The sequence below is a fragment of the Falco cherrug genome, chromosome 5, assembly GCF_023634085.1.
Source record: "Falco cherrug isolate bFalChe1 chromosome 5, bFalChe1.pri, whole genome shotgun sequence".
NCBI lineage: Eukaryota > Metazoa > Chordata > Aves > Falconiformes > Falconidae > Falco > Falco cherrug.
This window is the reverse complement of record NC_073701.1, coordinates 59,339,264-59,627,621: the sequence shown is the minus strand read 5'-3', so window position 1 is coordinate 59,627,621 and position 288,358 is coordinate 59,339,264. Positions and strand designations below refer to the sequence as shown.

Below are 288,358 nucleotides of genomic sequence, written 5' to 3'. Positions count from 1 at the left end.
CACTCAAGCAGCCCATCAAGAGGCTTTATCCCCTGCCTTGTTTCGCCCAATTTTAAAGGAAGGAAGGTATCAACAGGGCTCTGGCTGGATGTGAGAACTGTTTGGTGGGAAAGAAGGTTTCGGCGTGGGAAGTGCTAAGAGCCCCTGATGAGTAACTTGATCTTCACATCAGAGCAGGAGAGGAGGAAAGGAATCATTAGGACTGCAAGTAAGTGCCATTGGTGTAAGCAGTTATTACATGCTACTTGAGCACTGTGAGAAGGAAAGTGTGTCTGCTTTCCATGCACACATGCAGAACTGCTTGTGAGAGTCCCCACATGGAGCTGGGTATTCCATTCCTGGGCTGAGCAGCACCCTTGGGAGACAGCTGGGAAACAGAAAACTCATCCAAGCTACTTTCTCCTGACCTCGTTTCAGCTTTACGATGCCTGTGGGTGACGGACAGCTTTCTGGAGCCTGGCAGCAGCGTTGCAGCAGCTGTGACAAGCAATTTAGATAAATGAACAGTAGCTCCTTTTCTCTTCGGACGCCTTGTCAGATGGGTCCTGGTCCAAAACAGGCCCTCCGCAATGGTCTCAGAGAGCCAGGGACCTGGGGGGGCTGGGGGAAGCTGGAGGCCACAGCACACCCACCTGCCACAAGCTGCCACGGAGCCAGGACACAGAGTTTTTTGTGCCTGTGGCCGACCTGGCTTCACCCAACTAAGCGGGGCGCCAGCAGCAGGGTGGTGTCAAGCCCCCTGTGTTTTGCAGGAAACAGAGAGTTGTCTTTTTTATCTCTTCCCAGCGACGGAGAGGAAATCAAGAGGCATGAGGAGCCTGAGAAATGAGCCCTTTAGCTGCACTGTAGGGACTGAAAGCTTTTGTGTTTGTCCAAATCCAAAGGAGAGGTGAAACAGGAGACTGCCGGGTGCGGAAGCCAAGCAGCAATGGCAAGGTATAGCTTCTTGACTCCTGAGGAGTCTGTCCTTGTCAGGGGACTGGAAGGTAAGAGAGACCAACTGCTTTCTAGCTTCAGCTTATGTTCCTCCTGGGTGTTGTGAGGTGGGGGTCTGATGGTGTGCTGCCTCCTCCACACTGAGCTGAGGAAAGCCAAACTCCCAACTAAACCAGCCAGAACAGACGACCTGCCTGCAAAAAGGTGTGGCTTGGGTTTCTTCCAACACCTTTCACCCTCATCTCCTGCCTTCCAGCACCATGTTTTCAAGCCTGCTTCCAGTAAGGTTCACCAGCATGGGCACACCTGGGGTGGACATGGCTCAGCCCACTAGTGACTTGTCTAGATCCCCTCAGGAGCCAGTGCAGTATGGCAGTCCTTAAAGACTTCTGTCAAGCTTTTTTTTAATTTTCCTTTACAGCTCTCATGAGATGGGCAACCTGCTAGCCTGGGCCCTGGCTGTTCCATCCTGTTTGGGATTTCCCACCTCTGGTTTGTGGGGTCCATGGCACTGCCTCATGCAGCATCACTGTTCTACCCTGACCAGAGCTTCTGCACTTGATGTTTCCTCCCAAGCTCTTCCTGCTCTCAGCCGGTATTTGGTTCTTACGGTAAATTAGGAGAAAGGAAAAAATTATTGCCTTTGCTTTGTCTTAAAGATGCTGTTTGACAGGACCGCAATATAGCTGTCTGTCTCTCTGGAGAACTGGAAAGAAGAACCGTCATTTGGGGATCTCTGTTGTGCTTAGATCTTGCAGTAGTAACCTCTTCTATTGTGCTGGGAATTTTTTCTGACAATGAAGCTATTGATTTCAAGCAGTGAAATTTACCAGTCTCAGAAAAGATCAGATTAAGAAGTATCAAGGGTTTAATATCAGGGGGAAAAAAAGGCAGGAAAGGGGCAGAAGGATGTGGCACCTGCAGGACATCTCCCATCCCTTTGTTTGAGCTTGACATGGGACCAAGGGATGCCGTAAATACCAGAGCACTCTCTTTCAGTTCTGTGTTGTTTCACTTGAAGGACAGTTAAGACCAGCAGCTGCAGGTCCCAAGGTGTGCAGTTACCAGCAGAGTGCATCCCACTTCATTAGCTTGGGCTCTGCACCGGGGCCTCCAGAGAAATCCAGGGAAGAGGGCAAGAGGTAGATGGTGAAGTCAGGTTTGGAGAGAGGTAGGGAATGGATGAAGGGACAGCAGCAGGAGTTTCGCAGGGCCAGGGATAGTTGAAAAGGACTAAGGAGGCCAGAAGGGCAAAGCCCTGTGCTTCAGCATGCTAAACAAAGCACACCGCGGTTTATGCTGGCGGGGTAATGCCAGTTCATTTATAAGATCTGCTGACTGGAGAATTCTGCGTGTGTGCGTGTGTGTGTGCGTGCGCGCACGCGCGCGTGTGTGTGTATCTATATCTATCTTTTGGCTTCTTGGGTGTGTTTCCCAAATAGCTGAACAGACAGAAAAGCCCTAACAACAAAGGGGTATTTACACATTCAGATGTGTCTGCTGATGGTTTCCTAATCAGTCTGGCACTCTGCACATTTTGAGATATCTATGGATAGAAATCAGTTACATTTTGGGAAAAGCGAGCTACTAGAGCAGGAAGAATAACCACAAATGGGGAAAACATGACAGAGAGGGAAAAACATTGAAGGAAAATGTGTGCTGTATTACCACAGTAGATAACAGTTTTATCACACACGCTGGTAAAAAGACCTTAAAAAGCAAAGAAGGCCTACTGCCAGGCTGACCCAACCCCCCGGTTTGGCTGGGATGGGGCTGGAAAACAAGACTGAAAATAACAAGAGGCTGTTTTGTCCCAGACCTCTGTCTTGTCCTTGTGCCCAGCGTCAGGTCGCACCACTTCGCCCAGCAGAAGCAGCATGCCCCTGCCACATCCTTCCTCTCTTCATGTCCCCTTCTTACCCTTTCATCTGTATCACCTTTCCAATGAGCAGGTAATAACTTGGTTTTCTAATCCCACAGGCATTCTTTTCATCCCAGCTCAGGAAAAGAAGCATGCATCCTTAAGTAAAGAGATGATGTGCTTAAATAATATTGTTACATTTTAAAAGGAAATTCCAGATGCCAGTCTTATTCCTCCTGTCCGTGTGTTATCTACATCCTGTGTGAATCACACACAGCACAAAAGGGCCCCTGTCTGATTTTCCTTGGCTCTGTCATAATAGAAGGTTAATGACAGTGGAAAACATAAACCTAAAAATCCTGCTAGCTAATGTCATTTAAGTATTTAGCTCAGAAAAATAGCAATGTACCTTTCCAAGCAAATGCAAATGAGCTTGATTAAAAAATCCTGCAGAAGGCTGGCGTATTTGTTCAGGCCAATGAAATTCAAAGTATTGCCATAATACCTGCCTTATAAAAATGCATGTATTTCTTCAGCTGTGTGTATTTAAACCTTTTAGCAGTTCTAATGAGCTTTCAGAATGAAGCTACTACAGCAATCAGCTTCTGTGTAACAAGCAACATTTAAATATTAAAAACGTAAATTAGCTAAGCTGGTTAATTACAATTTTCCAAATATTGCAAAAGTGCAAGTAAGACTATTAACTGCTTTGAAATTCAGATATCAGTTCCTCCCACTCAGGGAACATCTAGTTCAGCAGGGAAGATGAAGTTACAGAACAGTCTCCTGAGCTAGCCAAAACAGTATCTGCTTACCAGAACTAAAAGCCCTGCAATTCAGAAGCCATTCAGAGATGTCAAAACCACACAAAAGGTTCTTAGAAAGCTTTTTTCTTTTCTTTTCTTTTTTTTTTTTTTTTTCTCAGATCAGAGTGTACCAGTTTGTGGAAATAAAAATGTCTTCCAGGAAGCATAATTTCTGGTGAAACACAGACAGATTTCTACCAGAACACCTGGCTGGTTTCCTCCTTGCTCCCTGTGCCCATGCCTAAGGATGCTCTGATGCAGAGTGCTGTGGGTGGCTGTGCCGGGAGCTGGGCAGGCTGGGTCCCACCTCCACAGCCTCCCGTGCCCATGAGAACCCTTCCCTCACTGAGCACATGGAGAAGCATTTGTGTCAGGTTTATTATCCACAGCTAAAAATGTACAACAAGCAGCATCTGAGCTGCTGTTGCTTCTGCCCTGGCTTCCTCATAAAAGTGACACTGGCGGCAAATGTATTATTAGCAGAGTATTCACAAAAGCCAACTGATGAGGACAAACTCTTCATTAGAGAGCACAGGTTATTGTAGGCTGGCACCCAAACTCATCCTGGGAACTCGTTTCCCTGAGTGGAAAAAAAGCAACCAGCATCCTCTTTGAAGCCATCCACTAGGAATGTCCCCAAAGTCCCAGCCTGGCCCTTAGACCCCCTCTGCTCTGCTTACAGCAGTCAGCCACTGCACAGACCTCCATTTACTGAAACAGGTGCAGGCACAGAGTAAACGATCTAGCAGGAAGATGACAAATGGATCCAAAACTACAAATATGCACATCTCTGGCTGTATCATCTGCCTGTACTGCTTTGTGCTGAAGAAAAAAGAAGGTGCAGAAAATGTCTCCTCTGTCTTCATTGGAACTGACCAAAACCACAAGCTAGTCATCCCTCTTAAAAGAGCTCTGAATGTTTTTAGTTTTAGTACTGTGAAAAAAATACATATTATTTTCTCATTTTTTACTTTACGTTGTTGCAATTCAAAAGCTTGTAAGAGAAAATGTCTCGCAAAAGTGAGGAAAATGCATGTCTGATTACTTTACACTTCTTCACAGGAGTAAATAGATGTTTTCTGATGTTCAAGGAAGCTGCTTTTCAGTGCTAGATCTGCAGTGTTTATGTGAGCATTTATGTTTCTAAGACATCTCAAGATTTTGCATGTTGCCTGTGTTTCCTTTTAAGCAATCTGTAATTTTCCATCTGACTCTGACCCACCCTGGTTTTGGCTAAAATCCTGGCTGCCCTGTTCAGCACTGTCTAAGGTGGAAATGAAGCTCCAAGCAATCTCTGGAAGGTGTCATGTATTAGAAGCTATCAACACTTACTGGTATCTTTTCACTTGTAAACCCCTTGTTGGCTTAATTGGCAGTTAACTCCAAGCAAACCTCTCTAAAAAGTCAGTAAGAAAATGAAAAGTTTGCTCAACTGACTTTCAACTGTTTAATAATAATTGAACTGAGTAACACTTGTGTCAGTCAAGCATACTTTAGGCTAGGACAATTGATATGTTAATGTCTAAAAACACGTAATACTTCAGAGCAGCCAGTGCTTTATAGAATATAGAATATAGAATATACAATATACAATATATGATATACAATATACAATATAGAATAGGTGCTTTATACTAGCCTGAGTAATCTTTCAGCTGAATTAATAGCAAGTTAGTCATTGCAATGATAACCTCATATTTATATTAGCTTTGTCTGTGGGTTCCCAGTCTTGGAAGACTGCCTGGTTCTTGGCATTGCACATAGTATAAGAGACTGTCTTTCCAATGAAGGTTATAAACTCTTCACGACTGGGACACCCAAAGGAATTAGTATTGTCTCCTTTTCACAGATGGGAAAATGACACAATGGTACAAGACCATTCTAACCAGAAAGCCTGTATCAGACCTGGAGATGACCCAGTTCTCTTGAATCTGACTGCCCTAAACATCCCTCATCTCTGCACATCTGCTAGACATTACTTTGCTAATATATGGAAATGAACATATATGTGAAATTCTATAAAATTTAATTTTGCCTTAACAATGCTTTTGTCATGATATGTTTTTTGCTGTTATTCTTGGGTGTTGGAGAAAAGAACATGTTTGTAAAATACACTGTTGAGACACTAGATCAGCTTTCATTTCACAGCATTTAGAATAAGGTTGTTCTAGTCAGTAGAAGGGAATTTAGTTCTGTCAGCTGCACAGAGGTGATTTTAAAGATTATCTTTGTGGTTACTTCAAACTGTGATGCAAGAAGGCCTGTTACTGAGGTAAAGTTCAAAAAAGCTAGACCTAAAAGGGAAATAATTGGGCTCTATATAAGCAAGAGCTGCAACAATGACGTTGATTTCTCTTCAGAACAGATTTTTTCTGTCTTCCCAGTCAGTTCCCTTTAAAAGGATAGCTTCAGAGATATTCTCTGCAATGACAGTGCTTCGGTGCCAGACTGAGACATCAACAGGTTCTCTATAGGCAAGAGCAGTATTTCTGTGAAAGCATCCCCCACTCGGTGTCTAAGTGAAGCCCTTAAAAAAAGTCCGACCATCTTATTTGTTCTCAAATGTTAGCATCCTAATGGTGCTCTTTCAGGCATAAAAGCAGCAAAATCTTCAATAAGCCCACCAGCAGGAGGGAGAAATGCAGAGATGGACACTCGATGGCTCTTTGAAGCGTTCCATCAACAAACTAACCTGCTGACCAGTGCTAGTTAAAATTGTTGTGGTTCCTCCTTTCTCTCAACCAGCTTCTTTTACTGACTTGACTATAATTTCTTTTTCTAGGACAGATAACTGAGTGGATCCACAACTGCTTGCCAACTAATTCATGTTCGTGATTCTTGGACAAGACTAAAAAGGTGGCTTTGTCCAAAATACCTCTGGGTTTCTTTGCAGTCGTATTATGTCAGATTCTCTTTTACTTTCCGTTTCTATCTGAGGAAAGCATTTCATGTCTGAAAATTACAAATCAACACGATGGTTTTTGGGAGAATTCCTGCATGATTATGATCAGTGAAAACTTTAAGTTCATTTCTTTTGGGGGTGAAGGGTGCAGAGCAGGTAATTGCTGGTCCAGACACAGACATTTGCTGTAGTTTCATGTTTACAGCAAAAAGAGGTGTTTCTGCCCAGGGCATGTTTCTGCCTGGAGAAGCTACCCTTTGACATATGTGCAGTATTTCACCACTTCATCAGAGCAGCTGCTTTTGGAGGATTTCGTGTTTTTGGAGGGATGACTGTGTGTAACTAATAACAGCTTCTTAATCAACAGGCATGGTGATCAGAGCACAAACACCTCAAACCCTATTTGTTACCAGTTTTTTCTCTGGTAGCAATTCCAAGTCAGCTATCTGCAAGAAGAGCCCTTAATTTTCCTGAGCCTGATTGATGGCCCACCATCAATGGCCTCACAGTGTTTATATTCTGTTTGCTGTTTAGGTCTTTTGAGTCACAAAGAAAAGTACAGGCTAGCTCCAAAGCCCATCGGCTTATGCTTTGCTTAAGCCTATGCTTATGATACTTGTGCTATCTTCTCTCTGCTCAGAGAAGGCTAGGACCAGTGTACAAACCCATTTCTACCTTAATGAGATATTTAAATTACTTTGAACTGGATTAAGCACAGTGTATATGATTGATCCCCTGTACCCCAAAAGGAAGAAACTGCCAGCTAGGTGGGCAGAAGACATGTGCCCAGCATAAGTCTGGCAAGGACATAGCTTAGGGACTCTCAGAGAAAATTATTTCCTCTCTGTTTTGCTGTCTGGGGATGCATGGGAGACCTCAGCAAGTTGGCTACTGTATCCTCTTTGGGAAGGAGCCTGAAGGTTCCTATATGTTGAAACAAGAACAGAGGGGGAGTGCTGGGGACCTCTGTCCTTACCAGCACCCTGGGGACCACAGTGGCAGTGCCCGTATGCCCCTTGCAATTATGTGCCAGAGAGTGTAGCTGCGCTGTGCAGCTGAGCAGAGCCCACAGAAGGTATCTGGCGTCAGGTGTGGGTGCAGGTCAGCTCTGCAGCGTGTGCAAGCTTGTCTCCCTCTGTTGGGACTCCATCATTGTACAAATAGTATCAGTAAAGGGATTAAATACTTCCAAATCATGTCAGCAGCACCTGACATTGCTTCCCAACCCATGCAGCAGCACAGTGCTCCTGAAGCATGGGACAAAGCAGAAAACATCTATGACCAGATACTAAAATCTCTCACATGCTTGGCCCATGTTGGTGAATGCATTGTGGAAATGATGGGAAGAGAAAATTCAGAAAGGAGAAGAGGGAGAGGAGAGAGAAGAAATGATGTTATAATTATTTTGTTGGGGATTTTTAGGACCCAACAGAAGAGTGCAGTAGCAACTGGATCATTGAAGAGATAAATAGGATGCTGTGGAAATATATGAGTACAGAGGAGAGGGGAATTGGTCTTGTACGTTGTTGATAAACTTAAATAATGGGGTCACATACTGCAAGCTTTGTAGTCCAATTTCATTTCCTTCACACAACATTCAGTTGTGTAAAAGCTATTCATCTAGTTATCTCCTTCTAAATTTCCTCCTTCTCTGCTGCAGCCATTGATGGCCCTTATCTCATTACCATATGCTTCTTTTGGTCAGGAACCATTTTTTGTGGGCAAGATTACCCTGGCAACAAAACAAAAACACATGGGAAAAGAGAAAGATGCATCATTCAACATGGCTGTGTCAAAGATAATACTTGATTTGTTGGGGTTTTTTTTTTCCAAGAACAGTTTTCATATGCTGTAGTGAAGAACAAGAAGGGATCTTACAGTTGGGATTTGTTACATGGTAAAATTTCCAAACCAGAATATTCACAGAAAAAAAGTGTGTTTGTTTAAGTAAGTGCAGGAAACAAATGTTTGACTTTGCTGATGATTTTTTCCTTTCTCCCCATGCATCTTTATATCAAAAACATCCTAAATAAAAAAAAAAAAAGAGTTCAGCACCATTTCCTGTAACTACGTAAAACAGCAAGTTAATGTCACAATCCTTTTTTTTTTCATTTTTAGTTTTTTCTGCAGAAGACCTGAGTTTATTATGTTAGCGTGAGGAATATTTATACTGGTAGCAGTTCTCCGATGAATGAAAAATATTAGGTCAGTTATAGCCCAGGTAATAAGTGAAATCTGAATCTGACTTATGCTTCACTAAACATCAATCCCATCAAAATAAAGTATCTTCAAATTTTAATACAGCAAGCTTTTAAAATAAAAGTGGAGGAAGTGTCCTGACAGTGTCCTTTTAAACAACCTTCAGAATTGGGAGCGTCATTTCTCAAAATCTATTTAAATTCCTGCAAGCATCTGAGTGACCAGGGGCAGAGCAGGCAGAGGGACAGATAACCAAAATCAATGAAGGCTTTTAATAAAGGACAGCAACAAAGAACATAAAAAAAGAAAGAAAAAATATAACAAAGAAATAATATAAAAGAATTATAAGAATGGAGAATTACTGTGACTCTAGTAGTATTTCAGTTACTTCCATCTGGTTCAACCTGCTGTTCAGCCTCCCCTAATTAAGATAGGGGGTTGTTAAACATCTTTCCAGCCAAGGAAAGGAGCTGAGTAGAGAGATGGAAGGAGAGAATGGGAGAAAGCAGCCTGCTTTCTTCTGTGTGCTTTTTTAAAAGCAGAGAATAATTACATCAAAACCTTTCCTGGCCTTTTCAGGTTTCGAACAGAGGCTTATTGGGAGTGTCCATGACTCTTTAGCACATGCAGGCCAGCAGTTAAAAACTACTGCACGTGTAGAGCAATGCATTCACCTTGTGAGTGGTTCCTTGGCATCCTTCATGCTGTCACTTAGCTGGAGCAGCCCTTCTTGTCCAGGACTCCTCGGGCATTGATCTCAGAGCTTATGATGAAGTAGGCTTGTAGCATTTTATCAGTAACACCTGAATAAGAATGAATCTGCTTTATAATGCAGTTTTGCAGCTATTTAAATTACTTAAATATTAATAATTCAGTTGCTGGATTCACAGAGATGGCAACAAAAATAATGAGACGTGGAACTGTATATGCCTTAAATAGAATTGGCAAAAAGATCAGGAGAGCTTGTGTACTTGTTGGCTCAGCTCTGAGGGGAATATGAAGCATAAGAGGTGGTGCTTGAAAGATACAGACTGGCTCAGCAGATGCACTGGTCTCCCCCATCCTCACCAGGGCTGTTCCCAGTAGCATTTGCTCAAGTACTTTGTTCAGCCTCATTTTACATAAGGAAGTTCAGGTTTACTGCACCCTGTCCAGTTCATTTTTCCATTTTTTTTAAAGGGATCTGGCACATGCAGCTGTGAATCCTGGCTTAAACATTACTGCCGTTCTGTGTCACTGTATGGAGACAGACCAAGCAGGACCAGACATGTGAGGAAGGTGCAGATGTCTTGGCTTCTGAAAGCCCCTGCAGATGAAACTCAGCACCATCGGTTTCTGTAGCTGCAGGCTGCTGAAGCCCAGCCAAGCCCTGCTTGGGTTCAGGTGTCCATGGAGGAGACCATAAGTCACATTTATGCCCCTTCGGTCTCCTCCTCATCTTGGGATCAGCTGGAGATGGCCTTAATCTTGGTGCTTCCGGTGAAACAGACCTCCAGACCGCCCGCAGTCAGCCACCACTGCAGAGGTGCTGTGCCATGCAGCTCCCCACAGAGCAGCCCTCTGTGCCGGGGTGGGACGAGACCATAGGCAGGCTGCATAAATCCCCCGCCTGGCTTGAGATGAATTTCTGTTCCTTCTTCTCTTGCCAGGTCAGAGCAATAGTCCAGCAACTGCCTCCTGCTCTGCTTCCCTAGGCTGCGCAGGGGCACAGCTGCTTCACCATCCTGGCTGCAGATCTTTGGGTCTGCCTTTGGAGCCTGCTCCGTGCTGAGCATCATGCCCCCAGGAGACCAGGTCTTCCTATGAACATCGCCTCAGGGAGCTGTGCTGCGCTGGTTTCCTCTGGAGTTTGAAACCAGACATGTTTTTTTCCCCAAAATGAGTAGTTAAAAATCCAGTATAAAATGACATGTGGCAGGCAGGGCAGGAGGGGAGGGGAGGGCTCTAGGGATGTGGACTTTGTCTACAAGTGCAGAGAAGAAAAACCTTTTGCTCCATTATCCTGTAATGAAACCTTCAGAGCCACTGAGGATGTTGTGAACTCATCAGAGTTGCAAGGTGGGTTTCTCCAAAGACACTTAATAGGATCAGATAATTCTTTTAAACCAGCACCAGCGGGAAAAACCTTGCCATAGAGCAGCTCACCTAAGTGATGTCAGGTGCCATGCATGTGCCCACCCAGTGGGTAGGAAGGGGAGATCAAAGGCACTGTAGCAGCTCGTGGGGATGCAATGCCCTACTGCTGCCTAAATATATGATACAAATTGCCCCTAACACTAAACAGCCCTTCTGCTTATTGTCAGCTAGCCAAACAGAAGAAGAAATAATTGAATCTGGGTGCAGCTGCTCAGTGGGCTGATGGAGCTGCCCTCCGCACTGCTCATGGCCATGGTTGTGTGGAGCAAGCATCCCAATCCATTTCCAATGCAGACCTTGGGAACAAGGGCCTGCTAGCTTGTCTTTCCTGCCCACACTGCTGTGGGCACAGCGTCCTACCTGTAAGCACCACACAAGCTTTAGCAGCGACTCCCTTTTGGTATGCCGGAATGAATTGTGCTTTTCTTATCAGTGTTACTGAGTTATTTTCACTAAATGTATCGAGAGCTGCAGCCCACTGAGTTCACCCCGCTCCATAAGACTTCTCTTGCCTCCAGCTGGAGGGGTAGCAGATCACCAATCTCCAGTCATTCCAGCTTTTGGGAACCCAGCACACAGCTCAGGTGGCAGCGGCATGGTTGGGTGGTGACACAGGGTGATTCAGCTCTTGGTCCCAGATGGAAGAGGTGACAGTCCCCCTTTGGGTTTCGGCCATGCCTGCTGCATGGGCTCTGCGCCAGGAGGGCTGGCTAGTGCTGTGGTGGGCAATATGTCATCAGGTGCAGGCTGATATCAGGCTGACTGGGGGGTCTCCGGTGGGATTGCAGTGTGATGCCAACATGGAGATGTTTGCAGTGAGCAGGTATACCTAAGCGCGATTACAACGTCTAGAGGCAAATTACAACTTCTAAGCTGCTCTTTGCAGTTTGGAAAGCCACAATTATAAAGCCAATAGAAGAGTGCCAGAAGGGTAAGAAGTAACCAGAAGAAAGTAATTATTAATAAGCATATACAGTCTCATTCATGCTGCGGGGACTGTAACAGTGTTTTCCCATGAAATGTCAGTAAGTGGTCAACATCCCTTGGGGACAGAAGCAATGCAGTATTTTTATGCTTTAATTTCCTGGCCAGTGATTGTTAGGCATTTCTTTGTTGTTAAACATTCTCATTAACCAAAATCAATCCTTTTCAGAACTAAAGTTAATCTGTATGTAACCTGATGCTTTTGCTCATTACCACTTGGTGATAGTATATAGTTCACTGGCAATGGACTTGCAGTTAGACACAAGAGAAACTGGAAGAGAAGAGCCTGTGCTTGTGCCTGTGACAGAAATATGATCCTTTGCTCTGAAGGAACATGAAATAGATCTTAAAGCTTTTTCGTCTTCCTGAAGGCTGTCAGTGATGTACAGATAGGAGAAATGGCAAACAAGACACCGATAGGGCAGTGGCACACAGCAGACTGCATCACCTGCTTGTCTGGTTACTGTTAAAAACCATGCACTTAACACAGCCAAGCTCAAATCCAGACACCCGAGGAGATGGGGTGCAGAGCATCCTTCTGGGGGAAGGGCAGTGTTTCCTCCTCCCAGGAAACTGCGACAGACTGGAAAAGAGCTGGAGGCCACGCTGAACACGAGCTGCTAACCCAGCCCTTCTGCCAAGTGATTAAAGGCTGGGGAATATTGAGTGGGTGTAAGTAGGATATATTACCTCCATCTTTGACAGCAGCACACTAGCCAAATGAGTCCATTTCTGGTGTCAGCAATTCAAAGAGGATATTGAAAAACTGGAGGGGTTTCAAGTAAAGAACTACCAGGATAACAAAAAAAAAAGGAAAAAATGAGGAAGCCTCAAGGAGAGGAGTCTGTTTATCTTATCAAAAACAAAGCTAGTGTAGCCTGCCAACACCTACAGAGGAAACAAAAATTTATTACCAGATAACTCTTCAGCCTAACAGACAAATATATAGCATCATCCATCCAGAAAAGCCAAAGACAGAAACACTTCAGATTAAAAATAAGGTGCAAGTGTCTAACAAAAAGAGTAATTAACAATTAACCTCATTAATAACTACCATAGACTGCATTTTTTCCTGCTGAAAGAGATGCTCTCATTCCAGCAGGGATTAACATGGAAATCTGAGGTCCATGTTCTGCAAAATGTCAAACCAAATTATCTCGGTCATCTCTTCTATCTCTGCCTTTGAATCTTGTAACATATTCTGTTCCCAATTCAATATGAGAAAAAGGTTTTATTTCAGTGTCTTTAATTTCTACCAAATGCTTTTTGCATTCATCTTCCAGTGTTTTCAATTTCTTGTAATGAAATTTTGGCTGATCTTCAGCTCTGTGCGCATAAACATTGCTGGCAGAGAGGAGGCAAGGACTTGTTTCACAATCAGGCTGCAATATCCAAAGTTTCGTAGGAGCACTCCATAACATAGCAGGCAATTATGAAAATAAATGATTAGATTATGAATCTGCTCCTGTGTCCTGAGGGAATTTCAGCCAAAATCCCACCCTTTTTATAAAAGAACAGTCAGGCCTTTTACTAAGGGCTTGCAAAGCAAGGATTGAAAAATCCTGGGACTGAGCCAATAACCATACTTTATTGTATTTGTATATTGTAGATGTGTGTTCAGGAGTACATAATTTAAAAAACCCTTCATTTCTAGTTTGTGTGAGATTTTAATTTTTCAAAGCCTTTAATTCCCCTTCTTCCAGTAGCCATATTGTTCTGGTGCTGGAAATTCAACATAGCTTTCAAAAGTTGCAGGATCCAGATTGTTACCCAGTACTGCAATGAGCTGGAAGTAGGGTGGCATCAGGAGAGAGAGAAGGTAAAAAGAGCAAGAGGGGATGTCAGTAGCAGCTGTGCTGGGTACTGGTTTTCCCCCTGGAGCACCAGTCCTGCAGGCACTGCATGGGGTGCACTGTGAGGGTCCCCACAGCTGCGGGAGGTCTGCGGGCACACAGCAGCTCATGGAGGTGCACCACACTTCCTCGCAGTGAAGCCATGCTCACTTACATGGCATCAAGGCCTGGTGGCATTTTTTGAGATGGTGTGACACCTTGTTTAAACGTGGTGCTTGCTGAAATGCATCTCTTCAACTTGGTTTGCCTGTAAAGTCCACGTCAGGTGGATGTTAAAAGCTACTGATCTCCAGCATGAGTACCTTACACTGGTTTTCTGGGGGAGGAAGAGCAGGGCAAGTATCTGAGCTCAGTTTTTCTACTGCTTGCCATACCTTGTCTGTGCCTTGTGTTTAAGAGGACTAAAACCTCCTTTTCTGAGGGATTTCTGGGTTAGACCATTTGCTGGTTTTAGTACATCACTGTCACCATTTTATTACAATAATACTGTAATAATTACTCTTGTTGGTATTACCCAAAGGGTTTACAAGGCCACGGCACGTGGACACATGTAGTGCTTGTATCAGCATTCATTATATCACCAGCATATAATATGTAGCTTTTATATCACCATTCATTTATGAACTGACCATATGCGTATGCTAAAGCAATAATAAAAAAGCAGCTGTGTTTAAGGAGATAATGCTGCCAAATGCTGCATGCAAAATTTGAGGAAAGATGACTTTTATTAGGGGTAGTTCAAGGTGTTCAGTTGGTTGAAGACGTCTGTTTGAACGACTTGTACAACTCACTTTTCTGCCTCTGATGTGGAGCAGCCAGAAGCTCTTCTAGTTTCCATTTTTAAATAGTCTGGTACGTGCAGACACATATTGATAACCCAGATTAGGCTGATGAATTGGGGCACTGAAGTCAAATGAACACATTTTCTCCATGAATTTGGATGGGGCAGGCACACTTGTTTGACCAGCTAACTTTGTATTTTTTTCAACCAAAATGGAGGAAGTAGAGGAGAAAATCCAATGCAAACAGCACAGATTGCCATCTGGACTTTGAGAGCACCCACAAAAGGATTTGCTGTTTACCCGGTTTTAGATTCAGCGTTTCAGTGCTATCAACTCCATTATTAAAGTCAAACTTTGGTTTTGGATTTACTGTGCACAAACATGCAGCTAATACAAACCCTCTGTGTTTAAATAACAACAATTTGAGGCACCAGTAAGCACAGACAAATTCTACCGGGAAACCTTCAGACCCTTTTTCATGCTTGCTTTAGAAATCACCCGAAAGGCTTGGCTCAGACTGGCATTTCTGTTCCTCTGAGAAGCCTAAATCCTCACATGTTCAAAACATGCACACCCTAAAATCAGAATTTGAAGCAAACTTAGTCTGCAGACATGGGGGCTGAGAACAAGTCTTCTGCCAGAAAAGACAAATCCGTTTGGTTTGGTTCGGTAGCCTATCATATGAAGGCAGATGTGGTTTTGGTGTTGCTTCCATTTCCTTTTTTTTTTTTTTTTTTTTTTCCTCTTCCCTTTTTGTACAAGGTGCTTCATGTCTACGGCTGTATTTCAAAGCAACACTCCCCACTACAGGTCATGAGTGAGAAAGAGGAAAAGTCACAGCCACCTTCCTGTGGGGAAGGCAGATAATGAGCTGGAGTTTTCATCAAATGCTCTTTCCCCCAATATGACTGCTCCATTGGAAACTTAAAACAAATAAGACAACTCTGTGCTTTTATAAATTCATAAGCAAGCCAATTTACTAGTAAACTTTTTCTAGGTCTAATCACTTAAATGTTTTTGAACTTTTGAGACTAAATTAATGCTAAGCTTTGGATGAGCAAGGGTACACCACAGAATTAACAAGGATAAGGGATAAAGTAACTAGCTGCCTGTGTTCATTCTGTAATTTCTCAAGTTTTAAATTCTGAGCTCTGCACAAGAAGCTGTTCAAATTTCTGATTGTGAAACTTAGAGAGGTATAATTTCATTCTCAGCCTGCCTTGCAGCTGACCCCCCTGTTTCCGGTCCAGGCAGTCAGCAGACCTTTCAGTCTCTCTGGTATGGCAGGTGGCTTTATGCTGACCACTTTCATAATTTTCATAATGCAATGATAAGACCTGCTTTGAGTTTGAATGTCATTAGTCCAAAGCAAACATACATTTGGCCCCTTGCATTTGGGGCGAAGAAGAAAATGTCGGGATGTTTTTCTATATGCTCCAGCCACTGAAATGTGAAAGCAAAAAGAACAGCAGGAGCAAACAAAAACACTGTCCCAAGAAAGTCCATTCTGAGGAATCCTCACAGATGAAATACAGGAGCATTAATGAATGTATTTTTGAGGTAAGACTTCGCACAGGACTTTGTTCTGTGCACATACAAGTCACTAAAATTGCTCTCATTGAACTTTCCGCTGAAAACACTGCCATTTACTATGAGGGCAGCCACAGGAGGTAAATATTTCAGCCCCTTTTATTCACCTGTATCTTCCTAAGACTTGTTAATATTTCACTAGAAGTTAGATGTATACATGATGAAGATCGGATTATTTCATCAGGACTACCACTCACTATAATGTCCTCTATGAATTGAGGAAAGTGCATTTAACGCTCCTTGGTGCTTCACAAATCAGTATAAGAGTATGAGAACCAAAGTAAAGATGCGGTTGAGCATTTGTGTCCATAAAGGCGCGGCTAAGCTGTTACTAACAAAGGGAGTTATAACTGTTAAGAACAGACAGAACTCAGAAACACGGCTTTGCTCTGTTGTTTGCATTCATGTTGAAGGAGGCTGAGGTGATTCACAAGAGGTTTTATTTATTTAGTAATGACTCAAGACAAAAAAAAAGGATCTTTTAATTACACCCCAGTGACAGTGAAGTATGAAACCCTGTTCATGATATGCTGGAGACCACGTGATATCTTGGTGGCAGTTGTTAGGTCCAAATGAAATTATATAAGGGAAACTATTTACATTTTGTCTAAATATGCTCCTCTGAGGATTAATATTTACAGGGGATTTGGGAAAAACTGGTTTCATGTCAACACAGGTTACTTAAACGAGAAACTGGACATTATGGTAAGGGATAAAGGAACCCAGAAAAACCTAAGACCAGTGGCTCTGTTTGCTAGGACAGAGAAATACAGGTGTTGGGAGACAGCGTCAGCCTGGAAATGTGACTCTCAGGAGCTGGGTTTTAATTGATGCTAGCCCTGGTGGGGATGCAGATGTGGCATAAGCAAAGGTGGCTGGACCCCCAGGAGACAAGGGGCTATCGCTGCCCTCTTTGAAGGAGGACAGTTCTGGGCTTTTTGCAGTTTAGTTCAGTGGAGTTGCCTCATTCCTTTGTTTGAGAGAAAGGATGGCATTTTAAACCTGTATACTTGAAATCCTGCTGCTCCAAACTACTGGCCTGCCTGGCAGGGAACTGCGGCAGCCCACAGAGACAGACATTTGTTTTGTCACAGGCAGTTTTGGTAACACACAGAGCTGATCTTCATAAGAAAGAGAGGAAAAAAACGATTGGTATTATCTCTTATGTTCCTTCTCAGGTTTGTGTCCTGCCCTCTGGGGTTTTAGACCTTTTTTCGTGGGGAGGTGGGACCAATCCCGGCTGCAGGCAGGGCACTGCTCTGCAAGGAATACGGGGGTGAGTTACTCTGGTCATTTCCCATATTTAAATGTATAGCTTTGTTGATGTGACTTTTTTCTAAAGCCGGGGGGAGGGGGAGAGAGACAGCCGCAGCCTTTCAAGGAAGGGAGGCCAATGGGAATTTTTGGTGTGCTCCCAAGTCATTAATTAATACCAGCTGATGAGTCAGAAAAATGTGGCTGTCTGCTGACTCGTAACGTGTCTTAGTAACAAAACAGGTTCCTGTAGCAGCAGTTCACCGTTACTAATGCAGAGCCAAGCCCTCTGTCAGCCCCACAGCCAAATGAAGGGCTGCCTTTTGCTTCCCCTTCGCTTGTCTGATCTCTTGGTCCCCCTACCGACCCCTGCGAGCAGCCTTACGAAAACAGTGTTTCTACAAAATTCTCCAGCGTGCTGTATGGAAATATATATACATATTCAAATTGAATCAATACAGATACTAGATTGTGTCATATTCAGTATATTTCATAAAATAGTATTCTCCATTTTTAAGACTGTTTGGCCCTCAGTGTTGAAAACTGCAAGGATTTTGCAAAGCAGTTTCAGGTCACGCTCACGACAAAGCACTCGAGGCAGTTCTGAAGGCATCCCTTACTCCCCGCGCGATGTGTCCTGCAGCAGCCTAGCGCTGGTTCGCACTGCCCAGGGAAAAAAACAGCGGCACTGACTGGGATACGCTGCTGCAGGGACCCGGCTACTTCTGCTGCAAGACAACCTGCTCCTCAGGGTCAGCTGTGAAGGAAGGGAACTAGGGAAAGGCAAAAGCAGATGGCCAATGGGCTGACCCTGCCCTGAGCGGGAAGCTGGGCTACAGTGATGCTCTGCTCAGGTCCCTTCCTACCTGAGTCACCCTGTGATGCTCTGAAACACACCAGGACCACTCAGGATCAGAAGCCCTCGTACCCGCTTGCCTGAGTCAAGTATTTGGCTCTCTGTCCTGCTTCCAGCCTTGGCTTTTGGCCACACATTTTTGCCTATATCAGCATTTTGTGACTTAAAAATCCGCCCCTCTCCTCTACATCTTCTGTATATGTACAAAAAGAAAAAGACAGAGCATTTTAGGTTAGGGAAATTATCTAACTTGTGTTTTCTGGTGGATTTTTATGGCTTGAGATCTAGACTTGTATCTGCTACCAAAGCTGAGGGACAGGACTGTCCTAAGAAACCTTAGGAACCAGGGAAAGAGGCATTCAGGGAGCCTGAGCTGGCAGCCGCTGGGATATTTGTCCTCTATGCTGCTGCATGGCACACTTTGCTGCCCAAGACAAAAATTGTTGTGGCTACCCTCTCCTGACCAGCGTAATACTGTGGTAATGTCACTGTGAGAGGTCAGGCATGTAGGTTCTCAGGATGATGGTGGAGGTCCCAGCCATCCTGGGGTCGGGCACCATCACACCCTTCCCTCCGCAGTGGCTGGGAAGCTGCACTGCCTGTTTTAGCAGGACCCACCATCTGTCTGATCCAAGCTCTCGCCGCCTGTCCCACACGGTCATTTCACTTGTCTTCATTCCTTTCCACATGCTAAAAGTGACACATGAAATCAGGCAGGCAAAACTAGGAGAGATTGCACATGCACGGTGTTGAAGGATCTCAGCACTGACAAAAAGGAAAGGAAAGAGAAGGTCAGCCCCTTCCCTTGCAGGGGCTGGGATCAGTGGAGCACCCAGTAGGATGCCCACTTCAGGTACGACTCAAATCCATCACTTGTTCCCCCACGTTCAAGTAATAAAAGCCAACAGCCTCTGCTTTGGTACTGCTCCCAGCAGTCAGACTCCAAAAAACACACTAGTGTTTGGGTTTGCTAGCAAACTGGGGACTGAAAGGGGCTTGGGAAGGCGTATGCACACACATGGTTGCCTTGCAGCTGCTGCTTCACCTTCTCTGCCCCTCATGCAGAAGTACCAGTACAGACCTTGTGCAGATGGGCTGCTGTATCTTATGAGTCATTCCCCCAACCCCAAAGTTTGCCAGCGGCGTGCAGCTTGGAGACTGAGAGCTCTGCGTGCCCATCTCCAGATTGACATAGCCATTCCTCCTCCTGGTGGTCTCCTCGTGCCCTTCAGCTGCTGGCATGCTTGGTCCCTGGTGCAGTGCCCACTGTGGAGAAGCAGCAGCTGGGGCTCACTGGAAACAGCCACCATGGAGACTGACATTCCTGCTCACGTGGCAGGACCCAGTGCCCATGGAAGTCCTGCTGCAGGAGGAGGTGGCATCCACATTCAATGGTTGCTGTGCTAAGAAGGGGATGAAAAAATCTAATTTTCCTTTGCAGGTGACTTTTAGATAGATCAGCATCAGGCAGTGATGCTGACCTTTGAAGTGCCTTTTTGGGACAACCTCTGGAGGGGTCCCCTCAGCTCAGGGAGGCAATGGCTCTGCGCTGATCACCAGCTGCTGTGGGAAGGGCAAGGGGAAGGGGAACCACCACCTGCCACCACTGCCCGTGCCAGGAGACATCTGAGCTGTCCCTTCCACAGCCTTCCTGGCTCAGACACATCCCCACCAGCGACACGGGCTGCAGGCAGCTCACTGCCCATCGCCGCATTCACACCCACTGTTGCCTCCTCCCAGCTACCAACCCACAGCAGCCCAGTGGGCTTGCATTGGGTGGGAAGGACTTCAGCCATCAGCTCAGCTCTCTTAACCCGACCCGACCCATATCCTCGTGGAACTGTGCTGCAAAAGGAAACAACCTCAGCCACAGTTAGATGGGGAAAAAAGACATTTCTAAATGTCTGCCCACATGGTAGGACCAATAGTCTACAACATCTGTATTCCACACTGGGATCTTGAACTGCAGTGTCCCCAGCCAAATACAGGTGCTATAAATCCATCCCCTCCTTCATATAAGGTAATGACTGCATGTGAATTATCTAAATTAGTTAATAGCTCCGATCAAACATGTTTATCTGCTAATGTAGTAAATAATTGCTGGGCCACAGCACCATATAAGCGATCACTTAGCAGAGGCAGCCGGGTTCCAGGCACCTGCCAGTCATTGCAAATAGCATATCAAGACCTAATTGGCAAATTAATTTTTTTTTAACGTGAACTGCTTTTTTTTTTTTGCTTGTATGATTAGTCTTATTTTCCTCCTGGTGAAGTTAATGCTAGATGAAAACCAGCTCAGCTAAAAATCAGCTTAAGAGGCTGTTCTGTTTAGTTTCACAGGCTTCTATCTTGCTGTTTTCCAGCTAGCTGTGTATTTTTAATCACTCTTGTTTGACAAGCTCAGAGGTAAAGACCTAACTGCTTTTTATTCACATTCAGCAGAAACACAGGCACATCTCAGTTTAATCATGATTGCTGAATCTGGTTTTAAGGAATAAGGCTGCTCAGAATATGTACAGCATCATGATGCGTGCACTGTTTCCCGCAAATATAAAGGGGAGAAGGTAGGAGGGACACAAATGTTTTGACACAAATAGACAGAAAACCACATTTTTTTCTAGCAGTTAATTTTTGAAATAGAAATCCCGTGGGATTTCAAAATAGAAATCACTTCTACGTAATTAAATCTTTTGAGAGGTTCATCTGCATGCTTGTCCCTGCTGTGGAACTGGTGTTTTGCTGTCCGTAATTAGGCACAGTTAGTCCCTCCTGCAGCTCCCCAGTGAATTGGTGGTGCGGTCAGCAGCTCCCAATGTGTTTGCGGGGGATGTGGCCGCAGCTCTAAGCTGCCACGTGCCAGGGAGGAGAAAAGCATTAAACAGGACCAGCTAAAATAATGAGAGAAATTATCACATCCCCAAGGGGCTCAATTTTCAAAGGTAAGCATACAAGTCCCATTTCCAACAGTGTTGCACGTGTAGCCAGTATTGTCCACCCAGTCTTTCAACCAGGATTTTCACATTATCTGAATTTAAAGAAAAGGGAAATTATGAGCTATTATAGGTATTTATCCTCCTCTCTGCATGGACTCAGAGTAGGAAAAAAAATATGTCTGCAGACATGAGTAGTACTCTGCACTAAAAATAACAGGGTAGGTTTTGAGCAGACTGCTTTCGTATGTGGGTGTCTCCTCTTCCTTTCTGTTTCTGTCATTAGATTCCACAGATTTCTCTGCACAGCAGGGAACAGCAGCCTGTTATCTTTTGGAGTGCCTCCATGTTTAAGACCTCAGCTGCAGGTATCTTGGGTACAAACTGTCCCAAACACAATGTTCTCGTGCCTGCAGAAGCAATGCAAATGACCCTAAGCCGAGCAGTCAGCATCAGGGTGACATGGGAAGCCATTTGCTCCCATGGACAGGGTGAATGCTGGCAAGCAGCCCTCATCCCCCGTACAGAGAGGGGGAACAGAGTGGGAGGTTGAGATGCTTACAGAGGGGTGGCAGGACCCTACACAGCCACCTTCCTGAGTGCCCCAGGAAACATGTGCCGTGCACTTGGAGACTGATCCACGCTTGCAGGGAGGCTGGGGAGTGGGGAAGCAGCCCCCTTGCCCTGTGCACTCCCCTGAATGAGCCTCAGACCAAGGGTGAGCTGCTGCAGGGGAGGTGGTGACTTTATGCATATAAAAGTACAGAAAGTGCTTCTTAGTGTGCTGGGCACTGGACCTTCCCAGGTGGAGAAGAGCCCAGATGCCCCTAGACATCTTTCCCTGGGGCAGATCCACCAAGGCAAAGACTCACCACCACCACCACACACCAGCTCTGCCCGCTGCCCTCATGGGTGGGAAGGAGCTGCCTGAGCACCTTGCATTGGGGCACGGCTGATTTTCACTGGTGCCTTTTACATGCTCCGGGAGCTTAGGATTAACAGATGTCAACATTTATTGTGTTGCAGTGGTGTCCCCTGCCAGCTTTGCATTGATCCAAGCCCAGCAGCACAAGTCAATCCCACCCATTCATAAAACCCTGGGACTTTTATTGTTTCCTTTGACATCTGGTTTTTGAATGATGCTGATTTATGCTCATGAACGTCTTAGCGATCTTGTGAAAAATAACATGGTGGCATGGGGTCAGGGGCAGAGAGGAAAAACCATTTTTCTTTTCGCTGCAGTTCTCTCCCAGGCTCTGTGTGAACTATGGTCTGCAGTTAATGATGAAGTGCTGAGGCTGTCAGGACATTCTGCTTACCCAACAAAAGGAACAAAGCACATCTTTTAGCAAAAAGCAGTATTTTTTTGTATCTGAAAGGCCGATGGAGCCCACAAAGCACTGAAGCTTTGAAGCTGGTGTTTGGGGGAAGGTTAAGTGCATGTGGCAGTAAAGCTAACTGACAGCTTTAGAAGTAGGGACACCAAAAAAGTCTTCTCAAATAGAACAGCGATGCATATAAACTGTCCTGGATAGGGCTTTCATCTCTTCCTGTGCTATTATTTTGCTCTTGTGTTTGGATTCAAAGCTTACAAAGAAGAAAATTATTTCTGCTGCCATTGCTTTTTAAGCAGAAATTAAAGATTATATTAACCATGTGTACAAAATGTGGAGGCTCATTTCAAGTGTTTTCTCAGAGATTGTCTGACAGAGAAACATCCTTTTCCATAGTGTGTAGGTCTGGCTTCTGCTAGTAGCTGTGATTACAGCTGAGAGTAGATGACTGTCAGAATAAAATGCTGTTATGGCATGGTGCTTACATGATCCCTTACACAGCTGTAGCACAGTTATAACCTAAAGTCCTGGTGAAAGCAGACTGTAAATGTCAAGATCAAAAGGCTAATATGATGATATAATATGATTTCTCAGTACTAAAGCTGTGAGTCTTCCCTGAATTTCATAAACATATGAATTGGTACCTTCTGGCATGGTGATTCAGAGAAACTCGAGGTCATCAGGCTTCTCAGGGGCTAGCAGTAGCCTTGGATGCAGCTAGCATCCCCTGAAGTGCCCCAGCACCTCGCAGGAAGGGGTGCTTGCTGCCCCGAAGCACCTCTAGAAGTGCCCAGCTCCAGGGGCGGGACAACTGGGAAAACTGTTGCCCCCCACAACTGGATAAATACTTGTGTCTGACTCATTCAGCATCCTGCACGTGGTCCTTGCTGTTAGGGTAACTGTGGATCTAATGCTCTGCTAGCCAAGCCCTGCCCTCCTCAGTTCCTCCAGCACGCTGGGTCATTACATGGCCCCAGGCAGATGCAGTGGAGGTACACAGCACTGCAATGCCCACCACGGAGGGATAATATGTAAAATTAAATTTGATTTATGATGTAAACAAATATGGCATATTGCTTACCAAGTGTTATTAAATATAATTTTCAATTTACATATTGTCAAACTCACATATTATTTTAACTTCACTTTTGTTTTTCTTCAGATAAGTATAGATCTGAAATTTAATTCACAATCATGATGGCCTATTTTAAGGTTACCATAGGGTATTAAAGTAGTATGAACTGAATGAACACTGCTAGCTAATATTCAAACAATACTTGTTTGCTCTCAAAGTCCTTGAGACAGTTAGAGCGCTAGAAGAAGGAAAGTCACAGCTGGACCACCTTCAGCAAGGGGTGTACCAGGGAGATGTACCAAGAAGATGTACCAGCTTCCAGCAGCAGCAGGTTCTTCTCCAAGTACAGAAGGAATATCTGCTTTGCTTTGTTTTAGTTGTTTAAAATACTTGAATACGGATAAGGCTTTCACTAACCAAGCAATTAATTTACAGTGCAAAATGTAATCTGAGAAGAGTAAATTATACATATGAAACAAATCTACTATAGTTTCAAATTTCTGCACTTTCATTAAAACCCACTTTCCATCCAGAAAGAGCAGGATGCCAAAACGAGTTGGCTCTTTCAGGGTATGTTTGTGCAATGGCTTAAATATGTCCACCATGTGTCCTCCTGGACAGCAAAAACAAATGCCAAATTCCGTGCAAAGAGCATATACAACACCAAATCAACACATCTTCATGGCTAGCAATCAGCAAGGTCTACCTCTCCTTTGCAAAAGAATCAAAGAGAAGAAATGCACAACAAGATTCAAATAAATTATTTAAAGGAAAGTGTCTTGCTGCTGATTTATATTGCAATTATAGCCGCTGCTTATAACCACTTTGTTCATACGCCCTGCCCTCTAAGATGCCTCTCACTGTCTCCCACAACTAGAAGTCACAGACCTAGGTGGACAGAAACTGTGAGGAAAAAACAATTGCCCTTGAGCCCCCTGATGTAAGTGGAATAAATCTGAAGACCAAATCTGATGCGGAACCCCCTGGCTAGGCAGGGCAGGCAAACTAGGTTTCGTGAGACGAAATGTTCTTGCCGTAGGAGTGGGCAGGCATAGTCACGCTCTCCTTTCCTAACTTAAGGACATGGTATGAAAACATTCCTGCACCAAAATGTTGTCCCATTGCAATGTATGCCCTGACTTTACTTCTCTGAGGCAGTAAGAGCTGTGGTCCCTCTGGAAGAGATGATTGAAGGGGTACGTAAAATGTCCTTGCTGCTCCGTCTCATGTGCTAAAGGAATTATTCATGAGGCGGTATCTGATCTGAAGTTCCCCGTTCCCCACAGAGATGTCACAGACTGCTTGTTACCAGACACAGTTTCAGAAATTAGAAAGAGATAAGTTTCCTACTGGATGAGAAGGAATAAATGATGCGTTGTGGTATTCAAAATATCATAGGAGTCTTTCTAACCATGCAGAGCTTTGTTGAATGGGCAGACATTGCCTCGCTGAGGTTTTATAAAATCTCTTTAGCAACTTGGGATTCCTTTCCTGACTTGCATTGCTGCATGCAGAAACCAGCCCCATCCAGCTGCTTTGCTCACTAAAAGACCAAGAGGTGCCAAAGTACTCTGGTGACTTTCAAGTGATTGCAGAATACTGCTGGCTCTCAAGGACACCATTTCCCCTGAGCTGCCAGTATTTCCCATGTTTATCCCTCCGATTTTGCAGTTGCAATGACTCCTCTGTGCATCACTCAGTGTCTGCCCTGAAACACCATGCTCTCTTGGAGTTTTACCTGGGGCAGCGTGGGCTTTGCAGACCTGTCCCAGCTGTTCAACTGATCACATCTGAAATTAGGAGAATTTTGCCTTGGTTTGGGAAGCAGCAGGTGTTTGTGAACATTTCAGATAAAGTTGTCTGTAGAAAGCCATGTTTCAGCTAAGCTACTGAAGAAGAACATTTAAAACTTCATTTTCACTTTATAACTGATGAGCTGAAATCCTGGTGAACTGCTCCTTCTGATACTGAGGAAGCAGCAAAAGAGAAACTGCTGGGTTTTGTGACTTGATGGGAAGTGTTGCTTGTTTGGTAGCACTGAGTTGGGGGATCCTTAAGATAATGGAAGACATCAGCCTTAAAGAAATACAGTACCTTTCCCTGCAGTACAAATTTTTTTCCCCATTCTTCGTTCAATTGTAAGGATTGTCTGATCTAAATAAACAGTTCAAACTTTCACATCTTTATACTATTCCTATTTACTCTTTGGTATAAGACATTTTACACATTTCAGGTATTTTTTTTTATCAGTGATGTAGAGTTACTATTTAGCCATTCAGCTCCTATCATCTTTTGGCCGTCATCCAATTATAGTCTGATTATTAGATTCCTGCAGGGCAGATTTTGTTAAGTATGTTTGAATTTTCTCATTTGAGAAATAAACCTCCTTGCAATATTATCTTCCCCCCCTCCTTTTTTTTTTTTTTTTGTGATGAAGCAGCCGTGGTGTCAATACAAATGCTGTGACATTTATAGCAGTTCAGCTGGGAGCATGCTGCCTGCCTGTTCCTTTTATACCTAATTTGCTGATGATTTCAAACAGTGTAAGAGCACAAGTAAGCACTCTGTTTGATAGCAGTGTCTGCTGGTGCCCTTTTCTGGTTTTTTTAAACCTTTATCTAATTTTGGCAGGACCACAGTTCCTGCTCTTAAGCCTGACAACAGGATCAGGACACAGCCCAAACCTACAGTGAAAGGCTTTGAGACCACTTAGGCAGGATGTCTCAGTCCAGCACATGCTGAAACGGGGTCATCTGACCCATGAGATTGGCAGTGTTCTCCGGTCCTGGTGAGCTTGCTGGGTGCCCACAGTCCCAATAATCCCAGCACTTACTATTACTATTGGCATGTCTTGTCTTTCTTGCTGACTCTCTTTGCTTCCACTCTGCTGATTTGAAAATGGTCTCAAATTCTAAATATGAAGTGCTGCTTAACCACAGTGATTTAAAAGGATAACTTCTACTCTATTTGTGGTTTTCATGGTGCAAGCCTTTATGTGCAGAGCAATGTGGGGAGAGAACTGGGAGCATCACAGATCTGAAAGCAAGAAAAGACAGATGTAGCACAATCACCTACAAGGAACAGATAATTAAATTTTGTTTGAGTGTCCATATATTGAACTAAATAACTTGTGTTAGACTAAAGCATATCACCCAGAAAGGCACCAAACCTTCAGCTGATGCCATCAAGTGGAGAAACCATTTACATCTTCATCTTTTGAGAATCATCCTTCTTTCTGAAAAAATGTATTTGTGTAAAAAATGCATTTATTTCCTCTACCTAATACCTAAACCTGATAATTATTATCTATTGATAATTTGAATATAACCACTGAATCCTTTATCTGAATTAATAGTATGTATTTGGAGACCCTAAAGAAGCATCCTCTACAGATTTTGACAAGGAAATGACATTTATCTCAAAGTTTTTGGCAATCTTCCTGTGTTCCAAGTCTTTGGTGTATGTCTTCTGCAAGTTAATTTTATTTTGTAAGAAATGCAGTCGCAGGTTTCCAGGATTACCTCACCAATGTTCTATATAAGAATTTGTGTCACTGTGTTGCTCACTGTTTTCTTGTCCATATATCCACGTTTTTGGTTTGTTTGGGGGTTTTTGTTTTGGTGGGTTTTTTTGGTTTTTGGTTGTTTTTTTTTTTGCCACAGCATTTTTCTGAGCACATCAGTTGTATCGCTTGTATTCTTTTAATTCCCAAAGACCACAGAGTAATTTCTTTCCAGCATCCTGTTTGGCACCATCAGGCCCAGTCAGCACTCATTCCTAGATGCGGTTTTTTGCCTTGTGCTAAAATCCTTCTTGTTTGGGTGACTTGAGCTGAGCAAGTCCCCTAGCTCACTCGACGTTACTGCCAAATCATAGCATATTTCCTTTGCAGCCTGGGCATCTTCCACACATTGGCTTTGCAGTAATTGCTTTCTTGTAATTGCTTTCAGGTGCTGAACAAAACCTCTGCCTTGGTCCTATGATGACCCAGTCAGAAATCTGGCAGTTCATTTCACAATGTTCCTCACTGTTGATCAGCGAGGTCTTAATCCACTGTGTCCTGCATTATTTAGTGGGGTATTTTTGTTGATGTTGGTGTAGGATTTTTTGAGATAATCCCCAGCTAGCCTGTTACAACAGGTTATGGGTTGGAAGTCCATCATGTGCCCACAATTGTCTTCTATCAGCCAAAATTTTAAACTGGAAAAGTGAAGGGTATGTTAAATAATGGCAGTTTGTTCCTATAAAACATTGGTGTTGGAGATTAAATGTACATCTTCTTGATCACTGAATTGCACACCAAGCTTCTCCATCCCAGGACAGAAATCAGCCAGCCAGTCTATAGCTTTCAACCAGTGACCTCCTACTTGTCCTGTTCAATTAGCACATCAGCATCTTGCTTTAAATTTTCTGTAATTCTCCTGGTACCTAAGAAGCTATTGAAAAATCATTCCCTTCTCAGCCAGCTCTTTTGGGACACTTGGGAGGCACAAGATGTACTCTGCTCCTGTTAAAGAAGCCAGCATTCTGCATCTTCCAAAAGCAGAGAAAAAGCACTTCACTGAATGTTTCTGCCCTTTTTTGTCCCATCTGACACATCCTTCTATCTCCAGCTATTGGAGTTCCTCACTCATTTTCAGTTCTTGTTTTTTAATATATTTACATTTAATAACTTTCCTTGAACAAATGGTAGATTCCCACAGTAAAAAGATGCACCTGTCTGGCATTGGCCATGAGATGTACTAGAGCTACCAGGACAGGTTGTCCTTCTCAGTTTTTGGAAAATCCTAGCACATCACTCAGGCAGCTATGGAGTGACAGGACTAATGTTGCATTGTTTTGGGGTGGGTGCAGCTGTGACAGTCTGCATGGGAAGCTGTGTAAGGTTCCCCCCTTCCCTATAACCTAGCGGTTGTGTTAAGGAAGGCTGGAGCCCAGCACCCGTTGTCTGCCCCACACCTACCCGCTCACTCCTCACTTTTCTTTGGAAGCTGCAAAAGCAAATTTGTGCTTTACAAGTGTGAGTTCATTTGAGAGACTTCCAAAGCTCCCTGCAGCTTTTCCAACCTGCTCAGACTTGGAGTCTCCTTGTATGACAGCCTTTTGAAACGGCCACAAATATGTTTTCTCACTACCCATTCATGTATTAAATACTCATCTCAATGATGAAATGCTTGCCTGGGTCTCTCTTGATGAATGAGTGTCAGATGTTTAGCACCAGTAGACTTTACTGCTCAAAGGCACAGGCTTCTTGGAGCTCCTCTCAGTCACTTCCAGCTCTGTCTGACTGAAAGTAATGGGGAGGGGGGTGAGGGAAAGGAAGAGGCTGTTCCTGTCAATGGGATTCCAGCTGGTTTGTGTATAAAATCTTTCCAGGACACCCAAAATGCTTCATTCACCAGTTGGACGTCATATTCTAAATAAAACCAATTATTTGGTTGACATCTACAACCCTGCTGAGGTATGTGATAATGGTGCCCCTTGTCTGCTAAGACAAACACACACATTCTCCCTGCAGCGAGCAGCCAACTGGCCCTTGCCAGCCTCGGCGGCAGAAGAATGCACCCCTATTCCCCGCCGCTTTCTCTCTCTGCCTGCCTGTCCCAGCGAGCCAAGCTCGTAAGAATACCCTGGTATAACTTCCTGGCAAGAACCATCATTTTTATATTGCTTTTGGGTAAATTTCAATGACTTATCTTGTATTCACACTCATCTATGGTTGGCTTTTTTAATTATTTTTTTCTTCTAATGTTCTGATCTGCCAAGCTGCAAGCAGTTTGCTTAACAATGTGCAACGCTTGGAGAACAGGTGGGCATCTTTTCTTCCAGCCGGTAGCGTGTAAAAATGAAATTTTATCAATCAAACTTTAGTCTGTGGCATTTTATTTGAAATGGTTGTTTTAGCAGCTACTTTGCCACCCACCAGCTCTGTCATATTACCTTCTGCATTGGATACAACTTTATGACAAAGCGTTCAGCAGCCAGCAGTCTGTGTTGCAGCAGTACTCATACAAGATCACTTCAAATTGCCCTCCTGTATGAGCACTTAGAGAAATTCCTGCCCTTGAAAATATACAGTTTAGGCAAGGGAAGTGATTTGTCAAACTTAGTAGTAGCTCTGGTAATGGATACCCAGGTCCTCAAGCTGGCTGTGAGTTGATTACATGGCTAAGTCCCCTTTGCCACCTTTGAGTGGTGCAAATTCACTGTTATTCAACCTACAAACTCTACATAAACCCAGACAAAACATTTGGGGGAAATAACAGTTTGCTTTTCCATATGCTATTTCATGAACAGCAGAGCAGAAAGATGAGAAGGAATGCTTCACACTCCGGTGCTCCACATTTTTAGAGACCGCCTTTCTAGAGGGTTGACCGGATTAATTTTTTTCACTGAAACTTTGGTTGCTACCATTAGGAACCAAAGGGCACATCACTCAAATGCACGCTGCTTATCTCCATGAAATACCATGAAATAGGAACAGTTAAAATCAAAGCTAGACTAGGACACCATGACTACTCAGAAAGTCAGATCTGGGACTGCTGAGGTGACTGTATTCCATACACTCAGTTCCAAGTGCTCTGGAAGCCTTTATGGCCATCTGTGCAAGAGGAAAGGGTTTGCTCCTTGGTTGGTTGACTGGAGGACTTATTTCCTTGTACGTGAAAGAAAATTGATGTAACAGCTTGGACGTTCTTATATGGAGTTGGTGGGCCTCGGCTTCTTGAAGCTGTTGATGACTGGCATAATGCTTGCCTAGAGCAAGATCAGCACATGGACGTGCTAGGCTTTTGCAAGCTTTAAAGATGGATTAAAGAGGAATATTCACAAAGGCTAATTAAGCGACAGCAGCTGCTCTTCACAGGTTGGTCTGCAGGCTGTAGAGGGAGGGAAGCTCCCTCAGGAGCAACTCAGAGCACCTCCCTACATTAAATTCCTGTTCTGAATCACCCCCTGAGAGAGCCTGTGCTCCCCTCACGGATGCCCCTCTCCACTGTTTCACAGCAGTCGACTTTCCAGCTGGGTCCCTTGGGCTCCTCCTCTGCCACGGGGGATACAGGCCAGGGGAAACTGCTGTAAAATCTATTGTGGGTGGAAGAATAAGCGTGTTGTAAATGAATTCACGGGCTCAGATGGGGTTTGAGCTTTCCAATTGTGAAACACAGCTTGCTAAAATCTGTGTTTTGAAACTCATTGCTAATATTTTAAAGTGAAAAACAATAACCATATGGGATTTAGCAAGTCACAAGCCAGGTTGCGATGGGCCACCTGGTTTGTCAGTTCCCAGCTGCTACTCTGATAAATCACTGGGGGATTTCCTCACTGGCTGGGCTGCCAGCTATCCCGGGGTGAATACAGCGAACAAGAAGTTTTGTATTAGATTTTATGGGCTGGAGCTTTCAGCATGCCGAGTCCCCTCTGAGCTGCATGGATGTGAACCGAGGACAAACTGGCTCTGCTGAATCCCTGCATTTATGGGGATAGAGCTCCCTGTGGGCACAAAACAGGTGGAGACACTGTTCCAGCTTCGGATTTCAGACACACATCCTCTGGCACAGAGAGGTAGGAGGAAGAGAGATACATGGGAACAGGCTCCTCTGTGCCCCATCCTCTGCCTGCTGGTTTTCTCTGAGCGTGAGTTATGGCTGCAGCAGAGGCTGCAGTCTTATAGCTGCTCTTACCACTCCTAGGGCCAGCTGGCCATCACCTACAGCTACACATAAGCATATTTACTGATATATATATCTAACCAGGACAAGAACTGAGGCTTTGCATGCTCTCTGGCACAGAAAGCATGAGTGTTTCAGGGTGAGCCAGCCGATTGCTATCATGCCCTTCACCCAAGAGAGCCTTATCAGACTTTGCCCCCTGGAGAGTCCGGAGCCATCAGCAGCAGTGAGCTCGCCTGCACAGCCCGGCCAGACTCAGCGCAAGGAGCAGCCGTGCGGTTGGCTGTACAGAGCTCTGTATCTCAAAATTAATTTGCCTGTGGTTCTGCTGACACCTTCTGATTATGCTGCTCTCCCAGTAAAATAAAGGGCACGCTGAAATCAATTTCCCACACCCTACTTCACTGCAGATAGAAGACAAAAGATATATTGCTAATTAAAATGTTCTTATCTGCTGGAAAGCAGTTTGTAGGATTGATTTGAATAAAACTGATGATGCAGCCCACTCAGATCACTGAGAACTGACCTCTCTATTATGAAGTTCCAGAATAACATAGCGAAGCAATCTTGATTTCCTAAAATCTGTCAAAGGAAGAACTTCTCAGTCAGTTACAGCATATAATATGGATATTCCTGAAATGTCCTCTGCTTAATGAACAGCTGATATTGGCTAACCTCATGGAAATAAGAGAGAATTAGTACCAGCTGCAAAATGCATTCACTGGATAGTAAAACTGGCAGTTGGTATTATGCCTGCTATAAATATTTTTAATTAAAAATTGTTTTCTGTCTCTTCAATTGGTATAATAGCGATAATGCTTACTGAGAGTTTCTGAAGATGTAATAGGATTCCCCTTCATGTATAGCAGAGCTATTTTTTCTGCCGTAATATTGCTTTAGTGGAAATCTACATAATAATGTCCGGATTCTAGTACAAGGGAAAAATAGACCAAGGGAGTGTTTTATCTGTGTGTTTCAGAAAAACGCACATGAGCATTGTTGCAAGTTCCTAAAGAAAAGCTACACTCAACCTCTGGTTGCTCAGGTATGACTTTAAAATTATTTTAACAACCATTTTTGGGAAATTCCAGCTTCAACCCACAGCCCCGCGGTGCCGTATGCCTTTGAGAAAAGGTCTGCTCTTCGCAAGTGTACAGGGAGCAGCGCAGCAGATCCCCTTCGGCTGCTCTGGTGCGGCCCTGGCACGAGGCTATATCGGTGAGGGTGGGGGCTTGGGAGTGTTTCTCCTGCCTTGATTCGGAGAGGAACAGCCCCATTCCCCAAGGCTCCCTAGGCACTCACTGTGGAGGGGCTGGGAAAGGCACTGGCAGGGGGTATCCCGGTCCCCACGTGATGCTCTCCTGCCATGGCTATCCACAGGAGACAAGGGACACCTCCTCCTTTGGGGAGCCGAGAGCCATTAGACCAGCTCTGCCCTGGCAGGCACAGTCCATGTCAGGCATTACCTAAATAGGATGGATATCGAGACAGCTGGAGAAATCTCTGTTAGCCATCTCTGCTGGGCCCTTGGGAACGTGTGATTGCTCTCCACACTATGTGGGAGACTTTCTAAAGCAGACGGGAGCGATTGCTTTCTAATCCCTGCTTGACTCTCTTACCCCCTGAGGCTTTGGACCAATATTCTGATTTAGGCATTTCCTCCCACTGCCTTCCTCAGCCCCCTGCCTTCCTCTTCCCCAGCTTCCGATACACCTACCCCTGACCAGCACTCGCCTTCACCTTCCCATTTTTATTCTCCTGTGTACATCTCAGAGATCCTGGCGCAGCTTGCCATGGTGTGGTGTTTGCTTTCTGACAACTCCCAGAGGCTCAAGTCAAGACAAAAGCCTCATTATGTCAGTCATTGTATGAATACATGATTAGGCGCATCCCCTGCTCCAAAGACCTTTTGATCTAAGCCTGCTGCTTTCATATTCATAATGATACTAAATGCCTTTCCCAGTTTGGCTCTCATCCTTTTCTTATTCCCAAATTGATAGCAATTTTATTGTAAGAAAGTCTTTCCCCAGACAAAGCTATTGTCTTTTTTACCCACTGGTTCTTCCTTCTTACCCTGGTTTCTTCCTTCTGCCATAAATTTTTGTTTTGTTTTTTTCCACCTAGCCCTTTCAGATGCTTTTATGGCTTGCAATCCTCTCATTTTTCAGCTCCTTGTTCCTCTTGGGGCTCAGCACGTGCTGTCCTCTCTGCTCACTTTCAAAGGGAAGCCCTTGTTCTCACAAACTCGGCTATCCCTTTGTTGAGCTGAATTCATGATGGCCACTGCTCCCTCTTTATCTTTTCATGCCTAAATTCACAAGTGTCTTTATGGTAGCTACATCTAAAAGTTTTGCTACCAGGTCAGTGATATTCCTCTCTATTTCTTGAAAAACATTCTTCCTGTCTTTCCAGCCTCAAAATATGAATAGATGTCTGACTGTGTGAGTGTTTGCTTTTTTTCTAGGTTTTAACCCCAGTAACAGTGAAGGTGATTTATTATTCATCCATCAGGTCCTTGTGGTAAAATGCAGACTTGTTATCTGGTGAAAAGAGAGCCCAAAAGGATGGTAATTAACATCTAATCCTGTGACGATACAGTAAGTCCCTTTCATTCTTTTGAAATTCATGTTTTTGACTCCCACTTACTTGTTCTCACCTATGACAAACTCTGCCTGCTTGGGCATTTCCCCAGCTCTCCAGCAAGAAGGCAGCAGTACCACTGCGGCGTGGTTCTTGCCTGACTGGGTTTGCGATAGGCACTGTTACCTTCATCTATCAGCACTTCTGCAGATCGCTGGATTCGACAGCAAAGACGGGAACAAAACAAAACCACAGAAATGACTTATTCCACTGCCCAAAGAGAGAAAGGGAGAAGGAGGGAGTGAGGGGAAAGAGAAACAAAGACCACATCCCTGTCCACCTGAGGGCACAGAGATCATGTTAGCCAGATGGGGAAAGAATCAAAAGGGACTCTTCTGGAGGTGGCTGGGCAGGGGGAGGTTCTGTTTGATTATTTTAATTCTGCCAGGCTACCTCCCAGCGCTGGATCACTCAAAAGATGTAATTTTGTTCCAGAAATGAAAGAACTCTATAGTAACAGAAAAAGGACAACACATTTCTGATTACTTTTTCTCCATCCTGTCCAATTAATAAGTTTTAGTGGCCAGTTTGAACTATGTTTTAATCACTTGAGAAGTTTTGTATGAAATAGCTGATAACTTAATAGCCAGTCACACCAGGAGAAGCTCTTGCTTGCCCATGTGCCTGTTTCCTGCCCTGTTGTAAACTATAAGAACTAAGAACACCCTAAGCCAAGATAAATTTGAAATACAATTCTCCAGTTGTTTGAATCAAAAGGCAATATTGATTATTTAATTACATAGAAATGATCCAGATGCTGAGCATTTACTACAGATTAATGACTGTCCCAGAGCAGTTAATGGCCCTTCTCACTGCCATCAACACAAGCTGCTTATTAATCCCTGGAAAATGGCTTGCATAACAATCATAACCTGCTGTTAAAGTTTATAAATAGATAAAAGTGTCACATGGATTTATGAGTGCTGAGGCTGAATGGGATCTGTGTGGTGTTCCTAGCGAATGAATGCCTTGTGCATGAGCTCATCTGATTGCTTGAATTATCACAAAATCCCAAGTTGCTCTTTTGGATTGGAAAATGGCATGTAAGAAAGTGCCAAGTGGCTGGAGTCCTATCTACTGACTGGGAAATAATTACTTTGCTGCATAACAGACACCTTCATTCTAACAGCAGTGCTCTGCCTTTTTTATCATATAGCCTGAAATGCATGTAAGGGAGACTGTGCAGCTGTGTTGTTTCATTCCTTTGCTTTGATTTTAAAAGAGAAAAAATGCTTGCCTGTATACACACACACATTGCTGACCTGGGTCCCCCCAAAGCCCAGTGTAGGGGTTGTGTTAGGCTGGGATCTGTATTATTCAGACAAAGGTCTTCAAAGGAGCCCTTCACACCTGGGTCTCTCCATCCCATACTGGGCATTTATAATAATAATGAACACAGTACACACTGCCAGCAAGAGCTGCTTTCAGAAAACACGTTGTCTCTTGGTGCTGGCAGAGCTGGGAGGGCATGCAGATCTGGGGGCTGGAGCGGTTGAGAGCAGAGAATCGCAGTGGCGCCGTGTCCCACTGGCCATGCGGTAGCTGTGCCCCACCACCCCGCTGGCACTTGCAGTGCCCCTTCTGCCTGGGAGCTCAGCTGCCAAGCCAGCGTGTGGGGGAACCTGCTCCTGTGGGGCTGCAGCATCCCCCTCATGACACAGCCCAGCCAGGGTCACCTGGGCACCAGCCTTCGGTCTCCCATCGCCTCAGCAGCCACTGTTCCCCCAGCTAGCTGTCCCCCTCCTAATCCCTCCAGATGAGCGGTGGCTGGTTATTGCATTTAAGCGGTGACTAATAAAAAGGATATAAACATGATATTGTCTGGAGCCTGAAAAGGCTGCCCAGAGGAGTGGAGCGGGTCTGTGGGAGCATCCTGTCCCTACCAGGAATTAGGAAAACGGCTTCCCCATATCTGACCAAACCACAGATCCAAAAGTAAGAGGAAAGGTGAGAAATTACTGTCTCCTTCAAAGAATCAGACAGGACGGGACATGATTCACAGCTTCCAAGCCTGTTAGCACAACTGCCTCTGTTTCCTATTATTTTTAGTGGACCTGTCTCGACTCGACTGGGCAGACATTATTCAGTGTGGCACTGCATCAGAAAGGGTTGTCCATCGTTTGAATTGGAGAAGCTGGGTGCCACAAGGCCCCAGTCCCTTCCGCCTTGCACCATGCACCTCTCTCCTTCTCCAGCACAGAGGCTTGGGAGACTCAATGACCCCCATGCAGCAGCAGCCTGCACAAGGGGTGGGATGCAGGAGAGGAGCAGGCACACAAGCGGGCTGTCACTGCCATTGCAGAGGTTTGAGATGTATGCCTAGAGCAGGCATGCTGCCCAAGAGATCTGTAGGTGTGAGGAAGGGAAGGTGTATCTCACCAGAGAACTCTCCTCTGACATTCTGGCTCACAGCCAGAGAGCGTACTGCTGTAAAGATCCTCTGCCTTACGCATTGCCCTGGCCGTGCCACCTCCCCCCTGCGCCTCTCCCTTGGGGTCCCTCTTCTTTCTTGCTGCAGCCTATAATTTGTCTTCACGCTCTTGACACTTCATGGCCTGCAGCCTCTATACCTTTCTATACCTCTCTATACCTCCCCGCCTCTCATCCCGGTCAGGAAGCTGATTCCCACTGCTGAGCACTGCCAGCATGCCCCTCCCACAGCCCAATTCTGTGATTTTTGGTGGGTTGCATTTTCCTTATGGGAGCAGCCAGGCTGTAAAAAAAAGTGCTGAACTAAACTAATTATCCTCCCTCAAATGCTTGCCAAATCTGCTTTGCAGTGCTTCCACAACACTTGTCCAGTTTTCAGGTGACATAAGCACCGTGCACTTCATGAGCTGCCTCCCCAAGTCCCCCCAGCTCTGCCTTCACATCGACGGGGTGCAGGACCCCAGCCCTGTGCCCACAGGCTATGCAGCCCTGAGGGATACCAGCCCAGCAAGCAGCCCCAGAAGTTTTCTGTGTCCAAGAGCTGAGAGAAGCAAATTTGCCTCCCTGTGCTCGCCCAGGGTCACTGCATCTGTCAATGGCACATCTGGCGAGGCAGAAGCAGGACCCCGGCCTCCCCAGGCAAGGCTGAGCCATGCAGGCAGAAGGCAGCACGTTCCCGTCTTCTCCATCTCCTCCCTCAAGCAGAAACCACTGGGCGGGCGGCAGCTCCCTTGGGGATGCTCCAGTTAGCGCAGTGGTCACTGCCATCTAGTGGGACCACGGACAGATAATCAAGCACCCCAAATGGCCGGAGGGACACCCCAGAAACCTTCTGCTGCGGGGCCTCGCAGATTCCCCTTCCTGCTTTTTTCCCTTTTGTCCTCAGAGCAGAAGGTGAGTACTTGATGTTCTGTTTTGGAGCAGAGATAGTGCCCTGAGAAGCACCTCGCAGCCCCGCAAGGGGATGCTCTGTCCTTCACCGGCCCACAAGTGCACCCACAGAGGCCCTGTTTGAAGGATGTGGACAGACAAAAGAGAAATAAATGGCTAAACCATGCATCAACTTGACAGCAAAATTACATGCGGAAGGGATCCTGGTGTCCTGTTCACTGTGGGAGATGGGGCTGGCGCAGGGCTGGGAGATGGAGCAGGCTAGGAAAGACTGCTGTCAAGCTCAAAGAAAAGTTTAGGGGGATCAAAGCTTCTTTGAATTAATATTTTTTTATGTGTAGATCAGATGATAGGGATATCTTTGGTAAGGAACATATTTTGGTAATTGCCATCATCATGATGGTAATTAAACACCCTAGAATGCAGGCTTTTATGAAAAGGTCTGATGAACACCTGTCAAGGACAATGATGTCCTGCCTCAGAGATGTGAGTGTTCTTGATTTTAAAGGTCTTTTCCAGCTCTTCACTCCATTGGCTTTTCATGGTCCCCGTAAAAGAGAGCAAAGGAGGCATGTTCTTGCTTTTTTACTGAAGAAGAAGCTCATTTACAGGTACAGGAAAGGGGTGGGAGGAGATTGCAGAGCACCCCCCAGAGAACCTTAAATTACATTATTCAACTGGATAATTAGGTCTCATCAGGAACACGTTTTCTGTAGTTATGAGCACTGAAGTACTTCAAGTATTTATCAATGTACTGCAGCGCACATTTTGATGATGCTGGTTCTTGTTTTCCTTTACGTTGCATAAGAGCAATTAAAAATTCAAAGCTGAAGAACGTGGCTGGAAAAGATGTTTCACATAAAAGAGGAAGAAGGAAAAAAGACACTCCATATATGCTTCTCACCTCAACCACAGCATTAAATTTCTTTGAGCCTGTCCCTGTAATCACAGTAGAGGCATAGAGTGAGTCCAAAAGGGGCTGCAGAGAGACCTAGGGGAAGTGAGTGGGGTTTCCAGCCGCGTAATCGCCCACCAGGCCCTGTGGCATGAGACAGACCGTGCTGTGTTCGCAGGAGCCACTGTCGCCCACCTTGAAATAAAGTAACCCTGATGGAGAGCTGCAGGAATTTTCTCTGTTCACAAGCACAGAGATGTTTTGGTCTGACATGCGGCCTGTAATACCCGACACCCGAGTGTGTTCACTACGACCCAATGTCATCTCAAAAGTAAGTTCGTTTCCCTGTGTGCAAAATCAAAAGTCTAAGAATACAAGATATTGCTTTTAATACGAAGTTGCACAAGTTTGGGTGGTAGGTGAACTATCACCCTTGGTAGTTTCCATAATCATGTTAATACACGATTACACAAACATGAACTTGTTAACTTCCAACCCTCTAACACTGATTGGATGGTAACCTACATAACGGTTATACAGTCTTGGTTAACTACACACACTCATTGAGGAGGGGTCTCTTTGTGGGTCGGGGTAGCTGGCGTAGGGGGTGTGATTTGTAGCATTACAATGAAGATAGTTTGCCCAAGGACACATCTTTGGCTGTTTGTCCAAGGAGTATCAAATACATCTTGATTGCAACAGTCTTGTGTTGCAAAGTGTGATTTCCATGACGTGATTGCTCTTCGAAGTCGCCTTGTCCTAAGCAGCAATTACTTCAGTTAATTGTCCTTGATAGCACTTTGCGTGGGACATCCCAAGTCCAAATAATGCGCACGTTCTGTTTCTTCAAGAATATGTGCAGACTGGTAAAAGAAAACCCTATGTCCATATAGTATTTGTTAGCGTTCTGATCACAAAATTCGGTAAGGCACACAGCAGAGGCCGGCACCGCCGCTCGGGGCGAGGCAGAGCAGCATCCCTCCTGTTCGCACCAGCTTTATTTTCACATTTTTTCTCCCGGGGAAGGCCCACGCGAATTGCTCTGAATACAGAGGGTAACGCCACCAGCAACGCCCCGGCCGCCGCACCCACTCCCCTCAGCCGCTCTGCCCGCCGCCACGGCTGCCACTGCCGCTCCCGGCGTGCCCCGCGCCGCGCCGCGCCCCGCCCCCTACCGGCGCGCGGCGCTTCCGGTGCCGGGTGAGCGGGGGCGGCGCGCGGGCAGTCATGGCGGATCCTCCGGGGGCGGCTGAGGCCGGGGCGCGGCAAAAAGAAAAACCAAAACCCAGAAACAAAAAGAAGGCGGCGGCAGGTGGGGGCGGGGTGAGAGCTTATGTGGGGCGGGCAGCCGGCTGGTCGGGGAGCCCTCGGGCTGAGGGTACCCGCGTGGCCCCACCGTCCCGTCCCGGCGGTCCCTTGGGTTTCCTGAAACAAGCGGGGGCCGAGGAGCTGGGCCGCGGCACGGGGCGGCGCGGGGGCGGGCGGCTTCCCGGCCCGCGGCGCTGGGCGAGGGGCGGCTGCTGGCTGCGAGGGGCGCGCAGCGGGGGCGCTTTGCTGCGGGGCGGCCGGCCGGCCTCGGGGCGCGCTGGGCCGGCCTCTTGTTCTCCTATGGCAGCCTGTCCACAGCGCCTAGCTCTGCTGTGGTTGCCTTTGTCTGGTTTTTAAAAGTACCTTAAAGCAGTAATTTAAGGTCAGAAGAAATGCAGAACACATTCGGCAGAGTCTTAAACAAAACTTTGCATCCCTGCTTTCAGTTACAGTACCTTTTGTAGTTAAACGGGGAGGAGATGTAATAGTTACTGATGAAAGAGGAGGAGAAACCTTCGGTTTATGGTTTGCTGGTTGTTTTTTTTTTGTATACCTATAACAGTTGATGAATCTGAACTTCTCACTGTGCCGGATGGATGGAAAGAGCCAGCCTTTACAAGAGAGGATAATCCGAAAGGGCTGTTAGAAGAAAGCAGTTTTGCAACATTATTCCCGAAGTATAGAGAAGCATACTTGAAGGAGTGCTGGCCACTTGTCCAGAAAGCCTTGAGTGAACATGTATGAATACTTACTAATTGTGGTACTATGTTTTATCTTTGGGGATATACAGGTCTTACTTAAGCTTATAAAAATAGTGCAAGCTGCTTTTCTAATACTGCATCTGTGTATATTTCCGTTGTGCTTACATTTACAATTGGTAGTGTAATTTTTTTATTGGTATCAAAATCAGTGAAGGTCTGTGTATTCACATGTGCAGTTCTTTACAGATGCTGTCAGAAAGCTCTCTGCAGCAGCATGTCTTGCCATTCAGGCACTGACAACTCCATTGCATGTGAATTCAGGGAGATGAGGGAGGTGGTATTTTGGGCCTTGTGACACATAATCAGTCTCTTTGGTGTGTGTCTGTATGTGTGAATTTTCTTAAGCTGCAAGTCACATACGGAATTTTGGGAAATGGATCTGCGTCAGTATGTTGTGTTCTGTTTGTTACCTTCTTACTGCCAAAGGTGAGTTCTGAGGTTCTTATTCAGAGATATTGATTCCCTGTTTCTTTTCAAATATTGCAGTTTGTGAATGCAGCGCTGGATCTAATTGAAGGAAGCATGACTGTCACTACCACTAAGAAGACTTTTGATCCATATGCAATCATTAGAGCTAGGGATTTAATAAAACTTCTTGCAAGAAGCGTTCCATTTGAACAGGTCTGTATTAAATTCTGGAAGTTTGTGTCATTCTATCATAATACTTACAAAATAGTACATTTTCAAAATATGGGGTTTACAAGTGAGTTAATTAAAATTAAATATATATTTAAAGTAAACATATCTGAAAGCAAATTGAGAAGAATAAACTGAAATATTCTCTTGACTCTTCTGAATAATACATTTGCATTCCGATGATATTGCCAGCTTTTTGTCTCTTTAGGCAGTTCGTATCCTTCAGGATGATGTTGCATGTGACATCATTAAAATAGGCTCTCTGGTGAGGAAGAGAGACACTTTTATAAAAAGAAGAGCACGACTTCTTGGGCCAAAAGGCTCTACTCTGAAGGTATTTCCTATAGGTGTAGTAACAATTCTTGGACCCAAATTTGTGTGGGGTCTTCAGTTTGCACTTAACTTTGTTTCTTTTTTTTGATGTAGGCCCTGGAACTGTTAACAAACTGTTATATTATGGTGCAGGGCAACACTGTTTCAGCTCTTGGACCCTTTAGTGGGCTGAAAGAGGTAAGAGGAGGCAGATGAGCTATTTGTATAGCCTACTTCTGTGCCCAGCTCAAGGGCATACAAAAGGCAAAATCTGACAACCTCAGCAGTATCTCACTGACTTTTCAGCTCTGTGTTAGTAAGGTACATTTTACTTGCATGTCCGTAGTCTTAGCAGCTTAGCTGCTGGTTTTTGTTTAAACTGTGAGATCTTTCTGTCTTGGAAAGAAAGTATTTGTGAAATACTGTTCTGGGGATTTCTTTAGTAATAATTTTTGTAGCTTCAGATAAAAGGTGTAAGTGAAAATACTGCAGTTAATGATACATAACCTTAAAGAACATCTAATAGGTTTTTAATAACTATGCAGGAGAAGAATGCTTCTCAAAAGCGAGTTTCTCATGACACATAAAAGCCATGATAACATGACAGTAATGTTTGTGGGGCATGCTGGACTGTATTAGAAACAGCACTTCAGAAATATCAGTAATCTTGTCCTGTGCCACCAGTTAAACATGTGCATTAGCTTTTTAAGTCAACCTACTTTGGGGGGCAGGGGTGAGGAGAGGAAGCAAGACAGTATACCTGGTATTTTAATTTAATAGAATATGAAATACTTGCTGAGTGTTCTGTTCCTTTTCTTTTTTATTAAATACAGGTTAGAAAAGTTGTTTTGGACACAATGAAGAATATACATCCCATATATAACATTAAGGTTAGCATGGTCCACTGTGCATCTTTGTTTGCAAGAAAGTACTATTTCTTCTCAGAGAGTTGTTATATACTTTTTGTGTTTCTGTGTGGTAATACATTTTTGAGAATTTCTGTAGCATGCTTCTTCAAAAAAACCCCTGACACTGGTATCCTCCATTTTACCAGGATATATTGCCATAATATCATTAACAGTATCTGAGAACATACAAGGAAAAGGGTGTATAAACTTTCCCCTCTTTGTTTGGTTGATACTTGCTTGTTTAAATGAGGCACCTTCTCCAGTGCATTTTGTCCCCGTTTGGAGACATATGTATCTTTCTGGTTCTGCTGTTCATAATTAACAGAATGCAGTAAGAGGTGGAAGGTTTGGATGTAGCATATTCACTGTAAGAAAGTTTGGTAAAACTTGTAGTTTTAAGCTTTTGACTATTACTGTAATACCATTTTTAATAACTTCTTTGTGACATTCTAAAACTACTGAAGACTTTGATGATCAAAAGGGAATTATCAAAAGATCCTGAACTGAGGTCTCAAAGTTGGGAAAGATTTTTGCCTAAGTTCAAGCGGAAGAACTTGAAAAAACGGAAGGAGCCAAAGAAGAAAAATACTAAGAAGGAGTACACACCATTCCCACCTCCGCAGCCAGAAAGCCAGGTCAGCTGAAACTTAATTTGGTTATGCAGGAATATAGTACAACTTAAAATCATGTTCTTGCTAACAGGAGGTTGGGAGGCCGCCTGATTTCCTGGTACTATACATCTGGCTTATAATGCATAATTATCTAAAGTTTTTTGGTACTTGTCTTATGCAGATTGATAAAGAATTGGCAAGTGGTGAATACTTTTTGAAAGAAAGACAGAAGAAACGAAAGCGAATGGAAGAGATAAAGGTAAAGTTGTTCTAACCCACTGTTTGGTTAAACAGCATTTGACTGCTGACTTGGAATGATATTTTATTTTTTGTCCCTTTTTCTCTGCTGTACTGATACTTGACCTTTTTACTGGTAATTTTAGGCAAAGCAAGCTGATGCAGTCAAGAAAAGGCAAGAAGAAAGAAATAAAGCTTTTATCCCACCAAAGGAAAAGACAGTTGTGAAAACAAAGAAAGGTAAACTCTGCATGCGCGCCCCTCCCCCCCCCCCCCCCCCCCCCCCCCAAGTCTAAAACCTTCTGCTATTGATTCCTGGGCTGAGTGATTTTGCAGAGGTACAGCTGTAGGAAAAATAAAGGTCATGCAAAAAAATCCTAGTAGTTAAAGATCCATGCCTGGAGTTGCCAGGGACAGTAGAAAGATCATGCAGCCCATAATTTTATACCTATACGATGACAGTTCTCTCTAGAATGCTTTCCTGATGGGAGTACTGGGACAGCCATTTCAACTGGTTGGTCTGGCTGCAACAATTTTTGGCTTTCAGTCTTGTAGAGAAACTGCCATAACTTTTGCATTCAAATGGCTTTTCTGTTAAGTATTTATTTTGGGTTCCTTTTATCTTACTTACTTGAAAACTTACGCCACAAGGAAGTGTTGGCAAAAGATGGGGTAAATAGCTTTTCTAAAAGTTAATATAAAACCACACTATATGCAGAGTAAGAACTTTGTGTTTTCATATGATTTTTTTTTTAACATTAAAGAAACAAGTCTTCAGTTTTCTGGATTCATTGATTATACTACATATTCATTCACTGTATTACATTATGTGTGTTTTGTATTAGCTATGCTACCTACATATTATTACATGACACGTTATGCAATTTCTAATGAACTGAAAAGTTCATGTATTCAAAAAGTCTGTGTTCTGCAGCATTGATATGGTCCTGTTTTGTGATGGCAGCAAATCTTCCATGATCTTGCTATTGACTGTACTGTATCTCAAATACTCTGCTTTTCTAGCTGCTGTGTTTTGACCTCATACCCTCAGTCTTCCAAGAATAAACCATAGCAGTAGTTTGTATGTAGAGAAGAGCTGGTCCAAAGACAGTACTACCCACTGTCAGATGTAGGGATAAACTGGGTGAGATAGGAGAGTTGGATCTGAACTCATGACTCATGCCCAAAGAGAAAATACCGTCACCTAGATGAACATAGGAGTACCTTATTCACATTGCTCAGCATTGTGTTTAATTGAAGTACTCTGGCACTTCCTGTAGAAGTCTCTTACAAAGGTCTTCATGCAGGAGTTAAAGTTCTGTATCGTACTTCCCCAGCCCACCCTTTGCCATCCTGTTTCTAAGAACAGCCATTAATGGATGGCCAAGGAGAGAGTGTAAGGATAGGAACAGGCATGTTTGTGATCTTACCGCCTTAGTTACTTGCAGGAAGACAAAATACCATTAAGCTTTTCCGGGTATAAGAACTCAGTAATAAATTTCTTCTCTTCTTTTGTGAGACCAACCAAGCCAATAGGCCTGTGTCTAAGAAAGCATGTATGTATTAATTTCGGAGGAGTACATCTGTGGCCTGAGGAGTGAGTGATAACAGTTTGTATGTGTGCAGTGTGGCATCTGTTTTCAAATGCAGTTGTATAGGGTTTTTTATATGTTCTCCTTTGAATTCTGCTGAAAGAGGTTTGTGGATGATACTGGTTTCAACAAAAATGATTGTTATAATAGTTTATAAAATCGTCAGTGAACTTAAAATGAGTTTTAACCAATGCCACAGGATGCAGCTTACTGTGTTTATATATGTTTATCTTGTAGACCGTTAAGATTTAGAAAAAGTAAAATTAATGTCTGTTATCTTTGGATTTTTTACTATGTAGCCTCCACTGAGAAAAAAATTGATATTGAAGCCATCAAGGAAAAGGTTAAGAATGCAAAGAAGAAGAAATTAGGAGCACTTCCTGTGGAAGAAGTAAAGTTAAAAATGGCAGCCGATGAAAAGAAAAAAAAGAAAAGGAAGTAATTCACCATCCAAGTTGCTCACTTTTCTCCTATGTTAATGAACATTTTCACACTTGGAAGATTTCAGACTTCTTGCTGTCAGTATAATCTGGACAAGAAAAGACTAGGTAGAAAGGTCATTCTCTTTTCATAAGTACAGTTTAATTAGTGGATATAAAGCAGCTGTGCAAAGTTGCTAAGGCTGGTGAAGAGAATCTGTGCTGCTAAGTAAAAGAATGCATTTGGATAGTATCCATCTGTGAAAAGGGAAGGTTTCATAATAAAAACATTTAGGAGTTCGATGCAGGTTGTCAGGGTTGGAGACCTAGGTGGGAGTTTAAGGTTATTCTTCTGTGAAAGACTACCAGACTATATACAGCCTCAGTTATGGTGATAACTTTTGCAAAACAGGCAAGGTTTCTTACTATATTATGCTTTTGTTTCTGTAAAAGCTGATGATTTTTGTGTGTCTTGTCTTGGTGTTAATAAAGTATTTTAATACATTGTTCTCAAATAATTAGTCATCTACTGCACAACCTACATGTTTTCCAGGAAACAAGCTCATAACTTCATGTGAGAATTAGACAAACCATAATCTTAATTGAATGTCATTAATAACTGTCATTTATTAGCATTCTCCTGGGGGCTGTTAGACAGAATGTGGTACAAAGCAAGTGTTTCCACACAGAATGTGCTGCAGGGAAAGCATAAAGTTTTGTTATCTTTAAACAAATTCTTAATTTATTTCTTGCTTGCAAGTAGGTCTTAAGAAATTGTGTTCCTCTTTTTTTTTTTTTTTTTTTTTTTTTTTTTTAGGCCCTTCCCCTTTTTAAAGAAAGCTTAAAGATTTTTAGTTTCCTGAAAATGCAAATTGTGATGAGATAAAGTTCACCAGAAGAGCAGATGTTGCTGATTTAATATGTCTGGGATTAAAGAAGCCAATGTAATGATTAGGAGGTGGTAGAGCCACGCCAATTTCATGATTGTGTTGGGAGTGCTTTTGCCAGGGTTTGGAATTCTGGTTTGCAGAGGAAGGGATTATGCTAGAACATTGCAGCTTGCTGCTTTTAGGTTAGTGACCTTTTATTTGGAACTAGTAAGTGAAAACAGCCATTTCCTTTTTTACATATATAAATAAGAATTTAGTATATATGTGGTTTAAGTAGCCAGTGCATGTGTGTTGAGCTGAGGCCTGCCTTTTAGGGTAAGGGACAACATTAGCCTTAGAGTGCCTGTCAGTTATGTGATCGTTTCTTGGCACTTAATTGTTAAGGAGAAAATGCTTTCAATTCTTTTAGGGACTGCATTGTTCATAAACAGCAGTTAAGTTGTGGAATCAATCAGGAAAATACTACTTCAACAGATACTTCACTGACATTATGATCAAAAAGTCACAAACACCCATCTCAGAAACTGTCATCAGCTGATGGTTAGTGATACCAGCACTGTGAAAAGCCTTTTGGAAACACCAGCTGGTGTTCAGCAGTTGTAAAGGGGAGACCAGAGTTCAGTACCAGTCGGGTAGTTCAGAGCTCTCATGCAGTGAAAGGGCTGGTTTCAACAGGAGGCACTGCAATGCTTCAGTTTCAATGCCTGTTATCACAGTGCGATCCCACAAAGTAGGAGTCTGCAGAAGCCGTTAAGGAATCTTGACTGTAGCAGGGAAGGAGTATGAGTGTATAAGGGGAGTAAGAGTCCTTGGTTCTGATCTGGCCTGGACCAGGCCCCTTTCGCTGCAGAGGACTGGCACAGGTGTTCCCTGTTCGGTGTTTAAAAAGTTCAAAAAGTACAGAGCTGGTTGCCCCATGCTGGTGTTGCAGGCTGGCATTTCATTTCAGGAACCTGATCTAGCTGAAAGCACCCTACAAAAAGGGTTTCCAGCTGCATCAGCTAACTGCCTGAATGCCTCAGTTGCGGTGCAGGAAAACGTAGTTCAGCTTGGTGGCAGCCTGGCCTTAAATTATATCTCCATGGAAGCAAGCCACAGCTGAGGCAGCTATGTAGTTTTTGCATTGAATCCCTATCCACAGTAAAACTCAACAGATTTCAGGAAGTCTTGTTCTTCTGTTGCTATGAGGTGAAAAGGCTTTGCATTGTATTTAATCTTTTCCAGTTCTTATGGTTGGCAGGTTTCAAGGATTGTTGGTTGGATATTTACTTAAACCGGAAAACCAAGAAAGCTTACTCACATTCCTGTAGGCAAGTTAAACCAAAGTATTTGTCTACTTAAGTATCCATATCTTAAACAGTAACTGCCTGCATGGGCTCACTGTTGGTGCTTTTTACACCTGTCTTCTGAGACAATATGGCTGTACAGTTCTAACTCTTGTATAAAAAGTAAAGAATAGAAAATAAAGTGGGTTTGGAAGGGTAAAAAAGTTTATTTGGTATTTTCATAACAGCTTGAATTATTGCAAACTATCTCCTTAAACTGATTTTAGAGATTACAGACTTGCAAAAAAAGTACCCGAAGGCTGTATTTATATATCAGTGTTTTGCATTTATCGTATGGAATTCATAGGCATATGGCATAAGGTGAATGTGGACAACACAAAGTGGTTTGATCATCCAGAATTAAATGTTTGGATTTTTGGATGTCCTTAAAACGTGATGCAGTACTTGCTTAGCTTTGACTTCCTGACTTTCAGGCTTTTTTGTTTTAAACATACCATGTTGTAAAGTTTGGGGATTTTTTTCCCCTAAGCCCCAGTGATTTACAGGGTTTTTTTAATGAAGCATTTTCTATGGTATTTCCTTAGAGCTGCTGAAGTATATAGTTCAGTGACAGTGCTGTGAATGTTTTGAACTTTAAGGGCTCTGTGTTCATTCTGTTTGCTCTCCTGGAGACCAAGCATAGATTAAACTAAGCAGGGGAGAATTCCTGCCGAGTTTATTTTGGCTCCCTGGACACAGCAGCGAATGCTCTTCCCTCTCCTGCATTTCTCGTTGTGGTGCTAGGATCTAACTGCACATGGCTCCAGCGGGGCAGACGCTGTGCCAGGCTCCGTGCTGGCGTAGGAGCCCCGTGCACGAGAGCATACACAGCGTAAGCCCTGCTGCCCATGTGCTGCTTGCCCTCCGGTTTTCAGACAGGACTTTGCAGTACGTGGAGCTTCAGGCTTGGGTCTTGCACAAAAGAGTGGCGAAAAGAAGCAGGGAGGAAAATAGCTGCTCTGGTTTTTTTTTTAGCAGATAGACCCATGGCCTTGCTTTTACAATGGGGATTTGAACATTTTTTTTCAGACACCCTAATCTGCCCAGTTTGGAAGACAGAACTGAGTTTGACTCTCTCACAAGTAGGCCAGCCACAGGTACTGGGACCCTGATCACTGGAGTGTGGGAAAAGAAACTGCTCATCTCCAGTCTGTGACTGTGATGTCTTGGCTATGGAGGCTCTGGTAGCCTACAAACTAAATACAAAGAAATATCAAGGGCAAAATTCTTAATTTTATTCTCAGCCATATTTGCATTTTGAAAAATGATTTATTCAGGGAATGCTGTGATGCTGAGATGATTCTAGTGCAAGGAAACTACCTAGAAGAGTAACATAGAAACTCTGGGTCCCAGTTCCAGCGTTTTCAGTTAAGATCCACCCCAGTAGCAGGTGGGCAGTGGGTGTGCAGAAACACTGGCAGGTGCTGCAGGGGCAGTATCTTGGAAACTAAGTGGCGAGGGGAGCTTCCTGGTTTCCCAAACAGCACATCTCTGTGCCCTGCAGAGGGGCATGGAGCAGAGGCATCTGTTTAGATATGTTTATGTGTTCTTATAGATACAGATCACTACAGTCCAGCTGTGAGTTTGTACAGCTCTGCTCCTTCCAGCCGCTGCTCCAGCTGAGCAACTGCAGTCAGTAGAGGACATGCCCAGCTGGACACAGCAGCTGCCTCTGCTGCTTTCTGCCTGCTTCATATGTGAGGGATCCAGGAGACTCATCCTTTGGCAGCTGTTGAACCAAAGGCATAACTACAGGCGCAGCATGATTTTATTTGGAGTTATATGCTGTCTTTCCCAGCATTGTAGTTCTCAGCATTGCAGAGGTCCGAGTCGAATGCGGGGTTTGTGCACCAGCAATGAAGCTTTAGCTCATGTTGCAAATGAATGATTGCCATACATGGGAAGCAGGAAATAATGATTTATTGTTGGAAACAGCAGCCAAAAAAACCTCTATGCTCAGAAAAAAGAAAAAAAAAATACCAGAAAGATTGTGTTGATAAATAATCATGTGTAACTACAGGTGAAACTATGTCTTGGCACTGATGACGAGCGTTTCAAATCAAATTCTAAGCAAAGAGAAGTACCAGTAGCCCCAGTGCGCTATGAGACTGGGAAAGACATTGCCTTCCCCAGGATGCAAATGCCAGAGCTCACAGGGGTCCAAAAATCCCTCAAAAAGACATTTAAATGAAAAACCTCCCCAGGCTACTGTTCATCTTGCTGGAGGAGTGTCCAAGGAAAGCACAATAGGAACAAGGAAGGCGTGTGCTCTGCCTGGGACCTCGGCAGGCTCCTGGGCTGGGCACCCTTCAGCCCTTCCCAAGAAAGTGCGGGTGGGGGGCAGCTGCCTGTGCCTCAGTGTGCTGCCTGGGCAGCGTGCTCCCTTGCCCACCGGATCCTGCTCACACCGCTCCGCTTTGAAGAAATACATGGGTAATTAAAAACCAGTTCCTGGTTCTCAGCAATGAGAAAGCTGCTTATCAGCTCTTCTAGCTGCTGCCTGCAATGAAAAGTGTGTATCCATACATCTAAATCACCTGTGGATGTAAACAACATCTCTACCAATCTTTGTGCTGCCCTGTTATGTGCAGGGAAAGGATGAGTTGACCTAAGTGGTCTCATGGTCTTCTGCCTGTGTGTCACTCGCTGGCGGGTGCTATAGACCAGTATTTTGGTAGAAGCCAGGTGGCCAGAATTGTCAGGGCAAGGAGTAATGGCCTTAAAGCAATAACGGTGATACAGTACTCGTCACATGCAGGTCTGTCCCAGTCTGGATACCACCTGGAATCGCCTATGAACAAAACGCAATTTTTGTTTTAAAGTATAACTGCACCAGGGGCAACAAGTGGAAGCAGTAATTCTGGTGATACTCACTAATGACTTTGTCACGCTCTGCATTTTCTGGAGAGAGAAAAGAAGTGAATGTAAGCAGACTTACATGTTATAAACAATTTGAGTCTTAGTAAAAGAGAACGAAGTGTGAGCCTCATGATGGGCTCAAAACACATCTATGGGGGCTGCATTTCTTTCCAAGAAGAAGCAAAGACCCGCTGACTTCGGGAGAGCCCTGCAGCAACTCCTGGGCCTTGCTGAGGCGCGCACTGTGTTGATTTCTCCCACCAGTGGCTGGCATAGAGAGAGCTCGCTCCTCCAGGCGCGCTTCCCAAGATCACTTTGGCTTTTGCCCAGTGTCTTGCATTTAAAGTCCTCAGCCTGTAGCTAACAAACAGTCCCATGCATCAGGAAATCCCTCTTGTTCCTGTAGTGCTGGTGTTTTAAAGCCACTTTCCTACTCTGCTAGTTCACCTGAGGTCAAGTGCTGGGAAAAAGTGTGACCGTACCCTCAGTTCCCCTCCCTGCAGATGTCCACAGCACAATGCCTTGGCCTTCTTATGGGACTTGCAGAAGGTCTCTTCTCATCCTGACTCCATCCAGCCATTGCAAAGCCAAGTGCAGGAGAATCAGGTGGGCTGCCAGGAGCTCAGGCTGAGCACCACGTCCCTGTGAGGGGCTCTCAAGTGTCAGCCTGGCTGTCTCCCAGTGCTTAGGGGAAAGCAGATGGCCTGGCTGACGTTCACTGGAGCGAGCAGCTTTGGCAGTGCTGTGGCAGCTCTCCCCTCCCACAGTGGCACCGTGGGGGCAAGGCTTGCTTGGGCCTGCACCAGCTCGAGCCACAGCTCATGCACCAAGTAGCAACCTGGAACCTCCAGGAGGGGACATGTATCGCCTTCTATGCTTCCTATTTCTGCAAGCAGTTACTTCTGGTGGGGGTAAATAACACCTTAAAATGCAGCCACTATATCTCCTGTATCATAACCTCCAGCATCTGAAGAGCAGGCCTCACCCCGTCACTCCCCAGGGTAGAAAACGGCTCTTTCCACCCTCTTCCCCTGTCTTTGTGCATCACTGCTCACTTGGCTTCTGGCTGCGGTTGCTCAGACTATATTTAGGAACAAGAAAGCACTGTGCCTGCTCCTGCCAGTATTTCTTATGTGCTCTTTCCCTTTCTACCTGTGCTTGGGGAGGAGGGCTGGTTGCCTTCTACTTACTACACAGCTGGCTGGCACACTGATCACCACTGCAGTCACTGCACGCTGCTCCTGTCTTGTATGGGTGCCCTGGGTAGTTCCCACTGCAAAGGAAAGTAACACATGGCTCTCAGACGGCCCTTGGGAGGATAACATCAATACCTACCGCTAATTAGTTTTTAACGTGGGTTTTGCTCTACTTGTGTTGATAGGGAGATGGGTTTTGGATGGCCCGTGTTTGAGTGCCCTGTGCCCAAGACATGCAGCAAAGCAGAAGAGATTAATGGGTCACCCTGCTGTTTAGGAACCTGGAGACAGCAGTATTGCTAATGTGGGAATTAAAATAGTCTCAGAGCTGGATAATTTGTGTGTATGGAGACTGCAGGCTGTCAAAGCTGGCTCTAGCTATGGCAACAAAGCAGGTTCAGCTACTGTGTACGTACATGTGTATTTAACCTTGAAGAGGAATCTCTCATAGGTGGTGATTTCATCCGTTTGTTGGTAAATATTTTAGGAGCGATGTGTGTATCCCCACACTTTCTCCCTCTGCCAGCAGCACGTGTGGCATCAGCTGCCTCTCTCTGCCCAAGCTCTTGGCTTGATTATTACCTGCCCACCACTGATAACTGCACCAAATGCAGCTCAGTGGTTTGCTGTGTTGGAGCATGACCAAAGCGAGATTTACAGCATGCCTCAAACTGACCATAAACGTACCGAGAGGGATTTTATATGCATGCAATCTCAGCAGTGCTAAACTTCGTGGAAAAACCTCACTACTTTCAGCAAGGTGAGGCTTTCATTGCTTGGTTTAAGCTGAAGAAAATTCTTTGGAGTATATTCACTTTAGGAATTGAAATTGTGCGTGCATCTTGCTTTGCCCCTTGGCAGAGTTGAAAATAGTTAAGGGTTAGATAAATGAAGAACTTCAGTTACTGCTTCTCAAAAGCAAAAGCTGGATGTGACATTACCCTGCTTCTTAGTATGCAACAGCCTGTTTGCAGTGTCCTCACCCAGCAGGGAAGGCCCAGCTTTAAAGCCTCCTCCAGAGCCCCTTGCCTCCACAGAGAGCACCCTGCCTGCTCTGCTGGGTGCTGCTGAGGGTGAGGGCACCACTCCTCTTCCCCATGGGGTCCCTGCCAACGCAGAGCAAGTAATCCAGCATGATTTCAGTCCTCTGCACAACACAGATATTGGCTAAGTGGCAGGAGGAGGAAGGCTTAGCTTATGTCTTTGGGAGGCTTGAGGGACTAAGAGCACCTCATGGCAGCACTGGACTGCTTGCCTGTGTGCAGGGTTTCTGCACCATCTAGTACGGTGGGATGCATAGCTAGGGCCAAGAAGGGAGAGAAGAGGCTGACCTGGGTGATCAGTGGCTTTTGGCTTGAGAACCAGCAGCGGCAATGCTCCCTCGGCCTGTTTGGGTGTGGGGCTTCTGGGGGAGTGGGTTTGTTGCTTTGGCACTTTAGTCATTTCAAAGTATCTGATCAGAGGTACATATTCTTCCAAGAATGAAGCATGGGCAACAGGAATGCCAAACTTGCTCAAGTTCATGGGCCGGCCTGGTTTCAGCCTAACATCGTATGCATGTAAAAATTTTAAAGCTGTATTTAGGCTGTGGTGACATTAGTTAGCTGGAGAAGGGTAAAAAACATTCATCCTAGCTAGATTTCCTACTGATTGTGCACATGAAGGACGTCTGGATAAAATTTTGCCTTGAGCAGCCCCAGCCTCATAAAGAGCCTTCAGCTGCCAAGACTGTAGCTGCAAGCATTGCACACTTCAATATTTATCCAAACCATTGACCTAGAGACTTAATTCTGCAGGCACATGTGGAAATATTTCCAGACTTTGGGCTTGCACCTTGGCAACCATTCTGGGCCATCTTGGCACTCAGGAGCAAGGGTTTAATTTTCAAATTATAACTTCTCTTCTCATGTCAGTATCTCATATTTTACCATTTCTACCATGCCACTGCTTTTTGGCTCCAATACATAGCCTTCATCTAGCAAAAAAAAGCTGACTGGGCAGAGGCATACCTCTTGCTCTGTTTTTGGGACCATTTCCTCCCACAAAACACATGAATAGATGGACTAATCTAACGCAGTTGGACGTTGTGGGAGGGAACGGGTAGGACCCAAACACTGAAAAATTTGTAATGGAAAACCTTACGCTGGCCCGTAGTTGCAGATGAAGTGTGCTGCATTGGTTATGGAGGAGAATGCCACCCTGGGACAGAAGTGGACAGCACAGCCAACCTTGTAGCTTGTAGCCCAAACAATCTGCAAAGACAGATGAGTACACCGGTGACAAAGCAGCATGTGCAGTGTTACAGAGAAAACCTGCCCTCCTCTGCTCCATGACAGCAAACTGGCTGAAGAGCACTCCTTGGGCAGGCTTCACGTGGGAAAGCAGCAGTGATGGGTCTCAAAATCACAGTTTGTTTTTAAAAACGCCCGGTTGTTTTGTCCAATTTACCACATATTTGTTAAAATGATGCTGAAAGAAAGATTAACTGGCTGTAACAGGTAGTTTTCCTTTCTTGCAAAGGAAAAAGTGAAGTTCATCTCCTTTGCTTCAAGGTAATCCATTAACTTTCTGTCTTTCCTGCTGAGGAAGAACAGATCAAATCTGTGCAGAAAAGGCTGCATGATCTGCTACGGCTCCTGTGTGGGCTGATTGTCCCTGTACTAAATCCAGCAGAGGCATATAGCCAAACTGCCAGAAGGCACTGGTGTTACAGGAAGAGCAGGGAGAAGGAGCGTGTCCAGGCTGTGGTCCTAGCTTTTGGCATCATGGCCATGACTAAGATAATCTAGAGGTGAGGGCACTACACCATCTAGTGATCCTCTGTCTACCAGAGGCCGTTCGGTTCGATCCAGCATCCTGTACGCAGCTCAAAGAGTACAGTGCAGCCAAATGCCTCCGTCCCAGGAAAATAAACCCCATGACAGAAACAGAGGGGAGACGAAGGCGCAGCTGTACCTGAGGGAGGTACAACAGTAGCAATGACTGACTACGTGAGAGATGTGGAGAGGTTCTGGCAGCACAGGAGATAAAGAAACACACTTGTGCTTCCACTGACTCGAAGAGGAGGCCTAGCCCTTTCTGTTTGTGCCTGTTTGGTGCCAGCTCTGGGAATAGGGGACAATCCTCAGGCTCCTAATGGTGTTTTCAGTGCAGCAGCAGAGCAGAGGCTGCTCCAATGTATAGACAATCGCATCCCCAAGGATGGTGAAGGACCGAATCACAGGACTGTCCCCATCCCAGGCAGCCACAGGCTGAAGCATATGCTGGGGATGTGGTTGTGGTAACTGCAGTAATTGTACCCAGGGGCAACTTCTTTTCTGCACAGCTGGGAAGGAGGAAGAGGAACAAGGCATTCCCTGATGGTGCAGACCCAAGGATGCCTCCCAAAGCTGGCAGACACATGCCTTCTAGCTGCCGTCACTATCACTGTTGACTCCAAGTGAGAATAATCTTAGAATCATGGAATGGTTTGGGTTGGAAGGGACCTTAAAGATCACCCCATTCCAACCCCCTGCCGTGGGCAGGGACACCTCCCACTAGACCATGTAGCTCAAAGCCCCATCCAGCCTGGCCTGGAACACTTCCAGGGATGGGGCATCCACAGCTTCTCTGGGCAACCTGTTCCAGTGCCTCACCACCCTCACAGTTAATTTCTTCCTAATATCTAATCTAAATCTTCCCTCATCCAGTTTAAAGCCATTACCCCTTGTCCTATCACTACATGCCCTTGTAAAAAGTCCCTCTCCAGCTTATTTTCTCATTCTCTCCCACACAACTGCCAGGACTGCTCCTCTACAAACAACGTCATACGCAGCCCTGCGCCTTAGTGCCAGGTAAGGTGCATTTCACCAATTCCAGAGGCTTATTCTTGCTGTGTCCTTGTGAACAATACCAAAAAGCAACATTCTGTCACCTCTCACAGCTCCTGCATACAAATACCTTCTTTGCACACAAATACCTGCATGTGTTGTTCAGGCACCCCACCAGTTTCAGCATGTCTCTTGAAGTCCTAAATGCGTATGTATATCTCTGCAGAAAATATTAAATAGCCTCAGGTCAAAATCTAATCCCTAAAGCCACTGCTGCAAGCTGTCCTGCTGTCCCGTAACCGTGGTTAGCGATTGTGGGGTTGCATGGCAGTGGCGCTCCCCTGACTCACTTTGTCCTCTTCCTTTGGGAATTGTGGTTGGGAAAAATGGGCACGTGATGCTTGCAGAGCTGCAGACATCTCTTTACGTGCCAGTATTTCCCCAGCCCTTGGCACGTGGAGGCTGCCTGCCAGAGCTGGGACCTTGTCACACTGTGCACTGCAGCCCACAGCCATTGCTGTTGCCTGGTTTTTGGCCACTGCTTGGCTAAATGTGACTGCTTGATGGCTGTCCTGTTTTCCTCCTGGAAACAAAATACAACTGGCATAATTAAAATAAAAATGCAGCAACTCTTTTTCCTACCTAAAATGGGGACATGAGAATGTCTTGTGCACACAGACATAAAATAAGTCTACAGCACTTACTGGAAAACAGTTCATTGAAGCTTCAACAGAAATCTATAGAGTTTCTGTGTCAAAACAGCAGTGATGGTTCATGGTTTAGATGGAGAAATGCAATGCTTACCTGTGTATAGTGGCCACATGCTCCTCTGCAGTTATTGGTGGCATAAGTGTAGGCGCTGACCTCGTTGTACCAAGAGGTGATAGCTCCTTGCACAGTAAAAATAGAAAGTGAGCCGGTCCAGAGGTTTTCTCCAACAGGGGTAAATCTGGGGTGAGCCTGCCCTGGATCTTTGAGGTATGTATTATGTTTAAACAGGCATTTCTTTGCCCAAGCTTTTGCGGTCTTTGCCAAATCTGGATCCCAGCTCTGCAAAATAAAGACAACTAAAAATCACTTTTTTTGTACCTTAGCAATGCAGTAATTCAGAGCAACTTTCAGGAGAAGATGGGTCTCAGTAGCATGTATGCTTTGGGTTCATTTGTTTTTTGCTTCTGCTGAGACTTACAGAGCTACATGGAGGTTGGCTTGGAGGTTAATTTCTTATTTGAATTTAATTACTCATTAAACTCGAGGAAGTTTTGGGGGTGGTGGGTGATCTTGGCTGACTGGTTTGTTGGACACCAAGAGACTGACACACATCAGTCAAACACAGTGTTTGGGGCACAATGTGCACTTCCAGGCTGTGCCGGCCACAAGAGAATGTCAATGTACTTTAAACAGTGAATTTACAGGAAATCTGGAGTCTGGGGGGTATGCTTACCATACCAGTCAGGCTGGAGTCTTGTGCAGCCTCATGCATTAAGGCCACTGCTTGCAGGTCAGATCACAAGCACAGTGGGATTTTTTGGGACAGTTTAAACTCAACCCCTCAGGTTGCATCTTTGTGTTTGGTGGCCTCAAATGTTAATGCTGAATTCATATTTGTGGAGTCACTTATTCACTTGCTGTGCAGTCCTACAGAATGTCACCATACGAGCAAATAAGTTAGATAAATGTCCTTTGCACTGGAGGTGGTGCCTGGTTTTGCTGGCTTTTCTTGTGCAGACAACTTGATTCAGCAAATACAGTATCGTACCTCCTGGAAAATGCAGTACCATGAGTGTATGACTAGTTACACTTTGTCATGTCAATGAAGCTGTTCAGCACTGCTGAACTATTTTGGATTGGACTGTTTTAAAAAATAAACTTTTTTAATTTGACCTTGTTTATATGGATTAAAATATGTCAGTTGCTTCTGCAAACAACAAAATCACTAGAGAAAGTGTTTTGAACAGATCAGTAACAGTGACTAAGGACAAGGTAGTTGTTGGATTTTATAACTATGTTTTACACAATACAACTTTTTTGTACCATAGATAAGTCTGAAACAATTTGTGTATTGTTTATGCTACCAATAAGTAATTAGAAATTGCAAGATCATACCAAAATACACCTACAGAGATCTGAAAATATTTTGTAACCTATGTCTTCCATTTCTTCCTATGGCTAACATTTCAGGAGGTGTATTCATCCACTGTACTGGGTTGACCCTGGCTGGACACCAGGTGCCCACCACAGCTGCTCCGTCGCTCCCCTCCTCAGCTGGACAGGGGAGAGAAAATACAACGAAAGGCTCATGGGTCAGGATAAGGGCAGGGAGAGATCGCTCACCCATTACCATCACGGGCAAAACAGACGCCTTGGGGAGATTAGTTTAATTTATTACTGATCAAATCAAAGTAGGATAATGAGAAATAAAACCACCCCTCCCTTCTCCCCAGGCTCAACTTCAGTCCCCATCTCTCTCCCCGCTCCCCTCCCCGCAGCGGTGCAGAGGACGGGCAGTGGGGGCTGCGGTCGGTCCATCCCACGCTGTCTCTGCTGCTCCTTCCTCCGCAGGGGGAGGCTCCTCACACTCTGCCCCTGCCCCAGCCTGGGCTCCCTCCCACGGGGCGCAGCCCTTCAGGCACAGGCTGCTCCAGCCTGGGTCCCCCGCGGGGTCACCAGCCCGGCCAGCAAACCTGCCCCAGCCGGGGCTCCTCTGCCCACGGGGCCACAGGTCCTGCTCCAGCAAGGACTTCCCGTGGGGTCAAACCCTCCTTTGGGCATATGCCTGCTCCAGTGTGGGGTCCTCCATGGGCTGAGGGGCACAGCCTTCCCCACCGTGGCCTTCACCGTGGGCTGCAGGGGAATCTGCTCTGGCACCTGGAGCCCCTCCTGCCTCCTGCACTGACCTGGGTGTCTGCAGGGCTGCTGCTCTCACATAGTCTCACTCCTCTCTCCTGGCTGCAGTTGTGCAGGTTTTCCCCCCTGTTCTTAAATACATATTCCAAAGGCACTACCACCATCACTGATGGGCTCAGCCTTGGCCAGTGGCAGGTCCATCTTGGAGCCAGTTAGCACTGGCTGTATCAGACATGGGGGAAGCTTCTCACATCTTCTCACAGAAGCCACCCTGCTCCCAAAACCTGGCCATGAAAACCCAATACACCCACAAAATGAACACATAAATATTTTGCCTAGGTTCCCAGTGTACTGAATATTAAAGGTGAACTTGGGGCAGGAGGCCTTATTTCAAGTGAGCAGTTGATATTTCCTTAGACGATAACTTTTAAGGACAACGAATACAATCTGGCATTGTACAGAAGTTATCTTCTATCCTAGCATTACCGCAAGTTAAGACAGAGGCTGAGGTTTAGCTCTTGGCAGTGCTCTGAGGTCGCAAGGAGAAGACCGTGATGAAAGATGTGTGACAGTGGTGGATGCACCTTAGTGCTTCACAGTCCTGTATTTCACATTCTGCTTTTTAAGAGTCCCCACACCTCTTTTCTTCTTCATCCTATACTAGTATTAATAATAAGTTTAAATTTGATAAAGATATACATAATAAGAAGTTTAAAGGTATATTAATAAGTTTAAATGTACTTTTTCTTTTGTGGTGCGACTGCTTAAACTGGCTGGCAGCTGAAAAAGCAATGTGCAGAAACATAGTTCAGAATGAACTTTAGTATAACTATAGTTATACTCACTTGTTATGCAACTGCATTTATGCAAAAAGATTGGATTAAACTGCATGGGGGAAAATGCACAAGACATGGAGGTTTGCATATAGATATCATTGCTGTTTGAGAAAATAGTAATTACAATTTTTTTCCCCCATGAAATATTTCCCAGTTTTGGTTTTGTAACAGATGAAGTGCTTGTTGATTTAGGTAGGGAAAATTGAATGTATGGCAGGTGAAAAGTGATTAGAGGCAGCAATAAGTCAAAGGAGATTGTTGTGACGCCCTGATGAAACTGGTGGCACTCTTCTGGTTTTGAAAAGCCTTGGAACAGACGTAAGCGATGCTTTGGGTGAATGGGAAAGGGGTCACATTTGTCAGATGAAAAAAAATTTAGATCAGCCTTCTCATTTTATAATAAACATATTATAAATAGAGATGGCTGATATTCATTACTTGTGGTTAAAGGAGTTTCTGTCTTTTATTTTCTTTTTAAAAAATATTTTTCCAAAAGGTGGAAATGCCCTGAGTTCATAGTCTTCATTTTTACGTATCTGCATGGACAGTTATCTACAGCAAACAGAAGTTCCCTGTTAAATAAAGAAGTCATCTTAACTTCCTCATTTTTTAAAGTGCTAAAGGCCATTAAAAAATGAATATATATGCTGGTTTAAATTCTGATGCTTTTACTTTCAAAATAGATTTTGTCATGTAATTTACTGTTTTCTCCACATTAAATTCTTCCTGGGAGAGGTCATACTTCAGACTAGGGGTTTTGCAGTGTTGTAAAAGAAATTTACCATGATTTAGTTCTTTTTTTATTTGTAATAATATATGTTTGTTTGTTTATGAAGCCATTTTTTTTCAGACTTCACTTCTTTTTCAAAAGGAAAAAATAGGCATGGTTTTAAAAGATGACTGCTGCTTTTTAAATGCGTCATAGCAAGATTTTGTTAGCATAGGGCCAGTAAAGGAAACAGAGTCTAGAGCAATACATACTGGAAGTTCAGGATGCCTGGCTGAAGAAAGATAGAGAAAAAAATACATCTAGAAGAGAAACTAAACTGTTTCCTGTCAGTTTTGCAACTCGGGCTTGCTCACTGCTCACTTACCCCTCCCTAATGGGTAATCACTTTTTCAGTGTTTGACAACCAGAAATGGAAAATGAGCTTTCTATTTTTTGAACTTTGGTTGGTGTGTTGCTAATTACAGACGTGGTTATGCCCTCTCCTGGTGGTGACCATGCGAGATAGTAAGAAAGAGGAGCAAAAGGAAAGAGATCACAATTAGGACAATAGCAGTGGTCTGAGAAGGTCTGTGGAGATGAACCCAAAGAGAAACGTGGTATCTTAAGTATTAACCGGTCAAAGCACAAAAGGTGATGGATGTTGCAAGAGACAGCTCCCAAGCTACTGGAATTGAACATCTCACAAATCAGAGATGGGCTTCTCAGCCGTAAGCCCGGCTTTGTGCATGCATTTACAGCTTCCTCTTGCTGGGTTTTCCATGTGCCACCCAGTGTGGAGACAAGTGTCACGAGCCATCTGAAGTGAGAGGTGGCAACTTTTGGATAAATTTTGAATCACAGCCGGCTGTCTTTTGCACAGTGGCTGCAGATATTGCCCCCTGATGCGGCCAGGGAGAAGGCGTGGGGCAGAATGGTGTGCGACCCCATGCCTCCAGCGCTCGCTTCTGCTGCACTTGTTGCTTTTTGGCTTCCCTGCAGCCCTGGCACCTAGGAACAGCTGCTCTGTTGGCTCAGCCCTTGAGAGCTTTGCAAAGAAAGCTCAGGGAAAGCTCTCCAATGTCATTTGGCAACGGTCTCTGCCCTTGTCGACTCAAGTATGAAAGGTTGTGCTTAGATCTGCACATAAATTATGCCTCAGGCTGCTGAGCTGCAGTGCCTTGAATGAGGAGGTTTTTCACAGCACAAAATGACAGTGTTAAAGGTTGAGGGTTGAAATCTTGGGTTTCAAATCAGGAAATGAAGCCAGGCAAAATGACACATATCTGATCATATATAGCAATGTGATAATCAGAGCCTCTTCCTCTGCTCTTGAAAGAAAAAGCTCTTTTGACTCCAGGAAGTTGGGGTTGGTTGTTTTTTTCTATTTCTTTGCATTGGATCACAAAAGCAATCTTTGAAAATCATAAGCACCATCACAACGCTACACACTTGCATGTAAGTCATGAAGATTCCCTTACCATGTACAGCATGTTGCTAGCTGGTGGATTCACTCCAGAGCGGAATCTGTTATGGGTTTGCACACATTCCTCAATAAAGTTTGGATCTCCAACATCAGGCAACACCGGTGGTTCGTAGGAGTCAGAGAAACAACAGAAGTGCAGTAAAGCCAGCACGCAGGCAGAAAATGTGCTTGTCATGATTCACAGCCTCTGGTCTTCCAGTTTTAAGAGCAGAGTGTTTGAGCTGTAATGAGGTGTTTTTTGCTGCACCAGCAGCGTTTTGCTTGGAAGGCTTGTGGGCTGGACTTATCTTACCCATGGTAATTGAATATGGCGTTGGTCACAGGAAACGAGTCATGTTTCAAAAGCGTTGCTATGAGAATAAGGAAATTAAGCTACAAGTTCACATCAGAGCTGTGGCAGCTTTGTCTCTCTCTTTTTTTCTTCTTTCTTTGATTGTGGTGGGTAAGCTGCTTCTCTCCTGTCCTTTGGGCTTTGTTTTTGTTTCTTTTGCCCCCACCATCCTATCCATAGCAATCACTATGGATCGCAGTAAAGTTTTGGATAATTTTTCTGCTTTTCATGAAAATAGCATTCCTGTTAAGGCTGTTAGTCTGAGCCAAATCACTGTGAGAATTTATTTAAACTATGACTACAGTATAAATTGAGTTATTGGAGGGTTAGGTTTGCCTGAGAACTGCAGTTTAAATATGCTGCATTTATTGATGGATTTCTCCTGTGATCACATGTGCTATGTGTTGCCATCAGTTTCTCCTCCCAAACTTTAGCAGTTTGTAGTTCATTCCCCGCAGCCCAAGCCCCCAGCAGAGCTGGATGCTATGAAGGTTGGTGCTGTCTGGCACCCATGCTGGGTTTCACACCAAGGCGCTGGGAGCTGATGCCCCACGCATGTTGCCTTGGGTGCCCAACACTCCCCGCTCAGACACACCACCATCACCACCCTCTTCCTCACACTGCCCTTAACTATCACCTGTCCATCAAACTCAGGCCCTTCCCCACAGTCCCAACTTGGACATTTCTGTGGGAATGCAGTTGGGTTTCTTCCCACTCCAGGTTTTGTTCTAGGAATTTTCATCCTTTGAACACCTGGGTGTAGGTCCTGGTTATCACTTCAGCGCATGCAGTCCTGTGTTGGGGCTGGTGGCAAGGCCACATTCAGGTTGGTGGTCTGGGGTCATGCTGTGAGCCTCCAACAGCCACCCCACAAGCACACATTAAGTCCTGTGAGTCTCGCACCTCCAGCTCTTCATGGGGAGACAGCTTACAGGCGAAAAGGCCCTCTGAGGTAATCACGGATGAGAAGCACTATGTTCACAGCTCCCTTACAGACCTCTTGTTAGAGCAGAGTAACGTGATGGGGTGACCCCTGCCAGCAACCAAGCTCCCACACAGCCGCTGCCCACTCACTCCCCCTTCCCCAGCAGGATGGGGGAGAAAACAGAAAGAAAAAAATAGTAAAGGACACGCTTTACTCCTTCTGTTCATAAAAAGTAATACATATAGTTGAATCTCCATTATCTGGGGAAAACAATGTCTGGTATAATTAAAGGTTAATGAAGATGAGCTATTGCTTCTTTTGGATACAGAGTGCTGCTTCAGACATGTCTTTGTGGTGCCCCAGGATTCCAGGATGCTTGCTAGCATATATAGTAATATATAGTCTGCATAGTCCCTCTAGCAATCTACCCCAAGCCAGAGCTACGAGCCTCACACAGACATAGAAATGTGTTGCAGCTACTGCCAATAAATTATACTTACTTTGTGCACAGCCACTTATACCTTGCCTTGAGTGAGGAAGAAGCTTTTTCTATGCTGGATAAACATTATGAGGATAATGGAGAGCTGGCCAAGTGGTTTTTTAAATGTGTGCAACTCTCTGAGAGTAATACAGCAGTAGGATCACCATCAGTACCTTAACTGATTATTATGCATAAAAAAATGCGTGAGGAAACCGCTCTTGTAATAAAAGAACAGCACCAACACTCAGTACCAAGAACAGTGGCCTTAAAATTGCAACACTAAGACAGTATTGGTCACACCAGGGACGCGGGTGCTCAGCAGGTGGGATGTATGACGGCGTGGAAGGCCTGGGGGGATGGGGCCGCGGTGGCTGGGGCTGTGTATCCCAGTCTGGATGCCAGTAGGCATAATCTAAAAAACAGTGAGAAAACAGGTGTTGATCCATCAGACTTTGCCACATCTAGAAGAAAGCGATTAAGAACAATTTGATACATACTTATCAGCTTCTCACGTTCTGTATTTTCTGTAAAGAGATCAGAAGAGGAAATAAATGTCAGTATTATTCAGTGGTGATTCTTAATGTAAAGAAGCAAGCTGTTGCTCATGCCTGGCTGATTGCACCGATGATGCCAGTCAGTGCCTAAAACATCCTGCAAGGGGGAAGCAGGCCAGCAAGAGTACATTCCCAACTGGTGCGGGGCTCATAGTTTTTATGGAATCGAAAGAAGCAGAAAGGAAACAGATGTATTAGGAAGAATTTGTGTCATGGGGAGGAGGGAATAGCACATAAAAAAACATGGATTTTTTTTTTAAATTGATACACAAACCAAATTTAAGTAGTTTCAGACAGACAAACATAGCTACTACATTTATCAAAGTAGTACACCTTTACTAAGAGCTTTGATGCATTTACAGGATTGCCTATGTGCATTCTATTAGAACTGCTGATTTGCCCTATAGGAGGATATGGTAAAACAAGTTGTATGATCTAGCACTTGATTTTTAAAAACTCTCTTCCTCCTCTCCCTCCCCCTAGTCTTTGAGATGTTTCTAGTTTTTCTGTGATGCATCTGTCTGAGACTTCAAGATGAGTCAGCCAGGATATCACAGAAGAAAATGAGACTACCAAATGCTCAATTATTTCTACAGCTGAAGCTATCTAGAGCCTGGCTAGTACAGACTATCTCCATTAAATCTCTGTATAAAATTAGTATTTTATCTAAGACATTGCTTCATGTCCTTTAATTTCTGTTTATTTACAACACTATTTCTGACTAATTTGGAACTAGGTGTAAAGACAAAGGTCCACAGATGCAAACTGCTTTGGAAAAACAAGCTCCCACTGCTGTAGTTCAGAAAATTGTGTAAGTTAGAAATAAATGTGCTTTTCAGTATAGTCTTATTGGTTCAGAACTATAGTTGTCTGGAAAATGTGATAGGACATACTAAACAAGCAAGAAAGCAGCAGTTAAGTATACTGTTTCTATAGGAAAGAAGAACCAGACAGGAAATACTTGTTGGGGCTAAGGTTTTAGATTTGACTTCCTGATCAGATAACGGGCAGAAAGGAGGCTGACTGATACTTCATCAGAAACTCTGGCTTCTACCTCCAAGAGCCTTCAACAGCAAAGTATTTCAATTAATTCCTCCTTGTACTATTCTTACCAGGGTTTGATACTGTTGCTATGTGGTGGGCTATAGACCCTCTGTGTACTTAGTACAAACTGACTCATTGCGGTATTTCCACTGATAATTATGCCACTTCTATTTCTATGCAATTTTCTTAGTTGATCACTTTGGTTCTTACCACAGAGCTTGTCTACACACTTCTCATTACTGCATCCATTGCATGGTCTTCCTGCTTTGTATGGTTTTCTTGGGTAATTCCCCCTGAAGAGCAGAAGAACAGTATTTTTTTAGCTCAGGCATTTGAAAAACACCTTAAATACTTTACGGTTTCATCAGACTCTTAAATAATTTATCATGAAAAGATATTATGGGGCGGAGGGAATCCCTTTATCAAAAAAACCTGATCATTGCAATTGTTTGAAATTCCTTTTAGATCAGATCAAAGCTCTCACTGACATGGGGAGCAACTACCTGGTGACCCTCAACACTTGAAATTAATGAGATCTCTCAAGCAATACTGTATTATTTGGTGTAAGTATATGAGAATCTGCCTCTAGTCCCTCATTACCCATCTGTATTTTAAAAAACAAACCTATAAAAGGCAAGTCCAGAAATTGCAAGGTATGAGATAAACTAGAGGACTATGCTCCCTTTGATTCTTCAATAAAACTGTCTTGTTTGAAGTTCAGGTGGGGCCATAGAAAGATGTAGTCTTTCTCATGTGGAAAGCTTGCACCTTTCCTAGTTTTCCTACAGAGACTAAAGTCAAAACAGATTTTATTCCACCATCTTGGTTATGGCGAGTGCTCGCAGCTATGATCAGCTCACCCGCTTTTTTAGAAAGGGATTTTCTGCAGCTCTGGCTATGTCCAGCAGCTTCTGCTCTCAATGGCTGGGGGAAGTTTCCCATTTGTGACCATGACCAGTGACATGTGGACACAACTTCTTCTGAAATTTGCTACAACTGCTCCCATCATTGTTGGCACCTGATACCATGTCAGTCATAGGATATTTGAAAAATAAATAAACCCCCCCCACAAATGCCATAGTTAACTTACGCTGGCCCATAGTCACAAACAAAATGTGCTGCTCTGAAGAGCCCTGGAAAATTTTCAACTCTATTGCAGAAGTGAACTGCGCAGCCAACTTTGTAACTCTCTGCCCAAACGACCTGAAGGGCAAAGGGAAATATGTAATGCACCTGTTCAAAGCCTGACAAAGCAACAGCATCAAGGGAGGAAGGAGAAGGGAAGGTTCTTGTGGAAGCTTGAAACAGCTGACAAAGGAGCAACAGTGACAACCCAAAGGGCAGCTGAGACAAATGCTGACTGATAGATGGATTTGCATCTATTACCTGACTCCCCTGGAAGCTTGAAATTGTCAGGGGATAATCTCTTTCTACCATTACTGGAAATAGAACTCAGACATCCCTGGAGCTTGGAATATTTATTTCCAATCTCATGCAGCAATGAACTGGGGGTGAAAACCCCTGCTGTAATTGCTGTCCCAAAGCAGTCTGTTTCAAGCCCGTACTTGGATTTTCTGCGAAATGATTACATTATAAACTGCTGGGCACGTAAGACTCACCTGGGTGTAGTGACCACACATGCCAGTACAGCTATTGGTGTTGAAATCATAGCTGCTGACTTCGTTAAACCAGTCACGGAGAGCTGTATCGACAGAGAAGATGGTGGCTGTGCCAGTCCAGATGTTTTCTCCAACAGGAGTAAAGGTGGGATGCATCTTCCCTGGAATTTTAAGGTAGGTATTGTGCTTAAACTTGCACTTCTTCGCCCACGCTTTGGCAGTCTTTGCTAAAGCAGCATCCCAGGACTGTAGACAAAGGAAAAAACCATAAAATAACCCACACTGCAGTGACTTCACTGCATTCAAACATTTTAAAACAGAAACTTGTAAGGATTCTTTACGCCTCTGTTTTCCATCCCTGCATTCAGTTTCTTTCTCTGACTTGACATTTCTAGTCCCATAGCAATTTTTTTTTCCGCTTCCTCCCTTAGGTATTGCAGGACAAGTAGTATCTATCCACTGTCCTGTGGTATCTGACTTGTTAAAATACAGCTGGATGGCAGTCTTTATGCTGCTACACCTGAGAGGAGGAAACTAGGTGAAACCCCCAGATGTGGAGGGGCTTGAGGGACTTTGTGCCTAGGAGCTGTCGGCTTTCCAGGGATTTGCACTTTGCAATTATCACTAGGTCAGATAGGAATTCTGTTCTGCTGCCCAGGACAGAAAGGAGAAGTCACAGCTGCTCCTTTCCCCAGCACCTTCTGCCTCTTTGTTCTTCTTCCTCCTCAGCATGTGGCCAAAGCAAATAAAAGGCTCACTCATCTCTGCAATCCTGGGTGAAACCAGTCTGGGAGACTTGCAGAAAGATTTTATGCCACTGAATGACCAGGCAATAAAATGGCAGCTAAAATTCAGTACAGGGAGATGTTAAGGCATGTAAGAAAAAAACAAACCAACCAACCAGTTTTGGCTTTGTGTTCATGATGACAGGTTTGGAGATGGCTATTACCAATCATAAATCAATGTTTAGTCATAGTCTAAAAAGCAAGTAAAGTGTGAGAAATTCCTTGAGATGGAATAGAGAATAAAACCAGATATAGAATTACACAGCCGTAGAAGTCCTGTTAAATGCTGTGTGCAACACAGCACCCCACCTTAAGAAGAGGACACTAGAAGTGGAAAGGACAGAGAGAACATGGAGGAGGATGGCCATTGCTTTCATAAAGCAACAGTGCTCTGCAGCTTTGATCAGAGACAGCTGGACATCTTGTGTGAAGTAGATAAATAAGCAATAATTATGTGCTCCTTCCAATACAAAGACCAGAGACTACCAAACTAAGCTAGGAATTCACAGGTCCAAATCAAATGCAAGGAGATACCTTCACACAGCTTGTGGTTAGGCTATGGAGCTCTTTGCTACACGATGCTAGGGACAATAAAAACTTGCATGAGCAAAAGGGTGAAAAAAAAATCATGCAAGAAAAATCCATCAAGAGCTTTTAAATACAGTACAACCACTTTGATTCAAGAGGTCTCTATATATTTGTCCTGCTGTTATTCCAGGCTCACTAAACCTTTGCTCTGAGTAGCTAAGTTTGCTCTTGTTCACTAGCATTTTAGATTAAACATTGTTTTATAAAATGGCAAGAAATTAAAATAATGAATACTCTGAATTTTACTCTTTTACTATGAACTTGCATTCATAGAAATGATTCCTATTGTGTATGCAGCTATGCATTTCACTTCCTTTCAAGCTATGCAGCACTGCTGAACAGCTCAGAGTAATGACTCTAACTGACTGGAGTTACCTCCCCCAGCTATCTATCTACCTTTCTCCTTATTTTTCCACTGAACAAGCTGAGACCTATCCATAGCCTGTTCTTATATCCATTGTATTTATAGGAAGATCTGCAGATATTAGTATCCCTACTTGTCAAACCCTGCTACAGCAAATGAAAACTAGGTATCTAAATGGATGTCCTGACAAATCCCTTTCTTCCACGCATGTTCTAGGCTGTAAGAAACAAGAGGAGATGATAGATTTTCCAAGAAATCCTGTTGTGCAAATTGCCTACTCAGGAACTTTTTGGTATCAGACAGCATCCCTGTATGAAACCTGGAGTAACAAAACAGATCCCTATCTCTCTTAGAAAGAGGTAAATGAAATACTGAGAACTGAACACTAATTTTTGCAATACAGCCCTTTGCTCTGGCTGAAGTTTAGGTAGTAATCTGTACCTAAACAAGGAATTCCCTTCAAATTATTAAAATTCAACAATACTGTGAAAATCAAAGCCTTTTCTGTTTCCTAAAAGGAGCTAACATATGTAGTATAGAAATCGCTGACAGAAAGGGAAAGAAAAGCACAAGCAAATGAAGAATTAGATGGGCTAAATCAGCACCACAATCTATATTAATTTTCAAACAGATCAGAAACATTCCCTTACCATACGCAACATATTGCTGGCTGGTGGATTCACTTTCGATCGAAATGTGTTGTGAGCTCTCACACAGTCTTCAATGAACTTTGCATCTTCTATGTCAGGCAATGGATATTGCGGATGGCAGCAAGCAAAGAGATCCAGTAGCAACAACGCAGCAAAGAACAAGGTGATTTTCATAATTCTTCAGTGCTTTCAGTATTTTTTTAGAAGTTTTTAAAAGAAAAATCTCTTAGGTGAGGAAAATACTGGCAAGCAGTTTTTCTGAGGTTGTTTTCTGGGTGTGGAAGCATTCGAAAGTGTCAAAGTAAGAGGAAGTGAAATTGCTTCATCAGGTACAGCTTTATCTGACATCATAGCTGGCTGCCAAAGGGTAAACGGTGAAACAGGCATCTGCCATGCATATTAGCAAGGAGCAACACTCCAGGTGTACTTCTGTCTTTTCTTTGAGTGTGCTCCATTCTGGTTGACTGCCAAACCGTTTCGTGATTGTAGGTCTTATCTGAAGAGATGCTGCAGAACAGCTTTCCCAAAACCTCCATCAACCATAAAAATCATAGCTTTTACAAAATACAAATCTGCTGTTCGTCTAATTTTCCTACAGTATAGCTTAGTCCTACCAGCTCAGTTACAACTGTTTTGCAGGACTTTGCTTCTGTGTCAGAATTACTCAGGAATAAACAGAATTAGGAAAACTATGTCTCAGCAGGAGGAAAAAAGAAAAGTTCCTGAATAGCAGCTTGCTGCAGAACAGACTTTCTGACCTGGTTTGGTATATTACTAACGTACAATCTGGAAATCCCAGTCTTGAGTATGTGTTGATTGTCTCCTTCCTTAGCCATTTGCCATTACCTTGTAGCCTGAAATCACTGGTGGAATTTCCTGTGCTCCCGGAGAGTGCCTACAGGATTAGCACTTCTGTTGTAACATTCCAAGTCTGGTCGCTTCTTGGGGCAGTAGGATGGGCTGTGTTGGGATTTGTATTGCCTCACCAACTGTTCTATAAGAGGGTTAGATTTTTTTTCAAACCCACACCAAATCGTATACACATGCAAGAGCATAAGAACAACCGCATGTTGTAAGAGTTAAAGTTTTGTAACTCAGATTTAGGTAGGTTTACAGAGAAAATATGTTGGCGATTGTAAACAACGTTCATGTGTCTGATTCCCTGTTGTTTTGCAGGTCAGGCCTTATCCTGCTGAACACTTGTGGAAATCATCATTCTGGTTGTGCTTTCTGTGTTTGCATGGTGCTTTTCCTTCTTAAATAATACCCTTGATTTACTTCATAGAGTCTTGCAACAATCCGTACACATAATTCAGACAGGCTGAAGGAGCCGTGGCCCTCCAGCACTAACTTAGCTATGCCTATCTAGGCTATTAACAGGAGTTGTGTAATTAAATACTTCTCTGTGTGCATGTGTTTATGGATGTCCACGCAGTACTAACTCTTCACGCTTTCCTCTTAGCTCTGCCATGTTTTGTTGACCATTTCATGAAAGTAGGGGCAGCTGTAGGAGGAAAAAAAGTGTAAGTGTACCTGTGTCTGTGTGTGCTTCTGGTGTTTTGGATCTTTCAAGGAAGGAAAAAAAGGGAGTCGCTAATTATTCTTGTTGGATAGGCTTAACACAGCCCTTACCAATGAACAGCCCTCAGAGGCACCAGAGACCTGGACAGAGAGGGAACTGAACAAGCATTTTCTTCCTCTTTTCTTTAACAATAGTTTCCTGTGCTTTGAAATGCTCCCAGTTAGATCACATTTTTTTTTTCTCTAATAAATTATTTATTTAAAAAAGACCAAGCCAAAGTGGTCAGTGAGAGAAGTCTAGCTACTTTCTCCTTCTCCATGGGGACAGCAAGCTGGGTGCAGGATGTTTTTGGTCCTGTCATGTCCTTGACAAAAGGCTGCATGAAACACTACTAACCCTCCCAAACTCACACCTCCCTTGGCAAGTAAAGGGGAGTAGGAGGTGAAGCACCCACCCTGACACAACCCCAGGACAAGGTGGTAGCCACACATGCAGCCCAACCATTGGCTTTTAGCTCTAATCGCTCTACCTGTTCCTCTGTCCATGACTGGCTTTGGCTCCATCCGCCCCCAGAACATGTATGCCATGGACATGACCTCACCTACATTTACTAGTCCACCTGCTGACTCTGCCTCCTGGTGTACCACTAACAGTGCCAAGGTCCCTGATCTAGCAGACATAGTTTCTGTTCTCTGTTCTCTTCTGCTGTCATGCTCTATCCCAGAAACTGTGTGTAGGCATTGGCAAGGCTGACAGGGCCTTCAGCTGTGATGGGACATTTTACGATGCACAGGAGGATGGCTTCTTGCTGGCGTTGATGACTGCTGGTCAGGCTGGGATGGTGAAGGAGATCTTGGGAGGGAGGTTTCTTGCTGTGGGTGCCATTAGCTTCTGTTATACCTGAGGACAGAGGTTGGTCTCTTCTGTCAGCTGCTTGCTTCTGGGCTACACAAAGACCCTCCAATTCACCATGTGCCTTCCTGAAGCCCACAAGGTACCATCCAGGTGTCAGTAAACAGTACAGGGGGTATGTGGAGCACCAGGTAATGGAGAGATCCTTAGATCAAAGTATGACAGGTCAGGTCATTACAGTGAATAGGCCCCTGCCCTGCTTCTAAAGTGTACAGAGAAGGCCTGTCCACTGTCCGTCGGCTGGGGTTTAAGCACAACAGAAAGTCACTTTGCCTCTTTTCTAAATCAGGGCCAACTGAGTTCAGTTCACTGCCAGTTGTTCTTTTCCCAGCTGAATATTACCTTGAAACTAGAAAGTAAGTACGCTTTATATTTCTTTTTCTTTTCTAATAATGACCTGCAATCTGTAAGAATCTAAAGCCTTTGGTCAGCTACACTTGATGTAAACCCATGATTAAATTACAACCACATGCAATTTGCACAAAAATTATAATTGCGCTAAAACTGCACTATTAATTTAGCAATGCAGTGATCTTCCAGCTATACATGCACGCAGCTGAAATTCTGTGCTTGGAAACTGAACTGAGATCTTTATGAAGAAGGAAATTCTGAGGTATCCAGGATAGTCCAGGTTGTAAAATTCGTTCCCGCAGAGATGACTCTGGCTCCATCTAGTGATTCTACCTACAAATAAAGCACAAGTCCAGCCTGCCCTCAAACATCTGCAGATGATGTTTTCACAAAATGAGAGTTATAATCCTTTGCCAGCTTTAATCAGTGGACCTTGCGAATCAGATGAAAATTAAGCTTTGGGATTTGGATATCACATTATGTTTGTCTGGACAATACAAGCATTGCCTGTCCCTGCATAGATCTCAAGTGAAATTTAGCACAATGAGCTGGGTATGGGCAGAAAGCTGTACAGCCCAATGATTTTGAAAAAATCCCCATGTTTGCATCGCTCTTGCTCACTTCTCACCTGCTTACAGTTTAAAAAGGCTGAAAAAGTAAGACCTCAGATTCTTAGTTTTTCCCTAATGTACAATTCAGTCAGTGGCTAAAGGCTGATGGATTACAGACTATTACAGATATCCAAGATGCCTGGTAATCTGTGAAATCGCATTCAGTTTTGTCCTCAAATCGTCAGCTTCCCCACAATATGTTGTTATTTGTGTTGGGGAATCTGTTTGTCCTTGACTTACTGGGTTCAGCTGAACAAACAGGAGTGGATCTGCTGGGTTTTCTTGTTCTGTCCGCAGGGTTAGGCAGCTGCACGATCACTTGGCCTTCCAGACCTGTGAATAAACTAATATTCTGCCATACATTGCTACTTCTATTATGCAATCTCACCTCAGGGCAAAAAACAGATTAAATGAAAGGATGGTGGTGGTACTGCATTTCCACAACTATTATTTTGTAATAAACTATTTTGTACTTATTAAAAGCTAAAAAATCTCATAATTATTTTCTAATAATGAAGTTGTAAACAGCCTCACAATTAACAGGAGAGGTCATCAGGATGTATTTGGACTGCCAGTAGTTTTACTGCAGTTTTGGTTAGGAGAACTTGTACAGTGCTGCTTTAGTACAACTGTGCCCCTTAGCCTAATGGAGCAAAACCACACTGCGCTGCTTGCTGCGTTCTCTCAGCAAAGTACCTGGACGTCATGCAGACCAAAGCACAAGAGGTTGTTGGTGGATGTTCTTGCCCCTGCGGTGCCCACCTCCTGTGTCAGGATGGCCCTTTATCACACCTACTTTGCCATCAAGGACAGTCTGTTTCATTCCTTTCCCTCAGCCAAAGGATAAAGGGAAGTGTAAAGCACTCACCCTCACCAGAGGCTGGCTCCTCCTTTTGGTGATAGCTTTGCTGAAGGCTGTGAGACAGACAGTCTTAATGTTGTGATATAATGATCACTCAACAGTGATAATGCTGTGGAAGAGGGCAATCTCTTGAACCATATAAATACCTGAAGGGAGGGTGTAAAGCAGACGAGTCAGGCTCTTCTCAGTGGTGTCCAGTGACAGGACAAGAGGCAACGGGCACAAACTGGAACACAGGAGGTTCCCTCTGAACGTCAGGTAACTTTTTTTACTGCAAGGGTAAGAAAGCACTGGCACAGGTTGCCCTGTGGACTCCTGTGGAGTCTCCACCTCTGGAGATACTCAGAGGCTGCCTGGACATGGTCCTGCACAACCGTGTCTAAGTGGCCCTGCTTGAGCAGGGGTGTTAGACCAGATGACCTCCACAGGTCCCTTCCAGCTTCAACCATTCTGTGATTCCTTGATGGAGCCAAAGCTTCAGCAGGTTGTGTAGGACAAAGGATTTAGCACGGTAACAACACAGACACGGGAAGCTTGTTACAGAGTACAAGTACACGCCTAGCTGGACAGGATCTTCAGTTATCTTCCTTGCCCTTCATACATGATTTAAATTCCTTGATCTTAAATTACTGTAATTTGTCACATTTGTTTCTTTATTTTTAAATTCAAGGTGTTTGTAAAATGAAAAGGCTTTTTTCTGCTGTCCATCCTAAGCCTCTTTTCACAGGATAACACCAGAAATAGCTGGTGCATGGAAGCAGTACGAAAGTGTGAAAGTTCAAGAACTGCTAAAATACTATTGAAATATTACAGAATAATACTCAGGAGTCTCCCGAGAGAAGACACAGCAAGCCATTACAGTCCACATCCATGCAGTTTCTAAAAAGGGCATCTTGGAATTAACTACAAGGACAATTATTCTCAGGGATAGGAATTACTGTGTTAACTATGAATTTCTTCTGGGCTATGTCACAGCTACAAGTAGGAAAATTTGTTTTAATAACTGAATGTAAATGGGGAGGTTTTTTTTTTAAAAACGCAGCATCCTAAAACTATGCAATATTAACACTTTAAAATTTGAAAGAGCTTTATTGTAGTACAAGTTTTGTATTTCAGGTATAAGGAAACTTTTTTTTTTCCTTAAAGACATCTGAAATTTAGCCCCAGACTAAGCCTTTCAACCCTAACACAGCATCTAAATAATGAATTTATCTTCAGAGATGGTGAATATCAGCAACTTCCAGGTAAACCAACGGGAACAGCTGCTACTCAGGGACTTTCATACTGCACATTTTTCTGTGTAGGAGCCACCTGTTTATGAGTTTAGGAATCTAATATTAGGCTTCTAGATTTGAAAATGTAATCCAAGTTTTAAATAACAGAGGTTCTATTTGAAAAGTCTGTTCTACATTTTTAGTAAGATTTTAGTAATTTTACAATACAAACCTTACAGAAGAAATAGCATGCCTCACTTAAAATTAATCAACAATAAAAGTCTAGTTTATTTTCTTTGAGACTATTCCTAAAGTTGAATTCATAGAAACTTCCTTTAAGCTCAGTTTGAGTTCCAAACTTTAAGAAAATCACAGAATTTTACTTTGTGGGGTTTTTATTTGTTGATTTTACAATAACGGTGAAACATCATCTAATAATAATGAACTTTTCTACAATCATACTGGCATTCACTAGACAAGACCAAGATACAACAAGGAAAAAATCTGGTGAGAAAAATAGTTTCAGGTTCTTGTATAAACTTTATCTGTCTTTTGGAGAAAGTGAAATTAAAGCATACTAATGAAAGGCTTCACTTCTCAAATATAGACGAGTAAAATCTGTGTTGATTAAATGGACTTGAGCAAGTTTCAAGATAATATAAAGAAAAATCATTATTAAAACTTCAGAACAGGAAATATGCTATGCATAAGTAACAGTACAATTTAAAACAAGGAATAATCACCAGGTTTAGAGTTAGTAACAAAATAATAAATCTAAAGCATCACACTGAATGAGGAGCAATAGATGTCCTGCCTCATAAATACCAAGCTGTACTAACTTCATAAACATCAAGACTTCTAAAACACCATCTTTCTATAGTATTCTTACTTTATATATCTTATTCAGAATATTCTGTGACTCTAGGAACCAAGACTGAGTACATAATATGATGCTAGCTTTCTCTCAGCATCTGAATTAAGCAATTGTGATTCCAAATATTGGTTTAGTATGAATTGTAACAGTTGTTTAATTGAAACATACTTTTCTCCTTGAATTCCAGGAATATGAGTATGTCACAATTTTGGGAAATTTTTTATTTAAAAATAAGGCTCCAAACCTTACCAGGTACCATCTTTAGCTTAATATTTTCCCAATACAGGAAATTTCATTTTTTTGGGCATGTTAGCTCTCTCTAAGGTGCATAAAATAATATCAACAAAATTATTGTCAAATTAAGTTGTCTTTAAAGTCATGTTGGTATGACTTTTTTGCTTAACTCATTGGCTAGTGTCTTCAGAAGGTAGTAGGCATTTGAAACGCAGTTAGGTGGACATACCCATGCTTGTAAAGCATTTTTTGATAAAATAGCTACCAAAGCAAGAAACATCAGCAATGCTTTCAAAACTATGAGGGTGATACAAGCCTCATCACATACAATGCTGAACTCCCAAGGGGGGTGGTGTTTCACTCCACAAAACACAAATGTCTAAGTATGCAGTCTTAGTAAAGACACTGGGATCCTTCCATGCTTAAGTATCTCATCCAAGTGGTGCCGAAGTGTTTAAGTATAAACATCAGACTGCAGTACTTACCACTGCACATTTTCAGAAAGGCTCCTTATACGTATAACTGCTGAAAACGATAACGCAGATACCATCACCCTGGCTGCCTATATTACACTACCAGGTAATGGAAACACAGTACCCAGTCTGTGCTGCATCCATTCAGAAGATGAAGCAATGCTGTGTTTCACAGCCTAATCCTGGGCATCCAGGGGCAGATTTAGTTCTTTAAAGGACTGTGGGCTATTCGGTTGGTTTGTAACTCTACCCACACCCATAGTGGGCACTCCTCGTAATTTGCACCAAAACCTGTGATAATTTTTTCAGGATTCTAAGTCCATATTTACCTTATACACCCTATATCATTTATATTTATAAAAAAATAAGTACCCACCAGGCATACAGATGTAAGGGTTGGGGGTTGGTATAATGCTGTTGTACAAGACAGAGGGAGAAGAACACCCCAAAAGATTACCTGCAACTTACTTGCTACTATTCTGCTTTGAAGCATCTTTTATATACTTTGCCCACAGGTAGACTGTTGGCCTGAATTTTATCCCAGCAGCATATACGGTGGCATATTGCAACCACATGCCCTGACATGCAGTTAGATATATGTAGAATGGGGATCTTCTGATCCCAAGAATCGAACATAGGTTTTGAACTTACGAGAGAAAAGCAGGGAAGAGAATTGGTTTTTTACATAAATATATATATATATAAAAATAAGTATCTCAAAAAAAAAAAGTTACAGGGCAAGTAATACATCTTTTGGGTGATTGACCATATATACATGCACAGCATGGGCGATTCCAAACCATAGCCCATATGGTTATCTTAAAAAAGGTCTCAGAATCCAGAATAAGAAAGACTGAAGGACCAAGTATTGTTTCTAGAAGCTCTGGCAAGAACCTAATGCCTCATAAGGGTGTGAAAGCAGACCCACTTGGTGACTGTGCATGTTTCAATTGCAGAAATGCAATACAAGGAAGCTACAGATGTTGCCTGAGCTGCAATTCAGCAAGTCTTTCTTGGTATCAAAGGCTACCACTATAAGTGATAATTACACTATTACTTCACACAGTTCATAATCCATTGTGAAATCCTCTTTGAGAAAACTGATAGAACTCTCAGCCACAGATCCAGAGATGAAAGGCCTTGCCTTTTTCTCCAAGAAGCCCTATCTTGTCATTACATATAAGTAAATGTACTTATCTGTCAATCTACAGATTGCTTAACACCTAGCTTGTAGAGTGCTGCCTCATTAAGAAGGTGTAAGGAATGGGAAGAAAGGCACAAATTTACTTCTGGATAGAGAAAAAAGTCACAAGGAACACCAGGTGGCTTCTGAAGACTATGCTACTTAAATGAGATAAAATATATGGGAGACTATCGTTTCAGCTTTAGTTTCACTTGTCTTGCTGGTTTAGGCCACAGAAACTAGTCTGTCTCCATGAAAGGTGACAGTATTGTGTTTTATGTTTTGCTCTTTAAGAGTAACCATTTAATTTCATCATTACTACTGTTCCATTTGCTTCTAACAGCTAGTAAGCACTGAGCTGACATTTTCCATAGTTGTACAGGTGACCACCTTTCCCCCTACATGTGCCACTTCATATTTACTTGCAGTGATTTTCATTTACCACTTCATTGACTAGCCACTGAGATCCTCTAACATTGCAACTCCCACAGCTGCTTCAGGAGAAAGTGAGTCCTAAAACCGGCAGATACAGCCACCTATCAGCGACTGGATGTCACTTATCTTCCTAGAGAGGTGGCGGAGACCTGAAAGGTCATATTCATGGAAAGGTGCATTAATAAAAATGTAATCAGACATTATTGTATTCCCAGAAGCATAGAAGTATCACAGATTATAGTTTTTTCTTACAACAGGAGAACTGACAGGCACACGGAGGCAGTTTTTCCACATCTGTTAAAAGTTGTGGTACATCTCTTGTTCTGAGGATGCCATGATCTGCTGAACAGGAAAATACGGATATCCTGTCCCTGTCAATATCCAGGACCTCAATTACTTTTCTGGTGAGAAAAAGTGAAATGACAGAATTTGGAAAGACAGTACTTGACACTCATAAAATACAGGTACTACCTGTGAGACAGACTGATAGGAATATGAAAGAAGGTATCTTCTGTTTAAAGGCAGCTTATTCTTTTTAACAGTGTTGGGATAACCTTAACCACTACAAATCCTAATCTGAAACTGTAAATACAGCTGTTCTTTAAGATCTGAGTGTGTCACCATCAACTCACAACAGAAAACAATTATAAAGTCCTTTGCTCTAAAATAAGGGGAAATCACCAGCTCCAAAACCAGGACAGGTTTCCCCTCTCCTGCTAAAGGAGACTTAACATAAAGGTTCCTAAAAAGCAGTAAAACAGAAGCACAAATAAGAGCGACAGCCTCAACTGAACTGAATAAATCTTCTCAATTACATCTACAGTCCATTTATCTGTGAAGGTATTTGGTATTTCTAACCAATACCAATTTCTACCAATTGTAATATATTCATCCTGGTAATTTTCATATACAATTTCCAAATGTGTGAGAGAAAATTGAGCATGAAGATGAAGACTTTCAGCTGGGATATTTGACTCGCATGCATTAAACTAGCTTCCTTAGAAGTCAATGTGTGATTAATCAATGTCTCCTGTTAAAGACAAGTGAAATGAACAAACCTGAAACAAGAAAATAATTCAAAAAGAGTTTGGAATAGGAAGCAGAGCTGCCACATGGTAGTGTCTAAGAAGGCATTTTTAGGTGTCTCTGTTGAGACTTCCTTCATAGTACAGTGTGGAAATTATGTGATTCTAAAATGACTTGAGCTTCATAAATATGTGAATATTGACAAGTTTCAGAACAAGCAACCCTCAAATGGAGGTCCTCTGGTATGTCTCCATGGGACTGGTGAGTGCAAACTCTAACTGGTACTTAAAAAACACTAGCACTCAACCTGAGAAGCCAGTGATTCACTGGATTTACTGACTCCAGTTCAGATTGATTCCCTGCCTTCACCCAGCAGTGCTGTGAAGACTGCAGAAACTGTCAGATATCAGGAGTTTTTTGACATCATGTAAATGTCACAGCACCCTGCATTCACATAATACGCACATCAATAATTTGATAGTTGTGACTGATACAGTATGTTGTAAAGTAATAAATCACACAGTATGTATCTAATCTTCCCTTCAGGATTCACCAGGTTGTTTACATTTCTTGCCTTTAGCCATGATTATAAAAAATGTCTAGTTTGTACTTTTTGCCTACAGTGCAGCAAATGAAGAGCTAAAATAGAAAAAGAAACTAGGTAAATGAAAACAACTAGGTAAAAGAAAATGACTAGTTGGGAAAGTTCTCTAGGATGGTTGAGAAGTATGTCCAGTAAGCTTTGAGACATCCTATAAGACCCTTTCAAGGGCATTTCTAAGATTCTGCTTGCTACCATTCAAACAGAATACTAAGGACCATCTTGAGGCTCCTCTCAGAGCCAAAGGTTTCTTGGACATAACAGATGAAGAATCACCTCCCAAGAAGAAGGTAGGTAGAAGAGATGGGAAGAACAGCATGACGAACAGTCTGGTAGCAAGGTGTGGCAGCTCACTTTGAGTATGCGAATGATGACAGGACAGGGCACGTTCCAAAGTCCTGTATGCTTCTCTTTAAACCGGGGGAAAGATACTCTGGGCATCTCAGACATGGATGGTCCCAGCAGCAGACTTTCAGAGAAGGTCTATAAAAGGACTACACTTTAAAACTGCTACACTGAACAAAGTAATTTTGGTGAGGTGGTCCGGTGCATCCTCAATTCTGAAAAGAAACTGCTGTCTAGCAAGGGTAACTGAGCACTAAGGATCCAAATCTCAAGAAGGAGTCATGATGGTCAAGGCTGAAAAGGCTGTTGCAGTATCTGGAGTGTGGTGATGACTGGTGGCAAGGTTAAGGTGTGCCTGTTTTTCCAGAGAGTTTAGGAAGGGAAAAGGCTATTAGAAGATGGTCTGCCTGCTCTAACTCCGCTTGTTTCTGTGACAACACAGAGATCAGTGTTCTTGGTATCAAGCTGTGAACAGAAGAGCAATGGCATGTTAGACCTCAATTTAAACAGGTATTCAGCTTAGCTATTGGTTCTCCAGGATGTGCAGAACAGCACAGCAAACCAAAATGGTATGTTGTTACAGATTAGAAAAATCTCAAGTGACAAAGCTTCACAGACCACTGTTGATGTCAATCAGCCATTATTCTGCACTGGCAACTGGAAACATTTTCATTCAGATTTCAAAAAGAAAACAACAAAGTTCCATACCCCAGCAAGTTTCAAAATAACAACTCAAGTACAAGTCCAGTTTTGTGGTACAGGAAAAGAGGTGGGCAGGGCTCAATGAGTTTCTTAGTTGAGGCAACTCCCCAGCAGAGGCCCAGGTTTGCTAGGAGAAAAAAAAAACAGCTGTCATGCAAGCTTAGAAGCTATATATGTTTTTAAAATGACAAACAGATTGCATATGCATGTGCTTGATTATGGACTGTGCATCATTATGAGACAAAATATATTTCAAAACTATCTGCCTCTGTGCTTTCAAACTCCTGGTTTAGTAACAGCACTGGCTGGGGCCTGTGTTTTTTCAGAATATCAATGTAAATGTAAAATCACATGTTACAGTTAGCTTTTTCTTGCTTGATCATTTATTGTTTTCTAATGGTTAAATAACATTTGGTATAATCACAGCTATTAAATAGGCAAGAAATTATAATGTAATTTCATTTTACCCAGTTACACAGAAAGGAAAAGCAACTGATCTAATGACTGTGCTATTATTTCTATTGCTTCTAAGAAGAAAAAAAGAAACACCATGTAAAAAGCTAAAGTGCATTTAAAGAAATGTATAACACCACAAGAGGTAATTCCAGTTCTGACAGTAGTTGCCTGCAGCAATTTTCTCATTTCTTGTATTTCACATGAAAAAGAAAATAATGAAGGGGAGCACGAGCTAAATTTGGGATTTATTTCCTTAAGATAAGCACAGAACAATATTTATCAGTAAAGTTAACAGATTAAAAAACTGAACCAGTACACATGCTAATGCTTATGGCAGTCTCAACTGAATTAGTCATCATTTTCTCTGCTTGCATTTACAAGACTACCAATAAATAAAGAACCCCATTTACTTTCAGCTAAATCTCATTACAATTGCTTTTTTTTCTTTCTTTTTTTCTTAACATTTAAAGCCACAACTTACTCTGGCAAATAGTTGCAAAAAAAAAAATTGCTGCATTTTGTATATCTGCAACCTCCATACACAGACTAACTGCACAGCCTATTTTATATGAAGTCCCAAATAATATGGGGGGAAAAAAAAGTTTTAAAATACATTAAAAACTACACTCAACAGTAACCTAGTCAAAAATCTAGGTTTCAATTATTTTCAGAGACCCTATACGTTATTTTCATTTTGCACCATCTGATCTTTTTACACACTTAAAAAAATCACTGTTAAACAAGGTTTTTAAGATGAACTTTTAAATATTCACCTCTCAAGACGAAGTGACCTATGCTGCAAGTTTCCAGAATCTTCTACACAAGAATTTCAATAAAAGTCATTGACTTTATGATCCAGAGGTAAATTCCATGGAACAAAAGGGAAATCAGCAGCAACTACCCAACAGCTCCTTTTAGTTAATTTCAACATTTGTAACTCAGGTCTGCAAGAAGGGCTTCTCCTGTGTGCTAGAAGTGGTCTGACTGATTACTACTGTAAACTTAAGTCTGAAAGCTTTAGCACTACACATTTTCAAACTGGTGAGTGTTTTCTGCCATACTAAAGAGAAGATGGTTACTATCACAGTTTGGGCACCTGATTTTTCTTGGCAGGTTCTTCCTCTAGCTTCTGCATAAGACTAACCAAACAGTATTGAATTCAGGAAAAATGTTTAACTACACACCTAGAAAATACAGATAATCATAAATTTCACTTCTGGAAAACTTAAAGACATACGGGATTACTCTCAGTATCTCCCCAGTACAAAAAGCACAGGTCTCAGACTGACAAACTGATCTGAACATCCCCAGAAGTTCCATCTCTTCAATTATAACTGCAAGAAGCAGTCATGTTCAACACACAGACCCTTCTTTAAAAAGGATCTTAATGTTTATTGTGGTGTTACCTGAATCCCGCACTGACTAAGCATTTCAGAGGCCTTTATGTAACAGCTTCACATGTTTTTTTTGTGATTTCCATCATTTTGATATTACTGTATCATGGTTCTCTTATCAGGTTTACACAGCCTATCCATTTAGGATTTCTAGATTTTTTCCATTTTCAATTTTGTCTCTGAGCCTTCAAGACCATGATGGCTCCTGCATCATACATAGTCTCTGATTATCAATTTTGATGACCTATGTATTTTTATATGTTCATTGGTGTTTAACCTACGTACTGTGCTTGGTTTTCCCAGTGATTAGTTTCCTTTGTAATTCTGCCTGAAATACTGCCTGAAATGCTTGAACATTTTGATACTATGTAACTTAACAAGAGGAGCAAGTAATATTAATCAGGGGAAAGAAAGCTTAGAAGTGAACCTAACTCCAATAGAAATATGCAAAAACTTCCAGAATTCTACACAGACAAGGCTGAAGAGCAAATTTTAAAATGCTAGGAACTGCCTTGCTATGTAACTTTTCATAATTTATTGTGCCAGAGAAAAAAATGAAAACTACGTTCCTAAGATATTGCTTAGTTCAAATCTTCTATTTACTGCTCAATAAACAGTAAAACTTAAATCCTCCAGTCTTGCTTTTGAGTTTGTTACAGGCAGAACCATGGGCAGAAAACAAGAATGAACACTTGAGGGGAAGTAAGTGAGAAAAGATATAAAAAGAGGTGCAAAAAGACCCAAACAGAAAATGCTTTGTAAATGATCCCGGTAACTTTAAGTATTTTCATTTCACAATCCAGTCTACTCAAAAAGAACCTTGCAGCTACCATTGTGTCCTGTAACATTTTCACTGTTAAGTATACTGCACAGTATTTTCATCAGTAATTTTCAGAGCGAGCTGTCTATGCATCTTTAAATACCAAGATAAGAAACTAAAGAGTCACTTTTACTAGATAAGATCTACTTGACGTTAAAATTATCATCTGTTTTAGATCAGTGAAATATTACGTGTTTGCTCATAGATGAAACTAACTACTGCAAAGCTTAGTTTTTAAATGTGGGAACAAATAAATCCATTTAAAATATTAAGTGTTCGAAGAAAAGCTTTACTTTCTCAGCAGAGTTAAGTCTATCAGAACTACTACTGAGGAATCAGAAATATATCATAAACTCCCTCTGTTTTTGTTCATTTTTTTTCCCCTCTTCCTTTTTTACAAGATTTGTAAACAATATAATTTACTTTGGCTGGATTTTCTCCTTCTGTTAACAATTCTACTAAGGAGTACCCACACCATTTTGCAATTACTGTGATTATTTCAAACAGCATCTCCAAACTTACAGAATTCAGAACTGTGTGGCTTCACAGCTAGAGGACTTGAAATGCTGTCTTACATACTTCATGTAGTACTGATACAGTGAAATGACGAGTTGAGATTTCAGTAAGGCCACTACTGTGGACAAGAATGGATTATTACACAAGACAAAGAGGTGTTAACCAGTGCAGGGTTAACTGGCAGTACAGCCATTGCTTGAGATTACAAAAGATGGTAAGTTGTCAGTCACTACAAACCCTATGTACAACTCTATATTATTTACAGCCCCTACTGATTCATCTGGCAGGCACTATACAGGACACTTTACCAAAGATAACTTTTACCTGAATGCAATAACCGCAAACCTTAGTACATTTCTGCACTGCGAAAATACAGAATTTGACCTCATCATACCATGATTTAATGGCATCAACGACATAGAATGCCTGATGACTTCCAACCCAAATACTCTCTCTAACAGATGTGAAATTAGGATGGCACTGATGTTTCTTACTTAAGTACACATTATGTTCAAAAATGCATTTATTTGCCCGTGCCCCTGCAGTATTTGCCAAAGCTGTATCCCAAGTTTGCAAAACATGAAAGATGACATAATTATGCAATGTTACATTATGACCAGGTCTTAAATGATCAGATAAAACCAGTCAGGCAGTGAAATACAGACAGATATCATATGCTGAGGTTTCATAAAGAAATACTTTCCCTTATTTAGGCAAGTACCCATTTTATTTTCATTGACTTTTCCTGTTGCAGCACAGACACATGAACTAATTTCATTAGACATGTCTTTTTCCCCCTCTTTGCTGTTGAAAATTAACTTTGTAAGAGCACTTGCTAGCAACAGAAAAGATGTCTGAAATGCACTTTTATCTTCAGATAAGAAATTACTGTAATATTAATTAAACATGAAACTTTTTTCTCTTTTTTGATGAACAGGTCATTGATTTCTATTTGGTACATAAAAATTATATTAAAGTAAAACTGCACAGCTACTGTAGATTCAGATGTATAAATATTTTAATTACTTTTGGAGAGCCTCCAGAAACAAACACTTACTCCTTCTATGGCACAGCTTTAAATACACATATCAGAGCATTTTACAAAGACAGTTTCATGAGGTAAACATGCTAATATTTGGCCAGTAACTCACACCGCTACCTCCTACTTCTTTGCAGTCTGCCAATGTTAACAAAATTTCTGACTTCTGAACGTAAGCAATCTTTGGTGTGCATCTTCCAGTCATGATTGTTTTTCAGAAAGTTTCTGCTACCATCAAAGTACCTAGTTTTATGTCTTATGTAAAATATCCAGTGTTTTATTGCCTAGGTTTATTTGTGTTTGTACATTTCAGTTCACTCTTATTAGTCTCCGTGTGGATCTTACAATAACTCCACTGGCTGCCAATACTGCTTTCTCCCTAAGGCCTTTAGTTTTTTCTAATTATATTTCTACATGCACCCCTTTACTCTTTAATTTTTCCTGAGTTTCCTGTTACCGAGTGCTAAAACTGAGCGCAGTGTCTTTCCACAAGCTTCTTCACTTCCACAGTTACAGCCCCTTGTCTGCCATTCTGGCTTCAAACCCACTCAAGCAAACGGCACTCTTTGCCATCAGTATCCGAGTACACGTGCCTTTCCAAGCCATCCTCAGGGTACTCATCCTTCAGCTGCTCACTGCTCAACATCCACTTTTTCTGCATCTTCTTCAGTTTTGTTTACAGCCTTCCCTGCAATAATTTTCTAGTGCAGTTTGTTTTGGTTATGACAAGCAAAGACTTCTTCCTTGCCACCAGAAATCCCCTTCAGGCTCAGTACTGCATTTCATATCCCTGCTTTTGATGGAGAGACTAACTCTTCTGGATCAGCCCTACTGCCGGACCATTGCTTCCTCCTAAGGTGCCATTCCTTGGGTGAAATGTGAACACCTTCAGCTGGCCTGGTCACTGCCGCCTCACTCTGCGTGCCTGTTGCTGCTGGACTCACCTGCCTACAACCGACAGAACTCACTACAGTGTTTCCTATCAAATAAACACGACTATATTTGAACACAAACCAGTGATGCCACCCTGTCCGCCTCACCCAGGGACTACCAAAAGACCCCTGGCCAACTGCCCCATGCCTCTGGCAGGGCCCTGGCGCCACCCACGCAGCTCCAGGCCTGTCCCCAGCGGGCTGGCTGGCCTCTGGTGCGAGGCTGCTGCAGGCACACGCCGTGCTCGGCCAGGGTCATGCCCACGGTGCCTGGCAAGGCAGGGGCGGCCCAGCTGCAGCCCCCAGCACCGACACGGCCAGGGCCGCGGCCCGGGGCCTCGCATGAGGGGCCGCCGCCGCCCACCCCGTGGCCCTTCCAGAACCTTCCCGGCCGGGGCTCGGCCCGCCGGGCGGGGGAGCGGCGCAGCCGCCGGGCGGCGCTGTGCGGGCGGGCGGGGCTCGGCAGCCGCGCTGGGCGCCGCTCCTTGGCGCAGGACGGCGGTTGGGCGGCAGGGCCATGGTGCTGTCGGCGCCGCAGCAGGTGCTGGTCTCGGTGGTGCTGGTGCTCTGCGTCTTCGTCGTCATGCCCAGGATGTTCGGGGCGGGAGGAGGCGGGCGAGCCGGCCGCACTCCGCGGGGCGCCAAGGCCGGCCCCGGCCATTACGATCTCCGTCAGCACCGCAGAGGTAGGAGCCGTGGCGGTGCCCGAGCCCGCGCTGCGGTCGGGGTTCCGTGCTCGGGGCCGGCTCGGGGGGAGCCCCCGGGCACGGGAAGGGCCGGGCACGGGCTCGCCTCCCACCGGCGGCGGCGGCGGAACGCGGCCCGTGACGGGGGGGCCTCGGCACACGGCTCCGGGCCGGCGCCCACCGCCTCCCGTAGCCATCCATCCCCTCAGCCCGTTTATTTTACGCTTTTTTTTTGTTCTTTACTGTTATGATTTTTGTCTGTGTTGTCTTAAGAAAATAATTTCTAAATACAGGTTGAGCCCCTGGTGTTGGAAGCGTACCTTACCGGGGCAGTGTAACGAATAATGCCTGCAGGGGCACGGTTAGGTACTGTGAACCTCTGCAGGGATGAGGAGCCGAGAGGTGTCGGAGGAGAAAGCTCACTGCGCATGCTGGAGTTACAGTAGGGAAGCCCGGCGCTACTGTTAGTAAACAATGGCACGGGATCGTATGAGATTTCTCAGGCAGCCTTTTTGAAAAAATGCAGCATGCTTGCTTGGAAAAGATACCGCTGAATGGGTTAGAGAGCTTACTGCTTGTTAAGGCTTGAGTGGTATACATGTATGTTAAGCTGTGTCAGCATACCTCAGCTGAGGGTTTAGCTCAAGGTCCAAAGGTCCACTTCAGTTTTGGAAGATAACAGAATGCGTGTATTCTTGATGTAGCTCTGTGATTCATTGATGATGCCTTCCAAGGCATTGTAAACCGAGAGAGAGAGAGAGAGTTGCTGTAATCCTTCAAGTTCTGCCTGTGCTTTTCCCTGGGAGGCAGACAAAGTGAGGCTTGAGTTGCTACCGTGTTCTTCCCAGCTGCTAGTCTGTTTTGCTTGATTACTTTTAATTTATGTGGTAGCTATCATTCCCTGTAGATCAAATTCCTTTAAAACCAGACCTTAAAAAAAGCAGCACTTCAGATGCCTCTGATTCTACTGGTATATTGGCCCAGCACTGCGTAAAATAAGTTTCAGGCAAATTTACATGCTGTTCTCCTCTTTGGCCAGTATCTTTTCAGTTTCCTCTGTGGGATAAACTTGGTGCAGGACACTGGACTCCATTCGGATTCAGCATTCCTCCTCGGTGCCAGGAAGGTGGTGGTTCCTTTGATCACATTCTTACTTGTATGACTTGTGGGAATTTTTTCATCTGTGATATTAGGTGTTTTAGTAAGTCTTCTCATTACCATTAAAAACAAATAGAACTACAAGTAAGGAAAGAACAGTGAGTGCAAACTTAAAACTAGTAATCAGTGGGAAGCATTCTGAAAGGAGGAAAACTGTATGTAAGATAAGGTGTGATTAGTTAGACTAGCTAGTGCACTTTTATTAAGTCTAAACCTGCTTGTGTTGAAAGGAGAATGTCAGCCTGAACTTGCGTTAAATGATTAAGATAGCCTGAGTTCTGGTTGTATCAGGTAGGACGTTCAATTTTTTATGTAACTGTCCAGTTCTGTTTTGAGTTCCAGTGAGTAAGCATAGAGGTGAAAGGCCTGCTCAAATGTGCATGTTGTGAACTGGTCAGTTACACATGGAAGAACTTGCAGTTATGTCTGGCACAATTTGGCAGCAGAGCTGATAGTAAACGTTGCTACAGTCAGAGTCTGAAGTCATCCCTAGAAGTCCGGAAAACTTTTTTGGCTAACTCATGTTGGACAATTCTAAAACACTGTTCGAGATCTCTTATCACAAAGTATCAGCTTAGGTTAGTAGAATTAGATTCCTTTTTCTCTTGTATTTGGAAGAAGTTGTAGCCAAGCATTTGTTTCACTAGGGGTTGTAACATAGGTTAATTTTTTTCTTTACCTGATGGTGGCTGTCTCTTGCACACTTACATTACAGTAAATTCTTGAAATGTCAGTGTTTCAGTATTAATTGATAAGGAGTGATTTGCATAATGGTCTTCTATAGAATGTGAATCTTGTTTTACCCATACTCATTCTGATAAATTATGACGAACTAAATGTTCAAAGGGTTTTTTAAGTATTAAGTGTAGTCAGTCAGTTGCGAGACATCAGTGTGAAACTTCACAACCCCCCAGTCACCCTGTCTGTCTCTGCAAGCATATGCATACTTCAGCTGTTAGCACTGTTCCTCATCTGCATGTCCCATGAACCCCAGATTTAACTACCAAATAATCCAAGTCAAGCAATGACACTGGCTGGCAAATTGCATGCGAAAATGCTTCAGACTTCCAAGGTTGCATCTCTTGCTATTGTGTGTAATCTTTTCCTGCTAAATACTTGATTTGCAGAGTTACAGCACTTCTAAGCCTGTGGGAAATGCATGTAACACGGAATTTACTGTCAAAATAGTGAAAGCAGCAACACAGCATGCGTATTTCAACAAAAACTTTTTTTCCAGGTCTAGACAATTCAGTTTGTACTTAACTCCTTTCTTCGTTACACAGGAAAAATATTAATGTGTAACTGTTCTCAGCATTATCAATAATTTCTCTGAGTATGCTTTAATTTCAAGATTCATGATGTTTCTTGTTACATCTACCTTTCTGTAGTTTGCTGTGGGTTTGCCAATGTTGCTGCAAAGGAAGAAGCTTGAAACTTGTATCTTAAGAAAACATAGAAACTTGGTTTGAGAGTCTTTGCTACCTAGATTTAACTTTGCGTTCAATTCATGAAAGGGTGATTTTTAATTTTATTTTTTTAAAAACTTTATTTGGAGGCAGGGCTGCCCACACCATCTTATAAGAGTGATGAACAAAGATGATCACACAAGAAAAAAACAATTTAATTCCAGTTGTGAAACTAATTGCAGTCTTAATTTCCTTTCTTACTTTGGCTTCCTTCTCTCCATGTAATTCTTTAAGGTAGCCCTCGGACAGTTCATCAAGTTCACCTGAATCCAGAACAGTCTGACAGTAACACTTACCAGAGTATTCAGCAGATGAGAAATGCAATGGAGAAAGAGATCAAGAGTGAGAGAACAAGAGGAAACGGCAGAGAGTTAGTATTCACCCTCATGCCATTGTATGCTCTTGGAGTGGGAGTGTTTGCAGCATACAAATTTCTTAAGGTAAGCCACATGAAAATGATTATATTATGGAAATTAGAAGGAAATGTAACTGGGTTTTGTTTTGGGTTTTTTTGTGCCCCACCCCAATTCTGAGCCCAAGTATGTGGTTTTCCAAAAGCCATTTTTTGCCTGATTTGACTTTGAGTGTGAGCTCCAAAGTTAAAATTTCAGTATATCTGATTCTTCCTTATGAAGGCTTCTGACATAACCCTTTTTTGGACACTTAAGGAAGTGTCTAAGAATCTTATACTCACCCCCCCCCCCCCCAACCACCCCCACCCCCACCCTCAAGTAAGAATCTGAGAACCTGAACAGTGCTGTTACCTGAGGCTGTAACTTAGTCTCATCAATATTTCACTTATTTTTGTTCTTCAGAATGAGACTGAATATGGAAAGGAGGTGGATGATTCCTGCAGGATAATAGTCTTAGATAAGCAATTAGTTAGAGTAGTGAGTATACTCAACTTTTTATTTGGACTGTTCATTTAGTCATGCAGCTGCAACGTAGACTTTTATCCATGAAATGTGATACCTCTTCAGCCATTAGTAATTTAAAAAAGGAGGACACATAACCAGTTGGGTTTGGGTTTTTTTTTAAAATCAGTCTTGATATGTATTATTTATAGCAAGAGATATTACAACACTTAACAATGCTGATAGTGCAGCTGGAATATTTTTGCTTGCCTTCAGGGAAAAAAAACACCTTAAACCCAAACAGGACTGGAAACAGCATCTTCATATTCGTAGTCAGTTTCATATCATCTATATGTGAGGAAAAATACCACAGCTTAGCAAAATGAACATAGAGGCTGAACAGTTTGGTTTTAAAAATAAATTTAATTAGGTTGTAAATAGGATTTAAACATCATAAAACCAGTATTTCGGGTGTTATAACTCTTTACACTTGCGCTTGTGGGATTGAAATGTAAATATTTTTATAATAGCATCTTTATTACTTTAAGAAAGAAGTTTTACCTCCTAGGTAATGGTAGGAGACTGGATCCAATAACCTAGAAGGTTCTTCGCATTAAATTCTGAAAACTGGAGTTGAAACAGCAACCACTTTTTTTTTAAAAAAACTTTTTACAGCTTTTATCAGTCATATGGTCATTGCTTAAGATCAGAAGTATTAGTTTAAGATAGGAAGAAGGCATGGCAGGAGAAAATGTTAAATTAATGGAGTGCATTTTTGTGGTTGCTGTTTACTTTCAGTAAATGTCTAAATGCATTTTTATTTTTAATACGCAAATAGTGGTGAAGTATTTTAACACAATTGTATTTATTAAAGATGAAGTCACATGAAGAAAGCCTTTCCAAAAAGGAAAAAAGTACAGAAGACAAGGCAAAGGAAACAGGTAAGATAGATGTCCATTCAGAGTGCATATGTTCACCAAAAATGTGTATTTCCTGCTGGAAGAAACCTACATTTTCATTGATGCAGTCCAGCTGGATGAGAGCGTGTAATGTAAGAACCTACAAAATACCCTACCTTGTTATTCTGTGTGTTTGAAACATTTAGAAGTTTGTTTGAAAACTCTGGATGGTAATAATTCTTTTAAACAGCTGTAGTAATACAGTGTGATACTCTGCCTTTTAATGTCTGATGTTTCTCTCACTTAAGACATGTTTAGTTTTCTTCAGTAGAATAGGATGTTTAAATAGGATATAATAATCTTTAGCCTAATAGGATATTTAAAAAGGACATAATGATCTGCTTTAGAATTGAACTGTATTGATAGTGGAACAGGGTGGATAAATGATTATAGAGACTGTTAAATTTCTAGGCCAAATTTGAGACTTGTCAAAACCATTAAATATTTATAGAAGAGACAGAATGAATGATAATGTCTTTTTCTTCATGATACAAAGTACTGTCTAATTCAGTCTGTTCTGCATGTGCCAAGAAGTGGGCTTTCCTTTTGAATAAAGAGTTATGGCACATTAGAGTTAAGCTGTTTTTCATACTTTTTTTGCCCCTTGTGTAGACACATTTTTAGTTAGTTAAACAACTAGTTAGCAGCCTCTTTTGGTGTCTCTGCACACCAGATCTGTAATCAGGTTCAGCAATGATTTGATATGTTGCCTACTCACCATCCTTCCTTGTTGCACTCTTTCTTTGAAGTTTCATAGTATTTTAGGAGGAGTTATTCCTCTCAGCTTTAGTGCATTAAGTGTTGAATATATTTGTGAGGTGTGACTGGGCAAATTCATGACAGTATATTAAATATAAATATGCTACTTATAGCTCAAGAAGTCTTGGAACTGCATAGTTTTTGAGGCTGAAAAGGTAAGAGCCACGTTCTTGCTCAGTGTCTACGAAGGTGTGATCTGTGTGGACACTGTTGGAGTGAGGTTATTGGACGAGAACGGTGTCTGGTCACACATAGTAAGGCTTCTGTTCTTATCCTTACCACTCCCTTTTCATACTCTAGAATTATGGAGGAAAAAACCTTCCTGTTTCTGAATCTGTCCAACCAAAACTTTAATACTCTTTTGGTATTGTAAATACTTCTTTCAATTTTTTTTTTACAATCTTCTGTCTTTCCTGCCTGCCTTCTCCCCTTCTCTGTTCCTCCCTGTGCCTCCTTCTGGTTTTTATTTCCTTTCTCTTTGGTTTTTTTTTTTTTTTTTTTAGAGCATCAGCTTTTAGAACTGGAGCAGCATCTAGCACAGACAGAGAAAATGTTAAATTCTTTATTGACTCAGTTGGATCCACTGTCAAACTGGTGAGTGGTCATAAAACATCTCAGTATTGTTTTTCTTTAAAATTAAGTTCTCTAAAAATAGAGTTGTTAAAGTGTTCCTTATATATAGGTAAGGAACAGTGTTTAGGAACCTTCTTCAGTTACTGTTTCTGTAGCTTTTTGCAGATAACCTCTTTGCAATTTGTAATCTTTTCAATAGACACCTCCTGTCTCTTGTTTACCAAACATAAGTGCAAAAGCTGAGACTTGCCATCACATTACTGTGACTTAACAAGTTAAACTTGAATATTGGTCAAGGAGGCTAATACTGAATACTTAAGCTCAGTAGCATTTGAAAGGCATTGTGGGAATTAGATCATAGTAGAAAGTTTCTTTTGATATGATTAAAGACAAAACTAGTTATCAAGGTATAGCTGCTTATTTTTGTGTTTTGAAATTAACCTATTAAGTGATTGTGTGTGCTTCAGGGAAATAAAACTTCCCTGTTGTAGTGTAACGAGGCAGTAAGTAATATAACCTCCTTGTAGTTTTAAAGTTCTTTTCTTAAGAAGCTAGGGCCTTACTCACCTACTAGAAATAAAAATATCCATGCAGTCCATTTTTGTAGACTGAGGTCCTTCATGAAGCCTAGTTTAAAACATACAGAATTTCAGGATTGTTCCTTTAGTGTACTTCTGAACTTAATGTGTACTGAAACTATTAAGTAGCAAGTTCACTGACCAATTTGCCTAACAAATTTCTAGTAGCAATGGGGAGGAGTGAGAGTAAACATAATTGAAAAAAATGAGAAAAGCCTCTAAACTGTGAAGTTCTGTATTAGGTATTGTTGTACTAAAAATAAAATTACTTTGGATAATTTTTTCTTTTAGTAGTCATTACTCAGCTTTGGCTGTTGGAGCTCCACTGTTAGAATTCAGTGACTAGATTATTCAGCAGGTGTATGTGATGGGCTCCGCACTTCTCAAGAGACAGTTCTCAAAGAAAAGCTTGGCCTAAATGTGTTACTAACTTAACTATGGTATCTCTCCACGGAAGGAAATAACTGCAGTCTCGTGCATTATTGTCAAGCGCTCACTTTCAAGGTAATCTTTCAGCTGTTGACATCTGTCTTTTTCTCCTAGTGTTAATGCTTTAGCTTGTGAGCAGAAAGATGAAATAATGACACAGCTCCAATCAATTAGACGCCTGATGAAAGAAAGTGGATTGGATAAATCTGAAAACAAGATGAAAGGTACTTTGATTTCCTGCAGGACAGATAACTAAATAGTTTATATTTAAAAAAAATATAAACAGGTCTTACTATAATAATGTTCAGCTCTCGCATCTTAGGTAATGTGTGTGGAATTAATTTCATTCTGGTGGACTACCATTCTTCCTGTTTGAGGTGTATCTAATTTTAGAATTTTGATAGGTCTTTTTTTTTTTTTTTTTTTTTTTATAGAATTAAGTTCTGAAAGACGTTGAACTGGGATAGACCACACAGTCACATTCTGCTTTGTTAAAATGGGCTTCTTGAATGTGACTTCCTAAGCAGTCTGTTAGTATTGGACTAACTTTAGTCTGAGGATTCCCAGGTGGGGAGTTCTGAGGCTGTGGGTAATGCTTGCATGGCATAATAAACAGCAATATGTATATTAGTTTCAACTGGAGACTTCGAAGAGGTGCATAGTAGTCCAAGAAAGATCTTAAATGTTAAGAATGGTTCACTAGAAATTCGGGGAATTTTGCATTAGTTGAGTCTTAATGAAAGAGAGAAAACAATAAATATTCTACTTCTGAACTGACCCTAAAATTTGGAGCCTTTCTGGTAATTTAAATGTTAATTTTAATATTTTTTTTGTGTGAATTATAAGATTTCAGCCACATTTGTAATGAGAAACTTGAAGATCTCATTCAGTCATTTGCTGAACATTCTCAAGAGAAAGAAATGGATGACAGAGATGACAGTAATGATTTGCTTGAAGATGTTGATAGTGATTACAAAATAGAAGAGCATGAATTAAGTGATGAACGTGAAGTACATCAGTTTGAGCCAGATGTGATAGAAGATGAGCAAGAAATTATGAACAAAGATGCTGTTGAATCGGAAGAGATGGGATTGAGGAGACGTAATAGACATGAATGAAAACTGCATATGTAAAACTTTCAAAAGTTTATGAATTATTTTTTTTATAATGTTTTATGCACTTTAAACTGTTTTGAATGAAATTATGTGTACTGCTGTATGCTTTATAAAGAGGGGTGTGATACTGCCTGTGCTCCTATTTATGATGGTTCAGTAACTTCAGTGGCAGCAGAATTTTACTCAGGATGTTTACATATTTTTTCCTATTTATTTTTTTCCTATAAAAATATTTCTGTACTCTGTATATGATGCACTATAACTATATCTGATGCTTCACTGAAATATTAGAATATATTGTAATTGAGACTATAAAAGTTTGATAAATGTAATTAGTAAGCATGGTGCCACTTGAACTTTACCTTCCTCGAGTTCATTAAAGAGCATGCACTGATGAATTTGTGGAAGATTTTTCTCTAGGGAATTACAAGCAATATGGGTTAAGTCTTAGAGATGCATTCATAGTCAGGTTTCTTTATTTAGAGAGAGGAATTTAACCACAGATAGTATTTTGAAAAACTATAATGTCTGAGTTTGCCATCTCCTCAAGAATGATGTATAGTTTTGTATGCTAGTTTAAACCTTAATGCATTACACTGAATCACTTAATTTCTTTCATTGCCTGCCACTGGTTACACTCAGCAGCTGCCTAAAAATTGATTGATACCGATTAGTAGTATATCCTTTTTCATATTTATTTTAACAAAATAGCATCTGGCCTTTTGATTCATGGTAACACGCTTTCCAACATTGGTATTGACAGCCGTATTGCTATGTATCATTCACGAACCCAGGGCCTTGGAGGTTTTTTTTTTTTGAAACATTACACCAACTTGAGAGTGGCTTTTTTGGGTCAGTGTTGAGGAGAGCATTATTGTCCTTTTCCAGAATCACTTTTTGTCCATACCTTTATTTTCTACTAAATTTTTGTTCACTTAATGCACATGCCAATGGAACTGGCACCCTTTAATGACAGAAATTACAGTAGAGGTAGATCTGACAGTAAAATGCTGTTAAATTTCCTGTTTTATTTAATTTTTGCTTTTAAGTAGGCCAGTTATAATGTCTGAACTCTTTGTCATCTTCATTCTTACAGGAAAATAACACGTGGGTTTGTTTTTATGGAGGAAATGTACTGTAGTTAAAGGGACCAAACCTGTTACCGTGTCTGGAGTGGAATTGTTGGTTCTTGTGTAGAAACAGGGCATGTCTTTGGTTCTGAAAAGAGATCTCGCAGGCTGAGCAGTAGCAGCATGCATAAATACACCCTTGGCATCAGTGTATTGGTAGTTTCGCAGTAAGTGAGGTTTTGCCTAGCTTTGGGAAACTGATTGACCCAAGAACCGGGGTTTCTCAAGAGGTGACAGATCCTTCCCCCAGACTGACCAGAACCGGTACTGGGACACAGATTATTTTTTAGAAGTAACTGACTGGAACCGTTGAAAAAAGCCCTAACTGCATGACCTCCTAGCTAACTGGTAAGTCTAATGTAAGTTAGTTTCAGTTCACCTTACAGGCTCCGCTGCGCGGGCGCGCCGGCACGGGGGCGGGGGGCAGCTGGGCCGCGTGCGGTCACCGCGCGGTGCCTCTCGCCTCCCGCAGTCTTTGCGTGCTGGTGCTGCCTTGGTCCACAAAAGCGACCTCGGGGTAAGTATTTCCGTGCTCCTGGCCCAGCGCTACAAGCATTCCCCGTGAGCCCTTTTGCTGCCGTTTTGAAGTCCCTGATTTCAGCCGCCCCAGCGTGTTGAGGCCGCGGACCAGCGCAGCGCCCAGGTGCCCCGCTGTCCCCGCGGGCGGCTGCGGGGCCCGCACGGCGCCGGCGGCCGGGGCACGGCTGGCAGGCCGGGGGGGCGCAGCCGCACCGCGGGCAGGGCGTTTCCTCAGGAGCGGTGGGCAGGTCGCTCCCCCTCGCAGTCGAGACGGGAACCTGCGAACCTCGCGGCTCGGGCTGGCCCCTCCGCGCTGCTGTACCCGGCAAGGCCCCCCCGGCGGCGGCCCGCCGGCAGGCGGAGGGCGGGGCGGTACCGCGGGGCGCAGGCGCGGGGGGCGGGCGGTGGGAGCGGTTACTATGGGGACGCGTAGGGGTGGGCCCTTCCCGGCGGCCCTGCGCGGCCCGGCGGTGAGACCGGCCCGGCGGTGAGACCGCTCGCGGTGAGACCTCTCCCGGGGAGACCCCTCCGGCGCCTGCCCTGCCCCGCGCTGCCAGGGCCTCGGGCCCTGCCCCAGTGCGCTCCCGGGAAAACCTATCGTTTCCGTGGAGCTGCCTGAGCCCAGAATGTTTATTTTGCCTCTTAACAGTGTTGTTTGTGGTAAAGTTATTTCGGCATGTTAACCGTTAAATACAACGATGCTCTCTTCCCCCTCTGCCTTCGGCTGGGAGAGTGCTGCGCTTCATAAGAGAGAGCCTTGAGGGGGTGCGGGGACAGGGGCGCCTCGTGTGACGCCCTGAGAAGGGGACACGGCTGGCGGCCACCCGGGCCTCGGCTGCGATTCTGCTTGGTAAGGGAGAGGGTACTTGGGAGTTAAAACCGGCGCGGTGGGTAGAAATGCGTTCAGCTTTTGTGGATGGTGGTTTGAAGGTGGAGTGTCTGACTTCTGGGAATGAAATGCTAGGCTTTGGGTTCAAAACTGGCAGGGTGGAAGGGGAAGGCAGCAGAGCCGGAGAGTAGCGTACTGGTAAAATGTTGCCCTGGAGCCCTCAGAGGCTGGCTGTGCACCAGGAGGGCCCTTTCGTGTTCCTGAAGATACCTGATCCCAGGGCATGGTGCAACTGCGAGCCAGGCGGCAGCTCTAAGTGAAGAGTAAAAAAGGTTTGGTGTTGTCAAGGGATGGCAACTTAGTAATACTGCTATGAGAAGGCACTGAGAAGCATTAAGAGAGAGAGGGAGTTAAACTTGAGGCAAAGATGTAAATTTGAACGGGAATCTGGTTAAGCATTAGTAAGGAAAGACTGAAATTAAGAGGTGGTGAAGAAGGGAAGCCAGTAACACGTCATAGCTTGCTGAAGTCAATACCCTAATTATTGGTGATAGACATGCCCTAATGCAATAATGGTTTTTTTTGCAGAGTACTTGTATGGAAAATGCGTGATTTTCTCAGTAGCCTTTTCTCTTCCAGTTTATTCTGAATGCTGTCATTGAATTTGCATGGATTTGGAAGTTAAAGGAGTCACTGCATCCCCTAGAAGGCAGGCTCAGCTGTCATCAAGGGGGAAGAAATGTCAGGTATGTTAACAGAAGGCTTGTGGTTGTTTTCCTTCCTTACTTTGACATTTTAACAAACATTTCAATTTTACTTCAGGAGGTTCTTAGTTTGAGGTTATAATTCCTTCTGTAGAGAACAAAACTTTTAGAGAACTTATTTTTGTCAGAAAGTGATAGTTTAGTATGACAGCTTCTCAGATGAAGGTGAGAATTTTCAATAAAAGCAGCTGCCTTAACTGATATTCTGGGTACTTAACTGGGATGTGGAGAACTTTGGAATGAACTAGTGCTTGCAATTAAGAGCAACAGAGGCTTCGAACCTGTATGATGTGCTGTTTCAGGCTGTGGGTAAAACAGGTAACAAGTGTGTCTATGTTTCTGTTTTGCAAGACAGCAATAAAGCAACCCCCAAAACATAATTTCAAAAGACATGATTTCTGGTTGGTTTGTAAAATCAATCTTGCTGCTCTGCATTCAGCATGAAGGGGAATTTCGTTTCCCAGGTGTTCCTAGTAGTCTACATATTGAGATAATGTAGGTGTGCAACCCTCACAAGATCACTGTAGCAGAAACTTTTCAGACTAACTTTTGAAAGCCTGGTCACTACAAGTATGATCTTGGATTCTGAGGGCCATTGTTTTTATTATAGCTGAGGTAGATATTAATATTGTTAATAACAGTTGATTTTCCTCACAGATACTGTGTACTTTATGAAGTAAAGTTAATTGGTAATCTTCCCTTGTCCCCCAAGTACCCATTTAACTTCCTTTTTTGTTGAATGACCCCATTAGGAATTCTTGGACTTTGGCTGCCAAGTTGCAGTTTTCCTTTTTTGTTTGATTTGGAATCAAAAAGGACATTTTGTAAATGATATCACATCGATGTTACAATGCTTCCTTTTAACCAGTCTCTTGATAAGGAAATACCTGTGTACAAGAACAATTGGGGCATTTAGTGTAGGTTTTAAAAGAAAAGCCCATTTTTCTCTAATCTTTCATCCCTTTTCTTCACCAATTCACGTACCCCTCAGTTTCCAAATTCATACTGCCTAGTCCATGTGATCCTTGGTGGCTTACAAAAATAAATCTTAGATTAAAATCAGGTTGAAACTATGTGCTTCACCCAATAAATGAGGACATTCAGGATGATTTTTGTTTGCTTTATTCCCAATCCGATGACTTCTGAAAAAGGAATTACATTAAGACTTCAACATCTAGAATGTGGTATGCTCGTTATCTTATCACTATTTGAAATGTTACGCAAAAATTATGTACTTGCCATTTAATGCATGGCGTTTAGTTTTGAGAGTAAGCCTGAATTGTGTTAGGTTTCTTAACGGGTTTTTACATATTTGACCACAAGGTGGTGCTGTTCATTATGTGTGCCCTTACCGGAGAGAAACTATTGTTTTAAACATGAATACCCATTTTTGAAGGCGTTAGAGGGTAGTGTTGCTGAACTGTGAACTTTTTCAGGAGCAGGCTACAGAGGGGTGTCGCAAGAAAGGAGTTACAGTTTTGTGACTGCTTTCAAACTGTGAAAGGTGTTAGGGCACTGCTGGAAATAGGATGTCTGCTCAGTTCAGACTGTGATGCTGAGATCTCTAAGCTTGAGGAGTGTGTGTGTGGGGAAAAAAAAAGATGCTGGCCCTGGTTCACAACATCCCCGAACCATTATTTTTTTTTTTTTTTTGTCTTCCCCTAGATTGGGAGGCCCTAGTTGGGGAGTTGGGGGAATTGTTACTGTGTGCTTGCCCCAGTCAGATTTCCCTAGGGATTTGGTGTTGGCTCTTTTCAGAAAGCCATTGTGGGGTAGATGAAGCTTTGGCTCGAGTCTTTGCTTCTTGCCATGTTCTTCTTGCTCAATTGAGTTTGGAGATCTGTGTGGGACACAACCATGCAATATAAACAGTGTGAGTACAGAAGCTGCCTTCTAGTCATCATCATGTGCTGCTATATTAAAGCTGAGATGATACAATTACACCAAGTATCAGGGCTTCTTTTCTGAGCTAGCTCCTTGTGAGCCAGCTGGCTGTCAGTGTTGCGGTTTTGGTTTAAGGGTTGGCTGAGGGGTAGGTTCCTAACCAACAAGGATAATGTGACCTAAAACCTTGTGAGCAGTGATTGCACAGAGCCTCAGGAACATGGATTATTTTTAATGCATTATTAATAGCCGATGTAGATACTGCCTTGATTCTTAATCGCTGGAAATCTTTCTGTAATGACATGATTTGCAAGAATCAACTTTCAATGAAAAGTTTTTGTTTTGTCCTTTTGTTAGTAGCATCTGAGTCAAGTATATTGGACAGATACTCAGAAGCATTGTTTTTAAATATTTCAGGGGAAGCTGAAAGAGAACTATGTATTTTGGTCCCAATCCCCATAGGTATATAATAATGTGTCATTTTTTTGTAGGGCTGGAGACCAGATACATGGGCTACTCATGGACCTCGCCCACCAGAGTAAGTCTGCTTCTATTTTTCATCAGTTTCTTTAATTGTGCATTATTAACACAATGCATTTCCATTTGTATTGATATGCAACTCGTGTTCCATGAAATTTGTTGTCATAGGTTTGTTTTGTATGATTTATATTTAGAGTAGAATATTTGATGCATTATTTACATTGGAATTAAGTTGATATACATTTGGTTGAGCTTGACAGTAGAATTGTACTCGGAGCTTTTATATTTATACCTAGTCTTTCTTGAATATTTTTAATACAGTGGTCTGCAAAAGGAGAAAACATTTTTAAACCATTGGCCTTCTTTGCAGGTATTACAGTAAAAGTTACAGGGAAACTGTTGTGAAGGGTTTTTACAAGCAAGGGGAAATTTTGTACAGTGCTTGTAAAATTTAAAACTTTACAGTGACTTTGACAGATAAGCAACATCTGATATTTTAAGGACCATGTTTGATAGCTTAATTATTTTTTTGTTTACTTAAATGCCTTAGATCCAATGTATCTTTCTACATTATTTTACAAGTATGTGTGACCATTGCCTGGGATTGTTCATGTCAATTTCTGTGTACTGTCAGTTGTTCTTTAATGGAAAAAGACTGGAAATTAAGGAGCTCTCTTACTCTGTGAAGTAATCTTGTTATAATAGGGCTGTTTGAAAAGTCTTAGTGGTAAAATAGAAAAAAATATTTATTCATGGTGCTCCAGAGTATACCTGGAATAAAGGCAGAAGGTACAGACATGCTTTGGTAAGTTGGAGATGTTTATATCTCTTTAAGCAGAATAAAATACTGAAGTATAGCTGGCTTCCACTGTGTTAATCTCTTACAAAAAGTTCAGAGGTTTTTTATCCCGAGGAGCTCTTGCTTTTCCATTGCCTATTTATTGACTGATTATAGAGGGATGTTGACACAGACCTGCTGTGGAAGGCAGGAATGCGGAATCCCTGATTTATGATCTTGTTGCAGAAGCAGCAGGGGTGTGAAGGGGAGAAGATTGCTGTGCTGGAAGAGAAGAAGGGCTTTGCAGAATCCCTTTTCAGCTGCCAGGGTACTTTGCAACTGGGGAGGAGGACAAACTCGGTGGCCAGTTCCTGAGCTGAAGCAAGAGGAACTAGTAGGGGTTGGATAAGTAGGCCATCTCCAGTTGTAGTGAAACTGTTCGTAGCAGGGAAATTTTTGTGAGGGCGCTAATAATAATAATAATGACTAATAGGCAGCTTGCTTTTACTGTAATTGAAAAACAAGATAAAGTACTGCTATTAAAACTGTTTTAACTTCCTGCAGGGTGCCATGCCTAGATCTAAGGAGACTGGGAGATTCTGATGAAGAGGTAATTATAAATTAATTCTATCTTGAATAGTTTTTAGAACTCATGTGTTGTAGGAGTTTATAAAAATATCACTCTAAATATAAAAAAAACACAATTGCTTGTCTCCTCTCTCCCCCCCTTCCCCGTAATTTTAGGATGGGGACTCTTACACACCATACAGTGGAAGTTATCCTCATGCATGCTCTCTAGAGTCATCTTCAGATTGGAGAACATCATTACAAATGCCATATGCACATCATTGTCAGGCTCAGCAGGTCAGTCTGTCGCAACAAATACCTTTAAAATATGCCCCTTTAGCAGTAACTTAGAAAAGCACACTTAGTTTTCTTATACATGTTCTGTTTTTTTCTTTTGGTTAAACTCGTATCTCTGAGTGCTATTGGTCCAAAATGTTTTTGGCAAAGTACTTTTTACTGAGAAACCTCTACAATATTTCAAAAATCCTATTTTCTGACATGCCTTAGCTCTTCTTTGTTGGTTGATACTCAGTCTTTTCACTGTACTCATTTTTGAAGAGATGTATTAATAGCTAGCTTTATTAACAACTCATCAAAGCAACTGAAAAATGTAATACTTTTGAAGTGGAATGTAACTTTGGTTTATCTTTCTAAACAAACTGGAACTTACAAAACCAATAAAGATAAGATTGATAGTAGTCAGTAAGTGTATGATTGAAGACGAAACCCAAGTTTACAAACAGTAAATACTCTTTCTGTGGAGGAACAGTTACTTTTGGTGAAAAGAAAACTTTTAGAGTTACGTGCAGCCATTTTGTAGGGTTTTTCTTAAGTCTCTTTGTCTTTAAAACAGAATTGTGACATTAGCTTTGGAATTCTGTTCAATTTGTCAAACCACCTTTATTGTTTAAATTTCCTGATCACACATCAACATTTTTTTTTCCCTAGATGACTAAGAAACTTAATCACCACTAATCTTAAGTACTTTATAAGGAAAATCAGTAGTCCAGATGCTTAGATTCTGGTTTATAGTACAGTACAGCAGTGTTCAGGATCCATATCCCCTATAAAAATTTTAGGAATTAATTTAATTACTCAGTTATTACATTTTCCTGAATGCAGGAAAAGTTTTCCTTTGAACTCTTATAGCTGAATTAAATTTGTTCATTTTTAAATGTGACAGGTTTTTATTTGATCATGATACATGTTTAACTTCTCTTTTTCCTTCAGTTTAAACAGATGTCTAGAAAATCTTGTCAGAACAAAATAGAGGTAAAGTAGCTGTAAAATATACACTGACAAAATCAGCAATTCAGTAGTAGAGTACTTACTGCATTTTCAGACCATATAGTGTATGTTTTAATTTCTTTTGTGTGATAGAAACTAGCTTATTGGAGACTATTCTTAATCTGCTGTCATTCCGTTTAGTATTCTGAGTGTTTCAAATGTGAGAATTAAAGGGAAAATACCGAACTACTGCAAACAGTAATCTTCTGTTTGTAGTCCCTATATATTCAAGAGAATAGATATCCAGAACTTTTAAGTAATTTAGGAAGAATGCAACCTACATGATTATTTTCTGTCATAATCGCGCACCATATATAACAATGGTAAAAATCTTACTACTAGTAGTATGTTTTTATTTGATTAGGGTGCAGGAAATATCCTAACTTATCAATGTTATCCCTTTTTGGAAAAATTGGAAAATATAGTGTTTAAAAATCTAATATTTCAAAAATATTTAACTTACGTAAACCTAAGAAATATTTCAATGAATGCATTTAAAACAGAGGTGTAGCTAGATGGAAAAACAAATATTAATTTGCACGTAACCTATGCCCCTTGAAATGAATAATATGGCGACTTGTAGGGCAGGACTCCAAGTTGGCTGAAGCTCAAGGTGAATCTGCCAAGTTCATCATTTTCTTTGTTTCCCTAGATAACCAAATGGTTTCTCAACTTGAAAAAAACCCATTGCATTTAAATAAAACCTGAAATGGTTAAGTGTTGGGTTTTTGTGTTTTATTTTGTTTTTTAATAATGAGCTAGGAACACGCTGTTTCTCAGAATATCTGTGTGCCCAGCATAGGTATTTTTGTGTGTCTGAAGATGTAATTGTAAGCATTTAAGTACGGATGGGTGGTTTTCCTGTGTATTGCATTATAAACGTGCAGTGCAGACATACTTGAGTTGCTGTACTCTTTTGAGGTCTGGATGCCTATAATTTCACTACGCGCTTTACCATTTTTTTAAAACATAAAGTTCATACATATAATACTGTCTAGCTGCAGGAAGGCTAATGGAAGGTTGTATGACTTTCTCTGTTTCTCAGGGTCTTTCTCCCTTTCTTCTCTGCTTTCCTTTATCTCTTGTTGCTTCCTTTCTGCCTTCATTATGTCTTAAATGCTGAAGTGCTGAATATGCAGGAAAATCTTCCGTTCACTTACCCTCTTGCTCTCCCTCCCTCTCTCTCTCTTTTTGCCTGACTTTCCCCCCGCTTCCCTTTCCTGTGGAGAAGATTTTCAAGCAGTTCTAAAATATTTTAATGTGTTCCTCTGAGCGGCCTTTATTTCTGCATTGCTTGCTTCTGGGGCCCTGACTGAGCATTCCTTTAGCAAGATATATTCCAGCTTCTTCAACAGCAGACTATGTAAGTAAATCTTCCCCAAATAGGTCATTTATGTAAGAATAATTTAAATATAGTCTTACCATTCAGGAATTAACCAGTGAAGGGATGTGGATCCTCTTTTGAAAGAGAAAGCTGCTCTTTCGAGAAGATACATCTCTAGAGATTTTGAGAAATGGTTTTCTAGGACTGTTACACTGCTGTTGCAAGATGAGGTGTATCAAGCAGAGGTGCTAGATAAGGCTGTCTTAGTTTTGTTGGCATTGAAGGAATATTAAACATTGAAGGTGTTAGTTATTCAAGAAGAGAAAGAAGAATGGAGTCTTGGCCTTCTGTCATTGGCGCTGCTTCTACTGATCCAGCCTCTGTTGTGTTGAGCACTGAAATGGGCGTAAAGTTATGAAAGTACTTAGCCATTTCAGCTGGTGTTCTAGGGAAGGAAGTCCCAGTACTAGTACTCGTCTGCCATCCGAGAGTATTAGGTCTTCTGACTGAAAAAAATCCATCAGCTCATTTTCAGCCATGCAAAATCAAGTGTCAGAATTCCCATTTTAGTGATCTGTAACGTCATGTTATAGGACAGAACCACTAAATCTTGCCTTCTCTCTTTAAAAGTGATGTAAAACCATTTGGCTGTGTACTTTTTAAATTTAAAAATGGCAGAATATGAAGAATGCCATGAAAATTAAGCCTGAATAGGCAGTTATATTTGCATTTTTTTCTTAATGTGAAGCACACAGTCAAAAAGTTTCAGAAGTTACACTGGATGGGAATTATAAAAATGCTGTTCTCATGCAATAGGTTAACCACAGGCTTTTATATTGATTACTCGTGGGTTTAGAATTCTGTTTTGGAGCAGAAGACAATACCAGAAAATATCTGTCTGTATTGCCAACAGACAGATACCAACTAAAGTGTTGTCAGTATGAAGCAGATATGAAGCAAGAATATAAGCAGTATTCTCGGAGAATTGCAGAAAAGAAAAAAGACCACCTCCTGTGTCCAGAAGCTTCAATTAAGGTAGCTGGCAAAGAAGTAATTGCATTTTAAAATAACAGATTTATGTTGGCATTTCATTACAAAATTTGGAGAGGTTTGCGCCCGTGTGTAATTAATTTCTTCCATGTTCTTATTGTAAAGAGATAAAAACCTCTAATTTCAGCATCTATTGTGGAGTAGGAAATAAAATATAGGAAGCTTGTTTCAGTTGTTCCAGAGAGAGAAACTGAGCTGCTTGTGAGAATCTAAGTGTGCTTGTGTTCTCTAGTAAGAAATGTGGCATTTGCCCTCATAGTGCACCTCTAGCCTGAGCATGAAGATAGCGTGATTGATAGGGAAGAGTTTGCAGCCTAAGATGATGAAAGACAGTGGGAAGATTTTGATAAAATGTTTTCAGACAAAGAAATGCATTCAAGCTTTTTTTTTATTTTTTAAATATATTTTTTAAATTTTAAAATATTTTTAAATATAGAAGTATCTTAATGATTTATTGAATTATGACTGTATATAGGACTTAAAAAAGAAGCGAAAGATGTAATCTGTACCATAGAGAACTCTTAACGTAGAAAATGGAGAAGAATATGGGGTTAAAATAATGAGAGATATCTGTACATATGCTTTGATGTTGTGTAAAATCCAGTGCAGGTTACTGTAAGCCATATTCATTCTGCCAGGTTTCTGCTGTGTTTTTAAATTAATACTAAGATGCAAACAAGGGAAGACCAGTGGAGAGAAACTGGAAAACAAAGAGGTGAAAAGTCAACTTTCCTCTTGTTCTGGAAGAGATAGTGGGGAAGGGTGGTTGCACAGAGCGAGATACATCATTGTAGGTGTAAGGGAACAGGAAACAAAAGTAAGCAACAGCTGTGGGGACTGGTTGAATGCTAGACACTGCTGACCATTTAAGAATCCTAATGACAAGTTAAGTATGCAGATGTTGAGGGAACATACTGTGCTCATTGCTTTTCAGAGAAAAAAGTTTGTGATGAATAACAATGAGTTTACTGATTTTACTTACTTAATGTTCAGTAGAATGAAAAGAGAAAGTCTTACAGCCACACTTCAAGTGTTCAGATAAAACTTGGAGAACCTGCAAGAACCTATAGATAAACTTTCTATATACAGATAGAAAGTGAGCAAAAGAGTTGATTGAAAAAACTAGTTCTGTTATTTTGTTTAGTTTTATGTTTGGTGGCAGTTGCTATTTTGGGGAATTAGTTGTAGCATTACTTTTTTTTTTACTTTTTTTTTTTAATGATTCCGCTCTTAGGTACGTATTTGACACAGTCATTTCATCTGTTTTCCAATCAGTAACTCCTTTATATGCTGTACTGCGAGCCTATCAGAGGAGTATTTACAGGAACAGCCAAGTTAATCTGAAACTGAAGAAGTAGGTGGCAAGTGTATACTGGGACAGAAAAAGCAGGACTGACTTATTCTGGTGATTTTTGGGTTCCAGAAAGATACTTGCTAAGCACTAGAAGCCATGCGCATCAGTTCTTATGGCAGACTTCAATATAATGTCTAGCAGAACAATTTTCTATTAGCTATTGTTGCTACCTGACTAAATTAATCAAAGCCTTTTTAGATTTGAAGATACTTACTATTTTATCTGATTAGTGGAACTTGTAATAACTTTTCTTCTCTGAAAAGAAGCTGCTCCTAGAGGAGCATAGCTAACAAAACCTACTCTTGATTTCTTTCCCATGTTCCCCCCTTCTTGACTTCTGTAAACAGTCTCCTTTGTTGGTTTTCTTCATATCCTTCATGTAGGAAATACATGGATCTACAAGTCTGTTAGATCCACTTGAGCAGTATGCTTTGGCTTTTCCCTGTCCAGACTGTATTTAACTGTATTTTGATTGCTGGTCAAAAAGCAGCATCTCTGCAATGGTGAACTTTGAGCTATATGCGTAATGGCAAATTCGCCACTTTCTCTTGGCTGTTCTTGAGCAGAACAGAAAAAGATGAGCTCTTATCTTTTTCTGAGAGGTACTAACAGTCTGTGTTCTCAGATGTGCTGCTGATTTTTCACAAAGCTTGTAGAAACAAAGTATTCTTTTGATTTTAAAAATTTTATTTCAATATGGTTGAAAGATGGCAAGTATTCAAAAGATATAAGGAAGGACTAGAGAGCGAGATTTTTAAGTTCAGTTTCTGTAGAAAGCTAGGCTTAAAAAAATTCTTTACTTTTTCTAATTAGCATTAAGTGGAAGAAGTAGACAGTTAAATAAGAAAGAAAGAAAAATTTTTAAATTATTTGAGGAAAATGGGGGGGTTTATTTTGTTTTTCTTAAAATTAATTAAATTTGATTTATGAAAATAATTTATTTTTGTTTAGGGTACACAGCTTGAAGATGGACATAATGATCATCTTACAGCTCTTGATGAGAAAGCTTTACTGCAACAACGCTACACAAGCAAGCCCTATAATATGTGGCACAGTATAAGGAAGTCGGAAGCTGTAAGTAACTGGGCTGTTATTATGCTGTTAACTGTCTAGACTTGTAGGATGACTTCCTAGATGTTCAACAGAAGTTAGGTCCGTGGTGATTCGGTTTTAGTATGTAATTGCACCCATTGAAATCATGGTTTTAGTATGTAATTGCACCCATTGAAATCATGGTAGTTTAAACATTTGTTTCAATGAGAGCTAAGGTGAGCAATCCAGTGAGCATTTTTAGAAATCATATCTGCAGTACTTGTATCTTATGCAGTAAGGTATGTAAATGAGAATGTAAATTATGAATAATAAATACAAATGTACACATACGACTAAGATTAACTGAGTTGAGTGAAGCTGAGTATTGTGTTACGTTTCCCCTGGTCTGTAGCTTTTGCCAGAGCCTGTATACCATCATCCATGGATTCCATGATCCCATCAGCTCATTGATGTGTTTCTAGAGTAAACAGGCTGTTTTCCCTCATTAACTTCTGAAATGGAGTATGTGATGAGAACTGGCTTTGTAAGCTTATGAGCTCTGCTGATGGTATTAGATCGGGTCAACTGTAGCTTTGTTTGAGTCTTCAAGCTCCAAGGGTGGTGCTTCTACAGCATCTCTAGGCAGCACCTTCCCGTGATAGGCTACTCTCCTTGTGAAGAAGTTCTTCCTATTATCCATACCAAGCCTCCCAAGGCTCACTGTATAACCTTCACCTCCTGATGTACTGTTGGGCACTGTCAGAAAAGTTTGGTTCTGCCTTCTTTGTAACATCCTTTTTGTTGTAGGATGTTTTCAGCATGCCTCACAGCTGCTGCTTGTGCAAACACCCCAAGCTCCTTTAGCCTCTCCTTTCAGTTGCTTTGGCTCCAATCCTCTGTCGGATCCTTCCCAGGTTCCTCTCATCCCTATTGATCTTTGGAAGGAGGGAGCCCTGAAAACTGGAAACAAGTATAGCCTCACTGTGATGTGTAGAGGGGAGTTAGAACTTCTCTTATATGGACATACCCAATATGTTTCTTTAATTTCTTACATAGACACAATTTTTACTCTTTTTAGGACTGAACAATAGAAGTCTTGCCCATCTAAGGCTAAGCCTTGAATTTAGGATTATCTACAATAATGAAGAACCTTGAGATTTGATATCACATGATTTGCTATTTACATATGCAGAGTCGTGGCTGTCATAATTTGTTTTTGAAGGTATTGTTGAACAGTTAGCATTCTAACTTTCTCATGGAATACTAAGCCATGAGAAATTTTGTGATATTGTAGAAGTGCATAATACTTTTAATTTATTTTGCTTGCTTATCACTATGCACTCAATTTTACATCACTGCAAACATTTATTTGATTTCTAGTCTCATCAAAGGGAACGTGAATCTTGCACTACTGCGGCCACTATTCATTTTCATGATAATATCTTTTCAGAAAGTACCTTCTATTAAGAACTTGAGGAACCTCTTGTTATTGTTAGAATAAATTTTAAAATTATACTATAGGGTGAAGACATGGAAAAAAATTTGAAGTATCATTAGAGTAACTGCTTAATGTTAAATCAAATATGCTGAAAACACTGAGAAAGAGAGCAGTGCAGGACCACAAAATAACCGGTACACTGCAGCTGGCATGCTTTGAAAGGAAGTCAGCAGGTGTTTGAGCGAGCCCTTTTGTTACTGATTAGCACTCACGGTTGCACAGGCTGTCTGTCTCCTTCTAGGAGCATGTCTTAGGTTCTGTCAGCTTCAAGCTTCTGATAGTGGTCAGAATAGTAGGAAAAATCATAGTAACTGCATACATATTAATTCCATTGGGGGTACATTGCTTCAATTGCTGGCATTTGATTTTAAGATGCCTTAAAAATTTGCTTAAGCATACACAGTGTTAAAATTTCCTTTTACTGTAATTGTTAACAAAAAAATCTAATGTTACAGTAGCATTTCTCTTAATTTTTCTGTGGTTTGGGATGAAAGTCCCCTTATTCAAGCCAGATTGTAGCACATATGTAATTGCCAATAGATGCTATAGGTTTTTTTGGAAAAGATTGGTTTTCTATGAATAATTGTATCTTGTGAACAAGAGTTACTGCTTTTTAACCAGTGAGTGCTGCTGCAAGTTAAATGTTTGCCTCAGCAGTTTTGTAAATTCGTAGTACAGCTTTTGTCTAAGTTGAATGGAAGGTATTTCATGTTAAATTTAGTGACCTAGTATTCAATTGAATTTCAAGGCATAAGGTTTCTTTTTAAAAAAAATCAGGTTATTTTCAGCATGCTAGCTGGTTTCATGCTATAAGCCTGGGTCCATGCAATATGTTGTCTTTTAACAAACACTGATGTGTATTGTCACTTTGTCTTCCTTTACGTAATGCTTTTTAATATACCTGTTGCAACAGTTAATAGGCAAAGATTCAGTAACTTGGAATAAAGCACCATGTAGTTCTGATAGGTGCAAAAAATGAAATATGAAAGCAAACTAAAAGGCCCCTATCTCCTATAATTGAGAAATATTTAAGGCTTAAAATCCGTTCAGAGTAAACACCAACTGGTCTGGTGTTATATTATTTATTTGGTTTTTTTGGTTTGAAGTTTGTGGTTTGGTTGGGTTTTTTTTTTGACTAGTGGCAATCAGTATTTACTTGAATGTTGTGAATTATACCCATAACATCTCTGTGAAATTAAGGATTATCCCTTACAGTTACCTGCTGTCTGGGAACCAACTTTTGGTTCTTCTTCAGCAATGGGAAGGCCTGATCTGATCTATCAAGAATTTGGTTTGCACACAAGAATTGTGTGGAAAAAATAACCAATCAGAAAAATATCTTAATTCTTCAGTTTCGGAATTACCTACAAAGTTGTCAAAAAGGTTGCGTGAACTCCCTCAGTAACAATAATCTCTGTTTTCTCATATATATAACTAGTTATTTTTTTGGGGGGGAGGGGGGAATAAGGCAAATTTAAGTGCAGTGAAAAATTTCTGAAATCTGGAAGATAAAATGGAGAGAGGTGCTGGGGCTTGGTTGTTGCTGGCAGCCTACATGCTGTTCCGGGACATCCTCTTGTGTTTTGGTTTCTCTTTCTACGAAGCAAATGACGATCAATGCCTGAGCACTTTAGAGTGAATAGCACAAGGTTATGATTCAGTGTTACTCTAATAAAAATAATAATAATAGATCATGTTAAATCCCCTTCCCCCCTAGGATGATCTTTCTTGAAACATATTTCAGATTGGTCTGTCTCAGCAGAAAACTATTATGGCATGCAGCAAATAAAAAAAAGTCTTAAAAGATTTTTTTTTTTTGACTACATATTGCTGGCGGTAAAGTTTCATTCTCTGAACTGGAATCTGTGTCAGCCGTGAAACCTGGAATAGAGTGAGTTTCCTCGGGCTCTATTGTACTTAAAGAATTTATTGGAAACAATACAGAGATAATAAGGATGCTGTCTATCAATAGAAATACTAGAATTCTCATATTTATTGAATGCATAGACAATTTGAGTGTGTAGCAGTGAATATTATTTGTCTATCTGTTATGCAAATAGAATTCTACTAAAAAAGATGGGGAAAAAAGATTAATTGTGACATTGGTAAGAATGTAACCTCTGAATGCTGTCTTAAAGGGTAATTTATTATGTGAAGTGTCTGGTATATATTTAATTTGCTCTAGTCAGTTTTTCATTGCAGGAGGATGTTGCTGTAGAGAGAAGAAAACGGGCTGTAGTAGAACAAGTGATGGTTGATCAGTTATCTAGGTAAGTGAATTTATAATGTAAAATTTAGGTTATCCCTAAAGAATTCAGATCTGTGAGTGTGTGACTTTTCTTGCCTAAGAGGTGTTTTGATCATCTTGTTCCAAGTCTTATGCAGTCTTATGTAGGGCTATTATTTGCAAAAATTCTTTAAGTTTTTTTAATTTAATTTAAAAGATCAGTTTAAAGTCCTACGTGTAAGTTCATTTTTTTCCTGAGAATAATTTTTTATTTTATATTTGAACCTAATTTATGGGCTTTACAATAGCACTAGTTCTCAGAAATAACCTTCTTGCACCTCACTAAAATATATGGATGCCTGCTTTTATGAATTAAGCTTTTTCAGTATTTATTTTCTTTTCTAAGAAACTTAGCTTTATTAATATTGACACAACATCCCTCAGGCATAAAGCAGTATTGTACCAACGTTGGGCAGGTAGGAAAAAAGTGCACAATGATGAATCAAGTTGGTCAAGGCTGTACAGGAAGGCTCTCCTAACTTCACTGCTATCCCTTTAGCTCCAAGAAGGTTTTTCGTCTGTGTAGGAAAATCCCTTTATATGTTAAAGGGGGAAGAAAAGTAACTTGCAGGTAAAGATAAGTATAGTAAAACCATCTTTCTTTATTATTATTATTCCCATAAACTTGTTCTTATTTTTAAGCATCCTTTAATAATTCAAAGCTTTATCCAAGTTTACTGGTTATGGCAATGTAGAATGGTGCAAGCTAGTTTAAGGTAACATGAAACTATATTACACTTGTAAAAAAATTATCTGGTAGGTCTTGCAGTACGTTGTGTTCTTTGCTTAGTTTACAATCTCTGTAGTCATCTGTACTGATATTATAGCCCATCATACCTCAAGACTTTGAGGTTGGAATGTTGCACTTCACCATCTTATTTGTTTTCATTTGGACTGCAATTTAAATGACCTATATTATTTAGAAGTCTATTAATGCTTTTATGCTATTTAAAATCTGAGATATCAAGAAAGTTGCCTGAAGGAAACAGGATTGTCATGAAACACAATGTTAAATTCCAAGCATCACTGTAGCAGGATTAAAAATACGGAAGTGTTCAGAGCAGAAATCCCCAATTTTCTAAGAAATGCTTGTTCCATGTCATATCTACAAAGATACAGGTAAAGCACATGATTGCAGAGGTTATCTTAAAAATGTACTGGTTGTGTTGAAGTGTTTCTGTTCTAGTGATGTTGGATTAAACATACAGATTTGTTCATCTTGGATCATGGATGTTCATTCTGTGCTTAACCTGCTTCAGCTGCTTTGCCTTATTTTCTCCATTTATTCCTTCTCCTACTCAGAACCCTCATGTTGACAATGTCAAAACAATATTTAGTAGTGCTGCAGCTGCATCAGGGTGAACTTTAATTTAAAAAAATCTCTCTGTTTATGTTCCAAATATAACTGTGCTAGTACTGCCAAACAAATTGGTATCAGAGAACAGGATGCTAATTGGGGATTAGTTCAAAACTGTTGCATGAAAAAAATCTATTTTGATTTTTTTAATTATATTTTTTAGTAGAGCCAATCTTGCAGTTAAATCAGTGTAATTGATGTCTGCAAAGGTGCATCAGAGAGCAAGTTTATAAAACTATTAGCTGTGCAAAATTTTTTTCCCTCTGATCATGAACCATTTCAATAATGTAAAAAGAATCTAATTTATTTTTAAAGGGTCTCTTCTTTTGTTTACTTGTTGAACTGTTACAGAGAATATAAAAATTTTCAGAAACGGGTTCATCTATTTTTTTTCTGCTTGATGAGACTTTGGGGTCTTATGGGCTGTGTATACAGTGCTTTGGGAGAGGAATTGCCAGTCTTTTTGCTGGATGATGTCATTGGCCAGTATGACTAACTGCTGTCACTGATTTTTGAGGGAGCTGTGAATAAAGAATATCACTGATGGAATACTTACAGAAATAGTCAAAATGAGGAAAAAACACCTTTGTAATTCTAAGATTTGCCTTCTATATACATATATAAAATATACTTCAAATAATACATATATACATGTAAATTTAGAATATAGTAGTGCACTGCCAGAATATTATTGCATATATTTGATTTTGAGTAATAGACTTCAGAGTCTGTAAAAACAAACAGAAAAATAAGCCCACAGTTTCATGCAAGCTTAATGGGTAACCCCAAGATTTTATTGCTGTGTTATTCTTGGGTGTTTTCTTTCCTGAGGAAGAATTTGTAAGGTCTGAAATTCAAGCTTACTAATTTTCAGAGGGCTTCTCCCTGCTCTTTCTGATCAGAGCCATTATAAGTGACCCAGAGCAGTCCACACGTGATGATGCTTACAAGGAAGCTGAAGGAATTCTGGGACTTGGGAGAGCACCAATGCATTTTAGAAAAAGAATGCTCCATGAAACGAAGTAAGCTTTCTCTAGTGGTCTGGTTTTTTTGTTTGGTTTTTTGTTTTTTTTTTTTTTAGAAATAGATCTGCTGTGTTTGCCATTATTTGCAGCTCTGCAAAGTCTGTTTACCTTTCCAGATATTTTATTTCTGGCTTGGCTCCACTAGCTTCATGTGAAACCTTTTTTGTAGCCTCCCCATGCTTATAATTATGTGTAGTGGGACCTTTTTTTGTGGATCCTCTGGAAGAACATTCTTAAGCTTATATTGATATTGTTCATCATAGGGTCTTGCCAGCCTTTTCTGAGCTGTGGAATGCTTGTAATCTTGTCATATCCTTTTAGAGATTCCTATCCTGAGGTGCATAAAATTGCATAAATATGCATCTGTAAGTGCTAATGTAGATATTAATGATATAATCATACTTTTCTTTCATGTTTTGATTTCTGCGGCATTAATTAACCATATTGGTGTTTAAATGTCATTCCTGGCTGGTGAGCATTGAAATAGTGATACTAAGGGCTTGAGAAAAACTGAGAAAACACTGTGATCCATAAAATTAAGTGAATCTACAGGTCCAAATTCTTTTCTGCTGATCTTTCTCAATGTGCAGGCAAACATCTCGGCACATTTTAACATCCTGCTCTAAAGTCTTTCTCAACAAATATCATCTTTGTATTCTTAAAAAGGGGGACACACACACAAAAACAGTTTCAATCTGTTACACCTATCACATGGACAAATCTCCGTTTCTGGAACTAGTAATATAGAATCATAGAATGGTTTGTGTTGGAAGGGACCTTAAGGATCATTTAGTCCCAGCCTCGCTGCCATAGGCAGGGACACCTTCCACTAGGCCAGGCTGCTCAAAGCCCCATCCAGCCTGGCCTTGGACACTGCCAGGGATGGCATGTCCACAGCTTCTCTGGGCAACCTGTTCCACTGTCTTGCCACCCCCACAGTAAAGAATGTCTTCTTAATATTTACTCTAAATCTACCCTCTTTCAGCTTAAACCCATTCTCCCTTGTCCTCTCACTAATGCCCTTGTAAAAAGTCCCTCTCCAGCTTTCTTGTAGGCTCCCTTCAGGTACTAGAAGGCTGCTCTAAGGTCTCCCCGGAGCCTTCTCTTCTCCAGGCTGAACAACCCCAGTTCTCTCAGCCTGTCTTTATAGTTGGGGTGCCCTAGCCCTCTGGTCATCTTTGTGGATCTCCTTTGGACTTGCTCCCAGAGGTGCATGTCTGTCTTATGTTGGGGGCACCAGAGCTGAACGCAGGACTCCAGGTGGGGTCCCACGAGAGCAGAGTAGAGGGGTAGAATCAGCTTCCTCATCCTGTGGGCCACACTTATTTTGATTCAGCCCAGGATATGGTTGGCTTTCTGGGCTGGAAGCACATGTTGCCAGGCAATGCTGAGCTTCTCATCCACCAGCACCCCCAAGTTTTTCTCCTTGGGGCTGCTCTCAATCTGTGCTCCACCCATCCTGTATTTGTGGTTGGGATTGCCCCAAGCCACATGCAGGACCTTACACTTGCCTTTGTTGAGCTTCATTAGGTTCCCCTCTGCCCAGCTCTCCAGCCTGTCCAGTTCTGATACACCAGAATGGCAGCGCAGCCTTCTGGTGTATCAGCCACTGCTCCCAGTTTTGTATGCTCTGTCCCTTCAGCCAAAGGTCACTGATGAGCAAGTTGAACAGGACTGGACCCAGTACCGACCCCAGGGGCACACCGCTGGCTACAGGCCTGCAGCTGGACTCTGCCACTGATCACAACTCTGAGCTCTGCCCTTCAGCCAGTTCTCGATCCACCTCACTGTCCACACATCTCACCCACACTGACTGAGCCTACCTATGAGGATGTTGTGGAGACAGTGTCAAACACCTTGCTGAGGTCAAGGCAGACAACATCCACTGCTCTTCCCTGGTCGACCCAGCCAGTCACTCCATCAGAGAAGGCTATCAGGTCGGTCAGGCACCATTTTCCCCTTAGTGAATCAATGTTGACTGTTCCTGATAACCTTCTCTTCCTCCACATGCTTAAAGAAGTCCCAACGTGCGTGTTTTTGCAAGAAAACACATCGATTCATGGAAGGATAGTGAGTGGTAGAGGTTTAATTCTTTATATTAAGTTTATGTAAACAAACGATCTCATTCATATCTATGCCTTCTGTGAATTTACTCTCATATAATTACAGAACACATTTCACATTACAACTCTTGAGTTACTTTCTAATTCAACTACAAAGGTTCATCTCCTTAGCCAGTTGCCAAGGATACCGTATTTCACATTTTCTGCTGTTTTGAAACAGTTGATTTTTATGTAATGTTTTTCTGTGAGCATATAGGTATCATTAACATGCTGCATTATTTTCACAGAATAAGGACCAAATCAGGATTAACTGAAAACATGCTCTCTAACAAACTGCGCTTTGATAGTAGGATTATATCAAGGTAATCACAAATTTTGTGAAACCTTTCAACTCTATGAATTTATGAATTATATTCTTTACTCTATTGAACTAATTAATTGCACTGAAATTTCTGTTCCCTATGTTTAGAAAAAACTATGTGCTGTGTGGGTATATATATGCATACATGTATAATACAAATTTTGATGTGACTGATGGATAGCGGCTTTACAGTCCCTTTGTAGAACATTAAGATGCGTAAGTAATGTTACGTTACCATCGTACCTGTAGCTCTGGGCAGGATGGTTAGCACAGGGACTGTGTATAATAGTGCTCGTACCTGTTGCGCTTCAGCTGAATGAAAAAGTTGTTTTAGCCCTGTCTTACTATGTGGCAACTGCCATGGATGGAAAAGATGGGTTTGTGTCTCATTTGTAGCTCCTTATGTATTAAAGTTGTAGATTTAGGGCATCTTTGAAACTGTTCTGAATTGAGTAGTGGTGACATGACCATATTCTTAAACTCTGAAAGTGGTGCTTTTCTAAAGCAGTGAACTGTGTACTTGTTAGATGTAGCTGAGGGTTCAGCCATGTAGCTTCGTATATCATAGCTTCATATACCATAATGAATGCAGTAGTCCTGGTGTAAGTAATCCCTTAGTCGTTGAGTGAGAATTATGTTGGTATCCTAAAACACGAAGCCTTGAAATATATTTTTAACATTATGGAGAACGGAATATTGCATTAAAACATGTCCACATATAGAAGTTGAATTCCATGGTGGGTTAAGATAGCTCTTTCAAAGAAAAAGACTGTACAACATGCAACATTGGAAATAAAATGCATATTCCAGAATAAATGTGTTTTATGTTTGCATTGAATTGGATTTATATAGATGCAAAAACATAAAGGTGCTTTTCAATTTTCCTTTTAGAAATGGTCATGATGCTTGTAGAGAGTTGATTGGATTTTTTTTCACATGTGACAGATCCCTTACTGTGTACGAATTTCGGCAGTTTGGAAAAAATAGGTAGGATAAATTACTTTTTTTTAAAAAGGTTTTAGAAAACTTCTTGCAACTGTATCTAAGAAACTTAAATGTAATTGTTTTACTAGCACTTTTGAATTATTTCACAGAACAAATGCCTTGCCTTTCATTCAGAAGGGAATTTATCAACATGAACGTGGACAAAGGAAGGGGAAAGCTTATGACCTTAGTGACTTCTATATTGTAAGTGTTCTGCTGAATGTAAGGCAATTTTGTTGGTGGTTTGGAAGTAATATTATAGATACTTGAGTTGAAAATTGTGATCTAACTTTAAGAGAAAATAGGATAAGGGGTAATGGCCTTAAGCTGAAAGAGGGTAGACTTAGATTAGATATCACGAAGAAATTCTTTATTAGGAGACTGGAAAAACACTGGAACAAGTTTCCCAGAGAAGCTGTGGATGCCCCATCTCTGGAAGTGTTCCAGGCCAGGCTGGATGGGGCTTTGAGCAACCTGGTCTAGTGGAAGGTGTCCCTGCCCATGGCAGGGAGGTTGGAACCAGATGATCTTTAAGGTCCCTTCCGACCCAAACCAGTCTATGATTCTGTGATTCTTTCCCTCCAGTAACGTTTTCGAATGAAAAGATTTTCAGGAGTCTGGATTATTTTGCTGTCCCATGTTTTAGGTTCCGTTTTTGGCTTCAGATTAAGCTGTAGTTCCCGATATTCCCACGAGAGGGCACAAGACTGCAGACAGCGTAGACCTCTTTGTAGGCAAAATGAGCAACTCGGGAAGGAAAGTCCTGAAAATGAAGTAGAGCAAAGTAATTGATAAAAATTAATAATCTTTGCAAGGTCTGCTGACATTTTTGACGCGATAAAATGATAAAATGCATTTTTTTAAACATGAAACTAACATTTTAAACTAACCTGAAGTTTGAAAATGTGTACTACCAGCTTTTTAGAGAGCACTTTTGAAACAATGGTAAACTTCATCTACCAGATAATTTGGTGACTGACTACAAATCATACTGCATCTTCTGTACTTCTGTACTGAGTTAAGTGTTCCTGGTTTATAAATACTTGAGCAATTTTTCAAGTACAGAGTGTTTTCACTGAGTTCGTCATATCCTCCTGCAAATCTTGAGTTTAGAGCAAAAATGTGTTTGAATTTAAGTATTGAAACTAAAAGAGGACAACATTAGTTCTTAGTGTTTTGTCTAACCACCTGCCTAATTCTAACTGTTTATATGTGGCTATGATGTAAGAGTTTCCAAGATGAAATAGATTACTTTCTTTATGGTATGGAAATTGAAGCTATTTTTTAGAGGTTTGGGGGTTTTTTAATTATTATTATTGCCCTGTGTATCTTTGTAACCTGCAGATAGAAATGTGTTCTGAATAAAGATGCATCTTAAAGCCATTCAGAAAATGTACTGTTGCCAAGTTGGATAGCTCTTCAGAATAACATCATATCTGTGAATCTCCAGATCTGCAAACTGGGTTTCTGGGCTGACATTAAGATGTAAAAATCTCTCACAAAATCCAAATGTTTGAGACACTTGCACAATAACAGTGTCTCTGTCCCCTTCCTAATTTATGAGTTTTGGAGGCTTTATAACCCAAGCCTGCATGGATATTACAGTTAGAGCTGCTGCTTTTTTTGCTGCTTCTCAGCATCCTTTGGGTTTAGTTTGCTGCTTTTCTTTCTCTCCCCTTCCCTCTTCACCCAAACCAAAAAGCATCCTGAACTTTGCAGAATATATGAAGTGTTTTCTCTGTCCCCAACTTGAAGGGAAGGGTGGTTTGTAAGACTAGAAGAAACTATGCAGGGTAATAGAACTGTGTGCTACTAATAACATTTTTATTCAATATTTATTCGTGAAATTTGGCAATTTTAAAGAATAACTTTATAGTTAAACTTCACAGGAATGATTTGAACTTTGGGAAGGCTTACTTTTTAGTGGTTATCTCAAGTATGATTTTAGGTTATTGAAAATAACTGGAGGGTTTTTTCTGCTTTAAGAGAACTTTGCTGTCATGGAATCAATGTGGCACCTTCTGTGACTATTCTGTGGTCCAGTGAGTTTTGGATCCCATATGGATGAAGGGAGAAGAAAAATTGAAAAGTAGAGCCTGGCTGAGGGAACAACAATCTCTAGTCTTGTGTTTCTAAGCTGTAGATTAGGCAACAGTAGTCCCTCTTACTAGACAAACCTCTATGTAGAGGATAATGTGTCACCTTGGAGCCTGCAGCTGTTGTTACTTAGTACTAGAAAGTTAAGCAGGTTAACTGACCTTAGTTGCACTTTTCCATCACTTCATACCAAGGTTTTAAGAATGTATTTTATGAAATACATGACCTGTTTGTAAGTTGTTGTATGCTTTGCCAACAGGGAGCTAACCTAACTTTCCGAAGTATTGATCATAACCTTCCAGAAAGTGTTAAGCAGAACCCAGTTCTCACCCTTCGTGTGATAAGTATAGATGAAGCTGCTATGGATTTTCTAAAGTAAGTGCAGCTGTTTTTCAAACTACCTTTCCTTCCTTAAGCAAAAAAGTTTTTTTACTAAGAGCTTCTAATATCTTATACTGCTAAAAAAATAAATCTGTATTTAGGCTGTTGTTAGGAGACTTTAGTAATAGATGTTAGTGGATGTTCTGTAATTCATTAACTTTCTAGAATGTTGAGAGGTAATTTTAAAATAAATACATTATAAGTGCCTTGTTTGCTTTGTTTGAAGTCAGGTGTTTTTATATACAAGTCATATACTGAAACTTTTCTTATGTAATGGACTAAAATACTGCATTTGGGGAAAATCTGCTTTTTTGTGATCAGCATTATTATTATTGAATCTTTTGTGACAGTTATGTTAAAAGCTTGTATCAGTCATGATAACACAAGTATTTCAACATAGGCAGGGGAAGGACTGGGGGTTTCTCTCTCTGTTTTTTCTTCTTCATTCCTTTCATTCCCCTTCCTATCCCTTCATTCTTCCTTCTTCCATATATTGCCACATGTTGAAGACTTCAGGCAGTGGGACAGCATTTCTGCACTCTTTCAGAAAAAGGTTTTGGTAAATTATGTTGTTCCATAGTCTGAAAGATGGGAATTTCTTAGAAATTTTTTAGATGGTTAGGTAATTGGTTAATCTTTGAATATGTGTTATTTTTGAAGGTCATTCTCAATAGCTATGCAGAAGTAAACTGTCTAGGGAATAAAGCATCTTTCTCTGGCGTTTCTGGCTTTTATTGTGAGTATACTGGTTTCTTAGCACAAATAAAATCTTGGTATAAAATTTATCACCCTGCTGTGTTGCCTGAACACAGAAGTTACTTAAGTGTTGGAAATACAGTCAGAGTTTGATTACTCAAATTTTGGTGAGGAGTGTTTGTTGATATCAGATGTTGCAAGGCAGAAATTTTCATAAAATCACAGAATCATAGAAAGGGACCTCCAGAGGGTCTCTAGTCCAACCCTGCTGCTCAGAGCAGAGCTTGCTACAGCAGGCTTCTCAGGGCGGCTGCAGCCAGTTGAATTTTTAAATATCTCAAAATATGGAGACTCTGCAACCTCTGTGGGCAACCTATTCCAGTGTTCAGTCACACTCAGTACAAACATGTTTCCTGATGTTCAGAGGGAAGCTCCTTTGTTTCAGTTTATGCCCACTACCTCTTGTCCTGTCACTGGGCTCCGCCTAGCAGATCCTGTCTCGGTTATCTTTACTCCCTCCTGTCAGGTGTTTATACACACTGGTAAGATCCCTCAGGCTTTCTTTTCTCCAGGCTAAACAGTTCCAGCTCTCCCAGCTTTTCTTCATGTGTCAGATGCTTCAATCCCTTGACTGGGACCAGCAATAACACAATTTCAATTAAATATGTTTAGTATCTAAAGACTACTTTTGTTTAGCACAACTTAACCAACTATTATTTTTCTTTCTGCAAGTGTTTAGATGCATGAAGCTTGTTCTCAGTTATGGTAATATTCACTTTAAGGACCTTTTACACTGAAAGCTTTGCAAAGGAGCCATAGTGAGCTAACAGTACATAGAACAATAAATTCAAATGTAATTTGTTATAGAAATATATAGTTGTATGATGCTTAATGCTAGTGGTTCCCTTTCTGCAAGTTTTCCATGAAATAAAAGACAATATGTTTATTTTCAGATAGTTTATGTAAGGCATTTTACATCTCAGAAGCCTATCGTTCTGGTAAACAGCTTTTTGTTTCATTTGTTGCTAATCTTATACCTGTGAAATTTGGAATTGATCCAATGTTATCTCTGAAGGCTGCAGAAAGAAGACCTGCTCACTGGGTTATAATTTTGCATTTTTTTCTACCTGTGGTGGAACAGATTGTTTCTTTTTTATATTTGCTCTCTGTGTTCTTTCCATTAGTGACTAATTTTCAGATTGTGAAGTCTGTCTTTTTCTTCTGAATGGGTGTGTTATTGAACTCGGTACAATCTGGTGCAAAACTCTTGAACTGAGTCTTCCTACCTCCATTACGGTACTCACAGAGAATTCTGCTCAGGTACAGCCCGGAAGGTCTATTGCAGGTTTTCAATGGCAGCTATGCCCTGCTGTCACAAGCCATGAGTCTTGTTTTACATGTGTTTTGGAGAGAGTATGCTGTCCTCTGTGTAGGTGGTCGTTGGCTTTACGGTTTAGGTGGTTTGATATAGGCAAGCTTTTAGGGACTTCATAATGGGAAGGTACCCAAAGCTGAGACGAAAAGTCTTTAATAGGCAGCAGAGAGGTCTCAGAAAGCAGCAGGGGGAGTACTCTTCCATAACAAAGCACTGGCAAGCAAGCAGCTCAAAGTTGACCGTACTGCGTTTCTGTTTGCCCTCCTGTTCTGATAATTATGACTTTTTTTTTTCTTTTCTTTTCCTTCCAGTAGGTTCTTCCACAGTATTTTTTTATCAACCTTTACAATAATTTCTGATGGAGTCTTCTGGGAAGCCCTTTTCAGAAGGGAACTTGTCAGACAAAACACAAAATCTCACTATAATTCCTAGATCACACCTAAGATATGCTGATCCAGTTTTTAGTCCATACCCTTGCTTGTTTCTCTTCTAAAGAGAAACTTGTAGCTACTTCATGTTATTTTCCTGATGGTAACGAAATGTAGTTGTTTTAACAAGCTCTTCCAGTGGCCTGAGCTGGAGATTAGGACTCTTTTGAAATAAATTTCTGGAGTTTTTATGCACAGGAGAAATTATCTATAATTAATGAATTAGTAGAGGAGCTGCTAATGGAATATTGTCAGAAAGGAATTTCTGTATACCTGCGGCTGTTCAGCAAGGGTGTGTGCCATCTCAAACCCAAGCAATTGGATGCAATGCTTAAGGGTAGTATAAGAATTAAATATAAAGTTCAGTATGTTTTTTACTACAGCTGTTTTAAATTCAGTAGTATTATATGTAATTTCACCAAGCAACATTAATTTTTGTTATTTTAGAGCTTCTTCTACAGAGTTCAAGCAAGAGTGTTCCAAGCAAGTGGTTGATGACAACAAAGTTTTCAGGAAGATTCAAGGTTAGTGTCTAGCAGAACCTATTCTAATTTCTGCACCTTTGTCTTTTCAGGTCAACACCAAGAACAATAGTGACGTTATAAAGATTTTATTTGTATAAATGAAATTAAACAAAATTCAAATGTTTATCAAAATATTTTTGGAAGTGATACCAGCATAAATCAACCACAGGAATAATTTCTTCTCTTTTTCTTTAAATAAACAGTCAGGCTAAAGATTGTGGAGACAGTACAGAATAATTATACATGTAATCAATAAAATGTTAATCTCTGTGTCAACATAATCTCTGAAAACATGCTGAAACATAATGCTGATCCTATGTTAAACTGGTATTAAACTAAAAAAGTTATTGGCAAAATGTACAAGCACAATCTCATTTTTTTCCAGTTATTTTTCTGCTAGATGCTTCTTTTGGCCATTATTTCTATCCGTTAATAAGTTATTTTTGATAGTCTTTAATGTTATACTTATTAGAGTATGTAAGTATAATTGAATAGTATATTCTGGAATATGTAAACAATTTTTTTCAGGTTCCTACCTACAGTCTTTAGGACAAAAGCATAGCTTTGTGTTTAAAATCACGGGAAGATGTTTATGCAGTGCTGTATATTGTCTTTGTAACCTGTGGTCAACCAAAACTGTCCAGCTTGTATAATCTCCATTATTTATTGTCATTAGCTAAACCTGGTTTCAGTTGGCACTCTTTGGTCACTAAAATCTGCTTAGACTTTTAATTTTAGAAAAATTCTTGGAATAATAATTAGGGATATTTCTACAATTTTATAGTTTTTCCATTTTTTTTCCCTTGCATAATAGACACAAATTGATTTCTCAGTTGTCGGACTACATCTAAGGTTGCTGGTGTAGCTGGGAAGAAGGTTACATGTATGTGCTTCAAGACATCTTTTAACATACATCTGAGTTTGAACTTCACTTGAAAAAAAAACTTGCTTCTGTCACCCTCCCCCCTATTTTGCTTTATAATTGTAGATACAAATAATTTGAAGATATACTATGATAATCTCTTAGCAGATTATCTGTTAAGAGATTATGCTAAGAAACTCAGGCATCCCTAAAGTAAACCTGCTACCTAAAGATTTTGATAAGGCTGTCATTTTTACTGTAGAAATAGTTCTCTGCATATCATTTTGGAGCAATTTTGCAGCATTACTGATATTTGTTCTTGTTTCCAGATGTATTTAACGTGTTTGTACAATGAAGGAGCAACTCTGTGTCCCATAATGGAATGCTTGTATTACCAAAGTAGTGTTCCTACATTGTTTTGTATGTTGAACAGTGGTCTGTAATCAGTTCTAGCAGAAGTAAGCAGTTTATAATCTGAGCACGTAAAGGGTGTTAGCCATTCTCCCTTTCTTTCTCTGATCTCTGAAAAAGTTTAGTAAGATGTTGCTGCTGCTTTATATTATTTTTACTCAAATATTAAGTAACTGATAGTTTCATTTTGATCTGACATTCTGTCATCAAAGATAAGGGAGCCTGGATGCGTGGATGTGTCATTTTAACCAGAAATTTCATAAGTAGTTGTGGGTTTCTTTACTGTTATATCAGCTCCATAGCAAGTGACCAACTTCAGGTAATCTCTGTGTCCTTTATTCCTCTAAATCCTCAGGTATACTCAGAGAGACACTAAGTAAAAGAGGAGTTCGGGTTATAACAGGCTTAGGAAAGTATTTCCGACAAGTAGACAAGAACAGAAATGGTTTTCTCTCTCAGGCAGCCTTTAAAGAAGCTCTAAAAGTTTTCCATTTGGAAATTCCTGAAGAGGTAAGTCTAGTTGGAACTGTAATCATGGGTGTTACCTTATTTTAATTTATGGAATCAGTTATTTTCTTTGCTTAAATCTATAGTTTAATGGCTGTTTTTTGCAAGGTTGTTGAGTTTAGGGGTTTTTTTCCCCCCTTGTGGTATATTGACATTTCTGCATTAGGTTCTGTGTGAAATTCTTAAAAATAAAAAGTAATACATTTAAAAACATGCAACCTTTTTAATCATGAAGAAGCAAGTGGTATTGCAATCCATTTTTTTCTTATTTAGCCTTGTAAAAATAATCTAGAAGGTGCTGTTTACTTATCTTTTTATATATATATATATATTTTACATTTTAAAAATAACCTGCAGCTACCAGAAATGCATATAATGTGAATTATGCTCATCTGTGATTGATGATGACTTGCGTTATTTTGAAAAATATTTTAATCAGTTTGGATTTGGAAGGGTTACAGAATACTGTAATTTCCTATTCTAGTAATTGTTTTATTCTAGGACATAGTGAAGAACTCCAGCAAAATATTTTTAAATTGCAGGACTTTGAATCCTTATGGCTTATTCTTGATGACAGCAAGAGCGATAAAGTCGATTATGGAGAATTTACTCGTGCCATATTTGGAGAAATGAATGAATATAGGAAAGCATTTGTAAGAAAAGTAAGTTGTTACAGATATTCCAAGTATAGATATTTTGCAGTCTAACTTTGGAGTTGGTTATTCATCATGTTCTGGTTATTGGTTATTTTTGTTATTGTTGTTTTTCTTAAACTGTGCATCTGGTAATTGACTTTTTAAATTTTCAGATCAGTTCATTAAAACAAATATAAATCAGAGGACTGCATGCTGTTTCATTGTAGAATTAGTTAATTTTAAACTCTAGAATTAAAATTCCTTTATTATTTTGAGTTTATGCATATGTGTGCTATTCTTACAGATCAGTCCATGAAACTATCTCTTTCAGAAGTATGTTTCCTTATTTTGGCAGATCACTATATCTGTGTGCAGATTTTTTTCCCCTCAGTGCCAGAAATAGGTGGCAGTAATACTTGGCTCCTTTGAGACCTACAGTTGGGATTGTTGTATTCCTGAGACTATTTATATTTAAAATGCCATTTATTATACGTCTATAATGTAACGTGGAACTGTTTGCAGTATGAAACACTGATCACAAATCAATCGGTAGAGTAGCAACTGGATATCAAGATCAAAAGAAATTACATACTTTCATACTTTAGTCACGGAGGATCTGACTCCCTTAATCTTATGTATCAAGCACGTGTATTTGAGTAAACCGGAATGAAAATGAAGCTGCTCTTAGCAGTGCTGAAGAGGCTGTGTTGAGGCCTCTGTCAGAATGATGCAAGTATCTTAGTAATTGGAGGAGGCAGGAGGGAAGCAGCTTAATTCTGATTCTAAGGATGAACTAGAAATTTTGGAGAGAATGATTTTTTTTTGAGTTAGTGAGGGGACCACATCTGTTATGAGAGCTGTTGAGATAAAATAATCATGAAACTCCATAATCTAGAATAATTTTCTGGTATCTGGTGCCTTACATAAAATAGATAATTTCACATAATCCATTACACAAGATCTAAAACTATGTGCTAGGTAGTTAAGTATCTTGATATTTAATCTAAATATTTGATCTTTAAGTTTTTCCGCTTTTTTACTCTCTTCTTATGTGCTTATATGAAACTCTTTTTTTTTTTTTTTTTTTTTTGTCCCCTTATAGGCTTATATGAAACTAGATTTCAGCAAAACTGGGAGTGTGCCTATGGTAGATATCAGAAAATGTTACTGTGCAAAGAAACATCCTCTAGTATTGGCAGGTAATTCACGTGAACAAAAAAAATAATAAATCTGTAACTACTGAAGTCATCTTGTTAGCAGAGATACCAGATCCAGAAACTGGTTGCAAATACAAACTGTTTTCATATTGGCTTAGACTCGAGCTGGTAAGGAGAATCTTTTTTTTTCCTCTGATGACCTAGAACGTGTCTATCTGGAACACAACTACGAATAATAAGGGAGTTCATAGACACAATTTTAATACTTGCTTTTTATCAAGCTGCTAATACTGCATATATGCAGAATAATTCCTTTCCCTGCCTGTGTAGAACTACATTTAAGCAGCTATTTCTCAGCTTTGGTGTGCAAGTTATCAGTGACACATATGATGTTAGTAATTTCATTTAGGAGGATACTCCCATTTCATGTTACTGTCTTCCATCAAACTGTGCAGTTTCCAACTGACACTGAATGTACTTGGCACTTGAAGTTCCTTCTGAATAAGTTACTCATTTACTTCTGGGACAGGATTGTCATCCTCTACAGAGGAAATGTTGGTATCTTCTTTTTTTTTTTTTTCCTCAGGATTCTCAAAAATGTTTAAACTCTATCATTGAAAAAATAGGAGTCTAAATATTTGTGTGAGTTTTTAAAATAACATCTCTATGTACCAAACTAGTAATTGTGAAAGCCTCCTTAGTGTCCTGACTCTTTCTATTTTACCTGTAGAAGAGAGGATGTTTTTTTTGTATTGCTGGTGTTTTTAATGATAACACATGAAGATACATGGTGGTATAGGGATTTTACACATACAAGTTTTTCCAGTGTTATAGTGCTATATTTTTTCCATTTTTTTTCCTGAGTGCTATGAAATAGTCTTGAGTATATTCCTTATTAAGTCACTAAAACACATGTAAATTGCAGAACACATTTCAAATGCAAACTTGCATTTTAATATTTTCCTAGAGCTTTGAACTAGTATTACATTAAACATATGCTTTATAGAAGATAATTTCTGAATTACCAGAATTTTAGTTTACAAATGCATTACTCAGTTTTTGCAGTCATTTGAAGAAATCTTCCTGATCTTGTCATTCATTGAAATTGACCGTGGCCTCTGTTGATATTTAATGCTATCATGTTCTATTAAAGAAAAATCATTTCTGCAGCTGTTACTAAGTGAGACAGTGACTTAATTCTGAAATCAGAATATTGAATTTGTTCAAGAAAATAATATTTGCAAGCTAAAATTTGGAAGTTTCTTGCCTGAAGTATATTCAATGCAATATATTCCCTGTACTTGAAAACGTATTTAATAGAAAAATATACTTTCACAGGCAAAGCTACAGAAGAAGAAATTAAATCATCGTTTCTAGAAACATTAAGAGAGTCCTGCAGCAACCCCAGTGAAGTGTCCTATTCTGAGTTTGAAGATTACTATGAAGGATTAAGTATTGGAGTAATAGATGATGATGATTTTGTTAATATCTTAAGGAACCCTTGGGGAATTTAGAGTGGAAGATTACAAAAATGAAGAAGGGACGTTTTCTACAACAGGGAGTGAGCTAAATAAGGGAGGATTTAGTCTTGATGTGCATTACTTCATAATTAGTGTCTTAAACTGATTACAGGGACTGAAGATTTTAGATGCTTTCAGAATAATACATGGCAAATTCCTTAGAGGAGTGTCTGTTGAGCTATGCTAACCACTTTTTAAATATAAATTATGTTCATTCCTTTTCATTGGGAATAATAAAGGCTGTTCGCCATACTGAAAGGCATCATTGACTTGGTGTTAAAGTGACCTATTTTAAAATAAGAGAGAATTAGACTACTAAAGTGCATGAAAGGGTATATGCAAGAGGAAATTTAGTTTTACGACTTATTGTGAAAAGCTTTAGATTTGACTGCATAAATATGAATGGTAGCTTTTCTTCATAGTTTTCTTATGAAAGCAATATGTGTGTTCTTTGTGTCATTTTTTGTTTGTTATGCTGGTACTGAGCTTGAAAGAGAACAGGTCATCCTTTTCTGATTTTGAGGATATCTGCAGTACTGAAAGTGCGGAAATGTTCACACCAATTAGCCCTTTGGCCTGTGTACCATCTTGACTGATCCTTTTTCATTATGGTCTGGCATCTGAAGCTGAGCATTGCATCTCAAACATTTTAATAAGCACATATATATTTTGTAATGCACTTCCTCCTTTCCTGTATTTTGCTAAGTGTGTTTTTTTTGGAAAAAAAAAATCTTTACTTTCTATTGCTTTTTTTTTGTAATTAAAACTTTGCAATTATATCCTTTGTCAAGCTGATCTATAGCATTTCCTATCAGCTCTAAAACAGAAAAGTCTAATAAACCCCCCCAAAAAAACAATCAAACCCAAACCAACCACCTCTGTCACAAAAAATTAACCCATGAATTAAAATATTTCTGGCTACTTCAAATATTCAGTGAGGTACACTTTTCAATGTAATACATCTTGTTAATTCTGTACAATTCTTTATGTTAAGAAATTAAAAAAAATGTATTATTAATTATATAGAGAGATAGATAGCCTTTGGTTTCAACATGCCTGTCGCCAAAACTAACTGTATGTTGAACGGCATTTCTTGAGCAATTGAAATATATTTGTTTCCCCTGTGCTTGTCTGCCTGGTTTTGTATTTATAGTCTATGGTTAAACCTTCCTCTGAGACAGAATTTGTGTTTCATAGGATGGTAAGGGCAGTGCTGAAATGAGGGACTTTGGTCCCTCTGTGGCTGACTGACTTATTCTAGATACAACACTTCCTTGTTCTAATAGCTTGTGCATTGTTACGTTTTGATTGTTTTACCCTGTCCTCAGATGTAACTAAAACTGAAGTTTCTGCTCTAAATCCTCAAATGAGAGACTTAGGGGGGTTCTTTTGGGGCTACAAAAGTCTGTATGTATTGGTTTACAGAGAAAGGCAAATTCTCTGCTATTCTAAGAAGAATTCTGATGTGGCTTATTATGATTTTCTCGCTTCCCATTCCTGCTGGAATTTCTCTTGCTGGAAGGATTTTGTTAATTAAGTGTTCTTGGAATTGCTGATTCTGAAAGGGCAATTTCAGCTGGTTTTACAGGGATCTGCTTGTTAATGTGTCTGTTCAAATAGCTGAAAAATACTAAGTGGCATTTTTATTACTTTTTCAAAGAATCACTTGCTCTGTTCAGGCTTGTTCACTTGGGAGAATTGTACTAATGTATAAAATTGTAGCTCAATTTAATAAATGTGAAAGTGATTGTGAAATGAGTTATTGACATATTTCTTTTTACAATGCTTAATTTTTTGGTGATGCTTTTAAGCAGGTTATTCCACATTATCCTATGAAATGGAAAAACTGATGACAAGTGGATTTATCCTTAGTAGGCCTGTTTATTAGCAGAGGCTGTATAGGTCACATCTGCTGCAAATTAAGAGTTCTTTACTTTTTCCTTATCACTACAATGAGGTGCTGTTATAAGAACATTAATTTCATAGCTTTGGTAGTCATGCATTTGAAGACAGATCCTTAATCTAATCTAAATAATTGAAGATAGATTCTACAGGTCAGAAATTGCCTGAAAATACAAGTAGGTACTCTGGTAATTACGTAAAACCTGCTTGGTATATAATTTCTATAAATACAAGGTCAGTTATGCATCAGTGGTTGCCTCAAAACTTCAGGTATGATGTCTGTGGTGAATTTTTAATGGCGTTCACAAAAGCAGTTTTCCACCTACCTACTGTTTTTCGTTAGCTAAGCTTAAGACTGTGACAAAGGATTCAAACCAACTTCTACCCAAGGCTGGCCCGCCATGCTTGCTTAATAGAAAAACACAGAAAATGTATTCAAATCAGGGTCTGTGGCGTCTGACTTCATTAACAGTGGTCCCGGTGCAAGGTTAATTGCATTCTGATTTGCTCTTACTTGTAAACAGGTAATGAACCTCAGTCCTTTTCTTTGATCGATGCTTTGTAGCTTTAACATTTTTTGGAGGTGTCCACTGGTGTTTACTGCCTTTAAATGTGTTTCAAACTTTTTCTGCCTTTGCTACCTTTCTCAGAATTGACCATGTTTTCTGAAATAGGATGTATTCTTAGAAGTGGCGTTCTCAGAGAATCTGGCTGGCTTCTTTCCTGACACTGCTTAGTGGAAGGAGTTGTCTTCATGCTGTTCTGATTTACACTTCTGCTAAAAAGTCTTAGCAATCTGCCATAACTGAGAATATCAGAAGTGCATTATGCTGCGAACATATTTTGTCCTACTAGATCTGCACACTCCCAGAAGACAAGTGGAAATTAATGAAGTGCTGTAACTCCTCATTCTCAAGGTCTATGACCACTTCATCAAATGGATATGCACTGGCAATGTTTAAGAGCGTTTTTAAAAAGCAAAACTCAGACACTTGTGCAAACCTTCAGTAGTTTCACTTCGTCAGCTAACGGAAATACGGCATCCTCACTTGGGATAGGCTTGTTGCCGAGAGGAGGTATTCTTACTGACTCACACCAACAAACTCATTTCTCTGCCATAAGAATCGCTGCCAGCTGATCAGGTTTTGTGGGTCTTCAGAGCCAGAAAAACAATAAGGTTAAAAAGGTTAAAAGTCTAGTTACCACTGTGTATGTGCAGGTGCTGTTTAGTTTGGGGCAGTTGTTTGGGATATTTTGGTGTTGCAGTGGTTTTGAGGTTTGGTTATTTGGTTTGTTGGTTGGGTTTTGGTTTTGGCTTTGGTTTGGTTTTGTGTTTGTTTTGTGTTTTTTTTTCCTTTTTCTTTGAGCATGCTATCTCTAGATAGTAAAAGAGAAAGCCTAGAGCTGATTTCTTATGTGTTAGTCTGTTAAGTCTATAGAAAAGCAAAGCAGGTAAGTTTCTGTGGCAGAAAAAAGGGAAGGTACAAAATCACATGCTTTTTTTCCTAGATGTTACTCTAATTTATCCTTCCTTCATACTCAGCAATTTAAAGACTAATTCTGTAGCTGCTTTTCATGTTGTTAACCATCTTGTCTTTGAGAAGTTGAGTCAGAAGGACTCTTGTAATCATGAGACATCTCCAGTGATGAAAGAGGCAAGTAGTATTTCCTTCCAGATCTATTTAGGCTATTTTTTCCACAGAACACACTTCAAAATATTAACTGAGCTGGAAGGTGCTTAGGAAGGAAATGCAGTAAGATGGCACCTTTGTGATCACCCTATGAAGTATTTTGGTTTATGGCTCCTCTACTTTCATTGCACAGCTTCTTGATTGTGGGGAACTAAAAGCTTAGGGATGATAAAGTACCTTTCAGAAAAAAAGAAAAATATGTGTTTATCATGGGTTTCTTAGTGTTTATTATAGCATCTCTTGTGCGTACCTGGAATTTATAGTATCTGGGTACCTGTTTTCTGGCTTTTTTTCTTCCTCACTCATGTGCTACGGTTCGGATGGAATTAATTGGATTTGTGCATGGAAACTTGTTTGTTGCTATCGGCGGAATTTTGTGTGTCTAGTATCCCCAGAGAAGCAGCCTCCAAAATAAGAAAAGCAATAGCCATTTCTTTATGGTTTGATTATTTATTTATTATTTTTTTTTTAGGCTGTGTTCTCATGAGAGATGTATAATACTTTAGGGCCTTTTCCTGGCTTGTATATTTTTTAGCTTGTGTCTCCTGACCTTTTGCTGTCATTTCACCTCCCTGTTTTAGGAGCAAAGATGACCAATAGCAGTTTTGTGGATGCATCTTAAAGCGATATTCCCTTTTCTCTGTCAAGTAAGTGAACACTTAATAACTCCTATGACTAATTCTGGGATCCTATGATTTGTGTTGGCATGAATTAAACCCTGCACTCTCACTGGTAAAACTATTCCCCTGGAGTAATTTCTTTTGACAGTAGTATTTGCCTTGCAGATGCTAGTGATTAAACGCGGGTTTCAGTTGTGACTACTGCAGTTGTTTTCATCCACTAGACGTTCTTGAATTTTTCTTTCTCCATATTCCGTGACCAAAGGGAACAGCATCAGAGGTCAAACCAATGCTACAATTTCACTTTTTTTTTTTTTTTTTCCTTTAAAACCAGCATTGTGGAAGTGCCCAATATAGTCACACAGTTTAAACCAGGTTATAATATTCTGCTTTTTATGGTTTTAATATGCTTTTGAAAATACCTCTTCTAGATATTATTGTTGCATAGGTCCAAGTAACCACATGGAACTAAGCACTCAGAAAAGTTAGTTAATTTGTTTATTTATTTATTAAAACCAAGACAGTGAGAAGGGATCAGTTGTCAGTGCCAGATAATTAACTTTCCATATTCCTTGTGTTTCTTTTCTGAAACCTTACTCCTCCTTTCAGACTACGTGATTTCTAAGTTCTCTTCAATTTTATCTTGATATGCCTCCAAATTCCCTTATTTTGAGAGCATCCTTCTTGAAAATAAGCTTCTTCAGTAACAGCCAAAGTGCTAAACAATTTTCTGAAATAAATCAAAATACGACATCCCTGAGGGAGAGGATAGGAGACGGGGCAGAAAAAAGTAAAGAGTAGCTGTGATGACATCATTGCTCGTTAATATTTTTTGTCCATTCATATCTTTTGACTCTTCCTTCTGGAATGCCATCTGTGAAGATAAGCCTACCCAGTAGTATAGGTCAGTGTAAATACTCTTCCTTCCCATAAAGTCAGAAATCAATCTGGGAGAGATTTCACAGGGCTGCCTACTCCATTACCCCACATTAGCTGGAAAAAACAGCGTGCGTGCCACCTTCTCGTCTGTGACGGAGACTCCACCGTATTATCAGGTAATCTGTTCTATTACTTCACTGCACTTCATGTTACAAGTTCCCTGCTGATTAACCTGAATCTTTCTTGCTACAGTTTAAGCTGACTGCTGTTTCTGCTATCTCATCCTTTCCTTATGCAGCAGCTTTGAAAGCTACTACTACATCCCCTTTGATGTGAAGTCTGCTAAATATGACTGGTTAGGAAAATTACGTTAACTGGACCTGTTTAGTCAATTCTTCTTATTCTCCCTTAAGTGCTGGTCAGTGCCTTTCTTGTGTTGAATGCAATGCCCCACACTAGACACACTGTTTTGTTAAGGTCTTGCCAGTGAGGCACTTGTCTTACAGATTTTACTCGTGAAAGTGTTTCTCTCTCGGCAACAACCTCATGTTATGAAGTATTGCTAAGGTTGCGGTAAGTTTTAACCCACAAATTTTGTTCTCAAGAACTGCATCATTTCACTTAAGAAACAATGAATTTCTGCCATGCTGTAAGATATAAGGAAATGTTCCTGCTGGAAAACCTGGCCCTGGGTGTCTCAGTCGCATAGGAGCTTTGTGCTTATGCTTCTTTTCATATGGCTAACATGCTGTCGTCAGTTTTACCTGAGACTAGGAGCGTTATTTTTCCTTCCTAGTTTTGCTTTGTAGGATATATGTTAGTGAAATCCACAGCATCAACATGAAATCATACAATGGAAAATAAAGAAGACCCAAACAACAATTTATTTTTTTTTTTAAAGCAGGGGTGAGGGTAAGGGAAAGCTGAAACAAAATGTAAGGTGTTTAACAGCAGCTCTTTCCACACTGTATGTAAATGGTCTCTTATGCAATTAATAAATAATCTTTGCAGGAATTTATTAGAATAAGTTTTAGCATTGCTTATTTTTGATGGCATATGGAAAATCTTTTGTTGCAATTGAAACATATCTTTATTAGATTTTGATATGCATACTAATCCCTGCTACTGCCTGATGCATAGCAGTGCAGATAGATCACCTTCAGTCTACAGTTACTTTACTGTAATTCCCAAGCCAAACCTTGCTTCTCTTCAACCGTGTTCAAGATGTAGGACTTCTACTATTTCCTGCTGCTCTGTTTTTCCTTCTTTTACTTAAATTAGGCTGTGTCTAGTCTGGTGAACTGAAAGGCTTTGTTCAGTAAACATAATGAAAAGTCTCACCTGGTGACAGCACTCTTTCTTCAGCCCCCTTGTTAACTTACTACTGTGTTAGTTTCTGCAGTGCCTTCCCCCTCCTCCCCAATGAATTAACTACCATGAATAATACATAAAATTATGAACTGCCTTTCACCCTGAAGGAGCAGACCAGAAGGTTGCTTTAGTCACGATTACGTCAAGATTACTAACTTGTTAGTATTCTTCTTGGCTCAGTTGCATTTTTCTCTCACTAAAATGAAAACAGCAGTAAAAACAGTGGCTGTATTATTCCAATTAACCATGGGCTTCAAACTGTTCCTTTGCACTTTTACTTCAAAGACAGTCTTTTTGATAACTTGTTAGATTGACTTGTGCTCTTGGGCTGTAGAGAGTATTTGATGGCAGCAGTTAATGTAGGTACTGCGTTTGTAACTCACGTGAGTAGTCTGAAGGTGGAAAAAGATGGTTCTGGCACTTTAAAAAAAAAAAACCCTCGGAATGATGACAACATAGCAATGCTCAGTTTAGACTGTTTTAATTGCCAGTTCCAAATACCTATGCTGATAGAAAATGTTCAGAAGCATCAAACAAAAATTGGCATGGCAGATGTCCGTTTAGTGATGTGTAAAATACGTGGAGGCTGGTGGCGTATCTGTGCTACTGGAAGTGCCCTATGTCAATTCTGTGCTGTGAAGCTGAACGTCCTGTTGCCAAAACAAGACACAGTGATGTTCTTTCTTTAGGAGAGATGACTGACCGTGGGCCTTTTGGTCCGTCTGTATTCCTGAATGTGTTTTGCCTAAGGAAGGGCCGAGTGGCTATAGGATAGGAGCTTACACATGGAACCTCCTAAGCAATTTTCAAAATTAATAAGACTAAGAAGATTAAGCCAAAGAGTTATTAAAAATGTAAACGAACCCGGTAAGTAGCAGTCTTCCCCCCTCCCCCCCCAGGTTACTGTAATATTCACATCAAGATACTGCTAGATTTGCAACTACAGCTTCCTTTTCTGGAGGAGTACCAGTCTTTCGGTCACAGTAGTGGGAGAAGCTTAAGGGTACACTTAAGATGGCAGCTCTGCTCTCAGAGCATTTCTTTTTGCATTTTGTCTTCCACTGTGCCTCTCCTTTTAATGCTGAAACTTTTTGAGTTGGGACATATGTCAGTTACTGCTTCATTAATGTGCTTTCTAGCTTGGAAGCATCTAAAAACAGTCTTGGGCTGAGCTGGGCACTATGCAAACTATTACACTGGAATATAATCCCTCCTCAGAAAATGTAAAATCTGATCTGGAAAAGGTATGAGAGAGAGAGGATGAGGATGGGAGGCAGGGAATATTATGTTAATGATACAAGCAACTAACATTTGATGTAACCACAAACATTTCAGGCTGCCACTACCCTAACAAATACCGATGATAATGGCTTGTAGAATGAAAATATTATTGAAAAGTCACAGCAAATCCTCATCTCTGCATAGGTTAGCAGGAACACTAAGGTAGAGCTCTAGCTGGGTAGGGGTTTAAAATATGAGGATTTTCTTTGTCTAGGCAGCTCCTGAAGAGAAGATCTATAGAATCCATTCTTTTTTTAGAGAGGTCCTTTGAATCTCCCATGTGATACTTCTTGGCTGCATACAGTTTTATAAAAAATAATTATTACATTATATGGGAATGCTTCTTCCATTTTGACAGTCAACATTTACTAAAAAATACAATCGGAAAGATTTTGTTGTTGTGATCCTCCATCTTGAGAAAAAGCAAATGAGAACCTGAGTGGAGCAAAGTGGCAGTAAGGGACCTCGTGCATGCCTTGCCAGTAGCTGTCTTGCAGACTTAAATGACGTTCCTCACTACGGCAATGGCAGATTGACTTCTGTCTCTCTGCCAGTCCTGCTACCTGCCAAGCCGCAAGCTAAGCATAAGGGTGGGGGTTACAAAACCCAGAGCCTGAATTCCCACGAGAGTCCGGCAGCGGGCTTGTAGCCATGCCACGGCACGTGCGCTCTGATCTTGAAAATACCTTCTGAAGAGGGGTATGAAACTCTCGGGTCACTTCAGCTTTCAAAGCTGGGGGATGAAGAAGGTGTTACAGCAACCCGATGTCCAAAAACCAGGGCCATGGGCGGCTGTGGCAAGGTCTCTGTTGGTCACTGGCAGGAACATGCTGTTTACCTGGAGGCAGAGGTTTTAGGCACCTCTGTTGTGCCGTTACAGTCTTCAGGCTGTCTGCTTATTCTGCAGAAAAAACCAGGGTGTTCCAGACCTTTAAAGGCACGTGTCTTTCTCATTTTGAGTATGTAAAAGCTTAGGGAAATTACCATAACTAGCTGGCAGAAGTTAGGAGGGTATCCACCCTTCCTATGGGACACAGATGTTACAGATCAACCCCTGCTGTAGTTTCTGTGGTTTGCCAGATCAGAGAAGTCCAGGACCTAAACAACTGTCTCTGTTCTAGGTTCCTACTGCAAGAGGTACCCAAGGCCTTAGACAAGACTGCTGATGCCCCAACAGCCCCGCTTCCTCCAGCCCAGACACATCCCTCCACAGCTCCATTTACACCCCGTGAGCACAGGACAGGTACGTGGCCAGGGGCTGGTGTTGTACAGTTGGCTGTGCTGTACCTGTGTTCCCCAGCCCAAGTGGTGTCATCTGCAGCAACAGCAGCCTCTGAGCCCACACCTTTCCTGTTGCTCCAAACTAGCCTTTTTTCCGCTGCCCCCCCCCCCCCCCCTTTTTTTTTCCTTTTTCCTATAAGGTGTAGAACAACTAAAACACTGCCATTCAAAACAAATAGGGAAAAGATCTCAAGCGTTATGAAATGTTGCAGAAATGTTTACAAGATCAGTGTGGACATGGCACATTTTTTGACAACCAAGTTTAACAGTCAATGTGACCCATGCGGTTTTACACTGCACTTAAGTATATAAGCTGACTTGTTCAAAGACATGCAGAGACTCGAGAAGGCGACCTGGAGTTTTAACAACCTGATATTGTTTTCCTTATGCTGGGCTACTAACTGAGTGAGGCTGCCTCTGCCAAGACTTCTGTACCTCGGCATGACCTTGCGTGGCTCTTTGAGGCTCACCGGCACCTTGCCTCTGTGGAGGATGTGCTGACGAAGCTACCCACGACGGATCTGATATTTTCCATCTGTCTCTCCCCCATCATGAAGGGTAATGGTCCAGTTTACAGGTTATAGCAGAAATCCGTGTCAGCACCTCTAACTTTTGCAAGCAGGACTGAAGCTGAAGCAGAGGAGATGCAGTGTTTATCTCTTGAGAATACTGTTCTGTTTCCATGGCAGTAGACAGCTCAGTCCAGATTTGGGCAATCTTGTCTGCAAAGTAGCATGAAAAAAATTAGGAGAGAAAAACTTGACTGCAGCTGAATGGAGGCAGTCAAAATTAATCAAGCTTGCATACAGTGAGATTGGGTCTGCTATATGAGACTGCAGATGCTACGAAGAAATCTCTTTGCTTCCTGCATGGCGAAGGCATCTGATTTAAAATCTGCCTGCCCCAGTCACTGAGACTTCGAGGGAGACTTCGGCCGCTTACCTTCTGAAGTGGCTTGTGAAGCTTGAAGAAGCTTGTGAAGAGGGATGTACTCTGAAATCTTTTGAGCACCTGTGGGAGGACTGGAAAACTGAGAAGACGATGAGAACATACAGGTTGGTGTGCTTCAGGCAGGGTCTTAACTTACAGCAGAGGGAGGCACGAGGATTTCCAAGGGAAAGTGCAACTGTTCAGCTCGGAGCTGAGACAGGAGCTGTGTGTGACACAGGGCTGCAGCTGGAGTGAAATTTCACAAGGTGAAATGGGCCAGTCCCAGTTCTACAGCGATGCTGCTTCATACTGCCCTTCCCAACACCCTTTTCTTTTGAAAAGAGAAACCTGAAGCCTATTTTCACGTACATAAAATTTTACGCTTTACCATCCCCTCCTCACTGCCAGAGAAGGCAATGACTTAACCATGTAGCATTGGTTGTGCTGTGGATTAGTAATTAAGCAATGCAATTAGTGCTCACCTGTTTTTTCCTACTGTGTCATGTGCCTTCTCAGGAGAGCCCAGTCTTGGGTTCTCTAGTTTTATTTTCCTTGATAAATATAACATACAAGGAAACTTTTTAATTTTTCATTTTTTTGATGAGAGAACGACATTCCCCAGAATTTCACAAAGAATTGAAGATCTGGGGTGGGGGAAGGCAGATGAAGCATACCTGGGTGTATGCAGTGCCTCGCTGAGGGGACTCCTGCCTGCTACTGTGGGACTAACAGGAGACTGATTTCATGACAGCGTTCGCATTTTGTCCATCTGCTTTGTCCAGTCTTAGTTTTATTTCTATTCTCCTACAGTAAGACCCTTTTTCACCGCTTCTGTTATTGATCAAACCAAGCTTATAATTCAACTGTGTTATCTAAAAGTGCAATCATGCTTTGGAATTTAAAAATAATGACAACTTTCTGCTGTCTTTGTTTCCAGCCCCATGCAATTTAACTACACCATGGCTCCTTAGAGTTGTATTTCACAGACATTTACTTAATCTATTAATTCTTTTTTTTGCAATTTCAGAGTAGGGTTCTGACTTATCATCAGTGTACTTCAGTATAATGTGGCTGTCGTGTTCTGCAAGATCTGTAATGAATTAGTATATGTAATTGTAAATAGTAGAGATGATTATAAATAGTAAAAAAGAACAGAAAATACGTGAAAGAAACAAGTAGAAGCTTAATAAAATGTTACTGACCGTGGATATTTAAAATAATTAGTTCATTTACTTAGTCACTGACTAAACTGGTATAAATTGATATTTTGGCTGTGATGCGCTGTCTTCAATTATAATTTTCCATTATAAAATTGATTAACTTTTTTCCTTGTTTCTCAATTACAACATCATGTGAAAAATATGAAATGGTGAGCTGCACTAGAAAAACTCGGTGGCTTCTGCTTCTCACGTCCTTCTCAGGAAGACAGATGGTAGCTGGGCAGGTTAACCTTCCCAGGGACCCCCCTAGACAACAGGGACAGAGATCCTCCATAAGGTGATTCAGAGCATGACTGTAACTGGGATACACTGCATTTGTCCTCATATTTGTTTTTCTTATCCACGAGTCCTTTTTTCTGTTTATTCTTTTATTGTTAGACAGGTGGTAACCCAATGACTTTGCATTGCAGTACTGAAGCTTGCAGGAAGAACGATTGCTCCTAGTAAGTGAACTGCTCATTTGGCTTGGGTTTCTGATAGCGGTCTTAGCGTCTAATTTTATTGCTTTGTTGGTTAAAACAACATAGGACCTTTCCTTTCCTAATACCTATCCAGCAGGGGAAATTTGTTGTGTATTGCTTGGCATCACACACTTTTTCAAAGAAAGTTCTAAATCCTGAGCTATAGAAATATTTCCACTTAACTTTTACATTAATATGTTTTTAAAAGTATGTGTAAATAGTTTTTGGTTGGTGGTTTTTTTTTTTTCATTTTGCAGATATATTTCATGGTAAGACTCACTCAGGAGGTGCATTTCTCATATATGTCTCGTGAAAAAATTCAAGTCAGTCTCTTGTGTGGCAAAATTAATTCATCTATGTTATGTAGGCAACTGCAATGAAATATTGTCACTCGAGAAAATGTTGGCTCTGGAAAGTCAATGTCTAATATAATTTCATCCTCTATTGAGTAGTCTGCCACATGCTGAAAATACAATGAAGTGTGACACACAGGTAAATTAATAGCATTATTATATAGTAATGGATATGCTGTAGAATGTGGACGTTTTGATGTGACTGAAGGACTATTATATTCTGGAATAGACCATTCCTTTTCTTATCAATTGGAAAAATTATTTCTGTGGCTTATTCTTCCCCATGCAACAAAAACCCGTGTGCTTAAGAAGTCTGAACCATAAACGAATTGCTCATAATACATGCCTTTTTCATGGCATTGGCATTACAGAGCGTAACGAAAGTTTTTGTTGAGATGCTATTCTTGTTAGTCTTAGGTTTCTTGGATATTTGGGTGGGCTGTGGTTTGGGGTGGTTTTTTGGGGGAGGAAAGGTTTTGGGGCTTTCGTGATGGGTTTTGTTGTTGTTCTGGTTTGGGTTTTTTGTTCGTGGTGGTCTGGGGTGTTTTTTTGTGTGGAGGGGAGTGCTTGCCTTGCAACTTGAGCACAGATGGTGGGACTTGAGCAGACAGTGACAGTTCAGAGAGAAGTTCTGGTATTCTGTGATGATACAGTTTGTCTAGTGTTTTGGCAGCTACTGCCACCCCATGGTTTTCCATAATGGATGAATGCTGCAGAACTCTAATACATTGCATTTCTCCAGAAACCTCTCGTAGGTCAGAAAGAAGACAATGAATATTCATTGTCTCACTCCCTCTTTCTCTATGTCCCCTTTTCAGAAAAAGCCCCTCCGCAAAGAACAGCGAGTATGGCATGAGGAGCGTTGCTTTGGTTTAGGATGGGTTTGTCCTTTCCACTGGATTTACAGCTATGTAATTAAATATTAATTTTGGCTCCCAGGAGTTTTCACTAACTGATTATATCTGGTTTGGCAGGATATATTTTGACTTTTTTTTTTTTTTTTTTTAAGGAACTTAGAATGTACATCTGGAGAAAGCTTTTGAAACCCGTTTCTTAAAGTTGCTGCTGCTTGGGGAGTCGATTCACATTATGGATGCCACATATAGACAGATCTGGGTTAAAGCAGTCTGGTCTATGCACAGCATCCTCCCAGCATCGCTTCCAGCTGAGCTTTGCCCTCCCAGCACCAGCAAGTGCCCAGCCGAAGGCTCTGACGCAGAAGGTAGACATTTCAGATACCCATTATTCCACTCATTACCCTGCTTCATGCCAGGGAATACCTCGGTGTGGAGGAAGATTTTTCTTTTGAGGAAGTGGCAAGAGGGATCACCTCTCCCTCGTGTATCTCCTCTCTGGGGCTGGAAGCTTCTTTCTCTTTGACCAACCCAGCTGAAACCAGGCATCAGTACAGCAGTCTGTCGAAAACAGCTGGCTTGGGGGCAGAGACCTTGGCACAGGCACTGGGCTCCCTCATCGATCGCTGGGGACCTCCCAACTTCCATCCCTCCCCCGCCGCCCCAGCCTCCGCCGTATGAAGCATACCGAGGGCGAAGTGTACCCCCCCACCCCGTATCTGTTTTTTTCCAGCTGATACAAGAGTTGGATGTCCTCCTCTTGAGCCCTCCCCTCCCCGACCCCCGAGGCCGGGGCTCCTCGGGCTGCTGCCCCGCGCTGGAGCTGGCCCCGGGGGCTCCCCGGCCGCCCCCCCGCCCCGCAGGCCGAGCGGGGCGGGCGCTGCAGGCACCGACCTGCCGGGGGACGGACCCCGCTCCCGGGGCTGGGCAGCTCCCCTCCGCCGTCACCTGTAGCGGGGCGCTGCCATCCCTGCGTTCCTCCGGCACACGCCTGTCCTCAGCCCCGCTCCCTGCCCGCGTGGTCCCCCGAAGTGAACCAAAGCTGCGCGCAGCGGGGAGGAGGCGGCGCCGCCTTGTTCCGGAGGGATGTGACATTTGTTTTCGCCGCCGCCTCCCTCCGCCCCGGAGGGCTGCGAGTGGGGGGCTGGAAGGGGCGCGGGGGGCCGTCTCCTCTACCCCCGCCCCGGGGAGGAGCCTCAGCCCCAAATGAGGTGCGTGTCCACCCGCGGGTCCGCTTTCCCGGAGAGGCGCTGGGAGCGCGGCCGCCCCGTCCCCGGGGTGCTCCGACCCGCCGCCCATGGCTCCGCCTGCCGCCCGCGGTGCCGGCTCGCAGCCCCGGCGGGGAAGGGCTGCGTCTGCCCCGTGAAACGATGGGAGCGGGGTCTCCGAGCGGGCGGCGGGAGCCGCTTTTGCGCCTTTCGGAGTTGAGCGTGGAGGGAGGCAAAACAGCTACCTGAGGGCGGAACAAACCAAACATCCCCGAATCGGAAACCCAACAACAAGTAGTTCTCGCCGGGCGGGGAGGCACGGAGAGCGGCTGGGGATGGGCGTCCGCCGCCGCGCACCGCCGGAGCCCGCCTGAGCAGAGGAGCCGCGTTCTCTCCCCTGGCGAAGGTAGCGGCGGGGAGGGGGCGGCGGGGGGAGGGCTGGCGGCGGGGGGTGGTGGGAGGGGGCGCGGAGAGCCCGCGGCAGCGCGGCGCTGGTGCCGCCGGCGCTTCCCCGAGATGCGCGCTCCTCTGCGCCGTGTGGCTGGGAAAGTAGCGAGCCGAGCTGCAGCTTTGCCGAGGGTGTGCGTGCTGCCGAGCTGGCGGGGGCTTGGTATTTCTTCCCCAACAGCAAGCCCTCCCTCCCAAAATGGAGGGGGGGGGGGCGGAAGGAGGCAAATCTCTAATCCCCCCCTTTTTTTCTTCCCCCTTCCTCCTCCTCGTTAAGCTGTTAGGGTAATAAAAGAGAGATGCCCGTTAAATAATTAACCGCACACTTTCTATTTCATCAGCTCGGTGCACGCAGCCCCGCGAGGGAGCAGGGGGTGGGGGCGGTGGCGGATCCGTACGCGGGAGAGGCGGCGGTGCCGTTCCGGGAGCCGGTGCTTTCAGGGCGAGCGGGGGGAGAGCCCGGAGCCCTGCCCGGGGCGGGCGGCAGAGCCCCCGCGGGGGGAGCGGGCCGGCGGTGGGCGCTGCCGGCGGTGCGGGGCGGCGGGAGATCGCGGAGGGGGGCGGGTCGTGTCACGGCGGGGAGCAGAGCACCCCTGCCGCCCGGCGGTGCCCGGGGGGCTTCCCCTCGATTTCTTCTGTTTGCGTTTAAGGGAGAAGCTCGCCCCCCGCGGACCTGCCCGCCACCGGCTGCCCCCCCCGCCGTCCCCGCTGCCGCCTCCCGCGCCCGCCCCAGTCATGTCCGACCCGGAGCGATGGGGAAGCTCGAGGACAACGAGAGGGTGATCCTCAACGTGGGGGGCACGCGGCACGAGACCTACCGCAGCACCCTGAAGACCCTGCCGGGGACCCGCCTGGCCCTGCTCGCCTGCGAGTCCCAGAGCGAGTCCCCGGGCGGCGAGGAGCCACCGCCGCCGCCCCCCAACCCGCCGCCGCCGGCGGGCGGCTGCCCGGAGCCCGGCAGCGGCTGCAGCCCCCGGGGCAGCGGCGGCACCAGCGAGTTCTTCTTCGACCGGCACCCGGGGGTCTTCGCCTATGTGCTCAACTACTACCGCACCGGCAAGCTGCACTGCCCCGCCGACGTCTGCGGGCCGCTCTTCGAGGAGGAGCTGGCCTTCTGGGGCATCGACGAGACCGACGTGGAGCCCTGCTGCTGGATGACCTACCGCCAGCACCGCGACGCCGAGGAGGCCCTCGACATCTTCGAGGCACCCGACCTGCTGACGGGCGAGCCGCCCCCCGACGGCGACGACGACGACCTGGCCGCCAAAAGGCTGGGCATCGAGGACGTGGGGGCGGCCGCCGAGGGCAAGGGCGGGCGCTGGCGGCGGCTGCAGCCCCGCGTCTGGGCGCTCTTCGAGGACCCCTACTCCTCGCGGGCTGCCAGGGTAAGCGCCGCCGGACGGCGCTGCCGCCCAAGGAGGCTGAGGGGCTGCCATGGTCCCCTGCGCCATGGTCCCCTGCGCCATGGTCCCCTGCGCCATGGTCCCCTGCGCCATGGTCCCCTGCGCCATGGTCCCCTGCGCCATGGTCCCCTGCGTGGGAGGCAGGCGTGTGGGGCATCAAGGGGAAGCTCGCCCCGCTTGGGGTGGGCAGACAGAGGCGATGCTTCAGTGGGCTGCTGCATGGGGGTGATGTCGGCCCCCGTGGGGCGGTGGCTGTCCCTTCTGCATCTTCAGGCAATGTCAGGCAGTGAGGGGATCCTGCTGTCCTGGCATCCCCCCCCCCCATGGGAGTGTACGTGGGGCGAGGTGGGAGCTGTGCCCTGAGGAACCTGTGAGGGAGCCACACTCCCACACACACTCTCGCGCACACACACAGATCCGGCCGGGGTGGCAGGTGGAGGTGCGTTCCCTGGGGGACCTGTTTATGTGTGTGTGTGGGGGTGGACAGGAACAGCCCCAAGGTGCCTTTGTCCTTCCTGGGCACCTGCGTGGAGGTGTGTGTGGGGCCAGGGCAGCTGGCCCTGCCAGGAGGCCATCATCCCTCCCCAGCCGTCAGAGTACTTGGGTTTGGGGTGAGTTTGGTGATGGCGATGCGGGAGAGTGACCTCAGCCCTTTCCCAGCTGTGCTCGGCCGGCGCTGGGAGGTGATCTGAGTTCAACAAAGCAAGTGTGACAGGGGGTCACCCTGGCTCTTCCTCCATTGATTTCTCAGGGTGACCCTTGCTGGCTCTGTGACTGAGGGTACGCGTACAAGGCAGTAAACGATCGTACTAAATTTCCGTTCTTTAGATAGAGATTTTGGATTTTGATGCTGACTGCTTTCTGCTTCGTTTTGGATGTTAGTTCCATCTTCTAGTTGCTGTTGTCAGTGGTGAGGAGGGTTTGCTTTCTAACCCAGGGCTTAGGAACAAACAAATGGTTGTAATTCCTTTGAGGGAAATATACAGCGGTGCCTCAAATTTAATGACAAGAAAAGAAACCACCAGCGTATTCTCCCTGCAATAGAAGGAAAAGAATTTGGAAAGTTCTTGGAAAGGAAACATTTGATTGTAAAATGGCAGTAAATATTTTGCAGCATATTTACTAGGATCCCCCTGAAGTATTCAGAGCTAAGCCTTATCCTGCAGAAAGTGCAGTTATGATGGGTGTCATCTCCTGATCGGTTCCATTGATTTCACTGGCAGTCTCATGGATGCGACCATAAGCCTGTGGTTAAATGACTTCTTGAATTGTACCCCATGGCCTGATGCTGTTTCTGTGAAAGTTAATAACTCCTGTGAGCTTAGTGAGGTAAGTTAAACAGAAAGTAAAAGTCCTCTTAGTTATTACTGTCACTGGCTGAGTGCCAGCGTTGTTTATGTTTTAGAGGGTTGCCCACCAAATGCATTTTCCCTTGACAGCTGGTTCCAGCTGATACTTGAAATACGGTTTTAATAAAGGATCGGTTCTGAAGAAAAAGTGCCAGAAGTGTCTCTCTTCGCTCATCAATGACATACTCGCATTGCTTGCACCTTAGCTGTCTGGATCATAAAGAAAATTTAGCCCTTGGTTACCTTTCAGAACAGTAGCGTGCATGGTGATTGCCCCGCAGGTTGTCTTTCGCTTGCTGTTTCGTGGAAGGTCGCTGATGGCGTCAAACCTGCAGCTTTCATGGTAGGGGACCTTTCCACTCAACTTTGCTGGAGAACCGAGGAGTGCAGAGGAAATGTTAAATAGAAGATACCACGAGAAAAAGCAAAGTAGGTGTGCTGATCGCAATTGCGCCCTGGAGCTGAAAACTGTCATTAGGGTTTTCAGTCCTCTTCGGTCCACTCCTTGAGACAGTCTGTGAGCACTTGCTTTCCAAATTTTCCGTCTGTACTAGACCATCCCAAACTGTCAGTGGCTTGGGTAAAGATATTTTAAGTTTGCAAAATGAATGTTGTAATTCATGCTATAACAGAAAATTGTGACATGGCCATAGTGATTTCTTAGAAGGTAAGATACGTATCTTTTTCTAACTTAAAAACTGTTTTTAAGCATTACATTCTGATTTCAACCCCAGGCAGCATCCGAGTTGTAACAGCAGTGTCTAAATCAGTGTTTTCATTTTCTTCAAGGCTGGTACTCTGTGCTTGATCTTTCAGGTAGGGAGACAACTTTGATAACTGCGGGCAAGTTTTAAAGCATTAAAGTAAATTTGTATTTGAGGACTAGGATGCATTTAGTAAGTGCTCTTGAACACAGTAATTTAAGGTGATGGTAGTAATCTTAGCTTGGAACTGAGACATTACTGTCAATTCAACATTTTCCCACACTTGAAACAAAGACATTATTTTCTGAGTATTCTGGCAAATACACTTTTGTTTTGTGTCAGCTGAAATGATGACTAACTAAAAACGTTTGAGTGAAATCCTGGCCTTACTGAAATCAAGACAAAACTGCGAACATCAATCTTTGCCTCATAGTGTTAGCTACTGACTCATGCAGCACTTAGTTATGGTGAGGCTGCTCAGTGGTAAACTTTCTTAATATCTGTGATAATTATTTTTTTAGCATTACTGCCTGATTTAACTTTAGCAGTGTCTTTTTCTGGGAAGTATGATGATGATAAAAATGGGTTATTTTCTATTAATGAAATGGTACTTAATATTTGTGATTTGCTTTATCCTAAACTGTGATCTCTAAATATAGAAATTTATAGAAATTCAAATATAAGTTGCCATGGAAACCTATTGGGGGATAGTGCACACACAAGATTATTCTAGAAAGACCATCCAGTGATGTTACATAAATAGTGGGACTAGTTTGTTGGCAAGAAGGTTTACTTTATTTGAGATTCTAAAAAAATTTTGAACTTCTAGTGTATGTAGTTTGATGTTTGGATAGCAACATCTACCAAACATGATGGGTTTTGTAAATGCAAAATGTAATCTGCGTACCTACAATTGCTTTGAAACCTGCAACACTTTTCTTTGTTTACCAAGTTCAGGAGTTCCGTCTGAATATTATTTCTGCTTTCATTTTATCATTTTGGATTTCATAGGCTGTGAGAAGAAATTAAAAGAGTACAGCGCTACTGCTTTCACTCCAGGCTTAATAGAGCAATCATTCACGAACTGGTATTTGACAGAATGCTATCATGTCAGTGTGGAAAGCTACTGGCATAAGATGCTGTCAGAGGAGAAGCGCTGGGCAACTAGATTTTTCTGTGTGTTGGTTTAAGCATCTCTGAAACAGACACTGATTATTATCTGAATCAAACGTGTATATTGTGAGTTTTGCTGGTTAATACCTGTAAATGATTTTGGTATCCTTTGATGGCTTATAAGTGCAAAAAACTCATTACACTTCAGTAAAGTGCAGAAAGACATCCCAATAGTTTGTAAGATAGTACAAGAGATGTAATTAAGCACTGAATTTTTAAAAGAGTGTCTGCAGATGCCCAGCAGGACCTAGAGTGTCAGCCAGCGCTAGTCTCAGATATCATATGTCAAATTAATTCAGCTTTTAAGGCTTTTTACTTTTGAATTGTAGTTGAAATGTGATGCTGTTTAAAGGAGTAAATACTATTTGTCATTGATTTCCTCGCCCCCCCCCCCCCCCCCCCCCCCCAGGATTATGAATTACTCACGTACTTGGTGCAGGAGCTCAGAAATGGCCCTGGGGCTCACAAAGTTCACAGCTATGTATCTTTCACTAAGACTGTAAATCTGTTCATGGGTCAGGGGACAGTGCCTGGGAAGTTTGGTAGCTCAGCAGTGCGGGAGTCAGTGTGGCCCAGGCATCCAAGCCTGCGCTCCCTGCAACACCCTGCTTTTTTCAGCAGTGAAAGGCAAGTTACACAACCCATTTGCTGTATGGTCTTTATCTCTAGGAAAGATCATAATTACTTGGTTGGCAAGGGCAGGACAAAAACAAATAAGCGAGTATTTGTAAACTTTGCTCTAAGTATCCACTGAAATGCAAATAAAACTACAAAAGCCTTGCAGCTTAGGCATCAAGATACTTACACCTTGCAGGAGTTCTTAAAAACACTGATCTTAGGCTGCTTCATCGTGAGATGAGGAACTGGACTTGAGCAGTAATTGTTGGATGGAAACATGAAGTTCCTATCTACTGCTTTACATGAAGTTACATTGTCAAGAGACTCCTTTCAGTGTCTCGTAACATCGACACCAGCCTTGAACATTTGGTGGGGTTGGTTATAGGAAGAATCAGGTGAAATGAGTGAGATGGGAGAGTGAGAAAATTTTTGTAGATCCCTTTGAAAGGCTAAAGCTGCAGTTATCATACTAGAAAGCATTCTTAATTTAAGTCTTTATTTGGTGGCTTGCTTACGTTCTCTCCAGGTACCTAGATACCTGTCATGTACTGTGGGGAATGACTGGAGGGGGTTATATTTTTAGGGCTTTAGCCATTTGTGATGCAAGACAGTTTTTATTTTTGGTGGAAGCAATGCTGCTGGAGTAGCCTGAGATACTGTGAATGGAGTGGTGAAGATAGGTTAATCTCAGAATATATGTTTGTAGATTGCTAGTGAATAGCAAAGTTTGTTTCCTTTCTTAACAAATAGAAAGTCCCTTTAATTTATAAGTGGAAATATTTTCTGTCTTTTATTCAACAAAGAAAGCAAGTATATTTGAGATTTTACCATTTAATAAATTTTTAGTTATGCAGACATCTATCTTAAAATGGTACAAAGAAAACAGTAAAGGCTGTTAAAGAAACTGCAGAGGGTATTCCTTTTGCCATGTTGGTAATCAAAGCGCTGAATTTATTTTTAAGTGGGAAAAGAGCCTGTTAGATTAAATCGGTGAAAACCAGTCATTCTGCTTGAAGCATTTAGCCTATAGGAGCTGTCATTTTTAAAGAAACAGTGAGATTTGTTTCTAATGACCAAAATTATAATGCATCACTATTGCAGATACTCATATGTTCTGTAGGTCTGTGTATGACTGAATCACATTGTAAGTAATTTTTGTTAATTTGCTTCTGGCATGCTCAGCTTTTAGAAGTCTTAACTGGAAATTGTGGCTTAATGCATGACGTATTCAACATAAAATAGCTTGATCTACCTTAAATGTAGATGGTATCTGATGGTACTGACACATCGGTGAGGTAAAATCAGCAAGATTTCTGCCTTCCGAACTTCTGCCTTTTCCTCTACAGCTGTTCTGCCTGATGCTGCTAGTGTTTCCATGGAAACAAGCCAGCTCTTGGCTTCCTCTTCCCATTGAAAACAGCCTTCTCACTGTCACTTACTCATCTGGGAAAAGCATTTTGTCACTGTTCTGACATAAATGCCACAGAGATGATCTGTCCTGTCGTTTCAGAAATAGATGCTGTTACGTATGTGCACGTGCATACACAGCCAGATTCATCCACCACCGACTCTGAAATAATTCAGTTAATGGACTTAGGCTGCATTTGCTTTGGTGTAACTGGAAATGGAAATAGGCTTAACATACACAAGCCAAATAATAACGTTGTGAGAAGTATTTTTGGCTGAGAAAGTTGGAAGACCACGTTCCCTTCCCGTATGTAGTTGATACGCATTGTGCTGTCTGTCACGTTTGTTTACAGCGGCAAAATTCTTAAATGGTTTACTTTGGGGATGAGATCTTATCTTCAAACTGATGAAGATGGTGGTGGGAGGAATAGCTCGCAACTTCTGGTAAATATTGTGTAGGTTTCCACGCTAGTGTCAGATGAGGTATCATGTTAACATGCCATTGTTACATGATGCAGTCAGGATATGAAAAAAAATGAGGTAATAAAACTGGTATCTTTGAAGTCCCTGTATTCTTAAAGTGTCTGGTACTTAGTCCAAGGTAAATATATCAGTCAATAAGTTTTGAAATGGTTAGCATTTTTGCTTGTTTTGATGAATTTGTGTTGAGTTATAATCAGATAAGTTCAGAGTTCAGACTAGTCCCAAATCTCCCAAATCCTTGATTAGTTTTCTTCACTGTAGGAATTCAAAGATATTTTAAGGAAAGTTTGTGTAAAACTTGCTTGTCCTTTTCTCCTTCAGTGATCATGGGCAGAAAGTGAAAGTTCTCTTCCTAGGAAGTTACCTTGCAATTGGGGTAGAAGGATCAGAGAAGAGGAAAGGCATCCCTATATAAATTTTTAATATTTTAATAATCTCTTACAAAGTGCTGTCCAGTAGTTTTAAGATGGAAGAAACAAGTTCTTCTCATTATCAAGTGCTGTTTCAGCGTTGTACATATCTCCAGAGACGACAACTGCTCGTCCTGCACTTCAGACTCTTGGCTCATCATGGGGAAACATGATTTCTTTCTGCCCCAACTGGAATGAAAGGGTTTATGCTCTCTATATTTAGCACCTGATCGGGATAGCATGTTCCCTTTTAATTCTCTTTACTAAACACTTCCTTAGACCTCGCTTCTAGCGACATGATTTACGTAAGCTTATTGATTCAGTGTAGAAACTTGTGGGGATTTCTGCAGTTTCTTGTTTGTTTCTTTGTGTTTTTAACTGTGAGTAAAGTAGTGAGGCAAATAAAATATAGATACGGTAATATTTGTAATAGCAATGTATCAGTTACCATTCTGCTTAGTACATTTCTTATAGTGATACAGTTCCTTTATACACACTCATTTTTTCACAAGCACACACCCTTTCCAGTAGAAATTAGTAATTGAATAGGAATAAAAAACTATTTTAAAAGCAATGTTAGGCAAGGCCGTTCAAGAATTTTATGTGGAAAGCAAATAGGGAAGCTACATCCACTCTTAAGTGTCCTGTTATTTCCAAAGAGCCTTTCTCCTGGTGCAAGGGCTGAAACATGAGGGTATTTCACACATCAGAAATAATTTAAAGTGGTGAACACAAAGTACAATTGTGGAAGCGTGTATGGACATTGGCAGTATTCATCAAATATGCTAAAAGGGAATCTGGCTGTAGGAATGACCTAGTACGTTTTCTTCCCTATCCTGACGTACACATGTGTGTTGATGTAACTAAATGGTAGTTTTGTCAGAGAGCACTGTAGAAATAGCTGTAGAGAACAAACATGAAATCACACTTCTTTTTTTTTGTGGTTCTAAATGTGTTTAATCAACATCTTGGTTGGTACTTTATGATGACTAAAGCACTTTTGAAGGAAAGACTCCACTTCCATCTGTTAATCAGTAGTGTTAAAAATAGGATGCCATCTAATCACATGAAATACAATTTCTTGTGATTTGTGATGTACTTTACAGAATTTTTGACTGAAGTGGTGGCTTGAAGCTTAAAACCCAAATTATCCAATGATGTATTATAACCACGTGTTGTTTTTTACCCCCTTGCCTTTAAGTCGAAAATTCTAAGATACTGCTGTGGTTTTGGTCTTTTTACCAGTAGGTTAATTATTATGGTTGTGTAATAATTCAGTCCTTTCTTATTACAGACAGCCTTTTGTAGTTTCTTAATGTGAGAAGGTGAACCTTAGGTATCAGGTCTCTGACATACCCCTGCAAACTTCTGTGAACAGAGAACAGCCTCTTACCCCAGTGCTGAATAATGTGGTAAAGTTCATTAATATGCATTAAATCTACCACACAGTATCATCTAGTCTTATTTCTGTAATAAGTCTAGTTTAAGTGTTTACATTTTCATGAGTGTATAGCATACAAAATAATTTCTATTTATTTATTTTTCCTGTACCTAGTCTTTGAAAAAGGGGACGTATCCCTTGGAGTTTGTGGGTTTGGTTTTCGTAATTTGTAAAGTACTTGCTGTATAGCAGTAATCTTCTTTCTAAATGTTTCATCCTTATCCTAAGAGAAATAATTCTTTAGGAGTGACTTCCACTACACTAAAATGCTTGCTTTGGTAAAAGCACAAGGCTGCTCCGATACTAGGTGTCTGATAGGACGTGGGATTTTACAGCAACAGAAATCAAATGTTGAAACTCAATTAATGGCTGAGAAAATTCTTTTTTAGTGAATTGCATTGGAGAAGATGAAGTTCAGAGAGTGAAGAGGGGGGCTGCAGAACAGTGCTGTGAAATGCTGCGTACACGTTGTTGCAATAACGAGGAGCACAATCAGAGTTCCTGGTGTTTTTGTAAGGGGACTGCATTGGTGCCTGCTGCAGCACTGAGTGAGAGCGCTTAACCATCCCGATGGCATCCTGCTGGCGGGTGCTTTTAAATAGAGGGAAGAATGATGTCTTCTAATTATATGTGTGTTGGCCTACTTAATTTCTCAGCTCATAAACGTTCACAAAATGTGTTGGGCTTTTATATTCTGTCTACTATAAGATTGAGGGTAATCAAGTACGCAGTAATTAGTATTTTGTATAAAGCCAGTGAAATAACAGAATTTTTAAATATTTTTTTTAAAGTCGTGGTAAAAATGATTACAGGACAATGTAAAGGAAGCTTTTAAAGTATACAAATGTGTGGGTATAAACTTTATTTAGTTCTTAAACAATACCAAAGGAGATGTCCTCATTAGTCCTTATTTTTACATAGGTATTAAAAAATCCTCTGGACTTCTCAAGTGATTTTTCTGTTTCATCATCTTCATTGTCACTTAGTAATCCTTTAGCCATATGAATGGCAATTATTTTTAATAACTGATTTCAGGAGTGTCTTTATTTTCACAGGATAATGATTGTGAGGAGCTGAAAAAGTTAAGACTTTTTTTTTATATCATTCAAAGTGTTACACAGTTTTTTTTCTGACAGGAACTTTGAAGTAGTCTAAATTTAATTCAGATACGCTTTGGAGAAGAACCTTATTTGTCTTCCTGGTTTCTGTTCACATTTGGGAACGGAGTTTTCCTGCTCTTTAAATTCTAGGTCTGATAGCTACCTTCAGTTTTCTATTTGAATTTTAGGATGTAATTGATGTGCAAGTACATCTGAATTTCATCTTGAATATTCTTGCATTAGCCTGGGGATTTATTTAAACAGATTATTAAAAACTGGGTGGGAACCAGGTTTTGGCTCTACAGCTTCCTGAGGAGGGGAAGTGGAGAGGGAGGTGCTGACGTCTTCTTCCTGGAACTCAGCGACAGGACGTGCGGGCATGGCTCAAAGCTGCGGCCCGGGGAGGTTTAGACTGGATGTTAGGAAGCATTCCTTTACAGAAAGGGTGGTGAAAAACTGGAACAGGCTTCCTGCAGAGGTGGTCAATGCCCCAAGCCTGTCAGCGTTTAGGAGGCATTTGAGCAATGTCCTGAAAAATGTGCTTTAACTGTTGGTCAGCCCTGAACTGGTCAGGCAGTTGGACTAAATGATTGTTGTCGGTCCCTTCCAACTGAAATAGTCTATTCTATTCCATTCTAAATAAATACGTTCTAGTCTTCCAACCTTTTTTCCCTTACAATGGAAAATCAAGTCCTTTACTTATAATTATTGATTCATATTTTCATGATTTCAAAAATAAAGTGTATATAATAAAGGGCATATAATAAATGGCATATAATAAATGAGAACAGCATTTTTTTGGGATAGAAATCAAATAGGCTAGGATTTTGGCACAGGTATTGGAACATCAGCTCTGCTGTGTAACTCACTAGCCGTTCATTATCTGGTAATACTTTATGTTAAAAAAATAGATTTATACACCTTAGGCCAGTAAATCTTCAGCATTTGGCCAGTAAATTTTATTACTGGCTATATTTGAGGCTATTTGAGTATCGTTTTAAATTCGAGGACTGAGACTTTTGACAGCAGGCTGGAGTTATTTTGCTGCTTGCCTAGGTGATGTACCTGTGCAGCTTGGAGAAAGAAATGGTCACGTTTGTTGTCTCCAAAACAGGCATGTGAAGCTGATGTTGCAGTGACCCGTGAATGGTCAACAGAATTGGTTTGATGCATTGCAGCTACAGGGTCTCCTTGGTTAGTCATTGCATGTTTAAAGTTGGTGCCTCAATAGTAGAACAAATGAGCTGGGGGAAATAAAAAGGAGGAAAGACTTGGTAAAAGGGAAAATTGCATCTTGGTGAATAATGAGCCACAATGGACTGCAGCAAAGAATGCATTTTCATTATTTTGGTATATCACAATATAGCCGGCCAAACCTTAAAACTTGAAAAGGCATTTTATGTTTCATGTGTGGGGTTTTTTTTAGTGACGTTCATCACTTTTAAGGATGGAAGATCTTGGGTTTTCTTTAAACTGCAGGTTTATCTACTTGTATTTCTTGCAATTGCTGCTTCCTTAATCTTAAAAGGAGAAGGGAGCTTTGATCTTTTCAAAATTACTTCCCTAATGATTAAGTTTATCACATTTTGGAAGCAGCTACTGTAGGTAGGTGCAGTCTTGCAGCTGGTCTTCACCTCAATCCAGGAGCTGTGACAGCAGCAAGTGTCTCCCAAAACTATCTCTGGAGGCTCTCAGAGCTGATTCTTGGTTACCTGTTTACTTTTCAGCCCTACCATGTCACATTCAGTTTCTTTCACAATTCTAATACTTGTGAATCAATGCCTTGGTAGTAAAACTAACCATTCTGCTATGGTTTGAAGTACGATAGCTATAGGTACCTCTCTACTATTAATACTATCTTTAGTAGCCAGGTTAGCAGCTTTTCTTTGAAAGTGTGATGGCATGCATCACTTAGTGAAATGAAGACTCAGCAAAATGTGAATTATTATGTATTCTCAACGACTTAGAGATATTTAAATTCAGTATTTGGTAGCAGAAATGTACCCGTTAGTCTCTAGAGAAGTGCAGATGTAGTTCACGTTGGGTTTGTGTTTTGTTCGGGCAGCCTACCTTGCACTAAAATCCTGACAGATTCGTGAGATGAAGGCAATCCTCTCTGAAATAATGCCTGCTTTTGGTCAAATATTAATAGTTGACTTTCTAAAATAGCATGAGGAAATTTATTAAACTCCTGTCTTGTGCTGCTACTGTTTGTGTAGTCCTGGAAAGTATAGATCAGGAGGTGTGTATTAGTAATTCTAATGAACAAATTTTGCAAATCTTATTTTGTTTGTTTACTGGAAATGCAATTTAAAAATAACAAGGTAATTGTTACAGTTTCCTAACCATACTGTAAGAAAAAATGTTGGCTCCAGAAAGGCAAGCCTTGTCTCTGGGTGGGAAAATGGCAATGGTGGAGGCCAAAGGAAAATCCATGACCTGTTTTTCATTGCAGTTCTACTGTTCAGACATGTACAGTGTGACAACTGTGTGCACGGCAGAAACAGGGGTGAAATGTGAGTCTGAGACAAGGAGAACAGTTCTGGTCCTAGTACTTTCAAACTTCAGGTGGTGTTTTTATCCAAAAATGGATGCACATATTTGTGTGTGTGTATGCGTGTGTATGCACAGACACACACACACACATATATACATTTCTAAACAAATGCCTATATTATTGTTCCTGACTTCTAATTCTGATGGTCAAGAAGATAATTTTTTTCTTCCCCCCCCCCCCCCTTTGTCCTTGAAGATTTTAATGAAGAAGGCTGCATCCCAAATCTTATAACTTAATTCAGTGTTCTTGCTTTTACTTGTTTAATTCAGCTGCCAGCTAGAAGCTCAAGTAGAGCTTTGTGGACTGTCTGAATATCTTGCTTTATTAGGATATGATAGATCTATCTTACTGGATATACGTATATACCCATATATTGGCTCACAGTATTTTGTTAATCATATTTGATGATAGTAGTGTTCCATTTTTTATACATTTTTCTCTCACTTAATAATGGGGAAAACCTGAAGCAGTGATGTAACTAAAGAAATCTTGCTTTCTGTGAACGTGTATCTTATGGGTGGCTCTCGGGGCTTCCTGCACATGGCATATTATAAAGTCTCCTTTGAGTGCAGATTTGTTGCTGTCAGAAGATTCTGAACTCACTTTACAGCTTTTTCTCACTGAAGGTTTTGATCTCTGTTTATATAGGGCCCTTTCTTTTCACAGTCTTGTACAGATTTAATTGTTTTCAAAATATGCATCCTTTGGTGTAACTCTATATATAGTTATAAATGGCCAGTTGGTTCAGAGTTCTTAGGTGAGGGATCAGTAAGTCTTGGTTGTTAGAGTTGGTGTGTTGGTTTGTTTGTTTGTTTTTTTAAGACAACAACAAAAAAACCCCGAAACAAAACAAGCTGAAGTTGCTTTTCACTTGGAGGTCCTGACAACTTAGGACAGCTTTTCTCAAGAAAGCACTTAGGTTTACACTTGTTACATCAGGAGGCAGAACTGCTGAAGTTACGTGAGCTCAGGAACAGGTTAAAAGAGGAAGCAGAGGCTGAAGGACTCTTGTGACTGGGAGGAGGTTTGACTCATGTGGGGAAATCCTCCCACACTTGAGAGCTCTGCCTTTTGTCCAATGAATATTCACTCAAGGTATAAAATGTTTTAGTGTTTTGTGTAGTCCCTACTGCATTATGACATGCGTTATCTCATTTAAAAAAATACTTAATTATTCCAAAGCAAACCCATATTTTATGGTGTCCATTTTATGGAAAGCACCCATAAAATGTAAATGAGACTAGTCTTTCTATGTCTTTATTTCAGACATCCTACTACAAGTAATTGTATTGCTTTTATATTTTTATAGTTTTTAATATAAGTAATTATATAATTATATTGCTTTTATAGAGTTACACAGAATGGCTAAAGAAAACCTATAAAAAGGTCAAGTTCTTCTGGTAAATTATCTAGAACTGTGCTAGAACCCTACTGATTTTTGTTGTAAAACCTATACATTCTTTATGTTATCTTATAAAGCATTTTAAGAAAATCATGTCTCCCAGGGATGCAGCTTTCCCTTCTTCAGCAGAGGTAAGGGGGTTCATTAAACACAATCAGATTTGGCCATCATTTTCAACAGGTTGAAATGTTGATAACACAATGATTTTTCATCTTTGAAGTATTGCAGCCTGTTTTATTATTAATTTATCTGTATTTTTTAATCTACTTACTTTTTTTTAGAAGGAAGAGAGGATCAGTTCAAGTCAAGTTCATACATCTCTGCTTGTGAGGAGTACTTAATAAAGAGAAGCACAAACCCACAAAAGCAACATTTAAGCAGAAGATGCAAAAAGTCATAGTATGGTGAAAGCTGTGAATGGTGTAGGGATTGTGTTATGATGAACTCATTTGGTCAGGCTAGGTGGGACATGAAGAGTGAAGAGGGCTTAGTGACTAGAGTTCTGGCAGGGAGTTCTGGAGGCCAGGTTTATATCTTTGCTGGGCTGTAATGTCTTGTGTGGATCACCTTATCTGCAAACTGGGATGGTACAAATGTTTTCTTAGCTTAGAAAATAAAAAAGTAACTTAAAAAACCTATTCAGTGTTCAAATAATGCAATAAAAATAAGGGGGGATTGTATTTTAGTTGGTAACTGTCAAATATAGTGCAAAGGAAAGCTTAGGTACTTTTTAATGGAGGTTGGGAATTGTTTGCTGGTTTCTGTGCCCAAAGATTTAAGCATACGTAATCATCTCATGGTCCTTTCTTCCCCGCCGCCTTTTATTTTCCCCCCAGTGGATATATGGTGGGAGTAAACTGGGACTGTGTAGTCATTTGGATATATGCAGTAATGGGTATGGGAGGAAATTCTCATAATATATTGATAATTTTGTTTGCATAGCAGAGTTGGAAGAGTTACTCAGAGAAGGCGGCATACATCCCACACCTGAACGATATGGAAAAGAGAGAACTTTGAATTCAGTAAGAAAATGTTGTCCATTTTGTGAACTGACTGAGGCAGGGGCTCCATGGCAGAAGACTTTAAACTCACATTAGTGAATATTGCTTTGTAGGACTGAACAGGAGATCGAATTAAGGTGAGGTCTGGCACAGATACAGTTTGTCAAAGGTTTTCCTCCAAAACTTAATGTTAGCATTTCTGAAATAAAAGGTTTCCGGAATTCAATACACTGGAAAACAACATAATTTGCCATTGTTCTCACAGAATGCTGAATGTTTGCAAAGACATTTGGTATTTGGCCCGCGTAGTGAAATTCTGGCACAACAGAGTAGAGTCTCTTAAAATGAGAAATATTGGTCAATCTTTACGGTTGGCTCTGCTACTGATTCGATCTGCAGTATATTAGAAAGATTGTTAAATATTTTCAGTGATCTCATGTTGATTCTTGGTTGTGTGCTGTAGCTGCTTTTGAAGTGTGGATTGATGGTGAGCCTTAGCCGCCAGATACGGGGGCAGTGGTTGAGCGTGCAGGCTGTACTTCTAAGGGATACATTTTCTTAGACTTTTAAGAAAAATTAAAAAAGGGCAAGATCCCAAAGGAATGCCCAGTGTGAGCAATACTTACGGTAGCACTTAATTTTGTGTTTCAGGAGCATTTGCGTTGTTCAGTGAAAGCTAGTTACTAATATCTTCTGCTTTTTAATATGTTAATTAGTTGTGCTCAGCTATATAGTCCATCATATTGGCTAAGCACATGGCAGTGTTGTAATGGAGTTACTGTAAATTTTGGTAAGAGATTTTTCCAAAGGAATAGGTAATACCCAGTCCTTAATTCTGAAGTAACACCCATCTCTGTGTCTGCTGCTTATGTACGAGAACTCTAGCTGTGATTTCTCCCAATACGCGCGAGTGACTTCTTCCTATATAGGTGAATGCATTTTGAGTAAGATGTTGTTTAACAGTTTATTGTGAAAAAAAGCGAAACATTTTGCTAACTTGATCAGAAGCCTGAACTGTTCTGTAAGGCGGAAGCCGTGGAGAGCAACAGCATTGCCATCAAAATCATTGAAGCGTGTTGAGGATCTGCCTTTACAGATCCCTGGGGGCACCACTGATGTTAGTTCAGTTTTACCCTCTTTCCTCACAAACACCCCTTCCTAGTTTAGCATTACATTACTTTTACATATCAGGGAAGCTATACTGAATTATTACAGGAAATGCATTAATAGTTTAACTGCTATGTTTCTGGAAAAAAAAAATCTAGCTGTATCTGGCCAAGATTTGTGGATGTGCTGATACTGGCTGATTAATTCCAAAAGGCGGCTGTTGACAAGTGTTAAAGTCTACTGTGATCATGGACCCGCAAGTGATTTCTCCATTCAGTTAATTGCTTTGGAACAAGATGCAGGATAAAAGGGAGCTCAGTTTATTTTTCTGCCTTAAAAAATAATTGCCTATAGTCTTGACAGGAGAAGACTGTGGTTTTGGGATTTCTTCTGAGGCTTTTGAGGTTTGAAAAATTCTTCTCTAGTGAGTTGTTAATAGTTGCATAAGGCAGGGCTGGATTTCAGCCTGATTCCTTAAACAGAGTAATGTCTGATCTTGAAACAATATACAAGACTTTATTTAGAATTGAATGCACGCTCCCAAGCAATAAACCAACTGTAAAGTATTTAGCAAGAGAAGATTTATGGAATTATAGCTTTATAAGTCTGCCACATATCCTTTCTCTTCTGCACATACACCACGCTGATGTGCATGGTTCTGAATTTGGCAAAGCCAGTTCTGAACCAGGAGTGTAGGACAGATCTTGTTTCACATTCACCATGTAACTTTAAAAAACAAACCTTCTATTACAGGAGTTTAACGTGAAAAAATAGTTCCATGTATTCCTAGTGATAGTTCAGAATTGTTGGCATGGGTGAGTAGTTTGGCTGTGAAAAAGCTACAAGCTGGTAGCCGTGATAATGAGCTGCAGTGCTTTTAAAACTGCATTTGGCACTAGATGTTAAGAAGGTCCTCTTTTCACTGATGTGATATTTATTAGAGTGAAAACCCTAATATCTTAAAATATTTTTGAGACTTACCAAGCTAAATACCTTACTTTTTGTGAAAATTGGAGTTCATAGTACAGTTCTGGATCAAGGGTGTTTGTGTTTAAAAGGACACTGTGCTTTCTGCATTAGTCTGGCAATCTCTGAATCAGCAAAGGATTTCCTGGAATATGCAGGGAATCCGGGGCAAACTGAGCATTGTGGAATTGATAAGCTAGGTGTACAAGAGGATTTGAGTACTCCTATAAATAGGAAACCAATCCGAAAAAAAAAATACATTAAGATCTTGAGGAGAGAGGATTTTAAAGGAGAAACCTAATCAAGAGACACTGACCAATAATGGTACATTTGAAATGGCAAGTTAAATAAAAAGGAAGGCCAGGGGAGAGAAAAGAAAAGGCCTGTTGGGAAGGGTTTTTTGTTTGAAGACCACAAAGTAAGTAAGGCTCAGGAAATTAGGGACTGGTGTTTGCCTGAAATACAGGTTGTGTTGGTTATAGTTGCTTCTGGATTTGTCTTATTCTGCTGCCTAGGGAAACCAAAATACATATTAACAGTTTTGCAGGGTGAAATATTTGCATTTATCGCAGTCCTTGGGAATTCTTCAGATGATTAGAAAAAAGTATTGGTGGGAGTAAGGGAAAGGAGAAGGATCAGGAGAAGCCTCAATGCCCATCTGTACTGAGCTACACAGTCCTCTTAGGCTTAATTATACACTTGGTCCTTTAGTTCTGAAAAGCAATATATGAAAAGTTTCAGTTCACCGTGAATCTCTGAAGCTGTATCTGAATAGCAAAAATTCAGAGTACCTTTGTAAGCTTCAAAATATGATCCTATATATACATTCACTTATTTTTCTGGAGTCAGTAGCTCTTGACTCAAAAGTCTTGACACTGTGCTTGAGTGTAACCTCTCTATCAAACGTGGTGTTTGTTCTGCATTATTTGTAGCATTTTAGATAGGAGATTTTGAAGTTAGATGCCTGGAAATATGTAACATTTATAGCATTAAGGTGTGGCTGTGTTAGATAAACCACACAGAGTTAAGTATGTACCTGTATGTACCAATATTATGAATGTTATAGTATGGTGATTTTCAAGAAAACTGAACACTTTTATTTTCAGTTCATAGGAAAGTGACAAATAGGTCATATTAAAGAGAAGAGGCTAATAAGTTAAATGTTTAATACTTGAAATTCGGGAAAACCACTAAGTAGTGTTAAGTTTTTTTTGGTGTTGGTGTTTTTTGTTTTGGTTTTTTCTCTATCTCAAAACATTTTTTAGGGCTGTTGTTGGAAGAACACTGGTACTAAGGACAATGATTCCACTTTTTTATGGTATTAAACCATAGCAGAACCAGTTCACTGTAAAATTCCTCTTGAAAATAATGTAAGACTCCCACAGCCAAGCAAAGGATTTCTGTTCTAGATTATTTACAAGCATGACTTTAACCGGTATCAGAATTGGTTAAGAATGATGAAGCAAACCACCTCTTAAATATATTTTAAATCATAAAGACTACATATCTCAAAAACTTTTTTATTGCCATAATATAAATTTACTACAAAAATAAAATATCTATAAAAAAGACCTCTACTACAAAGCTTCAGATAGCTTTTACGACACTAAACCCCAGGAATTTGTATTAGTCTGAGCCTGGGACTCTAAAGACCATCACATTCCTGTATTCTAGACAACAGCTGAGAGAAAATTTAGTCCTTTTCATTCTACTGAGAAAATAATTAAAAAAAAAAAGAGGGTGCAGGGATGTTGAACAGTTTCTTCTTGACATTACCTTTGACCAAAGAAAAGCATAACATAAGGTCAAAGGAGGAATATGGGCTTAGGAAACAGGTTTATAAAGTTTCTAATTCATTCATATTTTCCCTTATTAAAAGAGGGGGAATCTCTGCACCAGGACATGTAGAAAAAAATTGACATTGTCTTTTAAAAGTTCCAACCTGTCACTTTATCTTTACCTTTCCTCTGCAGAACAAGACATTAGCCATTCTTGACACTATGTTTTGTGGTTCTTCCCCAAAAAATAAAACCCGCTGTTAGCTGATACCACATAGATGGAACTTCTGCAGAAGACTAGCCCCCAAGGGACTAGAGCTCACCTAGTTTACTTATCTTTCAATAACTTCAAAATACTCCCTTTGTTTTAAAAAGTAGAAGAATCAGCTGATATATGAGGTTCCTCAAAGCCTTACTAGGATACTTTCTTATTGTTGACCTACATCAGTTTTCTGTCTTTAAAGATAGCACTGTTAATGATATTAGCTATTGTTAGTTTGGTATGAAGAATGAGACATAAAAACGAGCAGAAGAATAAGTGGCTTGAAATAACATAAACCGCTATGTTGCTTGACCTCTAGGATACGTTTGTACTACTGGGTTTAGAAGACTTACTATATATCCATTCTATTAAGATGAAGACTCAGAAAGTGAGAGTAAGACAGTAAAAACTGAAAATGAAGCTTGATTTGTGGTACCCCCTTTCCTGAATTATAAACGATGGAAATAAGACTGTCTGACACTTTAGATAAACTGCTTTGTCTGTGTTCATAATCAGGCCACTTTATGAAAATTGGAATTAATTTGGAACAAACAGGAAGAAATGAAATAACCAAACATATGAAAATTGGTATGTGCGAATGATGATTTTATGACACCTTTCATCAAAGGTTCACTTTGACATGCTTTATTGATAATTGTGTAGAAAAGAAAACTCTGCCTAGATATGCACAAAGACACTTCTAGTTCAGTACTGAATTTAAATTTTTCTTAACTTTTTTTAATCAAGTATATGAATCATAATCATCCTTATTTCATAAATTTGTTAATTTTTGGAACAAACTAATTTTCTTTTGGGTATTTCCAATTTTTCTAATTCATTTGTTTTTCTTGTTCATGTTTTTCCTGTTTAGTTTTTGTTATCACTTGAGGGTTTTCTAAATTTAAGTAACCCATTGCTCCTCTGTAGAAAGATTCATTGGCAAGGTTCCATTCCATAAGTATGGGTCTTTACATCTGTAGAGCTAGTGGTACATCTCACGAGCTTGGATATCTGATCCTGCAACACAGAATACGTGGGCAGAATCCATGCCCTTTTTCCCCCCCTTTTAGTGGGTAATGTAGAACAACAACAAAAAAAATATCTCTCTAGACTCACAGCTCAGCACTTTTAAATATAATTAACAATATTAATTTCTTTTTGAACACGGTTAGACTTAAAAACATAAAACTTCAGGGAGAACTGCCTCTACTTTTTTATCCTATCTACAGATACGTTATATCCCTATGTATATATATACAGAATCCTCTACTCAATTTCTGCTTGAAAAGTTCTCAGATTTTGTGGTACGTAATTTTTCAGCTAGGCAGCCAGTAGGTGCAATGCAGAGCACCTAAAATTAGGAATCTAGGTTCCCTATCCTCTTAACAGTTAGAGATGCAGGCTTGGATGATTAACAGCTAGCTGAGATGCATACATTTGGACAGAGTAAATCCCCTTTTGCGTGTTTCAAGTATGATTCGGCTATATATGCGACTGAAATACGCATTTGTGCTCTCTACTTCATTGTGATACATTTGTTTTCACATAAGCTTTACTACTGAGAAATAAGTAATGTGAAAAGTGAAAGAATAGTGAATCATATTTGTGGCCTAAATACAGAATTGGCACTGATTTTAACTAAATTGTTTGCTAAAGCTGATTTACCTAAATCAGTGTAGCAAGCTTCTGTGACCATGATTCAATCAGATTAAGAATGCCCAGTACTCATTTAGCTTAGTTTGTCTTCCAAACCAATTTTCCTACACTTAACAGAATGCACCAGAGGCTAGCTGTGATGTAAATAAGTCAATTTGCAAACCAGTTTAGCTAAATTGGTGCAATTTCTGTGTGATTTCTGCATAGGCCACTTGTGGTATTAAGGTGTTCAGACTGCAATGAGATATTATGGGAAACCACTGTTGTATGCCTAGGGCTATCGGTCTTGCTCCTGCATGCTTGGTATGTCTGAAGTACGCTTGCTTTCAGTATGCAAGGCTTTTCTTGAAGCTGAAGTATTTGAGTGAAATCAGATTGAACCGAGACTCGGTTCCTTGGATACCTGCTTCTGAGCCACTGACTGCTTGTGTTTAGTACTTTTCTACTCCTACTGCCTGTCTTGGTCTCCTTCAGCTGTGAATACCATGTAAGCAGACTGTTGTTTCTGTCTGTACACACCTATTTGACTTGTGCATGTTTTGGGTTGCACAGCAGGAACCCTACTGTCAGTTAAGGGCTTCACTGGTTGTTACTGTCAAGTGTGTGACCTCATCAAAGTCAAGCATAGTTTTAGAGAGCTTGAGTGTGTGGGGGTTTTTTTTGGTTTGTTTTTTTTTTTTAAGGAGTCGGTAAAATCATCCTAATTCCGTTCTGGCATGTCTTATTAACATTAATGGAGAAGAACTGTGACAGCTGCCAGCATACCATATTGCAATTTATAAAATCATCTAACCACCACCAAGTGATTTTTTCATTCTTTACATTTGTGCAGAATTCCTTCCTTGGTTGCCATGCCCCTCAAACACACAACAGAGCTATTGCATGCTCTTTGGGACATGCTGTGGCTATATGAAGCCTGTTGAGGCAGACCTTTAAATCTTTTACTTCAACATTAGTGATTTCTATTCCCCCAAGCACACCCCAGCTTCTGCCCTCCCAGGCTGGGGAGCAGAGGCTGGGATGGCTGCACCGCACGGGAAGATTGATGTGAGGCTGGGATGTGTTCAGAATCAGCTGAGAAATTCTTGTAGTAAATAGCGGGCTTATGTTTTTGCGGTGGGTGGCATGCAGAAAGATCAGAGGGTGAGGTCTGTTTGTCCTGTGCCGTGTGAGGCAGTGAGAGCAGGACTGAAGGACCTGGCATGGACAGCTGCCAGGATGAACCTGTGGAGGTCCATGCGGATGCAGCCTTGTTTTTATCTTTCAGGCCTTTTTTGATGATAGAATAAGAGACACACCAGAGCATCAGCAACCTTAAAAGCTGTTTTTCTACATGAAACAATAGAAGGCAATCACAATTAAAAATGGAGCCCAGCACGTTTTCATTTTAAAAGGTATGTAAATAGTCTCTGTTCAAAGGGAAAGTGAAGCAGGGGCTCAGCTGGAAGCCTCAGCCCAGGCTGCAGTAGGCACCACGCCTGCTCAGCGGTGCTGAAGTGATGATGTTCAAGTGGAAAGCATTAGATGTGCCTATGAAGCATCACCATAGCTCTGGTTAGTTTCTTTTTACTTTACGAAGCTGGACAAATTCAATAACTGTGAATTCTAGTTTTGCTGGTTTACTTTTTGACAGGAGAAGAAACTGTAGTCCTCTTCTTCATTAAACATCTCCTTTCTGCTGCTATACACCCCTGTGCGTTTTGAGGAAACGAATGCAGCCTTCTGTGTTGGGTGGGGTAGGAGGTTATGCAGTTGCAGCCTTTACATAATTCAATCAGTCACTGTCTGCCTGGGGAACTGAAACCCCAAACCTTCTCAAGATCTTTTTGTCATTGTAGGTAATAGACCCATGCTTTCTTCTATGGGAAATACTTTCATACATGATATATAACCTTTAAATGCAGAAATTACAGCAAAAGGCATCTACTAAAACTGTACGATTAGCCCCCTGAATTAGGGAATACTAAAATTCAGCATTTAGCAGTAACATCATCCTTATGTTTATATTTGAGGTGCAGGATCATAGTCCTGGGTGATAGTGTTTGCCTAGTCAATGAAGGCTGTTGCTGCCTCCATAATTTGTTCACCAAACTCCATTGCATGTTATAGATGTGCTGGTAGGTAGCTATTAGTTTGTCATGTCCTTATATTTCCTTGAAAACCTTGTAGTGAATTCAGAATCTATAGATCAGGCAATCTGGTGTAATCAAAAGCAAGGATCCCACTGTGCACTGTGAATTGCTTTCATTTGGGACCACTGTGTTTTCTTTTGTGTTAAAGAAGACTTCTTTTTCTTTGGTCTACCTCTGTGGAAAATGAAAATATTCATGTAACTTTGAAAGTCACTGAGGAGGATGTTATTCTTATAGGCTGTGTTTGAAAGAAACAGATTCAGAGATTAGATGGAGGATGCCATGGTGGTGCTGTAAAGACCACCTTGGCTTCCTCATTGCATGCTTAAAATACCTTCTCAACACTGATGTGGGCATTGCTGTGATTTGTGTCCATCCAAGCTGACTGTTCAGGATGACTAATGTATCCACTGGTCTGAATGGACAGTGTACTGCGATGTGGTAGTGTTCAGCAGTGGCAAGAAGGCTGGAGAACAAATACAGACTTTATGTCAAAGGCTAAGAACTGCCCTCCCAATACTGCCAGAATAAACAAAGCAGTACGGGAAAACTGCTTCTTCAGGACAGCTGCCCATTGCTATTTTGTTTTTCCAGAACCTGGAAGCCAACTCCCATTTGCTCAACTGTGGTGAATGGCTTCACTCATTTCAGAGGAAACTGTCTTGTAGTGCACTAGAAAGAGACTTATTGTTTGACTAAATGTCATTGGAAATGTCATAAATATGAAAAAAACCCCTTGCTTTAAATTTCAAAGCTACAGATCTTGCCGGTGGGACTCGAACGTGGTCACGCAGTGAGTGGCTGCTCAGTATCACTTCAACATACTTTGTTTCATACTTGTATTACACTTCCCAGCAAAGCAGAAGATTTTTGAGAACCAGACATTTTGCTTCTTTACTGGCTGGTGATGCTTAATGTGGTGTGTTACCTCTTACTGCTGGATTTCTTTAGTTAAATTTGTTCCAAATGTAGTAGGATTTATTACATTTTCAAATGTTTCTAATCAGTATAGCAGAGAAATTAATATTCATGATTTTGACCTCTGAGGACATACAAACTTCCAGGGTTTGGCTGTTGCAGAGCTTATGTTTGATTCTGGATCCAAAGCAATGGTTTGGTTAGTCTGGAGCCAGGTAAAGCAAACAATAATGTGAAGAGGCATGAACTTTCTCATTTACCTCAGTGGATGCCGAAGCCGGGTTCTGTGCATATGAGTGCCAGCGTCATTAACCTTTTAACCAATGAACACATTTTAAAAACACTGTATTTTTCTGATTATTGATAATCAGTAATTTTGTAAGGAAAATGTGAAGTCCATTAACTTGAAAAGATCGTAGCTGAAGGACTAAGACTAAAAGTAAATATTCAGATGGACATATCATAAAAGGTAGTGTTTTCAGCAATTAGAACTGTGAAATTCTAACATTAGGAGGACAAACAGTGTATATAGCTTTCGTGTTGTGGTTTGTAAGGTTGGAATTTTTCTGTAAAACATTCTTATTCTTAGGCACAAAAGCTGTATATTCAACTGCAGTTGAACAGCTGTATAATATTTCAAATTACTCCCTTTCAACAATACCTGATGCAAACAGAAAAAAATGGAAAATAAAAAAATACCTATTCATATTAGCCTGTGCCCAAAACACTGCAGTGTTCTTCCCTCCTGTGCTTACCTGAACCTCTGCCCCTTGAGCTTTATGAGTGCACTTCTGCCCTCCTCCTCCTGGTGCACCCCTTCTGAGAGGCTCTCTGGAGGGGCCAGCAGCAAAGTCCCGCCTCAGAGTGAGTTAGTGGCTGTCATCTAGGAGCAGGAATAGGTGATGCTGCTTTTCTTCCTGGGGTGTCCGCATGAATAGATGGACCAGGGTCATGGCACCTTCCATTTGCCGCATGAATTCCTGTGGAGTATTATCTTTTCATTGGATGTCCTGGTCTAAGTTCTTGTGTCCCTAAACTGCTCTGAACTGACTGATAGCAACATGTTTGGAGAAGGATGGAAAAACAAGGAAGAAGGTAATGACTTGCTGTGATCAAGTCTCCTAGGTATGCTGGTGTAGCTTTTTCCTCATAACTCACTTCTTGTTAAGTGTGAGTTTGGTTTTATTGTGGAACAAAGAGAAAGATACGAAGTAGCGGAGACAGTGCAGATCACCAAAGTAGTCAGAAATTTAGAAATGATGGTCTATGGGAAAGAATAAAGGACCTAAGGTTGGTTGTGTTGGGGAACAGGATAACGTAGAAAGACATAGAGGACTTCAAATAGGCTGCTACAAAGAAAAGAGTAGGCTTTTCCAGTGTCCAAAGACACCCAAACGTAATAGGATTGAATTGGAGGTGGAAAGTTTTAGTATAGATTTAGTTCAGTTCAGTGCTTTAGTTTGGCCAGAACAGATTTTGATGAGACTGAGCTGAAGCTATAAGCGTGAAACATCAAGACTCCTGTCTCCTTGCATCTTTCCAAATTCCATGGTGTTGCAAAGTCTTCAGGATTTGAAGTTCAGATTGCACTTCTGTAGCTGGAGAGTTATAGATTAGCAAGCAATTGTCTTGGATGAAGTCATCCATACTTTATTCCCATCCATGCTTGTTTTATGTTATGTTCTTAATTGCAGTACTACTTTGTAAGACTTTTTAGAAAAAGTGGTAAAAACTGTTAATATTTAAGAGAGTATATATTTCTAGTCACAGAAGTTTTGGAAATGTGTATTTGCCAGTGGATGGTGAACATATACTTGTAGAACAAGAGAGTGGTCTCAGAGTATAGGTTTTGTGTTGTGATTAATTATTTTTTGCAGGCATTCTTACTCTGTGTTGTCATTGTGTGTTGCTGCTATGAGCACTAAGTGACAAAAGTAGTTCCCTGTGGCAGGAGTGTTGGGAGCTAAGAGAATTGTGAAGTCAGGCAATGTAGACTGAAGCTATTTTGTGTTCATATTTAAATCACTGTAACAATAATGATGATAGAGATCAGTAGTCCAAGAAGAGCTGGCTGGGAAGTTGGAGCAGTTTTGTTCTACAGCCTCTGCAATCACGAATTTCTGATCCACAGTTTCTAGTCATGTAGCAAGCTTTAGTGTTTTGGTTTTTTTACAAGTAGACTCTGAAAGGTGGTTAAGGAGGTGCCAGATCCTGCTGTTTTGGCCACGTCAAATCCAGAGTAATCATTTATGACTTCTGTCACACAAATCGAGATTTACAAGCCTCTTCTACGTAAAAAAAGATGCCAGCCCTTTGTACCTCTATATCTATACTTCATGCAAAATACATACTAGTTTATAAATAATACAGTGAGGTATCTAAATAAGCACAGGGAAAATAGAAACATTTATAGTGTGTGCTTGTGCCAAAAATACTTCATCTTTATTGAGAGACCTATCTTTTCCTCATGGGAAATGGTAGCAAGTTTTTTACCTGAAATAAGATCTGAAAATAGGTTTTGAAGAGCTTGAAAATAATGCTAAAAGACTTCTGCAATGCCCTCCAAAGCCTTGAACTCAACCAGATTTTATCTTCCATATATTTTATATTCATTTAACTGTTCCTCCTTTTGAATTTGTCATGCCTTCTGATGTTGTGCCTTTTCATGTTTGTGCTTCTGCAGATAAGTGCCTGTTTAATGTGCTTACATGCTTTTCTGAGTCAGGGCTGTAATATTCTCCTGCAGTGAGTGCGTTTCAAACATGGAAGTCCATTCAAATATATGAAAAGCAGCTGAAATTCTGGGCAGTATTTCTTACATGGCCACTAATAAATTTGTCCAAACTGCAACTTAAAGGAGATAGAAACTATTCGTTGTTGTTGTTGGATAATTTCGATATGGGGATGGAGAAATAATGGGAAGGGGCAACATCTTTAAGGTGTTAAATTAAAAAATGTCATTTTCAGTAGAAATCTAATTTAAAATAATAAAAAAAAGATAAAATAGATATTAAAATAATTTTAAAAGATACATTTAAATATTTCTGTTGACCAAAAAGAACCCCCCAAAACTCCCCTGAAAAAACAGAAAAATGTCCATTATGAACCGATCTATATTAACATTTAGTATTTCAGTGTGTTCCTCAAACTGAGAAGTCCATTCTTTTCATCCGTCAAGTGACTGTCCCTGGTTCGACATTGAAGTCTGTGAAAGGAAAATTGGAAGTCATGGCTCAGCTTTTCAGCAGAAGTAAGAGATGTGCAAGGAGTTAAAAAAGGAAGCCAAAACCTGGTATGCTTGGTGGTCTTCATGAGCTCATTAAATCTCAGGCTCAAGCAGAGGCGAATTCTAGGAAGATGTAGTAGATGAGATTTCTTACACAAACATGAATATCTTCTGTTAAAAGCCTGTATAGATAGAGGTAGTGAGTCTTTATAAACATTTGTTGGCTTTTAAACAGAGTTCATTATAGAGAAATATGTCTCTTCTGCTCATTTTAAAGTTTGGACATTAGGCTTAATTGATTCATAAGAAGGCGACATGGGTAATAGGCTGTTATTAATGTGCATAACTTACTAAGGTGAGCTTTGTTCTGCTGAATTAATAAGTGAATTGTAACAGAAATGGCCCAATTACCAGCAGAAAGGGAACAGAATTTCTTTGTAGAGAAGGTATAAATAAATATTATCTATTTAGATTACTTTAAAATGTTATTGAAACAAAAAAGCATGTGGAGGAGCAATAATATTCAACATAAGAAATCACAAGAGTAACTCCTCTGTACCCACAGCTGTTCTGGATTAATGCTGTATGACTGCATGCAGGCAAGGGAAGGACTTTTAAAGGAAGAAAGAAGTATCATCCTTAGATGCACCACTGGAAAAAAACCAAAAAATGCTTTAAAAGGCATCTCTGCAAGGGAAATTAGTTGCTTTTGCTCTGATATTTGGAATGCCTATTCAAAATTTCTGCTCAAAATACACTCCTGTAATTTGTGCCATGATGCACCTTCTTTACACTGCGGGTAAGATGTGCGTGTAAATATTGTTGTCCAGGTGTTGCTGAGCTGTTGTATGAGTGCATACACTTTGCCCCTGGCCCTGTGAATGTCAGCCATCCTGCAGGGGCAAAGTTACCCAGTGTCAGCAGTGTGAGAATCTGCTCCCGAGTCTCTCCTAGCTGGTGTGATGTCAACTTGCAAACCTGTACGAGTCCTTCTCCTCATGTAGAGAATGTTGTAGACCTATGTGTGTATCGAGAGGGACTTTCCCATACGTGAGAGAACTGGAAACTATGTCCTGTGTGCCCTCTGCGTGTAATATGAAATCTTTTGCACAGTGCTCAGTTTTGACTTGGCTCCATGGATGAAGCTAATCAGTCCCAATACCATTTGCAAGGTTTAAATGACTGTTTCACTTTGAAAACTCAAAGCAGGAGAAATGCTATTTCAATTAAGTGGCAATTGCTCACCAAGATCAAAAAGTTTCAGAAAAACTATATGAAACTATTATATAGTCAGAAATTTAGACCAGAACTGTACTTTGCAAGAGTTGCAGGAAAATAAGTTTTTGAGGAGAAAAAAATGTGTACAACGTGCTGGCAGCCTTATACAAGAAGAGTGTACTGCTGCTGTGCATGGTCCCTGCAGATGTGCAAGGAGCCTTTTTGCATAATTATGGCACAAAGATTGTGTTGGGTGAAGGAATAGCTGCCAAAAAAAATCCTTAATGATATTAAAATTTTGTTCTAGTATTACCAGCAATGTTTTTGCAGTCCTTATGTGCACCATGGTCACTGCTGTTTCCCAGTCACTGTAGTATGAGCTGATATATGAGTTAACTCAGTTCAGCGATCTGTTTGACATGGTAATGAAGATGGACAGAGCGTGAGGTGAAGGCCTTTTTGTACAGGAACATCAGCAGATACATATGCCCACAGCGTAGGCTGGTTTTCTTATTAATATTTTTGCTCACAGGACTGTCAAGGTTAACTGTCTCCAGCAGATGTTTTACCAGGAGTGCTAAGTTCCTGATGCTGCTGGAAGGTTTTAGTCTGAGGGATGCAGCGGTGTGTTTCTCTGGCATGCACAATGTCATAGAACATTTCCTTACAGAGCAATCCTGCCAAAGGGAGAAAGAAATGCTAAAATAATGAAAGCATTTCTATTGAATATTTCAGGTTTAAAAGTTCTTTGAATGATTAAAGCAGCAAATAATTTGGTCAAAAAAGCAGGGGGGGGACACAATGGATGAACCCCTGAAAATACCAAATCCGCCCTAGTAACTGTGACACCAGATACACTGATTTCTCAAATCAGCCCAGAGTTTGAGCAGTACTGGGATTATTTGGGCAGCTATGCAGAAATGGGCACCTTGGCTTCAGTGTGTTCGTTCAGCTTGTCGTCTTCTGCCTTGGGGCTTTGAAACGTGATCTTTAAGTCCTCTTTTCTTCACCGATTCTTCTTCCTTAGAAGTTAATAATTGGCCAGGTAAATCTGGACACTGAATCCATTTGAATGTACAATAGTGAGGGAGGTGAGGAATGACCCACACAAGGACCTTTTGAACTGACTCTCCAGGATACGTGTCATGAGGGGCTTTTTAGGGCAAAATGAACCTCGTGGTTGTGTTCTATGTTAAGGAGACTTAGTTCTTCAGTGGAAGAAGGGCTATAGTACCTGTGGTGAGGAGAGAGGCATGAAGAGTAGTTATAAAATGTGTATGTGTGGTTGAAAGGGTAAAACAGGGCACCTCTGCTCTCTCTGTCCGTCCCAGGAATAACAAGCAGTTCCAGACAGGTTTGTTAGGAGTGATAGACTCAACCTACTTCATAGCATTTCTAGTGTGATGATTATCTAGCTCTTTTTGGAAGAGTCTGTGCATCAGTGAATATGGGTGCAACCAACAGCTCTTAGACCTTCCTTCCCGCCCCCCCCCCCCCCCCCCCCTTTTGTAGTAGAGGTGGTGTTTTGCTCTATATGTAATTTCAGCATGTATCCCAAGGGAGCCATTCTTTTGATTGTGACCTACTGGCATTACAACCATTTAAAGAATACCAAGCAGTCTAATGGACGAGTGGGAGAACCACTAGAGACATCTTCCAATCCCAGGGGAACCAAGATGGGCTATCATGGGAAATGGTTATTTGAAGAAGTCTGCCAAGGTAAAGGTGCTTCTAGCTTATCTGACTATTTCTAATAGAAAACAGAACTTGAAAAAGCATTTTTTGAAGTCCATCTCTCCTACACAGAAACTTGGCATAAAACAATGGAAACTAGAATAAGCTTTAAATTTTTCTTAACATCTATTATATTTGGCACTGATAGAAAAAGGTGAAGAAAAAAGAAATGCAAAAATCCATTTTTTTTAAGTTTACTCTGTGTTTAGACCTGTTTGGCTTTCTATCAATAAAATGTTTGTATGAATAACAGTTTTCATACCCAGATTTTCAGTGACTTCAAAACAAATAGGCTACTAATAATGGGAATAGAATTTGGCAAATGACTACCTCAACTTGGCAATAACATTTGTTAAAGCTGTCTTCTCTTTCTTTTTGCTATAATAGAGCTAGTAATCTGAATATATTTTCTCCTCAGTGGAGAGTGATAACTACTATAATTATTAATGCAATGCCAGTCACTTAAACATGTGGTGTTCAGTATGAATAATAGTCTTTCTTTTAAACACTTTTTCATTCCTATGGTAATAATTCCATTACTTACTTCATGTCATGTTATTATTAAATGGAGTACACCTAAATGCTCTACAGAAAAGATATTGCTGACACTTTCAAATTAGTTTTAGGTCTAATTAAACTTCCACCATAACAGATCAGGCATTTGGGGTTTTCCAAATTATGATTTTTTTTTTTTTTAAATAGCAGATGAGGTTCCACTGGAACAGAAAGAGGTAGAAACGCAAGTTGATGTGACATGATAACATTTTATCAATCACACAGAGCCTTTTTTCCTTGTGGAAGCGTTAAATGTGGAGTGTCTTCAAGCCCAGAGCATGTTAAGTTTCCATGAGCAGGCAAGTAATGTGATTAGCTCCCAACACAGGAGTACTAAATGTGCCTCCTGTTGATGCAGAGCTGAATGATCTGTCTTCCTGATACTCGTTTTAAAATTAGTTTTAGGCCTGTAAAATGTGTCAAAAGAATATCTCCCCCAGTGAAATTGCAGGAAGGGTCACATTATGATTCACATGTTGCTTGTGTTCTGAATGCAAGCATGACTTTCTGATTTGTGGTAGTTGTATTTTTTAGCTCTGGATCAGGTGTATATATTTGGCTTTTTTCAACACTGAAATGTTTGAGAAGGACACATTTGATGAGTGAAATTCTGGATCTAGCTGCTTCCACAGATCTGGAGTTAAGAGAAGTATTGACTGATTTGCTTTATCCTACATGCAGTAAATAAAACTGCTATCATGTAAGACTTCCCTTATTCCAAACACAGAATTAAATGATACTTTGGCTTGTTGCTGAAGTTCTCCATGGCTCAGAGGGGCAGTTTTCAAAGGAGGAAAACTATGTGCCAAACGGTATTGCACGCCAGTAATGTTTCAATTCATTAAGTGGCTTTGTGATTCCTGGTTGACAGATGTCAATAGTCAAATATATCACCCATCCTGTAAATTGCTGTAAACAGGGTTTAATGAATACTGGGGTAGTTCAGTGGAGCAACTTTCATTTATACAACAACAGAAGGTCACTTTTTTCTTTACTGGCTGCATCAGAAAGCCTTTACTACTATTTCTTCAATTTATTTCAGGGTTTTTGTTCTCAATATCACTATCCTTTGTTAAGTAGGGAAAAAAGCCTTAGTTTTGTATGCAAGAATCCCATGGCTTTACTTTTAATAAATATTCACATCCATAGTTTTCTGCTTGCAGATCAGACATTGAAAAGGATTTGCTTCTTTTGACTGTTCGGTAGAAAATTGGTTTGGGAGGATATTTTAATTTTGTGAGGGAAAAGGAAATTATTGTTTTATTTTACACCAAAATAAAGTGCATGAGAGAGAGTTGCTTGAGTTTGGCATGATAATCTGCTGGGCATATCTGGAAAGCTTTAGACATTAATTTAATTTGGGATGGAAGCCAAACTGTAGTCCTGTTTATGGGACAGTGACATAGACAACAATTTTCAGTTTAGTATTAACTTCCTGTTATATTAAATGTCACTGTCATAACTGATGGAAGTATTTCCTAGACCTGATTAAGATTTTGATTTCATGCTTTCTTATCTTAATAGTTCTTTGTATAATTTGATGATACAGTAAGTCCTTTTAGTCTTTTTCCATATTTTTTTTTTTTTTTTTTTGCCTAGCTTATAGTTAGACGTCTAAGCCACATTTCATCTCCCTCACTTAACAGCTGTACTGACAGTTCTGGCCCAGTCAAGAGCAAGAAGGTGTATTTAAGTTAGAGTCAAGCCAAAAGGCTTGTTTATTGGCTCGTTATTTAGGCTAGAAGAAATGAGGTAATGACACACGTATGAAAGATAATAAATATTAGGTCATCAGTGATCCCAAGAATTACTGGTAGAATCACAGAATGGTTGGGGTATGAAGACTTAGAGCTGGTTGCTCAGCACTGTGTCCGGTTGGGTTTTGAGTATCTCCAAGGGTGGAGACTCCACAATCTGGCTGGGCAACCTGTGCCAGTGCTTGACCATCCCTGCAGTAAAAAGTGTTTTTCTTGCTTTAAATGTCATTTTCTGTAGTCTGATTTGTGCCCCTTCCTCGTGTCCCTGGGCACATCTGAGAAGAGTCTGGCTTCTGTCTTTCATTTTCACTAGTGCATGGCTGAGCTGGGTCAGCCCTCAACTTGGCTTGTATCACCATGAGGTACCTGCATCGAATTGTTTGAGCAGTTTAAAACATTAAGATACAGATCTTCCAGATTTTTGTAAAACCATATGGGAAAACAGTATTCTTAATATTCCATTTGGTGTGGATTATTAGTGTTGCATTTTGATGAGTTTTCAGTATTTAAAATAAATTATGGCTCATTAGATTAAAAAAAAGAAACACATACTGGGAGAAAGGTAAATTTCTGTTTCAGAGGAAACGGCACCTTCTTATTGCACATATTCTTTTCTGCTGTCTGTTGGAAGTAGTCTTTAGCTCAGTAAATTAAAATGTATTTATAAACCAATGTGCTTCACAGTGTTAATTTTGTTGGCAAAAAAAATTGATAGCACAGAATGGGCCCTCATTATTGAGGGTCTAAATGATTGCGTTGTAATTTACAGGTGAATTTACTGTTAAAAATGTACAACCCAAGCAGCTGGCTTTAGTTTTCAGCCAGTGGGAGAGTGGGGTATTTTAGTTTCAGCAAGGAAGAATACAGCACAGAAAAGAAAAAGTCCAGATATTTACTTGACAGCATGGGGAAGAATCTTCTTAACCTCACCTGCCATGCCGAAGGGTGAGACCATTTTCTCTGCTAAAACTTGGGTCGCCTTCATGGGTTCGTAATTGCCTGCTCTCTGAGCGGTGCATGTGAAATCTCCTGTTTTGCAGCGGCAAACGTTTCAATAAATCTCTGTGAACGATGAACACAGCACACTAGCGGCAGAAACCCAGCTTGGATTAGTAAGAAGTGTTTGTGTTTTCTTCAGAGCTATTTCCCCATTATGTAGAAAATTTTAACAGTTTGAAACAGACTGGACTCAGAGACTGCAAGTGGCTGTTACCAAAGCTCATGTCTCTTGAAAGCTTGTATTTAGTGTCCTCAGTGACCTTCAGAAAATCATATTGTCTGGAAAGCCTTTTTTGTGTGGCATTAAGTCTACCGCTAACTCTCCACTGTTGTTCCTGAACTGCTACAACAGCGCTTGAAAGCTCATTTAGCTGTCGCGGTGCTGCTTGTCGCCTCAAACAGTTCAGGGTGTGTCAGCGCTTCCTTTGTTAGGTCACGGTTTTCAGGATGTAACTATGCTAAATACATTCTTTCTGCTCTGAAATATCATGACAAGATATGTTAGCAACAAGATTTGATTGTAATTAATTTGTTTTAACAAAACACTCTTGAGAGTGAGAGAGATTGGCTGTGGCTTGGGTTCAAAGCCCGCTGCTTCCCACAGGTTGTTGTGTTGCTTCATCCCACCCCAGCCAGCAGCCCCAGCCTTCCCAGCATCGTCTCCTCTGGAAGGCTTTGCGTTACAGTGAAAGGATAAAAGGCAGCTGTGAGAGCTTTCCTCTGAGTGCTTAGGTTGACAGCAACAGCCAGAGTTTCTTCCATACTAAATGTCAAATTTGAATCCAGTTTTGTGGAAAATAAACAGTTCTGTTATTAAGACATTTAAGCACAGGTTTGCTGATTTGGCCAGTTCAAGTTTTCTGCTAAAAGACAAATACTTCTTCATGAAATGGCTCTTCTATAGCTCCAACAGCATTATGAATAAAATTAATGCACTTATTTTTCATTAATTAGAGGTCATGGCTTAATTATTACTTAAAGAGGAAAAGGGAGAATTAGGTAGCAGATCATGTCTACTCATTTTAAGCCTGCAGATTTGTGTAGGTGCATGAGCCTTTCTATAAATAATTTTGCTGCTGCCTTAATGGGACATGCATGCCTTGAGGACATACTCCTTGAGAAAAGCATGTACACTCAGACTGTCCAAGAGTAGAGGCAACAGGACCTTAGCTTCTGCAGTTGTCCTGCAAGAAGTCTGCAGACGTTGCCTCTGGAGGATAATTACAGTTCTTTTGGGAAGTAAAAATCCCCTCTCTTCAGCAGCTGCAGAATATATGATTAGGTATCATGGTGCATTGCCTTGGATTATAACTGGTCTGATTGCTGAGCCTGAAAATCTGGTTCTGTAAACTACGTGCTGTTTGATTATGCCTCTCTGTCAGGATTTGGGATTACTGCAGATGGCTCCTAAGGGCAGAGGTATCAGAAGCAGACTGAAAGCTGCTCTTACGCTTCAAGATATACTCCGTTGTGGCTGGCTAGGACTGTATATGCACGTGTGTATGTGCTGATGGAGAATGAACATTTTGTGTTTACAGAGAAATGCAAGTAAAACCAGGCATTCCTTGAATATCTGCTCATCCAGGAGTAGTTGGGGATCTTTCATGATGAGGACAGCCTTGGGTAGGAGTGCTACAGGGAGTAATGCTCAGGAAGGGTGGGTGCAAGGAGGAACTGTATATCCTTGTCTTCCTTTGTTTGACAGCTGTTTTATGCATTTCAGTTTTTTCATGGACTCTAAGCATAAAATCGATGTTGGTGTAGGCTAGCTTAGGCTTTGCTGGAACTAGAACTCATACAATCCAACAACAAAGATAAAAAACTTCTTTAAGGTAGAGCTTGGTAAATTTATGGATGGAATTGGATGATAAAGTTGCTGGAAATTGAACCAAATGGTATGAGTCCGTGGGTGTCCAGCTTGGTGATACCCCCAAGAGCGGTATGATTGGTGTTGACAGAGTTCACTGCAAGAAGCACAGCCCACAGCTTCCTGGGATTGTCCCCGACCTTCCATTGTATATCCTGTCTTCTCAGTTGTTTGGTTTTTTTTTTTGATTTGTTTTGCTTTGTGGGTTTTTTTTTTGTGTTTTGTTTTGGTTTTGTTGTTGTTGTTTTGGGGGCTTTTTGTTTGGTTTTTTTTTTTGTTTGTTTTGTTTTGAGGTTTCTGTTTGTTTGTTGGTTTGGCTTTCTTTTTCTTTTATTTTTTCCTTTTCCTTTTTGAAGCATACAGGAGTGGCTGCAAGTAGGTAGATAGGAGAAACTGGTGGGATCTGCTGACGCTATGAGAAGTACCGGTGTGTCATCGATTCCTGGAGGGTTTGTCATGTTCACATGCTCAGATCTGTCACCACTTTTACAGCTAGGGGAGGATTTTTACCCAGGTTTGGAAATCAGGATGGGGTTAGTTCATTGGTTTGTTATGGTTTTAATTCCATTGCAGAATAGGGTCTGGGCCACTTCCTTGGAGCTTTAGGTCTCTTCTGTGACAGAGATGTAAAGATTTTTTGTTTGGGAAGGGTTTTATTTTTGTTTTAAATGTAAAGTGCTTGTTAGCAGCAACATGGTGTCACTTCTAAAAAATAATTAAAAAAAATACCTATTTTCTACTTGCCCGCAATAGTAGTACATGCCTACTTGGCCTGTGAGGGATTAGGCTTGATGATGCTGTTAACGTATTCTGTTCCTGTGTTCCTGTGAATGGAGGCTGAGCAAGTGAGCCTGGCATTTCCAGCTTCTAAGTGTTTGATTTTTATGACCTAATTAACATCTTTAATGTACCTCCTTATCAGTGGAGTATGTAATACAGAATGTCAGTTTATGGAAATAGGTTTTTGAAAAATACTGAATAGAAAAATATCTCATTCTTTTCAGTTATAGAAAAAGCTATTTTCATCTGTAGGAAATATCTACAAAGATGGTATAAACAGTATTTTTTCCATCAGTGTGGAATAACTGTATTTTTCCTTTTGGATTTTACCTTTTTATATCAATGTATTTATCAGACAGTAATAACTTTGAAAGATGAAGCATTAACCCTAGGTCTTACACTTAAAGAAAACAAAGTATAAAAGCAACAGGCATCTGTTTTGACAGTTGGTCTTGTCCCTCAAAAAATGTTTTTAGACCTGAGGTGAATCTCTCTCAGAAAAGGTAAAGCTCTATAAATTAAATTGATTTAATATTCAATCCTTTTTAAACATCTGCAGATTTATTTTGTGCCAAGTTAGTTCACAAATGTTGCACCTTCTCACTCAATAGGTCTTTTATTCACACGTTAACAGATTTCTGTGTTTAATGTTTCTGTGTTTCTGTTGCCACTACATAGGCTGCAGCTGTTATGAAGAGCAGACTAATTGCTTTTTCATGTACATCAGTGAAGGAATCGTTTACCCAAATTGTATTTATCAATTGTCTGTGAACTAGGGGGGTGTTTATCATATAAACACAGTTTCTGTCTTCAAAAGACATCAAAAACTGCTTGAAAATCTGGATGGAGCACTGTCCAGGCTGTGTTTGGAAATAAAGCTGCTGCTGCTGCCTTCAGAAAGTTTGGAATATCATCTAATTATCTACTTTATTGCCTAACTTCCAACTATAAAACTCCCGGAAGCCAACATCTTTTACACTGTCAGAGGTATAGGAGGCAGCATCACAGTAGCTCTTGGGCTGAAAAATAAGTGTGCTGTCATCTGACCTGAATTTGCATGGGTCGTACATGCAAATTTCTTGGGAAAGTTCTCGAAGCTGTGCCTCCCTTGGGACATAGGTCAGTCTGGACCTTGATAAGATGACCAGTTTATTGAAAGTACTTGCTGGGTACGTACTTAAGTACTTCTACTTAATGGGCTTTTAGGTATGGATAAATATAGATGGTAAAGTACAGTTTCTCCTGTATTCCTTCTACAATTGAAATTCTCATCAGAAGTAAGATGAGGATATTTAATTCTGTAAGTTTTGCAAGCTAAAGGGTTGCTAAACTTTTCTTCTCAGCTTAAATTTCACCCATGGTTTTTATTTTTTACTGTACAATATTTATTATCTTTTAAAGACATGCTTTCTTTAGTTGCATTTTGCTCTGCTGTCTAACAGGAATTCTGCCTTTTTTAGCAGTATTTCTGCCTGTATAGGGAAAAAAAGAGAAAATTCTCCAACACTCTTTGTCTGTTTTCCATGTGATGTAATGCCTTTTGTGAGAGGCATTGGCAAGGAGCTGAGGTGCAGGAAACTGTGAAATACATGAAAATCCTAAAAGCATCATATAAAAAATTGAACGTCTAAATGTATAAAGCTCACAAAGCATGTCATTCTACTACATATTTAACAGTTTTTCCTGAGCAGTAGGCAGCTAGTGTTGGAAAGTTCATGAATATTTTATTCTGTGAGATGAAAGTAACCATGTAGCAAACATACAAGACCTACATTTTTTATTTTGTTTATTCCTCTTTTGGTTTTTGTTTTCATATGGGTGAATCAGCCTTTCATCTCCCACAAACCTTCTAAAATTATTCCCATCAACTTGGTAGTACTCACTGATGATGGCAGACCTCATCAGCTGGAGGTTCCTTTACTGAAGAACTGAGTTAAGCAGCAGATAGTGACTTGTTTCTTTAGTCTTGTGGCAGTTATGGAAAGGGGAGGAAAAAAAAATAAAAAAGGAGAAGAAGAAAAAAAGGGTATTCTGAAGCAATAATGCTGAATGTCAACGTTAAAATATAGTTTGAACCGTTTCTGCTGCTGCTAACTGTAGTGTTCTGTAACCTGAACTAAGGACAGAAGCAGAAACCTGGAATGTTGGCAAATGGGCTTTTTGACAGAGTGACTAGCTGAAGAGAAACTGGCCATCCTATATGAGAAGTTTGTCCTAGTTCTGGTGGTCAGACTGTTGTAGTTCTGCTAAATAAGGATCGAAGAGAAGTATGATTTACAGGTGGGAATAATACCTCTTCTTAGGTCAGATGGCTTAGATGGAAGAAACAGGCAAGGCTTTGGCTGGGTAAGCCCTTGTTCAGATGAGAAACGGAAAAAACAGTGCAGGTTGAAGACAGTTGCTGTGGATTTAATTATGTAGATCATCTAGGCAACTCAGAAAGGATTCTTTCTACGTGTGGTGCGGCGCATGCTGTTGTGAAGCATCACATTGTTTGATCTGGAGTAGGCAAGCCTTAGGCTGGTAAAAATTGCTGACATACAGATTTTCCTTCAAGTCTACAGGTATGTTAGGGGGAATGTATGATCGTTTTTGTCTGGACAATTATTTTGTCACCATGCTGAAATTTTTTTACTGCTTGTCGACAGGCATCTGTTCAGTTTATTATAATGCAGTTTTTAAACACTGTTTTATGGCTTTTTTTCCCCCAAGAACTCTTGAACTTATTTTGCCCTCTGCCCTAATTTTTTTTTTTTCCTTCCTTCCTTCCTTCCTATTATAAATGTGGTTAGCTTACATCTCACTCTCATTTTTGTGTGCTAATCAGAGTTCTCTTTTCTGTGGCAAGATGTCGGGAAAGTTAACTGAACATGCCAGTACAAGTTCCCCAGATGTCATATAACATGCATGGTATCTAGAACAGAAGTAAAGAAATTATCTGTGTGCACTGTAGTTGGAGGCAGCGTAAAGGAAAGCCTTCAGCAGCTGCCAACATTTATTTAGTACAGATGCCGAAACAAGGCAGGAATTCTGCAGCTGTAGTTCTGAGGTGACCAGGAGATCTTCTGTAAAGGGCAAGCAACTGAATAACTGTCTTTTTTAAAAAATGGAAATTCTAGTAACTGGTAATCAAATTCCAGAATGGTTCCTTGGAGCAGAACACAGATGCAGTAGGACAGCCAACAGCACCTGAGCAATTCTCATGGCTGGCAGAAGGGGACAGAAAGCAGTGGAAAAGAGACCATTTACACCAGCTGAAGATTTGTTGTAAATCTGTGTTTTATTGCTGTAAATCCTAAAATATACAATAGTATTCTGTTATCTCTGTAAGAAGGGCTAAGCCAAAACATGCAATAGCCATAGCTCCTCATCTGAAACTGAGGATTCAAAACACTATTTACTGTATGCTTAAGGAAAGTGCAGGATAGTTTGACTTGTGTGTAATAAAACGCGTATGTTTACACATGCAGCAGTTGAAGGAGAGAAGAGAGGTTTTTTTCCAGCCTGTTGAAGAGATAATATATTGGTGAACTGTATTGGGAGCAGGAAACACATTGACTTTGCTGCCTTTCTTCCAATTCACATGGTCTAAAAAGAAGACTGTACAAGTGGGTCTGGGCTTTCCTCCCTTGAGGGTACTTTTGCTTCATAGATCTAGCAGTAAAGATGAGCATTGCACTTAGGAAGATGTAAAGTTACTACATATTCCCATTTGCACTCTTGCTTTTTTGTATGTGTATCTTTCTCACAAGGGTGGTTGTAAGGATTAAATGCTGTGGCATAACATTGTATGATGTGCTGGTGCTCCTTGAGTCCTTCTTCAGTTTTTCAAGTCTTGATCACTTTTCTTTTTGCATGTACACTGAAACTATTACAAATCTTTGAAGCCTTTAGGCTTTTCTCTCAGCATATGTTTATACTAGTAGAGTACCACCGAGTATTACTTCATTACATTCATGTCCCCTAATCAACACTGACTCGAAAGGTAAAACAGATGGCATTTGTTTGCTTATGAATTATGCAAAATTATAGTTTATTAAGTTCCTGCATTTTAATGGGCAGATGAGCTAATGGCTATGTGGGTGGGCTGGGTACTACACAGTGTGTAGCTTTGTAGATGGACTGCAATTGCTTCAATTCGCTAACTATGCTTTCAAGTACACCTGTTCTCCATTGTGGTTTTCACTTGGAAAATCTGCCATCTGGAATCAGATCAGGTTTTGAACCAAAAAAAGATGAATGGCTATAAATTTAGGTCAAGACACTTTTTTCTCGTCTAAAAGAATGCACTTTTTCATGGAACTTGATAACAGAAACTACTATTTATGGAGAAATATAAGGATAATTAGAAAGTAGAAAGTTTCCTATTGCATGCTAATGGATGATGAAAGCTGAAAATGAGGGAAATACATGAAGTGTATTGGCACCACTTTAAATTTTGCAGATTGCATTTAGTCAGAACCTAATTTGGCTTGAAATGGCTGTTTGTTGAAATTCCATTTTTTATGTTCTGTGAGACAGACTATAAAGCTCCAGTGACTCTTTTTGATTTAAAGGGAATGAACTGGAAAAGATAGGGAGCAGCAGATGACAGGTGTGTTATTTGGCCATTCCCTAACTTAATTTATAGTATTCACAGACAGGAGATGGACTTCTCATCTTAATTTTTTTTATAGCTGGACAGAATTTGATGGAATATTCTTTAAAAAGTCATCCATTTTGGTTTCGCAAGACACTGCAACAACCCAGTTTCATAATCTAGCCCAAAAGCACACAAAACTATATTCTACAATAGAATACCTGGTAGTGTAGCAAAGGGCAATAGTTAAGGTGGGAGGATTAATTTTTTAAATTACTTTATAAGCACGAAGAGTTTGTGGCCATGTAGGTGACTAACTAAAAAGAGTAATTATGTAAAGAGAACTAGGAATAGTATGTATTAGCAAATTAATGTTTAGTGGTTAATTAATTTTTTAGCTCCTCTTCTTGGTTTGGGAGAGTCACAAATGAAAAAGATGGGCCAAAGTATGCCTTCATACACACTACTGCCAGTGCATTGACCTCCGCGTGATTGCAGAGCTGTAACAAATGCTGGAATGTGGCTGTTAAGAGGGAGCCTGAATGACAGTTTCCTCGTCTGCTAAGGGCAAAAGCAGATCCCCTTTCCTCCAGACATAAAGCTGATTTTACAGCTACCTGTGTGTTGTCACCAGGGTGGAGGTTATTAGGACCAGAGGATACTAGCTGCAAGGAAGAATTATTTATCCCGCTGTCATTCAGGTCTTCCAAAATGCTTTAGGGAGGTGTTCAGATCTAAGGTGAATAGCTTTGCTCTGAAATGAAGTGAGGACACTTGTGCATTATTTTTTTTTTTTCCTATGGGACTGGGAATCTGTAGAAGAGGCCAAGTAGCAAGCAGCTTGGGGCAGAGTGGTAACACTGAAACACTCTGGTAACTTCCAAAATAGTCAATAGTCTCTTCCCTAACTCTTCAATCACTACTTGGTGGTGATTACTGTTTCCTCTTGCTATTTTTATGCCAGGGAGAGTGATTTTAGGTGTTGATTTTGGTGGTTTGAAAATGTATCCCCCACCCCCGCCTTCCAAAGGGGAGCGTTTGACTGCCTATACTGCACGATGCATAAATGATGAGCACTGATGACAGCTGCTCACTCACATTTGTCATCATTATATAAACTGCCGTCTGTCAGAAATGGGCACCGTCCGAATAAAAAGCAGAAGAGCTCTGCTGTACAGCAACCACTAGGCTGGGCTGAGCTAGGGCAGGGCTGGAATGGTTGTCTGGTCATAGACTCAGTTTCTTCCTTTTGCAGTTGTTGCAGTGATTGGCTTTCAGATGAAATCATTGTGCCTTGGCTGGGTGACATGCATGCTTTGCTTCTGGTACTGTGCTCCCAAATCAACATTCAGCAGTGAAGAACTAAGCTAATGATGTAAATGGTTTCAAACATTGCCACTAGCCGTGGTGGCTTTTATTTCCTATTCACTGTGAACGGCAGTGCTATATTTGGGAGAAAACTTGGGCTGCCTGGTTATTGCTTTTCCAACAATATAGCTCTCAAATTCTGCAACTGACAGGCTTGGAAATAAGTAAAGAAAGACCATTGTGGCCAGAATGGAGGGAAAAGAGAAAAAACTGATCTGAAACAGGATGACAGAACTGTTTTCTGCTGGCAATACAGCATGGTCTGGAAACATTTCTTTGAAGATACAGTAGTTTTCTCCAGTTAGTAAGTGATTATGTTAGAGAAAATTACAGTTAAATATATTTTAAAAACCTAATGATAGTTACAAATTGTTGTACAACCAGTAAAAGTTGGTAAATGTGACGCCCATCTACAAAAAGAGCAAGAAGGAGGGTCGAGGGAGCTACAGGCCTGTCAGCCTGTGCCAGCTGATCGTCCTGAGCGCCATCATGCAGCATGTGCAGGACAACTGGGGGATCAGGCCCAGCCAGTGTGGGTTTATGAAAGGCAGCCCTGACTGAGAAACCTGGTCTTCTATGACAAGGTGACCCACCTAGTGGATGAGGGAAAAGCTGTGGATGTGTCTACCTCGACTTTAGTAAAGCTTTTGACACCTTTTCGCACAGCATTCTCCTGGAGAAACTGGCTGCTTGTGGCTTGGATGAGTATATCCTTTACTGGGTGAAAACCTGTCCGGGCAGTCGAGCCCAAAGAGTGGTGGTGAATGGAGTCACAACCAGCTGGTGGCCAGTCGGAAGTGGTGTTCCCCAGGGCTCAGGACTGGGGCCAGCTCTGTTTAATAACTTTATCAACAACCTGGACAAGGGCATCCAGTGCACCCTCAGTAAGTTTACAGACGACACCAAGCCGGGTGGCAGTATTGATCTGCCAGAGGGCAGGAAGGCTCTGCAGAGGGGTCTGAACAGGCTGGACCGATGGGCTGAGGCCAATTGTATGAGGTTCAACAAGGAGCAGTGCCGGGTCCTGCATGTGGGTCACAACAACCCCACGCAACCCTACAGGCTTGGGGAAGAGCAGCTGGAAAGCTGCCTGGCAGGAACGGACCTGGGGGTTGGTTGACAGTAGGTGAATGTGAGCCAGCAATGTGCCCAGGTGGCCAAGAAGGACAATACCATCCTGATTTGTGCCAGAAACAGTGTGGCCAGCAGGACAAGGAAAGCCTTTGTCCCCCTGTACTTGGAAATGGTGAGGCTGCACCTGGAATACTGGGTTCAGTTTTGGGCCCTTCACCACAAGACAGATGTTGAGGTGCTGGAGTGTGTCCAGAGCCAGGCAACCAGGCTGGTGAGGGGTCCAGAGCACAAGTCTGATGAGGAGCAGCTGAGGGAACTGGGGTGGTTTAGCCTGGAGAAAAGGCGGCTCAGGGGAGACCTTACCGCTCTCTACAGCTGCCTGACAGGAGGCTGTAGGCAGGTGGGGGTCGGTCTCTTCTCCCAAGTACCAAGTGGTAGGATAAAAGAAAATGGCCTCAAGTTACGCCAAGGGAGGTTTAGATTGGATGTCAGGAAAAATTTCTTCCCTGAAAGGGTGGTCAAGCACTGGAACAGGCTGCCCAGGCAAGTGATTGAGTCCCCATCCCTGAAGATATTTATAAGGCATGTAGTTGTGGCACCTGGGGACATGGTTTAGTGGTGGACTTGGCACTTCAAGGTTAATGGTTGGACTTGATGATTTTGAAGGTCTCTTTTTGAACTTAAACGATTCAATGTTTCTATAAGTCTAACCTTTCTGAAGTTCAGGTGCTTTTTCCAAGTTTATCTGCTTATGTTTATGTTACAGCTAGGTTAGCACTAGCCTAAACCCAGCAGGGTAATATTCTGCATTGGCCAGTATGCGCTAATACTGTAGCAATCACCAGCTGGGACAGCTCTCCTACAGCAAAAGAATTTGTTTTGTTCACAGGCTTTATGTCACTATAATGTTCAAAATTTTCAGTCAGAATTGTTGGGAGACTGTGGGTCTTGATTTAAAAAGATATCTTAAAACTTCAATTAAAAAAAATAAAATTCCTCATGTTCTCTAAATTAGAGAGTCATTGCAGGATGATGATGATGCCTCAGTGGTGCTGATGCACAGTGTGTGAACAGGGCAGGAGACAAAGAAGGGCTACATTCTGCGTACTCTGGAGGTTTACCTCTCCGTGTTGACAGTGACGCAATAGGATACATCCTGCTCTTGATCACAGGGCATTTAAAATGTGATTAGTGCATTTAGTCTAAATTTAAATATAAATAGAGAATAACCATCCATATAAAAATATTTGTTGTGTGTGATTTTTTCCCATGGAGTAATAAATTAGCCAGTAAGAGGTTTCATGCAGTTTTGATATTTATTAGCTACTGTGCCACACTATACTTTGGAAAATAATTAACTCTCTTCAGTTTTATGAAGCAGTAGAAGAACCTTTATTTGAACAGTTTCTGGCCAGACATCCCAGATGACAGGTACAGGAAACAGTAATTTTAATTTTTAATGTGTTTTTAGACTTCATCAAATACTCAACAGATCAGAATGAAAAATGTTTTTCATTGCAGTGTAGGCTTGGTCTCAGTTACCTGAGACCGCGGATTTTGCATGAAGGGGTTTGGAGGCACAGGGGCAGCAGTGCGGGGTCTGTGGAGTTGGCTCTCTGGAGCAGAACTGAATGTTTCGTTACGGTGTCTACAGTCTGGTAGTTCCCAGTACCAACACACAGTCGGTGCCCCATAACCAGTTCTGTACCATACACCAGGAAACTGCTACAGATTTTTCCCCAAGCCTGGACTACTCCTTAACCTTCTTTCTGTTTTTAACAGTGACACGAATTCTCCCCTGTTCACTCCTGCATTCTTTATGTTTTGCTGCCAAGTCTTTCTTCTGGTTCTTCTTAATGCACCTAGAAAATCTACTTTTCCCATCTTTTGCCTTTGCTGGGAGGCAGAAGGCTAGAGGTTAGCGAGCTATGTTTTCTTTCTCAGTACTTTCTGCAAACCTCTTTTGCTCCTTTCCGAACTCAAGAAATCAGCTTCAGGCATAAAGGCGACCTGTATTTTTTGCTGTTGGTGGCTTGACTCTGACACTAACTGATCTACACCATCAAATTTTGTGTGATGCATTTTTAAGTAGTCTGTGGCTATCATGCCTATACTGTAGTGCCTATGTTTTGCAGTCTCTTTAGTCATGCTAGCTGGGGGCTTAAGTTCATGCTCAGCCTCAAATTCTGTATTTTCTTTGCTCATTGGGTTTGTTTCAAGGGATGTAGTCCTCTTACCTTGGCATTATAGAAGACCCAAACTCATAGTGGTTTTCCCTGGTTGGCACTGTTTGTCTGCTTGATGGAGAACCTTCAACCAAAGCATAAGCACGGTGATTCAGTCTTTGTAAGATCTTTGTAGAGTGTCCAGAGTATTTCTAGTCTGTTCAAAGCTCTTTTCACTTGCTGTTCACAAGGGGTTTAGGATAAAAAAGTGGAAGAAACAGCTGAAATAGACATGTGAGCCATTTGTGATCTGCTAATGTAATTATCGTGTGCCAAATACGCAAACACCTTCATTCCAAGTAATTTTTGTCACATTTACAGTTAGGAAAAAATTGTATTTCTAGTACTTTTCCAGTATTTAAAATTAACTAATAGTGTTTATTGTGTTTCAGCACTGACAGTGGACCAGCTTCTTCTTCTGTGTTGAGTTTGTTTGCTTCTTACTCTTTTCCCTCTTAATTTTCACCTGTGAACTGATTCATAGGATTTGTTAACCCTTCTGTAACATGGCACATTTGGTCTGATTCTAAGAAATTTTTAATCATGCATTTGCTGCTGAGATAAAATAAGCAAGTGGCAAAATGGAAAGCTGCTTTGCGGAAATGAACCTTATTACAGCTTTGAGGAAATGACAGTGTAATTAAAGCTGAGACAGACATTTTATTTAAATCCCTTCTCTTCAGCTGTGCATAGCATATTGAAAATAATGTTGCGATAATTTATCATATTTAAACTCTTTAATGGACAGTTTGTGGAGAGAGTTTGTACTTAATTCTGAGAGAGAAAATAAAATTTCTGTCTCATATATTCAAATTTCTGTGAACTTTTTCAAAAAGTAACTTGGAAACTGGCTTTAAACTTCTGTTCTGTGTCAAACTCCATGTATACTATTTCCATGAATGTTCCTACAAGGTGTTATTCTGTCTTTTCCTCTCAAGAGGCAGAAAATTGAAGTTTAGATTTTGACATTAATAGTTTTGATGTTATGTAATGATTAATGATTTATTTTTGCAAGAGTAGAAGTGGAAAGGTAACAAACAGGAAGAAAAAAAGAAAAGGATACAATTGACTAGGTTTCAAGTTCTTGCACTGCATCTGTGACTACTGTCTGCAGACCTTCCAGGTTTGGGAATTTGAAGGGGGGGAAAAGAAAAGAAGGAAGAAGAATATGAGTAAATATGACAATACTTGTTCCTATTTCCTCCTATCTCAGCCATTACATGTACTATTGAGCTGGAAAAGTCAAAAGGCATTCTTGTTTAGTTTGCCAGCATGGAAATACTTGGAGAGAAGGGTTGCTGTTGTCTTTCTTTCCTTTGCAATTTGCCAATTACATGTCAGTTCTTATTCTCACAGCACCTCCATCCCTCTCTTATAAAACAGCAAAATGTGGTTTGCAATTAAAAAAAAATAGAATAGACAGTCAAAATATAGAATAGATGATTCGAATATTGACCCAGACATGTTCCATAATTAGCTCTTCCTCTTGTTCTGGTCAACAGTGCCTCAGCTTTTTTTAGTCTTTTCTTAATGCAGCCTTTTTTAATGCCTTCTTTTCATTTACCAGCAAAGGTGATAGCTTTTCTAACAGGAGAATCAGTTCAGTTCTCTGAACACAGTGAGAATCAAAGAAACCCGTAGCTGTAACCTGCAGTTATCTTGCCTGTTATTTTTCATTAGAAATCCCTTTTTTTCAGTTGTATTTTTTTATATTTTCCTTCTATATGTATTTTTTTAGTCTTTTCTTATATAAAGCTTATATTTTTGTTAAAATCGCTCCATACCAGTATGTACTAAACTAATATACAGTGCACAGAAAGGGAAGTTCACCAAGCACATACCTTTCCCTAGCAAAGGGAAACTGTATTTTAAAAGGTTTATGCTTAAATGAGAAGCATGTTACATGAATGAAACATGAGTAATTTCATGTATACACACAAAAAATAAACAATATTTGTGAAGATGCAAATATAAATCTTTGAAGAATCTAGCTTTAGTTTAAGAAGCGTGAATTTTGTGATGGTAAGTAAGAGGTTGGGTTTTTTTAGACAGGAAAAGTAATGAATGCTATTTTTGGTGTCTTTATTGGACAAAATGCTATTTGTTGATGTAGGGTCAGGGTTCTGAGCCATCGAAGGCATTTAACTAGTGGTATGAAACCCTCTTCAAAGTGGCTTGTAAAAGGTGCCTAAGCAGGTAAGGGATACCTCTTTTGAAAACCTTTGATACAAGCCATGTAGGCTGAACTAAAATCCTTTCAGGTGAGGAGAGGGGTGACTTTATGCCCTGTCTCCTGAATCCATACAGAGAGTTTAACTGTGAGCTTCTGACTATAAAGATTTGTGGTATATTGTCAAGTAGTATAGGTAAAATAGGGAAACAGCCTTTTTTCCCCTGTGGCAAACTTTTATTTTTTAAAAAATGTATTTCTGTTAGCAGCAGGAAAACATGGCAACTACCAACAAAATGCTATACAGCTAAAGGTATCAACTGTGAGGAACACTGTCCTAACACTTCCCCTTGCAAGAGTATTTTCACAGATGCTTTTCAAGGCAAGCTTCCCCAGTACGGGTGCTGAGCTGAAGAGGAAAGCTGACCACGTACCTGACTGGCAACTTTAATAAGCTTAGATTAGGAAAAGGGTGAGCTCTTGTCATCATCGTGATCTGTAAGACGAAATTTTTTGCAGTTCAACAGGTTATTCTAAAAAAGCCTATGCATAGCAGCAGATAACTTCTTTTAAATTTTCAGTGTTGGAGATGCACTGAGATTTCTAAGATTGTTCAGAGATAACTGTTAATAGTACCATGCACAAAGAAGGTCTGTAATGCTTCAAAGGGATGCACAAAGCCTAGGGGTGATGCTTAGACTTCCTGCTGTGTGTGATTGCAGGAGAAAGTCATGAGGCTTGCACACTTCAAAAGTCAGGGCATGCAAAAGTTCCAAGCAGCCCACACAAATTCACCTCCCTCCTTCTGCTTGTTCATTACAGTGCAGATAACTGCTCAATCAGTTTCATTTCTTTAAGGTGTTTCCTTTGTCAGTTAAGAGATTTGATGGATGTAAGTATGAATGAAGTTCTTAAATAATGTTTATTGGTATTGAGCTTTTTAGCCAAATAGAAAGGCAAGCTTTCTGTTTTATTGCTGCTGTTTTGCCTTTGTCACCTGTCTCTTTGACCATCTTGTCTATTACAGATCTCTCTTGTCTGTCAAAGCAAACCTCTGTTCTCAAATGCCTATGTGGTATATAATTTACTGGTGTTTTGGTCTGTGGATAGCATTTTTACATACTGCTGCAGCTGGAAGAAAAATCACATGTGGACAGTACCCTGTCTGCTAATATTTAAATATAACCTATTAAACCTAATTTGTTTCTATACAGGAAAGAAACGTTTTTCTTTAAAAACATAGGTCTAAGCTGTAGGGATAGGGTCTTAACTCCATGTGGCATGGTCCTCCCATCCAACAAAAGGACTGGCACAATGCAGACACATACAGGTTTAAAACCAGCGTAGTTTAAGCCCTCTCTGGAGCATATTATGCAAGGTGAAAATATACTAATCGGGACTATTCAAGTTCATGAGTATCAGCTTTTTTTGTGCATGTTATGGAGGCTGGGGTACACACAGCAGTTAGAGCACCTCTGCCCTGCAATGACTTATGCACTATGCCCTTTGTCTTGTCTAAGGCTCTAGCAAGGCTGCAATTATTTTTTTTTTCATTTTTGTTTGAATTATTATTGTCATCATTGTTTTTATTATTAAATAATAATCATCTGGTTTCTGTGTTTTCAGTGAAAACACCCAGTCTTATTTAATACACAGACCAATCTTTGCCTTTGGTTTCAGTGGTGTCAATCCACATATGGAAGTGTTCTGGATTTGAAGAATGAGGGCTCTTTTCTCTAACAAAATGAAATTAATCCATTATTAAATGTGATCTCAAAAAGAGGGAATGTACTGCACTGGTTTTTTTTTCCCCATATGAAAAAAGGTCAGCTAGTTTCAATATAATGGCTTCAAACAGGTGGTTTTGGACCTTTATGTTACTTGCAGAGTACTTTATGTAAAGTGAGAAGCAATAAACTGGTTAAAAATAATACTGTAAAGAATTTTTATGGTAAAGTGAAATAGTCTAAATACATTTATAGTGACTGAATAGGTTTTAGGCATAAGTGGCAGGTGAAATTTGATAGATCTGACATGTACTAATTGCCTCCAGCACTAGCTATTGCTGACTAACCAGTTAGTAAAGACACAGTGATGTCAAATCTGTGAATACAAGTTATATTAAAATACTTGCATTTACATTCATGAACTATTCTTTTCCCCTGGACACTAAGCCAATTTATTTCCCATGCCTTTATCACTGAATTTTCAGGTTTTGATGAGACCACTTTCAGGCTCATCTTTTTTCGTTGAATAGTAGTGTTATTTTTTTCCTGTTTTCCCAAGACAGAAAAATGCTAAAGCTAGTAGTGAACTGGGATGTTAACAGTGAATGAGTGATAAGGCAGAACATTTTGAAAATGCTGGAATTTATATTTTTAAAAAATTAATTTAGAGGAAAAAGGAAATGGCTCTTAAATAAAGCAAAGAAATGAGTCAGGCATTGTCTTTATTTCCAGCTCTGGTAGAAGCTTTAGGAAATCATTTAACCTTTTTGCATGTCTTTGTTTCCATGTCTGAAAAATGGCATGATAATGGTATACAGGTAAGCTAAGCTAATTCAAGGCTGCAAAGTGTTTAGAGAGCTGTGGAAGTGTCAGATGGAAAAAGCTGCAACTTATTTCAATATGAGAATTTGCCTTATTTAAATTAACTTGATTATCATGCTAATTAATTTGTTATCTAGAGTATAAAACACTACTGAGTAGCTTATGTTTATCAGAGTAATAACTGAAAAAATGGTGAAAGAGCTAGAAATTATTCTCAGTTTCATGTCATACGAGAGAGACCACTTTCATAGTCTGTGTTTAGTTTATTCCAACTCTGAAATAATTTGTAATTTCTACCAGGAATATGCAACCACAATAATTCTCAGCCATTATCCAAAGAAAAGAAATGATCATAGATTTTCAAATAAAGCAAAATCTGGAAGTCTTGGTTACTTGACCTCAAAAAGCTTATTGGGAAACCCCTGACTTCAACTAGCTTGCACAGGTTTTCGATGGATAGTCTGTCCCTTCCTGGCTGTCCTGCCTATTTGATTTTGGAAATGCTTTTAGAGTTCTCCAGAGGTCCTGTTATTTAGGGGAGTAGAGAGCTGAAGTTCTTTGGAGGTACTTTGGTTGGGATGGTCGAAATAAAGTATTTGGCTTTGCATTTTGAATCTGGTTTAATTTCACATTAGTGTGTGAAGTGGAAAATAAATATTCTTCAATAGAACTGTCTTCATTTTTCTATTGAAAAATAACTTTATATTTTAAAATATCAGTCCATTAAGATTGAACAAACTATTTTTTTATTTACTCTGGATTAGAACATTTATTGTTCCATGGTGAAATATTTAAGAGCCAGTCTGCAAATTAAAAATCCAGCTAATAATAAGTGAATAATGACTTAATGAGATGCATGTTACTTATTAAAGTGTCTTTAAGGGTTTATTGCCTTAGTGAAAAGAAAATGAAAGGATGTTTTTATTTTCCTGGTGGAAAATCGGCCAGTAGGAAGATTACTGTCTTTGCCATGAGTAACCTTCAAGGGAACAAATACAAAGGCGAAAAATTCAAAGCCAATTGGTTCTTCATCTAGAAAAAAATACTGAAAGTACAAGGATTAACCTTCTAATTAAATGATAAGCTTTTATTGAGTTAGGCAAATACTGTGCATTTGAAAATTTATTCCTAACACATGGTTTATTATCATTACTAATTTTGCTATGCTAAGTAATACAGATATGTAAGAAAGGGGGAAGTTATTTGAAATCCAGAAGGAAACTCTTTTAACATTTCTTTTCAAGCCTGCAAGAACCTGAGACACTTGGTTGCAAGGTAATATATAAGACAGAGGAATGAGCAACCTTTCAAAGTGCAGGCCTCCTGAATACAAAATCCCTGTGTAGATTTCAAGAAGAGGTAGTAACCAAATTGGTTCCACCTTTTGATAACCTGCCTTTATATGAAAAAGGAAACTTCCCTCATCCCTGGCAGTAACTTTCAGTGAGTTTTTGGTTATGTGATCCACATCCCTTACAATGTATAGAATAGGAATGAATTAGTACAGTGAACTGGCCCAGCCTCATGATTGATAAGAAAGGTGAATTGTGCTAATCTTTTTAGTTTTATACGAGAAAAGACGATGTGATTTTGAATGTCAGATCTAGGGTTTTGAGCCGGTAATCTCAGTCCTTCATAAGGCATTCCTAAACATCTCAACGTTGTCAACTCTTAAAGGAAAAAATGATCAAGTGCATCTGAGGCTTTTCCCTAGCCATTTGTTTTATTAATATCTTACGTGCTTTGCTTATTGGTTATTGCAGTTTTTGCATTGCAACTTCAAAAGCTATTTTAGTGTACTGACCAGATAAAGAAATTGCTTAATAGATGCAAAAAGCTGTCTTACCGGAGCAAACTTGCTCACTGCAACTCAGGCAGAATCAAATAAAGATTCACAGTGTGAGTAATAGGCTAAAGATGGCTTGTCTAGGTCTCTGGTTTAATAAATGTGCAATATCTCATTGTTTCTGTTCCTTCAGCTCTTAGAACTGTGGACATATAGTCCAACTATTAGTTGGACTAAATGTTTTACTTTCTTCTTACAGGTTTAACTGCAAAACAAGGAAATTTTTAAAAATTCATACTAGAAGAATTTTAATTACCTAAACCCTAGCTTTAAAAAAAAGTTTATTTCTGTCCTGTTTAGTAGTGACTTGAAAATCATGAATATTTAATTTGGAGAATAATCAAAACAAGTGAACTTCAAGTTGGCTTTTCAAAATCGGAATTTGAAACACTGTAGTTCCTGAAAGAAAAGCAAGGATTATTTGCACATAAAGGTCTTTGTCTGACAGTAGAAGTAGAACAGTTTCTATTAGCTAGTAATATATGTTTTCTTATTTTCTTTTGAAATTTCTTTTGAGAATAATGACTTAAGGGGAAGATTGTTCAAGGTAAAATGCTTTGTAGGGACCCTGTACTTAAAAATGGTAGTTCTGAAGTGTAGGTGAAACCACACTGATTTTACAGCGTGCTGCATAAAACTGTAGAGGACTATCCAAGCGGAAAGATTTGAAACACCACATGCACCATCTAGTATGAATATGTACAGAAAGTTAGCTGAATGAGGATCTAAACTCCTAGGCAGTTGCCTATAGCCAAATTTTTTTCTGTATCTCTAGAGAAATTCAGAAGAAATCCATCAGGGGAAGATTTCCAACCTTCTCATAAAGTTTTTTTTTTGCCTTTTTCCCCACTGTTTAAACAGAAAAATTGAGAAGCAAATATCTGGGTGACAGCTGTTGGAAATAGAATGCAAGATTTTTTTATGAATGGGAGTGGGATTGTTAGCAATTTGTCAGGCTTGTAAAACATCTTTTGCCTACTCATCCAGAACTATAACAACAGATTCACACTGAGGATGAAAGACAACTGGACTTTCAATTATCTTTCTGCCTTTTTGTTCCTAATGGATTGAACCACACCGTGATCCTAGCTCAATAAACAGGGTAATTGCCTGTGCTGGAGAACTGGTGATTTCACCATGTTTCTATTAACTTCATGGGGAAACAGGATTTGTCTGGCTCTTTAAAGTTCCAGGAACCTGGCTTCTAGCAGGAGTTACCAGGTCTCCTGAATTCACCGGGGTGAATATTTTAGGAACTAAACTGAAATGCATGCTGAATTGTTTATGGTAGCTCTGAAACCCATAAAACCTTTCAGAAAGAACTCCCTGAGAAAGTCTGCTGCTCACATTGAGTAGGGTCCTAGTGGAGTCTCGTACAGGACCTGGTTTAATTGTGCTTAACCAGCAGGCCAAGCATGAACAGGCTTAATATTAGAGTCTGTACTTGAGTGGAAGATGTTTAATCGGGTGGATGAAAGTCTGAAGAACCTGACTGATTTTAATCATGCTTCCCAGAAAACAAAATAAGCTGATGCTTGTCCTTAAGAACTTTTGGTAGTTCATGTTCTACCCTTATGGCAACTTCCAGGAGCTACCCGTGAAGCTCTACACTTGTTTATTTGGCAGAGGCAGTTATGTTCGTTAGAATATCACGTGCATGAACTTCTTGTAAATCCCTTCATGTTAGTGTTAGTGTGTTCTAATGATGGTGATGCACAACACACAGGTTAGAAACTTAATTAAGAAAAGCTGAAATTTCTTTTGTAGATTTTTAATTCCTAATTGCTCATTTTACGTGACTTGTGGTTGGGGACCATGCAAAATTACTTCCTAGAATGGTATAAATTGTATAATTGGTATCATATTAGCATGCTGATACATGTTACTCTTTGTCCTTAGCCTGTCGAAATGCAGTTCCCAGCCAGCAATATGTAAGTGACAGACAGGGTAGTACAGATTTAGAATAACTGGTGGTGGAGGTGGTCAATGAGTATACCATTCTTTATGCCTAACCTAATTCATCTAAACATTAATTGTTTGCATTTAGCTAGTGTTTGCACTCTCACTGTAATCAGTGGAAGGCGTTGCCATAGGAGAAAATGGATCACTCTTCTGAGACACTAATCTCTCCCCATAGACTATAGAAGGGTAATTCTACTTACGGTTCCTCATCCAGTTTATTGCTTTCCTGGAGGCATCCCTGGTTAAGAATGATGTTTGGCAAAAGTATTTGTGTTTGTCTCAAATTCTCGGATTTTTTTCTGCGTTATGCACAACCAGATCTATATTCAAGCATCCAAGGGGATATATTGGCACTACCTGGATTTATACTGTGGAAAAATACAAACCTTGTGATCTGCTTTCCTACTTTTGTTCTGTTTTGAGCATGGTTGTTGCGGTGCTTCAGGCTCTTTGACCCATACCCATCCTGTCCCCCAGCATACCCCTACCTGCAAACCTATTAATGATGGAAGGTCAGTCACTCTGGTGTGTGCATGACTCCTCACCCGGAAGAACTCAACATGTTTTCCGCCTGAGGTATAGACCCTGTTCTTCCAAAATGAAGCCTATCTACAGCAGTAAGCTTTTTCTAGTTGCTCCTCAGCTCCCTGTTCTTCATGCTAGTTACCTGGTAGATCCTTAGTTGTCTGCTAGTCATTCCAGCTTCTGCTAAACCTCTCTTCAGGAACTTCCCTTCATCTTTCTGTAACACTATTTTTTTGCTGTCTCTTCTCATCTTGTAACTGCATTGTTCATGTAACATACAACATTACAAACATTTTACAGATCAGGGGTGCTTCTAAAGTAATTGTAGGGCTACTGCTTTTTTTTGCAAAAAACCTACCAAAACCCTTGATTTTCTTTTAATTTGTTTTTAGTGCCTTTTCCTGTAGCAAGAGTCTTTCAGCAGGTTTACTTTCTTGTTTTCATCAACAACAAAAAAAACCCAAAAACACCCCCACCCCCCTTTTTTAAATGTATGAATATGAGGATTCTAGAGTAACTGGAGTTACTGCTGCAGAGGAAAATGCAGAGGAAAATGCTGGGAGTATGGCAATTACAGCTGTGGGCAAGATTTAAATAATTCTTCCTGGCAAGCTGTGTGGGTGCCCCAGGCTATGTTTAGGCTGAACAATTTTTGTCTGAAGAGATCCTGGATCTTCTAGATCATCCCAGGACTCCTACCTTTACATGCCCAAGAACTGGGGAATGCCTCTTCTGGAGGAGAGAAGAGAAGGAACTGTCACGTATTTGGGTCTTGACCACAGCAGAGTTTCAGGACAAGTCAAAACAAATTCCTGGACTCGTGCACTCAGAAAAACTCCCAGCTCCAAGTTCAGCCATAGCTTTAATGTGCAGGAGCCTTTTAATCAGATGGAGAAGAATTCTTCTTAATAAATCATTTGAACCTATAAACCAAATGATTATTTTTTCTTCTGAAAAAAGTTTTAATTAGGATTTACTTTTATGAAACTTTTCTGAGGGCTGATATTTAGCTGAACCACAGTCTGCTAAGAAAGGGGACAACTGACTGCTCTCTTGAAGTCCCTGAAGCAAATGTTAATTGTCTACACTTGATAAGGACAATAAGTGCTGCAGGGGAGATGCTGCCTGCAACCCTTGTGGTTACAAGCGTATGATTAACTAGAACACAAGGAAGGTAACCCTCGGCTAAAGTTAGACTCAAAGTGAGATGTTGCCTGTGAAAATCTGAGCATAAAGCAAAACCACACAATGGTTGGGGTTTTCTGTTAGCTAGAAAATCTTTCTCATAGGAAAACAAGGGCTGGCAGGATGCTACTTTTAGCAGGGATTCTGCTCCAAGGCTCGGGCTTGGGCTCTACATGGAAGCTGTGACTTTCAGTCTCATCTGTAGATTTTATTTTATTGAGCTGTAAATTTTATGTTTGAATAAACATTGTCATGTTTCTAAGGCTGTCTGCCATGCCAGATATTTAGTTCACCCTCAGACAAGCCTATAGACTGTGTAAATTCCACAACACAGATTTATCACATCTAATTTCTAAACATTGATACTGAATTGAGAAGGCCTGTTTAAAATGTATGAATGCAGGCATTATAATTTCCATTTCAGCTACATTTGTTCCTGAGAAAACACTTTAAAGACAAATTTCTAGGAATTATTTCATTAAGTATTTATTAGCATTTATGGCCTTCCCTCTGCAGGCTCATCCCATATCAGGCCTTTTGTAAAACAGTTGGCATTTCAGAGTGGGCTGCTGGTGCAAAACCAAGTGCCAATCGGACAGCCTGAAAAGATGTAGGAATTGATGCAGCAGAAGTATATACAATCAATTTGGGAAAATAGTTCAATGATAGTTTTACTCCGAGCCCATGAAAATGTCTGCTTTAGCTTTGTTGATGTTCCTGGTAGGAGACATTAGCAATGTCTAGGTTTCCATGGGTCCAACTATTCATTGGCCAGGGAGAAAAATCGCTAAGAAAATACAGATGGTCCAAGTAATCTGAGCTGAGTTTAGTGACATTTTTTCTATTCCCTAGGCAGAATCCCACAGGAATTAGTGAATAATTTCCTGCTCTTGCCCTGGTCTAAAACATGCACTGTGGAAAAAGATGGGACCATGAGCATTTCCATGCGTTAAACCCAAGAATTGTGTTTCTTTCTGAAACAGCCATGCAGTGTATCCAACAAGAAACTACATCGGGTCTCTGAGCTCCCATGTGTACTTCCCCTCTTCAGTATGGCATAAGAAAACAATAATTGACCTTCTGTCATTTACCTGCAGACTAATAAATGAATGTGGAAACCATTCCATACTTACCTATTGATTTTGGGCATTTCACCCAGAATTGTAATGCACATTGTCTGCATGTGTTCCTGTCTGCATTGGTCACACTAAATGAATAAAGTTCAAAGTTTTGGTAAATTAATTCTTAAAACCGGTGCTTTATTAAAATGTCTATTGATTTTTTTTCTTTAAAGTCACATGAAGCGGAGAAACTTCCAAAAACTGGTTACTTCATAGGCTTTGGAGAAGATCAAGATCAGCACTGAAGTTTGTAGCATGGGTCCAATGGCAAGTGGGAACTCACAGAAAACTCACAAAAAAAGTGAAAGAAAAAAAGGTTTAACCTTAGAGAGTAAAACTTGCACATAAGCATCTCTTAGCAACACAGCCTGTAAAAGTAAGGAAGATAATGTTAATATCCGCAGCCAATCTGCCTATCACTCAGATGTCATGAGTAGTCCCTGGAGTAAATTAAAAGGCAAAATAGTTCCTGTCTTTATTACTTGGTGGCAGGAGAGTTGTGGAATTACCCTCCTTGTAGCATTTGTCTGGTCCTGTCTGGAACACAGCAAGCCCCAGAAGGTCTATGTACTAGAAAATGAAAGGAAATGCTAATGCATGAGGTTTCTTTATCATCCATATAATCGTCAGTTCCTTCTAGTGGGAACGCTGCTTGGTGGTTGCTGGTTTTTGTATTGCGTTTTCCTTTGAGGAGACAGAGAGGCTGTCCTTTCCTGTATTTCTGTGGGTGTGAGTTTATCTGTGAGATTTTTCCCCTGGAGCCACTTCAGTTTGTTCCTTCATGTCTGCTCTTTTTTTGCACTTGTTTTTACATACCTTTCATGCACAGAAGAGGACATCCCCAGCAAAACTTCCCACATCTCCCAGCTTTTCTCTATAGAATTGAGTACGTCAAGCAGTTTACGTGTTCCAGAACCATTATCTCATGCCCATTAGGGCTGCAATCGCAAAAGAAAACCTTTACTTTGCACTGAGATGCTGTGCCTCTTAAGAAATTATTTCTCTCCACTGTCTGTAAAGGGAACCTAGATTTAGATGTCTACGATATGGGCATCTACATTTTATCGTTAGTGCTTGCCTAATGCTGCACATGCTAGTTGTCATCTTTTTGCATTCCATATAAAATAGCCCTGTGATCCAGAGAAATTGGGAATCAGCCATAAGAATAAAGGACAGCGTAATTTTTCCAGATTCACTATTCTAGTATTATTTGTGAGGTCTAAGGATGAAAAGGAAGCAATTGATTGGCAGGACCTGTTGGTTAAACCTTGTGTGAGAGCACTATGCAGTCTTGCTTTACCTGACTGCAGAGAAAGCTGACTTCTCTGTAGCTGGGAGGAATGTGAGTGTCCATAGTGCCAGCATTCATGGAAACAAGTTCTAGGAATCTGTTTTCAGAATTAGCACAGAGATCTCGAATTCTCATTTTTGTATGTGTTAGCTGATGGAAACTGCAAGGAACGTTGTCTTTATCAATGAGTGAATGGTTGTGTGTGTGTATATATAAAAATTATATATAATGCATATATTTATATTTAGAACACATAAATTAAAATGTATATATACTTACATATGTAATTTTAATGTATGCATCAGTTTTAGAGAGAAAGAATCAACTACAGTGTAACTTTTATTTTCACATAATCCATGCAATCTACTTCCATTCTGCATGAGTAATAAATATTACATACCTTTTAAGTATACAGCTACAGGGTTTAACAGATTAATTGCTGTAATGTACAATGACTTCACTGCCCCGGAAGATCATGCTCTGTCAAAATTGCAACTAATTAAGGCTTGTTGGCTATCCAAGTTGAAGGAAGTAGAAATAACTATACAGAAAGCTATATTCTTATAATGAATTAATTAAATAGCATTTTCACAAAGCATATTCAGAAATTTCTTCCATGCACTCATCAAGTAGGTAGTATATTTTTCATCTAAAATTTTGAAGGAATTAAGATATTACTGATTTCATGGATACAAATTATGTTAAAAACTCTTTGGGGCACAGATTTGTCACTTCAGCGTTTGCAGAATTTTGCTTTCATTGCAATTGAAGGTTTTGGTACTATAACAATTGAGTTAATAGCAGAAGATAGGAATCTTTTAATTTCATATATTTAGGATGTGTGTTATGTAATTTATGAAGGGTTTTGCTTCGTTTCTTCTGACTATTACAAATGCTATCAGTGCTTTCTTAAAAATTGGCCATTTCCTCTTTTTGCTTCCATATGTACTTCACTAGCATGACACGTTAATTTGCATTTTCCTGTGTAATAGAAGAATTTGTAATAGATAGAAATGTAAAACCAAGATTTTCATACATTTGCTTGTTTCTGAAGAAATGTCACCTTTATATACAGTCTTATTTTTCTCATATCAGGGAAATAAAAAGCCTTTTTAAATGCAAGTACAGTATATATTAAAAAAACCCAACCAAGCAAAGTGAATTAAAGCCTAGAAATCATTTAGGTAATGATCTAGGTTTACATGTCTTTGTATTTGAATGAGTCCTTGTAGTTACAGAGAGGAGGAACTCGACGTTTAGATAGGTGGCAATTCATAACTATATTAACTATAAGTCCTTGTTGTTTGCTTAGCAGCAGTCAAATAACAAAATTAACAGAAGTCTCTCCCAGGCTTCTGAAAAAGAGCTCAAAAAAAGGGGGAAATGACTTATTAAGCATAACTGATGCTACACAGACTACCTCTCTTCAGCATAGATTGACATTTGCATGGTGAGGTGATGTGGTTCTTGTTAGGAATAAAGCAAACCTGTGCCTGGTCATTGTGATGGTGGCACATTTACAGTGCTAGCCTTTGGCATAATCACTGTGGTGTATACATGTTTTGGAGAGCTGCATGCATCTCTTATTTTCAGGTTTCTAGGTAACCTTTTCAAGTGACGTGGGGATATTAAGAGAGGAAGCAAAACTGACTCCAGGCTGGTTGTTGTGGGGTTGCAGAGCACCTTGCAAAAATGAATTGCTGCCTGCCTCAGTGGCTTACACATTTTTAAGGGGCTCAGGGAAGGTTTTCCTACCCCTCTTCAGGTCAGCCCCTGTGGTCCAGGAAGCAAGATGACTTCTGGGGACTGAGTTTCCTGACACATACCCCTGTAATTCTCTCCAGCTGGGTGACTTTTCCTAGTTGCTGATGCAGGCCTGTGATTAAAAGGCATTAGCTCAGAACATATAGTTTGTTCTAGGGGTTTGCCTAATGCAGTTTGTATAATGCATAATCATCCCTGTCTCGCTTATCTAATATGGGTGGAAAATAACTCAGGTTATGAAATTTGCAAGAGAGGCTTGTGGCCGCAACATTTTGAAAATAAAAATGCTTGATGGTTGTTTATGCTTCTGTTCTCCTTTATGCAAATTGGCTAATGATAAATGAATGCAGTATTTTTTGTGTAGGCAAACGGAAAACATGTAAGACATGAATTCCTGTACCCTGCAGAACTCTAGCTCATCAGTAAACCTGACTGAGTGTTTATATCTTTGGTTTCTTTTCGGTGGTTTAGCACGGAGAATGGCAGTAATTGTTACTGCTGAAATAAATCTGTTACTACTTAATCATACTGTGTCAAATATGCTGTTAAAGTAATGTTGGAGGTACTTTGGCTGTGGGTGCTTATGTAGGAAATTCCTACCTCAACCTTTCAGTATGTTTCGCATCCAAGGAACTGTCTCTGCACTGCCTCTCTGAATAATGCCATGACAGCGTCTCCCTCTGCTGTGTTTCTTCTGCCTTTAGATTTCTGGGTACATTCTACCTCCTCCCTTGATCAACAAGCCTTTGAATTCTGTGGTGGGAATCAGAAACCTCTCCAGCTCCCACGTGGCGAAGCTATGCCATGTGCTGTGGCATGTACCTTGTGCACTCACCATGTCACACTTGGACTGTAGCTTCTCGTGTGTCTACCTGTCTCACTTCGTAGAGGATCACTATTGCTCCTTCCCTTTGGCTTGTACACATGCTTAACGTGCAGCTTCTCTCACCAGATTCGTTGTTGCCTGTTGACTAAGGACTCCTTTGATGGCACAATTTTGATGCTGTCAAGGAAACAATAGCAATAGTTTGCTTTTATCTCTGACACAATCTAAGCAGATCATCAACAGGAATACAAATGCATCCTGTTTAAAAATGCTGTGTTGTATCAAGTATTGAACATTTCTATTCATCTAGATTATTTGACTAGGTCAAAATGTGGTCAATGTTATGTCATTCTGTGAGTCTGTGTATGATTTCTGTCCTCATTTCCCTTGCCAGTAACAAGAAAAATCTGTGAAAACAAAGCTGTTTAATGTATGTCATCTGTGCTATTCAATGCTACTGATAGATGCGTTTCATACAGACCCACTTTAATTGAGTGTATTAAGATTGACTTCATCTTCTTACAAACTGTTCTGTTTCACCATAATAGTGTACCATCTCATAACCCTTATATAATAGGTGGTCATGCTTCATAATTTTTTTGTTAATTTTTCCAAAACCTTGCTCGGCCAAAGTTTAAGCTCACCAATCTTCAAAAGTCACCTGGAAATCTTGTAAGAACTTATATTTTTTCAAAATTTCAGTAATTCTAGGAATAGCATAAGAAAAAGGATTGTGTCATTAAGGACTTTGGTAGCAGGTAGAACACAGGAAGATAAAGGGGAGGATGGTCTAACTGTTAAAGTCCAGCAGTAATGGGAATGGTTAGGGACCTTTTCAGAAGCACTGCCTTTGCCTTTAAAGGAATTCTGATTTCTGAACTGTTTATGCTGCTGGAGATTTGAAAACATGGTGTCCGCTCATCTGCAGACTACTGGATGAGGCAGCGTTGTTTCATACTCAGCTTGCTCCTGTGCATTGGATAAAGCTCATACTGCAGATAGTGTTGCTAAATATTTGGCAAAGTTCAGACTAACCACCCTTTTCCAGAAGCAATTTTTGCAGGGAAAGCCAGATGATACCACTGGTCATTTATATTGTCTGGTTTTCTGTTCTTTATCCAGTAGATACTGATTCCTGTAAACTTTCCAGGGACGTTGCAGTGGAGGATGTGGGAAACAAGTAAAAGAAGATAGAAGAGAGTAGCTTTGTGAGAAGTAGACAATAGCTTTGTAGCTACTATCTATGGCTATTGCCTGTACATCTGGCTAGTTTGAAATAATACAATGAATATACAGAAACAAAACAATCACACTGCAAACATTTGACAATACTGAGACAGAAGGTTATATGAGATAACATAGGAAGTGACAAGAAAAGCCATCAATCGGTTTGTGAATTAGCAATGTGTTTTTCAATTCAAAATACTGATATTTGCAGTAGAATCTAAACATTTCATCTGCTTATGTGTGTGTGAATGTAAGTTAGAAGCAAAGTATTTTTAACAGCTTCTTCCAATTTTTCAACTACTGAGAAAGATCCTATATTTCTTTTAAAGGACTATTTAAGTTATTTTCAAATGACAAAAGGTAAGGTGAGGGAAAAAATCTATAGCTATTTTTCAACTGTGGTTTTGGAGATTCCATTGTAGAAATCGGGCGGTGACACATGAAAAGAAAACCCTGTACACAAATAAATCATTCTTGACATATCCCTTGGGCAGTTGGCTTTCTTATGCTACGCAGTGCACTGGGACATACTAATATTATTTCCCACGTGATAATATGTGTGCATATGCTGTCACTTCCATTGCTGGAATAAGCAGTTTGAGCTGGATTGTTTCTGTGTTTAAATAGTCCCTCTTTATTCATCAATGAAAAGTTGTTTTGATGCAAAATAAGGCCTTAATAAATTTGGTTATCAAGGAAAAAATATAATCTTTCTTTCCTCTGTCCCATCTCCAGTTGTACAGCTAAGGGTACCCAAAAACCTCTAAGGTGATACCTTAGATGCTGGAAGTGATGTGATGTAAAATGAAAAACGTGCAGCTTTATCTGTCCATTTCTGATTTGAAGGCCTCCAATTTGAATGTGTTGAGTGTTGGCAGCTAGCAATGAAACCCGAAGGAGCTGTGTGAGTGTTCATTATCTTGCCACATCTAGACCTAGAGGAAAGATACCTTGGATGAAACAGTGGGAAAGATAATTGTCTTTTCTAAATAATGGTGTGACTCCCTCTGTGGTTTTCAGAGATTTTTTTTTTTTTTTTTGTGGCTTTATGTCCTTCTATCTCTTCTCCTTAGAGGCTGGCAATATGACGGTGCTTTCACTGTGTTAAATCAGGACCGAGACCTCTGTGACTCCTAATCACGATCATATCTGGTTTGTCCTGGAGGGAAGAAGAGTCTTGTTACATTTGTTTTTTCATGAACCCTCTTCTATCATATTCCATTTGACAATTATTATTTCTCACTGGCCGTAGGTGCTTGTTGTAGGGGCAAACACAGTGTTTAGCATCCCTGTCAGAATAGGGAACGTAACTTGCTCTATGTTTTGCACAAGGAGTACTAACCGTTCTGTGGTGGATTGATCATTCCAGTAAAGATTGCAGAAATATGACTGGGGTGTTTAGTTTTTTTTTTGTGGTTTTTTTTTTTTCACTGGGTATTTTGGGATGTGTGTTGCTGTGGAAAGCCATAGCGATTGTATAGGTTGGCTGAAGTGAGAGAGGGACTGGTTCCTAATGCAGCAGCTCCTGAGGCTGCTGTGTTATTTGCCACCCCTAACCACTAAGGTGTGGGGTGGAGGGAGAAAAGACATTTCATCACCCAAATTCAGGCATTAGCCAGCCACAGCCAAGATTTTATCCGACAGCTATATGTGTGATACTGGCCTCTGGTAGTCCTGCTTTGTCACCAACTCATTATTTTCCCTCCTGCATTGCTGTCTTTGCAGTTTTGCCACAAAGCTTTGTGCAGCTGTGTTGTGAATTGGATTTGGAAGTGGATGAATTAAAAAGCATATGAGCTGGGAAATTTTTAAGTCATAACGACAGTGCTTCTCATGAAAGCACAGCCACATTTGGAGGGTAGTCTTCTGAGGAACTTTATGTAGTAACTGGAGAGAAAGAGGGATGCCTTGATAGTGCTCCTTTCACTACAAAGGGAACTGGCTGGAAGCAGGCTGGTTTGAAAATGACATTTTCAGAGGAGCCCTAAGTCTGAATTGCCCTTCTTTGTAGATTTAAATATGGATTTTGTTTTAGCAAGCCTTCCTATGCTTACAGAATATGTAGGGTCATGTACTTTGGGCAAACCAAGTTGTCATCAATGGCATGAGCACAGACTGGATTTTTTTTTTTCCTTGTAGTTACTCATTTTACATTCAGCAGTGCCTGCTCTCTTTGTGCTTTACAAGAGGAAATAATTTGACTTACAGCTAATTTGTGTTTCTCCTTTAGCAGCTGCCCATGCCTTAGTCTTCAGAGATTTTTCTCTTCCCCTGGCACTTGTAATGGCTTATTCTATCCACAATTAATAGTCATCATGCTTCTGCTGCAGCTGCTCCAGAGGCTGCTCACTGAGCTGGTGCTTTGGGCAGAAGAGGAGTGAGAACCCACAGTGTGAGGGGTTACCTTCAAAATGCACCTAGCCCTTGGCTTGGTGTACTTCAATCAAGTTTACTTCAAAGTATCTCTGATGTTACTAGCTGCACAGGGACTGTTAGTTATCATGCTGTCACATGTGTATGCTGGATCTGACCCATTCAGACCTCAGAAGGTTATTTCAGACTTCTATTTTTAAGGTGTTTAAAAATAAACTGTGGCTTTGAGACACTGTCCAAGGTGAGGGGATGACGAATATGTCCTTCCCTGCTGGAGAGCCAACGGATTCAGCTCTTCCCACATTGTCAGAAGCAGGTGAAGAAAGCTGTGCAGTTTCCTGTCCCTTTTCTTCCTCATAATCAATTATCAGACTTTTTGACATGTTATGATAGCAGTTGCTAGGAAGGAAGACTGCTTTTGTCTGTATGCATTGTAGCAGGTACATAGGAACTCCCTAGTAGGTGGAAGTGTAGGTCTATCCTAGTCAATGTTCTTCAGTAACTTCAAATCAGCCAGCAGCATTTCTTCTGTCTTTTCTTTCTCTTCTTTTAACCATGGGATCTCTCCTAATAGAGTAGAGACAGAGAGAAAATTGTTTCATTTAGAAAAGGAAACTATTTTAGGATTACAAATATTATTATACCAGAACATATATAACAATTTTTCTTGGAAGTGTGAAATATACATGTATACGTGTCTATATACAGGTGGTAATTTGGAATTGTTTAGTATATGATGGTATACATACTGTCACTTCATATACATGTTATAGAATTTTCTGCAGAGAGAGTATGGGAAAAGAATAGAGATAGACCCTCTTAACCCTTGTGGTTTTGTGTGTAACAATGCATTAATAATTTAGAAGAAGTTATTCAACTTTAAATGTAATTCTGCCAAAATCTTCTAAACAGAAAGGTGGTTTTATTTTATGTCAAGTCCCAAGCATGTGTCTTAATGGACCATTGCAAAAATGTATGTTTTGGATAACTCATTATTTCATAGTTCTGTTGTTTCATAATGAGTATCATAGTGAGTCAACTGAAGTATGAAATTATGAAAAGCAACCATTTCAATGCCAAAAAGAAAATGCACAATCAAAGCACGTATTTAAACTTTTTCCTTTATTCTTTGTTTACATAGCAAATGGAGCAATAGATAAGTGAAACATCCATAAAAGAGTCAAGTTGAATTGAAATTGTGTAAACACCATCTGTTGTCATTTTAAGCTCTCCCTAAATGGTATCTTGTATGTAACCTTCATAGCCAATGGCAGAAACGTTTCCCTGCCTCCTTTTACATTTTTCTCGTATTTATGTTGTCCATCTAACATCTTCAGTTTCAGCCCCTTACTGAAGTGTATGCTCCCAGAATGGCAATCTCCTTGCCTCTGTGTTCTCCTGTGTAAGGGATTCCGGTTGGTGACACGGTGTCATGCTCATGTCATGTCTATGCTGTGAAGTACCCACTGTGGGTATAAACCTTAATACTGAATTATCTGATTCAACTGTATTAATGTACTCTGAGGGCCAGTTGCTAACACGTCATGGGCATTCATGTAGATGTTATACAGGCTGAAGTGTGCCCCGTATCTGGTGTACTTATTTCATGGGATGTGCTTTTCACTCCCCATGCCTGCAGAGTGCTCATTGCATGAACTTTCTAAATGACAGTCACTCATGGACAGCTTGTACTGTTAGTTAGAGCCTCCTGCTCTGTGACCAAGAAGGTTTTCCTTGTTCCTGGTTTCAGTGACCTTCTTTCACTCTTTGCAGCTCCCCAACCTACCAGCCATCTCTGTTTCATTGAGAAGACCTGCAAGGAGAACACGGTTCTGGAGAGGACCATGTAAAAACCAGGGATTTGCTGAATGTCAGGAAAACAGTGACCTCCCCGCACCGCTCCCCACCCCCCCACCCCCCACCCCCTTATTTTAAGGAGATGGCACCTGAAGGTGAGGAGAAATAGCCTGTCTGACAACAAATAAATTTTCCTTTTTGACTTGCAGAGGTGAAAAGGACTGAGAAGGTTCAGGGAGGGCTTTCATCATCATAACTTTGAACAATGAAGTACAGAGACTTCTCAGCCCTCTTATTGAGTGGTGGCAGATGAAACAAAGGAAGGAATGCTGGTTTAGCATTGTATGATGTATATAAGTGGCTTGATGGATTCCTTTCCATTGGCTCCCTCCTGGTTTCTGCGGTCAGTCAGGAATGCCACCTTCAACCCCACAAACCCTGAAAAAGATGAGACTGGGATAATAAAGGTTGTTGCAAATGTAGTAGTTCTTCATGGGAAATATGAGCTGAACGTTTCTGGTCTTCTTACTTCATTTAGCATGCTCAAAAAGCCTTTTTTGGTGTATAGTGTCTCAAAGGGCAAGAACATGTTTTGCATATTTTCTGTTCAGCAGAAAGGAAGGCACCTGGCCTTCTAATGTCTATTGATTGCTGTTAAATATTTGGAAGCAGGTGTAGACGATCTATACAAGGGAGGTAAAGAAATGCCTCCCTAGAAAGAGAAAGAAATTTCATGGAATTATGATAAACATATGGGAATTTTACTTTAGAGTTAAAATGAAAAGTAATGCCACTGAACTTGAGACCTTTTCAGTATCTGAAAGGAAATTTTAAAGTCAAACCAATGTCGCACTACTGCACTATAAAAATATCCCCCTCGCAAATGAAGTCGCTTCTAGGTCTCTACAGCAAACATTCTTACACTGCAAAAGGAAAACACTGAACAGAAGCATTCTTCCTGTTATCTTCTGCCTGACTTTTTTAGATATTTTTTCTAAGCACATTTTAGCACCATTAAAGACATAGATAATTAATCCCCTTTTGCCATGTGAAAAGCAAAAAATGAAAGCCACAGCAGTTTAACATGCAGATAAACCTACCTGTCAAGACTCGGGCTGTTTTTTAACCTTATTACGTGATGTTCAGGGCTGAAGGACAAGCAGAATAAAGCAACTAAATACGTTAAGAATTCTGAGAACTCCCAAGGCGCTAGTTCGTAAGTCAGACCTCCTTTCCCCTTGGGAGGCTTACCGTCTGAATTAAATGAGAAAAAAGACTGCTGTCTTCCACGGTGTGCTCTTACTTTTAGAGGAATAGAGAAGGGAGTTAATCAGGTACTGAATTTTGCTTTGGTTTTCCTCTTTCAAGGCAGGCAGTATTTATTGTATTTTTGTTTTTCTTTGCTTTGCTTTGTCTTTCATTGGTAACTCCACAGGGAAATGCAGTCTATGTATGTGTAGACTGAGTATGTAAAAATAAAATGGAAAGTATCACAGATCCTTTATAATTATATGAAAAACATATTTAAATATTAGAGAACTAAGTTAACTAATGCCTTTAAAGGCTGGCAAAAATACATGATTTGAACTTGAACTTCATTATTTAAATGCTTTTAATGCCTAATAATATTTTGGCTTTGAAGACTTAAAGACCTATCTCAATGCAATATTTGCTTTTTTTGAACTTTCATTATTAAAATTTTCTTTCATTTGTTCCAGGATGAAAATGAGAATATAGTCTAAAGTTGCATGTGTCAGGCAACAAGTCAAAGTTCTCTTTCATGTGCTGTAAACCTAGAGGTATAAATAGATGTTAGTATCAGCAATTATGAAGGTCAGCAGTTTGAAAAATTAATTTTTCACTCCATAGGGGTGATATTTCACCTAATGCCTATATCCAGTGGTTATAAATCTGCTCATGTTAAGTTATACTGGTCTGCTATTTCTTACATAGGAAGAGTTCACCAAGCAACAAAATAATCATCTAATTGCTGTGGATGTATTAAAGAGGTGACATTTTTCCACTGATCTGTTTTTTTTTTTTGCCATTGTTAGATCCATATAGAGTCCTACTTAACTGAAACAAAAGGTGCAAAATATATCACAGCAAAATACATCTAGCTTAGAAAAATATAGCGATGGTAGCACATCTAGGAAATAAGAGGTTTGTCAATATTATTATTGACACATCAAATATTATGAAGGGGAATATTAATGTGCTGCCATAGTTGGCCTCTGTACATCACAGTTATGTGTATTTATTTTGTAAAACCAGTTCATAAAAACATTCAAGAATGTGTTTTTTGTAGGACTAGAGTATTGTGATTTATGTTTTTTCTGGATGAATTTTTCTATGATAATGTGAATAGCTTGTTTTTAGATACTGTGATGGTAATAGCAGCTGTGTAGCACTGTATATTTTCGAAGCATTGGTATGATGGAGAAAACATAAAGAAGCTTTTTGAAAAAGAGAGTGGTTTTAGCTCCCCGCCCCCAAGAGTAATTGCATGATCTGTAGCTCCTTTTCTTATCTTTGAATTCAGTAGCATTTTGTCTGGGGAAAACAGGGGAGGATTAGGCTTTGTTAGTAGTCCAGTAGTCCAAGTGGGAAGTAACCAGATTAAACTGTATTTGGGTAAACCCGAAAATGCGATGGCAGTATTAGTAAGTTAGAGGCGTTCTGCTGAAAAGTAACATACATGACTAGTGAGGATACTGCACTTAGCTGTGGAGCCACAGGCTTGGGTATGGAGGGAAACTATTACTCTGACCTCCTCTAAGTAAACTCATTTGATGGCATTACATGTAATTTTCTTAATTTTTAAAACGTGAAAAGATGGAGAGGTGTGCTGTGATGATTTGCTGATGTAATCTAAAAAACATAGTGTGGCCCAAGAAGAAACTTTGTTATGTTGCAGTCACTCACTCTTGGCAGCGTGTTGTACCTCTGAAGGATCCCAGGCAGCCCCAAGGTCTTCTGAAAGGCTTCACATGTGAGGGGGCGCATTAAGACACCTTCTGAGTTTCCAATGAAGTGATCGTTCCCTGAAAAGCCGGTCTCGGTAAGTCTCTGGGGAGACCTTCAAAACTCATGTTCTCTGAATCATGACGTATAGCTTAAACAGTAGCAAGCAAATCCAGGTTTGCCTCCATTAAATACAATTGTAGTAGTGTAACAGGGAAGTACCACTGGCCCTTGGGGTTATAGGCACTCTCTAAATCATGCTATATCAAAGATGTTTTTCTCTTAAACTTTTCTTTCCACTGTTTCTCTAGAGCAAAATATTTCTGAATTTGTATTTAAAATAAGAGGTTTTGTTCATTATAGTGCTTCGTCACTCCAGTATAGAAATACATTTGTAGGCTTTCTGTCAGCTGGTTGCTCTTCTATCCCAGGTTGTATATCTGCGTTTTAAATAGAAAGAAGTAAGCAGCCACTCATTCAACCAGATAGAGTATATCTCAAGGTCAAATTACGATGGAACATTTGTTTCATGACCTGATAAAATTGCAGTGTTATTCTTTTGATAAAAATTTCTTCTGGCTTTAACCATAAATTGGAAAAAATATTTTAAAACCTGCCCTTATATTACAAATCCCTTTAATGCCTGACTTAGAAGAATTCTCTTTTTTGAATTTTTGGTTTTACAGCTACACAAGGACTGACATGCAACAAACTGTTCTGTTGTGTGTCAGGGTCTGAGACAAACATTTTGATTTGAAAGTAAAAAAAAATAATGGACATTGAAGGACACCTAAAGAATGTGGTGCAGTCTAGCCATAATGAAATGTTTCAGAGGGGGAAAATAATCTTTTCACTTCAATTTTCTTTCTTCTTTATTTTTTTTTTGAGTGAAATTGTAGAATGCCATAAACAATCAAAATTTTTGCATTTTCTCTCAAATGTAAAATCTCATATTCAGCATTTCAGACTTTCCTCACATTATGTGAATTTTACATCTGTACTTCCTCTCTCCCTCTCCTCAAAATTAGGTTAACTGAAGCTGAACAGATTTAACCAGAATTTCTGTCACTGTCAAATATACTGTGTTAAGAAGTCTACTCTCTGTGTGTGAAGTTTCTACAAGTTGTTTCAATGGTATTAGTATTCTGAGTGCATTAGGTACGAAGATGGGAGGCATCTGCTCGAATGTTGCTGTCCACACAGATCGTTGAGTCATGCTGGTCTCCTTTTATAATCAGCAGAGGCAAATGCCCACTTTCATGTCCTGTGGTTCAGTTTTAAAGCAAACATCTTTATGGCTCAGATGAGTGGTAGCTTAAAATTGCCTGACTGTCTCTGTGGAGTATGAAAGGAGGCTAGAAGGTAGGAATTCTGTAAGGATATGCTATAATGTGAGAGAATATTTTCTGGAGCTCCTGTCAGCTCCAGAACAGAGCCCTTAAAATTCCCCAGATGGGGCTCTTCTTGGTAAGGAGGTTATGCACATCTCCTGATGCCCAGGAAACTACAAAAGACACAGTGAGAAGACAGCTGGTAATTTTGGGCATATCCAAGCTCTGGTGACAGATGAGGAGGCTCTTTCGGATCACAGTTTTGGTGCGTTTTGGGACTGTAAGTCACATGTGGTGTCTTAGACCTCTTAATTTGGCCTTGTGAACCTAGGAACCCAAGAAAAGTGGTGTTTATTAGCTGATAAGAAATAGAAAACACAGAGATGCCAATTCAGGAAAATAAGCAAGGGCTAGATTTTCAACACAAGCTTATTTCACACTAACTCTGATGAGATTTATTAGACCTACAATAACAGGAACTTACAAGATGCAAGAAAACACCCTTTAATAAGACCTCTTTGAGATAACTTTCAGCCTGGTCAAGGATTTCATAACACTTCCCATTCAAAGATGATGTGTGCATGCACATTTTAGATACAGCAATTGTAATAGCAGCTATGTAGCACTGTATATTTTCAAAGCATTTCAAAGCACATTTCCATAGTATTATATGTGGTTTCAACTGCCTTATCTCAGCACTTAGGAAACATACATCAAAGAGTTTTAAATCCTGCCAATCCTACTAGCTCTGTTTTCCCCTTTCTACATAATTAAGTTAATCTTTCAAGGCAAGTTGACACATGTAGTCAATAGGTTACAGGAATATTTAAGATCATATTTCATATTCTTCTAACAGTCTAGTAACTATGGTGAAATCTAACTTGAGAGATTTTCTACCTGCATTGACAGTTCCTTATTACTAAATTCAAAGTGCATATATGCTGATTGATTTCTGATTAAATCCTTGTCTTCTGGAATGCTCCAGATAATTTATCAAGATGATTTCTTTTGCAGTCAGATATTAAGAGGGAGTAATTAACTGGTTTATGTGCAATTATTTGGAATAATAGTGATTTGATCAGTAATCTTTCCAGGATTCCAGACACCGGCAACATAAACTGCAATAAAAAGCTATTATAGTTCAGCTTGTTATAATTTTCCTCACATTTAGCTGCTTTCATGCATTATTAGTTGAGCTATGAAACTCAGCTTGAGAGACAAGCAGCTACCTAGCATGGAGCGTGAAACCTGCTTTTAGTGACTGCTGGTGTCTTGACTGATGTGCTATTATACTAAAAAAGCGGTATATAAACAGTGTACTAATGAAGGAAGAGTCTTTAATTGGGAGTTTGACCAAGGCTAACTAGATATTAAGGAGAAGGTCACGTGCGGAAAATTGGTTCACTGATAAATGGCATGATCGTCTGCAGAATGAAATCAGGGACTTTGCATGACTGATTGCCAAAAGGGAGAATGCAGTAGGGGCTAGAAGTGAACAGTTTTAATATCATCACAGTGAGATGATTATGGGTCAGATGCTGCTTCTGACACGCCACTTGGAATCTGGACTAACTCTGAAATTGCTGAACCAGCTTGTGTTTTTGTTCCCCCTTTTTTTCACTGTCGCGGAGCTATTTCTGCTCAGCGGTTTCTGGAAGGCACATAGCTATCTGTGTTTATTGCCACTTGTCCCTGCATCCCTGTAGGAGAAGCATCCAAGGGAGATGAGCCGGGGGAGGTGGGAGGGATTGTGACTAGGACTGTTTGCTGACCCTTGGCTTGCAGAACCACTATGAGCAAGCCTTTCCAGCTGGCAGCAGGGGAACAGCTATGATGAAGGACAGATGTAGGACTGCTACATTCAGTGGAATTAGTCCAGGCTTGCAGTAACTCAAGTGGCCTGTTGTTGACAATAACACGGCTGTTGTTGCTATGAGAAACCAGCCACATATTGGCAAGAGGGAAACATTACAGATTAAATATTTATGGTGTGTTTATTTACCTTTTCATTAGTAAAGCAAACAAATTAATTGCCTATGGCATGGTCAGGTTAAAGATAAGATGATGTATGTTTTTATTGTTCCTACTGAAAATATGGTCCTCTCTAGATGTACACTGAAGACATCCTAAAAAGAGGAACTAGCATGCAGTGGAAGCTGCAGGGTAGCCAGCAGCAGTGGCATATTTTCAGCTATATATATTTGGCAGGGAGGGATCCAGTCTTCTAAACAGCAGCTCTTTCTCTCTGTCCTTTGTTGCTGAGTGTACAAGAGAAATTCCCAAAGCTGTTGTGCTAACAGAAGGAGGCACTTGTTTCATTTCTTGTTTTCCAGCTATAGTAATAGTGATAAGCGTCTTCCTCACAAATTTTCAGTATTGGCTCACCACCTGTGGACACGCCTGTGCAGTGGTACAAGCCTCTGATCTGATGTATATATGGTTGGTGGTCTGAATCTAAACTATGTGTCCCATCCTGGTCTTTCTGTGGGAAGTGGTAGATGTTTATGGAAAACTTACTTTTGACTGTGGCACAAGTGGCTGTCAAAGCATGTGTGAATGGCTATTATGTTAAATAGGTACTGATGATCAGAGTAAAAATTCTGTCCATGCCCCATTTTTCCCCAGCTAGGCTGTCTGCTTGAGGAATCAGGATGCTCTTCCCAGCAGAAACACCAGAAATAACCATCTGACTGAAGGTCAGCTCTAAGAAAATGAATTACAGTTATTTGTGGTGTGTTTCTACACTGCTGGGCTAAGAACAGCTCATTTAAAGTGACTCCCACTTGTAGACATGTTCCCTCAGGTAGACTGAATCCTTTTCTTCTGTTTCATTCCAGTATCTAGTGTTGCTTTTGAAGGCCTTGATGGGTTGTTCTTTAGTTCTTTCTCAGTCTACCAAGTTGAGAAAATAAGTAAAGTTTTGAAGCCTGGAATTTATTTTCTCTATCAATGATTGCAGAGAAATGTCTGTTATGGTAGTCGAAACATGGAATGGGTTATTGTATTTTCTCTTGAGTTTTCTCCTTGTTAACAATGTGGGCTGAAAATGCAAAAACTGCACGGAAGGTACAAACACAAACAAGAACACTTACACACCCAGGACAGGAAGTACTTCAGAAAAGTTAAACCTCTGCCTCACAATGTTTTTATTGATGCCTTAGACCAACTGTCCCAATTACATGTGTCAGAGAAACAGGAAATTCTGAAGAAGTGCTCCTTCAATACTGCATGGTGGCAGCAAGCCTCTGAACTAAATCAAACTGCCCTATTTGCAGGTAACTTTAAAAAATAAATTAATACAACACTGAACTGAAAATTCTTTTTTCCTTATCAAGTATGTAAGCCTCCCTTTCCTTCTTAACTTGGGAATTCCTCCTGTGTCCTCCGTCAGCTAGTTAGCACACATATGATAAGCAGCTCTCAAATCTAGCCTGAGGTTTAGAGTAATTTCATGCTGAAGATCAAAATGAAGCTTCTAATCAGATGAATGCCACAAATTTAAACCATTTCTGCTGGCAAATGCCATTGACTTGGGCTGCATCTAAGATAAGACTATTACCAGAGGTTGAATAAGGCCATGTTTACTTCTTCTTTTGTACTCAGCCACATTATTTGGTGTAATTATTAGTACTATTCTTAGAAATTAGGAGTCTCTTTATGAAACTTAAGTTTGGAAATAGCAACAACTGTTTGCAGTTTCCTGTAACTCATTCCAGCTGGTAATCTTAAAATTGGCAGTGTCATTGTCCTAAAAGTGACTTGGGAAGAGCTGGGTAAATTTTATTTTACTAGCCTTCTCTGTTACTCCAGCCTGTCCACACATGTCTGGCTTACAGTGACAACTGAGTACTTTCAGTTTGTCTGGTTTGGTATATGAAGAGTTTCCAGTGACTTGATGCATATATGTCATCCAGATTTAGTTTAATAAACACTATTTTCATGCAAATAACTTTGTGGAGAAATTTATCGGGGACGTGGGAGAAATGGAACTTTCATACATTGTCACCATTTTGAGCTTCATTTGAAGCATACTTCTGAAGTAAGCATGTGAGAGAATATTAATTAACGAGTCATAGACCAGCATCTTGCTGCATGTCTGCGTGTCTTGCAAGCCTGCACTGAATATATTTGTTGGGCACTTTTAAATTTCGACAACCTTGCCAGATTTACTTTGAATAAAAGAAGGATCTTAAGGTCCCTGTTAAGAGCCGAATCTTGGACTGTGTAACAATGGATTTCAGAGTTTGTTTTATTACTTTATAAATTACTACACCTAGTAGCTGCAGAACAATACAGCAGCAGTCTGTGCCCATTGAATGAGCTTACACACATGCAGGGGACACAGAGTCAGCATCACATTACCAAAATCGATGTGTTTATTCCTGGGTCAGCAAGATTCTTAAGCATGTGCCCCATTGAAACCTCTGTGTTGTTGCATTGACTGCAAAAGTATTGCACAATCACCATCTTAGATGGTCTGTCATTGCCAGGCTAGGTTACTCTTTTTGGCTTGCTCTCTCCTTTCCCCAGTTCTATGACACTGAGTGTTTCTGGTCTCAATTCTAATGGCATAAACTATTGCATTGTGCTAAGTTATTCTGTTACTATACCAGTGCAGCTGCATTCATAATCAGGTCTTGTATGGTGATGATGAGCCACTGGAGGAAACAAGCCTGAATCAGCTTATGGTTTTGAAGAGTGTCATTGATACTAGCTAGCATTGCAGGCAGCCTGGATCTGAACGAAATGAGGGATCTGTGCAGGCTGTTGCTGCTCTGTCACGTAGATGGATGCATGTGTACCATGCTGCCTCCCTAGTGCACCTTGTAAATGCACATTCAACTGATAAATGTTCTTCTTTTGCTCTTGCATGTGATTTGCCTTATTTCCTTCTATTATCTTTCATGGACCTAAATTTTCAAATGGGCTGCTTCTGGTCTCCATGTGCATCCATTGAAATATGTAAATCTTAAATGGCCATATCTTGCGTGAGCCAATTTTATACATTGTCATTTCTACAGCAAAAAAAAACCCCAAAACGTCTTAATATCTGGCTCTATTTACACAGAATTTTGGCTCACTTTGCTTTCATAAGGGAAGTTTTCCACCTACTCTATGTTGTTTCCTTTGAAGGTATAAGAACCTCATGTCAAACCAGTTATGGCAATATCACATTGTGGCCTTTTTAGCCTCTGTAGCCTCTTGCAGTGTGCATATTTCAATGACACAGAACTGCAGAAAACAAATATAGTGATGTTTTCACATAGCACTATTATCAGATAAGTTAAATAAAAAAATAAATATACTTCAACTCAACAAGTACAGGTAGTGACTTTCTGTTTTCCTGTTGTGGTTATCCAATGCTGTCATGGATTTGTGGTGATGAGTAATGTAATATACCAGCAGGCAGTCCTTCTAGGGTGGGCACAGGTCTATCTAAAAATCCACAAAACCCTTCCAACCCTTTCTTCATCCTCAGTTTTTAATATCTAAGCATTTGGATCGTTAGCCAGTGGTAGATAAAAAGAGATTTTATTAACAGACTTTTTAGTACTTTTCCTGGTCATATAGAGCGCAATTTTTCATACATTTGAAATAAACTGTTAATGAATATGAAGCTGTGAAACTTAGATTTTCACACTGTTGCTCATCACTTCATAGCTGAAGCATTGTATCACTTGATAGTGTGCTAGTAGTTGAAATGTTTAATTGAATCCATGCAAGTGACATGGGGCATAAAACTTCCTTTATCTTTTAAACATAGACCTACAGTCAGTGAGCAAAATTCATCTCAGTAGGCCTGGTGCATACTTCAGGTGGGGACATAAGTGGCCATAACCCTGTTTTTTACAAAAGTACTCTCAAAACCTGTTCCATAGAGGTAGTCTTCTAAGAGAAACAATACTTCTTGCTTCCCAACTTCTTTCTATCCATAATTTCTGAACCTAGCTATTAAAACATGTTCCCAGGCTATAACGTTTATCTGTTCCCCAGGATGCCTGTTGAGATTCAGCTGAGATTTCATGGCTGAAATCTGAAAAAAAAAGGTGAATAATACATAAATAACTACTTTTTATTTCAGAGAACCTCCCATCATGGCACTGCAGTTATCTGTACATGAAGGATTAATTATCTGTTTCCTACTCTTTTACCTTATGAATAAACTACAATGAGCTTACAAACAAGAAAGGCCCCAGAATAAGGAGACTTGTGTAATGCAACTGTTCAACAAGCCTTCTTAATCTTGGTAGTAATTTAACCCTCTGTAACATAGAGAATTTTCTGAATCCCAGAAAATTTTTAAAGATTGGGCCAAAACAGAAAGCTGTAACTGGCAGTGTGGGTAACTGTAAGGGCCACACTAGGACATTATATATATCAAGAAACAGTAGATGAAAAAATGTTAATCAAGTGAAAAAAAATTCCAGAAAGCTGTGACAGCGAGGTGTGAGCTCTGGAAGAACTAGCATAGTTTGCTATAAATCCCGTACAGAAATGGAGATAAAAGCCCAGGAGTGTTGGATGAAACTGTGTGTACAAACTGAGATTTCTACTGATTTTATTTTCCGTGAAGCTGAAGAGCTTTGTCAGATTCCCACATTCATATGTTTCCTACAGGGAGCCTGGGCAAACAGCCCTCACTGGACCAGTCCTATGTTCTACTTACCGCTCCCTCTATCAAGTATCCTCAGCTCCCACCGCAGGAGGTGCTCAGTATTTCACAGGACTGAGCCTGAAAAGCTTCATATATTTGGCTTTGGTTGAGCTCCAGCCACTCTTTTTTTTTTTTTTTTTTTTTTTTAATAATAGAAGTAGTATTGGTGCCAGCTGTACAAAATGGACACCCCGCCGTTGCTTTGTCTCAATCTATGTCTGATTTCTTCTGGAGAGAAGCTGTTGTATTCAGTAAGTGTGTGGCCAGGCCATTTGTTTGAAGGCCAGTTTTTGTTCTGGGTTGGCAGTATGGTATTTCTGTGAGCTTCCCCCCTGCTATCACTGCAGCTGCACCTGGCAAGAGGAAGCAACCCACAATCTAAAAAGCTCATCAGAACAATAATGTCTGCTTCTCTCTTGACAGGTTAATTAATTGCATGCCTTTATATTTTGTGTGTGGTTTTGGATGGTTTTGATACTTTTCTTTCCAGGGCGTTTCACAGTAGGATTTGAAAAGGCTGGTGCATTGTCTGCCTGTCTGTCAGTTCAGATGGTGCTTGATGCAAAGAGAAGAGATGGAGAGGAAAGGAGAGAGAGAGAGCGAGCATGTTGGGATGTTACAGTTAGAAACTCTTTACCCACTAGGAACTGGGATAAAATCCTGGTTATGGCTGACTGGAAAACAAAAATTTTGTTTAATAAATTTTGTAGGTTTGAAGTCTGTTGTGTAGCCCTTTGGAAGGCAAGGAAGGGTGGACTCCCCATCAGTCCAAGGCTGTAGTTTGGGGCATGGATTGACTCCTTAGACTTTAACATGGTCTTTCACCTCCCCTGTGAGCATCCTAACCCCAAGGCTGTTTTGATGAGAATCCTCTTTTGTGGGAGGGACAAGGGGAGAGCAGAAATTAAATTCTCTGGTGGAGAGACTGGAATTCCCAATGGAAAATCCACAAACAGTTTTTCTGTGAGTAACTGCAGCTTTTCACCTTTTGGATTGCATTATTTTAGAAATTAAAGTAGCAGCATGTAAATGATGTGCTAAAACTAAAAGAGTTGACCAGACATTGTGATTTTTTAAACTGGCACATTTCCAGGGGTTGTATAACACCTCGTTATGTCCTCCCACCCAAAAATATATTGAGACTTATGGGAGGAAGAAGTTTGACAATTTTCAGGGAAGATCCACCACTACAGAAAGTTGTAAAAGACCTAAGTGCCTTATTCCGGTATTAAGACTATCTTGGATAAGCAGGGCAACATATCAATGTCCACGTTCAGCATAAAGGAAGATACTATTAGAAATGTGTTATACATATACAAGTGTGTAGGTTTGGAGGGCATCTGTCATGTGGCCTGAGACAGGAGCTTTGTCTCCATGCAAGAATTTGTCAGGGGAAGACCCTGCATGCCATGCACTGTGCCATCCTTCCAAATGCTCTCAGTAATGTGCAAATGTGCTGGAGTTGCTAATGGCTGTTATTGGGCGTTGCTTTTGTGTACTGCTGTGTGTGGTACCAGTGCAGAAAGCGTGCCCTGGCATCGAGGGTTCAGCTTCGCATGAGCGGAGCAGGTGCAAGTGGGCATATTTGGACCAAGAGAAAAAAATAAACCAAAGCACAACAGACTTACCCAAACACCGTAACTTATAGTTGGATGTCATTCACTGAATAGGAATTTTTCATTTCATCTAGCAGTGACAGAGAAATGAGAGGTCAGAAGGTGTGGGAAGCAACCAGACTCCCTGTGACTCGTGGGAGACATGTTACTTCTATCTGAACGTCAACAATTTTCATCTCTGTTGTGTACAAGGAAGCCAGTCCTTTTTTGGCACTGGGACAACTGGAGCAGTGTTGTGGCCTGGGAGCTGCCTGCCCTTCCCATGGTGAGATGGAACTGAGCTCAGGATCAGGAAGCCCTAGAGGCACCTGGGATCCAAAATCCCAGCCCACACAGTACAGATGGTATCACAGATCATTCTGGAGTGCTTGAGCTGGGTGGAAGAAAAATATTCTGTACAGGTGAGTTTACCTTTATTATTAATTTTAATTTAGCAAGTAACATCTATTTTCATTGTTTTCCTCTAGAGAAGAGGGGGACTGGATTTGCAGACAGTAGTCACTACCGCTGTTGTGAGATGACTGTAGCTTTTTGCAATGTAGCAACAATATTCCATTTGTTGAATGGACACGCTGCTCTCAACCTTGGTACCTTGTGCGAGTCCTAGATCACACTCACCTGACAGCACTCACTCTTTGTCTCTCCCCAGGGACCAAACTCACAATTACACTGAGAGACATGCACCAAAAAGTGACTGTTCTAAAACTGCAGGTCAAACATTATGATGTTTAAGCAGCCTGTATTTGAACTGGAAACAGCATACAATTTAAACATATTTATAAACATAGCATACGTGGTAAAGGAATGATTTTTTTTTTTTTTTAGCTGTTCATGTGTTGAGGGCAGGGGAAATACTTGACTGGCTGGGATAACATTTACATTACACCATATCCTTTACTAAAGGAAGAAGCAGCCTTTTATTCCTAAAATAGAGCAGAAAGATGTTCTTTCTCTGCTGTGTGCTGCAAATCATAAGGAACCCTCTGATACATTTAAATCTGCTTCTGTTTCCCCAGTCTTCCAGGTTTGTCACATACAGTCTCTTAATGTGTCTCTGCTCTTGCTTGGCAAAGTAGTCCTGCACACTGCAAGTGATAACTTTATATTAGACTGTTTTAGTAAGCATAATGTCTCCTAGTAGCTTCAGTCCAAAACCCACCCCCTCAAAAAAAAAAATATCCCCAACACCGAAACAACACCCCACCAACCCCTGTTTGAATAAAGGTTGATATTTTAATGCAGTCGTCATAATTCTTGACATCCTAAGGTACAGAGAGTCTTAACGGTTAAGAATCACTTGTGAGTAACTGTTTTTGTTAGGAATTAGTAGGCTGTAAAGAACACAGTTGCCACTAGCATCCTGCTAATTTTTTGGTTTTGTTTTCAGTTTCCCCAAGAGTTACCAGGGCAAATTTCATTAGACACCAGGGAAATGGGCTTTAATTCAAATCCTGAAGAGGCAAACCATCTGGAAAATTTGTTATGAAATGGCTTATCTTCATATTCTACATCTTGAACTGCAGAATGGTAAGAGAAGAGTGTGTAGGTGAACTGATGGGAAGGAACTGAAGAAACAAAGTGAAAATGAAGGCTGAGCCTGCCACTAGACTCCTCTGCTTGTATGCTGTTAAATAAAGTTGTTTTTCTTGGCATGCATCGTTTTGTCAAGATGTTGTATGACTGTCAGTGATATGTAAACAAAGGGAATTTATTACCCTTCAAATCAGGACTGGAAAGCCCTAAATAAAAACCACAGAGTTCCCCAAAGCCCAGTTTGCTACTTCATAAGCACCACCAGTGACCGACCTCTGCTGCTATGTCACATGCATATTTCAGCAGTGACAATACATGTAATCCCATGTACAAGTAACCTGCTCCTTAAGAGAAGTATGCAGACAGACATACCAGTCTTGAATGTGCCAGCAGTTAATATACATGTAGACCTTAAACTGGAAATGGAAACTGTGAATTGCGCCTCCGTGCAGCATTGTGTACTGCTCCTTTTGCAGATTACATTCGCTGTCTCTAGGAAGCATAGTCTGCCTGGTAGTGGCAGCGGTGGCAAATCATTTTCCCAGTGATCCCACTCTGCGTAATCAGCAGCAAGATGTCAACTTTTGTCAAGGACCCCTTTTACTGCATGATTTTCTGACTCTGGTCTTCACCACAGAAACTCTCTCTAGAGAATTGTGTTCCCTTAATGCAAAGTTTCCACTGCATGCTGCAAACATTGCCTTTCATTGCTGTGTAAAGATACCAGCCCAAAGTATAAGCAGTAAAGAGTTATTTTCCTTCAGATAGCCTGAAATCCTGGTTGAATGGAGAAAGAACTGCCCCAGCCAACTGAATGGCATGTTGACTCCAGTGCATAAATATTGATAGTGCTGCCTGCTTTACTGCAGATGAAGTTTAGCCATCCAGGACATCCAAATGTTTATACTAAGTTTATATTTCTTCCCACATCACTTTGTTTGGAGAATGTAGTAAAAAAGATCCTGGAATGAGTCCACTGTGTATATTCTACTATTGATTTTTCATAAGTAAGCTATTAAAGTAAGTTAAATAAATGGGGCTTAGAATCACAAGAAAAAAGATAAAGATGTTTATTTTCTGAATAACTGTTATACCTCTGAAAGAGATGAGTGGTCATAAAAAGAACAGTGCAGCAGACATTTGCTTTCCCTGGCAAATTGGGAAGGCTGCTTCTGAAGCTGCTGGATTAGGATGAATGCTCTTGTCCGTCTCAGCACCTGGCTCTGAGGTAATATATACTATGTGGATTGGCAGGTTTGACACAGGAATTCCTTCCTCAGTTTTCCTGAGGTCCCAAGGTAAGTCCCATATGGTTCTCCTCTTTGGCACTAGCAAGCTCCCACTCATCAATAACAAGGTCTTGGATAAAGAAGTCTTCAGCAGGATGATAGTCCGTGTGCAACATCACTGGTATTTGTCATTGTTCTAATTAGTCCAGCTCTGAGTATACGGATTAGTGTCAGTCCCCAGGGCAAACTGGTGATAAAGCTCTAAGAGAATGTTTAAGCTAAATAACGCTGGCCATGCGGATGCTATCAAATAATAAGAATACATTTGAAATGGTGTGGTACGTGGCTTCAATGCTAATGCTTGCAATGGCAATAGCTCAGAACATAATCTATGTATTAAATAAATGTGTAAATTGGATTTGGAAATATTCATGGGGACAGAGGGTTGGAGGAGCCTCTTGGGTCTAAGTCCAATTCTCTGCTATCAGGCCCAGTGTCATATAATCCCTCTCATAAACTTGTGTAATATTTTCATATGCTTAAACATGCTTCTCCCAGGATCTAGAGGAGGGACTTGAACTATCTTTCATCTCAGTTCAAGTGTCTGCTTTGAATAAGGCAGGAATGAAACCTGAACGTCACAGCTGTCTGAGTAGCCTAATAACTGTTTTACTAGTGGCTTTTCTCTTTCTTTCCTTTCTCAATCCAATTGAACTGTCACTTCTGCATTCCTGGAGACAAGGGTAAATAGAATTGCAATGTGTTTAAAACTGCAAGTAAGCTGCATATATTTTTAATTATTTTTATGAAAACCAGCAAGAGTCTGGACAACTGGTTGACCAATGTGTTTTTTAGCACCATGGAGCTAAAAGATAGATCTGAAAAAACAATGTGTATATATGAACTAGTGTTGTCTGGAGTGATGTGCTCAATTCCTGAGGGTCTGGATAAGCCTAGCTGACTACTGTTGCAATGAATAATTCACTGTCTCTAAATTTAGCTTTGATCTATGTGATTGTGTTGTGAGCTTGAAACATATTCATATACACCATGCATAGGAGCTTTAACCTTCCCCCTCTCATAAAAATGCCCTTCTGACCTCAAACTCTTCTCAAAGTCCATCACTCTCTCAGCTGTACCAGAATGTTAGGGTGCACAGTTCATCAATTCAGTTATCTCAAAGATTTTTAAAAAAATCTTTTCAGAGGCTCCTCTGAGATCATGGAGGAGTTCCAAGGACACTGTCTTGTCTGGCCTAGGAAAAGGTTAAAGCTGAGATACTGTTTTATTTTATAGACTGTCCAGTGATTTAACTAGAAAAGCAGAAATCTTCCTCTGAAGAGGAACTATTTTAATTTTGTCAGATAGTAGATCTGTTTAAGGTCAGCATTTATCCTATGCTCCCTTCTGCTTTCCTGGCATGTAGCTGATGGGGGGGAGGAAGCCTTCAGCCTCAAAGTGAGGCCAGGTTTGGAGGAAGAAGTAATACCTTTCATTAAACCAGTAATTTGGTTGGAAAAAGCAGATGAATTTGCAGGCACATGTGCCCTTCAGATTTATGTATTAAAAAGTCACAGAAACCACACAGGGAGAGTATACTGGCATAAAAATCCTGATGAGGTTGTCAGCAGAAGCAGAAAAGATACCTGAGAGTGGCTGGACCAGGAGACCATGGGGTGGTATCAGTGCTGGAGCAGAAGGAAAATGAAGTTGCTTTTGGAGATGGGAATCAGGAAGGTGGTTGTGATGTATGTCAGAGAAGAAGGCCTTGAAGATCCTCCACAATTGTGGAGAGAAGGTAGAAAGATACAGAGATTGAGACTAGGAAGAAAACAGGGTTGTCTGAGCAAACAGCCTGGACAAAGAGCCAGGGTAGCATGTGAAGTGAAGGCTGAGGCAGGAGGAGGTCCACTGAAAGAGGGGAAGTGCATCAGCTCAGGAGAGAGAGCTGTGTATGAAAATAAGGAATGACTGGAGGTATAGGACCTGGATTACAAAAAAACCATAAGAACAAGTTGCTCAGGAGAAGAGGAAAGTTTGGGATCCAGTTGTAAACCTGAGGAATAGAGCTGGAGTTGAGAAAGGGAATGAAGGACAGGGAAGAGACAGTACCAGGGCAGGAGCACACTGGAGTCTGAAATGCAGTAAGGAGCAAGCTATGGACACATGGGGAATAAAATCTGTACTCCCTAGAGGATGTTCCTGTCAGAACCAAAGAGCTTGAGACTGCTGAATCTCAGCACTGTGTGCTCTACCACGTGTCAGTTAAACTTCTTGTTGCTGGCAACCCTGCTAGTGCAAATGGCAGAGGAGTTTCATCTACTGGATTGTAACTGTGACAATTCCTGTAAGAATCCATAGGATGAAGTTTCTGTGTTCATCATTTGCTTTTATTGAATTTAGATTACTCCACAAAACCTGCTGCTGTGGAAGCTCGTCATCAAGACTACCATACCAAGCAACTATGATTTAGGTAATGCCATAGTCTAGGTAGCCTATTCATTATGTTTTTGCTTTCCCCCAACTGATTTGCAATCATGAAACAAGGTTACCAGTTAATATCAACTGTATTGTGTTACTGTGGTGTAGGTATGAAAAATTAAACCAATGCTGCTTTATTAGTGTAAGAAAGAAAGAGCTTCCAGTCAAAAGAGACCTGGTAGTCAGCTATTTGAAGGCTCTGCATACGCATGTTTTTGGAGTATCCTGGAAATGGCTCTGTCCCTTCCATTTTTGAGAAGCAGTGGGAAGTCACAGGTCTGGAAAACTCATAAATAATTCCAGCATGTTTTGATTAGGTTTGGAATGGCCCAAAAAAAATTATATGGTTTGGTTATAAGGCTTCTCTGATGAAAGCTAAGATGGGCTCTATTAGAAATCTTAATGGTTATCAAGCCTCAAAATCTTAGTTTTCTAAATCACCCAAGTGTAATTTTAAATTAGGCCATCAGACTTGTTTTGAGTGAGAGAAAAAGTAGACATAAATGAGCCTGAGTGCTTAAGTGAGACAGAGATGATAGGGCTGAAAATGTTTCTGTAATTTTAATGGACATGAGATTTATGTACTAGGCAAACTACATTATAATAGAATTTTCATGAATTTGTCTTAAGAATTCCTCTCTTTTCTCCATTTGTCTGCATGGGTGTGAAAGTCTATTAATAGTAAATAGTATTATACTGAAGGGTTTTTTTTTACCGGTTTTGACCCGTTGAGCCAAATGAAACCTTCTCATGATAAATGAAGTGCAGAAAGACAGTTGCTGCCTGTGTAGTATTTCAAGTTGCCAGGTCCCAGAGCTTAATCTCTGCTGTAATGGTGTGAACAGTGGGTAGTCTAGGGAAAGAAAACAAAGCACACAGAGGGGCTAATTTGGCACAGCATGTAAATTTGGGATTGGCTTAAATAGGTCATTCAGAATATGCTTTTCTTCAGCCTTTCAGAGGCTTCTTTTTGGAAGATGCTCTTTTAGTTATAAGAAGCCTCTGAATGTCTGATAGCAGACCCAGAATATGGACTGGGAATTCTTTTTCTCCCCTTTGCCTTGATGCCAAGAAGAACATTCATTGCATTTTTTCAGCCGCTGGAAATATTTTGCCTGTTTGATTTATAGCAGTTTTTAATGAATGAGTGTCAGTGGTTTGCTTATCAGGCTGTGTAACCATGCAGACCTTTTCAATAAGGCAAGGTCAAAGCAAGCCTTGCTGATGCCTTTTTAAAAAAATGATTGCTAGAATATAAATGCCAAGTATGGTTAAAAAAAATCAGCACAACTGGCGGTAAAACCTAAAATATTGCTGCGATAGTCACTGCTCAGAAAGATCACAAGTGAAACAAGCTTGATAAATTCAAGGGGATGGGAAAAGGAAGCTTCTGGAGGCAGCATAATTGCTTTTCAAGCAGTTCTGCTGAGTCTTCAGGAGGAAAAAAAAAGACAGTGGGATATATATTGTGTGTCGGTATGATGGTTTGACTTAGCAGCTCAATGGGACAACAAAGTCAGATGATTATGATTTGTCTAGTGGGAAATGGCACTGGTCATTTAGGAAATTAGTAGTTTCCTTGGATGTGAGGCAACCAGGGATAGAGTATCAGGGAATGTCCTGGGCAGCAGGTCAATCCTGTCCTGGGGACTCCCAGTGCATGAAGTGTGGCCCTGCCACTGGAACACATTGTCACATCTTCTTTCCAGTTCCTCAGCAGTGAAAAAGTTTTCCCTGCTAAACAGCAGAACATGTGTCTATATCAGGGTAGGTTTGTAAATCAGTTTTGAGTCCTTTGAGAAGATATATGTCACTTAAATGCAATTAAAATGCAGCATAATTTTTAACTTTTTTTTTTTTTATGATCTGCTTTAAATGTAGACATGCCTAAGATTTGTTGGGTTGAGTATGTATCTGGGTCAGGCTGGTGTCAGGCTGCTGATTTACCTGACAGCTGAATTAGAGTGACTTAATTGTAGACCTGGATTTCTGAATATGAAAAGAAGCATTCATAACCTTTTTATTTGTGCTCCAGCTGGTAATGAAAGACAACTGCTTTGTAAAACTGTAACAAATGGGAAAAGAATGAGCAAGCAAGAGAACATTTGTGCTCCCACTACTACGTACAGATGGTAGCCAGTCTGAGCTGTAAATACTTTCCCACTATAAATCTATGCATAGTATATTACTTATAGGCTGTTCTTAAACAATATATCAATAAAATTGTATTGATATATAGATTTTTTTCATTCAACTATGATTATGTGTAGAATTGTAGCAGCAGAATGTTAACTGTTAAATTGAATGCCAAGTAATGTTAGCAGGAGAGAGTACAAATGAGGAAGAACTGTACTGGGGTTTTGAAAAGAGTAGACAACTTTCACAGGATGAAAACAAAAACACATTCTACCAACTGTGGCTTGATGTTGGTTGAGAAATTATAATGTCCAGAGCTTCCCAATTAGGATGCTAAGGCTGGGCTGTTAAATCTTTATGTAGACATTTAAAAAACAGCTTAATGCTGACATTCCGCCTTATCCCCCCGAAAGAGAATGAGTGACAGATTTTGAGAGTCATTAAATTGGTCTCAATGCCTGATACCTCATGTATCATGTTTTTGTTTTTCCTTTGAAGATTTATGTAAAACGCTGTGTCTGTATCCATCCCTTAATCTTTGGAGAGTGATAATGTGAGAGATTATGATTTATGAGTGATGAAGCAAACTGATAGCATATTTGCCTTGAGTTTACATTTTAAATGCCAGTAGTTTGGTTAGTAGCTACTGGCAGTATTTGGTTTCCTTACTCAGTATACCCAGATGCAATGCACTGAAAATGCTTCACACCAAAAAAACATATGTGACGGTTTTTTGGGTTTTTTTCTTCGTGAAATGAAATGTTCCAAGGGGAGCTTATAGCTAAGGAAGAATAGCAACTTTGAGTCGTGAAGAAACAGATGATCTGTTTGGTGAGATAATTTAAATTTCACCGCACAGAACGTTAAACCATATAGAGAGTTAGGGTCATCACAAGAGCTCATTCTGAAATCACATGATGATGTTGGTAATCTTCTGATAGCTAGATGAAATTAAGCAAAGGGAAAAAAATCTATTGTGTTAAAATCAGAAAAGAGGACAATTGTCAAATCTAAACCCAGACACAACTCTCCTTAAAGCTGGAAGTGATGCCCAAATCTGTGATTTCATTCCAATGTTAGTTGACGCTCATTAGAGTGAAGTATGCCGTGTAGTTTAAAAATGCAGTTTCTTTTTCTGCTTAAGTAACATCCATAGTTGAATCATATTTCCATTGAACACCCAAATCTTTTACATTGAATTTTTAGGGTTTTTTGTTTTATATGACTAAGCAACTATAAAACTAGATTTAAAGATCAGCATTGCAAGTTAGTTATGACTGGAAACTGGACGTGACATTGGCTTTGTTCCCTGTTTGGCTGCATCTCACTCCGAGAAGACTAGGGCTTTCCACAAAGTAACGGGGGTTTGACTTTCTGGAAGAATAAAAAAGGCTTGTGGAGAGTATTATGGAACAAATATATGGAAGATTTACAGGAACAAAGACTTTTCTTTGCTGAACCTTGAGAGAAAAAAAAAGTCAGAGTATAACGTTTATGGTGGGAATATTTAATTTGGTATAACCCCTTATAACTGTCTTATTCTAAAAAATAGCATTGATCACTGAGTCTTTAGAGTACATATGAAGAAAAACTGTAAAATAGAGTCTTCTGATGAATATATCTGACTAAATATTTGTAGTCAGTGAGATTAGATGTGTTTAATGCATAGATCAGCTTGCCTCTAGTGGTGAGAGGGCTAGTAAGAGGAAGAAACTGAATCAATAATTTTTTCAAATAATTTGTACCATATTCTGAACTATGAAAAGATGAGGCTTAAGCTAACAGATGTGGACCGACATCACTGGAAATAATTTTTAAATCTTGAAAATATGGAAATTTATTTTTGATTTTTCAAAATAAGTATAGTATTAAAAAAAGTACATCTTTCCTTTTAAGTATGTTGTTATCCAACAGAAAAGTTGCTCTGTTTTGAGGGTTGTGTTCAGCATGAATGATCTGTTGGGCAAGCAAAGAGCTGATGACTGTGGAAACTCCCCTACTGCTGTTTTGGTCAGGAAGAGTTAAGTCATTCAGTAACCTCATCTTTCGTAATGAAAGAAGTATTTTGGTTTCAATACTGAGCAAGCTTCCAAAGCTGATTTGTTTAAAAAATAAAACACAATCTCTTTTCTGTGACCATCTCCCTATAGTTGTATTTTTAGTCTACAAAGTGTGGTGGGGAAGATTACTGGGTGTTTTAAATTGTTTTAAATTCCAGCCACATGCATGTATCAAGTCTCATAATGTGCCTGTGAAGATATTTATTTAAAGTAACATTGTAATCTTTTTTTCTTTAAAGGCGATTCTGTACCTGCATTAAAGAATATTAAATGTTGTATTTCCAAGGGCTTATTAAATATTCAGTAGTTTTCTTTTTCTGTAGTCAAGTGTGTCAAGGGCAAACCTTCTAAGTACTGGAACGAGAGTCAAATGAACTAACTGAACCTTAAAAGCTGCTATTGAATACTCATGTTAAAAAATATGCATTGCACAGTGAGGGGAGTTGAAGGAGGAGGTGTTGAGATCCAGCCCCAGAACAAGTTGTATCCAGACGGGATACAGATTCTTTCTGGGAAAATACTGAAATATTGTGAGAGATTTTATTCAAAACTTAACTATGAAACAAGAAGTAAGGGTGACTGTGGCTACCAACAGTTAACTGTGTATTAACTTCCTCACTATGACTCATCCATCTTGGAATACTAAATAATGTGTAGAAATAGCCTGTTTTAAGGGTGCGGGATCAACAGATAGAGCGTATCTTGAATGCAGAGTAGTAAGAGTCTGATTTTGTGAATATGAGTAATACACCTGAGCATGAGGATTGATTTCTAGCTCTGATGCTCTTTTATTTGGGCTGTGTCTAAACTGATAAACTTAGAATTGACTCCATCACAGGACAGCAAGTCATGCAATCAGTCCTATGTCTTGGTCTGTGTTGGAAAGGAAATTTGGGCAGGTTGGTTAGAGGTGAGCCACAGCATCTTCTGACCAGGTGCCTTTTCGTACCGTGAAATCCAGACATGGCCTACAAGACTGTTGTCAGGTCATTTACAGCCACAATTTTTAAAGGGACAATTTCTTCAAGGCACTATAGGAGCTATGTGCAAGTTAAAACATAACATTGGACACACAGAAGTTCTGACCATCCACAGACTGTTCGATTTACAGTCCTAGAATTGGTTGTAATTTTTGAAATTGCTTTAAACTCTGAGCAACTCAGTTCCCCATGGGACACTGAATTCAAAATAGGAACCATAATGTTTCCTACTTCCAGTGAGTTATATGCAGGCATCTGACACTTGCTTTAGATTTATGTGCTTCATTAAAACTGAGGTTGTAGATGATTAATCCAGTTACCGTGAACATTAGCAGGACTCAGCAACAGAGCTTGGCTGGTGATCCCATCAACTAGGGAGCTAGAATCTGTACCAAAATTGACTGAAATGTGATGCTGACACACATGAACAAAATTGGGTGCACACTGTCTTCAAAATGTGAGCAGAGGGAATCAGCAGCCTACTGAGAGCTTTAACTACTTAATGAGGAACATTCTGCATGCTGCCTATTGCATACTGAACTTTTTGTAACTTTTAACTGCTCTGTTCTGGCAAAAATGGGCAGAACATTTTAATTCAATTTGTATTAATTCCCATTTTGAAAAAGGCTGGCCTGGTGGCCCTGAAGTGTCTGAACAACCATTCTCACACTTACAAAATTGTTGTCCCTGAGGGGAAAAAAGAAAACCTAAATGAAGAAAGATAATTGTATCTCTTCCATTGAAGCAAACAAGAAACAACTAGTTTTAAAGAATTTTAAGAAATGAGAAAGGGATTGTGATTATTTGTATCTTACTTGAAAATTTTTCTTCAACTTTTTTTCCAAAGAGTTTGAAGCCGTGTGCTTGGGCCACAATCTTTGTGTGAAAAAAGGGATTCAATTAAGCTGTTTCGCTGTATACCAAGGCTGAATTTGTCTTGTAACTAATCAAACCCTGAGTTTGCAGAACTTCACAGTGAAAGAAAGATTGCTAATGATTCAAATGAAAAATTGTCCCTTGCTGTGACCTTTCTGAAATGCTGATCAAGCTAACTCCTTTTATATTTGTGTGCTTCAGAAAAAGAAAAAAGAAACTGAAACCATAAAGTTGCTTGTGGTACCCCAGTTATTGTCGACATTAGCAGGACTGAGGAATAGAACTTGGTTGGTCCCATCCACCAGAGAATGTGGGAGTTTGGATCTGTAACGACTGTCTGAAATGTAGTGCTTGCCCACATGAACAGAAATGGATGTGTTTTCAGAGGCTCATTACCTTCAAAATGAGAGAGACGGAATTAGGATGAAGCAGAAAGCACTGAGTGACGATAGCACATGACTTAATTTCATTTTTATCATTACAACTGCTCTCTTTTCAACTCATTGCCTAGTATTATGTAGTGTAAAACTAAAGAAGTATCTGTGTTAATGTAAATCCCTAAGCATTTTTCTTTGACTGATAACATGTTCCTTCTTGCATTGGCCATTCATTTTCTTCTTGCATGTTCTCTGAACCCTCTGACTGTTGCAGTAACTTCGTAGGTCTTCTTGTGTATGAGGTTTCATCATGCCTAGGTGCTGTGTAAGCTCTGTCCAGAATGTCCTGATTCAAGGAATTTACAGTTTAAAAATGCAACAAGACATAAAGGAATGAGGGTCTTTGCTCAAAATCAGTGATGTATATGCTATCACGTGCATGGCAAGATATACATTTCATTGTTTTACATTGCTCTGAAAGGAAATTACAGGATTATCAAGAAATCTGTCACCAGATTAATAGTTTTTTCTTGCCTTTGCTTTAACCTTTGAGAAATGATTGCCTTTAGGATAACAGAGTAGGATACTCAGCGGCTTTTGGAAATGATTGAATGGCTTTCTCCTTTAGGGGATAACAAAGCACCGTTGAATGTAGGAGCACAGTTAAAAACTTTCATCTTTGCCAGCTGCTGCATGCCAAGTGCAGTGTGGCCTTTCACAATGTCAGTGTTGAGCAAAATAGTAATAAATAGCTTGTCAGGCAGTTCTACCTGTAGTTAATCCCTTGGTATTTGGCATTTTTTCAGAAAGGATCTGAACCAGAATGGACTCTCTTTCTGAAACACAGCCCAGAAACAGGTGCTAATTATTTACCTACTGTTAGATTAAGGGCATTATTGAATACACGCTCAATCCTTATTATAGCAGAATTGTTGGTAAATTTTAGTTTGGCCAGGTTGAATGTAATTTCCTGTTCTTTTCAGACAAAAAAAAGTTCACAGTTGTCTGAAATCCCCAAAGTGTTGCTGTTGAAGAGGTTGCCCAATATTTTATCTATTACAAGTTCCCACCCACATTGCAAACTACAGTGCTGACTTTGCTTCAGTGATCCTCAGTCTTCAGAGATTTGTTTGCTTTTTCCCTCCTTCACTGTGTAGAAGGATGCTGGAGGATGCTCTAGGAGCCTCCCAAGGGTCGTTCTTAGCCCACCAGTAGCTTAGTGTGATAAATATCCATTTTATGGAGAAGTTTTGCAAAGATCTGCTGAGATTAAATCACTTAGGTTATATAAATCTGGTTGTATTTGCTGACTCTAGTTGTCTCACACAAGATTGTGGTTTTTTTATATATGTTGGTGTCTGTTGTTTGGACTCAATGAGCTATGAACGTGCAGTTTTGTTGTTAAGGCAAAGGCAGAAAAGCCTTTTCGGTAAAAATAAGCCAGGCAGCGTAGGATTGTTTGCTTAGCTTGTGACTAGAAGTTCACACTGGATGATGAGTGTTCAGCTTGGTCCCTGAGTCAGTCTTTTCTGAAAGATAGCAGATTTAGGGTGTTTGTAATTGAGGGGCTTGGGGTAATAACTTTGTTTCATGGAGGAAAGAAAGCCATAAACAAGCTGCAAATCTCTGATATAGGTAGACATATGGGGGTTTTTGATTGATAGATAGATATATCCTGTGACTCTGAATATAATAAATTTTCCAGACCCGCATTGCAAATTTAAACTTGTTTCTCAGAATAAAAGCAATTCTGTCTAACTGTTGCGGAGAAAACATTTTGTTGTCTCACAAATGGTCTGTTAGAAAAACACAACCATTCAGTATTGTACCAGCCTAAATGAACTCCACATAATACTAAATCTGAGTGCTAATACTGAATTTGGTGATTTAGTACCAAGATACCCGAAGTACACAAAATCACTTTTGCTGCAATGTTGCAGCCTGGATTAAAGTGACATAACAGAGGCATTCTTGCGTATGAGTGCTGTTCTGTCTTCCCTGCAACTAGATTTTTTCAATGAGATTCAAGATTTTGGTGTAGTAACATAGCAGCATCCTGCTGCTGTATTTTCTCTTGCCTGTACCACTCAAACCCGGACTGTGAGCTGCCTTTTCCAGTGAGGTGGTAGCAGCGGATATGATATTTGTTTCTACTTGCTGGGCTTCTTTAAGATGCTCAATTTCAGGTTGGGAATTAATGGATTGAAAGAGTGATACACTGTGTGGTCTGTAAGTAGTATTAAGGGAAACATAAAATACATCATTTATTTACTAAAATAAATAATACTAAAAAGGATGAAGAGCCTGCCTTAAGTTCTGAGATCCCTATCATATATTTTTGTTTTACTAGCAAGTAACAGTTTAAAATTATAAAAATCCAAAGCCAAAAGGGTTAGTCATTTGCTGCCATTTTGAAAGAAAGGTATTTCTTTCTTGATACTACACAATGATCAACTTTCAAGTGGCTAGGTATGTGAGGAAGCACATAAGCACTAGGTATTTTCAAAAACTTGTTTAGGTATCTTTTTGTCTCTTTGGGCCCCTAACACCTTCGAAAATCTTCGAGTCTTTAGAGAGGTTTTTTTCAGGATAATACTGGCTATAAAATGTCTATTAAGCTGAAAATCCAGAATAACAAACACATTGATAACATGTTATAAATCCTGGCTCAGGGAGCAATTTAAACACATCATGTATTCATGTACCACACTATTGCTGCTGGAGTGCTAATATGGTGGTAATGTATTGTCCCTTAAAAGAAGTTAACCTTTGCACCAAAGGAACAACTGCCCTCAAAACACCTTTCCATTTGGTGTGTTTTACTGGGTGGAAGAAAATTTATCTCCCACTCCAGCTGTTTGGCTTAGTGTTAGTGTTTTTGAGATCCTGTCCTGGACATTCTCTTTTCTTCAGTGCTTGACTGTGGTGACTGAGTTGAAGATCGGGCTGTAAATGTGTTTTAAGTCCTTAACAATCCTCTGTGAGGGCTGCCTCCAGGTTATTTAACTGTATTTTATCTATTCATGTGCCTTCACTAGAACTAAATTTGTATTTCCCTATTTGTTCAGATTGTCCTGGATTTGTAATTACATAGCAGGATTGTGGATTCCAACACACTGGCAAAGCTCTGCCACCACAGTGAGAGAGGTTCTGCCAGGTTTACTCTTAGTCCTGCCTGAGAGTGTGAGTGATGGGTGACTCTGAAGATAACAGGCTGTGCAACCAAGTCTACCTGTAACACAGAAGGCATGTTCTATCAGTAAATATCCTGTAATTGTGAGTCATTGAACATCCAAAGGAAACCCAGTGTTTGGATCTGTTCCTAGGACCCTCTGAGGTGCCCTTCAGGCCAGGTGTGCATTCCTGATCTGTAATCTCAAGACCATTGGGGTCAACCCTATTTACCACTATGTGAGAAGTAGGCAGCCTTAAATCTTGCTGTAGTGGGTGTGTATGGCGGCTGTGTGTAAGGTATCTTGACAGCTGAGTGGAATTCAGATGATTCAGCACAGATTAAAGAATTTGTTGACACTTTCTTAACAAGTTGTAGCCTGTCCTGGTGTCCATCACCAAGACTTTCCCTGCTCCTGGACTCCCGGCCCACGTGCCAGAGCTGTCTGCTGCTCTCCTCTGGCCTAGATGCAAAGTTTTATGCATACAAATTTGTGAATCATTTGGGGATGAATCAGTAAAAGATTTGTAAAGATCACTGACATTATTAGTATTAATGTGAAGAGCTGTGCAGTTCTGATGTCTCTTTTCCCTCTTCTTGTTTCAGTTCATCGCCTTTGCCTCTTTATTCTTCATCCTAGTTTCAATCACGACCTTTTGCCTGGAAACACATGAGGCTTTCAATACTATTATAAACAAAACCGAGCAGGTTGTCAACGGGACAGAAACTGGGCCACAGTATGAAATTGAGACAGATCCTGCCCTGACGTATGTGGAAGGAGTCTGTGTGGTATGGTTTACATTTGAATTTTTAGTACGTGTTGTTTTTTCCCCCAACAAACTTGAATTTATCAAAAACCTCTTGAATATCATTGACTTTGTGGCCATCCTGCCCTTTTACCTAGAAGTGGGCCTGAGCGGGCTCTCCTCTAAAGCTGCTAAGGACGTGCTTGGTTTCCTCAGGGTGGTAAGGTTCGTGAGGATCCTACGAATCTTCAAGCTCACCCGGCACTTTGTGGGCCTCAGGGTGCTGGGCCACACTCTGCGAGCCAGCACCAATGAGTTTTTGCTGCTGATAATATTCCTGGCACTCGGTGTTTTGATATTTGCCACCATGATTTACTACGCAGAGCGGGTGGGAGCCCAGCCTAATGACCCATCAGCGAGTGAGCACACACAGTTCAAAAATATCCCTATCGGCTTCTGGTGGGCTGTGGTCACCATGACCACCCTGGGATACGGGGATATGTATCCACGGACTTGGTCGGGCATGCTGGTGGGAGCCCTGTGCGCGCTGGCGGGGGTGCTCACCATAGCCATGCCCGTGCCTGTGATAGTTAACAATTTTGGGATGTACTACTCCCTGGCCATGGCAAAGCAGAAGCTCCCGAGGAAGCGGAAGAAGCACATCCCTCCTGCTCCTCAAGCCAGCTCGCCCACCTTCTGCAAGACAGACTTGAACATGGCCTGCAATAGCACACAGGGTGACATCTGCTTGGGCAAGGACAACCAGCTGATGGAGCACAACAGATCATCAGGTAAGACCCCACTGGAAATGCATGTCCTCTGAAAACACTTTATAGACCAGTATGTTCGGTAGGGGTCAGAAAGCAGTCAGTCTTTCTGCCAGGAGGAGACGTAGCTCCCACCCTTCTCCCCTCCAGTGTTTGCGTGTGTCAGTCTCATAGAGGACAAAATAGGTATAGCAATGTTCCCAAACCTCTATGTAGCTGGTCTATACAGTTTTGCTTGCTCCGTTGAGAATGCTTTCCTGCTGATGATATCAACCTTTTCTTTTGCCTGTTGTTTGTTGCGTTGTATGGATGTTTCTTGTTTTTCTGCATGACTGTGACTATTTGAGTAGCCACCGTGTCCCACCCTGTTGGACTCCATGGTGTTTTGCCTCAGTGTCTGTCTCTGGTGTCAGCTTTGCCTGTGCCACATCGTGGCCTGTTAAGCAAGATCCTCCAAAGAAGCAGTCATTTAAAAGGAGCAGGTGCTTTACATCAAAAGCCCAGCACTCAAAGGAAATAAGAAGAAATTATCTTTCTAGCTTGCTTTCCATTTGGCATTCTGCTTCCCTGGCTAGAAGAACCTCCTTCATCTGTGCTAGATGAGACATTGCATGATATTTACTATTAATTGAATGATAATAGCATAGCTGATGTAAAATATCTCACAAAAAATGAAAATGACAGCCCCTAGCAATATCATCGTTATTAGTGTTGGGTTTTGTGATTTATATTAACTTATTTGTTAGAGTTCCAAATGATGGATAAGGAATATTTTGTGCTAATCGCTGTGAAAATGCATATCAAATAGCAGCCTCTGCCCCTCCAAGCCACTGCCCCATATTCCATATATCTTCACATTAAAGAGTAAATTTTATCTTAGTATAGTTAAAACAAATTTTTTAGCAGAAAGGATTTTTTTTTGTTTGTTCCTTGAATGTATTTATTCTTAGGCCAAGCACAATCTGATTACAAAGTGCCCATACTAGTCATTAGACTCCTGTTGGAAAGCTGCTAAAGAATAATAAGAGCAAAACCACCCATGACTGGTGTCATTCAGTAATTGAAATCTGTTTTTGTAAAAAGAAGACTCTGGAAAATCAGTCTCTGAACTCTATCCATCTTGGTCTGTTGCTCTGTTACTGAATAGCATTTATGTTCAAAGCAGCTCGGGTTCAGTCTCTGAGTGAGTGTTCACAGACAAAGTTGACACAGCTTTTTGAACATCCTAAATATATTTAAGAGGATGGAAACCCTTGAAAGGACTCACATTGAGGGTGGAATACAGTTAGTTTTATAGTGCTTTGGCTGATACACACTTTCAGACATCTTTAAAGTGTTAATGATAACAGCTTTTTCATGCCATCAGGTTCTATTAAAGGTATTCCAGAATCAAGGAGACTCAGTGTGATCAGACCAAAGAGACACTTTTCTGTGTCCGCAGCTTTACTTACAAGGTGTTATAATCCTTGAAGTTAGGGAGAAAGCAGATATGCAAAAAGGAGCCATTTAAAGTGTTAACTTTCTCTTCAGTAATGCCACTGCATTCATATCGTGCACTGTAGCTTTATTTCTGGTAGAGAATGTTCTTAGAGCCACTAGGAATTCTGTGCAAAACTTCAAGGCTGTATATAGCTCCTTGCATTACCAGTTCAGAAAAACACATGCTCGGGTTTAAATGCAAAGGTAAAGCTGTAGTCAATAATATGCCATTACCTGTTATGTGCTGTACCGAGCAGAGATTTTTTTCTTGAAGTGTGGCCTGAATCTGAAATAGTACATAATTTTAAAAGAGTCCTTTAGGAGTGCCAAATCAGGAGAGGTAAGAGTTTTGCTGTTTGACAAAATGAGCTACAGAGACCAAAGACAGCATTTAATGTTGGATACTTATGATGACAAGCAGTGTGTGTTAAGTATAGAAATGAACGCTAAGTGTGTTATTAAACAGGTTTTAGTGCCAAATGTTGAAAGTTTAACCCTCATGGGGGAGGGGTTGTCTTTAAAATACGCTAAAAAACATATTCTAAGTAAAAATTACTAACATGACCTCTTGTTTAGCAAAAAGGGTAGTGAAAAAAGTAAATACTTGTTTGAAATATCCAAGGCTGACTGTGCTCTGAAAAATTACAGTCCATAATAGGCTACTAACTGAGCCTTGATTTGATTATTTCTGATTTTGTGTTAGTTTAGTATAACTTTATATGAGATTTAAAAGGAGAAGAGGAAAGTCAAAAGATCATTTGTTCTTGAATAAAAGATATACTCTTTGCTATTTTGTACTGATTAATGGTGCATTGCAATCTTGTTTTCTTCTAATGATTTACCTTATAACTATTTTTTGAGTGATGGGAATATCCGGCATTCAGCATAAGCTCTTTGTGATGTCTCATTTCCTCATTCATTATTGTCTGTAAATGGGCATGGTGCTTTAACCAGTGTTATCAGGTGAAGACAGTGCAGGAAGTGAGCAGCCACTCTCACCTGGTGAAAGGCTCCCTCCCATCAGACGCTCTAGTACAAGAGACAAAAACAGAAGAGGGGGAACATGTTTCCTACTGACAACAGGTGATTACACGTGTGCTACTGATGGAGGGATCAGGAAAGGTATGGACTTCTTTCATTAGATCATAAAAGGTTACTCAGCAATGTGCTTGTGAAAAGCAATCTTAAAGCAAGATGATGTGCAAAATGCTCTTAGGAGAAAGACTGTACTCACAATGTATCTTTTCTCTTTATGCATAGTCATTCTTTTCCTGCTTTCCTTTTAGAAATACCTACCTCCTTTAGTCTTCACAAAATGTGCTTGATGTTGGACCCTCATTTCACTTGTGTCTTCATTTGTCTGTTGCCTTTAACAGAAAAGTCTGCAATTCAGACCTTGCTCATTCAACCACTCATCAGTCAATACCACTTGTCATTCTAAAAGACAAATTTGTCTAAAAGACAAATAAAAACAAAATAATTTAATAACTTTGGTCTGCACTTAACAGTAAAAATTACAGCTGAATAAATTACACTGAAAAGGTTGAAATGTCAGAAGTAAGCAACGTTTTTGTTCTGAACACAACAAAGCATATCATATGAGGAGCTATTTAATTTCATTCAAAGAAAAGTTTGAGTTTATAGTGCCACAAAATGTTTCCTCATTGTTATACACCACTGCTGCTAAAAGGTGCCTGTCTACCCCAACCAGAATTCAGCCACAGTAAACAATGTTTGCGAGGCGCTAAAAATGCCTTTCTAGTTATTCAGCCTCTTCAGATCTGATTACTCACTCACTGTTCAGTAGGATTGGGTTCCCCAGGCGAAGTCTGCAAAACCTTCTGTCGCTATACGTATCACCAATGTGACTGATAGTGCGGCTAGCACATCAGGCTACAGCTGGCTGTGGCCGCAAAACTAACCTCAGGGCATAGCCCCAAAATAGCAGTGCCAGTGGTAGTCTTGCGATTTCCTCAGATAAGAATTGCTTTGGTTTCTTGGCAAATTGTGTCATTCCAACAGGTTTCACATTCCCGAGTGCTGATGTGCAGTCATTCATCTCGGAGTTTATGTGCAGTACCCATGTGGAACTGGACAATTTTGGCTGAGATTTTTCTGTGCCCCCTGCCCGCCCCCCCTCCTTTTTTTTTTTTTTTTTTTCCCACATTTCAGGAGCATGAGCTCGGTAGGTAAAACCTGTGAATGCAAATACACAACCAGAGTTCAATGTATATAGTATTTGTAAAAAATATTATTGTCTCTATGCTCCTGTATTCCCATATATAATGTTTAGATTAAATGGGACTTCACTGCAAACTTGTTTTTGCACAGATTTATGACACTTTCCACTGAGCATCTATCTCACGCTCCCTTCTCCACAACTAGGATCATTTAAAATATCTTTAATGGTAAGAGTCCTCCTTTTTGAGGAGGTCAGTAACACCTGAATAAGGCAGATTGCCGTGGCATCTTGTAAGATAAGCTTCTTGACTTGTTTTAGGAATGTTAGTATAAATATTTCAGTGCTGTTTGCTTGGCCATGACCATAATTAGAGCAGATCACATATATTTAGTTAGTAAACCCCACATTTTATACTGGAACCATGTGAACATTTTGATTTCAAAATCTAGATTCAAAAGAAAATTGTTTCATAGTTTTTACTAGGGAAATGGGGCTTCAGAGTGCAGAATTGACTGTTTCTCAGTGAGGAATGTGCTCTTTGACTGGCTGTGGTGATAACCTTAGTCTAGGCTAAAATGTTTTAGCTACTGGATTTCAATTTTTTTTTATACAGTGTGGGGAATTTAGCTCATAAGCAGAAAACATCTTCAAGTAGCATCCAAATGGTTTTGAATACTTGAACTTAATTCACACATCAAGTCTACTGCTTTTTCATTTTATTTTTTTCCTTTCTTTTGGTACATCCTTCTTGTTTGGTTGGTTCCTGGATTGGTTATTTTGGTTGTGTTCAATGATCATTTATTCTGAGCTTTTTTGCATTAACACCTTATCTCTATCTCTAAGATGTTATTGATTCAGCGCTGATCCAAACCCCACTAAAATAGCTGGAAGGTACCAATTTTGGATCGTGCTTCTATATCTATTCATCTTGTGTATCTGGTTTTCATTTTTTAGGAGTTCCTGTTTTCTTTAGCATCTTTATCATCTTCCTCTAACAGTTCTTTGCTTTTATCATTAGAAAAGTAGCAGGAAAAATATTTTAAAAAAATACTTTCCTAGTTTCTGTGTAAAAAAGCTACCTGCTTTGTAGGGGGTGGGGGGGGGTGTTTTGGGCTAAGCTTTATGTTTATAGGGGAGGTGAAGTATAGACACTAGCATTGTGCTTCCCCTCAATTCTTCTTTCAAACATGATTCTTTCTAACCTGTGTAAATATCGATAAAAACTCAGAAACTGGAGGCTGTTTATGAAATGTATCAGAAGTCTGTGAAGCATCACAGTCTAGCCTGCCCTTGCAATCTGGAGAGAACATTGCACAATGTTTTAGCAGACATGTGGTTATACATTTGCTTTAAGTATAGTTTTACTGTATGCAGTTCTCAGTAAGTAAGAAGTATGTTAGTTGTCATTAGGAGAGAACCTAAGATACGATTTTTCCTGAAGATGCTAACAAATGATTGTTATCTGGAGATCTGGAATTTGAGCCAGTAACTATTTCAATAAGAAAAACAAAAAATGTCTGCTGACATCCCATGTAATGTTTAGGTGTATTGTCACTGACGTTTTACGGTTTCTGTGGGAAAAGACTCAGTATTTCACTGTAAGCGATTTGTACCTGAATGTCTTAACCTGACAAATGACATGCATGCTTGTCTTCAAGGAAATAGATAGTGCCAGTGAAGTCAATGGGACTTCTTATGCTTGCAGTGAAGCGTGTATCCATGCACTTGAGGAGTGAGGTCCTGTCTGGCTTCATCTTTGTTGTATTTCCTTGCTGATATCTCCCTCTAGACTGATGGGCTGATCCTTTTCCTCATAAGTGGTCTTATTCAGGTGCTATTGAAAATACTTGAGTATGAAGATAGTGGTATAATGAATGGCAGTGCTTTTCCGTTGCTTTACCCCATAGCCCCTACAAGGTGAGAACAACCTATATGTAGCAAAAAGTAGGTAGCTAGAGCCTACAGTGTGTGTGAACAGAAATGTCTGCAAGGGCAATGTTCTCTCCAAATTGTAAAGCATAATGTGATTGCCTCGTTTAATGATTGATTATTTGCTGCTTGCTTATGTGGATTAGTACCATTTATTTCATTTGAGTCAGCTGGAGAAAGAGCACAAATACGGTGTTTTAAATTTGCCAATCAGGAGACATTTGCAAATATGTCAGACTCTGCTATCTTATTATACTTTAATATTAGACACAAAGTCTTAGGGTTAATATTTCTGATGATGGAGCTTCTTTCCCATATTGTCATTCAGTCCTCTGCAGAAGTGATTTGCACATATTTTGTATGCAATGTATCTGGGTTTGGCTTCATTTATTTTTAAAGAAAAAGCATCCTTTATTAGGAATTGGGTTTAGCAGAGATTATATAATTCTAAAAGTATTTATAGTCTGTCTTAATGAGATTTTGATTATGCTTAACCAGGTAGCTCACCCAGTAAGCTTGTTGGGATCCTTTATCTTGCAATCTGTGCAACTCTGCTGAAGCCAGCAGAGCAGCATGGGCTACAGGATGGGATCTGGAAGAGCAGGTCAGACCTCTTCTGTGATGGTCTATTTAATTTTCTGGGAAAGAATAGCTGCATTAATTTCTAAATAATTTTATTTATTAGTATCTTTTGGTAGTAATATGTCTCAGCATTGAGTTCTTTTGCAGGCAGATTCCCTCTGAGTCCCAGATAGCTCCCTGGATTACATTACATTGTACTGTTTGTCTTTGTCTATTTTTTGGCTGAATTCAACTGATGTCTGTGCATTTTCTCATACAAGGCTATGAAAAATCTCGAAGCTTAAACAACATAGCTGGCTTGACAGGCAATGCTCTGCGACTGTCTCCAGTAACATCACCCTACAGCTCACCTTGTCCTCTAAGGCGCTCTCGGTCTCCCATCCCTTCCATCTTGTAAACCAGATGGCATCAATCGGCTACATAGTATTAATTCAAATATTGTTTACCACATACTGGAAATAAATGTAGCATTAACCATAGGCTCCACAAATATGGTATAACTCTTGCATGATATAACTGTCAGTAGTAAGAAATGCCACTTGGGTAGCTTTTAAAGATTACCTAAGGTAGTGCTTCTCCTTTTATCTACTATATTGTCCTACTTTCCTGTGGCAATAAAAGGACAGTGGATGCCGTTGGCCAGTATATTCAATAAATAAGCATATTTTCAGGGAGATTTACTTAAAATAACGTGCTTCCAACTAATTGTCAGTCACTCCATTGAACCTCCATTTCTTGTGACTCTAATCCATTCTGAAGATGTCTGCTCTGAAGGGTCTGCTCATTTGCATGGACCATCCTGTCTCCATCACCTGACAAGCAGTGTTGCTGATCACGGAGACCACAGAGGGCTCTGGATGTGTGTTTTCACATTGTACCATCCTGCTGAAATGAAAGCACTGATAAACTGGTCTGCATGTGGGATTGTTTTCCTTTGTTTAACCTTTTCCTTTATTTTTAATGATCTACTTGTTTATAAATGGTTTTATTTTGTGATTAACTTACTTTGGTACTGGATTGCTGTATCAGAGTTCTGAATGTCTCCGGTTGTTTGCACACAGATAACTGCAAAGAGGTTGTCATTACTGGTTACACGCAAGCAGAAGCCAGATCTCTTTCTTAATGGCTTGGGGAAGGCACAAAACATGCAAGAAAGGTAAACGCCATCCAGACTTGCAATTTTAAGCTAGCAAGTGCTGCTTGGTACTGTAGTAATTTCTCTACTCCAGGGTTCTTCCACATTTTCAAAGGCTGAGTACCAAGTAAAATTGAGAAGATTATTGGGGGCTTTTTTTACCACTGTAAGAGGGTAGTAGTTCTCAAGTCGGGTTTTTGACCAGCCTTATACCTCTGGCTCATGAGCTTCAAAAATTTCTTCAATGTTTTTTGAGGTGCTTTGTCCTATATGTTGTTTGTCTGTCTGTTTTGCAACCTGTCTACTGTATTCTCCATCTGTCTCCATAAAGCACAGAGATACTGTTAAAATGCCCCCTCTTTTAAGCTTAACTAAGGATATTTTTCTCCTTTTCTCTTTTTTTCATATGGACTATACTTATGTGTATAGATACAAGTACATATATTTTTCAAGTGCAAGTTAGTATCATCTAGACTAACTCATGTGAGCACTCTGAAGATTTTTCAAGTGGGTTTTCGTAGTGGCTTTACAGTCCTGACCTGTTGCCTATTGCATCAATCTTCTTAGCAACCAACTTTCATTACAGTTCTGAAACTGTATTTCCTCTAGTGGCTTTTTCATTCAATATTAACCTCTGTTTATGCGACAGGACAAATGCAATGGCAGATTTGATGTTCTGGGCTGGTGAGGAAAAATTTCCCTAAACCATAGAGTTTTAGAACTACATGGGGAAGAACATAACAACTGAAATCTTAAGAGATCCTTGAGATTGTTGAATAATACCCAATTGTCATGTTTTATTTTTTGTTAGGAAAAGAAATACAACTTATTGTTGACCATGTAACATGTTCTTCTGTATATAGCCTAGCCCAACAGCATGATCTGCATGTCAGAATTCTTGTACAATAATGTATTTATCAAAGTATACATTTCTGATATTTAGAGATGTACATTAATTTAGTTTTGGTAAAACGTTGTCAATAGAGAGATAATTGCAAACAGCTTTTAGCAAAAGGATTAATATAATATCTGGTGCTGCTGTTATATTAACTACAGTGTTGTACAGAATTTATCATGGATTTTTGACTGCTGAAAAAGGGACAATGGAATTTAGCCATACCAAGGACTGTACTGGAAAAAGACTGCTGCTGCTGAATGGGCCCTGATAAACAACTCACGCCTTGAGGAGGTCACTGAGACTTTACATGCGAAGTAGAGCTTGCTAAAGAAGATTAAAGAATGCTTATGATCACTGCTGCCAGAGGAAGGGGTGACTAGTCATTGTTGATGAGTCAGCTGTAAATAAAACGTGTGCATGGAATATCAGTTTTTATCTATAGCAAGGAAAGCTGAATTCAAGTCATCACTGCTAAGGCTCCATGCAAAGACCCTCACCCCTGTGTGTATTCCTGGTTCCTGCAGTAAGCTGTGCTGTGGATCATAAACAGACACACACTTAATAATGATAGTGGTGTAAACTACATCTGTCTTGACTTCTGTCATAATAATGGTATATTTTGCAAACACAAATATGAACAGAGTAGGTTTGCATACGTCCTTGCTTTCTCAGTTTGCCATGACCTATATTTGTATGAATTCTAGTGTACATGCCAAGTCTTAAGTTTACTTTTCACTTTGATAACAGAAATGTGACTGCAGGCAAACATCACTGACTTTGTTCACAGCACACAGTCTTCTTTCATTGTTACCTCAAACTATAAGTATTATGGGAAAAAAAATTCTGGCAGCAAGATTATTTTGGGTTTGTTTGTTTGTTTGTTTTTTGTAACTCAAAGTGTTGCAAACCCAATATCAGTAAGTATAAAAGATGTATTAAAATTATATCCTACAAATGTATATTTTACATAAAAGATATATTCTTTGATGAGTTACTTTCTGTGATTTTTGTGGTAAATGGATCTAGTCTATTCTATGTTTATGAGGCATTGTAGTGCTACGATGTGGTAATTATGTTCTCTCCATCCTATTCAGTGGGAAATTCTCCAGAATCTGTTTTGTCACCCTGGTGTCCCGATTGTAGGGACCTGTCCCAGTTGTGAAACTCTGTATTGTGGAACTTCTGTGAACATGTCAAGGTGCATGCACAACCCTGGTGGAAACCAGTGGAAATGTAATAACCTGAATTGGAGAATAAAAGGCAAAAGACCTGGGGAGGAACTTGGAACATATCTTCTGAAGTGGCTCATGCGCTTTCTTTAGCTGTATCAGTCCCCTGCCTGCCACTGGCCATGCCAATTCTCAAACCAGTTTCCTGGGGTACATAAGGAGCTTATTCAAAAGCTAGCATGATCTGGCTTCTAAAACAATTTAAAATCTTTCTGCTTGTTAATGACCCCATGGCTCCTGTGGAAGTTGTAGCTGGGCTAGATACTGTCAGACTCAAGGCAGGTTTATTGTATCCTGGTGTGAAGGCAACCTAAAAAGAGGTGGCAAATGGTTGCTTAAAACTCCTAGTCCAGTACTGTATTTGGGGCAACCAGTGAAATCCCTGTATACATGAGCAGAGTGTCTTAGAGGGGTGAGGGAGCTAGTACAGCTGTACACCTGATCTGAGAGACTGTTACCACAGTATTTTGGAAAAGGTACTGGACTGTAAGAAAGATTCCAGCAAACATGATCAAGAAGTGTTCAAGTTTTGGAATATGTGTTATAGTGATATACCACAAAAGCTCTATGTGCTCAGTTTGCCCAAAGGTTAAAAGTTGCTTTTACTGTGACCTGTGAGGAGTACCCACATGAAGAAGAGGGGTAGTGGTTAGCCAGGACAAGGCTCACAGCTGGCTCCAGTCACACAGGTCTGATGTCTGCCCCTAAGCACCCAGAGAGAGGTATCTGGCTTTCCTCAGTGCTGCATGGGGACAATGAAGAGCCCCAGATGTGATGCAGAAAAGGTGGTGTGTCATTTTGGGCAAGACTGTAGAAACCACTGATGGACAGATGATGTCTGACACCTGCTGTCTTTGGATGGTAAGGAGTGTAAACCTGGATGGACCTCCACCGACACAGGACCTTGAGTCCAGAATATCCTGATTGCAGCTACTTATTTTTCCCGTAGAGAACCAAACCCGTGTTTAAATGCTGTCTTTTAAAACACACCTGGAGCTTATGCTCCAGGTGAGCCCATTAACTATTCAAGTGTCTTGAGACTACAACCCAAATCTGACTGTTCTAAGAGGAAGAGTTGGTTTAACCACCAGCCTCAAAGGCTAGCTCCCTCCTGTTCTTCCTCTGCTTCTGGCCCAAGAAGGGCTGCAAGTGCATTTTCACGGGAGGCAGGCCACCAAGGTTTAACTTTCCTAGACTGAGGAAGCCTTCGAACCTAGATTTCACTCTTCAGGGTAATGCAGTTGTTATGTCTCAGATACTGTGTAAAGGATGGGCAGCACATGTACATTCACTTCCTCTTTTGGCCATCCCTTAAAAATGAGTGGGTACAATGATCTTTTGTAAAGGGGGTTCTCACAGTGTGATGTGCTTACGCCAAACAGATCTCTCTGACCTCCCCCCAGAAGCCTTCAGCCCTGCAGAAGAAAACTGCACCTGGAGGAAGGAGGTTTGGATGAAGCAGGAAGATGCTGTGTGAGTGTGGGTATCCTGGGGATCAATTACTCACCAAGGGGCAGTTGTGGGCATTTCTGGGCCTGCTTTAAAAGTCAAAAAAACCTATTTAATCCTTGTATAAATAAGACTTGAGGGTTAGAATTCAAAACTAGATAAACAAGCAATGAATTTAGAAGCAATGCATCCATTAAGACAATTTACCAAACGCTGTTCCTTCTTTGCCTTTCAAAGCTGTAAAGTCAAAATGCCAAAAATGCGCATCTTTCTGAAAGGTAAACTAGTGCAACAGCAAGGTTGGTGCAGAGATCAAAAGCTGTGATGTACTGTGGAGATGAGCAGATTATAAGACCTTCAGACTTAGAACGCAGTTATTTTCTTTATGGGGCCCCATTCAGCACTGAAAAAATGTTGCTGTTCCAGCAGATTTTGAGACACTATTACAAATGTTGTAGGTGTGTGCTGTAAACTGGTGCCAGAATTGCTAAGATGTATGCAGCTAATGATAATTAATATAATGCTCTGTGTCAGGGGCCTTTTTAATCTGTGAACCAATTACTGTTCCTAAAAGTTCTCATACAAAAAGGTCTAGATTAAATTAAAACTGTTAAAAGAGAAAAAAAAATTAAAGAAGCCTCTGTTCAGATGGGTTACTGAAAACTAGAGGGGGAAGGGACTAATCTGACATGAACAAACTTGCAAGCATATTTAATGTGAAGATATGAATTTTAAAAATCATGAATGAATTAACTATATGAAAGAGGAGGGCATTTTATCATCAGAATAAATCATGCAGAAGTCAGATAAAGGAAATTGGAATGGAAAACTCCTACTAGAAAGAGAAAATTAATATATTAATATGCTGTATTACAAGCAGTGGTTTGAACGATTCCATAATAGAACCTTTGAATACTAAGTGAGAAGAAATTACAAAAAAAGCAAAGGTTTCTGTAAGGCTAAAGTTATCAGAAATATTAATATTTTATAATACATTATTTTCCCCTTGGAAATACTTGTTCTTTATTTAATTTCTAAAGAGACAAGTTATTTAAAAAATGGTGGGTTTTGAAGTTGAGAGTCGGCGCATGAGCAAATCCTGAGATGTTAGCGTTGGGTCTTGGGTACCTAGCCAGCGTGCCATTACCAGCATTTTCTTCCTACTTTACTGAATAACCCTGGGACATGTTGAAATTGCAGAGGTGTCTTGATTCCTGTCCCCAGAGATGGGACCAGTTACACGCCGGCTCTGTGGGAGCGCCGGGGCGCGCTCCAGCCAGGTGTGAGCAGCACAGAGCTCCCTGCTCTGTAGCACAGCCTGTGGGAGCACCCCAAGCCATGGTCCACGTGCAACTTTGCATTCCCTTTTGGCAAAATATGCGTGCTTCCCCCACCCTCTGCAACCTCCTCCCCAAAACTCAGCCTTCTGTTGCTTGCATTTTTTTCTCATAAGCATGTTGATGCACAGCTGACAGATTTCAGATTCATACTTTCACAGCTTCATATTCACAGATGGCGATATTCTAGCATATTTAAAAAAAAAGACATTGGAGGTGGACACTTTTTGAAAATTTGGCACCAAAATGTTATGCATTTTATTTAACATCTCCTGTATTATTTGCAGGTGGAAGGTTGGAGATCAGTTTAAAACCAGGGCCACAGTTAGGCCATACTGAAACTTTCAGAATGTGTTCATTTTATATGCTGCAGGTTAGAGCATTGCTGCATTTTACTGTTATATGGAGCTCCCAGTTTTCTCCCCAAATGGGATTTGGAGATAAGATGCTAGTACTATTTTAAGTAAAATGTTTTCTCTAAAGAATGGTTGTGACTCGTGTAGGACTGCCAACATGAACTGTAATACAAAGAAAAAGATACTGCTTGGGAAATACTGAGGCTGCAATAGATGGCTGTAATCCATCTTTGTCTTGCAGAATAGTACAGGCACCCTTTCTTTAAAACACGGAAAGCAGATGATTTTGTGTCAGTGTCCTGAGAGCAGCATTAGACCTGTATAAGATAATGAACTACCAAAAGAATAAAGTGGAAGTTGTTTCCCTTGACCTTAAGACAGCTTATTTGCAGAAGCAGCAAGATCACACTTATTTAAGAAGCTTGGGCTTTGCAGTGAAACAATGCAAAACTCCATCAATCTGAAGAATAGTAAACCGTAGCCACGTTATCCTATTAGGCTGATGCTAAATATAGAATGGATTTTCAGTTTTGTACAGGGATTTCCTTGCTTTGTGATTAAATGCAGCACCAAGGTTTTATGAAAATCTTATTATCTTTATGCCTATGAATATTTTTGGTACAGTGCAGTGTTTGTCACTCTGAAAGTCTTAAAATGATGCCATTGTTTAGTAGTACTTTTTGCATTTTACCAGCATGAAAAATCAGGTTTCTTCTCAACTGGAACACTGGAAAGGGGGGTAGAGGGAGTGCTGCAGGACATGGTTTTCTTGAAATATCAGGGAATCTGCTGTATGTAGCTGCGACCACACAGAAGTCAAAATACGCAGCGTTCCCTATGTCAGTGTCTTGACATTGACTGTAACTTTTCCAGTTCTGAAACTCCTTCTTTTAGTTTTGGTTGGAAATCACAACAAAATTTATTTATTTACTACATATACTGTTCATAACCTCTACCTAACCCTTGGCAAGTTTGCTTTGAATCTGTGAATAATGGAGCAATTATAGTACTTAATGATTCATGGTACTAGAACTGAGCTCAGAGAAGAACTTACGCACAAACTTAATAGGTCCATCTGTAGTTATTGAAGAGTTTCCTCAGTTCAGGGCATTATCTGAACAAGTCCTGAGTGTGAAATGGCCTCACTGAAATGAATGCGAAAGCTGTTGGTTTACTTAAGCCAAAGTCTTGGGAAGCAACAGGTTTATGTCATGGACATTTCCAAGACATTTATCACTAGCATCCTAGTATTCAAGCATATTTCAGCTGAAATGATAATGGTGATGATAACAACAACAACAATAATAATAAACAATAATAATAAATCAAAATGTTATTTATCATGGTGTGATTTAATGTGGTCACCGATTCTGGTTTGAGTACAAGCAGCCACTAGGATATGCAGCTGCAGCTTTTATTTGTGCCCCGTTCCCCTTTTCTCCATCCTCCACCAGCTGCAGCTGCAGCAGCGGAACACCCTGTGCGAGTGCCCAGGGCTTCACACTCCAGCTGGAAGGTCCAGTCTCCCCACCGCTGGGGCAGGGGTGAGGAGGAGAGGGCAACTGTCACCTCTGCACCTAACTCACCCACAGGGTGTGTGGCAATACCTCTGTCCTGTGCATGCCTGGTGCCTACTCCAGACAAGCTGCCTGGCTTCTCCAGAGCTAAAGAAGATGGATCAAGCATGTCCAGAAAGTGATTTTATCCATACCTCAGGTACCTCTTTCAGTATGTGTCAAATTGATCTCTGCGAGTGCCCAGGGATCTGTGCAGAGGCTCAGTGCAGAGGCAATGTGCTCCTGCTCCGTCCAGTGCCTGCCCCTTCCAGTGCTTTGCCCACTCTTGCAGACGTGCGGTGCCAAGGCCACTTCATGAACATTTCCCCTCCACTGCTGCAGAAATAGTTTCTTCTTCAGCACTTGCATTCTTCTCAGAAGAGGAAGGGAGTGTGCAACCAGAGCCTGTCCAGGAGGTGGCTTATGCTCAGGCGTGCATGGGACTGACATGTCCCCACGCCGACTCCCAAGCTTTCTTCTCTTTTCTTCTGTTGCAAGAAATACGTCTCTGGCTGAAACCATCCTATCATGTGAGCTCCAGGTGTACTTCAAAACACTTCTTAGAAGAGCATCTGGCTATTTGAGCAGCTTTAAGCAGAGTCCATGGTACTTGTTTGTGTTTTTTCCCTTCTGCAGTCTCCTGAACCCACTATGTAGATTATTCCCTTGTTTTCTTTGCACATGCCTTCACTGCTTTCTGCCTCCTGCAGCTTTCCTAGCTTTAACTTTGCTCATCCTGTATTCAGGACTTAACCACGTGCCTCTTTTGCCTGTCTGCTTATTACAGCGCAGCTGTAGCCTGAATGAGAGCTCCTGGAAAGGAAAAAGGTAAGTGAATTTGGACCTTAATCACAAGGGTAGAGGAGTACAGGACTGAGTCTCCTTGTGAAGATGACTAAAACTTGTTGGAGATGTCGCCTTATGCAGTCTGGTCCAGCCCACCTTGGAATGGATTTGCAATTCTCGGCAGATCCTTTTGTATGGCCACCACGGTTGGGAACATTAAATTTTGGAACCACAGCTGTCAGTGAAGAGAAGTTTGCAACTAGAATATGGCCAGTGCCAGGGACACTGCAGAAGGACATGCCAAAAAACATAGAGACGATTGCTTAGAAACCAAAGTCAGAAATTAGATTTTCCAACCACATATTCACTGAACTATTGATTTACCAATCAATATAATAGTACTGAGCAGAATGATTGGAGTGCTGAATATATCATAATTTATCAAAAATAATGACAAATACTGACATGGTTCTTTCCGTCCTTTTTTAAGGCTTACTGTAATACTGAATTTCTTTCAGACCCAAAGATAAATACAATGAAAATAAGTGCATTAGCTAAATTAATGTCAGGGAATAAACATCCCTCAAAGGTAACTTTAAGACTTTACCTTAAGAAATGCTTTTATATTATAGTCCTAGACGAAAGCTGTTCATTAAGTTTTATTCATAGTCCTCAGTACCCTTCAAGTAGGGCATCATTTCTAGATTTCTACTGTCCTTATTACTGGGAAGCCTGTTTCACTTATCTGTGAATCTGTAGGCAGTAGCTGGTAAGTTTTTGATTCAGTCATTCCTGCATTGCCTGCGTCTATTTAAAAATACTAGACAGACTGTGTCATGTGCTTCCACAAATTTTCAGGTGAGATGTTTTGTAACAACTGGCAGGGCAGGCAGACATAAGATTAGCAGCAGAGATGCTCCAGATTAATAGTCTGTAGTTCACAGGAGGTCCTCGGGGTGATTTTTGGGGCTGGCTTTGCCTCAGTGGGGCTCTTGGTACCATGTGTAGGCTAAGGGAAGAGCCTGGGACTGCAGCTGTCTGACTCCCCATAAAGGTTTCACATGCAGAGCTGAGCGGTGCCAGGGTCTGACTATGACTGGCAGTGGGATTTAATTCCCTGTTGTCCTAAAAAGCCTGTCCCAACCACTGGGCAGCATGGACATCCTCTGCAGGGCAGAGCTCTGGTGTTACCTGCATTGCCAACAGCCCTTCGAGTCCTGGATCTGATTGCACCCCTGCAGCTGTCTGCTTTGTTTGGGACCCATCGCGTTGGTGCGTGGGGTAGGTGTAATGGCATTCAAACCGTAACACTAAACTGCAACTCCTGGCAGAAGTTTTGGCCAGTCAGCTAAAATGTGCTGTCTGCCCAAGAAGCAGTGTTTTGTGACAGCGACAATGCTGCTGCAGCGTGTGTCTGTGTCCTCTTGTCCTGAGGATTTAACAAGGGTGTTTTCCCCTGTGCAGTGGTCTTCATTTGCGGAGCTGCTGGCAGCGCAGCAGAGCTGTGTGGCGAGCGCGGAACACGTTGCAGCCCTCTTCCTCTTCCCCTTTGCCTCCACGGTTTCACAGACTAGTCACATCATCACAAAAATGTTTGAATAATGCCACATCTTGGTGTTTTACAATATCATGCGCTTGGTATAAACTGTAAACTGTACCGCATGGCACAAGGCAGTAGGAGGCAGGGGTTCTTCTGCCAGGAGTACACCTTTGGGAATTCAGCTGTAAGGTTTTTTTTCCAGAGATGGAGAAGAAGTTCGTGTTCTTTCCCATTGGGTAGGTGGGCCTGAGAGGGGAACAGATATGCAATGAATGGTCCCTGTGTCTACAAGCTGGCCTGCCTGCATCAAGATCCAAGCAATCTGTTGGATGTGGACTAGGCTGTGAGGGCTAGAGACAGTACATCCCAAATCAGTCTCAGTGACCAAATCCTGGTGGTCCCCATCCACCGGCGCTCTGGGTGTGGGCAGGAGGTGAGCAAGCTGTGCTGCACAAGGAGCTAGGTCGGGTGGAGAGCTGCTGCCAGGACCTGGGCACAGGTATGGGGTGGCCCAGGAGGGTGTAGCGTCATTGCCCACTGCATGTCCCCTCCTGCTCACAGCCAGAGGCATTGGGCCCTTTGCCACAAAGCTGTACTTCCCTCCTCCCCAGTACCCTTGTTTTCTCTTTTAGGGTTTGGTTGGGCTCCTACAGACCAAGGGAAAGCACAGAGCATGCCCCAGGGTGGGGACACAGAGCAACATTTGCTCCTTGGCTGCCCTGGTTATGGGGAGACCCTCCTCTCCCAGGCATCACTGCAGCCACCAGCTCCTCTCCTTCCTGTCTCATCTTGCCCCCCGTCTGTCCCCAACAGCTGGAAAATGAGAAACCACAGTGCACTTCTGGTTCTAATGAGGTTCTTTCTTCCTTCCCTGCTTCTGCATGTAGCGCAGTGTTACCATGAAGGTGTCACCCAGTACATTTGTCACCACAAGCAGCTCAAAATAATGTGGTCAAACATAAGGCAAGGTTTGTTAAATAGCCTAGGTGTGGACTCTAGACCCCTTACAATGCAGTTATGCATTTTGCGCAGGGGATTGTACTGCTTTTGACTGGGATAGAGTTAATTTTCTTCACAGCAGCTCATATGGGCTATTTTTTGCATCTGTGAAAAAAACAGTGTTGATCTCTCTTTCTCTGGAGACATTCAAACCCTGCCTGGACACGATTGTGCAGCCTGATGTAGATGACCCTGCTGTAGCAGGGGGTCAGACTAGATGATCTCCAGAGGTCCCTTCCAACCCTGTGAATAAGACCCCTGTGTTTTAGCTATTGCTGAATGATGCTTATGGAGGGTCAGTGCCTTTTCTGCTTCCTCAGGCTGCCCCACCAGCGAGCAGGCTGGGGGTACACAAGAAGTTGTGAGGGCACACAGCTGGGACAGCTGACCCCAGCTGACCAAAGGGATGTCCCAGACTGCCATATGACATCATACTAAGCAGCAAAAGTTTGCAGGGGGCGGGCAGAATTTGCCAGGACTGCTCTTGCCTGGGGACTGGCTAGGCATCGGTCAGCCGGTAGTGAGAAATTTTGGTGATATTTTTTTTCACTACTTTGTTTTTGGGAGTTTGTTTTGCTACTTTGTTAATTTTTATTTTACTTATTAAACTGTTGTTATCTCAAACCATGAGTTTTTCCACTTTTAAATATTCTCCCACAACCTGCTTTTGGTTGTGTTTAAGGTGATAACAGGGCTTGTTTGTTTGCTTAGATGTTTTTGCCTCAAATTACTCAGGCTTAAATATTTAATTTAGCTTTTACATAGGCAATTCCTTTTTTTCCTTTTTTTTGCAACACTATTTTCTCTTTCAAGACCAACTTGAGGCATTTTCAAGGAGACATCAAAAGCATAGCAGCTGACGTTGAAATGCAAATGCTGGCTCACAGTTTCACAGCTGCATGTGGTCTTTAACCTCATCAGGATTACAAGGCCACCAGTGTTTCTGAATTAATGCTGCATAACTTCAAATGGGTTACAATACTAAAATAATAAAAGTGTCCACCTACCCCCTTAAAGGATTCAAACAAAAAATAAATAAGGGAGAAATTCTGTCCTTTCATTGGCACTGTGGATCTCCAGTAATGGGATTTATGGACAACAGAGTTATTGTCAAACGTGCAAGAGAGGATCCCAGGAGCTCTCCCTCCTGCCAGTGTTTGACTTCATGTTTCCTCTGCCTCAGAAGTCCTGGCTCCCCAGAGAAAGGTGGTTCCTGGCTATAACGTGGTCTTGAGCATGGGTGCTCTGGTCCTACAAGCTTCTGCCCCATTGCTGGGCCACACAAGCTCACTTGGGTAAAAATATCAGGCTATTCTGTTCTTTAGCCAGGGAAAAAGAAACAACAGGGACCAATGGGTAAAAGCCAAGAGGCTAGTATTTAGGACCCCGGGGTTCACTGACTTCAATGGGCTATAGGCCTCTAAATGCTTCTGGATCTGAAAGATTGAATGTATCTGCTCCAGACATGGGAATGAGCTCTCTTAGTCCAACCTTGATCATTAAATTATTGCATTGTCTTAGCTTAAATGCTGGGTGACTGGGCTTCTGTTTTCTTCTTAAAAAAACCCAAACAAACAAACAAAAAAAAAACAGAAAAGAAAAAAAAAAACCAAACCAAAACAAATGGGGAAAACACTACTTATCCACTTCTGGAAGGTGCTTTGTGTATAAGGTATTCTGCAGGGGGAAGCTGGGACTCAGGTAAATGGTACTCTGCCTGGCACTGACACTGGGGGTAAAAGAGGGAAAGACGTAGTTTGAGAAGCCCACCCTCATATGTATGTACGACAAACACGACTGGTGTGGGAAGCTGTTGGTCTCTTTGGTCACAGTCACTTGGGAGGGTGGCTGATAACCTCGCCAATGTTGCCACACTCCAAGCTGCAGATGAGAAGGCTGCAGAGGGACCATGAGCGTTGAGGCACTGTCAGGGCTTGGGAGCTCCAGAGATCTCAAATTCTTCCGTCATGCTGCGCTAGCATGCAATAAAACAGAACTCTCCCCTGCAAAAAGGGAATTTTATCCTTCTCACCAAACAATGCAGCAAGTAGTGCTTGTGACTGTGAATGCAGTGAGCAATACGTATGCCAATGGACTGTGCATTTCAGAGCTTAGCACTAGATTTTTAGAACTGTCTTGGCTAGCTTGTTGTGCCAGTTTTCCATTGCGTCATACACAGCTGCCTGGCAAGTACAGGGAAGCCACAACTCTGCCTGGCAGCTGGCACCACTGGATTAGACTGCTTGGTGCCCTAGGCCAGAGAAGCCATGGGAGGAGACATCCCCCCTCCCTGGGGAAAGGTGTTTGCAGTTCAGGACATGCTCTCTCAATGTGTTGGCCCTTGGGCAGGTCCACACAGACTCCATTCCCTTGGCATATGGGCACTTCACAACCTGCCACCAGCTTTAATTTGGACAAATTTATTCTTCTGCCTTTGGAAGACCTCCTCTGTGAACCTGGATTACAAATGAATTTACCAGCACTTTATTTTTTTCTGGAGAAAAAGGAGCAAGGGTGATGAAAAACTATACTTGCAAAGCAGTACTGTATAGTTTTGGAACACTGTTTAATACAGTGAATGTCCAAAAATTATGTTGACAAGGAAATCTCAGAAAAAATATGTTAAGGAAGCAAATTTCATGTGATCTAATGGATGTCCATTAGTGCACTTCCTTGGTTTTTGCCTCCTGAGTCTTTCCTATTTATAGATTCCTATAGGTATAGATTCCTATCTAATGTTTATAAAGAATCAAACCACAATAATAACAAAACTAAGCCATTTCAGTAACCATCCCAAATGCCTGACATTGTATTTTTGTCATCTTGATCACACAGAGTTAATATTTTCCCTGTCTAAATAAACACTGGAAAAAGAATTATGTTTTACTCTCTTTTAATATTTGACACTGTCAAAATATATGTCTGTCTTTTGTGGAGTACAGAGACTGCTGTATGCTGGAGAGGTACAGATGTTCCCAACACGGCTGTTTAACTGCTAGTATGTAAGGAAACGAGAACATGGTGTATTACTGGGCAATAATGAAAGAGGCTATGGTAGCAACCGTGTTGTGTGGGTGGTGTTCAGAGTTAAGGGTTCTTAACCTTCTTGGTTTCCTCCCTCGTGTATCAAACACTTAGTGAAAGCCATTATAAGGTGATATTAACATGAACTGTTTTTAACAAGTAATGATGGCAAACTGAAAGCAGTACATTGCATAAAAGATCTTCATCAAACTTCCATTTCAACAAAGTCATTTTCAGATGCCATATGTATTAACCCTTTCCATTGAGACTGCATTCAGCTGACATTAATCACTAAACATTTGCTAAATCTGTTTTAGCTTCTGGATAAGCTGTTTCCAACATGGTAGCCTTGACTCATCAGTTGGAACATGTGTACCTGTGTTCTGAAGAGGAACAGCACAGCCCCCCATGCATCGGTCCTGCTGTAACCATGCAGAGGTTACATGCTCCTGCTTGTCACTCCGGCTCTGCACGGGCTGAAACCGAGCAGGCAATGACTGCTGCAAAGGTGAGCTCTTCTGCTGCAAATGTGTGACATGCACAAATATTTTTGAACACACACACACACACCCCCCCCCCCCCGCCCCAGTAGCCATTAAAATATTCAAACAGCCCTAACTGGTATAAACACTGTTCAAACACTTCTAATTGACACGAATACCAAATGTCTCCTATGTTCTATTCACATCATAGCCCATCCTTTTTTTAGGGAAGACATTTCTTCTTGCCGTGTAGGATTAGGAGCACACTTTCAAACTAAGGAACTGAACTTTGCTAATGAAAGCAGTTCAGTGAGCACTATGAAAGCACATGGTGTTTGCCCACCGTATAGTGGCAGGAGGGTTGACAGGAGAGTGTGGCACTTGGCAGGACAGAACAAAGAGCCCAAATGAGCCATACATGGTGCTGCTCCCCAGTCAGGTCATTATGAAGCAGTATCAACAAAACTGCAAATGTACTTGGGGTGGGGGGGGGGGAACCCAAAAACCAAAAAAGAAAGATGCTAGCCCTTCACCTATGAAAAAGATGAGAAAGATTTGCCTTTCTGTTGACCTTGCTCAAACCTCAGTGCAGCCTGTTCTCAGAACTTTATTAAAAATATATCATGCATATTTGCTACATCAAAAGTTAATTTACAACTTGATGAAAGAAAAGCTGGTGGTTCATGGCCAGTTGAGGGCTAGTATAACATACATCAGATCAAGGTCTACCCAGACAGCATCCACGCCTTTAATGTGGGATGCCCATGGCTGGCTCCCTCTTTGGCTTCTAACTGCAGATGTGAGAAGATCCAGATTGGTGCCACCACACTCATGGTCAGAGCAAAGTTGAATTGCATAAGAAACAACTAAGAAATGAAGAGAAGTACAAGCACAATAACACTTCTTCAGTTTATGTGGTTTTATGTGTCTCTCTGCCTCTCAGTATGGAGACCTTATACAAACATAACTCTCCTGGGCACCAGGAGAAGGATGTAAATGACTTTGATAGAATCAGTCAGACTGAGGGGCTGCAATTGCTGCATATTGCTTTATAGTCAGCCTGTGAGCTTCTGCCCACGTTTCATGTATTCCTCACCAGCAGCAAGGTAAGTTTAGAAATGTGACTTTTGCAGAAAATCTGCATGAAAGTGCACACCAGCTTGAAGGTTGGCCTCAAGCATGTTTCTGTTTCATTTGGTGCCGAGTGCCACCCTCGCCTTTCAACCCTCCTGCCACTGTGCAGCAGGCAAACACTACGTGCTCTCATAGTGCTCATACTGCTTTCATCAGCAAAGTTCAGTTACTTAGTTTGAAAGTGTGCTCCTAATCCCACATGGCAGGAAGAAATGTCTTCCCTAAAAAAAGGATGGGCTATGATGTGAATAGAACATAGGAGACATTTGGTATTTGTGTCAATTAGGAGTGTTTGAGGAAAGCAGCTGCTTTCATGTATTCAAACCAGAGTGGCCCAGTGAAATTTTCTTTTGAAACTGCAAAGACATGAAGAGCACTAATACAAGACAAAGTAAATTACCTATTACTCATAATAGAAGACTGGAGTTGAAGATTAAGAAAAATAGAATTGCAGGGGAAGGAAAATGCTGTCATGTGCAGACAACAGAAACCACCAGTTAACACGTGGTGTGCCAAGAGCAGGTAGGTACCTTTGAAGTATGAACATAACTTTTGTGCAGAGCAAGAAAAAAACCAGCAAAGACACCAGAGAAAAATAACATGCTGAGTCTCAAAAAGTCTGCCCTTGCAGAGATTAATGTTGTAGAAATGTAGCTATGAAAGAAAATCTAGGTTGCTTATCCAATTCTGAAAGTGAAAAACATTAAAGGAGTAAATTAAAAGCTAATAATTCGGGACTAAAAATTCAGCTTGGAAGTTTACCTTTCCTTCCACTTTTGAGAATATAAACAGATATCAAAAATGATTTCCTGGAATGGATCTGGGGACAAAATTATAGATATAGATTTTTTAATGTATTTAAAGTCTATGGATGAAAACCTAGGCATATTATTCTGGACCAAATTCTTATTCCTCTCTTATTTCAGGGTTGCTCCTGCTCCAAAAAATCTTCATATTGATAGCATTTGGGAATACTGTCTAACATAAGAGAACAGATCTACCTGTCGCTTATTGTGAGTGTGGAGTCCAGGGGGTCTACGAGTGTTCCACGTTTCACCTGCCTGTAGTTATCTGTGATTCATTCTATTACATCCCTCGGTGGACTAGCATTTCTGGAATAACATTACTATGTGTGAATTAATTGTTTTTCACAGTCATGTGCATTCACAACATTGCATTTTGCTTCAAAGGCCAGTGCATTAAATATTCACTATACTAAAACTTGCTTGTTCTTACTGTGATAATTGAAATAGTCTGCACAAAGGTGGGCTTCACTCAAATTAAATGAGGCACCAGTAAATAACAGAAGTGTTTGTTTAAAGCAAATAAAAACCCCACCTCTAATGACTCTAATAAATGCATTAAAAAATAAATCATGATTTATGTAAAATAGTTGACAGCATACATTCAGATCTAGAAAGGAGATTCTGCTAGTTTTAAAAAATATATATTTAAATATATATTTAAAAAATACAGCTAAACAGGAAAGTCTGGGGGTTTTTACACCAGGTTAAAACAAACCCAGGCTTACTTTGCTGCAGGCAGAAAATTTTCCCATTTTCTGTACCACCAACATGGGCTATTTCACTTGACTTGTCTTGTATATCGGCACATGTGACAAACCATAATGCCACAGTTCATCTGAGGTCAATCTAAAATGTCTCTGGTTCCCCTCTGAAATTTTTCAATCCTTGAGTGACCCTCACACAGTCTTTTAAATGTATTTTTCTGTAAACATTTAGGAATTATGTATCATTCTGTTTCTAGAAAAAAAAAAACCAACAAAAAATTCCACTACTGAGAGCTCTGTCTCTCACTGATGCAAGGGGCTGGGACCATGCCCAAGGTAGCATTTAATGGAGGTGGTAATTGCTTTAATTTCCTTCTGCCATGCCTTGTCCTTAGCTGCATTCACTTTTTGTCTGAGCTCTGCACACTTTTCATTGGACAGCACTGACAGAGTCTTGTACTGGTCCTTGTTTTGCTGCTCTTGAAATATGGGTGGGTGTCTGTGACCACTGAGCCCCTCTTGGGCTTCCTACTCACACCTGTCTGGAGGCGCAGGAGTTGCTCCTACCCTTTGGAAGCAGCAATGCTTTGGTCATTCCCTGGTAATACTGGTCTCCTAGAAAGTGCCTCAACATTTTTAATATGATCAGCGAAGGCCTTTGTGTATTTATGTACTCGGGAGGATGCCGATCTCCAATTTTACTCACAGTGTTATGAAAGTGGCTCAGTTCTCCATGGAGTACGTTTACAAAGCATATACCAGTGTTAAAGGGTTTGCCTGGTAGTCACAAGATCTGATATAATCAGACAGCATGGGCTCATTAGCTTATTCAGGGGACTAGCATAACACAGTTGCACTTCCTCCAGCACCCAATAGAATTTTTGAAGCCTCTTACTATCATTTCTTGTGCCATCATCATTGTCTTCTGCTGTCATAAAACTTCAGGACTCCTTCAGCTTCTTGAGCTCTTGCTTGGATTTTCATCTTAAGTCCACTGAAAGCCTCTGCCTAGAAATTGCTCTTAGGCTGGGGGTCCGGGCAAAATCACCCCCAAAAGACTCAGTTCTCTATTTAGAGTCTTTGGCATCCTCCCTTACCTGAGCAATACCCACTCTAGTGAAGGCATCAGAGATTTTAATCTTTTAGGGCAATTTTAGCCTCTACCTTTTTCTGCTAAGGATTTTGTCTTTGTCTACGGCACTCGTGACACTATGTTTTTCATCGGTTACTCACACCAAAAGCATCTGGAAGCTGTCTGCTTCATCCCTAATCTTAAAATTTTGGCATGCCCATCATGTAACTAACTCTGACTTGAGGCAAACTGTTTCTGAGATTGAATGTGTATGTCCTTTGCACAGTGCCTGTTTCTGCCAGAAACACTTGGTCATGATTGCAGACCACCCAGATGAATGTCAGGGCTAGTATCTAAAATCTTCATTCTGAGAAATTATTCCTTTCCAGCAGAGTAATTAGGTATACTTGAATGCATCCCTTATGCAAGACCCATTGACTTTAGATGCTTAAAACACATCTTTAAGTGTCTTAGTGAATCACTGTTATGACCAAAACCTAGAGTACAAAATAATGCCCTTTGAGCATATAAAGATCTTGTAAGGTATTTCTGTGAATTATTGCTTGAAGATTGCTTCCTTTTCTAATTCTTCAATAAGGTGACTCAGCACCTTCTGATCATTTGCAAAAATCTGCTGGAAATGCTCAAACAGTTCAGGAGAGTTCTGGCAGCTTCAAACTGAATCTCTCTTTCAAGGGTGACTGTCTCTTCTGCTTACCAATAATCAGACAGCAGAAAAAAAAAAACAAAACAAAAAACACCCAAGCATAAATTAACCTGGAAATAGCAGCATTAAATGTTTAATGGCTTTGGAGACTGCACATCTTTAGGTTATTCATTAACATAATTATAGGTACTGTTTTGTCCAACAAAATGTTTCCTTAGGGAAATCTCATACCTTAATCCGTGGATTATAACCCCCACTGCTCTGGGGTGCTATTCCATGCCCCTTTCTGGTCTTGCCTTTAGCTCAGCACACAAAAGGACTTGGGTACTCACCTGACTTGCCCCCTCCACCATCAGCACTTACATCCAACACCCAGAGCCTCCAAGACACTGCTTAGTGGTGCCTACCTCCAAAGGGCTCTGATTTTCCAGCGCCAGCAGTGAACCCTCACAGCTGCCTGCACAGCTGCCTCGGGCATGCCAGCTGCTTTCCCTGTCTTGGGTGGATCAGCTGTTGGGAGGTTGAAGCCCTTCCCCCGTTTTGCAATAATGGCTCCATGTGCTCAGATTTGGGGATGGAGGTGTGTTTGTCAGATCTCGAGGGCAATAACATGTTTCTGTGCACATGGAAGTGGGCCACCCATGTCCTTGAGCCCCCATCCCCTCAGCCTTCCCTCAGCTTCCTTGTCCCCAGATTACACTCTCTAAAGCAGGGCCTTGCAACCTCCATATACTTTGATCTTAAGCCCTTGATAAGGGTGTAGCATAGCGAAAAGCTGATAAGGTAATATTTTAGCAACGACATTAATCAAATATTTATAAACCACAGTATAATTCTTAAGAATACCATAGAGCTATTTCACATAAATGGAGCATCGGTAAATTTTTAAAACACTCACACCACTCTGAACTACAAATTTAATAGGAACACCTGAGTGACAGCTGGCTTTCATGAACCGAAATTCAGTTCTAAGAAAAGAAGTGATCAGAAGGCTGACCTATTTTGGGGAATGGCTGGCTGGCTGGCACAGGGGATTCACAGGTGTGGAAAGCCTGTGAACTCGCAGACAGGCATAAGGGAAACTCATACAGTCTCAGGCTTGCTGCTGTGATCACTGATCCATCTCTTTCCTTATAAACTTCATATTTACAACAGCTAAAATGCTGCTGCTGTGCTTTCTCCACCTTGTACAGAGTACACTTCTGAATTAAACCCTGTTTGTGGAATACAATCTCCTAAAATTTACTCTTTTTCTAGCATTTATCAAATATGTGTTGACCAAGACGAGCTTTCCTGCATACGCCTTCTCAATCCACTGCGGTAAATATATCATCATCTTACTGGTGGCATTTTCTCCTTGTTTCCTCCCTTCTCAGCTTGACTTCCTATCTTTTCTTGATGCCTTGCCTCAGGTGAGATCTTGGCTCAGGTTAAGCAGTCAGGGACGTGGTCCTGGGAGGTGTCCGTCCTGCGGGCAGATACAACCTGGCTGCCCTTCAGTGAGCTCACCTACGCAGGCAGCGATACACGCGCCTCAAGGCAGGATCAGGCTCCTTACAGTGCGAACTGCCATTGGATCCTCTCTGGTTTCTGGGGCTTGCAGCATGCCCTGGGACACCTGGGGATGTACCGTGGAGATGGCAACACAGGCTGCTAGAAGGGGAGATGTGGCCTGATGTACAGGAAGTCTGCAAGCCAGAGTACTTGAATTGTCTTCCTAGGTTTGCTTCTGACTTTCTAGGAGACGTTAGGCTCAGCCAGTTCCCTAGTTCTTATGACTGCATTAATATTTTAATATGTGCTGACGTCTTTATTAAAGTGAGTTTTATGAATGTCAGAATGATGATTATTTGGCTGAGCTGCATTCTTCTGAAATGCTTACTCACATGAAAGATATTTTTTTCTTTTCAGCAGTTTGAAAGATAATTTGGCTAGATTGTTCCTTTCAAGTAAAGCAATCTCACATTTGCCATGGTTGGATGCGAAGTTGTTCAGTAGTATCATTGCATTACTAGCTTGCCATTCATGTTCTCAAAGAACTTCAAAAGGGATGCTTTGATGTACTTATGGACTTCTTCCAGCTGGTGTATAGCACATAGTGTTGTGCTTTTGTAGCAAATCATATCTTGACTTGTGGGATTTTTAGTATTTTACTGACTGCCTGAGGAAATATTCTGAGGGGTGCCTTCTGAACAACATACAGGAACTGGGTAACAAGATGACAGTCATAAATGGAATATTTACATTGACAGCAAAATATCTTATGCTGCTGGAAAGAGATAACCACTTCTAAAATCCATACTTTCTTGTAGCACCTTAGATTTCTGCAAAGGGAAATGACAGTTTGTGGCATTTTAGTTGCTTCTGGCTTCATTTTCCCCTGTTTCTCAGGTTTCCAAAGAGGCTTGTTGAAATCCCAGTGATCAGCATGTGGGTCTGAGCTTAATGGTCTTGCCCAGTGGCACAGTCCTTATCCTCACCAGGTGGTAACAGGGCTATCAAAACTCCTCTCCCTGGGAACAAATGTTTTTTGCTGGGAAGGGTGTCAAGGAGCTTTAGAAACAGTTTTGCCTGTAAGAAAGCTTAACTTTCCAGCCAAAACTGTCTGATGATGGCGGATCAGATGACAGACACTCAGACACTTGAGGACTGCTATTAGCCTGGTTCAGTTCAGCAGTTGTTGTGTCCCTGTGAGATGGTGCTCCGCTGTTTGAAAGAGGGATGCATGCAAGGCGCTGACAAAGCCCTGCATCTCTCCTGGGCCGTATATGGAGTGATCAGATTTAGGACACAGTCATCACTGCAGGATCCCTCACCTGTGGATTTGCCCCAGTATCTCCTGGCTGCTGGGTAACCTAAGGCTAAATGCTAACAAGTGAACAGCACACAGTTGACTCTCTGCTCCATCAGTCATGCACCGCAGCCAGGCACAGGGTACCACTGCCACAGCTCGGCATACAGATGAGATTAGGTCATAGGACTTGTAGCTGATTGCTAGACTTTAATCTTTATTTTGAACCTGGGCCCAGAATATCTACAAAACATCCTGACATGCTAGGATCGAGACCAAAGCTTATACCTGTCAAGTGACGACTAGCACTTCATTGCAGAAGTGAAGCTTGTCTGTTTTGGGCATGGACCTTTCTTGATGGCTGAGCCCAGAACATGGAACTAATTTTGCAGGAACTAAGGACCATCAGTAACCTGGTCATCACACCCTCTGATGGTAAGATCCATTGATTTGACTGGCTCAAATACAAATATGTTAAAAGAAAACATGCATCAGACCAAACTAAATAAAAACCCTAAAAAACCTGAATCTTCCACATGGTCCAGACTTCTACCTCTGGGGCAAAGCTGAGAAACTAAACAGTGTGTGACTGATTTTTAAGTCTGTTGCTTAATGCACTGTGGGTCTGTTGCTCAGATGCTGTCTGTGGTGATGAACATGTTATAAGAGCTGACACAGAATAGAACGAGTATGAAAAAATTCAGACATCATGTTGAATTTGCGATTCAGATTGAAGTGCATTAATAATAAATTGAACACATGTATTATATATGGAAGTTTCTGCCGAAACATTTCTTGAGGGCAGCCATAGCAAAATGATAATAGTTTTAGAGGAAAAGTAGATTACTTTCATTTCTCTTGTAAATTGTGTTGAGCAATAATTATGAACAATGACAGGGCTGACACAGGGTATGTCACAGGAAGTCAGCCTACTGTTAAACTCTGCATTCCCACCTCTGGCCAGAGTCATATCTTACTGATCCCTTTGGTGAAGGAAGAACAAAAATTATGCTGCAGGTTACAGGTCCAAGAATCACAAGGAGTATGTCCAATCATTTTAAAGGAAAATCTCTTGATGCTGCAAAGGCTTCTAACTGAAGTCACATTGCTCCCAGAAACCCATCCTAGTCATGTAAAAAATACATGAAGTAGCGGAAGCTCTCTACATACTCATTTGTGAGCTTAAGGCTGATGGGTTGCAAGTCATGTCCAGAGGGATTTCTCAAAATCACTCCCTCCTCTATGAGAAGGCAGGAAGAAGCAGAGCAGGGGCATAGTCACAATAGCACTTGCCATGATCCCCTCTGACCCTTCAGGTCTCCCTCTGTCCAAAACCCTACATACAACCCCTTTCCTGTTACAGTGACAGAGGTGGTTTTAACGTGCTCTGTCTTTCCCCTGGAAACAGGAGAATTGGTAGGAGGGGACATCACATCTGGTGCTCAGAAGGGAAAGGGAAGATTTGCTTATGCTGGAGGGCAAGCGCTGCTAGCTTCTTAGCTAACTAAAATCTTCTTCTAAGTACAAAATCTCTTTGTTCCTCCCCAGACCCTGTAATTCATCTCAGAAGCAAGCCAAGTGGCCCTAGGGGCTCTGGGCAGCAGAGTTGCCACTTCTGATATAACTGCTTTCTGATATAATTACTTTAAAGAAATATGTTGATATCCATAATGAAAAACAAGAGCTCAAAAGAATTTGAAAAACAAAGGATGTTAATTAACCCTTACAAATAGTTAACAAGACATGGCCTTGGGAGAAGGAATAGACACCATAAGTATGTCAAGCTAAGCTCGAGGAGAACCAAATGGTTAATGAGACCAAACAGAAAATTACTTGAACTATGTGTGAACTATCGTAATTACCATACTAAAAGATCCACCCCCGAGCAAAGAAAGCCCCCTACTAACAAAGCCTTCTCCTCACAGAATGTGCTTGGTGAAAAGAAAACACTGTACCTTTAGGTGGAGATGAAGCTTCTAAGAACCAATGAGAATTGTGTGACTAATCATAATTGTAAACGATTGTTCAAAGTATATAAAATGTTTTACCTTGTGTTAAGAGGGGTAATTGCTTTGTGGATTTACCACCTAGCACCCATCTCTGCAAAGACATGCAATAAACAAATGCCTCAGCTCTGTGCTTAGATCAGCTTTTGCATACCAGGTGAAGAACCCAGATGTGGGATAAAACTTCCAGAGATAAATGTGCCTGTTTCCCTCGTGAAAAATATAGTAGAGCTCCTCTCTCCCTACAAAGCGACAGAAGCAGCTTTGCAGTGCCTTTTAGAAGTGAACCCAAACTCTGGTCATTTTCTTTTCACATATAGACTTTCCTGCTGGGAGAGTGCTTGGGGACCCCCAAGGATGGTGTTTGGCCTTGAACATCCCTTCTGCCAAGTGTGAATACCTGATGCTGGCAGGACATCTCTTTCATACCTCCTGCCTGGACCATGCTGGTGGATTTGGGTCTTTAGAAATGACTGGGATGCCTGCCCACAGTTCAGTGCCTTTCTACTTCCCTAAATTTAGAGCAGACAACAACAGCCAAGGGAAGGGCAGCTCCCTGTCACTCAAAGGGTCCCTTGGATTACTGAGCACAAGGAGCTTCACCAGCCTCAGACAAGACATCCTCATTCAGCTACGGGTTTCCCTTCCTCTGCTGCTGCTGTTGCTACTATAAGAATTTTGCCCCCTCTTTCTTAGGCACTTCCCCCTGCCTTAGTGTTGCTGGCTATCTGCATCTGGGGCTTTCACTGCAGAGCTGAAAAGGTTGAGCAGAGAGGATGCTTTCCCAAGTATCAGGGTCAATTCTCGTTTCCAGAAATGCTACCCATATGCAGGAGCTGGATGCAGGAGGAGAGGCAGGATGATGCTTCCTCCTCTTCTTTTGGTGCTCTCTCTAGCTGGAAGTTCTACGGCCTCTGCCCTCACTTGGATTCCTGCATTGATTACACCAGGATTATGTGTCCAAACTCTTTCCCTTGAACCTGACTTGGCTAAGCTACTTTTTCTTTTTGTGTATTTGCCTTTTTTTTTTTTTTTTTTCCCGGTAATGAAAGCTATGAGCCTGATGTAATCTCAGGATTCAGAATCAGATCAAGAACTGATCATGAATCCTGGATTCACAGATATGCTTAGGTATACACATTCTTAGCGAGCCTGGGACATAGCACCTATGCCAATAACAGGCTCATCTGTTTCCAGGTCTTCTACTGCTAACAGACAGTAAGGACAATCAGGGAAGAAAACATTGCTTCCAAATTAAGGAAAGTAAATGACTTAGTTGAAAACCAAACAAAAAACTTGATGAACCTTTGCAGTTTGTCAGGAGAAAACTGCTCAGCCTAGAGGTGGGAGAGATGGCCAACGTCAGCAACTCCTGGGCCTGCACCAGACCTGGCTGTCCAACTGCAGTGAAACAGCCCCAGTTCCTGTGTTTACTACTCTGACATGGAGTTAAGCCTTCATGTCAGGATAGGCAAAAATGGTGATATGGGTCCCATGCCACTTGTCCTTCCATGTTTAGAAGACTTAGACACTGGTTTAGGTGTAACATCCTGACCTGGGAACAGGGAATGGAAAGAAGCCACATAAACTTACTGAATGAGAAACAGGAAAAACCCAACTTCCTATAGACACTACAGAGATTTTTATTATTATTTTTTTTTCATTTGGAAAAGAAAAGGTGGGAGATAAAAGCATTAGGTTTGGAAAGCAGACTTCTATAGCTCAGCAGAAGATGTAGACCTCTTGAACCAAGAAACCATCAGAGAAAGCCTTTATCTGAGAAGAAAACTTGGAGACTTTGTAAGTGAAGTTCTAGCAAGCTATCAGCACAGCTTCTAATAACTTCTAACAGGTCCGATTAACCTTTGGAAGAATAAATTAAACAAAACCCAAGTACCTGGCTCAGTAAAGATAACAGAGCAGTGAGAGTTAGACAAGGTAGAAGAAAGCTGTGTTTCATGTGTCATTTGCATATGAGCAGGGTGCTGGGACTCCCACATTAGTTGATTGAGTTAGTCAACAGTTAGCGGAGCCTAGGGGATGATTCAGTTCTCTCCAAAGAAAACATGAGGGCATGATTCAGATGTCATTTACAATACCTTTCAGGAGCCTAGACATCTCCATTGGACTGTCAAATATGTCACAGGATCTACAGGGGACCTCAGGTCAGCTGTAGTGGCTGCTGGAGGCAAGGCAGATACCCGAGGGCATCTCAGATGGCACCAGAAGGCTAAGTTGAAGCAGTCAAATCCATCTGAAAAGGTGTCCTGTAGCCTAGTCTCCACTGACTGTCTTGTCTTTGCTGGCTATATTGGGAGCTAAGGCACCCAGCTTAACTGTAGATACCTGCATTTATGCGGCTGGAGATGAACCTTGCCAGAAAAGCCTGGCTAGGAAAGGGAGGGGATGTGTCCTTACTCAGGGGGTTGCCTAGAACCTAAAACATGCACCAGAACTTGCAGTGTTAATAGAAAAATATGCCAGGGAGCTGGAGGTGCACTGTGCTATCTGTACCAGGGCAGGGCTGGGGGTAGGTGGTACGCTGGGTGCATGCTGAAACCATGGGGCATCTGGGACACAGGAAGACCGAGGAGTCTCAGGTCATGGAGTTACTGATTTTAATCAAGCTTCTGCCTTCTCACCTGGACTTTATGATTCTCCCAGCCCCAGCCATCCTCAGTGCCAGCTGGTCAAGGTGTTTTATCAGGTATGGCAGCGGTCTGTGGGCAGAGTATGGACAGAGACAGTGCACCAGGTGAGAGGTGTGGATTTCCAGGCAAGGGGTGGTAATTTGTAACATTGCTAACTCTGTTCTTCAGGTTTGGCTAACCAGATCTTGAATGCTCAGGAAGCTTGGGTCAGCCTCGGGCTGCTCAGTTACACAGCCCAGGTAGCTTATGCCTTAATTTTCTCTATCTGTAAAAATAGAGATATTGATCCTGGTCGCCTTTGTAAATTGCTTTGAGGTGTCATGAAGAAAACTTATTCAGTGGGAAAAAAGCACATTCCAGTTAGTGCTAGGTCAAATGCAAACTTGCAAAAAATCTGCAAAAGTTTGGTGAGCTACTACCTTGTAAGAGCACCACCAGGAGTCCTCAGCTTCGCTATCTTCCAGATGTCAGCACTGGGACACCCTAGATAACAGCATAACTTCTGTAGCCATTTGATTTAGGAAAGCATAAATTAATGTTATTTGAATTTCTTTGCAAGTAGAGGAAGTTGAACTTAAAATTGAACTTCTTACTAGGTCTATAGTTTCTAATTTCACAGCAAGACTATAGGGACCACTTAAAGAGGCAAAGTCACAGAAACCCCTCAGTTTTTTCATGTTTAAATGGGGAGACCTCTCTCATATGGGTTCCATTAGGTAGAAGACAGACTGTATTGATAAAAAAGGCATGTTAAAGTTTTATGTTGAGAAGGAGTATCACACATTATTTCATTGGCAAGTCACAAATCAGCAGGTTTTCTGGTTGAAAACATACTAACTGAACTTTTCAAAGCTAGTATCTTTCAAGATGGAATCATAACTATAAAACAAAAAGGGCAAAACTAGACTTAGTAAAATGAATGATTTTTAACTTCTGAAAAACACAACATGTTTAATTTTATAGCTGACAGCAACTATTGATTTCCAAGCACATATCACAGAGACCACTGTTGGAGAGGTCACAAACCATATGAAGGGTCATAGCTGATTTCTACACATTTTGATTACCCTATTTAGGGAACACGGAGATGTAATGGATATATTTGTATTTCAGGAAGTTATTTTTCCACGAAGGTTATCTGTCCAGTGAAAATCCAACTGGGAGAATTTGTTCTCTTGCACCAAATTCCAACCATGTGCCCAGTTTTCAACTAAGTATCATTATCCACAACTGGGAGCTGTTTCAGCATGAAGAGAAGCCAAGCCACAGCCTGTCTGGGCTAAGGTTTGTAGGATGGAGAACCCACATGTTGTGGTCTAACCCCAGCCAGCAGCTAAGCCCCACACAGCTCCTTGCTCCTCGCCTTTGCAGCAGGATGGGGAAGAGAATCAGAAGAGTAAACATGAGAAAAATCATGGGTTGAAATAAACACAGTTTAATGGGATGGAAAAGGAAGAAAATGGTAAAATAATAATAATAATAATAATAATAATAATGATAATAATAATGATAAAATAATTAGAATATAGGAAACAAGTGATATACTATACAATTGATCACCACTCGCTGACCAATGTTCAGCCAATTCCTGAGCAGCAGCAGCATGATGTCATATGGTATGCAATATCTCTTTGGTCAGTTTGGGTCACCTGTCCATGCCGCATCCCCTCCCAACTTCTTGTGCCCCTGCAGCCCTGTCTGTGGCAGAGCATGTGAAGCTGAAAAGTCCTTGACTTAGTATAACACTACCTCGCAACAACTAAAAGCATCAGTGTGTTACCAACATTATTCTCATACTAAATCCAAAGCACAACACTATACCAGCTACTAGGAAAAGAAAACCCAAACCTCTATCCCAGCTGAAACCAAGACACCATGAGATGTGGGCAAGCAGAGCCATAGTCACTGTGATGGTTGCTGTGCTGGCCAACTGTCCTGGCCAGAGGGCTGTTCTCTGCTTAGGGACTGCAGGGCTCTCTTCTCGCAGCCTCCTTCTTATCATAAAGAGGGCACAGACAAAGATATTCACTGGTACTTCTGTACTTATCCAGCTGCTGACATTTTTGCCAGCTTTGCTAAACACGCACATAAGTTGTAGCAATTTATCTGGGTTTGCTAGGGTGAAAAGAAGCATTTGTGAGGGCTAAAGAGAAGGTAAGGAGAGAGTTGTGGGTGTTTCTTGTACAGTTTATACTTGCAACCTACTGAAAACGCACTGGTTTGGAGAACGTACTAAGTCAAGTCTGAATTGGAGTAGCTGCAAAGTAAATCTTCCCCTTCATTACTCGTCAAGCATTCATCATCCTTATGAAGTCCCAGCAAAAACATCTATGACAAGAAGGAATATGACAGACTGCTTCTGCAGTTTACCAGATTTCAAGTCATGCTGTGAAATAATGCCTCTGCATTTTAAACCTGTGTCAGACTTGGGCAGGTTTCTCGTGGCTGAGTTATGCTTCTTGAAACATCGAGTGTTGCAGAACTATTCTGTATGATAGAATATGAGAGTTTTCAATTCTTATTTTTGGACTTTCTAACCCTAATTTTTGTACTACTTTTCATCTCATTGTTAAGCTGATTGTTATAGTCAAGCATTCCTTTCACCTGTTTCCTCATTCCCTTAGTAAGTTTTGTTTAGCCTTGATATAAAATCAAAATAATAATACATAGATAAAAATTGTGTTCACACAGCAATGAAGTTCAACTAGTTACAGCCATTTTTCAGTCCCTGTATTTTCTGAAGCCTCTTCAGTTACATTTCGTTGCTATCTATTAGAGAAAGTGTTTCCCATTACTGAAGGAACATCTTTGTATTCAATTTCAGCAAAATTTAACCATGAATTACCAAATCGAAGGCCACTGTAAACATATTCCTTTCAAAAAAAAAAAACCCAAACCCAAAAAACCACAAACCCAAAGCAAGTCAGCAAGCTTGAGCATTTACAACCAAGCAAATAAACCAATCCATAATCATGAATTAAATAATACTAGAAGAATGAGAAAGAAAGTGTAATGTCTAGCCCACTTACCAAGACTTTCCTTAGAGGCTATGGAGAAAGAGATCCCTCCTGGTGGCAATTCATGACATCCCTAAAGAAAGAGTCTGAGCGAAATGGATTGACCTGCTTTCACATGTAATTTTATTGAATTTAAACAGCAGAAATGCCGACTTTAGGCCAGATGTCTGACTTTTAGATGGTGATAGTTAGGTGTCCAACCTTATGAACTATCACTACCATTAATTACATTAATGGGAAACACTTCAAAGCAGTCAGCCACTGACAGCTTACAGCAGTGATGCTGAAGACACACAGATGTTGGCAAAGAGTTTCTCCTGCTCCCTGCATGCGACTGTTTGATCCTATCATGGATGTCCATCTGTCTGTATTGATGAGCTCTTCACACCTTTCAGTCACTTATTTTCAGCTCCTACAGAGCGCTTATTAAAGCAAAATGTCTCTTATCCTGCTGCACTGGGATATCAGTCTTACCAAGCTGACTGAAAAGGACAATATAAATACCTAAGGAGGTATTAAATGTTTTTTAATAGACTTTTTCAAATCATGCAGTCAATGATTTTTTGAGACAAGAGAAAGATGCCTTTCCGGTAGCAGAAGCAGCTCTGTTGTCCACCACTGAAGTGCACCTTAGAGCAGTGAAATTGCTCAGCACAGGTTCAGATGCTAAAATTTCCAGTTTCCTTTACCAGCATTCAGAGATGCACACTTCTTTACCACCATGTTATGATGGTACAGTACATAGCATTAAACAAGAATCTCATTAGCTGGAGGAGCATATATAACCACTTGTTCTCAGAAATTATCTGCCTTCTGAGTATTGTTTTCTGTACACTTAAGCAAGCTAATGATGAGCAGGTCAGCACCAGGATAAAGAAACCTCATGCAAATTCTGGTACCCTGCTTTTATTTCTGTGCATGCTTTCATGCTTCTCTTTGGGCTTTGGACCACATCAACACAGCAAAGGGAAGAGGTGCCTTCTGACACTTGTACCCTGCAGTCTCTTGTTCCTGTCCCTCTGATGGCAGTTATTGTGCCTGCAGTATGGTCTATGGCCATTCAAGCATTTGTCAATCATTTCTCTGCAAAGTCTGGCGGCCTGAGATGTCCTCTGAGGTGTCTGACTTTGCTAAAGGAGTGATCATATATCTTTTCTACTGCCTACTGTCCTGCTGGAATAAAACATATGGCAGAGAGGAGTGATAACATTTTAAATCATTGCTGTCTATTGCTAAGTGAAGATACATCGAAGCCCTGGGGTTAACTCAGACAGATATTCAGAATTTATTGATGAGGCTCCCAACCATTTTAAGGATGTATTAAAAGTGAGGGCTTAAAAATAATAAATGCATTAATTTCTAATTGTTCCCTAGCTATATAAGCACTTAGGGATTTTCCAGGTTTTCTTTGTAACTAGGAAGGCTAGACGATAAAATGGAGATTTTAGTTATTCACATGATTTCAGAAGCAGGAGTTACCAGAAACCAGCCACAATATTAAGACATAATATGCTGCAACAAAGAGACATGGTTGGTATATTTACCTATGATTAGGTTAATAAATAGTAATTGATAACATGTCAGAGGTTTGGGGTTTTTTTGTGAGCTGAAGTGTTTTTCCTTACAGGATAGTATTTTAAGCTTGAATTCCTGAAATATAGCATTTTCTCACATCTTTTATATGCCAATCAGGAAAACTTTTTCCTGAAGTTCAATATGTTCCAGGGTGGTCTGCAATTATTTAACTATTGGTTGCCTGTTTTTTTATTGAAGGTGCTTCTAAAATGCTTTGGTGAACGTTCTTTTTTCTTCAAGGATACCTAAAAACTTGAGATTGTGGAAGAACATTTCCAAATAAGTCCTTCTTTCTTGAAAAGTGATTTGAGCAGTTTGTTTCATATTGTATATTTGTTCAATGTGCAAGAGTGTCATCACCCTAGGGTTCAGTTTCCATTTTCTTTCTCTTTTCTGGAACCAAAGTGTTCAACCAGAGCACTCTCCACCAAGTTAGCTGTCTTAGCTGCCAGCATCAAAATGATTTCTAGTAACACAAGAGGGTTCTCATATGCCTCATCTGTCAGAAACAAGATGAGTGTCAACCTTAGCAGTAGTCTCTAGAGGAACAGCTTCAAAAGCCATCATTGAATCTGTTTTTAACTCCAGTATACATATTCATTGAGTGTTGATCCATGACATTTAAGTTACTGTTTTTCCTATGTTCATAATTGAAGCCTTTCTTATAAATACAAATTGCTTTCTTACTCCTTTAACTCAAAACACTTCCGTACTGGCAGAACCACCACACACGAGAGGATTGTCATTGGGTTGTACAAGGGCATCTTGATAGGGTAGGTCTTGAGAGTGGTGTAAAAAACCCACGTTAGGCATACAGTTTTTAAATGCAGGGCTAACCCAAATTATTTAAATATTTTTTTTTCCTGAGAGACATGTGGACTGGTGAAACTGAGAACAAATGAAGGTTTTTTCCTCACTCTGAAACACCTTGAATTCATATAATGCTCCAGGTTTATCAGTGTTCAAGAAGAGGATTAGGTGCTTTATAATAGGTTATTGCAGATGTTATTTTAATATTAATATTCATAGAATATTGATACAATAAAACAAATGTAAAGCGTCAATCTGCACCATTTATCCATTTGATGAAAATAATAATCTAAAATGGCCTTACTGATGGTGACTAAAAGCCAATATTATTAACACAAGGCTGATGTCTGGTGTTCACATGCAGCAATTAACTTCAGTTAATTGCAGCTACTTTGAAAGGTTTTTTCAATTTTATTCTCTATTTTTTTATCTCCTCAGGTCATGCATCATTGTTTTCTGTTATGGCATTATTTTTTCTCCACTATTTTCTTTTCACCTCTGCCTCATTTCTATGGCAAGCTGGAAATGTGCATTCCCCAGTAAGTGACAGAACCTGTGTTAACCCATGAATGGAAATTGACTGCAGGCTGCCCTTGCAGGACGGCACAGGTTAATACTCCTGCATTTTTTGAGGAGTAAAACTCTTTCTAGTGTTGAAACAAATGGCAGAAGCAGCTTTTATTTTGTTAAAGTAAAGCCTTGGACTGTAGGGCTTCTAAATGCAAATGCTTACTTTGGATCCTAGCAGATAAGTCTAATTGAGGAAGGAGGAATTTAAACAAATCCCCCACTTCTTTTCTCTTGAGTGAACTGTATTTTCTGTTCTCTTCCTGAAAAGTGAACCCTGGGCTGTACTAGGGTGGTATAGCCCTCACCTCAGCAAGTGGATCAGAGAGAGCCTCTGTTACGGATTCACAATTACCCACAACTGCAGGGGGAAACAAAACCTAGAGAATCAACAATGTCAAAAATAAAGTGCACCAATATAGCATCTGCTGAACAATGGCAAGCTGTTGAGAAGACTGACCTACAGAGTAAAAAAAAACCATGGGGAGAGAAAAGGAAATAATGCAAGACAAAAAAGGGAGAAGAAAACAAAAAGAAGAGTTCTAAGTGATATGGAACTGTGGTAAAGTTCCTGTGGAGTTTGATGAGAGTAGATGGCTTTTCCCAGAGACACACATGGAGGACAGTGGTCTTGAAGATGAACAGATAATTGCTTCAAAATAAATAAAATAAAAAAGATTGAGATAATTCAAAGAAAAAAAGCCTACACAGGCAAAAACCCAAGACAGTGTCAGGAAAAAATCAGCTTTCTACTGAAATCCAGTGTTCATATTTAAAAGCCTGTGTTTTCAAAACTGAAAATAAAGTTTCTTCTGAATACTACTAAATAAGTGACATCTTTATGCCTGGGTGCTCAAGAGTTCTCAATTGGAAATTTTTATTTTAGCAGCAAAATTGAAGTGAATACGTTGAGAAAAAGCCTTTTTATTTTATTGCTTTCCACAATTGTCATCTCTTGTGAGATTTCTGTTCCTCTGTAAAAGGAAATAAAAAAGACTTGAAAAGTGTAGATTTTTTCGTCAATATAATATCAGTTATGATGATGACGACAACGATGATGATGATGATGATGATGATTATTATATGGGAGTAGTTGATTCTGCAATCTCATGTAGGACATCCAGCAGAAACTGGACGATAATAAAGATTATTGTAGCAGATGTAACATTTCTGTACATTAATTAATAAATCGCTGCAGTGCAGCATAAGGACCACATTGTTATATGCATGATGAGATGTGTCAGACCTTTGATATTTTGTCATTATGCCCTGTCTCTATACAGAATTGATTCTTCTGTGGAATTTAATGTTGCATGTCAGCTAATAAAACACAATTATATGGTTTCCTTTATGGGTATCAAATGCATTGCTTTAATTAAAATGTGACCTCCATGGAAAAGTTTTGCAAAGTGCATTTTAATGTCAGGTAGAATGGCAATGCCCTAGTCAGAAAGAATTTTAAATAAAATATAAAAGTGTATTTTATTTATTCTATGATTGTTCTCTGCACCAAAGTGTGTGGAGTTTGGTAATCTACAGTGATTTTTCTTCATTTACTTGATTAATGGGATAGTTAGAATAGTTGTTATCAAACCTTCCTACAAATTCCCACATCCAGCTCGCTTCCTGCCAGGAGGCTACTGATTTCTGCTACCTGCACACACAATTAGACTTGCCAGAAAACAAGTCCCATTAGCAGAGAATTGCCTGATTATTCAGTACAGCTGATGTGGTAGGAGAAGGCAGTAAGCAGGCTTGAAATATCATCCTACTGCTTGAGCACCTGCTTTGTTCAACAGCTTTGGAATCCTGAACCCTTTGAGGTCCCAAAATCTTTGTGTTGCACAATGTTGACAGACTGTTGCCCCCATTAGAGTTTTGAAGTTGGCTACAGAAATTCTTGGAACTTTCTAAACCATATAGAGAGCAGGAAAATAGACCCAGAGGGTGCATGGCCATTTAATTAAGCGGTAATAATGAATGGGTAATTTCTAGATTATTTTTTAGATTCTTTAACTATACCAAATTTTTCTGGTTTATGTTTGTTTTGCCCCATCCAAAACAAGAATACTCTGCCTGTGTAGTGGGGGATATCTGTGTTCAGCCAGCCCACAAATACATGTTTTGTCTGGTGCTGGGAGAGGGCCCATGGTGTTGGCTGGAGAACCTCAAGAATGGTCTACATGGGTCTCTTTGCCAAAAGTTTTTAATCAAAGAAAAGCTTCCCGGATTCCATACTGTGGATTCAGACACAGCAGGTGTTTTAACAAGTGGAAGTTTATAATCACTGTAACCATCAGTGTTTTCAGACCCTAACTGTGCTGAGGATAAGTGCTTCAGAAAAGAAATGGCAAAATAAGGCGATTCAAGCAGAACACTGAAATAGTTTGCATTGCTGTTCCACCTGGCCAGTGACAATACAGAATCGTATCATTAAATTAGAATGGGCATGTATCTTTTGATATTTTGCAACATTACCAAAAATATCTTTCCTTTCAAAAAAGAACCTTGTACAAAATTACGCAGCCTCTTTACAGCCAGACGACATCAAATATTATGTTGCTTCAGGTAGCAACAGCAAGATAAGAGCCCTGTTTCTTTAACTATACCAAATGAAAGTACCCTAATGTAAATGGGGAAAATCTTTCCTTTTGACAGAGAACGGAATGGAATTATTTTGATTTAATGAAGAAATGTCATTTAATTGCTGTATCTGGGCTTTTTCCCTCTATAATGTTAAGTATGTTGTCTTGAACGTACTTAATTCTAACTAAAATAGAGCGCTTTGATTTGAAATGCTGTTAAATGAACTTGCCACCTAACCAAGCTTTTAAAACCAAATAAAATAACCCATAAGTTTAATAACACTTGACATAGAAGGAGTTGGTATTATTCTACTGCCAAAAGCTTTTGCTTGGTTAATTTTAAGTGGTTTTAAGTAGATAAATTGTAATGAAGAAAAAAAAGATGTCTAGATGAAACTAATGTTATTAGAAACTTTAGGTTTAGTATTTTTACTGAAAGAAAGGAGGAAATCAAGTACTGCTGAAGTATTTGAAACAGGTTGTTGGTGCCAGTTTACAAACCCAAGCTGAAATGCCAAGGGAGAGGTAGTTAAATTTGTGTATGTGGTTTGTGTAGTTCTAAATGCTCATGAATCTATTTGAATTGCAAGTTTCTTATTAAGATCCAGTAGTTAAAAAAATCCCAACAAAACCTCAGATGATGCGTTTAGTAATTATTTGCAGTGCTAGAATAGAGTTAAAAGTGTGGGAAGAAGCCTGTTATGTAGGATTTATGACTTTTTTTCAGTCTTCACTGAGTCAGTTAAATCCAGACTGTTGTGTCAGTTTACCTTAAAGATGGATAGGACTGTAATGGAGCATTAATGAATGAAGACACCAGCTGTGATGGATGCTCTTGACCCCTTAGCCAAACTTGCAGTAGTTTGGTACAGGTTCCAAAGGAGGTAAAGGCCTGAGCTGTACTCAGGCAAGGAACTCCTTTAGGAAACCCACAAAGGAGCAGTGACACTGAGCATTGGTGCATATGAGCTTGCAACACCCATCATGCGATGAACACGTGAATAGTGGGTGGCTTTCCCAAGACTCATTTATAAAGGAACAAATAAAGTGGGTAGGAGTCTCAAGCATATCTTCCCTTTGGATGCAACTTGACTATGAGCCAACTGCTTTATTCCATAAGTATGACAGATGAAGAAAGCCACCTTTGAGCTCTCCCTGCTAGGTGGAGTGGCTGCATGGTGGTGGTCTCCCTTTGAGCTGGGACACCTCTCACGGTTTCTCCTTGAGGCTGAGACAACTTGTACGAATGATGGGTCTGTGGTTTGAGTTCTCCTTAAACTGCAACTGGACTGCATGCCAGATGACTCTGCCCTTGAGCAGGGATACCTCTCAAGGTTTGAGATTCTTTACCTGAAACAAAGAGATCCTTCCTTACCCAAGGCAGAGAAACCCCTTACTCGCAACAGATCCTTGGTAAGTGACTGATAGCATGCTCAATTAATACTGATAAAACATTATTAATCCATGTAGTTAATATTAATTATTACAGAGTTTGCATATGTAATCCTTTAGACATAAACCATTGACCAAGTCTGGGACTAAGTCTGGATCCAGCTGCACCCAGATTCCTCTCTAAGAAAGAGTTTAGAAAGCAAGAGAGAGCCATTCTAAACTTCATGGCTCAAGGGGAGGGTCTTCCTTACTCTTTTGTGTCTCTGGTGTCTGTGTAAATATTCCTAGCTGAATTCTATCTCGATTTGCCTTTGTATGTTTCTTCCATGTAGTAAGTAATAGAGTGAGCCCTGCCTTTGAGTGTTGTTAAGCTGTGCTTTTATAACATCATACTAAAACCACTTTCACTAATACCTTTGATGGTGATCCTTTCAGCAATCTAAATCACTCATCCACAACAAATCGACACAGTCGGCAGGGTCCTAAATCAGGGATTGTAAGAAATTGGCATGGTTGGCAGGATCCCAAATCAGGATTCACACCACCAGCAGACACGGGCAATGTAAATGAAGTGATGAGAAGGAAAATTTAAATTTGCCAGGCAGATCAAAACAGCGCTGAATGAATCTTCTGCACTGTTGTTCTGTCTCCTGGAAATTAAGGTCAGTGTCTAACAAGCTGCAATAGTAATTGTTCTGGAGAACTGCAGAGTGAAGCTGCTTGGTTCCAGCCATATTCTCTAACTCTGAATGAAGTACTTTCTTCTCCCAGGAGTAGCAGACATCAGGACAGATTAAAAGTTTCTTTTGATGTGTCTGTGCTTCTACCAGCAATCTGGAAAATTATGTATTTTTTTTTCTTTGAGACCTTGAGCTGAGGTAGCAGCACTAGGGAGCCAGTGTACCAGAGACCAGACTAGTAGGCTGAAACCGCTGTCATAATGCAACCTGGGGCCTCACTTCTCCTTCATATTTCAAACATGTTCCATAATATTTAATACCCTCACCAAAGTGATGGACTTCTTCAGATGGTCACACCTGCTCCCTCTATCTTTCCCTGGAAATCTGGAGGCTTTTTAGTCAGACAATTCTGGGTTGTTTTGCATAAAATGTTCAGGAAAAGGGTACTTTTAATTCTACCAAAAGTTGCAGCAGTGGTGTTATGAAGTAGATGGAATTTGGGTGAAGCTTTTTAGTCATCAGTTGTTTATCGTTCCAGGGTTGTTTAAGTGTTGGGTTAAGTGTTGTGTGCGGGTGGAGGGAGGGGGTAGATATGTTGTGCTGAAGTCCTGTGGAGATTATGTGCAAAGGCAAAAATCAAGATGTAATTGCCAGTGCTGGATGGAAAACAACTTTCATCTTTTATAAAATGATGTAATCAATGCTTTGATTTCTTTTGCCCTACATATTCAGAGAATCACTGAATAGTTGAGGTTGGAAGAGACTTCTGAAGATCATCTTGTCCAGCCCCCTGCTCAAGCAGGGCCACCTAGAGCTGATTGCCCAGGACCATCTCCTTCTGAATGGCTTCTGAATATCTCCAGGGACTGAGACTCCACAATCTCTGGGAACCTGTGCCAGTGCTCTGCCACTCTAACACTAAAAATGTGTTTCCTGATGTTCAGAGGGAACCTCCTGTATTTCAGTTTGTTCCCATTGCCTCTTGCCTTGTCACTGGGCACCTGAGAGCCTGAATTGGTCTTCTTTACACCCTACTTTCAGGTATTTGATATATATCATTATAAAATATAAGGGTAGGATATAATTATACTAATATATATTATATGTATAATTTTGTATATTTTTATATACTGTATTATTTTTATACTAATAGAATACAAGGGTATAATAATATACCTTTCAGGTATTATATGTGTTGATAAGACCCCCTGAGCCTTCTCTTCTCCAGGCTTAACAGTCCTAGCTCTCTCAGCCCTTCCTCATGGGAAAGATGCTTCAGTCCCTTAATTTTCTTTGTGCCCCTCTGCTGGATCTCTCCAGTAGCTCTATGTCTCTCATGTACTGAGGAGTCCAGAACCGAAGTCAGCACTCCAGGTTTGGCCTCATCAGTGCTGAGTAGAGGGGAGCAATCTCCTTCCTCAACCTGTGGGCAACACTCCTCCTAATGAAGTCAGGACACTATCAACCACCTTTGCAGGAAGGGAATGCTGCTGGCTCATGTTCAACTCGATGTCCACCGTGACCTCCCAGTCTTTTTCTGCAAAGCTGCTTTCCTTAAAAGAAGCACATTGTGCAGAAATCCAAATACTTCCTCAGCAAAAAGACACGGCTGGCTTATATTATTCCAGAGGAAAATGCCAACAGACCCACTACTGCCTGCTCTCCCTGAGAGTGCCTTCCCGGAAGCAACACCTTGCAGTTGTCTGTGACAGAAGGGCAGTGTGCCATGGAAAGCCCTTTCAGCCCTCTACCAATACATTTCCACAAAAGCAACATCAATAACAGAACTTTTCCTTGATGATTAATGGTTGCAGCCTTTTTCTACTGAGTGAGGGTTTCTCCTGGTCTCTTCTTGGATAAGTAGCAGCCCTGAGATCAAGCTGAACACAGGCTTGCTTTTGCTTCTAGCTCTTGAGTGCTTTACAATAATCTCTTTTCTTAGTACAACTCCTGTGCTCTTCCACTTGCACACATACTTGCAGCCTGTGACACACAGCACCCCTCCTGACGGTATCTCCCCTTACCAGTCCTTCAGAATATAGAATTTCTTCATTAACGCTTTCAGTGTCTAACACTAACAAACAGTACCAAGGCTCATATAGTGAAGTATGTTTAACCATTCTACCTATGTTTCCAGGATCTGTCTCTAAATTCGTACATAGTACCTTTAATCCCTATACTACAAAACTCTTTTGAAAGGGAGGCAGGCACTGCTGCCCACCCTGGTGCCCCATCCTTGGACAGTTCTGCCTCCCTGATCACTTAGTACTGTACTATAGCAGTCAGAGGGTTTACACACATCAAAGTGAAATCCTTACATGACCATGAGAATGCCATTTGGGGTGGGGGGTTGGGGGAAGAAAAGAAAAAAACCCTGAAACCTGAAGGATTTAAGAAAGAACACGTAACAACATGCAGGTCCAATGGAAAAATACTGCATCCTATGCCTCATCTTCTAAGACCTACTGTTTTTACCACCTTATTTTAATTGTATTTTGGAAGAACTCTTTGAAAAATAGCTTTTAGCTGCTTGGATAAGTTATTCAAACATGTGGAGAAAGAATTTCTAAGTCCTTTTGTTCAAGCATCAGGCTCATGTGCAGAATGCCCTCCCTGACCACATCTCTCCTGGAGGCCAAATTCATGTGTGTCTCGCCTTGCCCCCAAACAAATGCTTTTGTATGAGTCATAGACTGTGGAACTATTAACCCTAATTGAAATGCACATCTAAACTGACACATAACCCTCATTTTTTTAAGCAGAACATGCGGTTGTGGGTGATACTGTCTTATTTGGATAGCACCAGCTAAAGCACCAGGTTTTCAAAGTGCTTTATTTACAGAATGGTTCATTTATTTTGTAAGAATTACACTCTCACGATCACTGCTATGATCTTCTTTGGCATAGAAAATATCCAGCAGCTGTTTATCAGCTTACGGAAATGCTGTGTAATAAGAAATAAAAAGAGATTGTGCATCTCACTGAAACCATGGAGTGAATCAAGAAGGAACACCATCAGGAAAAAAAAAAAAGGAAGAAAAAACAGTCACTGGGCTTCTACCCTTCATTTCTACAGTCCAGCAGGTCACTGGTAGACACAGAATCAGATGGGAAAAAAAGTGGACACGAAGCCTCCACCCATGATTTGTACAGTTCTGTGGGTCACCACCAGGCACAGGGAGCTAAGGCACAGGAACCACCCTGGGCAATCTCTGTGGGGAACAGTATTTTACATAACCTGAAAAAAACAAATGCATGGGCAAAGATTTTCAGAAGTAACAGATTCTTCAGCTGCTAATAGAAGGTATTTTTAAAAGGGGTAGGGTCTGCGGTTTCTTTTCAAAAACAGATACCTGTGAGGGAACACTAATTTTACCACTTGGGATAGCCAGTGACAACCACAGGAGAGTACAGACAATGATTTGCAGGAGATAAACTGCACAAACCTTTTGAATTTACATCGCTGCTGAAGTGGTTTTAATTTTTTATTGTTTAAAATAGTCTGATCAATATTCTTGTTTGCATTTGAGCAGGATAAGAGCATGGGAGAAACATCAAAAGTTATTAGCTGGGGCCACTAGGTGGGCAAAGCTTATTATAGTTTAAATTTGTTTGATTACTTCAGTTGTATACCGGGAGAGATATTTATAGAACAACAGAGAAAATACTGCTGGTATCTTACAGGTGGGAGAATATTTATGTGCAGAGCAAAGCAATACAATTTGCATTGTGAAAATTATAGCTCTTGCTAATTGTAAGAGACAGAAGTTACAAAACGTAATATTAAAGCTGATGGGAAGAATGGGAACTTTACTAAAAAGTAATACATTTTTCAAGATACAGTGTAAGTAAACACCTTGAAAACCAATTTGTGTGAATGTGCCTTGAAATACAGAAAAGAGTGAAAGTTAACTGAGCAGTAGCTGGGATGACAGGCTTTGTGAATTTATCTCTTCAGAAAGAATGGAGCATTTGGAAATAAGTACATTGTCATTTATCATTATCAACTATAATTGAAATTAAGGCAACTCAACACTTTGCTCTGAAACTGCAAAAGCTGTGTCATCAGGTATTGGTCTAACACAACAGAGGGCCTTAATGTTCACTGACAAGAAAGCTTTGGAGTATTGAACGCCCTCCCTCAACAAAACTCTGGTTATTAAATACTGCAGTAGAATATGTATACAAGGGGAGAAAAAGCCTCAGACATAGATTTTACATCTTTTTAAGCAGTGAATTCCTTGCAAAGGACTTCCAGGTCTCTTGTTGTCACTGATACACATCAGTAATTTTTTTAGGGATTGTGTATCATTCCAGCATCAGTCAAGTACATTCAGCTGACTGCAAGAGAATGATAGAATATCTAAATACTAGGCTGCCAAATGAATCTGTTACATATAAAGACTAGTGATTAAGGAAACACAGAACGATAATTCACAAATTATTCAGGTTTTTCAGGCTAAAGTTTTGCGTTCAGCAAAAAACCTCAGGTCTGAAGGAGAAGAGTGTCTGCTCTCATCCATATTTCTTGCCTGATGGCAGGCAATTGCAGGAGGGCAGGATGGCTTGCTGTGTCTATAGCCTGCAGACTACAAGCTATTTAGCTGGCTTGCCTTTTGTGATATTTTTTCTGTTAAATACTTTTATTCTTTGCTTGTCTGACTCTTCTGTAAATAACAGTATTCAGGTACAGCTACAAAGACTGATGTAAAAAGAGAGCTGTGCAGTAATTTCAGCATGTGGTTTTGAAGGTTAAGGTTGAGCTATCTGAAGAAAAGATGTTTAGTCACGTCAGTCACCAAGATTTCCTCTACAGACAAGAGAAAGAGATCATACTTCAGGAGGATGATGCCTTCCATCTGAAGACAATGGTTTAAAGTCGGTAGGTTGCATTGCCCTTCAAGGTGCCTGACTCGCCTCCATCAGCCATCAAGGAGGTCAGATTGCAAGCCTCCATTATGTGTCTGAGCTTTTGATGGCTAAAAATAATTCCCCAGCTTCAATGAGACAATTCCCACTTTTGGAGGCCAGGACTGCTCTTCATATGTTCTCTCCTGGTGAGAAGGAGAGCCTGGACAGCCAGCTGCAATGAGGGAGGGCTTTTTTCTCAACCTCAGTGGTTTCTTCATCTGGAGAGACAGGAAGCTCCAAAGGATGGGCTGTACCACCCTGAAACACTTCAGAAAGATGGGACAGATTGTCCACTGAAAATGTTGTCTTCATCATAGAGAAAACCATCTTTAGACAAACTTCTAAATGGTGAAAGTTAAGTGAGCTGAATCTTACTGATAGGACAGCTCAGACTGAAATGAGGCACTGTACTGGGTGCCGGTGTCCAAGTGTTTGAACCAGGGGGGCCTGCAGAGGTGGCCTCTGTGAGAAGGGACCAGGGGTTACCCCATGCCAGACACAGCTCTTTCCAGCTGGCTCCAGCAGACCTGCTGGTGAGATTTGGCTGAGTCTCTCAGCCCAAGCTTGTGGTGCCTCTGGGAAAACACATTTAGAAAGGTCAGAACACCACAGAGAGAGGAGGAGGGAACAAAAATATAAGACAAAGCAGAGGGAACACTGAAGGTCATAGGAGCATGAGAAGAAGGAGGTGCTCCAGGTTTCAGAGCAGACATCCCTTGCAGCCTACAGAAGACCTGTGCTGGAGCAGAGGAAGAGTATGAGAAGGGAGAAGCAGCAGAGTCTACTGCCTAGTGATCAAAATACCCCAGCCCCATGCTCCTTGCGATGGGGGAAGGGAGGGTAGAGTGAACCTAAGTCTGAAAAAGGGGGAAGGAAAGGTGTTTTTTTAATGTCTGGCTTTTTGCTTTGCACTACCTGAATTATAATTACGGTTTTATTTCTGCTGGGATCAAACTGAATTAATTTTCCCCAAGTTGAATCTATTTTGACGGCAATTGGTAAGTGAACTCCATGTTTTCGTCCCGATCGATGACTTTTCTGCTCCTGTTCTTCCTATTTTCACCCCCTCCTCACTAAGGGGATGGAGTGATCATGTGCCTGGGCGGGTGTTCGGGTATTAGCCAAGGCTAACCCACTGCAGGCCAATTTACTCTTTACTATTATAAATTAACTTAATGTCACTTTTCTAGGAAAAACAGAGAGCCTGAGAGCACACAGTTGCTTTGGAAAGTACAGTGAAATTCCATATGTGGTAAATAATACTTGGGACATACAGTTAATGAGAAAATTCAGGCAATGACTTAATATTTCCTTTTCCCAGATAATTCAGGAAGGAAGATTAGAATAGTCTATCAGAAGGTGGAATGGCTTTAGCAATATCAAAATATTTCCAGATCTACGTGCGGAATATGTGCAAACCTATGCTAATGTATGCACAAACCCAAGTGGCTGTCAGATTTGCTTTGTAAGCTGAATAATTGAATTTGGAATGTATTTTCCATTCAAAATTTTAATTTTCTGAGTGCTTCACTTGCTCTGAAGCAGGAGAAGAGCAACAGCCATTCCAAAAAAACTGTATTAAATTAGCTGGATTGTTTGGTTTTGATTTGGAGAGACAAAACATTTAATTTCAAATTTCACCTTTTCATGAAAGTATGATTATATTAATTTTTACTTTAAACCAGATTTTCAATACTGCCTTTCAAAAATGTTAAAACTGGGCTTTTCTATATCACAGCATTTTTTTCCTAAATGAAAGGCTGTCAATACTAACACATACTAAAAACTTTTCATTGTGGGTGTGAATACTGCTTACCCAGGGAAAGAATTCCAACTAAAATATTCTGACTGGCAGACCATTTATCTCAGGCCATCCTTTTCTTTAACTCCTCTTTGCCGTCGGTGGTGGAGCAGTTTTTCTGTTCAGAAACAGATGCCGTAGCCTTCTGGGTTGGTGTCACAGCAGTCACCTTCTCTGTCATCACTATGGTAACATGGCAAAAGCAGCGTTCATCCTTTGTGCTCGCTGTTCAGCTGTCCCTGTTCCACTTTCTACCAGGACCGCCATCATACTGGCAGGGATGCATGGCTTGTGAGCTCCCTCATCCTTTTCTCACTGGAAACGAGCAATTCCCCTCACTCTGCCTTGCTCTTAAGTGTTAACCATGGTATGTGGTTTTGAGAATAGCGGTGTCTTGCAGAGAGCGCTCACTGATGGCTGTCAGGTGCAAAGGAGACAGTGTGGGGGACTGCAGCTCAATAATGGGGTCTTGCAAACGGGATCTGAGAACATATCGTTCAAGGCCTGGGATGCATTAGGTTAGTTTTAGTTGTAGCTGGGTACTTCTGGGGGCAGAAAGCAATTCTGTAGACATTAGGGTAGAGTAAAACGGACGAAACCATCTGAATAGGATACGCAGGATGATCGTATAAGACCCAGCTCAATAACTTGTTTCAAAGGTAAATCAAACCGAAGTCAGGCTTCTTCTAAAACAAGCTTTTACATTTTTGCCATGGCTTTTCGTTCCTTGTTTTAGGCCACGACCAACAGAACTTTTCTGTAGTGCCTCAGCAAGCATATGGTGCGTGTGCTGTTTCCATCATTAACTACCCAGGCGGCAGGGAACTGAGTGCCTGCTTGAAAACATTGTGGGAATGGGATTTGTGCTTCTTGAAGTGCAGGAGTTTATGACTCAGACTGTGGATATGCCTCTTTGCCAGCTAATATCTGGACAGAGTCAGAAATGGAATATTTTAAGGCTGAAGTATCATTTTGACACACATTATCCACCGATTCTCTTCACAACTGGTTATATTTTCACTTGTTAGAGATACCTATTCACAACAAATGTTCATAGTAGGCTCTTCAACTGCGGATTAAAGTGGTGCTGTCATTACAGAGCTGACACATTGTGTACACCCTGCCAACTTGTTGACAAAAAGAGGGAAACGTAATTTAATACAGCTGTTTTACTGCAAAAAGTATCAACAACACTTCAGCCTTTTTATTTCAGTCCTGTCAATCAAAAATACCCACTCCACCAAATAAGTTAACATGCCCTGGAAGAACGCCTGTTTTTGACAGGCATTCAGAAGATGGTGTGACTCTTTTTTTTTTTTTTTTTTTTTCTTTTTTACTCTCTCTTCCTTTGGCCTATTCACATGTCTATTTGTTCAGAAGACTACAGCCCTCCTTATTGACTCCAGTGATGAATTCAGAGAAAGATTTGGTCACACCCCTAGAGCTTTGCGATCTACGCATGTAAATGAGTAGTTTCAGCTGCACAGCAAATCACTATGTATGTATGAGATCAGTTTGCTTTTGAGTGTGAACATGACAGATAGGTACAGTTGTTGAATTTGGTCCTTTTAGAAATTTGTTCCTTCTCTTACAAGTAAGATCAGGCTTCATTAAAGATGAGGTCATATTTATTGATTCTTCTTGGATTGTTATCTGTCCATCCTTATGTATTTCTTTGACTAACTTCTTGTGCTTGCTCAGCATTTCCAAAAGTTTGATATCAAACTCTTGTTTTATAAACCCCCCTCTTTTTTTTTTTTTTTTTTAGTGAAACTTGGCAAGATGTAGTCTTCACGGCAAATTCTGACAGGACCCCCTCCAGCCTTTACGTTTCCCCTCTTCTTGTTAACAGTCCTCGTCTATTTATAGTTCCCTCACCCCTTATGTGCTTATGTAAAACAGCCCATTTGAAGTAGTGAATGAACCTGTCCTTGGATGGACATTAGACTTCTGTGTCCTGAACAAGAAACCAATGTGGAAATGCACATTACCTGGACCAACAGCAGCTTAGACTTTTTACATGACTTTTGTTACTTCCATATAGCTAAATTTTATTCTTGAAATAGGAGGAAAATTCTGTCTGAAAACTACCTGATGATGCCGTGAGTTTCTAGCTGGTGAGATTTCTGTAGCACTAATTCCTGAATTAGTAATATCCTAAAGCAATAAAGCAAATCCTGCCTAGGCTACCTGTCAGCAGGTACATAGTGTATTTATGAGACTTATAATCCAATTTCTAATTTGTAATGATTTTCAAAAAAGGAACCGGAAGTCAGCTAAAGTTTGACCTTGCTTATACTGAGTGTTTGTAAGTATAGAGAATCTGAGATCTTCCTGGTGAGCAGGAAGATTTATGATCTGTTCAGAGAGAATTCATAGGCTGCTATCTCTCTGCCAATACATCTTGATATTTGTCTTGCCTAATTCTCTGTGAAGTTAATGTAGAAAATTCTTAAAGCAAAAAAGATGGTTTGCCTCAATGAAAGATTTTACTGAGTGTTATAGGATGAATCAATTCAGCAGAAAGAAGCCATTCTGCCCTATGCTGTTTTTCATGGATTCTGTGACAAAG

General features: G+C 40.7%; 7 protein-coding genes across 20 annotated transcripts; 4 read left to right on the top strand and 3 right to left on the bottom strand.

Annotated features, from left to right (window-relative positions):
* The first annotated feature begins 39,208 nt into the window (after positions 1 to 39,208).
* On the top strand, positions 39,209 to 45,326 carry KRR1 (KRR1 small subunit processome component homolog). The gene is made up of 10 exons (XM_055711506.1): positions 39,209 to 39,336; positions 39,895 to 40,070; positions 40,580 to 40,714; positions 40,938 to 41,063; positions 41,156 to 41,239; positions 41,875 to 41,931; positions 42,414 to 42,584; positions 42,742 to 42,819; positions 42,944 to 43,037; positions 44,689 to 45,326. Exons 1-10 carry the CDS (start codon positions 39,252 to 39,254, stop codon positions 44,829 to 44,831), a joined length of 1,149 nt encoding a protein of 382 aa, XP_055567481.1. The 5' UTR covers positions 39,209 to 39,251; the 3' UTR covers positions 44,832 to 45,326.
* Positions 45,327 to 48,926: 3,600 nt separating this feature from the next.
* Positions 48,927 to 62,076, bottom strand: LOC102050809 (glioma pathogenesis-related protein 1-like). 2 transcript variants are annotated; one of them, XM_005441446.4, is made up of 6 exons: positions 60,758 to 62,076; positions 55,692 to 55,937; positions 53,221 to 53,330; positions 51,073 to 51,155; positions 49,898 to 49,924; positions 48,927 to 49,814 (listed from the first exon to the last, which is right to left on the bottom strand). In XM_005441446.4, exons 1-6 carry the CDS (start codon positions 60,935 to 60,937, stop codon positions 49,663 to 49,665), a joined length of 798 nt encoding a protein of 265 aa, XP_005441503.1. In that variant the 5' UTR covers positions 60,938 to 62,076; the 3' UTR covers positions 48,927 to 49,662. The 2 variants fall into 2 exon arrangements, with proteins under 2 accessions (XP_005441503.1, XP_055567482.1); XM_055711507.1 differs by lacking the exons at positions 48,927 to 49,814; positions 49,898 to 49,924; positions 51,073 to 51,155; positions 53,221 to 53,330 and adding an exon at positions 53,345 to 55,470.
* A 136-nt stretch (positions 62,077 to 62,212) lies between these two features.
* On the bottom strand, positions 62,213 to 68,391 carry LOC102050636 (glioma pathogenesis-related protein 1-like). Its single transcript, XM_027808520.2, has 6 exons — positions 68,104 to 68,391; positions 65,717 to 65,962; positions 65,188 to 65,300; positions 64,308 to 64,390; positions 62,997 to 63,023; positions 62,213 to 62,911 (listed from the first exon to the last, which is right to left on the bottom strand). The coding sequence occupies exons 1-6, from the start codon at positions 68,275 to 68,277 to the stop codon at positions 62,685 to 62,687; spliced, it is 870 nt and encodes a 289-aa protein (XP_027664321.2). The 5' UTR covers positions 68,278 to 68,391; the 3' UTR covers positions 62,213 to 62,684.
* A 6,507-nt stretch (positions 68,392 to 74,898) lies between these two features.
* Positions 74,899 to 84,334, bottom strand: LOC129736149 (GLIPR1-like protein 2). The gene is given in 7 exon segments (XM_055711153.1): positions 74,899 to 74,939; positions 74,942 to 75,043; positions 77,407 to 77,516; positions 80,386 to 80,411; positions 80,414 to 80,487; positions 82,955 to 83,256; positions 84,222 to 84,334. Coding segments are annotated over 7 exon segments (768 nt in total).
* Positions 84,335 to 85,048: 714 nt separating this feature from the next.
* On the top strand, positions 85,049 to 93,576 carry CCDC107 (coiled-coil domain containing 107). The gene is made up of 6 exons (XM_055712459.1): positions 85,049 to 85,291; positions 88,150 to 88,355; positions 89,644 to 89,710; positions 90,991 to 91,081; positions 92,182 to 92,291; positions 92,914 to 93,576. The coding sequence occupies exons 1-6, from the start codon at positions 85,123 to 85,125 to the stop codon at positions 93,183 to 93,185; spliced, it is 915 nt and encodes a 304-aa protein (XP_055568434.1). The 5' UTR covers positions 85,049 to 85,122; the 3' UTR covers positions 93,186 to 93,576.
* Positions 93,577 to 94,731: 1,155 nt separating this feature from the next.
* On the top strand, positions 94,732 to 128,103 carry CAPS2 (calcyphosine 2). 7 transcript variants are annotated; one of them, XM_027808527.2, is made up of 18 exons: positions 94,732 to 94,829; positions 96,300 to 96,406; positions 98,800 to 98,846; positions 100,131 to 100,176; positions 100,311 to 100,430; positions 101,364 to 101,405; positions 106,100 to 106,222; positions 109,881 to 109,948; positions 112,225 to 112,344; positions 114,698 to 114,772; positions 115,663 to 115,758; positions 115,866 to 115,959; positions 118,112 to 118,227; positions 121,180 to 121,256; positions 122,885 to 123,039; positions 123,579 to 123,698; positions 124,774 to 124,870; positions 126,167 to 128,103. In XM_027808527.2, the coding sequence occupies exons 2-18, from the start codon at positions 96,329 to 96,331 to the stop codon at positions 126,340 to 126,342; spliced, it is 1,650 nt and encodes a 549-aa protein (XP_027664328.1). In that variant the 5' UTR covers positions 94,732 to 94,829; positions 96,300 to 96,328; the 3' UTR covers positions 126,343 to 128,103. The 7 variants fall into 7 exon arrangements, with proteins under 7 accessions (XP_027664328.1, XP_027664330.1, XP_027664326.1 ...); XM_027808529.2 differs by lacking the exon at positions 94,732 to 94,829 and adding an exon at positions 95,318 to 95,681 and having other exon boundaries at positions 115,717 to 115,758; XM_027808525.2 differs by lacking the exon at positions 94,732 to 94,829 and adding an exon at positions 95,318 to 95,681.
* Positions 128,104 to 140,600: 12,497 nt separating this feature from the next.
* KCNC2 (potassium voltage-gated channel subfamily C member 2) lies at positions 140,601 to 245,150 on the top strand. 7 transcript variants are annotated; one of them, XR_008732522.1, is made up of 6 exons: positions 140,601 to 140,805; positions 141,497 to 142,231; positions 234,748 to 235,678; positions 238,088 to 238,255; positions 242,087 to 242,982; positions 244,028 to 244,053. XR_008732522.1 is itself a non-coding variant. In XM_055712272.1 (6 exons), the coding sequence occupies exons 2-5, from the start codon at positions 141,599 to 141,601 to the stop codon at positions 242,947 to 242,949; spliced, it is 1,794 nt and encodes a 597-aa protein (XP_055568247.1). In that variant the 5' UTR covers positions 140,601 to 140,805; positions 141,497 to 141,598; the 3' UTR covers positions 242,950 to 242,982; positions 244,018 to 244,152. The 7 variants fall into 7 exon arrangements, 6 of the variants coding, with proteins under 6 accessions (XP_055568247.1, XP_055568248.1, XP_055568246.1 ...); XM_055712272.1 differs by having other exon boundaries at positions 242,888 to 242,982; positions 244,018 to 244,152; XM_055712273.1 differs by having other exon boundaries at positions 242,888 to 242,982; positions 244,028 to 244,140.
* Positions 245,151 to 288,358: the final 43,208 nt, after the last annotated feature.

Coding starts and splice junctions, on each gene's coding strand:
- LOC102050636 (XM_027808520.2), bottom strand. CDS start 68,277: ATGAAAATCACCTTGTTCTTTGCTGCGTTGTTGCTACTGGATCTCTTT. Junction 64,391..65,187: donor GTTTGTGACTATGGGCCAGC/GTAAGTTAACTA, acceptor TCTGCTCTTCAG/GGGGAATTACCCAAGAAAAC. Junction 63,024..64,307: donor GTGTGTAGACAAGCTCTGTG/GTAAGAACCAAA, acceptor ATCTCTTTACAG/AAAATACAGAACGTGAGAAG.
- CAPS2 (XM_027808527.2), top strand. CDS start 96,329: ATGGATTTGGAAGTTAAAGGAGTCACTGCATCCCCTAGAAGGCAGGCT. Junction 112,345..114,697: donor AGAATGCTCCATGAAACGAA/GTAAGCTTTCTC, acceptor TTATTTTCACAG/AATAAGGACCAAATCAGGAT. Junction 124,871..126,166: donor ACATCCTCTAGTATTGGCAG/GTAATTCACGTG, acceptor ATACTTTCACAG/GCAAAGCTACAGAAGAAGAA.
- LOC102050809 (XM_005441446.4), bottom strand. CDS start 60,937: ATGACAAGCACATTTTCTGCCTGCGTGCTGGCTTTACTGCACTTCTGT. Junction 53,331..55,691: donor CATGTGGCCACTATACACAG/GTAAGCATTGCA, acceptor CTGTCTTTGCAG/ATTGTTTGGGCTACAAGCTA. Junction 49,925..51,072: donor GTGTGCCAGCCAGCTGTGTA/GTAAGTAGAAGG, acceptor TTCTCTCTCCAG/AAAATGCAGAGCGTGACAAA.
- KCNC2 (XM_055712270.1), top strand. CDS start 141,599: ATGGGGAAGCTCGAGGACAACGAGAGGGTGATCCTCAACGTGGGGGGC. Junction 235,679..238,087: donor GGAGCACAACAGATCATCAG/GTAAGACCCCAC, acceptor TGCTTTAACCAG/TGTTATCAGGTGAAGACAGT. Junction 238,256..242,086: donor TGATGGAGGGATCAGGAAAG/GTATGGACTTCT, acceptor TTCTCATACAAG/GCTATGAAAAATCTCGAAGC.
- KRR1 (XM_055711506.1), top strand. CDS start 39,252: ATGGCGGATCCTCCGGGGGCGGCTGAGGCCGGGGCGCGGCAAAAAGAA. Junction 41,240..41,874: donor CCTTTAGTGGGCTGAAAGAG/GTAAGAGGAGGC, acceptor TATTAAATACAG/GTTAGAAAAGTTGTTTTGGA. Junction 42,820..42,943: donor AGCGAATGGAAGAGATAAAG/GTAAAGTTGTTC, acceptor TGGTAATTTTAG/GCAAAGCAAGCTGATGCAGT.
- CCDC107 (XM_055712459.1), top strand. CDS start 85,123: ATGGTGCTGTCGGCGCCGCAGCAGGTGCTGGTCTCGGTGGTGCTGGTG. Junction 91,082..92,181: donor TTGGATCCACTGTCAAACTG/GTGAGTGGTCAT, acceptor TTTTTCTCCTAG/TGTTAATGCTTTAGCTTGTG. Junction 92,292..92,913: donor ATCTGAAAACAAGATGAAAG/GTACTTTGATTT, acceptor GTGAATTATAAG/ATTTCAGCCACATTTGTAAT.